The sequence below is a fragment of the Felis catus genome, chromosome B4 (genome assembly GCF_018350175.1).
Source record: "Felis catus isolate Fca126 chromosome B4, F.catus_Fca126_mat1.0, whole genome shotgun sequence".
Taxonomy (NCBI): Eukaryota; Metazoa; Chordata; class Mammalia; order Carnivora; family Felidae; genus Felis; species Felis catus.
The window spans coordinates 135,697,839-135,942,926 of NC_058374.1; the positions used below are offsets into that span (position 1 = coordinate 135,697,839).

General features: G+C 52.2%; 2 protein-coding genes and 3 long non-coding RNA genes across 11 annotated transcripts; 3 read left to right on the plus strand and 2 right to left on the minus strand.

Moving 5' to 3' along the window:
• Positions 1-24,280: 24,280 nt before the first annotated feature.
• Positions 24,281-79,454, minus strand: ARFGAP3 (ADP ribosylation factor GTPase activating protein 3). 2 transcript variants are annotated; one of them, XM_023257561.2, is made up of 16 exons: positions 79,272-79,454; positions 72,422-72,540; positions 65,743-65,815; positions 64,611-64,742; positions 62,695-62,778; positions 57,675-57,762; positions 53,599-53,658; positions 51,731-51,777; positions 50,621-50,763; positions 47,310-47,438; positions 46,761-46,883; positions 40,365-40,496; positions 34,665-34,788; positions 33,675-33,765; positions 26,748-26,869; positions 24,281-25,353 (listed from the first exon to the last, which is right to left on the minus strand). In XM_023257561.2, exons 1-16 carry the CDS (start codon positions 79,338-79,340, stop codon positions 25,336-25,338), a joined length of 1,554 nt encoding a protein of 517 aa, XP_023113329.2. In that variant the 5' UTR covers positions 79,341-79,454; the 3' UTR covers positions 24,281-25,335. The 2 variants fall into 2 exon arrangements, with proteins under 2 accessions (XP_023113329.2, XP_023113330.2); XM_023257562.2 differs by lacking the exon at positions 72,422-72,540 and having other exon boundaries at positions 79,272-79,384.
• Positions 25,693-26,608, plus strand: LOC109501829. Its single transcript, XR_002160151.3, has 2 exons — positions 25,693-25,831; positions 26,307-26,608. It is a non-coding gene; the product is annotated as an uncharacterized LOC109501829 (long non-coding RNA).
• Positions 79,455-85,612: 6,158 nt separating the features above from the next.
• LOC123386760 lies at positions 85,613-94,104 on the plus strand. Its single transcript, XR_006601172.1, has 3 exons — positions 85,613-86,065; positions 86,997-87,260; positions 90,710-94,104. It is a non-coding gene; the product is annotated as an uncharacterized LOC123386760 (long non-coding RNA).
• Positions 90,845-226,718, minus strand: PACSIN2 (protein kinase C and casein kinase substrate in neurons 2). 6 transcript variants are annotated; one of them, XM_023257563.2, is made up of 12 exons: positions 226,592-226,718; positions 130,614-130,751; positions 111,621-111,777; positions 109,368-109,603; positions 107,491-107,646; positions 102,983-103,158; positions 101,316-101,436; positions 99,855-99,860; positions 98,472-98,593; positions 96,068-96,190; positions 95,460-95,656; positions 90,845-92,579 (listed from the first exon to the last, which is right to left on the minus strand). In XM_023257563.2, the coding sequence occupies exons 2-12, from the start codon at positions 130,671-130,673 to the stop codon at positions 92,467-92,469; spliced, it is 1,467 nt and encodes a 488-aa protein (XP_023113331.1). In that variant the 5' UTR covers positions 130,674-130,751; positions 226,592-226,718; the 3' UTR covers positions 90,845-92,466. The 6 variants fall into 6 exon arrangements, with proteins under 6 accessions (XP_023113331.1, XP_044918407.1, XP_019691234.3 ...); XM_045062472.1 differs by lacking the exon at positions 226,592-226,718 and adding an exon at positions 175,805-175,928; XM_019835675.3 differs by lacking the exons at positions 130,614-130,751; positions 226,592-226,718 and adding an exon at positions 119,733-119,943.
• On the plus strand, positions 160,599-168,411 carry LOC123386759. The gene is made up of 3 exons (XR_006601171.1): positions 160,599-163,380; positions 165,590-165,818; positions 167,665-168,411. It is a non-coding gene; the product is annotated as an uncharacterized LOC123386759 (long non-coding RNA).
• Positions 226,719-245,088: the final 18,370 nt, after the last annotated feature.

Below are 245,088 nucleotides of genomic sequence, written 5' to 3' on the forward strand. Positions count from 1 at the left end.
TACAAAGGGGCAGTGGCAGGAGCAGCTGCTCCGGGAAGGACGGTGAGTTCAGTTTTGTCGAGTTCAGTTTTGTCGTGTTGCATCTGAGATGTGACTTCTCTGGGGGACAGCCCAGGGGCACCTGTGAACCTGGATGTCAGGGGAGCCGGCTGCGCTGGTGGGGCAGGGATTTGGTGGCTCTGATTGTCCTGGGAGTGGTGAGAACGACGAGAAGAAGTAAGAGGGCTGGAAGGAGCCCCCAACAGTCTGGGACTGGCCAGAGTGGAGGGAGAATGCCCTCGGGTGACCGAAGCGGGGCCAGGGGAGAGGCCTTGGGGAGGGAGGGTGTCGAGGCCTCAGACCCTGCAGGGGTCCACGAAGACAAGGGCTGACATCCCTGCAATGTGGGACTCTGGGAGGAGAGGCCAGAGGGACCAGGGGGGACAGCAAACATATATACCATTCTCTCGGGAAGTTTGAACGCAGAAGGGAGACAAAGGATGGTCAGGAGCCAGAGGGCGAGGAACAAGGTTTTCGGGGTTTTTTTTAGTGATTTAGTGATTCAACAACTCTACACATTACTCAGTGCTCCTAATGACAAGTGTCCTGTTCACCCCCTTCACCTGTTTCCCCCACCCCCCCCAACCTCCCCTCTGGTAACCATCAGTGTGTTCTCCGTAGCTAAGAGTCTGTATCTGGGTTTGTCTCTCTCTTTTTTTCCTTTGCTCGTTTGTTCTGTTTATTAAATTCCACATATGAGTGAGATCACATGGTGTTTGTCCTTCTCTGACTGCCTCATTTCACTTAGCACAATACTCTCTAGCTCTATCCATGTCGTTGCAAATGGCAAGATTTCATTCTTTTTTATGGCTGAGTAATATTCCACTCAGTAATATGGCTGAGTAATATTCCATATATATATATATATATATATATATACACATACGTCTTTTTTTTCCCAAAAAATTTTTAACACTTATTTATTTTTGAGAGACAGCGAGAGGCAGAGCAGGAGTGGGGGAGGGGCAGAGAGAGAGAGGGAGACACAGAATCCAAAGCAGGCGCCAGGCTCCGAGCTGTCAGCACAGAGCCCGAGGCGGGGCTCGAACTCACGGACCGCGAGATCATGACCTGGGCCGAAGTCGGACACTCAACCGACTGAGCCACCCAGGCGCCCCTGTACCACATCTTCTTTATCCATTCATCAGTTGATGGACACTTGGGTTGCTTACATATTTTGGTTATTATAAATAATGTGACTATAAACATCAGGTGCATGTATCCCCTTGAATTTTTTGTATCCTTTGGGTAAATTCCCAGTAGCGCAATTACTGGATCGTAAAGTGGCCCTATTTTTAATTTTTTGCAGAACCCCCATATTGTTTTCCACAGTGGCTGCACCAGTTTGCATTCCCACCAACAGTGCACGAGGGTTCCTTTTCCTCCACATCCTCACCAACACCTGTCGTTTCTGGTGTTGTTGATTTTAGCCATTCTGACAGGTGTGAGGTGATATCTCATTGTAGTTTGATTTGCATTTCCCTGATGATGAGTGATGGGGAGCGTCTGTTCATGTGTCTGTTGGCCATCTGGATGTCTTCTTTGGAGAAATGTCTGTTCGTGTCTTCTGCCCATTTTTTTAATTGGATCATTTGGTTTTGCGGTGTTGAATTGTATATGTTCTTTATATATTATGGATACTAACCCTTTATCAGAGATGTCATTTGCAAATATCTTCTCCCATCCAGGAGGTTGCCTTTTAGTTTTGTTAATTGTTTCCTTTGCTGCGCCCAGGTTTTCACGTTGATATATTCCTAGCAAGGTTTTTTATTTGCTTCTTTTGTTTTAGGGTAGGGAGGCCTTGAGTCAGCAACCCAACTCACTCATTTAGGCACAAAGGGGATTCAGTGGCCAGGAGCATCTGTGAAGGACTCCAAACTTGGGGAAGGAAAACTTCCTGCTCCCCTCAGATTCCGCGGTTGGCCTAAGAATTAGCTGACTTGAGGCAGGTTAGCAGGAGAGAAACGTACAAGTTTATATAATGTTTCTGTCTGTACACAGGAGTCTTTGGAAGAAACAGAAGGATCTAAGAGGCCCTTAGGCCCCAGAGCTTGGGGCAGTAGCTTGTGGGACAGTGACTAGGAAAAATATGGGGAGACACAGAGCCTCGTTTTAGTAGCTTTGCACACATCTGACTCCGCACCGACCCTAGCCTGTGGTGATAAGAACATTCTCTTCCTGCTGCAGGGAGGGCACCTTTCTCTCTGGGGAAATGTTAGGACTGGCTTTTGGGTAGAAAGGGGGAGGGCAGAGGGCTTTGTTCTGTCTGCTGCTTCTCAAGCACCTTTGAAAGAGAGCTCCCGGGGGCGCCTGGTGGCTCAGTCAGTTGAGCCTCTGACTCTTGAGTTTGGCTCAGGTCACGATCCTGGGGTTGTGGGATCGAGCCCTGCATCGGGCTCGGCACTGACAGTGCAGAGCCTGCTTGGGAGTCTCTCTCACCCTCTTTCTCTGCCCTTCCCCCTGCCCTACGCCGTGCTATCTAAAAAAAAAAAAAATTGGGGGGCGCCTGGGTGGCGCAGTCGGTTAAGCGTCCGACTTCAGCCAGGTCACGATCTCGCGGTCGGTGAGTTCGAGCCCCGCGTCAGGCTCTGGGCTGATGGCTCGGAGCCTGGAGCCTGTTTCCGATTCTGTGTCTCCCTCTCTCTCTGCCCCTCCCCCGTTCATGCTCTGTCTCTCTCTGTCCCAAAAATAAAAAACGTTGAAAAAAAAAATTTAAAAAAATTTTTTTTTAATTTCAAAGGAAAAGGGGGGGTTTGCCTGAGTAGCTCAGTCAGTTGAACGTCTGGCTTCCGCTCAGGTCATGATCTCTCGGTTCGTGAGTTCAAGCCCGCGTCGGGCTCTGTGCTGACAGCTCAGACGGAGCCTGGAGCCCGCTTCGGATTCTGTGTCTCCTCTCTCTCTGCCCCTCCCCCACTCACACTCTGTCTCTCAAAAATTGAATAAACGTTAAAACAATTTTTCTTAAAAATCTCCAAAAAAACAAAAAACAAAAGAAGGCTTCACCTACCTCCATTTTCACCTCAAACTTTCCAGTTGATTGAGTTCTTCTTTCCAGTGTATCTCTTAACTTGGGCAAAAGGCTGGCGGGTAAAGCATCTGTGACAAAAACGAAAGTCCCCCCTCAAGCAGTAGGGACTGCCTGAGCCAGCCTGTGACTGACCCCGTGGCGGTGACCGACCTGACCTGTCCAGCCCACCTGCACGCACCCACCGACCTTTATCCCACACTCTCCCTCTACAAACCTGGAAGTAGGTTCAGCCCCTTAGAGCCAGTCTTTGGGACGTTAGTCCTCTGTCTTCCCGGTGTCAGCCTCACTGAAAAACACTCCTTTCTTGTTTTCCCACGGTTTTTTCTCGGCCTTTGGATTTCGTCAGCAGCAGTGGCCGAACCTGGCCTGTTGGGGACCCCAGAGCCAGGGGCTCTCATGCCCCCGGCCCCGGCTACACCTTCAGCTCAGAAGAAGCCATATGCGAAGCGGTGTATTTGGGGATGGTATGTTCTGAACTCCATCAAAACCAAATCTTGGGGCGGGTGGAAACCCCCCCGAGCGTGGGGCCTTGACTGCCCCCCCGCCCCCCGGTCAGGATAAAACAGAGCTCCTGTGTCTTTTCTCTCCCTGAGTGACATTATCTCACGTGGGGTCCGACTTCTTCTACGTGGTCAGAAAGACACTGCCAGAGGCTTCCAGGTTCCATCAGTGACATTCTCCGCCACCAGGAAAAATTAAAATCTCGTCCCCAGCTCCGTGTGCACAGCCCTGGGTCTGGGCTCTGATCGGCCTGCAGCTGGGATGCGGTTCCCGAAGGGACCAAGGTGCTTCGCGGGGCCCTGAGGCCGGTTCCCCGTCTGCGCCTCTGGGCCAGCGCACCCGTGATCTGGACCCTCTGGGGCCTCTCCGAACAGCCTCCTTTCCCGCTGGGAAGGCCCTGCGGGCCCAGGCGTGGTCACTTGGTGTGGCAGGACGCCCAGCGTCTGTGAGGGTCTGGGGCGGGGATGCTCAGACTGAGGGGTGGGGGGCAGAGTGTCCTCTGTCCTGGGCTGCCCTGCTGACTCTCATATCACCCTCCAGGGGCTTTCACCCCTGCCCCCCGACCCTATTCTTCTCCCCCTGGACATCTGTTCCCCAGGGAACAGAGAGGGCATCTGGGGCCCCTTGAAGTACGTCCTCCCTGGGGCTTGGGGCAGGAAGCCCCTGATGGTGGGAGGGGGCCGGGCGTTTGGAGCCAGGCTCAGGCTCAGGCTCAGCCCTGGGGACGCCCTGGCAGGGGGCCTGCTTGGCCTCCCCCTCTTGGGACCTCTGTTTTTTCCATTGTTTGGCCTCTGTTTGCCCCCAGTTTCCTAGGAAATTTGCTTTAGGGGAGATTCCAGCTGGTCTCAGCTGAACGGAGAGATCCACACTCCCATCTGTGCATCTCTCAGGCCTGGAGGGGTGGGGCGGGGGGGGGGGTGTGCTGGGAGCGTCCCTGGAGACTGGGTGGGGCCCTGGCTGGGTCCAGAGAGCACAGGGGAGCCAGGAGGGGGAGAGGGGGCCGGGCAGTGTGAGAGATGGAATGAGTGGGAGAGAGACGGGAGGCGGGAAGAAATGCCGCTAAAGAGACACAGAGGCCCAGAGATGGGGGGAGAGCGAGGGTGCACAGGGAAAGGGTCAGATGCCAGGCCCACAGGGAGGGGGCCCCAGAGACGGACTCGGCCCCCCTGTCTACCCCCAAGTAAGAGCAGGCTGAGGACTTTCGCTGTTTGGGCCGGACCCTGAAGACCCCCAGAGCCCAGAAGGAAGGGAGGTTGAGAGTGGTAACTCGGGTTCAGGCCTCCTGGGATAGACACGTGTGGGAGCCACGCTCCCAGGGCGTTGCCACCTGATGGGAACACACGAGTTCCTGGACAGAGCCAGGCTGCACATCACATGGGCCATGACCACAGCACTCCCAGGCATTGGCTACCGGCTCCGGGGCTCCCTCAGGGTGACAGGGCACTCAGGAGCTGCTGAAGGGAGGGTTGGGGCCACAGGACGAGGCATTCGGTGGGTGGCAGCACAAGGTACGATCATTAGCAGACTCATTCCTTCAGCAAATCCTCTGAGCAGGCCCTGTACTGCCTCTTGGGGACCAGGCACACCAGAGTGAGGGGGACAGGCCAGTCAACAGACAGGGGCGGCGGGGTGTGTCCAGGGGACACAGAAGACCAGAGAAGACGGCTGATCCAGCGAGGCATGTTGGAGAAGGCTTTCTGGTGAGAAAGAAGAGGCTGGAAAATGCGACCCGGGCAGAGGCCCAGAGGCGGGAAACAGCAAAGTACGTGCGGGAAACAATTGCCGGTCGGAATTCTCAAGTTAGGAGAGGAGCCAAGGCCAGAGCCAGGCACGGAACAGGATACAGTGGAGAGTGAGTGCGGAGGGACGGGAGAACACCTGGGAGAAACCTTGGGCCTTGAGCCACAGGGTGTGAAAGAAGGAAGGCGGCCCCATCCCCCACAGGAAGCGCAGATCTTCCAAGGGCTCTAGACTCCCAAGTTAGTAAGGACCCAGGCTCCTGGCCCCTGGCAGAAACAAGAGCAAACTTTCTTTGCGGGAAAGGAAGCCTGGTTGGGGCCCCCCTGGATTCCCAGATTAAGTTCAACAACATAGGAGTTTACGAAACACGCACACGCACGCGCACAGAAGGCATTACGAATGAGAGTCAGTGGAAGTAAAACAGACTGGGAATTTAGACATAACTCTCTGCCCCCACCAAGGACTACAGAGAGGCGACATCAGGTACAGAATATAAAACAACCAAGTTCCAGATACTTAGAAGTAGAAAAGATGAAATAAAATGGTGATCAGGGAACAAGGGACCGGGGTGGTTTAAAATTAAGCCAAATAGGGGCGCCTGGGTGGCTCAGTCGGTTGAGCGTCCGACTTCGGCTCGGGTCATGATCTCACGGTTCGTAAGTTCGAGCCCCGCGTGGGGCTCTGTGCTGACAGCTCAGAGCCTGGAGCCTGCTTCCGATCCTGTGTCTCCCTCTCTCTCTGCCCCTCCCTCGCTTGCACTCTCTCTCGCTGTCAAAAATAAATAAACATTAAAAAACTTTAAGTTAAAGTAAACCAAATAGAACTGGTAGGTATTAAAAATATAATTTTTAAAATGAAATTCTCAGCGGAGAGGGTCTCCACGGCCACCAGAACGCGATGAAGAATGGGCTGGAAGGCAGAGATGAACAAACACGGGGAGAAGGAGATCGAATGAGTAAAGGAGGCTGAGACACCGAGAAGAGTAAGGTGTAGCAGAGGCCAGCCCGAGTCCCAGAAGGCAGGGTTGGAAGAGGGGTGGCAAATGAGGAGATAATGGCTGAGAATTTTCTAGAAATGGTGCAAGTCATGAATCTACAAATAAAGGACTCACGACATATATTGAGCAGAGTAACTAAGAATTGTCTAAACCTGCATATGTTTTCACAAAGCCGGGAGGGTCAGAGCTCTGCTCCGGGCTCCCGTGGCCCTGTGCATCCACATGCAGCTCCCTTGGACGTGGCCAGCTCCCGTGGCTTCAGAGCCTGGCAGCATGCAGGGATAGGGACCCGCAGGGACCACTCTGCTGCCCCCCCAACCCCTTCCTCTCCTGAGACCTGCCTGTGTGACCTCCCCAGCCCCGTGGGCCGGTGGCTGGCTCTTACGGCCAGCATCCCCTTGCATCACTGTCGGGCCCCATGGCCTGCTGGGCCTACTCTGTCCTCAACCCCAGGGGGCTTGGGTCCAAGTCTTGCTCCTGATCCTGTGTGGTCCTGGCCAAGCCCACTGCCTTCTCTGGACCTTAGCTTTCTCCTCTTGAGGATACAGTTTGGCTCCCCGGCTTCCTGCCTGCTAGAAAGGCCGTGGGGAGGATGAACCTGGGCTCCGCCCAGCCCGGAGGGAGGTTGGGATTCTTTGATGGAGAAGGAAGGAGGAGCTTGGAGCGCTGACCTTGAGCCCTCCCTTAGAGTTTAAAATGAGTCCTTCCAGCTCCGGGGGTCTCAGGTCAGCTGGGGCGACACAGGGACAGGAATGTTCTGCCGGGGCTCTTCCCACGGGGCCGGCCCTCCACTGTGGGAACTCGGCCATCCCTTCACCTCTGCAAGCAGAAATAAGTTCAGCGGCTGCCACCCAGCACGTTCTGCGTGTGCGGGTGGCTCCTGGCCTGGGGTAGGAGCTCAGTACGCGAAGCTGGCGCCCGGCTTCCTCACGGTAGGGCCTCCGAGGCCTCCTAGTGCCGCTCTTCAGATCAAATGAGAGCTCCTCGCAAAGTTCAGGTGTGGTGGCGTTGGGCCGTGGGGGCTGCAGGAGCGTCCGCACGGTCACGGTCTCGGGGCCCCGGGACGGAGGTGGCGTGGGCTCGAGAGCACTGAGTGTCCTGGGCACCGAGGCTCCTGCCTGCGCACCATCCAGCCCCCTCCTCTCTCTTTGGAATGACGGTGTCTCCCCCAGCATGTCCGTCACGCTGGGTGGTCTCTCCAGGTGCCTGGCTGCCTCTGTCCAAGGCCGGGCACAGACCCAGCCAGGCCTCTTGCGGGTGAAAGCACGCAGCCGGCCAATGACCTACGGCCTCCGCCTGGCGCCCGGAGAGCTGGTCCATCATCACTATAAACTATAATGTCATGAGTCCTGCTCTCCCGCCGGCCAGAGCTCTGGCTCCCGCCGTTCATTTATGGCTCTCGGCCAGGGAGCATCCGCTGGGGGGCTGGCTTGGCTCCAGTGCCTTCTGGGCATCTGTTCATCAAAAGGATGACTCTCCGGGAGGGGAAACCATGAGCACACACGGGAGGGAGCGTGACAGCCAGGTCGCTTTGCCCCTCGCCACAGGCTTGCAAGGTGGGACGGGACAACTGTCCCTTTCGCAGATGAGGGACAGAGACCCAGGCTGCAGCCAAGGAGGGACCAGGCGCCAGGACCCCAGGGCTCAGTGAGAAAGCCAAGGGCCAGGCTTTTTTTCTCAACGCTGGGTTTGCGCAGGTGCGCCCGGACCCAGCAGGAAGCAGCAGGAGCCCCCCCCACGCCCCTCCCATGGCCAACATTTTACATTAGGATATTCCTCCCAGGAAGTAGAGGCCTCCTCCACCCCAAAACAAGGGGGAAGGCCAGGGTGAGTGGAGAGTGGGGGGCCTGCCGGCCACGCCCACCAACCCCCATCAGTCCCCCTCCGCAGGGCTGTGGCCATCTCCCACCAACTGGCAGAGTGAAGCTGGCCCCCTGGGTGCTATGTGACTTTCTCCCGGAAGGCCCCAGTCCAAGCTGCTTTGACCTTGTATGTGAAACAAAACAAAACAATCAGGAGATAGGAATGTCCCCTAATCAACTTAAGAATTGTTCCCCAGGAAAGGAGGACAAAGGACAACCCTGCCCAGGGTGCATCAGTCATTTGGGAACCAAATTGTTTCCTGAGTCACGGACGCACGTGGGAGGAGGTGACAGGCACCTCCCATATGCCGTCAGGCAGCATTGAGAGACCGACTCCCGGGACTTGACTCTGTCCCTGGGTCTCCTCCTGGGGGACAGGGAGAGACAGGAGGGGCAGAAACGCCAGGGCCCCTCAGTCCCTCTAGGCTGGAGGAGGAAGTAGGGGGGAAGGAGCTGGAGGCCAGACTCCCCCCACCCCCCCACCCCATGGTCTTCCCCGCCTTGGGTATGCCTGGCTGCTCGTCCTCCAGGAGACAACGGCCATTCCCAGCCTCAGTTTCCTCATCCGAGAGCCAGGAAGGATGCCCATCCTTCCTTCGCAGGCTCAGCGCGCAGCGCTGGTTACCTGGGGGGCCTGTCCAGGGGGCACCATGGAGGCGGACAGGGAGACCCCGGCAGCCACGAGGACTTGTGGTTCTGTAGCCGGTGGCCTCCCTCCCTGGGCCCTCCCAGGACACCTGTCAGGCTGTCTGTCTGCACAGCTTCGGCCCTAACCAAATTATCTGGGCATCTGGCTCCAGTTCTGGCAGATTCCCTTGCTGCTCTGCCCCTCTCCAAATGGATAAGACAAGCAGATTAAATACCAATTATGTCCCTGTGACCCATGGCTGGGTTTTCCTGGCCCGAGGTGGGATTTTTCTAAGTGAGAGGATGAAATCGAAGAGGCAGACTCCTGCCGTTTCCAAAGTGCCTTCGGTGTTCTGGGCGACCACGTTCCAGGAAGACTCATCCCGCAAGCCCCGTCCACGCCTCCTCCAGGAAACCCCCGGGATGTCACAGCTTCAATCACCGGGAGCGTGTGCCCTACTCCGGTGGGTCCGCCTCCCGCTTTGGGCCCTGAGCTCCTATCTTCTTGGCCAGGGCCAGCCAGGGCGAGGGCACCAGAGCCACAGGGGACTTTCTGGACGCCGAGTGCTCTGAGAACTGCAACCTCCCCCCAAAGGCACAGGCTCATCATCATCATCATTCCCCTTCACAGCCGCTCTGGAGCTGCCGAGTACTGGCTGTGCGCCTTGGGCAAGTGGACGGACTTCTGAGGCTCAGTCTTCCTCCCCTGCAGAATGGGGATGGTGACGGACAGCAGGCAGGGTGAGCTGTTAACGGGAAGGTGAGTGCACGGCCCGGACAGTGCCGGGCACACGGGCCGGCCGGGGCTCAGCAGAGGGCTGGTCTCAGTGGTATCAGCTGCCCTGCTTGTCAATCTAGGGCACTGTGGCCCTTCAGTGGTAAGCAAAAAAAAAAAAAAAAAAATTTTTTTTTTTTGAGAGAGCACACGCATCCTCAGGGGAGAGGGGGTCAGGGGCAGAGGGAGAGAGAGAGAGAGAGAGAGAGAGAGAGAGAGAGAAGGAGGGACAGTCTTAAGCAGGCTCCATGTTCAGCCTGGAGCCCGACACTGGGCTCAATCCCACGACCTCGGGATCGTGACCTGAGCCGAAATCACCAGCGGCACGCCCAACTGAGCACGCCCAACTGACGGAGCCACCCAGGCGCCCCGGTGTTAAGTTTTTAAGAAGACTCATGATTGTTGAGATAAAAGAAATAAAGCGTAAGGGCTCAAAAAGAAACGATAACAACAGTAACACATATGTTTAATAAATGGTGTTGAGTCAATGGGATAAGCTGTAGGGACAGAAGTGAGTTTCGACACGCGTCCCCACACCATACGTAAGAGTTAATTCCCAGGTGGGGCGCCTGGCTGGTGCAGTCGGTTAAGCGTCCGACTTCAGCCAGGTCACGATCTCGCGGTCCGTGAGTTCGAGCCCCGCGTCGGGCTCTGGGCTGATGGCTCGGAGCCTGGGGCCTGCTTCCGATTCTGTGTCTCCCTCTCTCTCTGCCCCTCCCCCTTCATGCTCTGTCTCTCTCTGTCCCAAAAATAAATAAACATTGAAAAAAAAATTTTTTTAAATAAAAAAAAGAATTAATTCCCAGGCGATTGAGAATCAACACAAATGAGAAAGGCGGGGGCGCCTGGGTGGCTCCGTCGGTTGAGAGTCCGACTTCGTCTCAGGTCGTGATCTCACGGTCCGTGAGTTCGAGCCCCACGTCGGGCTCTGTGCTGACGGCTCGGAGCCTGGAGCCTGCTTCGGATTCTGTGTCTCCTCTCTCTGCCCCTCCCCTGCTCACGTTCTGTCTCTCTCTCAAAAGTAAATAAAAATGTGTAAAAAATGTTCTAAAAATAAAATACATTAAAAGCACCACACTCGGGTCATAGTGCCACACAACCACCAGCTGGGTTCAGGAGAAGAACAGCCCCGTGGACCCTCGTGAGTGTGGGGAGTGACGGCAACACCCACACACTGCTGGTGAGTGCGCACTGGTTACTTCTGGAAGATTCACCAACGACACACGCCCGCTGCCCTAGCCTATCCCGCTCCCGGGTACGTGCGACAGAAAGCGCATTGGCGTTGCCCCCCAATCTCGGACCTGATAGTTCACAGCAGCTTCATTCCTAACGACCCCGAATCGGAAACACCCAAAATGGGTGCACAAATTGTGGTCCGTTCACACCATGGAACCACGAACAACACTGAGGGGGAGCAAGCCACAGTGACCCGGCAACGGCGCGGACAAACAAAATAGTGAGAAAAGCCAGGCACGCGAAAAGGGCAAAGCAGACAGTGCTGATGGGGGTCTGAGGGGCCCATGGGGGGAGATGGTGACCGAGGGGCCCATGGCGGGGGGTGGGGGGGTTCCTGGCGCCGCTCACGGGGCAGTTGTGAAAATTCCTCCTGTGGCTGTTGTTGTAGTCACGGAATACTTTAATTCAAAAACTTACTTTAAAAGAGGAACGGTGGGGCGCCCGTGCGGCTCAGCCAGTGAAGCGTCCAACTTTGGCTCGGGTGTTCGAGCCCCGCATCGGGCTCTCTGCTGTCAGCACAGAGCCCGCTTCAGATCTTCTGTCCCCTTCTCTCTCTGCCCCTCCCTCACTTGCACTCTCTGTGTCTCTCAAAATAAATAAATAAACTTAAAAAAATAAAAAAATACGATTAACAGTAATCATTTGGAAAACAACTCCAAATCTTTGTCCCCCGGTGAGGCGGGGGGGGGGGGGGGGGGAAGCTGACGGGGTGGACAGTCTTGTCCGAAATGCATCTGTATCGTCTGTAGGCTGCATGTTAAATCTTACTTAGATCATATTATTCCCGGAATCTTGGAAAATCCCCCTAACCTGGAAAATCCCATAGGCCCTTGGGGTTGACTTGTGGCCTGTGATAGTCAGTTTTACGTCAACGTGGCAGGACTATTGTCCCAGTTATTTAATTAAACACTAATGCACCTGTTGCTGGGAAGGTAGTTTGTAGATGTGATTAACGCCAGCAATCAGTTGGCTTTATGTAAAGGAGATTATCCTGGATGAAGTGGGGATTCTTGATTCTATCAACTGAGAGGTTTTTTTTTTAAATTTTTTTTTAATGTTTATTCATTTTTGAGAGACAGAGAGAGACAGAGCATGAGCGGGGAAGGGGCAGAGAGAGAGGGAGACACAGAATCCGAAGCAGGCTCCAGGCTCCGAGCTGTCAGCACACAGCCCGACACGGGGCTTGAACTCACAAACGGTGAGATCATGACCTGAGCGGAAGTCGGATGCTTAACCGACTGAGCCACCCAGGCGCCCCTCAACTGAGAGGTCTTAAGAACCAAAGTAAGGTTCCAGAAGGAAGAAGAAACCAGCCCACGAGGGCTCCTGCTCGCCCTTCCTGGGGGCCTGCCCTATGGGTTCCAGACCTTGACTCACACGGTGCCCTCTGGGGGTTGGAGTCACATCTGGGCTCAGAAGCTGGGGATGGTTCCCCAGGAGACTGCCTGCGGTGTGACCCCAGATGCTATACTGACCACATGTTGCCCGCCTGACCTGTGGGTGTTTTGGGCCCGCAGACTCCTAAGTCTCTCTGGTGGGTTTCTTCACGCTCTGCCACAGTATTTAGATATAGCTAATAATTTGCATGGTTGATGTAATCCTCGGCCTGGTAAACAAAACGAAGGGTAGCGGTCATGTGGCCAGAAGTAGAGGGCCGGTGCTTCCGGAGTCCCGACCTCACAGCCGTGTGACTGTGGGCAAGTCGCTTGATCTCATCTGGGAATCTGGATAAAACGCCACCCCGAAACACTCATTCTAAGCATCCCACGAGTCTGAACATATAAGGCGCTTAAAATAATGCACGGCACACAGGAATTGAGTCCCTGCCAAACGCTAGCGAAAATCATCATGATTTTGGTTGGATTGTAACAGATTATTCGGGAAAGAGCCAGACTGTCAGCGACCGAGCTGTTCGTACCCCACTTCTATCTTCGAGACGTCTCCCTCGCTTGTCTTTCCGTGAAAATGGCGACACTTGGCCACAAAACAGACCCGTGCAAAACGACATACTATCAAGACACGCCATGCTCTCAAATCAGTTGGCATCAGGGAAATGGCTTTTTACTGGAATTAACCGTGTCGGGAAGAAAAAAAGGAAAAAGGATCCCACCCCAAGTTCCCAGAGTTCCCGAGCGAGGCTTGCACCTGCCCGTGGAAATCCAGTTCTATAACAGGCGCCGTTTCAGCCTGCTAAAAAGACGCATCATGGACGGCTACCGTCTGGTTCCTTGTGTTTCGCCACCTCCCTCCCCACCGAAGCAAGGGGAGGAGGGCACCGTTGAGCCCCCAGAGGCCTCTGCGAGTCATGGAAACACGGAAAGACATTTGTGCACAACCTCTCATTCCACGTGTGTTTGGTGCTTCCTCAAAGCTGGTGTTAATGAGGCTTTTCCTCTTTTGAAGCCAAGGGGGCAGTTCACACACACACACACACACACACACACCCCATCTCTTTTCCTGAGCCTGGGTTCTCAGTGACACACAGAAGCACCAAGCACTTCTCACTCATCTACAAACTGTCGGACAAAGGCCGAGAGTGGAGACGTCGGTGGTTTTGCCCAAACGACAAAAATGTCTACTAGTCCCCTCGCGTGGTCTTTCTTATCATCCCCCCCCAGGATGTAGCTGATATTCTGTGACCTCCAACCATGTGGATCAGGGAATTCGTTCTTGCAGAACGGAATACCTGAGTCTGTCTTGGGCAGTGTACTTGTGTCCTGGGGCCGCCGTCACAGCACCACAGGCTGGGCACTTAAGCACCAGAAATTCATGCTCTTCCGGTTCTGGACGCCAGAAGCCCGACATCAAGGTAGGTTTCTTCTGACGGCTTTGGCTTCTAGACGGCCATCTTCTCCCTGACCTCTGTGTGTGTCTGTGCCCTGATGTCTTCTAACGTCCCCAGTCATACTGATTAAGGCCCGCCTTAATCACTGACCTTGACCTTGTTTTAACGTGATTACCTCTTTGAAGACCCTATCTCCAAATACAATCGCCTTCTGAGGATTCCAACTTGTGAATCTGGGTGGAGGGGTCACAATTTAGCCCCAAGGTTTTCCTACCCTCTCAGATCTGTTTCTGGTGGAATATGCTGGAACGTGCGATGGTGTCTCTATAGTTTGGACAGCTCTTCTGCTTTTAGCCATCAAAATTGATCCGTTCTGAAGTGGAAAGAATGATTTTTCTGCTACTTCCAGAAATAGCACCCGGGGTGTACCTGGAGAAGCCATGGTGCCGTCTTCAAAAAACAAGCTGCCACCCGTCCTGGCAAAGCTTCATCAGCCACTGCGCTGGGAGGCAGGACCGGATGCGTCCAAGAAAATTGGCGTCTACTCCCCATTGTCAGCCCATCAGCCTCTGCCTTTTCCAGGTGTTTTGTGGAAGCACCACACCTGCGGATTCGCTGCCCAGAATATGCAGACGACTGGGTTTGCGCGGTTCTGCTCCCGTGTTTACGGTTATCTCATCATTCAGAGCTCTAGAATTTATATGTCTCGTTGCACCCCCACGCTTAGGCCCGAGTGAGTCACTTTGAGCCATGGATTCCAGCTCTGAGTTGGAGGGATATAATGCAATACTATAGTAATAAAGAAAATGCAAACTTAACACATGTAAACTCTAACAGGCAAATAATATGCAAATACATCAGGCTGAGGTGAACGGGCCAGGACAGTCCTTATCGCTCACCTGCAGCCTTTAGGACAATGATTTTTTTTTTTTTTTTAACGTTTTATTTTTGAGACAGGGAGAGACAGAGCATGAACAGGGCGGGGCAGAGAGAGAGGGAGACACAGAATCTGGAACAGGCTCCAGGCTCTGAGCCGTCAGCACAGAGCCCGACGCGGGGCTCGAACTCACAGACCATGAGATCATGAGCTGAGCGGAAGTTGGCCACTTAACCGACTGAGCCACCCAGGCGCCCCGAGGACAATGATTATTAAGAGCACCAGGGAGATTTCTGCGAAATCATCATTATCAACCTTGCATCACACATTGGTGAAATTTATGTCACAAATGTGTGTTGTTCTTTTCTCTACCGGCGCAAACTCCTCAGGGTCTCAGACAGACATCTGGGGATCTGCCCAGACTCAACTTGTAGAAACGCCTTGCCCTGGGGATGGGAGAAGCGATCCAGTGTGGTCTCCGCCTCCGAGGCCTTACCATCTCGCAAAAAGGCTTGCGGCTCTGCACAAGAGAGTTTGTAAAGACGAAGGAGCGGCGCCACAGGGCCGGCCAGGCTTTGGCATGCGGGGACCGGGGCTCTGATCCCAGCTCCACCATTTACCGGCTATGCCATCCCATACCCGGTGCAAGCCTTGGTTTCTGCATCTGCGAATTGACGGTGAGAATATTTTATGGGGGTTAAAGTCTGTGCACAAAGTAGACGCTCAGGCAATGTGCCCCCTCCCTCAGGAGGGCACCCCCCAATCTGCTGCCCCGAACCCTCCCCCTTCTTCCCAAGGCACCCCTACCCACCCAACTGTGTGGTTCCCACAGCGCCCCAGTCCTTATAGTACACCACCCCCCGGCCACTCCTGATTGGTCGGGGGGCGGGTCCTGGCTGGAGCAAAGCCAATCAGAGCCCTTTCTTGGGAGTCTGCGCCAGCCTGGAGCCAGTAGGGCTCCTGGCCGAGGCGGAGGCCGGAAGTCACATCCAAGAGCTGCTGGCCCTGCTGCTCTTGCCGCTGCGGGCAACAGTCTGCAGTGAGGGAACTAGGTCGGGCGCCCTTGCTTGTGCTCCTGCTTCCCGCCGTCTCTGAGGCCAGGTGCATCTCCGTCCTCCGCCAGCATCGGATTCACTCCCCAACCCCTCCATCGGGTCCGCTGGAACCCCCATGGCAGCCTCTGTTCTCATGCACCTCCACCTCCCAGGCCACCCTTGGCACCTGTCACAGTCTTCCTCCCCGAAGCTTTGCTGAATAATGGTTTTCCAGGAGATTCACCAGGTGAGGTGCCTCCCGTGCACGGTCTCCCGTTTGCTCTTCCCTGTCTGTTCCAGACCCTACCCCTGCCCCTGCCCACACACACCCGGGCTCTCCCCCCACCACGTCTAGACCCTCCTCTTTTTAAATTTTAATTTATTTTATTTTAGAGAGAGCGAGCGCGCACCACTGGGGAGAGGGGCAGAGAGAGACAGGGAGAGAGAGAGAGAGAGAGAGAGATCCTAAGCAGGCCCCATGTTGTGCAGAGCCCGACATAGGGCTGGATCCCACCACCCTGCGATCGTGACCTGAGCTGAAATTAAGAGTCAGGCACTCAACCAGCTGAGCCACCCAGGCACCCCCAGACCCTCCTCTTTGCACGTCTGCAAGCGGGAATCCAGCTGCACAAATACTGAAACCAGGCTGAGTTCCCCCCCACGGTGACCGCCTGTGACCTTGCAAACAGGAACCTGGTTTCTCTGTTCACCAGATGCCCAACCCTGGAGGAATTTGGGACTCTCCACCCAGAGAGACCGTGCAGTGTGCTTGCAGGCACCAGAAACTTCTCTGATTTGAGGCCCAGCCCACACCCCCACCCGCCCCCCAATAGCTGGGGCTGTGCTTTCTGCTGAACCTGTCTGGGCAGGTTGGTGGCAGGAAGGGGCCCAGCCTGGCAGCCCAGTCTCCGGGGAACCTCTAGGGACTGTGGCATTTGTTTCTGTTGGGGCCAGTCTCCCCGGAGTCTTTGACCCCCACGCTCTGGACCCTTGGGCCCTCCCTTGGCTCCTGAAAGGCAGGTCGCAGGGTGAGGCCTCGTACGTCATGCCCAGCCTTGCACAATGAATGGAAGTCAGCGTGCCCTCCTCCAAGGCCTGGGAAGCCCTCTTTGTCCCTGAATTTGTCTTCCGCCTGCCAGGGCCCCGGAGGACTCGGCTGGTGGTGCCTGGGTGGGCCGTGGCCAAGCCTGCCCATGGGAAGAAGCTCAGGTTGAGAGTTCTGACGGCGGGGGCCAGTCCGCAGGGCCCGCCTCACTGCCACCCGGGGACCGCTCCCACCACACCCCTGAAATGTGGGCTTGTTCTCACACAATAGCCAGCTGCGTCTTGCTCCTTTTCCTAAATTAGCCTCACTGACAGGGGAAGTTAGAAGGTGGGTAGTCTCCGGGTCTCTGAAAAAGTCCCCAGTTTCCTAGGGACATTTCTTTCTAAACTGCTGTCCCCTGGCCACCTCCTCCCAGGGCCGATTCTCCACCCTGGCCCCCTACCCCCATCACACTTTGGGGCTAGCTGCAGCTTTCTCTGGTCTCAGAGAAATTCATGATTCTCAGCAATTGCCCCAACACTGGCCTGTCCCTATTGAGAACTGTTGGGCATTCGGCCCCTGGGACGTGACTTCCTGCCTTTGAGTCCCCAGTCCTTCCTGGTGATCTGTCACCAGTGTACCTCTGAGCCCTGTCATGTGGGGACATTTGGGGGGCTTAGTTCTAAAGGTGACCGAGGCCTCCCCTCCTCGCTCTGTTCGGCCTCTGAGACCCACCTGAGGGCCAGTCAGAGGCTCCGAGGCTCAGCCGGGTGGGGCTGCCTTTCAGGGGCCTCGGTGAGGGCCTGAGTCATCGACCCAAGCATGTCTCCTGTCCACCTATCTACAGTCTGCCAGAGTTTGACTTAAGACGTGCGGTTATTCTGGCTTAAACTCAGCCCACGATTTTACAGGAAAGTTCCTTGAACTTCCTTGACCAAGTGATTTCACACAGCGCTGAGCCAGAGGAGCAATTATGCAAAATCCATGAAACTTGAACCTTGTGACCAAGCCCTCAGAGGTGCCCCGAGAAGGCACGCACAACAATTCTTTTGTAAAATTTGAGGAAGTGACACATTCCTGTTGTGAGTGGTTCCGACCGCCATGTTTTTCCACCCTGACTGACCCCACGCCCTTCCCCGTCTCTCCCTGGGTGTGGGCACCGGGCTGGCTTTGGTGTGGGCACGGTGTTTTGATAGTCCAGCTACAGAGAAGTTGAGTCCAGGGTGTATAACGGTTTGGGTCGAGTGGAATACTTTCATGTGGTTTGCACTCGTCACTCTGTCCCCGCCACCCAAATAGCGTCCTGTGGGCGATAGGATGGCGTCCCCCAGGCCGAGCCCAGAGGACATACGGGTAACGGGGGGAAATGTACAACTGTCAGCAACATGCGACGTGCGGTGTTCAGCAAAGGTTGAAATGTACAGTGTCAGAAGCTAGTTGCCGGAACATTCTCCCAAACGCCAGGCAGGTCAAAGTGTATGCAGGGAATTAAATTGTCACCAATGCCTGGTCAAAACTATCTATAATTTATAAAGTCTTTTATTTATTTTTTAATATTTATTTATCTTTGAGAGAGAGGGAGGGACAGCGTGGGCAAGGGAGGGGCAGAGAGAGAGGGAGACACAGAATCCGAAGCAGGCTCCAGGCTCTGAGCTGTCGGCACAGAGCCCGACGCAGAGCTCAGACTCACGGATCGAGAGATCAAGACCTGAGCCGAAGTCGGACACTTACTTGACTGAGCCACCCAGGGGCCCCAATACCTCATTTTATAGTCACAGCTTTGCATCTTTTTTTCTCATAAAGAGGCATCCGAACAGTCCCCTTCCTGTCCAGCTGCCCCCCCTCCTGCAGGGGCACTGCCGGTCTGGAGTAGCTGTCACCGTTGCCCTAGAGATGCAAGGGTATGTGGGACCCTCCAGGGTCACGGGGGGGGGGGGTCTCTGCCCATCTTGTTGACGGTCACAGGGCGGGTCTGCTTTTGGCTCACCACCAAGGGGCTTGATTTATTTATTTTTTTTTATTAAAAAAAATTTTTTTTTTCAACGTTTTTTATTTTTGGGACAGAGAGAGACAGAGCATGAACGGGGGAGAGTCAGAGAGAGAGGGAGACACAGAATCGGAAACAGGCTCCAGGCTCCGAGCCATCAGCCCAGAGCCCGACGCAGGGCTCGAACTCACGGAGCGTGAGATCGTGACCTGGCTGAAGTCGGACGCTTAACCGACTGCGCCACCCAGGCGCCCCAAGGGGCTTGATTTAATGCACGATCCAGCCGAGCACTGCCCGGGAGCTCAGGAGCCCCAAGGAGCCCTTGAATGTAACCAGGCTTAGCGAGGCCCAAGGTGGGCAACCTCGCCCTCCGCCCTCCCCTGGCTCCCCCCCCCCCCCCCCCACCGGCTGCATGACTCACTTCCTGCCAGAGACGCAGGGTGGGGACCTGGCGGGTAAGGCCCCGAATCACACTCCACGACTTGCCAGCGGCCTGGCCCGGGCACCTGCCTCCCCGTGCCTCAGTTTCCCTGTGTATAAAGGCAGGTGGTACTGTGCCTGCCACGCAGACCTCTAGAGGAGGGGCTGAATTAATAGTGTCTGGTGCCCGGCAAGCCCTGTCAAAGCTCGACAGAAAGTCCTGGGCGCCTGCCAGCCACTCTTCCCGGCTCCTGCCTGAGAGCGCGCGTGCGCCGCGGTGGGACTTCTCCTGGGCAGATGCGGGGACGGGGCCTCCTGTCACACACCACCCTGCCAGGCCCTCCGGGTCTCTCTGCCCACCCCGATCTCCTGTGAAGCCTGTGTCCTGCCTTCCTCTCCCGCCTTCGCTCACGTCCTTCCTCGGTTTCCCTCTGAAGGCCGCTCTTGCCCCCACCCCCACTCTCTGACAGGGGGCTCAGGCCCCCAGGGACCCTACCGCTGTCACATACAAGGAATCCAAGTTCCAATCCTGCATTTCATGCCCCCACGCCCCACCCCCAGCCCCATGATCTGACCTAGCCACACAGCTGCTCGGCGGTGAGAGGCCACGGAAGACAGAAGTTTTCCTCGGAAAAACCGGGAGACCCGTGTTCGAGTCTTAAGCCTGGATGAGGCCTTGTTCTGTAGGCTTCCTTTTGGTTTGTGGAACAAGGTGGGGTGGGGGCGGGGGAGACACACATTTCTCCTGGGTCCTGACGGGTGGCGGGAGGGCGAACCTGGACAGGGTGGGAGGCTTTGAGGCCCCTGCTGTCTCGTTTCAGGCGTGGGTTCGGCCCAGTTATGGGAGGAAGCCCAGGGCACGATGGGTCCCGTCTAGGAGCCAGCGAGGCCGAGCCCGGTGCCCGGCAGGTGACCAGGAGGGGCAGGGAGGCCTCGGGGGCTCTGGCTGGGTCAAGAAGGAGGTCTGGGCACAGCGTGACTGAGCAAGCCCCTTCCTTAATGTCTCTGAACCTCGGGCTCCTCCTCTATTAGACGCAAACGTCAACCCTGCCTCTTCTGAAGGACTGAGGTTAAACCCCCTGATTCTGTGCGCAGAGCGTTGACACTGGGGCAGAGTTGTGTTGTTGGGTACCTCGTGTCCCTGTCCGTGTCCTTTTTTTCTTGGAAATGCCCTTGAATTGTTTCTGTGATGATTTCCTTCCCTCTGTTCTCTCTGTCCTCTCTTTCTGAACCCGCTTATTCGGAGGTCAGCCCCCGGCATGTTCCCTGATGTCCTGAGCTTCTTTAAAAAAATTAAAAAAAAATTTTTTTTTCAATGTTTATTATTTTTGAGAGACAGAGAGCAAGCAGGGAAGGGGCTGAGAGAGAGGGAGACACAGAATCCGAAGCAGGCTCCAGGCTGTCAGCACGGACACGGGGCTCTAACTCCCGAATCGCGAGATCACGACCTGAGCCGAAGTCAGTCGCCTAACCAACTGAGCCACTCAGGCGCCCCTCACCAGTCTGCCTTTACGGCATCCCAGCCAGAGAGCCTAGGAGGGTAGAAGGAAAAAGAACTTCCTTCCCTCCACTTACTACACCGGAGCCAGAGAGGAGGTCTCTGGGCCATGCTTGGGCCTCTCAGACCTGCCCCTCAAAAGCCTGAGGAACGTGGGGGTGTGAGCAGGACAGAGGTCCGAATGGTGAATGCACTGGGGGGACAGAATCGGGCCCTGGGAGCCTGCTGGACCAACTATTGGTCACATGCTCTGAGGGCTCCTTCCTGGAGGAGGTGACAACCGCGGAAAGGCCCGGAGGAGACCCAGAGCCTGGCTGCCCCGGGACTGTGAGAGGCACGGGGGCCGAGACCCACGTTGTCCCTGGACAACACCGAGGAGTACAGGACTCAGAGCGGAAAAGAGTGCCGGGTAGTCTGGGGTGGGAAGACGGGAGCCCTGAGTTGTTACAGGGCCAAGAGGGGGGTGGCTGGGGCCTGGCCGGAGGAGGGGCCCTTGGGCTGTGCAGTGCTCCTGGCCAGAGACAGCAGGAGCTCCTGTCAAGTGGGTCAAGCGGAGGCCGTGGGGCTGGGGACACTCAGGAAGTAGGCTCCACAGACCCACGGGCTGCTGGCACAAAGTGGGAGCAGCGGGCAGGTGCGGGCAGGTGCTGCCTGCCACGGGTGTCCTTGGAGGACCAGGTGGGGGGGAGGTGAGGGAGGAGGCTGCCTGCATTGTTGGGGCTCGAGGGAGGGGTGCCGTAGGAACATCCAGAGCCAAACTGGAATGCCTCAGTATCGGCCTAAACTCAGACTGAGCCCCAGGTGCCGAGCAAACGCGCGCCCTCCCTAAGCAGTGCCCCGGGCCGTCTGCGCCTGCTGGGGCACAGCCCCGAGGGACACGCCAGCACTCACACCCACTGTGTGTGCTGCAGACAAGGGTGCAGCTAACTGGGCGACGGTAAGGTCAGAGGGTGACAGGGAGGAACTGAGGGCGTAGGCGCCTGAGGTGGTGTCCCGCGCAAGCGGTGGGGAGGAGGTAGCATCAGGGCCTCAGGACACAGCTGGCAAACTCAGCAGGGCTCACCTCCGCCCCAAACCCAGGTTCGGGGCAGGGGGTGGGGGTGGACAGGCGCAGGAGAGGGAGAAGCACAGACAGGGGGAGGGAGATCAGGCACCGGAAGCCTGTTTGCAAAACCAGCAAGTCCCCTGGCGTCTGCTCCCTCGCCGTCCCTGTCTCCGTCCGTCTGTCCGTCCATCTGTCCGTGCCAGGCCTACGGCCGGTGTTCCTGCCACGGTGCTCTTGTTTCAGGTGAGACAAATGACCCGGACAAGCAGAATAAGAACTACAAACAGGAAAATGGACCGGGAGTGGAAAGAAAGGGAGGAAGCCTGTGTGTGCCTTTGTAAACCCATCACAGGACACAGAGCAAACACGGGTACCTGAGCCTCGTAGCCACAGAGATGCGCAGTTTGCAGGGGGTGGGGGAGGGGGAGGAAGGCCGGTGACCCCACATCCCACGGGCCGGAGTAGCTGGTTGGGGGGGGGGGTCCTCAGTGTCTGACCCTGGAGGTCACAGTCACCCGGGGTCCCAGACCTGATTCCTCATCTGGCCTCAACGCCACTGGCCACCATGCATTCTGGGGGTTGTCACCCCTCCGCACCTTAGCAGCTGGGCTCCTGGCGCTCTCTGCGGGCCTTGGGAGCCGGGTGTGGGCAGGGAAAGGGCTGGGAACACACCAGAATGGGTGACGGCGGAAGAGATGGCCTAACACAGTAGCGCCAGGGGTTAACAAGGGCAGCCTGTCACCCCCCCAGGGGTGGGGCTGGCAGGACAAAATTCCCCCATTCAAACTGTGCGAGAGACACCGTTCTAGGCGCCAGGGAATCAGCGAGCAGGCCCTCAGCAACCTGCCCTCAGGACGCTGATGTTTCTACAGAGCTAGGAAGGCAAATGGGCAGGAAACACACAGCAGAGGAGGGAGTGGCAAGAAGGCAAACCTTCCAGGAAGGAGCAGAAAGCAGGATGGGGGATAAGAAGTGCCCGGGCTTGGGCTGCAGTTTTCAAATGGGAGATCAGGGTCATGGAGAAGGTGACTTTTGAGCACAGACTGTACTTGGGGTAAGAGATCTGGGGGTAAGGTCTTGGGCGGGAGAAAGGGGCACAGTGGGTTGGCAGGGGGAGCGCAGGGAGGGGCCAGGGGAGAGGACCCGGGCTTGTGCTCTGGGATGGGCGGAGGACCAGCGAGCAGACCCGGCTCTAGGTGCGCCTGGGGGTGGGGCCGCGGAATTCCGGGCGGGAGGTCACCTCTGACCGCCGGGTTTGCAGGCTGAGCGCCTAGAAGGGCGAGGAGGACACGGCGGGCAGGGCAGGGGTGCCGAGCTCACTCGTGCGGGCGGGGGTTGGTGGGAGCCGAGCGGCCGAGGCTGGGCTCCCGGGCCCAGCAGGTGGAGCTCCGCGCCCGGCGCCTCCTCGCCCTCCCGGGAGCCCCTGGGTCTCCGCCCCGCGGGGGAGGGAAACCAATCGCGGCCCAATCGGGGCGCACCCACAGCTCGGTTCACATCTAGTTCCCAGCCGCTCTCCAGGGTGATTAAATAATTCTGCATTTCCAAGGAGAATTTGTTCTGGTAAACGCTTTGTAAAACTAGCCCCGCCCCCTGGCTTTCTCAATTTCTCAGAACTATCATCCGGTCCTTACCGGCTTTGCTCCCAAGAATGAAAGCGCAATAAACCCCTTTTCCAGAGCACCACGGCTTAACCCCCGAGCCCAGGCTGGGCTGGTTTCCACCAGACCCTTGGATCGGCCTATTTCCATTTTCTTTTTTAATCCACAGGTCCAAAACATGTTTTGTTAGAACAGTTATTAACAACATCCTTACTATATACGAAGCACTCACACTGATAATGAAACAAAACAAACACCGAGGCCCAAGGATAAACGGGCCAGGAACACAAACAAAACCCCCCACGTGCAGCAGGAGGCACACCTGCACACGCACGATGCACACTCACACGTGCTGGGGAAGGTGTCGGGCACTGAGATGTCTTCTCTGAATACCTCGGACAGGGGGTCCAGAAGGCCCTGAAAAGGCACCCAAGCCAGGCTGGGGGGTGGGGCTGCAGAGGCCCTTCCTTGTGAGGAAGTTCAAGGAAAAGCCACTTTCAGAGCTAGAGCAAGCGAACCACCTTGGGCAGGAAATCCAGGAAGATTTCCTGGATGTGGAATGAGCCCAGGCCCCAGCCTGGCCGGAGCAGGGCTAACCCAGTGTGGAAATTTCTTACGGACACTGTTAGGGACGGAATTGTGTCTTCCTAAAATTCCTGTGTGTAGGCCCTAACTCCCAATGTGACTCTACGTGGAGATGGGCCTTTAAGGAGGGAGTTAAGGTGAAGTGAGCATAGAAGGGTGGGGCCCAGATCCCACAGGAATGGTGCCCTTGTAAGGAGAGGAACAGAGCCCAGCCTCTGTATGAGGGCAGAGAAGAGAAGGTGGCCTTCCACAAGCCAGGGGGAGAGTTCTCTCCAGAAGTCACCCCTGATGGCACCTTGATCTTGGACTTCTGGTCTCCAGAGCCGTTAAGCCCCCGGACTGTAGTATCTTGTTACAGCAACACATTGGGCTCGGGCATGCCACTGTGCACATCCTCACTTTCAGCAAGGACACCCCACCTGCTACTGCCCTGGGGACAACACCCCAGTTAATGACAGCTGCACATCAGGCCCCAAACGTACATGAAAAACAGATCCATCTCTAATTATATCATAGTTCAAATGCATGCCAATGTTATATCATGAGCCCTGATTTACAAGATTCATTACAAAGGCTTTTGCAAAAAAAAAAAAAAAAAAAAAAAAAAAAATAGGCAACACGATCTGCTGCAAGGGTTTATTATATTTAGAAGTCTACAAATTTGATCTTTTAAGAAAAATTCACAAAATATTCAGTTGAAACCACATTTCTGGTTCATCAGATTTCAAATATATTTTACTGTGCTGAACAATATATTCTAACGCTGTCTAAAACACAGCCAAATTATTTTTCTTTATTCATTTATACACATTCTGTAATTTTTTGAAAACCAAGATTAAGATAAAAAATATTAACAAAACTACCCAGTTACAACTACTGTTCTCCCCTGTACTGAGATATTTCCCGTGGGTCTGTCTTCTTACCTTATTCGTTTTAAATTCTGTCCACTATGTCGGTTCGTAAACACACTCAGGAGATTCTCAGCTGACATCTCCCATAAATTCAAACAGCAACACCGTGTCAGAAGATTAATTCCCTTGGCAATGCAGAAGCTTAGCCTTGTTAAAAGTGCTCACTGTAAGTTATTTTTGAATTTATAGATCATACAAAGGGACAGACGGCTTTAAACATTATTTTGAAATCACTGTAACATGTGGAAATACAAATGAAGCAACCTGCCAAATTAGACATTTTTGGTCTGTTGTTTTTATTCTTTGCTCCCTTTTGAATGAAACGTGTGTTGGTGAATTTGGTTTCTCCGGGCCCCTGGAGCATCACTGCTTGGGGTAGCCCTTAGCCCACAGGTCACACGGCACTGAGACCCCCTCCCCCAGTCCCAGAAGGAAGGCTCTCAGCCCCCAGAGGTGGGAGAAGCCCTTGTCTCCAGACCCCCAGCTGCTGGAACCAGATTCCACACAAATAAAGCAAGGCTACACACAGATATGCCCAAAGGAGCGCATGGGCAGGAAGGAACGCAAAACAGAAATTACAATAAAGCTTCTACTACATCAAAAATGAGAATTTCTCAAAGGAAATACTAGAAATCAGGAATGCATGTATACCATGTGAAAAAGCAGCAGAAAAATCTGCAAAACTGTCCGGTCTTCACTGCGGTCTGCGACGTGCTCACTGGTTCACGTCGAGGCCTCTCTGGAAACGCGCGACCCCGCGTGGGTGCTAAGAACCATAGCGATCCTGGCGAGAGAGAAGCAAGACGCACGTTTGCTCGCGCTCAGCGCCGGTTTCTCCCTCTCACGCGCACCGAACGCTCAGCGTTCCCAAACTGACATCGCAGTGAACACAGAACACCGACTGTCTGGCATCTGGAACGTACGCCGCCCCCCCCCCCCCATCCCCTCAAAGAGCCCAGTAACTGGAAGGGGCGTGGCCACAGCCGGGGCTTCCTGATGCCGAGGTCTGCGTGGGCCATGGACAGGAGGACATCCTGTCCCTGAGCCCCGCGGCCACCTGCGGCTCCCGCGCTGTGGGAGGGTCCGTGGGGAGGGGCGCAAAGCATCTGGGGGGTGGGGGTGGGGAGCCAAGTGGGGAGCCTCTCTCTGGGAGGCAGGTGTAACACACGTGGAGTCTGAACCCTGAAATTCTGGCTCAGCTGAGCGATCCTGCAGAAGCAACTTAACCTCCGTACCTCCGATTCTGCATCTATAAAATAAAGGTATAAAAGAGGGGTAACCTATAAAAGGGGGATGACCTTCCCTAAAATACGGATGTCACCTACGTGGAAGGACTGATGTGGGCTCAGCTGACCTCAGGGACATGAAAAGAGCCCCGTGAATTCTAACCAAAGGTTGTTCTCAACAGCAGCCAAAACAGCAGGAACCTCTGGGCGGAGGGGATTCTCTTCAGTGGGGGCCGCCCCACCCCCTCCCCAAGCGGGGAAGCCCCTTCAGAGGCACCAGAGGCCGCACTGATTAGGTCCTACCGCCCGTGGCCACGTTTTCGCATTAGTAGCAGCACCCTAGAACAACAGGACGTACACCAGAAGGTTCACGAAATAAGCCTTAAGAGATGGCCTTCCGCTGTGGTACGCGAGGATGCCCCATCCTTGCCTTATTTCGGAGGCCGAAATACCACGTAAATCCCCAAATTAGGGAAGAGTTAGATAAATGTGCTGCATTTTCGCTCCACAGAAGGCAGCTTCTGAAGAATTACACAGAAATGCTCACAGCAGAGCACCACGGAGAATGTCAAATCATCTGTACAGCCTAATCCTTTTGAGTTCTAAGAAGATGTGCATAGAAATCAAGAACTAAAATAAAATATGCCGAAACAGTAACAGAAGCTGTCCTTGGGATCATGGGCCGTTTTTATTTTCTTCTTCCTATTTCTCTGTTCAAGCGCAGCATACGATCAATTCCTGTAACAATTGCTCTAGAGTCATCAACGAGAACGTTTAAGCAAAAATAAAAGCCCAGTTTCTGGTTTTCCTGACGCCCCGGGTTACACCGTAGCAAACGTATAAATCAACAACAGGAAATCGAATCTGCCAGCAGGTGAAGAGCGGTCCAAGTTGCGTTTTCCACGCCGGAGCCACCACCCCACTCCGTTCCTGTCACCCCCGGGGCACTGACCTGAATGGAAGTCATGACGCCGTTAGCGAAGACCGAGAGCTTTCCAGCAACGGATCGCACTCCCTGCTTAAACTGGGCCATGTCAGGCGCCGTGGGCAGCACGCTCGTGAGGTTGTAGCTTCCTGCACACAGAACAGATGCCGTCTGTCACTGGACCGTGGCGACAGGCGGCACAACCGGTGCCCAGGGCACTCCATGACCTTAGAGGGCACAGAATCCCCTCCCGCTTCGTGCTTCCCGCTTCCCGCAAGCAGCAGCTGGGGGGAAGGGAGAAGAACCTTGCGGTGGGGTCAGGACCCTGTTTCAGTGCCAGCCCCACCCTGAACTAGCTGTAAGACCCCGTACGAGAGCAGATGTCGTATTGGGTCTTGGGACCACCAGGGGTTCAAATACTGGCACTGTCTCTTCTAAGCCGTGTGTCTTTGGAGAGCTTTCTCACCCTCTCTGGGCTCCTGGTTCCCCCTCTGAACACAAGATCTGACAGGTAAATCCTCAGTAAATGGCAGATGGGCGGACATCTCTAGGTTTTGAGTGCTCAACATCCCCCCCCCCCCACCCACCCTGCGCTTTTGGTACAAGCCCTCCTCCCTTCTCTTGGGGAGCCCCGCGGACTCCATCCAGAGGGGTGGGCGTGTGACCCAGGCCTGGCCGATCAGAGCCTTCCTGGGACTCCTGTATCTCTCAGGGAGAGGAGCCTTTGCTTGCTCTGGGGCTGCCGGCGGGGATAAGGCACCGCAGCGGCCGCTGTCTCTGTCACCCGCCACTCAGGGCAGGGGAAGCCTGCAGGACAGGAGAACGAGGTTCACTAGGGAGGGGAGCCAAACGCACAGGTGTCTCTCTGAGGCTTTTCTGACTCTGAGCCGGAGCCAAGCTCACCCCCCACCTTGCTTCCTGAGGCCAGAACCAGTGGGAGTTCTTTGCTTCGGTTTTGGCGGCCGGCGGAAACATCAGCCTATTTCCACCAGTGCAAGTGAAGCGCATCGGCAGTATCGCACCTGAGCGGCGGCAGCTCCGGAGCAGACAGCCAGGGTTTCGGGCTGAGGCTCCGTCCCAGGGGTGTGACAGAAAGCTGGAGGGGCCCCGTGACTGTGAGCGAGCCCAAACCCTGCAGGTCCTAGGGTGCCAAGCGCAGCCACCCCCGCACGACCCAGCCGCACCCACCTGCCCCGTAAGCAACAGAAGCCAGTTCCCTTTCCAAGAAAAAACGGAATGGACGTGTTTATCTTTCCACACGGACGCCGCCCAGAAGGGACAGTGTGGATCCCCAGCACGGCTCCCGTGCCCACCATGCAGGGAGGGGCCGCCGGTGCGGGTTCCTCCCCTCTCTGCCTCCAGCTGACTTGTTATTCATTTTTAATTTTGTTTTTATTTCTTTCAAACATTTTATTTTTGAGAGACAGAGCGTGAGCAGGGGAGGGGCAGAGAAAGAAGGAGACACAGAAGCCGAAGCAGGCTCCAGGCTCCGAGCCGTCAGCACAGAGCCCGACACGGGGCTCAAACCCACGAGCTGAGACCACGACCTGAGCCGAAGTCGGATGCTCAACCGACTGAGCCACCCAGGCACCCCTCCAGCTGACTTTTTAAAGTTTTGCAGGCCTTGGCCAATAAAAGAGTGGAGGCCCAGCCTGGACGCTGGATCTGGGTTCAAATCCTAGCACAGCCGCTCACCAGTGTTGCTACTGGCCTGCAGATGGGTCTTCATAGCAAACAGGAAGCTAGTATGAGATCCTGAGTGTGCAGAGGCAGGGTCACGGCTGTGCCACTACCTGGAGAGGTCCACAGTGGCTGGGTAGGTCTGGACCAGAGGTCACAGGAGGGACCTTAGCAGAACACCTCCACTTACAAGTTTCCAACTTGGGAAATTTTTAAAAATTTTTTTAATGTTTATTTAGTTTTGAGAAGCAGAGAGAGACAGCATGAGCAGGGGAGGGGCAGAGAAAGAGAGAGACACAGAATCTGACACAGGAGTCAGGCTGTGAGCCGTCAGCACAGAGCCTGACACGGGGCTCGAACCCACGAACCGCAAGATCGTGACCTGAGCCGGAGCTGGACGCTGAACCAACAAAGCCACCCTGGCGCCCCTCCAACTTGAGAAGCACTTAAAGAAGAGAGCACAGCTAAGGCGGGACGGCTCTGGGACCATGATCTCTCACTGACTAGGTACAGTCCCCAGGTGCCCTGAGATGGCGGCCCATCCCCTAGAGTCCTTCCTCTCCTCTCCTCCCCTTCTCTGTACAGAGCTCCCAAATTCTAACCCTTGCAACAAGGTGTGTTCAGGTGACAGGGTTCTGGCCAATGGGATGTAAGCCGAAGCGCCATCCAGGGCTGAGGCCTGCCCTTTTCCCTGCCTCTTCCTGCTAGCTGGGATGCAGATGGGATGGCTAGGGCTGGAGCAACCATATTGGGCATGAGGTGAAGTATGGAGAGGAGATCATGAGCAACAAGAGGAGAAGGGCCTAGGTCCTTGGCATCTGGGAACATAGCACATGTCCTGAACTGCCCCCCCAGAGTCCCATGTAAGAGGGAAACGAACTCAGATCTGATTTAGCCTCTGTTATCGTGCACCTTTACTCCTTACCTAATCCTCACTATCCATCTAAGTCCTGGGAGTGTAAGCAGCCTGCCAACTCCGGAACGGGTGTTGGGTCTCTGGCAGGGAGGTGGCTTCCCGCCCTCCGCCTGTAGGTCTGCTGCCTGCAGACCTGTGAAAGCTGATTGAAGGTCTCCCGGGTCTGTGAGGTCTCCCTCCTCCTCTCGTATCTGGGTGCCGTGTCTCCTTTGAGGGCCGCCCAGGACAGCAGAGCCCCAGTGCGCTCAGACTACACAATGGGCTTCAGGAAATGACGGCTCAAGCTGCTTCCTCAGGAAGAGGCTCCCTGACCTATGGTCTAGGTCAGGTGCCCGGTCTCCCTGCTATCTCTCTGTCCCCATTACACCCCCAGCGGGCTTGGTGCTGAGGACATCATCACAAACGTGCTTTTCCAGAGCTTACTGCCTACTGGGGAAGGCAGACAATCAACCGATAACAGCACCGGGAGAGCTCGGCCAGCAGTTAGAGGCCACCGAGGCAGTCCAGGCACGAGTGGCTGCGGCCGAGACGAAGCCGGTGGCAGTGGGGTGGGTGAGTCTGAGTGTCCCGAGGAGGCTTAGGGACCAACTGGCAGCGGGGGGCTGGGAAAGAGAGAAATTAAGGCTGATTCCCAGGTTTCTGGCTCAAGCAACCGAAAAGGTGGCAAGACAGAGACAGAGGCCCCGGAGTGTCCAGGCCGGGGGACGGGGCCAGCCGAGCCACGCCACGTTAAGTGGTTGGCGTGGAGGCCCTGTATCAGTCGGGAAGGCCAAGTGACACCGTGCTAGCACCTCACTGTGCCCGCCACGGGCCGGCAGGGGGTCCGCTTTGCACAGTCACGCGAGATGGGGGCCCATGGGGCCGTCTCTCGGTGGAAGCCTCGGAGGCCACCTCCGCACAGAAGGAACCACGGCAATGTGCACACGGCGCCTGACACTGGCCACGTGACATCACAGCCGGGGCAGGGGACGTTCCTGTTTGTGCTGGAAGGGGCACGAGCACAGTGAGGACCGTGGCTCCCGCGCTCAGCTGGCCGAGGGACCCGCTGACCGGCACCCCTGCTTCCAGGGCTCCTTCATTACCCGTCCATTCGTTCACTCAAAAGATGCATCCTGAGGGCTTTCCCTGTGCCAGGCATGCCAGCTGCCAGGGGACGGAGATGAAAACGGACAGGTCCTGTCCCCGAAGGGCTTAGGGTCCAGTCCGGGGGCGGGGCGGTCATCAGACGGCCTCTACCCTGGTGACAGCAGAGGGCGCCCGGAGCGTGCACCCAGGGCTGGAGCAGGAAAACGCTGGGAACTGAGCCTGGAAAGGCCCACAGGAGCTGAGAGCCAAGCGGCAGGGAGCAAGGGCAGGATGTGAAACCTGGGCCGACCAGAGACTTCTGGGTAGAATCAGCCCGGAGAAGGGAGAAGGGGTAGCTGCAGGAGGTGGGAGGGTGGCACTGCGGAAGCCCGAGGAGCCCAGGACGGTGCCCCGGCTCCTCAAACAATCGATTTTCAGTAGACGATCATGTACCCGTTTCCCTGAAATGGGGACGAAGGGAGAGAAGAAAGGGTTTCCAACATGACACGAGTGACGAGTTTAATAACGAACAGATCACGGCAGTGACCTCTCTGCCACCCGCACGGCAGCCCTGTGCCCAAGTGACGAGACTCCGGCCGGCGGCCGACTCCGGGTCGGCGACGCCACGGCGCAGCTGTGGCAAACACATTCACCGCCTGACCAAACAAAATCACGTGGCTGCGGACTGAGGCCAGTGCTTGGAGATCTGCAGGCCCGAAGAGGTCGCATGCCTGGACCGCGGGCCTGAGTAAGGAGGAAAGGAGAGAGCAGCCAAGGTGCCCCAAGGGGACAAAGCAAACAGGTGCACGGGGCAAACGAGCGAGTGGAGCCTAGGAGAGAAGGGCCTCAGCGTCTCTGGCCCTCCCGGTGGACACGCTCAGATTCAAATAACCAGAGTCATTTTCTGGAAAGAAAAACCCCGAGGGGACAGACTGGGCTTGGAGCTTCTGCTCTCCCAAAGCTGCCTCTGTTCTGTCATTCAGTGCCCTGAGTGGCTGCCTCCCGACACAGGACCCAGGTGATGGCAGTCCCACCTCCCCCAGCTGACCCTGCTCTGGGAGGGTGGCCACAGGGACCGGCGCTATGCCAGGCTGGCGGCGGGTGCTTCTGTGTGTTTTTCATCTGGTCCTTCCGGTATCCTGAAAGGGAAGGGCCCTTGACAAACGTCCAGGCTGCTGGATTAAACACATCCCCAGGAAGCATTTTGTTTCACCAGGAGGCATTTCGAATCTGGAGGCATTCCCCAGTCCCCCCACCACAATGAAATTACAAAGTATACCATGATCTCCTCAATGACTGAGATTTCACGGATGGGAAAGCTTCTAAGATAAGAAACCCAGAAGAGTCTCTTAACCAGCTTTTGCTGTTTGCCGAAATGCACTCTTGACAGAAAGTAAATATTTAATAAGAGTTGTTCAGTGCACTACACTTATGGGCGTTACCGAAGGCAACTTTTATGATGCGCTTGATGGAAGATGCCGAACGAGGGCGACCACGGTCTGAGCCGTGGGCTTGGATGGAGGAGGGAGCACGAAGGCCGGCGGGGGGGGGGGGGGGGGGGGGTGGCACCCTTTCTGTGACCCTGAGTTTGGGACCCACACAGGGCCCAAACAATTAAAGAGCCTTTGTTCTCTGAAAGGGGACAGGAAAGCATACATGGGCCGGCCACAATTTTCCTTCAACAATTGGAAAGAGTTTTCATTTGATCTCCAAATGTTTTTTTTTTCCTTTTTTAAACAAACAGGGTTTCAGAGTGAAACTTCCAATAACCTGAATGACAAAATCACACACAGCTGGTTGGGGGGGGGGGACGACTTTCAACACCTGAGGTTCTGAGGGGCTGACCTGATACCCTTTTGGGGGGGGGGGAGGCGGGGCTGTGGGGATGCTCCCCTGCTCCCCTCCGAAGGGTGCAGGGCCAGCACCCCTCCACCTGGGAAGGCGGCCACAAGAGGAAGTCCCGACAAGAGATAAGAATACAAGTCCAGGAGCCACCCTGCCCGACCCGGACTCGGTGCAGAAGGCAGCCCAGAGAGCGGCCGGAGAGCCGCAGCCCCACCGAGCACCCCTGCCTGGTGGGCTCCCCGCAGAAGCTGAGGCCCTGGCCCCCACCTGCCCCGGGGGCCCTGCATCCCCTGGGTGGAGAGCTCCTTCCCACGGCAGCAAGCAGCCTGGTGTGCTTACTGAACCTGAGGGCCACAGTGGATCTTCCAGCATCCCCCACACCCCAGCACTGAAGGTTCCAGGCACTCGGGTCTGTCCCACGACCTTCTCTCTTGAGGCTGTTTCTCGCTGTACTCAGAAAACAGTTGTTCTCTGCAGCTGCCCATGCTGGTCACCTGTGCCCAGGCCTGGCTCCTCCAGGTTTGGGGACGAGGGGGAGCAGGTGGTCCTGGGCCTGGAGCATTTGGCTCTGGAGGTCCCCTCCCCCTGGGCTCTCCCGCCGAGCGGGTTCCCGAAGTGACTTCAGAGGACACCGCTCCTTTAACGCGAGCTGTGACGAAGGAAGAACACACAGCCTTCCCGTCACCTTTGGCCAGGCTGAGGCCTGGGTAGGACTCAGTCATGGCTCAGGGACCCAGAGGCACAAGCAGAGACCGGCTCGGCTCTGGACGTCCAGGATGGGCCCATGCTCTGAGGTGCACTCCCTGGGGCTCCCCGGCATCTCTCGTCCATGGGGTCTGCACCCTAAGAGGGCTGGGGAGACAGGAGATTCCCCTGCACCTGCCTGTTTCCACAGCCACATTCTGCCTTCCCTCGAAGACTGAGCCTGGTGAAGTCCCCTGTTCTACCTGCCTCTGTCTCCCCTGGGTGCCGGGCACCCAGGTGGCACTTCACACATAGTACCTCGCTTAAGCCTCAGCGCAACCTTGCGCGGGATGTAGTATCTACCCGCTTCACAGAGCAGGAGTCTGGGAAGACTGGAAAATGACATGAAACACTCAAGGTCTCAGGCAGGGAGCGGTCAGTGACAGCTAGGAGCCCAGGGCCGTCCACCCGCGGGGCTGTGATACCACACAAATCGGACACGGCCTTTGCACTGGACCAGGAAACACGTTCCAGGAAGATGACTTCTCTGGCAACCCGGGGACGTCGCTTAAATGTCCTGACCCGGTCTCCTCACACGCCAGGCCTGAAACGGTAACTTCTGCTCTGTTCACAGAGGGGGTAAGAGCATCACGTGACGGTTGCGGATGATCTTGGAAAAGTAAAAAGTTCTATGCAGAGAAAACGTACTCACGCCGTAGACACGGCGGGCACCAACCTTGTTGGCAGCCCCGCCCCCCCATTACCTGCCGGCTGCTTCCTCTGCTCATCAAACAGATCCGCTGAGCTTATGGAGGAACTCGCCGAAAGCCTCTCCAGCCGAGCCCTGGTTTCATACTAGAGAAGACAAGGAATAGGAAACATCAGGCCCCAAAGGCTGTGAGCAATTCTGCAAAAAGAATCAGCGAGGAGCTGTCAGTTCACAGCTGCTCAGGGCAGGGGAACCAGAGAGCAGCAGGGAACCTCTGTCGCGGCGCTGTGCCCACCAGCGGCCAGCAGAGGCCACTGCACGGCTGCCCACGTCGGCTCTGCTCCGTGACTTTCAAGGTAGACTTAAATGTTGCCAGCTTTAAAATAAGGCAGCTTTTAGGGGGTGGGAAGAGCAAGTGGTAACTCTAAGCTCCTGAAGTGCCGGGCAAAGCTCTGTTGCTACGAAACAGACTCAGTGCCTTTAGGAAGCAGCTCCCTGTGTCGCCCAAGAACCCTGGCAGTGACGCGCGCCTCCGAGAGCTTCGGCAAAAGCACACCAGCACCCCGACATCAGAAAACACCTTAGGCCTCTCCATTGCCGTATGATCCTTCTGTGTAGCAAGACTCCTCTAAGGCGAGAGGCAACAACCTGAAAATAAATATATATACCCTCCCCGAACATATCTATATACGCCATTTAACTTCATTAATAATAATTAAAAAGTTCAGTAAATTACAGCTGTATCAAAAATCGCCTGAAATTTTTTCTAAACATATTAAATAGATGTGTGTTCACAACACTGAGAAAGGAATCAGAGAAACGTGAGACACGGTCCCTACCTTCTAGCCTCTTCTCCAGCTGGGGCAGTGAGGGGGAGGAGTCAGGAGGACCTGGGTTTGAGTCCCGACTCCATCACCTTGGGCCCAGGGGCCTCTCACAGTCTGAGTCCCTCCCACTCTGCGCCTATCACCTCCTCCCCTGGCTCCCAGGTCCCTGCTCGCTTCCTGCTCAATAGGGCTCACACACAAACTCTCTGGACACTTACATCAGCTTGGGCTTGTCTTCCAAAGTACATATCTGATGAAATGGCTTTGACATTGCCAAACTTCTTCTGGGCTTCATCTGTGTTCTCAACTGGCTCATAGTCTGGCTTACGGCGGGCAGTAGGTCTATAATTAAAAACAGAACAGGAGCGACGTCAGCAAGACGGTGAAGTAGGGAGTTTTCTACCATCGTCCCCCTATAGAACACTGATTTTGACGATTGTCCACAGACAGGACGCAGGGGTGCAGCAGAGAGATTCCAACACACTGTTGGGAGTAAAATGATCCAAGACTGGGCACAAGAAAGAGGGTAAGAGGCACAGTTTCACCTTCCCTGAGTCACCCCTCTCCCCGGGCGGCACAGCTCAGTACCAAGAGAGAGCCCCCTGGCCTGCGATATCTCCCATGGGGGAAAGTGAGAGGCTGGTGAGTGGGAGCCCGATTTCCCCTGCTGGGTGGGACACTGCAGAAAATGCCCCTTCTTTCCCACCCCATCCGGAGTACTGAGGTGATCTGCATGGCTTAGGGGCTGGGAGAGGCTGGAAGCACAGCAGCCGGGGCTCAGAACTCAAAGGCACGTAGGTCCCATCGACCATTTTGTGGACACCACGAGGAAGCCTGCTCACAAGCAGCTGGGTACACTTTGCCCGTGGAGCCCCCCGCTGGCCCATGGATGCCTTCCAACGCTCTGTGCACCTCACCCACACATCTCCCACCTTCATAGTCGGCTCCCTGCACAAGCCCCCACAGACGGCGAGGACAAGCCTTTGAGCGTGTGCAGAAAGCCAGCCCGCTCTGGGACTGGGAGGAAGTACACAAAGGAGCATCTCCAGGCACCAAGGGAGAGTACACAGGAGGCTCGAGCACCTGGCCTGGCCTTGTGGGATTGAGAGACGGCATTCATCTTAAGAATCCAGCCCCAAAAGGGAACGAGTAGTATAGAGTGGTATTTCCATAGAAAAGGTCTGAGAAAGCTTCAGGATCCCTAGCAGGGCTGCTGGTGAAGGCATTTCTCACCCCAAGCCAGTCGGTAGAGACAGGAGGAGGTGACTCTTCTTCTAATGCGAAGACAGCAACACAAGACGCCAAGCAGCACGAAAAATCAAGGAAACGCGACACCACAAAGGGAACGCAGTAATTTTCCAATAACCGATCCCAAAGAATCGGCTGACAAAGATTTCAAAATAACTGTTTTAAAGAAGCTCAGCAACCTACGAGAACACGCACAACTCAACGAAGTCGGGAAAATAACACGCAAACAGAGTAAGAAGTTCAACACAGAGACGGAAATCACAAAAAAGAACCAAACAGAGACTGTGGAGCTGAAAAATACAACAGAGGACATCAACAGCAGACTGAGTCAAGCAGAAGGATTTGTGAACTCGAAGACAGGTCATTTCAAATCATCCTGTCAGAGGAGAAAAAAAGAAAAAAGAATAAAACTGAGTGAAGAAAGCCTATATGAATTATGGGACACCGTAAGAAACTAATTTATGCATTACAGGAGGCCCATCAAGAGAAGAGAGGGCAAAAGGGGCAAAAAGCTTATTGCAAGAAATAACAGCTAAAAACTTCCCAGATCTGGAGAGAGATACGGACATTCGGGTACACGAAGCTCAAAAGTCCTCAAAGAGATTCAACCCAAAGAGATCTTTACCAAGACACACTATAATAAAACTGTTAAAAATCAAAGACAAAAAGAGAGAAAGATAAATACCATACGATTCAACTCATAAAAGAAATCTTAAAAAAAAAACATGAATAAACAAAAAAAGAGCAGAATCAGAAGTATAAACATAGACACAGACAAATGATGGTTGTCAGACAAAAGGGGGGGGTGGGAGAATGAGCCAAATGGGTGAAGGGGAGAGGGAGATACAGGCCCCCAGTTATGAAATGAGTAGGTCATGGGAATAAAGGTAAAGCATAAGGGGGGAAAAAAAGAATTTTTAAGTTCTTTTGTTTTTTGTTTTTGTTTTCTGAGGCAGGGGGTGGGGGACAGAGAGAGGGAGAGAGAGAGAATCCCAAGCAGGCTCCACACTGTCACATGGGGCTCGAACCCACAAACTGTGAGATCATGACCCAAGCTAAAATGAAGAGTCAGATGCTTAACTGACTAAGCCACTCAGGCGCCCCCCGAAAAAGAATTTTTAAAGCAACAAGAGAAGAGAAACTCATCATGTACAGTGGAATCCCTGGGAGACCATCAGCAGATTTCTCAGCAGAAACCTAGCAGGGCCAGGAGACAGGGGAAGGATATATTCGAAGTGAAAAACAAACAAACAAGCAAACCCTGCCAACCAAGAGACTTGTGTCACCGAAATCCTAAAAGGAGTCTTGGAAGCTGAACTGATGAATGCTAATTAGTAACATAAAAACATGAAAGTATAAAACTCACTGATGGAGGTAAGTGTACAGTCAAATTCACAATACTTGAATGCTGCAATGGTGGTGTATAAATCACTTACCTCTGTATAAAAGTTAAAAAACAAAAATGGTAAAAATAACTACAGCTACATTAATTTATTACTTGATATACAATAAAAGAAGGAGTAAATTACGACATCAAAAACATAAAATGTAGAGGGGGTAGAGTAAAAGGGTAGAATTCTTGTATGTAATCTAGGTTAAGTTGTTATCCACTTAAAATAGACTGTTATTGGGGCGCCTGGGTGGCTCAGTTAGTTGAGCATCCGACTTGAGCTCAGGTCATGATCTCGCAGTTCGTGAGTTTGAGCCCTGCGCCGGGCTCTGTGCTGACAGCTATAGGCTGTTTATAGACTGCTATAATTATAAGATGTTTTATGTAAGCCTCATGGTAATCATAAAGCAAAAATCTATAGTATACACACAAAAGAGAAAGAGAAAGAAATAATAACATACCACTATGGAAAGTCATCAATTCACAAAGGAAGACAGCAAGAGAGGAAGAAAGGAACAAGGGAACCACCAAACAGCCAATGAACAATTACTAAGATGGCATTAGTAAATCCTTACCTATCGATAGTTGCTTTAAACATAAATGGACTAAATTCACCAACCAAAAGACAATGAGTGGCCAGATGGATTAAAAAACAAGGTCCAACGGCATGTTGCCTCCAAGAGACTCTCTTCAGCTTGAAGAACACACATAAGCAGAAAGTAAAGGGACTGAAAAAGATACTCCACGCAAATGTAAACCAAGAGAGAACAGGGATAGCCACACTTATATCAGATGAAGTGCACTTTAAGCCAAAAACTGTAACAAGGAACAAAGGTCATTATATAACTATATAAATGTGTGTGTGTGTGTATGTGTGTGTGTGTGTATATATATATACACACACACACATATATGATCAACTATAAATATATATGTACCCAACATTGGAGCACCTAAATATATGATATAAATATTAACAGATCAGAAGGGAGAAATAGTACTGTAATCACATAGGAGACTTCAGTATCCCACTTTCAATAACAGACAGATCATCCTGAAAGAAAATCAAGAAAATTGGACTTCAACAGCATTTTAGACCAAATGGACAAACAGACACATTCAAGACACTCCATCCAATAGCAGTAGAACACACATTCTCAAGCACACATAGAACATTCTCCAGGACAAATATATGTTAGGTCACAAAATAAATTTAAATCATACGTTATGTTTAAGAAGGTTGAAATCATATAAAGTGTCCTTTCCAACCATAATGGTTGCAAGTAGAAATCAGTGATTGGAGAGGAAAACTGGAAAATTCACAAATATATGGAAATTAAACAACACATTCCTGAACAACCAGTGGGTCAATGAAGAGATCAAAAGGGAAATAAAAAAATATCTTGAAACAAATGAAAATGGAAACACAACACACCCAAACTCATGAAACACAGCAAAAGCAGTTCTAAAAAGGAAGTTTATGGCCACCAGGTATCTGAAAAGATGCTCAACATCACTCACCATCAGGGAAGTGCAAGTCAAAACCACAATGAGATGTCACCTCACACCTCTTTGGATGGCAAGTACCAAAAGAGGTAAGTATGGAGGAGAATTGGGGAAAAGGGAACCCCTGTATGCTGTCGGTGAGAACGCAAATTAGCAGAGCCATACAGAGAACAGTATGGAGGTCGGTCCCTCAAAAAATTAAGAATAGAGGGGTGCCTGGGTGGCTCAGTCGGTTAAGTGTCTGATTTCGGCTCAGGTCATGATCTCACGGTTCATGAGTTCAAGCCCCACATCAAACTGTGTGCTGACAGCTCAGAGCCTGGAGCCTGCTTCGGATTCTGTGTCTCCCTCTCTGTCTGCCCTTCCCCCGCTCTGTCTGTCTGTCTGTCTGTCTCTCTCTCTCTCTCTCTCTCAAAAATAAACATTAAAAAATTTAAAAAAAAAAAATAAAAAATAGAACTACTATTTGATCAGCAATCCCACTTCTGGATTTGTATCTGACACAAACAAATCAGTATCTCGAAGAAATCTCTGTGCTGCCATGTTCACAGCAGCATTATTCACAATAGCCAAGATACATGTCTGTTGATGGATGAATGGATAAAGAAAATACATATACAGTGGAACATTATTCAGCCATTAAAAAAAGGAAATCCTGCCATTTGTGACAACACGGATGAACTTGGAGGACATCATGCCAAGTGAAATAAACCAGACAAAGAAGAAAAATACCGCACGATTTTGTTCCTATAGGTGGAATCTAAAATTAAAAAAAAAAAAAAAAGTCAAACTCATAGTGTGGAATGGTGTTTCTTTCCCACAGCCTTCAAGGTAGGGGAAATGGGCAGATGTTCAGAGGGTACAAACTTCTATTTACAAGATGAGTAAGTTCTGGGGATGTAAAGCAGGCAGAGTGACCAGAGAAAGAAAGACCGTGTTATATACGTGAAATTCGCTAGGAGTACAGATCTTAAGTGTTGCCAGCACACAAAATGAAAACAAACAAACAAACAAAACCCCAGCCCAAATAGGTTAAACTAATTTGAGGTGAGGCAAATGCACTTCTCATTTATAATGTATACTAATGCCATTTTAGTTTTTAAAAAGCTGACAGTAGTAATTTTGTAAAAGGATTTCAGGCCATTTAAAAAAGCCTGAAAATCCTAAAAAAACATGAGTAAATATCCAAAGCACCCGACATTGGAAGGAATTTTCCTATTTAAACAGACCCAGCATTTTGATCTTCAGCTCCCTGTGGAGGTAAGTTGGTGAATACTGAGGGCACTGTTTGCAATGCACGGAAGACACCGTTCTGCATCACGCAGGATACAAAATGACTAAGCTGGCCATAGACTGCAGTTACCCAGCATAATCCCAGGCTGTGCCTGTTGTCCCAACGTATTACTAGGTCTCCCTGCACTTTTGTCCGGTTTGGACAGGAGATTGTAAAGTCTTTCATTCATAATCAACAACTGGAGGTAGTTGTTCGACAGGTGAACGGACAAAACAACTCAACAACGAAGAGGAAGGAACATCATGACAAGCGTCTCACATGCACTACGAAAAGTCAAAGAAGCCGGTCTAAAAAGGCCATTTGCCGTATGATTCCATTTATAGGACGTTCTGGGAAAGGCAAGATTGTAAGGTCAGAAAACAGACCAGGATGCAAAGAATATTCTTGAAACAGTAGAATAAAATCATTCGCTGGTCTTAGAGAATTTCCCTGGAGACCCATGGCCTCAATATTTACAATCCCACTGTTCTCTGTTCATACCTGTCTGAATAGCCCGTGGGTTTCAGGACAGTGTCCGTATCTTTGATGGTCTCTTTTTTCCAATAGGAATCTGAACTGTCATCCCAGCTAGAAAAAGAACTGCTCCTTAACTCCATCGGCTCGTCAAAGTACCTGTATGAAAAAGAGGGACATGGTGACTTGGGAGACCTTACTGATGTCCGCTCACATGGGGTGCACGGTGGCTACACTTCCTGGGCCTTGCAGTTGGAGTGGCCATGTGACGAGAGCTGCCGAATGAAACAGAAGCAGGCGTGAGGAGAGTCATTTCCAAGGCCTTTAAAGTGCCTGTCCTCAACTCGCCCAGTCCCTTCTTCCTGTGCCACATGAAAGATAAGGTGGTTTTCCAGGCGCTCCAGCCTCAGGCAGGAGAAGCTTCCATCCATCTGGAAGATCAAGGTGTTACCCAAAGGACAGGTAATCTGGACAATCGCCTGTACCCTCAGCTGAACAAGAAATAAACCGTTGTTGTGTTAAGCTTTTAAGACGGGGTTGGGGGCCGGGGCGGGGGGTGGATACTTGTCAGTGCAGTATAACCTAGCTCATCCGGATAGCACACGATGCCTTTGAGCGTCTTTACTCACCACAGGTTACGTATTTTGCTTTCTCTGGGTCTAGTTCTGCCTAATCAGGTATTCGCAACAAAAACCCCACTCGAGGAGCTCCCTGTTGGCAGTCCCTGCCAGGTAAGCCTGGCGACAGCCCTGACCACTTAATGTAAATGGTGCTAATTAGCCTCTTGGTGGAGTCAGATACAAAGCTATGGATGGCTAATGGCTGGACCTTTGTGCGGATGCTTTTCCAGCCTGGGGCTTGACATGAACTTGATCTGTAGGCCTGTAGGTGGGTTTACTCTTTCACCAGCCGAGTACCCCTGAGCCGGGCCTTGCTCAGAGAGCAAAGCTCCACGGCAGCTTCCTGTCCTGAGCGGTGACAGAAAAATCTCTGACCACGAGCAGCAGGGTTTGCCTGGAACAGGACAGAGACTCAAAGGCGAGGAGGATGTGCCAGAGCCTTAAGAAGTGACCGCGCTTTGTCAGAATTCACAACAGCTTCGGATGGAAAAGAGCCCTGCCAGATACACACTCCTTTTATTTATTTATATTTTTAATGTTTATTTATTTATTTTGAAAGAGAGAGAGTGGGGGAGAGAGAGAATCCCAAGCAGGCTCTGTGCTGGCAGCACAGAGGGCCCACAGAGGGCTCGATCTAACAAATGGTGAGATCATGACCTGAGCCAAAATCAAGAATCAGATGCTTAACAGATTGAGCCACCCAGGCGCCCCCCACTCCTTCAATGTGGAGTTAAAGAAGTTCAGCAGAGGCAGATCCCAAGGCTTAGGTCTTGAGAAAGGAAGGATGAGGGAAGATAATGTAGAGGCTTTCTTTCAAAAATGTCACCTGGCTTTCTGCAGAGTAAGAAAAGACGCGCATGGGATACATGGTGAACACCGAGCTCGGATGTCACAAGAAGTCGCACAAAGACGGAGAGCCTGGGCAGTCAGAGGGGCCTGTAACCAAAGATGAATAGAAGAGGGCAGCAGGAACCTGTAGGAAAAAATAGGCCAAGGGCCCCTATGAGCTAAGAGTTGGGGGGTTGGAAATGCTAAGAACAAACATACTTTTTCTGGGTTAAAAAAAAAAAAAAGGCGAAAGGGATAAACCTGCTATTTGAAGGAGATGGTGTGGCTTTACGTGGATAATAGAGAGAAAGCAGAATTTCCAGAAGGGGCTCTGCCTTCTCTGGCGAGGAGGTCCTGAAGAACAAATCTCCTTCCGCTAGCCTTCTCTTCCGTGTAAGGAAGACACAGGTTCAGAGTAGATCCGTGTTTCAGCGAGAAACAGGCCAGGCTCTCTTGGTGGCTGATGGGCAGGTGGGCCCGAGCCCCGGCTCTGCCTGGAGGAGCAGGGACAACCGGTCCCTGTGGAGGAGAGACCTGGACAAGCAGACTTTTAAGTGGCTCAGAGAAAGGGGGCTTGCCAGATGTGGGAGGCACACTGGCCTGAAAGTGATCTTCAATTATTCAAGAGATTTATTTGTAAAGGTCCAAGCGAGAGAGTTAAGACCAAGTCGATGAGGAACTTAGAAATGACTTAACAAGCATCTACGAGGAGGAGCCAGTGCTCTGCTAGATGGGGACACAGGGCAAGGAGACACATCCAGCCCCTGCTCTCACGGGCCTGGCTGATCTGAGCTCAGAAACCCAGCAAGGTACATAAGTAAAGGCATCATTCCTCACAGAGCTGCCCCAGGACAGAATGGCTGCCTGGAGGAGGAGGAGGAGGAGGAGGAGGAGGAGGAGGAGGAGGAGGAGGAGTGGGGTGGGGAGAGGGGCAGCATGGTCCCCTGGAGGATGCTCACCAAGAGGATACTGGGGGCATGAGGGTGGGAAGGACCGGGCAGGGGGTGGTTGGAACTTCCAGGCTCTTCGCAACTCTGAGCTGCTGGGACTTAGGATTTTGCAGATTTAGTGTCACTCCAAGGAAATATTCTTCATTCTTATAAGTCCAAGTGCTCATCTTGGAATATAAGCATGTCGGACTTTTTCAATGACTGGATTATTCAAAAATCAGGAGGGAGATGGGCGCCTGGGTGACTCAGTCGGTTGGGTGTCCGACTTCGGCTCAGGTCATGATCTCACAGTCTGTGAGTTCGAGCCCCTTGTGCTGACAGCTCACAGCCTGGAGCCTGCTTTGGATTCTGTGTCTCCCTCTCTCTCTCTGCTCCTCCCCTGCTCATGCTCTGTCTCTCTCTGTCTCAAAAATAAATTTTAAAGAGGCGCCTGGGTGGCGCAGTCGGTTAGGCGTCCGACTTCAGCCAGGTCACGATCTTGCGGTCCGGGAGTTCAAGCCCTGCGTCAGGCTCTGGGCTGATGGCTCAGAGCCTGGAGCCTGTTTCCGATTCTGTGTCTCCTTCTCTCTCTGCCCCTCCCCCGTTCATGCTCTGTCTCTCTCTGTCCCAAAAATAAATAAACGTTGAAAAAAAAATTAAAAAAAAATAAATTTTAAAAAGAACATTAAAAAAATTTAAAAAACAAAAAAACAAAAATCAGGAGAGAGAAAGCCATTCTGCTCGGATCCGACTGGTCAGCAGGAGCACTGGGCAGCATTCTAAGTGTGGGGCAGGTGGGCGTGGGGGTGGGCTCTCTGTGCTGACAGATGTGGGAGGTGAGCAGCAGCCCTGGGGGTGCAGACAGCTGTCCTATCGGTTGGAAGGATGGGCCAACTGATGCCTGATGGCTGTGGGGCACTTGCCTGACCTTAGAAACACAGCAGTCTTGATTTCCACATTTTTTCTGACTTTTTTTTTTAATGCTTATTTTTGAGTGACAGAGAGCGCAAGTGCGGGAGGGGCAGAGAAAGGGAGACACAGAATCTGAAGCAGGCTCCAGGCTCCGAGCTGTCATCACAGAGCCTGACACGGGGCTCGAACTCATAAACCGTGAGATCGTGACCTGAGCTGAAGTCGGGAGGCTTAACCAACTGAGCCACCCAGGCGTCCCTTTACTGACTTTCTAATGTTCTGGTTTCTAGATCCTGGTTCTCAATGCTCTTCACTTGTATTTTTGCTCTCACTCTGTCTTCATCCAACCCTGAGGACATTCCTTGCAATCCCCTGGTACCCCAACAGTGCATATCTGATTTACAGCTGTAGACAACCATCTACCCAGTGAAGGCCACGCTGACTGCTTATATAAGGCTGAGCAAATCACTCTGGTTTCATTATTTTGTACTCCGTATATAATTACACTGTTTATATCCTGAACATAATGGAATTCAATTTGAAAAATCCCAGATATGGTGGATTTTATTTTTCATAGAAACAGCACTATTTCATAATTTATAATGTTCAAGTTCTAAAGGGCTAATGAATAATTCGGAAGCAGTGCAGGCTGCTCACGGAGCTAATAGGCTGGCTCTCCTGGAGGCTGTGTTTATGATCCGTCAGTCGCCAGAGTACTAATAGCTCCCTTGTTCTCTACCAGCAGTGGTCACAACCAAGGAGACTAGAAAAGGCACTCATGGGGCACCTGGGTGGCTCAGTTAGTGTCCAATTTCAGCTCAGGTCACGATCTCGCAGTTTGTGAGTTTGAGCCCCGCATCGGGCTCTGTGCTGACGGCTCAGAGCCTGGAGCCTGCTTCGGATTCTGTGCCTCCCTCTCTCTGCCCTCCCTTCCTTGCTCACGCTCTGTCTCTCACTCTCTTCTCTCTCAAAAATAAATAAACATTAAAGAAATTAATGAAAAAAATAAAGAGCAAATCAGAAATGATCTCACATGCATGCAGCTTTTAAATCAAGTTAGAAATTTAATTTTATCCTGTAGAAAATATATGTAAATTAAAAAAAAAATTTTTTTTTAACATTTATTTACTTTTGAGACAGAGCATGAATGGGGGAGGGGCAGAGAGCGAGGGAGACACAGAATCTGAAACAGGCTCCAGGCTCTGAGCTTCAGCACAGAGCCTGACACGGGGCTTGAACTCACGGACCGCGAGATCATGAGCTGAGCCGAAGTCGGACGCTTCACCGACTGAGCCACCCAGGCACCCCTATGTAGACATTTTTATGTGTTTTTTTTTTTTTTAGTTTATTAATTTATTTTGAGAGAGAAAGAGAGAAAGCACAAGTGGAGGAGGGTCAGAGAGAGGAGAGAGCGAGAATCCCAAGCAGGCTCTGTGCCGACAGCGCGGAGCCCGATGCGGGGCTTGAACCCGCAAACCGTGAGATCCCAACCTGAGCCAAAGTCGAACATTCACCCGACTGAGCCACCCGGGCGCCCCTAAATACTTTTGAAAGGCACGATTGGGGGGTTGCCTCTGTGTAAACCACACCTGGTGTGTTATACAAGTGACTCACAACAGGTGCAAAACCATCCCTGTAACTGACAGGGAACACCACTAACCTAGTAACTTTTTTTGGTAAAATATCCGGACTTGACAGAATGGGAAGCAGTGTGAGGAGAATTTTTTAGGCAGAGTACTAAGCTATGAACTTTGGGAGGATGTGTGTCACAATCAGCTTCCCGTTAATAGTTAACATGTATGTGTATCTCGTATGTATATGAAACATATAGCCCATGTAGATACGAAACCGCTTCAAGCCTGCGTAAGTAACCGCCAGACAACAGTAATGGCCTTCCAGACGTGAGCCACGGAGCCTTCTTCAACGCACCGCCCATGACTGATGGACACACACTCGATTTTCCCGAGCTCCAAACTTGAAGGTGGCCCTCGGCGTAGTTAAGAATCTAACCACAGTAATTACACATTTAGACTGAGTCACGTCTCTTGAACTGAATTCCTATGTCATAAACGCAGCTAAACATCACGCAAATAGTCAAGCGCTATTCTAAGTGTTCCATTTGCATCAACTCATTTACCATCGCACAACACAGTGAGGCAGACCCCAGCATCTCTAACTTACAGAGACGGAAGCTGCAGCACAGAGAGGTTGAGCGACTTGGCCAAGGTCACACAGTCATTAAGTGGCCCAGCCAGGATTCAAATCCAGACCGTCTGAACCGGGGTCTACACTCTCACCCCTGTGTTCTCAGCTGGTGCTCACCTCCAGTTCACAGCCCAGGTTTACATGGTGCCTTTTTAGCAGGACTCTCCTGTACGGGTCAGGTTCTTGGAAGAACCTCACACGGTGAGTCAGTTCAAGTCTCAACTTGTTCTCCCTGCCCTTCAGGCCCCTGGACCTGAACCGTGGTACTTGCCACGGTTGCCTTCACACCGAAGTTAGGCAACTGGTCCCAATCTGATGGTGGAGGCTGAAGGACCGGCACCTAGCTGACCCTGAGAGCCTTCAGAGTGTACTAGTGTTTTCCATGAATTGATAACACACACACAAATAGTGTTTGCTATTTGTTCTGAAACAAAAGGATATGGACCTTTGGGCTCTTGCCTTGTTCTCCAATTTCACACTTAGATAAACACAATTCCTACTTCTTATTTTTTTTAAGTTTATTTATTTTTGAGAGAGAGAGAGAAAGAGAGAGCACACGCAAGCAGGGGAAGGGCAAATGGGAGAAGGAGACAGACAACCTTTCGACACAGGGCTTGAATTCAGGTCGTGACCTGAGCCAAAGTCAAGAACCAGATGCTCAACCAACTAAGCCACCCCGGCGCCCCGCAAGTTCCTACTCTATTTTCAACTCTTGGTCACTGATTTTATTATAAATATCTCGCAGGCACTGTCCACTTATGAATCCTTCCCCAATAATTTTCCAAAGGACACCCTTGACTCCAGCCAAAGCTTGGAAAAGCAACGAAGTAAACCGATTTGTATTTGCTCTTCATGCAAATAAGCGAGTAGGTCCACATTAATGACCACTTTCTAAAACAACGCTTTAAGGCTGATTTGGGGCAGGTTACCTTGAGCTGGAAGTAAAATATGGGTCACCACTGTCATCGCTGTACTTCTTTCTTGATTTTGCTATGATCGGCGTCTCCTGCTCAATGGTCTGCATATCTGAAGTCACGGAATGTGAAATACCACTGGAGAAAACAGAGAATAAAATGGAGAGGAATTAGTTCAGGAAGACACTTGTGCTCATCAAAGAATAAACGTTTTATACTTTCAACAAAAACGTTAGTGGGGTTAAAAACATGAGCAATAAAAACGGCATATATAGTTTTTGGCATAAGCATCGAAAAATACTGGGCCTTTGTGAGGACTGGAACTAATTACACAAGATGCAGTCACACATATTAGCTCTGTCTGCAGCATCCGCTTAACAATGAGTCAGGCCTATTTCCTTTTTGCTTTGACTCACTTTGGAACTTTTCATGCTAGGTTGAATACTAGAGAGGAGTAAAACAATTGAAGAAAGGAAGGAATCATGAGAAAATACTTTCCCAGTTGACGCCAATAAGGAAAATCCATGCGCGATTAGCAACGTTTAAATTCTGGAAGCCACGTACCTCCTGCAGTTTCCGAACCCCATGCCGAGTCTCTCCGACTCTATCTTTTTTTTGCCACTCATGTTCATCTTCTCGTCCTTCTTCATTTGAATCTCAAGATCCTTATAGGCTAATCGCAGTGATGAAACGCTGCCAGAAAACCAAAGGCTCCTTAATTTAGCTTTAATTCTGTGTTCTCAAGTTAAAACACTAAGTGAAATTAAACACGTCACTGATAATTTGAGCTTCGTGCTTCTTTCCATGATTAACAACTATGAAGGCAAATTGGCTTTTTTTTTCCCTAAAGGTCTTTTTTTAAGTAGATGTTCAAGAAAATCTGAATGAGTTTACACCTGCTTTTTGGTTGCGGCTGACCCTACCTTACTGTTCTAGTTCATATCACCTATCATCATATATTAATCATCACATCATCATATACTACCTGCCGCGTAATAACGTAATATATGCTAAGATTACGTCTACATAGCACAGTAAAAAGCAGAATTTCTTACTTGAGCTAATATTTATACTTTTTGCATTACATAGCAAAAGTATGAGGTTAGTTGCATTGGTTTGCACATATATTTGACTTTACAAGTAGTTAAATTAAGGGGCGCCTGGGTGGCTCAGTCGGTTTAAGTGTCTGATTTCAGCTCAGGTCACGATCTCACGGTCCGTGGGTTTGAGCCCCGCGCCGGGCTCTGTGCTGACAGCTCAGAGGCTGGAGCCTGCTTCGGATTCTGTCTCCCTCTTTCTCTGCCCCTCCCCTGCTTGATCTCTCTTTCTCTCTCTCTCTCTCAAATATAAATAAGCATTTTAAAAAACCAAATATATAAATTAAGACGGAGTTACTTAATTGCAAAAGATTCTTCAGAGGACCGCTATAGAATCAGGCTTCCAAGAGCACTCATTTCTTAGCCAACCTTCCTTCTGTGCTACTCGTCAGACACTAATCATCTGTTTATCAAATACCTGTTACAAATGACGTATCAAAGGGGTAAAAAGAGGTATCCAACACTGTCCCTTGCTCTCAGATTCCTAAAAACGTTACAAATACTTAATTTTTCATAAAGAAAACTATGCAATAACACGAGTATTTTATATTAGTAAGACAGCAACAAAACTTGGGGGCCCTGAAAGGTGATATACCCATGTTATCAGGAATTCTAAGCTATTATCTGTTTCATAAAATTGTGCAAAATCTCATGAATTTCTCATAAGAAAGGCACCGTGTAAATTCCATAATAATATAAATACATTTTCCTGTAGTAACAGGGAATGACAACTAAATTTCTTACCAGAAAAAAAAAAGAGTAAACAGAAAACAGAAAAAAACATAACACTGCTGCTGTTTCCTTCCTTAGTCAGTCAGGATTTGTTTTGTTTTAATCTGGTAGTTTTGTTTTCTTTACCATTATTCCTACAGAGCAGGGTCTGACCACGTCCCCAGTTTTATCACTCAGAAAATAGATGATACTCTTGCGTCAACTTTTTGGAGGAAGACAAGAGATCTGCCGAAAACCACGAACAGATAAAACTGGAGCGGCAGATTCTTCTGGAGAAGATGAACGGCCGGGAAGAAAACGTTCCACTGGGAAGACGTGAGACGGGAGAACTTGCCTCCCCAGCATCTGGCTGGGACCGAGGCTACCGCCACCAACAGCACCTGCTCTCCGACCTGGGCTTCCCGTTAACGCGGGGATGGCAACGCCCACAGGACGAAGGAGTCAGGGCTCCGTGTTTCCCAGGCCCTGCTCAGGGGAGGCTCCCAAGCCGCTCAGGCCAAGCAAGGGAGGGGCTCCGGGGCGGCTCTCCTCTCCCTCATCTTCCCACCCACTGTGCGCAGGCTCCTCTGAGGGTGGGCCCAGGAACCGCCAGCAGGTGAGGACCAGGACAGACAGCTAGGGTTTCACAGGCTGAAGACGGAGAAAAATGCCGTTCCTTGACAGTTTACTCAACTGAAAATAACTCTATTTACAGCCGTTAAGAAATTAACTTGCAGAAAAATAACGCTGTTGCGTCTTTAGGATAAGACACGTGTGCTTTCCCGGAGCTGGCGCAGCCCTGGCTTGGCGGGATGGGGCTGTGACGGGTCTTAGAGGAGGGACAGTGTCTCGGGCACAGTGGCGCGGCTGTCCTGAACACGGCCAGGAAGGCTGTCAAAGCAGGTTCCCAAATCAAATTCATAAACACCCATGGCCCGCATCTTTGCGTATACGCTGTACTGAACCGTCCTAGTGAAAGATTCGAGTTAAGGCCGGTGTTGCCTCTAACAATACGCTAATCTCCATCCACCCCCCCTGCAGGGAGGGAGCAGGTGCTTCGTGTTCCGTGTCTTCTGTTCTGATCAGGCTCTAGATTGTACACGCTCCAGGAAAACCACGCGTGAACAATCTGCACAGAGCCCACTCCCAAACACTAAGAGAAGCAGTCTAAACCTCAGGTTGGACCTTCCCCCCATTTTCAGGGTCAAGATCCCAGCTTAGAGAAATTACAGTGAAGTCTGTGACCACAGCTCAAAGCAAATTTTACATAAAGCATTTCAAACCACATTTAGTCTAACTACAGTTTAGTGCTGCCCCCTATGTTCTAGGAGTTAAATGACAATGAGAAACAACAACTTCCAATTCTCTGGGTTTACCAACTAGAACATCCCTTAGCAAGCTGCTAGCATGAATAACAAGAAATCACAGCAGTTGAGCACTTACTCTGTACCAGGCACTGTTTGATGCACTTTAATAAACGTTAACTAAGTTAACCCTCAAAGCATTAAGCCTCATAAAATAAGCATTATTATTTTCTTCATTATGCCATCCATAGTAACTCAAGCCATAATAATAATAATAAATAAATAAAATAAAATAGTAAATAAAATAAGCACACATAAGAACTAGGAACCCAAGCTGCCTTTCCTTTAGGTGTTGTGCTCACTCTGCTTTCTTCTCTCCTTATGATTGTTTTTATACCCAGCACATGCACTTTCCAGGCGGCCATACTGCTCCTCTGTTTCCAACACAAACAAAAACCTCTCAAGAGCCTGAAATGTCCACTTACAATTCTCTTGACTGGCTTCCTGGTTTCCAGTTTCTGCCCCAGTCTGTCTGTCCTAATCTCATCACCAAACTCACTTTCCAAAATACACCCCCTTCATCAAAACGATTGGCCTGACTTCAAGGTACCCCACATTATCATTCCAATTTCACCAATCCAGGCAACTCCCCCCTCCCAGCACCGAAAAAAATTAAATGGCATTTTGAAAGCAAATCTCAAGAGTTGTTTGATTAATAGCCTTATTCACTAAACACACGCTACTATAACTAAATCAAACTCACATTGATTCTTCCTTAGGTGCCGCGCTGGCCAGAAGGTCTTCCTGTTCCTTCATTTTATCTACAGCTTGGGCTTGTTTTTCAATTTCATTAAAGCATGTATTTGCCAGTTTCTGGGCTCCCAAACTTCCTTTTTTGGCCCCAAGCTAGAAGATATAGAAGATTAGATTCGACCCACGCTGTTTGAAAGCTTCAGCTAACGGCTAACACTTCCTGAGGTCTATCACCCGCCAGGCAGTGCAACCCACACTTCATATTTGTTCTCTCGCTTAGTCCTCACAACCCTGTGAAGTTGGCACTACTGTTATCCCCAGGTTAGATGAGGAACTCAAGTCTGGTGCAGGTTAACTGACTTGAACAAGATCACATAGCCAGTAAGATGACGGACATCAGGAATCACACCCTGGTGACAGCATCCCTTATTAGAAACGCAAACACGACAGGAACTCCCACAGGGCCTCTCCTGAGTTTTTAGAATTCTGTCATTAGCGAAAGAAATGCTGTCGAACACTCATTCTAGAAAATCCTCACTACGTATAACATTCACCTCATGGAACAAAACCTAGGTTTTTATCAAAGCCCCATTTATGGGGCACCGGGGTGGCTCTTCCGGTTAAGGGTCTGACTCTTGACTTCGGCTCAGGTCATGATCTCATAGTCCTGAGATCAAGCCCCTCGTTGGGCTCTGCACTGGGCATGGAGCCTGCTTGGGATTCTCTCTCTTCCTCTCCCTCTGCCCCTCCCCAGCTCGTGTGCATGCACTCTCTCTCTCTTTTTCCAAAAAAAAGTCACATTTATTATTACAATATGGCTCAAAATAAATTTTAAAAAAGTGACAGGGGCACCTGGGTGGCTCAGTCGGTTACAGTTCAGGTCGTGATCTCATGGTTCGTGGGTTCAAGCCCCGTGTTGGGCTCTGTGCTGACAGCTCAGAGCCTGGAGCGTGCTTTGAGCTCTGTGTCTCCCTCTCTCTCTGCCCCTCCCCCACTGATGCTCTCTCTTTCTCAAAAATAAATAAACATTTAAAAAATTTGTTTAACGACAAAGGTGGCTTTCTTGAGAACATAGGCTATTTTAAAGCCAAACTACCAGATATTTATATGTAATACTTACTCCTCTTTTAGCTTGATTTGGTTTCTTTTTTATGATAGAGGACACCTCTGTCAGAAAATAAAAAGTAGAAAGTCAGACCAATAGAAATACGCAATTTTTCTAATTTCAGCGTATTTTTTTTTAAATTCTAACATATTGTACATGTTATGTAAGAGACTGTAACATTTTCCACCTTAGTTGGTCACCCAGAACATTCAAGCACACGAGTGTATTGCAGATTAAGAGAGCTTTGTTAAAATGGAGTTTCTCGGCACTTCTAAGTAGGATCCAAGCTCACAGAAAACGTTTTGTGCACACCACACTGGAGAGAAGTGAAGAGCCTTGCCCACCCCACCCCACCCCACCCCATTCATTGTTCTCTTCGGAGCATTTCTTAAATACGTTAGAACAAACTCTCCCCTTCAGCTCTGCTCTTCAAAAACTTTTAGAATTATTTTAAGATATAAAGTTAGCCAGGCATTATGCACACAACGGAAGCAGTGGTATGGTTTTTCACCCTGACTTGTATACAAGATTTATCATATTAATCAATGAGAATTACAAAGCGTTCCATTATTTGAGTAGCAAGGCTTTCTAAATTGCACAAAAACAGATGAGGCTTTAAGATAAAGTTTCTTAAAAATCGTTTTCTGGGTAAACTTTAATCCTAGATTACACATTCTGTTTCTACAATTATGTTTAAGAGACCCAGTAAGAATAAAATTTTAACTTTTTTCTTACAAAGATGAGAATGTGCTTTAATAAGAAAAGACAGCATACGGGCGCCTGGGTGGCTCAGTCGGTTGAGCAACCAACTTTGGCTCAGGTCATGATCTCGCGGTCTGTGAGTTCAAGCCCCGCGTCGGGCTCTGTGCTGACAGCTCAGAGCCAGGAGCCTGCTTCGGATTCTGTGTCTCCCTCTCTCTCTGCCCCTCCCCCACGCATGCTCTGTCTCTGTCTCAGAAATAAACATTAAAAAAAAATTTTTTTTAAATAAGAAAAGACAGGGGCGCCTGGGTGGCGCAGTCGGTTAAGCGTCCGACTTCAGCCAGGTCACGATCTCGCGGTCCGTGAGTTCGAGCCCCGCGTCGGGCTCTGGGCTGATGGCTCAGAGCCTGGAACCTCTTTCCGATTCTGTGTCTCCCTCTCTCTCTGTCCCTCCCCCGTTCATGCTCTGTCTCTCTGTCCCAAAAATAAATAAACTTTGAAAATAAAAATAAAAAAAATAAAAATAAAAAAAAAAATAAGAAAAGACAGCATAAAACCACACAAAACTAAAGATTCAAATTTAGCCCTAACAGGAGAATAACATCATTACGTGCCAAGTATGAAAAAGATATCTAAGGAAGTGTTTCTTTCCATCACTTTCTTTTGGATCCATGTTAAAGCACTCACATAAGCTGCTCCCAACCTCCTACGAGGCTATTAACTCGGGATGGAAAGATCTGGAACATTTCTAATAGTTCAGCTATTTTTTCACCAAAGTACTTGCTTCCCAATTAATGCCATGTGCGTTCATTTCAGAGTATAATTCCCTGATGATGAAAAATTAAAGATCCCGGTAAAATCAGGAAGAGAAGAACACTCTAGGAGATGTCGCTCTGCCCTCTGCTCATGCTGGGAACGTAACCCGGTTCAACACAGATGAGCAAATCAACAGTTTCAGCAGCTCAGCCAGGGACATCACATTGGTTGCCGCCGCTCACAGGCCTCAGGCTGGTCCCAAAGGGGAACGGCATTTTTGCTCGATAAAAATCTTATTAATAGATTAGTAATCATGATGCCAGATTACTCTACACATTCTAGGCAGAATGGAAAGCCAGGATTCATCTTTCTCTCTTAATGAATCTCACTGTCTGAATCAGAATATGGAGTCGTAGGCACATTACCTAAAGCAGCCTTTGTTGGTGCGTTAAGACCTTCCACACTTGGTCCTTGTTCCGGTCCACCTGAAAGTTAAACATATTGATATCAATGCAGAAAATATACTCATTAAATGTGCTTTTGAATATAGGACACATTCAACTTGCTCGGTACCACGTGTTACCCAAGTTTGTCGATTATTGGTTTTCTTTTTAGCTCCCTATTCTATTTTACCATTACAAGAATTTTTTTTTAATTTTTTTACATTTATTTATTTATGTTTGAGAGACAGAGAGAGACAGAGCACAAGCGGGGGATGGGCAGAGAGAGAAGGAGACACAGAATCCGAAGCAGGCTCCAGGCTCCGAGCTGTCAGCACAGAGCCCCACGCGGGGCTCGAACTCACGAACCACGAGATCATGACCTGAGCCAAAGTCGTGATGCTCAACCGACTGAGCCACCCAGGCGCCCCTATAAAATTTTTTTTAATGTTTATTTATGTACAGAGAGTAAGAGCATGCACCTGAGAGAGTCAGGGAGGGGCAGAGAGAGGAAGAATCCCAAGCAGGCTCCACGCTGTCAGCACAGAGCCTGACGCAGGGCTTGAACTCACAAACCTTGAGATCATGACCTGAGAGGAAATCAAGAGTCGGATGCTTAACTGACTGAGCCACCAAGGCGCCCCCAAGGGGAAGTGGAATTCTAAACAATAAAACCTTTTGGAGAAACTCTGTGGCTAAGAATGCAGGGTTTAAAATATTTACAAGAACAGAATCTTGTTCTGCATGCAGTTATCTCAATTTGCTGTTAGCAAATCAAAGGGAGACACCTGGACTCCAGAGGTCACAGGGACACCCCCAGGGCCCCGTATGCTTCAACCTCCAAAGGCCTCTTATGCTAATTAGTTGTAACAGTAACAATATTCAAATCGCCATCGGTACTTTCAGAAGGTACAACGCTCGCCTTGTCTCTGTGTTAGTCAGGAGAGCGTCGGGATTATTTTTTCTCCTCTGTCCTTTTGGACGATGACAAACCCGATTCCTTCTCTTAAAAAACAATCCCCCTCTGGAGGGGCTCACAGCCCAGGGAAGGGACACACACGGACGTGGTAATTCCCAGAACCAGGCCGAGCGGCGCTAAGAGGGAGACCACACATAAATGTGGTCGTGACTGGGAGTGTCCGTGGGGTGGACACAGCCTCTCTGAGGACAGGCGTTCGCGCAGAGACTCCAGGAAGGAGGCGGCAACATGACAACCGAGGACAGATTCCCACTGCGAGCAACAGGGCCGAAGGGCCAGTGCGGCTACAGGGCAGTGTGGGTCTAAGGAGTTGAATTGCTACGCGCCACTTAGAAAGGTGTCTGTCTTCTGGGAGTGCAAGCTGGTGCAGCCACTCTGGAAAACGGTATGGAGGTTCCTCAAAAAGCTAAAAACAGAACTATCCTACGACTCAGCAATCGCACTACTAGGCATTTATCCACGGGATACAGGGGTGCTGTTTCGAAGGGGCACATGCACCCCAGTGTTTATAGCAGCACTATCAACAACATCCAAAGGATGGAAAGAGCCCAAATGGCCATCGATGGATGAATGGAGAAAGATGTGGTGTATACACACACACACACACACACACACACACACACACACAATGGAGTATTACTTGGCTATCAAAAAGAATGAGATCTTGCCATTTGCAACTATGTGGATGGAACTGGAGGGTATTCTGCTGAGTGAAATGAGTCAGTCAGAGAAAGAAAAATATCATATGACTTCACTCCTATGAGGACTTAAGAGACAAAACAGATGAACATAAGGGAAGGGAAATAAAAATAATATAAGAACAGGGAGGGGGACAAAACAGAAGAGACTCATAAATATGGAGACCAAACTGAGGGTTACGGGAGGCGTTGTGGAAGGGGGTAGGAGCTCAATGGGGAAGGGGCACTAAGGAATCGACTCCTGAAATCATTGTTGCACTAGATGCTAACTAACTTGGATGTCAATTTAAAAAAATAAAAAATTAAATTAAAAAAAAAGAAAGGTGTCTGTCTTCTTACCAGACACTTAGGGTCACAGGCACAAAGAATGAAATGTGCCAAAACATCACAGACTGCAAATCATACAAAACCCAGCCATGCCAGCGCCCTTTGCATATGACGGGAACAAGCTTTTTGTCTATATGTGAATTGCAAAACGCTCATCACCTGTCTTTAAAGCATCTCTTGAGAACAGAAATGTTGCATTTGTGATAGATTCGTTAATCTCTTCCTTTCACGAGGCTTGAACATGCGCAGAAGGCTTCCCCGGTTCCGAGAGGACAGAAAACCTCCACCCGTTTTCTTGCAGCACCTTTATACTTTCATGATTTATATTTAAATCCTTGACCCGCCTGCATTTTGTTTGGTATGAAGAGTAAAGAAGGAATTCTACTTTACTGTAATATTTTATCCAAAACGCTAGACGCTTGTCCCAACTCATCCACTGTTCCCCAGAATGCAAAGGGTTCCCGTCCTGGGTCACTGACAGGTCTACTCCGAAGACCAGTAAAATGAAACACCGGCATCCTAAAATCTGCCGTTTGCCGCAATCTCAGACACTCCCACCCTTACACCTGCACTTCAGTGCAAACCAAGTGACTTGTCCTCACGGCAAGCTCCCTACCCCACTCACAGAGACCTGAGTGGCCACTCTCCCAGGACTCTCTTCTTGGTAAGTATCAGTCACTCTCTCTAACCCTCCAGCAAAACCCTCGCCAGGAAGTTTCTCGAGTAAGCATCTCAGTCATAAAGCTGGTGGAGTGTTTGGTCTTTGCTACTTCACGAGGTTCTCTCTAGTTCCCTAAATCAGCTCCGGGCTCGGCGTATGCGAGCCAGCCCTTCTGGCCACGCTCCAGGGTGCCCACGTAGCTGTCAAATGTCACCTTGTTGTTAATTTGCTCAAGCCTTCCGGCTAACAAAAGATGCTCAGTCTTAAACCAGAAAAGTTGACATCTTGATCCTTGTTATTCCTATCACATAAGTGATGTTTTTATTTTTTATTTATTTATTTTTTCCAACGTTTTTTATTTTTTATTTTTGGGACAGAGAGAGACAGAGCATGAACAGGGGAGGGGCAGAGAGAGAGGGAGACACAGAATCAGAAACAGGCTCCAGGTTCCGAGCCATCAGCCCAGAGCCTGACGCGGGGCTCAAACTCACGGACCGCGAGATCGTGACCTGGCTGAAGTCGGACGCTTAACCGACTGCGCCACCCAGGCGCCCCTAAGTGATGTTTTTAAATGCGAGCAACGGACAGAAGTACAGGTACAATAAATACAATCCTATAATAAAGTCACCAAAGGTAAATCATTAGATACCAACTATTCATAGAATCGGTTTTAAAATGGAAATCTTGTTTTCTGACCGTAGAAGTAACAGAGACACATTACAAAAGTTCAGTCACATCAAAACTATATCAAGTTGAAAGTAAAAGTAACTCATTCGGTAATTTTATTCTCTGGTTAACAATTTGGTATGTACCTTCCAGAATGTTTTCTGTGTGTATATGTTTTTGCTTCAGTGTTTTACAAAAATGAGATCATATTTCCTGTTTGGTAATATCTTCTCCCCCCACGATATAATGTACCATGGGCATCTTTCCTTCATTAAATACAAGGATCTTATTTTCTCTTTCCTTTTTTTTAAAAAAAGATTTTATTTTTAGGGGCACCTGGGTGGTTCAGTCAGTAGAGCGACCGACTTTGGCTCGGGTCATGATCTCACGGCTCACGGGTTCGAGCCCCGCGTCAGGCTCCGTGCCAACAGCTCGGAGCCTGGAGCCCGCTTCGGATTCTGTGTCTGTCCCTCTCTCTGCCCCTAACCTGCTCACATTCTGTGTCTCTCTCAAAAATAAACATTAAAAAAAAATTTTTTTTAAAGATAAAAAATGATCTTATTTTTAACTAACGTCTCCACCAACGTGGGGCTCAAACTCACAACCCTGAGATCAAAAGTCACGTGCTCCACCAACTAAGCCAGCCGGGTGCCCCACAGGACCTTATTTTCTAATAGTTTCATAGCCATTGAACCAAAGGATAACATCACACGACAATTCTGAAGACTACCTTCATTATTAGCTGGAGTGGTCTCCACATTCCTTGGTGACGAAGAAGATGCTTCTGGCTGTGCTGATGGCCAGCCTGTGCCACTCACCTGAAGGTGAGAAAATTCACCAGTCAGCAAAGCAAGAAAAGAAAAAAAAAAAAATCAAAGCTAATAATGGAATGGTCACCTTCCAGGTACCTGGGTTAGCGGCAAGGAAAGATAATATTAAGACATGTCTATTCTTTCTTCTTTTTTTTAATTGAAGTATAATTAACGTACAGTATCACATTAGTTTCAGGTATACAATATAAAGATTCAACAACTCCATACATTACTCAGGGTTCATCAAGATAAGTGTGCTCTTTGTCCCTCTTTACCTATTTCAACCCTTCCCCCAGCCCCCCACCCATGCTTCCTTCTGGCAACCACCAGTCTGTTCTCTGTATTTAAGAGTCTGTTGTTTTATGTGTCTCTTTGGTTGGCTTCTTAAATTCCACATGTGAGTGAAATTACATCGTATTTGCCTTTCTCTGTCTGATTTATGTCACTTAGCATTATAGCCTTTAGGTCCATCCATGTTGTTGCAAATGGCAAGAGCTCCTACTTTTTCGTGGCTGAGTAATATTCCTCTGTGTGTGTGTGTGTGTGTGTGTGTGTGTGTGTGTGTGTGTGTGTGTGTGAGAGAGAGAGAGAGAGAGAGAGAGAGAGATCTTCTTTATCTATTCGTCTATGGTGGACATTTGGGCTGCTTCCAGAGTTTGGCTACTCTAAATAATACTGCAATAAACAGGGATATAGATCTTTTTGAATTAGTGTTTCCATTTTCTTGGGTAAATAGCCAGCAGTGGCATTACTGGATCATGTGGTAATTCTATTTTAAATTTTTTCAGGAACTTCCATTCTGTTTTCCACAGTGGCTGCACCAATTTGCGTTCCTACCCATGGTACGTGAGGGTTCTTTTCTCCTCACATCCTGTCCAACACTTATTATTTCTTGTGATTTTGATTTTAGCCATTCTGACAGGTGTAAGGTGATCGCTCACCGTGGTTTTGATTTGTGTTTCCCTGATGATGAGTCATGTGGAGCATCTTTTCCTGTGTGTTTGCCATCTGGATGTCTTCTTTGGGAAAATGCTTATTCAGGCCCTCTGCCCATTTAAAAAAAAATTTTTTTTAATGTTTATTTTTCACAGAGAGAGAGAGAGAGAGAGAGAGAGAGCGTGCGCGCATGAGCAGGGAAGGGGCAGAGAGGGAGGGAGACACAGAATCCGAAGCAGGCTCCAGGCTCCAAGCTGTCAGCACAGAGCCCGAGTTGGGGCTCGAACTCATGAACTGCGAGATCATGACCTGAGCCGAAGTCAGACGTTCAACCGACTGAGCCACCCAGGCGTCCCTGAAAGCAGCATCTTAATGGTCCCTTCTTGTTATTCGTAGTAGTTACGTTTTTTTTTTTTTTAATGTTTTTATTTATCTTTGAGACAGAGAGAGACAGAGCATGAGCAGGGATGGGGCAGAGAGAACGGGAGACACAGAATCCGAAGCAGGCTCCAGGCTCTGAGCTATCAGCACAGAGCCCGATGTGGGGCTCAAACTCACGGAGTGTAAGATCATGACCTGAGCTGAAGTCAGACTCTCAACCAACGGAGCCACCCAGGCGCCCCCTTTTTTTGTTTGTTTGTTTTTGAGACAGAGAGAGACAGAGCATGAGTGGGGGAGGGACAGAGAGAGGGAGACACAGAATCTGAAGCAGGTTCCAGGCTCTGAGCTGTCAGCCCAGAGCTCAATGCAGAGCTCAAACTCACAGACCGCAAGATCATGACCTGAGCCGAAGCCGGACACTCAACCGACTGAGCCACCCAGGCGCCCCTCCTGTGCCCATTTTTTAATCAGATTATTTACTGTTTTCAGTGTTGAGTTGTACAAGTTCTTTACGTATTTTGGACATTAACCCATTATCAGACATATCATTTGCAAATACGTTCTCCCATTCGGTAGGTTGCCTTGTCCTTTTCTTGATGGTTTCCTTCGCGACGCAAAAGCTTTTTATTTTGGTGTCGTCCCAAGAGTTTGACTTTGCTTCTGTTCCCCTTGCCTGAGGAGGCATAGCTAGAAAAAGGTTTCCGTGGCCGATGTCACAGAAATTACTGCCTATGTTTTCTTTTAGGAATGTAATGGTTTCAGGTCTTGCATTTAGGTCTTTAATCTATTTTGAGTTGTTTCTTTCTGTGTAGGGTGTAAGAAGGTGGTCCAGTGTCACTCTTTTGCATGTCGCTGTCCAGTCTTCCCATCACCGTTTGTTGAAGAGACTTTTTCCTCATTGTAGAGTCGTACCTCTTTTGTTGTAGATTAACTGACCACGTAAGTGTGGGGTTATTTCTGGCCTCTCTATTCTTTCCATCGAACTGTGTGTCTATTTTTGCACCGATACCATACTGTTTTGATTACTACGGCTTTCTGGTATATCTCGAAATCTGAGATTGTGATGCCTCCAGCTCTGGTTTTCTTTGTCAAGATTACTTTGGCTATTCAAGGTCTTTTGTGGTTCCACACAGGTTTTGGGACTCTTTTGTTTCAGTTCCTTGAAAAATGGTGTCGAAAACACGTATATTCTTAAGTCTCTGTTTTGAGGCTCCAATTCCTTATTTTTTCCTCCACCAGATTTTTATTTTGTGATAACTTCAGACTTGCAAAAATGCTGCAAAGATAGTAGAGTTTCCATATCCGCTTCACCCACCTTCCTCTGATGGTAAAGTACCCACGGCACGTCTGCCAAAACTAAGAATTATCACGGAGGGATCAATGATTTAGCTATCGTTATTAGCTAAACTCCAGACTTTATTCAGATTTCACCACTTTCCCACCCCCGTCTCTTTTCTGTTCCAGGATCCGTTCCAGGCTCCCACGCTGCGTCGGTCGCGTCTCCTGAGTCTCCTCCGGTTTGTCACAGCTGCTCAGTCTTTCCTGGTTTTCCACGACCTTCGAGCTTCTGAAGGGTAGTGATCGGCTAGTCTGTAGAATATCCCTCAGTTCGGGCGTGTCCGATGTTTTCTCGTGCTTAGCCTCAGTTTGGGGGAAGAATGGCACAGGGCTGAGGTACCCCTCTCACTGCCACACGTCAGCTTCCCTGAACGTGGGTGATGCGGACCCTGATCCCTTGGTTAAGTTGGTGACTGCCAGGCTTTTCTCTGATAAGGTCACTGTTTTCCCCTTCCCATTCCCCAGTTTTGGGAACAAGTCACCAAGTCTGGCCTGCACTCAAGGGGAGAGGGGGTGAAGCTGCATCTGTGGAGGGGCAGACTATCTACAGATATGACTGAATTTTTCTCTAAGAAAAATCATCCCTTCTCTCCACTTACTCATCCAATCATCTCATCATTATTAGTGGGGACTCGTGGATATTCGTTTCATTCTGTGGATTATAACCCGAACTGTCGTTATTTATTTTGTTGCTTGAATGATTCCAGTTTTGACCACCGGGACCTCTTTCCGGTTGGTTCCCGAGTCCTTTAGACATGCCCTCCCCTATCTGCCACCTGCTCCGCCCAGCACCTGCTTACTTTCCGACACTCCAGGGCACTCCAGGCTCCCCAGTGGCCCGGGCCCTAGAATCGGCCATTTCTCTGAAGGTAGCCCCGGTCCTCCTGGCAATTAGAAACCAAGATGTGGGTGCTGGGTGTGCTTGTGTACCGGAGCGTCCCTGTCGCTGGGCCTCTTGGTGGACAGAGGCGGGTAATACACGTGTGTCTGTCTCTGCTGACCCATGTGTATCCACTACCTGTCATCGTGCTCCACTGTGTGTGTGCGTGCGTGAGTGTGCGTACAGAGACACGCTGAAACAAACGTGAGTTCACGTTAATGCTAATTCCACACGAATTCCCACACTAGGCACCAAACTGTTGTCTCCTCCTTCCAGCCTGTCACTTCTATTCCTAACACTTCTCGGCTACTAGTCCTGGACGTTCTAGATCTCGTTCTATGTTGAACAAGAGGCACAGATCGTGACAGAACACCTTATCTTTTCTTTTGTTTTCTGTTCTCTTCTTTTTTGAGAATTGTTTCTGGTAACTGTTAACTATGTCAATGAACGTGTATGTGCACATCATAATAACAACAACAAAAAAATCAAGGCTTAGCAATTTATACACCTTTCCACATTTTTACTTGGAAGTTGGTTACAGAATGGGTTAAGCAAACAATGCTCCCTCCCCAGTGGGGCTGGGAAGAAGCAGGGCAGTGAACAGACATCTGAGGCTCTGGCCAGGGGTCCACCTACGTTTCCTCACAGGACAGCTCCGTAAATATTTTAGGCTTTGGAGGCCTCACGTTCCCTGACCTGAGAGATCTGGGGATTGTTCCTGGCTCCTGTCGGACCACGACGACAAAGATCATCATTCTGATAGCATTTACTGACGGTTCACCCTGTGCCAGCTCCTAACTCCTTGCATCTGTACTGACTTCATTCTTACAACAGCCTTGAGATACGGTATGCTCTATGGGCACGACTAAACAGGGACAATGAGGTTCAAACCCCTATTAAAATTTGGGTTAAAAAAAAAAAAAAACCTGTCTTCGTTCTTGGTCAGTTCCATAGCTATGACCTGAATCATGGCACCACCAGTAATAACTGCTCAGCCCCCCTGGAGCCTGGGCATGGGCCTGTAACCAAATTCTGGCCACTCGGATATGAATGGAAGTGACGTGCACTGCCTCCAGATTGTTTTAGTAAAAGGAGGGGGCACACGCTTCCCTAGAAGCTTCCCTGCCCATTGCTGCGAAAGGTCATGAGCTGGGGCAGACACTTTGGACTATGAGATAGAAGCCAGTCCGTGGAGAAGAGCAAAATAAATCCCTCGGTCAGTCCTGGACAGGCAACTTCCGAACTGCTGATGGAGATTCATTTCTATCTTGTGTAAAGTGATTTATTTCGGGGTTGTTTATCACAGCGGCTCAGCTTGGATCCTAAGTGAAACATTTCAATATATGCCCTTTATAACTGTAGGAGTAAGCATACTTTAAAATTATATAAAGCAGACTACATACCTCAGGAGAAGCATGAGAGGCAAAGAAGTCTTCCTCTTTTGGTGGAGAGGACAAAGGCGGAACCACACAGCTATCAAGCCACAGCTAGAGCAAAAACATAAAGTGTGTGCTGAGTCCTTCACCCGGCTTTAAAAGTTTTTCTTTAATACTCTCACTCCCTTTCTAGAGACCTGTTTGCTAATGATTGGTACTTTCCACTATTATACAATCAGTTAACAGGCCTACACGGGGCCCCTGAGCACATTTTGGTTATGTATCAACCCAGTAACTTTTGCTTCCAAGCCTTGAGGATGCCAAGGACCAGGTTCACAAGCCGTTTCTGAAAAGGAAAGACGGAGGGCTTGATATCCAAGGGCATATTGTATCTAGAGTATCATCAATCCTCATTTTTAGTGGATTCCATGTTTGCAAATTCACCTACCTGCCACAATTTATCTGTAACCCCCAAGTCAGGACTTAAGACACTTCTGCGGTCCTTCATAGACATGTGTGGATCAGTAAAGAATGTAGGTCACCCCGAGGTGCACGTTCCCAGCTGAGGCTGAACAAGGTGACGCTCTGTCTCCTTGTTTCAGCTCAAACTGTAAGTAAGTGTCCTTTTTTGTGGTCGATTTAGCGACACATCTTTCACACTGCTGTGCTTTGTTGGTGATTTCATTGGTTAAAATGGCCCCCAAGCCCAGTGCCGAAGTCCTACCTTGTGTTCCCAAGCACAGGAAGGCTGTGATGTGCCTTATAGAGAAAACACAGAATGAGGTAAGCCCCACCCCCCACCCCCGGGCATGAGTTACAGATATCTATAGATATATCTATATATATGTAGATATATCTATAGATATCTATATATATCTATAGATATATATATTATATAGATATATATATCAATATACTATTATTATATATTTAATTGCATATTAATAACATATTCAGCCTGGCTGGCTCGGCCTGCTTAAGCATCCTACTCTTGATTTCGGCTCGGGTCATGATTTCAAGGTTCGTGGGTTCGAGCCCTGCATCGAGCTCTGTGCTGACAGTGCGGAGCCTGCTTGGGATTTTTCTCTCTCTCTCTCTCTCTCTCTCTGCCCCTCCTACTCCCTCTCTCTCTCACAATAAATAAACTTAATTTTTCTTAATTTAAAAATCTAATAATATATTCAATAAGGTGTCCTTAAATAGTACCACATGTAAAGTAAGGTTATGTACTGATCAGCTGATGGGAATGTTGTGACCAGACACTCACGGGAACCCAACCCTCTCTCTCCTAGGAGTGATGTTTCCGCATTTACTCATTCAGTGCATCACTCCCATGAACCTCAAGAATCAACTACACATGGTTTCCTTGCAAGAGAATCCAGCTAGAAGGTTTTACTGTTTGGGATAGGTAACACCACTTTAAAAAAAAATTTTTTTTTTTTTTTTTACTGCTTTTATTTATTTATGAGAGAGACAGAGAGACAGAGTACGAGTGGGGGAGGGGCACAGAGAGAGAGAGAGAGAGAGACAGAATCTGAAGCAGGCTCCAGGCCCTGAGATGTCAGCATAGAATCTGATGTGGGGCTTGAACCCATGAGCCGCGAGATCATGCCCAGAGCTGAAGTCGGACACTTAACCAACTGAGCCACCCAGGTGCCCCTAAATTCTCTTTTTTACATTTTTATTCACTTTTGAGAGACAAACACAGAGTGCAAGCGGGGGAGGGGCAGAGAGAGGAAGACTCAGAATCCGAAGCAAGCTCCAGGCTCCGAGCCGTCAGCACAGAGCCCGACGCGAGACCCGAACCCACGAACTGTCAGATCATGACCTGAGCCGAAGTCGGACGCTCAAATGACTGAGCCACCCAGGAGCCCCCAAAACCACTTTCTGTACCGAAACGAATGTTCATCTGCCAGAGGCGCTCCAACCCACCCGTGACTTACATCAGTGCCATGCTTCCGCGTTGCCTGGGAGGCCAGCGACTTGATTCTCTCCCGATAGAGCTGAGCAGCGCGACTGTTGTACTTGGCATTGGTGTCATTGGTGGCACAGCCGTGTTGATGGAAAAAGGAAGACTACAGAGGAAAATGCATGAATTAATAGCAACGCGGCATTAAATCTCACCTGTGACTGAAAACATTACTTCATGTTATGAAGGAGTTTTTGGGAAATACTAGTGAAAACAAAAGTAATTAAACCACATAATTTACAAAAAGAATTCGTACTGCCTAATTTAAAGTCAACTCCTCCTTGTAAAAGGGAATGCTTTCCACACATTGAACATTGGTATTTTTGTGTAACCGGGCATGAGGCTCACGGTACAAAATGACAAAGCTGTGACCCTTCATTTCTCCATCAACCCACTTTGGTCATTCTGAATTATTCTGTTATTTGGGGGGACGCCTTCCACTCTGGACTACTTTTAGCTCATGAGAAATTCATTTCAGTGTGAATTCCTCTAACTTGGAATTTCTGACAAATTGGTTAACAGGGGCCACGCCAACCATCACCTTGTCTAGTGCTGTTTCTTCGTGAACAGAAACCACAGCATAAGCACGAGATAAGATAAACGTTTCAACAGTTAGAGGAAACTGTTTCCAACCACCTCATAAGGGTCGGGATTCATATCTCAATGAAAGCAGGCATTCTAGAAACCTGTATGAGCAATCCTCGTATTGACCCAACTGGATTCATCAGATATACTGGGTTTGTAAATGAAGTTTAACATATTTGAGGCTCTTTATTTAGGTTTGTAAGGGAGGGCAAAGAGACCTGCTCTTTTAAAACTATAAGTTAATTGGACACTTGAGAAGTTATGTTTTACGCAGAAGTTACTAAGAACGGGGATCTCCTTTGTCTTGTTCGGCACTGTATCTCAGCACCCAGCCCAGAGCTTTGTGTTTACGAGGTATTTAAAAGATTTGGGGATAAACAAGTTACCAGGGCCACCCACTCCCAGGCCCGTCGTCTTGTCTTAGCTACTCAATAGGGCCTCCCAAACTCATACATGCAAATACCCAACTTCCCTCCCCGCTTATAGCGAGAAGGGAGACAGCAGGTCTGCGATGAACTTACTGCGTGAGCATTTCCTCCAACTTGCATGCATCGCAGCTGAAACCAAGACCAGTTCGAGTCCAGCTCAGTAGATCTAAATGGGGAGAATGTTCTCAAATGTTAACACGTTCTTCCCCCAGAACGAAGCCACCAAAGTTTTGGAAGCAAGAGTTCCCTTGATTTTCAGCATCCTGAAGACTTCTAGGTCTGTGTTAACAGTGACAGGGGATGTGCTGGGCCTGCAGAGCCCGTGATAGTGATGCAAACAGCTCCCGGCCCCTCTCATCCTTCCTGGCAGCCATGTTTCCGATGGCCCAGCCACACGCTCCCCTCCACGCGTGACCACAGGTGGGCCGCCCCAGGCCAGGAGCACTTCCGCTGCTCCAGACAGCGCCTCATCTGGGGCTCAGGGACAAGACGGGCTTCCTGGGCCGTTGGAACAACCGTGACTCCTCGCCTCCCATTCTCAGTGGCTTATGATCTAAAAATCGGTAACGTCTCTCTGCTCAAAACAGATGTGCTCTTCTGATCCTTCAGATCAGCTACGCATTTGTCCAGTCCGACCTCTAACGGGAGCCTCGGGGACGCTCACAGTCTCATCAGCAAGCAGAAGGGACCTAACCAACACCACCGCCATCAGGGAGGGGAGAAAACTCAGGATTTAGTGCTCCTGACGTGAAAGCCGGAAGGGCCTTCTCCCCTACCACACCTCGTGCTCTACTTCTCTGCAACCTGAGACCAAATCCAGGCAAGGTAAAGGCAATAACCGTATTTCCCAACAATAACAATTCGCCGAGCGATCGCTGTAAAGCAAGGTGTGATATTCCAACAATGTTAGAAGCCTTCACATTAAATCCGTAGGGAAGAGCAAAAGCAAGGCTGTCCCATATGCAACAGCTTGTCCCCCACTAACTGTAAAGGAACGTGGACACTTCTGAATGGGTGTAGGTAGAGTACCTGTACAAAATAGGAAGGTAAAAAGAAAAGACGCCTCTTTTCCTTTTATACTGCCCTCCCATTTGCCAGTTTCTATGCCTATTCGTATTGCTTATTAGCCTTTGTAAACGTTAGAATGTTATTTTGAAGCCAATAGCTACCCTAAAATAACAACACTAAGACATATCATTACTTGCACCTGTAACAAATCCACTCCGTGTCAATACATAAAAAGCAAAATTTAATCTACCCTTTATAAGCAGCAGGTTTCCCAAAGACAAAAGTAAAATCTTTTAGAATTTGATGACCAGGCAGTGTGACTAAATGATATACCTTGTTCTGAAATCCTTTTTCTGATGGATCTTAGCCACACGTTCACGACTCTGCATCAGACGGAGTCAGGTACCACCCCCATCCCACGCTGCCAGAGCATGGCAGGTAACAGCACAGCCTCTGGAGACAGACCGAGACAGAACAAAGCTCAACTCTGCCATGGCCAGCTGGATGACCTCGGAGAAGTTACTTAGCTTCTCTGTGCCCGCCTTCCTCATGTGCAAAGCAGTGATAATTACAGTATTATCTATCTCACTCTTGTAGAAACCAAACAAGCTAGTATCTGGAAAGTGCCTGGCTCGCGGTAAATCCCACATGGCTAAAGTTCTCACCCTCGCCATCGCCATGATCATGTTAACCCTGTCACGCTGTGTCAGGTCAGAAGCAGCGAGCTCCAGACGACAGGAATGTCCCACGTTTTTCTGCCACACTCCTACAACAGGCACATAGCAGGCACCTGAATTTGGGCTGACTTAACTGGGTCCTAAAGCTGAGGCTGCAAGTACTTGGATTTGCTAATCAGCCTCAACTTCTGGGCTTAAACGATCTTAAAAAAACAAAAAAACAAAAAATAGGGGCGGTTCCGCCATCTAAGGGTCCAACTTCAGCTCAGGGCGCGATCTCACGGTTCGGTTCATGAGTTTGAGTCCCACACTGGGCTCTGTGCTGACAGCGTAGAGCCTGCTTCAGATCCTCTGTCTCCCTCTTTCTCGGCCCCTCTCCGGCTCGTCTCGCTCTCTCTCTCTCTCTCTCTCTCTCTCTCCAAATATTACTCTATATATTCCTTAGAAAAAAAGATTAAAATGAATTGTTCCTGAACTGGGTTGTGGAGCCTGAAACTAGTCAACCTTTAGAGGAAACTTAATTGCTCACGAGTGCCCATTCCTACACGAGGAGCTGACTTCACCGGAGGTGATTTCTTCCCTCCAACGTAGATTGAGAGACACGAAAGGTAACTGACAGTCTGTGACAGCGCTAAGAAAAAAGTAAAGCAGAGGCAGTAAGAAAAGTGGAAGAATCAGTGACACTTTAACAAAGTGGCTCCTGCTAACAGCCAAGTCAATGAGAAAAGACGTTCCCACAACCTCTGTAATCCTTACATGAGTCCAGTACAACCTCCCCAAAACTGCATCAATTAGCTTCCCTAGTGGCTGCCAGAGTCAGTAAGCAGCACATTTAAATAGATTTTAGAAATCAGAAGGAATCTCACCAAATAACCATGACAAAGCTATCACGTAATCAAACATTTTAAATGGAATTTCATCCATCCAGCACCGTTAACCTAGACTTTGGCTCACAGAGAACCCCGGGAACAGCTTCAGGAGCCGCCTGTTGCTAACTGGCTTGGCTGCTTGACTGAAGGCCACCACGCAAGGCGTTGCCTTCCTACACGAACATCACAAACGTTTCTCCTCCAGCATCCGCTGGGCGGGCACACACATGACTCAGACCTGATCGCTGGCGGCATCTGCTGGGGACTCACCACGTGCCAGGCTTTATGTGGGTTCATCCGCTTTCTTCTCCCCAAGCCTCTACGGTGACTCCCCGGCTTCTCATCCCCACGTTCAAGGGAAGGAAACAGAGACACCGAGAGGGAAGCAGCACACCCAGAAACAGTCGGGGTGGTGCTGGGCTTCAGCCCCCAGCAGCCAGGCACAGTGCCCTCTCTCCTCACGCCTGCCCAGCACCGCCTGGCCAATGTCTGTGGGCACCTTCTGCGCCCGGGGCCCAGGTCGGCCTTCCTGCGTTCGCCCCTCAAGGTCTCAGCAGTTAAGTACAGGCTCTTGGCCTGGCAGTCAAGACCCTCCACAATGTCCCCCAAATCTTCCCCTTGAAATCCTAGGTCTCTTCATTTTCCTCTGCCTAGACAAATTAGCTACCAGGGGCCCCCCGGGTGGCTCAGTCAGTTAAACATGCGACTCTTGGTTTCAGCTCAGGTCATGATCTCCAGGTTCGTGAGTTCAAGCCCTGCATCGGGCTCTGTGCTGACAACAAGGAACCTGCTTGAGATTCTCTCTCTCCCTCTCTCTAGTCCTCCTGCGCTCTCTCTCTCTCACAATAAATAAATTTTTTTAAAAAGGTGGTTACTTGGGGCGCCTGGTGGCTCAGTCGGTTGGGCGTCCAACTTCCGCTCAGGTCATGATCTCGCGGTCCGTGAGTTCGAGCCCCACGTCAGGCTCTGTGCTGACAGCTCAGAGCCTGGAGCCTGTTTCAGATTCTGTGTCTCCCTCTCTCTCTGATCTTCCCCCATTCATGCTCTGTCTCTCTCTGTCTCAAAAATGAATAAATGTTAAAAAAAAAAAAAAGTCGTTACTAAACAGTTCACTTTTTCCAGCCTCTATACTTTTTTAAATTATTTATTTATTTATTTATTTATTTAGAGGGAGAGAGAGCATGCGTGCATGCGTAAGCCAGGGAGGGGCGGGGGGGGGGGGCGGGGGCGGGGAGAGAATCCAAGCAGGGATGCTGGGTTCGATCTCACAGCCCTGAGATCATGACCTGAGCCAATATCAAGAGTCAGTAGCTCAACCGACTGAGCCACCCAGGCGCCCCATACCTTTTCTCAAAGCCTGACTGCTGACCTCCTTTCCCCTGCCTTGTTTCCATGATCAAAATCTCACCAAAACTTCGAAATTCATTGCAAATGTCACCACCTCGTGGTCAACTTGGACTGACTTTCCAACCGGAAGTAGAGGCAGTGCTGTTTTCACGTCCTATGGGGCACTTTACAGTCTATCTTTTTGTTTCTTTTTTTTTTTTAATTTTACTTTTTTAGTGTTTATTTACTTTTGAAGGAGAGAGAAACAGAGTGTGAGCGGCGGACGGGCAGAGAGAGAGGGAGACACAGACTCCGTGGGGCTCGAACCCACAACCCGTGAGATTGTGACCCGAGTCGAAGTAGGATGCTGAACCAACTGAGCCACCCAGGCCCCTACAGTCTATCTTCTCATTCATGCTGTACCGAAGCCTGTCCCTGCCCTCCTACTGGATTCCATTCACCTTTCATAAGCTCATGAAATACTTAACAGTGAACCTCAGAGGAAACAGAGCTGGAGGGAGAGGAGCACGGGGAGGCGCAGATGCCCCAGGAGCTGAGGCCCGGAGTTCAAGCCCCTTCAGGTGGTGGGCAGGGGCCAACACAGTTACATCCTCTGCAGTCAGCTCCGAGGCAGCTGGCCATTTCCGTGGACGCCTAACCCGCCTTTCCCTTTTTGGTTGGCAAAAGCTCATAGGTTTTTTCCTTTGTAAAATTGTTGACTTGAAATTCTACTTAAAAAAAAAAAAAAACCCTCCATTTAAATAAACATTCCACCCATGCCAAATTGTTCATCTGTTCGTGACTGGGAGGTGGGACTGTTGGGGGGGGTGGGGCGGTGCGAGCGTCTGGCAGGGCAAGAGGGTGTAGAGGGGCAAGAGATTCTAGAGGAAGGACTTTTCACTTTATGAACTTTGGGACTATTTGGATTTTTTTTTTTCCCAATGACCTAGTGTTTGTAATTTCTTCCCACCAAGAAAAAATTTTAATGAGCAAACCTCCACCTCTTAAAAACAAAAACCCTGCTGAGTACTCTCACCTTCCTTGACTTCCTCTTGCCCAAATCCTAGACTGCTGCCCTCCGGTTGTATAGGACTTTTGGACAGTTGTTTCTGAATCATTTATAAACACTGCGATTCATAGTTCTATTTATCTGACTTTTAAAAGGCTAGTCATTAAACCTACAGCAGCCCAGAGAGACCCTGCTGTCTAGCCTCATTATGATCTGGGTCAGTCCTCCCCTCACCAGGGAACACGTCAGAAGACCGCCTGATTGCCTGGAATGGTTTATACTGGAGGTACTTTGCTGGAGAGGCAAAGGGAGGGTCAGATTACAAGGGCGGGACTTGGCACAGAGCAAGAGGGACAGAACACAGTGAAGACAGAAAGGAAGACCAATGGAGTCCAGACTTCATGAGCTCTGGGCAGAGCAGCTCACCTTATGGTAACCAGTAACAACCAATCCGGGGGGTGGGGGGGTGGGGGGGGAGGTGAAGAGGAGGGAAGTACCCTAAAAAGAAACCTGCCCGGGCAAGTAAATCCCTCAACATTTGAAGAAAAGGACAAGAACAGGACAGTGTATTCAAAATATTCTGGGAGCAGCATCTAAGACAAAAAGACAAGAAATGGATAGATACTCTGAAACCAGGAAGAACACAAAAGAACTCCCTTTTCTAAGTAATTGCCTACGGAGTTATGTGGCTATAAATATTTAGCCCATCAGCCTCTACAAACTGATTTCCGGAAAAAAGAACTCACGAAAGTACATCAGAATGTTTTTTTTTTTTAAGTGAATATATTTTAAAAAGAAAATTATATTATTTTTACTATGTAGTTTTTGTGCCATCATAGAAAATGTCTCATTACAAATAATAATCGATTTATCTTATAGGAACCAATGTTCTTCATAGTAATAGTATTATATCGATGTTCCTTAAGTCATAAGGAATGGAGGGGGGGTTGCTGACGAGCAAGCCTCGCTCAGTTCCAAGTCCTGAGACTGCCTGGGGATCCTTTTATTATTTCAGATTATTTTATGTCACACAAGGGCACTTCAGCCTCCCACCGGACTGTGGGGCTGTGTCCAAGGGGGCCACACGCAAAAGCCCCATCTAGGCTGCAACCAGACTGTCCAGAGTAGAAGATATGTACTCCCCAGAGGGAGCCAATGGCAGCCCACGTCCGCAGATTAAAGAAAAAAAGACTTTCTTTTTACAAGCACTTGAAATTGACACTCAAATTCCCAACACAATCATTCACTCAGGCTTCGTGAGGTCAGCGGCCCTGGGAGCCAGAGCTGTAGGCCTGTGCTATAACGAGCCTTCTCGCCTTTTTCCATCTTTATTTATTTTTGAGAGAGAGAGAGAGAGAGAGAGAGAGACAGAGCATGAGTGGGGAGGGGCAGAGAGAGAGAGGGAGACACAAAACCGGAAGCAGGCTCCGGGCTCCAAGCTGTCAGCACAGAGCTCGACGCGGGGCTCGAACTCACAACCAGGAGATCGTGACCTGAGCCGAAGTCGGACGCTCAACCGACTGAGCCACCCAGGCGCCCTGCATCTCGCCCTTTGTATCAGCTCTCCTCCAGGCCCGTAGCACCCCAACCCCCTGCTGTCGCTGATCTGCTGGTTATTAGAAGGTGATAAAAGGAAGGGAAAAGGGTCTCAGATCCTCCCTCCGGACTCTGTCTGCAGCACCGCAGCCTCAGATCTCTGACACAGAGCTCTACGGAACAGTCACCGAACGGAAAATCAGTCATCTTCCAGGTTACCTAACTATAAAGATTTCGATCCCCGCGACTCCTCGCCGGCCTCTCATTCTACCTGACGGCAAAGCAAACGTAGAGCAGAAAAGGGGAAAAGAACCGCTCCCGCCCATGACGAAAACAGACTCACTCACCTGATAAAGCTCAAGTGGACCCCAAGTGACCTGTGTGACCCTGAGCAGTCGATGCAAAGGAACACCCCGTAGGTTATACTCGCCCAGCTGGGGTTCTTGGCCCCACAGTCAAAACACACCTGGAAGACAGTTTCAAAACTCAGTTATTAATCCATCCCTATCAGCTAAATGAGCCATCTTACAGGCTGCGATACATGATCGAGCTTGAAAGCTGCTTAACGTTCACAATTTGAAACGGGTTAGTACAAAATATCTCACCTATTTGTTTTTTTTTTTTTTTTTTAAAAACCTCAACATTTGGGGCGCCTGGGAGGCTCAGTTGGTGAAGCGTCCAACTCTTGGTTTAGGCTCAGGTCGCGATCTCACAGTTTCGGGAGTTCGAGCCTCGCGTCAGGCTCTGCGGGGAACCTGCTTGGGATTCTCTCTCTCCCCCTCTCTCTGCCACTCCCTGACTCACCCTATCACTGTCTCTCTCAAAATAAATAAGTCAACTAAAAATTTTTTTTAAAAAAACCCTGAACTTTCAATTTATTATGATGTTACAGATAATTATGTATTAATTAGGCATCAGCAGGGCTCCCTACCAGTCACGCGAATGAACACTAACCAGGGACGTCCCCCTGGTGGGAACACTCAAGGCCTTGTGGCCTCGTGGCCTTCCAGCCAGTGGCTCTCCACCGGCCCCCAGCCAGCTGAGGCGGAGGGGACGGGAGCCACCCTCACTTGCGCGGGGTGACCTCTGACCAGTTAAGAAGGCAGAAGTTTCCGAGATTAGATAATAAAAGACGCCGTGGCTTCCTTTCTGTCTCTTGCCACCTCTCTCCCCTGGAGCACTGGCTCTGGGGGAGGCTAGCTGGCAGGTCTGGGGGACACTCGAGCGGCCCAGGGGAGAGGCTCAAAGTGGTGAGGGACGGACGCCCCGAGTGCAACAAGCCGGTGAGGAGCAGGGGCCGGCGGAGCACCTCAGGACCGAGCTTCAGAGTGGGGAACCCCAGCCTGGAGAGACGGCAGCGCCAGCAGACGGCCTGACGGCACCCTCATGAGACAGCCCGGGCCCTCCTCCCTCAACACTGACTGAGGTCAAACAGTCTTCATCTGAGAGCGTCTGGCAACAGGAGCATAAAAACGACTTTAAAATATCCAGAGTTTGTCACGGAATTTAATATTTATAATTAATTAAAGCCAGAACAACCGAAGGGCATGGGGCGCCTGGGTGGTTCAGTCGGTTGAGCGTCCGACTTCGGCTCAGGTCGTGATCTCACAGCTCATAAGTTCGAGCCCCGCGTCCGGCCCTGTGCTGACGGCTGAGAGCCTGGAGCCTGCTTCGGATTCTGTGTCTCCCTCTCTCTCTGCCCCTCCCCTGCTCATGCTGTCTCTCTCTGTCTCAAAAATAAAAATAAAAACATTTTTAAAAAAATTAAAAAAAGAACAACAGAATGGCAAACACTCCACTAATAAGAGAACATTTTTTTTTTCTTCCAGAATAAGAGTCCCAGATTTTAAATACACTTGATAGACAGAGACGCCTATGGGAAGTTTGTCCCAACTACAGTCATCAAGAAAGATCTGGCTTCTGGCCTTCTGAGGGCAACGCGAGAGTGAAAACGCGAGCGGATTTTCCAAAGGCCCTCAGCACGACAGGCTCACACGAAGTATGGGGTTAGAGTGACAACTGATGTGGAAGGTGCCGGTCCGCTCCAATGTTTACTGACTGCCTGCTGTATGCCAGATACCATGGTAGGCACTAAGGTATTTGGGAACGGATTCCACAAACACCTGCTGGGTCCCTGTGCCCTGCCAGGCCACCTGCTGGCCTTTCTGGAGCTCACTGCGCAGGGGGAGGGTAGGACACAGAAATTAAGATGCCCCGTGGTAACAGCCAGTCGAGTAAGGAATCCCCTTCCGTGGGACCCCAAACAGTGTGACCAACTCTACCAACGGCGCTGTCCCTCTGCAAGAGGCCCCCCGTAGTCCCCCACTGACTCAACCAAGAGTTGTGCACTTACTACCAAGTAAGGACCGGAAACACGGGAAGCAGACATCCGAAGGGGGTTCAGGAAGAGTCTGCCCGCGTGGAGCCCGCACATGCACCCACAGTCAGCAGGCAAGACAGTTAGTTACAGGCGGAATCTTAGTAAGCAAGGACAGGAGAGAAAAAGTTTTCTAGACAGCGCCCGAGAGGCAACTGGACTCTCAAGAACAGAATCGTAAGGCACAGTAAGCGGCAACAGCCTGCGGAGGAGACAGCCCCGCGAGGGAGGTGACAAGGGAGATGGCGCACGGCCCAGAACGGGCAAGACTGAGAATCTTCCCGAGGTGGGCTTGTCGCGTGGCTGGGGAGAGCGCAGACTGGCTTCTAACAGGCTGGTCTCAGCACCCTCGTGACCAGCAGCTAAGATGAGAAATTGCCAGAACGTAGCTCCGTGAGGGCAGGAGTCCTATCTTATGCACCCGAGCTGAGCACGGAGCCTGGCACCAAGTGGGCGCCTACTGAATGCAAACACAGGTTGTTGGACAGCGTGTAGGGGCGGTTGAGATCAGGTACTGCGGGGTGTGAGACCAGCAGGCAGTTAGCGATGCAAGTCTGGCTCTCACACATGCTGGAGCGGGAGGCGGCTTTGAGAGCGGGATTGCACTTGGTTGTGATATGCAGTCCCACAGCAAAACTGAGATATGGTTTTCTTTTTCTTTTCCTTTCTTTTTTTTCTTTTTTTTTTAGTTTACTTATTTATTTCGGGAGAGAGAGAGAAAGAAAGAACGAGTGGGGAAGGGCAGAGAGAGAGGGAGAGAGAATCTCAAGCAGGTCCCTCGCTGTCAGCACAGAGCCCAGCTCGGGGCTCGATCTCACGAACCCCAACTGTGAGATCATGAGCTGAGTGGAAATCAAGGGTTGGACGCTCAACCGACTGAGCCACCCAGGCGCCCTGAGATACGGTTTTCTAAGCAGAATATCACTTCTCATGGTGATGGAAAGCAACTACCTCTAACAGTTGGCTTTGCCTACTGACGAGAGTAACTACTAGAGAAGTAACAGCTAACGCGGAGTGTTTATTCCACATCAGGCATCGCTATCGGCCAACTGGACCATCATAACAATCCTACAAGAAGGCATTATTATTATCCCCATCGAGGCCAGCTTCTGGGCACACGTGTGACCCATACGGCCGCCCAGGGCCCCACGGCTGCTTAATGCTCTGCTGTCCCATCTTGAAATTCTCAACACTTTTAATTTTTTAATTTTTATTTTAGAGAGAGAGCACGCACACACGAGCAGGCAAGAGGGCGGAGGAAGAAAGAAAGGGAGAATCTTAAGCAGGCTCCACGCTCAGCATAGACCCCCAACACAGGGGCTCGATCCCACAACCCTGGGATCATGACCTGAGCCAAAATCGAGCTGGACGCTCAACCGACTGAGCCACCCAGGGGCCCTGAAATTTCCAACGCTTTTTAAACAAGGGCCCTGCATTTTCATTTTGCACATTTTGTATTCTCCGCAAAGCACTTGGTGTGGGTTTTCACCCCCATTTTAGAGAAAACTAAGGAATTACGAAGTGAAGTATCACAGCTGAGAAGCGGGATCTTGGGGACTCTACACCCCCAGCGGTCTGCCCCAGGGCTCACTCTTCACCCCTCACCACACTGCCCTCTCACAGGCCAGGCTGTCCTTTATCTGTCTTCCACCCGCCAGACTGGAAGCTTCCTGAGGGCAGGAGCCTGTCTCTGGATCCCTCAGTGTGCCCCACCGCTCTGTGGACCGCAGCTGCCCAGCAGATACTTGTTGGCGGAACAACTCAAGCAATCGAGCAGTAAAACTCGAGCAGTAAAACACAGAGAGATCAGGAAGGACTTCTCAAACTAGAAAACAGACCCTTCTGAGTTAAAACCTTGATCCACGGTAAATATTCGTCACACACGAGCAGGAGACATTGGATAACGTATTCTTTTTTTTAAATTTTTTTTTTCAACGTTTATTTTTGGGACAAAGAGAGACAGAGCATGAACGGGGGAGGGGCAGAGAGAGAGGGAGACACAGAATCGGAAACAGGCTCCAGGCTCTGAGCCATCATCAGCCCAGAGCCTGACGTGGGGCTCGAACTCACGGACCGCGAGATCGTGACCTGGCTGAAGTCGGACGCTTAACCGACTGCGCCACCCAGGCGCCCCATTGGATAACGTATTCTTAAAGTAAACCATGTGGTTTCTTTTGAAGTACCTCTTCCGTCTGTATATCTTACAGCTCTCTCCGTTACAGCCCCTTCTTAAAAATGCTTACGGTTAGGGCGCCTGGGTGGCTCAGTCGGTGAAGCGTCCGACTTCCGCTCAGGTCGGGATCTCACGGTCCGTGAATTCGAGCCCCGCGTCAGGCTCTGTGCTGACAGCTCGGAGCCTGGAGCCTGTTTCAGATTCTGTGTCTCCCTCTCTCTCTGCCCCTCCCCTGCTGATGCTCTGTCTCAAAAATAAATAAAAACATTTAAAAAACTTTAAAGAAGCAGGTTTATAGGGGCACCTGGGCGACTTAGTAGGTTAAGCTCATAGCTGAGTAGGTTAAGTAAGTAGGCTCAGCTCATGAGTTCACGGTTCATGGGTTCGAGCCCCCCATCGGGCTCTGCGCTGACAGCTCGGAGCCCAGAGCCTGTTTCAGATTCTGTGTCTCCCTCTCTCTCTGCCCCTCCCCCGCTCATGCTCTGTCTCTCTCTCTCTCTCAAAAATAAACATTAAAAAAATTTTTTTTTTAAATGCTTACTGTTCCCCAACTCTTCCACATCACTAAAACGAGTTTTCATCTTTGCTTACCTAACGGTTTCTTCCTAAGGATCAAGTGAAAAATTCTTCATCAAGAAAGGTAGCACAATGCTGCGGAACATTACCAGAAAATATTTTTGCTCCACGCTTTTATGAATCCTGTTACGGGACATAACATTTTCCACGGGTGCGTGGGTTTGTGACAATAACAGTAACAATCAACTAGCTGACACTAGTGGGGACCGGCACACGGAGGTACTGTTCCAACTGCTTTTCTTGGGTTTTCTCATTTAATCCTTTGCAATAACCCTCTGGGTTAGAGCCTGCTCGTGTCTCCATTTTCCGCTGAGGAAAATGAGGTACAACGTGGCCAAGGAACCTGCCCAAGGTGACACAGTTACCAATAAGCCCACACATATCCCTCAAAGGGTCCTAAAGACGATGAGCTCTTCCTTAAAAGAAGGCACCTTCGGGGCGCCTGGGTGGCTCAGTCGGTTAAGCGTCCGACTTGGGCTCAGGTCATGATCTCACGGTCTGTGGGTTCGAGCCCCGCGTCGGGCTCTGTGCTGACAGCCCAGAGCCTGGAGCCTGTTTCAAATTCTGTGTCTCCCTCTCTCTTGGACCCTCCTCCGTTCATACTCTGTCTCTGTCTCAAAAATAAATAAATGTTAAAAAAAAAAATTAAAAAAAAAAAAAGAAGAAGGCACCTTCCCTTCGATGAATTCAGAGAAGACACACTGTTTCGGAGATAGAGCAGACAAAAAGTGTAACTTCTACACTGCCAGGCGCAGACCCTAACCTTGTCTAGCTCTAGGGCAACCACTCTTTGTAATAACAGATGAATCTAAATTTGAAAATCAAGAAAACGGCCAAGAAATGGGCACTCGAGAATTCCCGGAGCCTTTCTCCTCCTCCGACTTCCCTACATTCATCAGACATCCCCTCCAATAAGCCGTTTCCTTTCTCATCCTCTTAGTCTGTAAAAATACAGGCTCCCTTCCAAGGCTTAGGACAAAGACATCTTAATTTTGCGAAACTCGGGATCTTTCCATGCTGGGACGCCCCAGCTCACGACCATGATCGTTAACAGCTGTTCACTTTGGAGGTGACAGTGGGGAGCCCGACAAAATGCTGCCATGGGAGGGGAGGGGAGAGTCCACGCTGACGCCCTGACAGCCCTTTGCACTCTCCAGGTTCCACGCTGACCTGTGATCCTCAGGGGAGGGTGTCACGTGAGCGCGATGTGTCATCACAACATCTCCAGCCGGTTGCAAAAAGTTGTAAAAGTCAGAGGAGAAAACCACCTCTGAGACCAAAAAAAAAAAAAAAAAAGGAAAACCCCAACCTCCAAACTCTCCAAAGATTTTGGAGAGACCCAAAGGGAAGAAAGAGAAGGGGGTGTATGGTGGGCCTTCTTAGCAAGAGAAAAGAGGCCACTGAACACACACCACTTGGCCGCTTTAGCAGACAGGGAAACTGAGGCTGCCATCAAAAACCACGGGCAACCAAGCAGGCTCCAACAGGCACCCCAGGAACTTCAGAGGTCAGCTCCAGTGTGCGGGGCTGGGGGTGGGGGGTGCGGGGTGGGGAGTGGGGTCGCACGAGCTTCCCCACGCGCCCAGCGCTGCCAGCTGGAGTTTCCGAGCCGGTGCATGCGTCCCAGCTGGGTCACAGGTGGCCTGCGGTGTCCGCCCCGCTCACAGGAGCCCCTGTGTATGCCCCCCAGCCCTCTCTCGGGGCCCCGAGCTCGCCCGCAGCTCTCTCCAGAACTCACGGGGTCCACTCCGCCACCCTGCCCCCCGTGTGTGCTCCCCCGCTCGGTGTCAGGAACCACAAGGTCTGTGCCCCCCACCCCCCGGCCCCCGGGACCCCCAAGTGCCCGCCCCGCCCGGGGCCCCGGTGTGCGCCCCCTCCCCCCCTCCCTTGCTGAGGCTGGGGGCGGCGCGCGGCCCGGACTCCAGCGAGGCCCAGGCGCCGCCGCAAGTGCGACGTGTCACAGGCCGGGCCGGCCCCTCCTCCCGCGGCCGCGGCCACTGCCGCAGCAGGGGCCGCCCGCGGGGTTCGGCGCCGATGGCCAGCAAGCCTCAACACGCCCGGCAGCCGTTACCTTATTGGTGGGCACCGAGCGGAGGCGCTTGAAGATGGTCAGGATGTCTTGCTTGCTGGGGTCCCCCATGGTCACCACAGAAGCGAGGCGCCGCCGGCCCGGCCAACCGGGAAGGACCAAGCAGGAGCGGTTGCCGCCTCCGGGAGACAGACGGCGGCCGAGGGGGGCGGGGCTGAGCGTGACGGCCAGGCCCCGCCCCCAGGCCCCCGCCCCCTGTCCCGCCCACAACCGGAGCTCACGCGCCGCTCTCTTCTCGCGGCCTCGCTCGGCAGCGCCGCTGGCTCCGCCCGCTCGGGCCCCGCCCCGGCGCTGCCCGCGCGTGCGCAGGAGTCTCGGGCGCCTTCTTCCGGTCGCCGTCTGCTCGGGGCCGAGCGAGGCAAAGCTGGGGGCGGATGGGTTTGGTTCCCGCGCGCTGGCGCTTGGGACTCGCCGCCACTCGGGCTGGTGGATCGCCACGTCGACCGACGGCCGACTGCGTGCTTGGCCGAGGTCTTCTCACCTCGTCCTCGTGAGGGCGCAGAACCAGTCCCTCCAGGTGGCAGAGGAGGAGACGTGAGGGCAAAGGGCCGACCCGCCACCTCCCGACGCCGATTGTCGCTTGTCACCTTCCTTCCTTTAAAAAAAAAAAAATCTTTTTTTTCATTAAGGTGAAGCCGACCCCTGGGGTGGGGAAGCTTTCATCGCCCGAAAATTGGTTTTCTTAGAGGATCTGTTTGGGTATCGGCTCAGCGAGAAAGGGCCGTTCTCTTGAGGCTCAGCCCCAACTGGTGAATAGACCAGAAAAGCAGCTCGACTTTCCCCAGCGCCCCGGGCTGCAGCCCACCCTTTGGCTGACGTTACAGAGGGTTTGAACTCGAGGAGGGGCGCCTGGGTGGCTCGGTCAGTTAAGCATCTGGGTTCGGCTCAGGTCACGATGTCACGGTTCATGGGATCGAGCCCGGGATCCGGCTCTGCACTGATGGCGAGGAGCCTGCTTGGGATGCTTTCCACCCCCCCTCCCCCACTCTCTCAATAAATTAGTAAATTTTTAAAAATATAAATAAACTCGTGGAGAAAGGTGCCTCTTTCACCGTCTGGGTGTCGAGCCGCCGGGAAATTGACACCTGGGGCTGGGGTGCACCTGGGTGGTGCATGCACGTGCAAGGAAAACGGGGCAACCTTAGCTCCAAGCCTGATTCAGCCCGCTACTTCCTCTTCTGTGGCCTTGGTCAGGTCGCCTTGACTCCTGGCTTGCTCATCGGTACAATGGGGCTGGAGATGAAGCATCAGGGCACCCCCGGAAGCAGCTTCCCCCCCCCCCCCCGGGATCCCTGGAAAAGGCTCTGGCAGTTCCTTTCTGCTTTTAGAAGCCAGGAGTGCTCACTCAACCTGTGTGGTTAGATGCCCTCAGGGGAAGTTGGCAGCTTGCTGGGATGTGGACTCAGATAAACCCAGGGTGGGAACTTTTCCTCAAGGAAGGAAAACGTGACCGTCCAGAACAGTGAGTAACTTTTGCAGATAGCTGTGACTGAAAGCTCTTCCTTCTATTGAGTCCAAGTAGATATTCCTGTACTCTGGGTCCCTTGGTATTGATGCAGGCTGGCCCTTCCGAGGACCTGGAGGGAGTCCTGCAGGACCAGCCAAGAGGGCCCTTGGCTTTGCACAGGACAGAAACCCAAGCTAGTGGGAGAGGAAGTGAGAGCAAAGGTTATTACATAGCGTAAGTGATACAACATAGCAGACGGAACGTCTGGGAGACTCGGAAAGGAAAGAAGAGAGTCTCTCCTTTGCTTGGGGTCTGGGTTATTGTTGTTTTAATGTGTTGTTGTTTTTTTTTTGTTTGTTTCTTTGTTTTTTTTTTTGAGAGAGAGAGAGAGAGAGAATCCCAAGCAGGAGCCATGCTGTCAACACAGAGCCCAACAGCCTCAATCCCACCAACCATGAGATCATGACCTGAGCCCAAATCAAGGGTCAGACACTTAACCGCTTAACTGACCGAGCCACCTGGGCACCGGGAGGGTCTGGGGTTTTAATGGAGGGTCGTGGTCTGGTGTACATGACTTAGGCATCTCAGGACTGGTCAAAACAAGGACAGGGGCTCAGGCGTCCTCCAGAAGCCCTGGAGCCCGGGGTCTTGGCATCGAGGTATCTGGAATCTGTGGTCTTGGAAAATGTACCTGACGATCCTGCTTGGTCACTCCTTGGATGTTTCTATCATGCTGGAAGGCTCTCAAGAAATCATTAACTCCTTGACCTTTACAAAGAGGATGTACATGAAGGCATGCGCAAGACAGGGGTGCAGGTTTTCGTTTTAACGAGGTCCCTTCAGTTTCCCTGTCTCAATACCTGTTTGGCCCTACGCACAACACCCGGCACGTTTATGAGGAACTGTCCTATCTTTTCTGATGGGACTGTTTACTCTTTGGAACTGAAATCTTACCAAGTTACATATCAGACTCGGAGTATTATCTGCTCTACGGCATAGAGATCCCCGAGGAGAAGAAAAAGCCATTCAGTGAAGTGCGGTGTCTACGCTGGTAGGCAGGGGTATAAAGGGAGGAGAACCACCATTTGTACACGCATCATTCTCTTAGTCCTCATCTGCTTAAGTGTCCTTCATAGAACTTACTAGCACCTAACACTACGGTCTGTAATACTACAGATCGCCTCTCTTCGACTGCATATAAGTTTATTGAGATCAGATCTGTTTTGTCTCTGCCTCTGTCCCCCGCACCTAGAACGTGCCTGGCACATTGTGTGCATTCGCGAAAGATGTGCGGAACAGACTTCGAAGGTAGGAAGCTAAAAAGAGCGCCACTCCCAATACGATCATGAGAAAAGACTGGATAGTCAACAAAAGCATACCTTTTCTCAAGCCAGTCAGATGGCTGAGGTTGCAAAGCCACCAAGTAAACTGAATTCCAAAGAGAAACGAGCCTCCCCAAAGGGCAAAGGAACACAAGAACTCCTTCACCTTTGGCAAAGCGTAGGAGAAAGGTGGCCGCCATGCAAGTGGGCAAGGGGAACTCGGTTACAATTGTAACGAATTCTTAAAGGCCAAGTGTGGGCTGGCATGTCAGTCTGAAACAGCCAGAGGCCTCAGATGCGAGCGGTTTGCATTCACTCACAAGCTCTTGTCCACAAACCTCCATCAGAAACCTTTCTTCATAAGAAAGATGGAGGCAAAGAGACTTGAGAGACACCCCTGGGTGAGTCAGGTTTCCAACTGTCCGGAGATGGGCGCAAAACCCCACCCGCCTCCCTTCTGGAAAACAAAAGTGGCAGACAAGCACTCTCCCTCAGGGTTCAGGCAAAGACCCACCGCTGCCAGGAGAGGGATAGAACCAAAGCCCAGTAATACCAAATCCAAAAGAGGGTAGGAGAGCTTCTCGCTCCCAAGAGGGCAGGCAAAAATTCACTGCTCCAGATTGAAGAATAACAGAAAACAGAAGGAACCAGCCGACAGGCAGGTCCACGTGGCCTGCCGGGGACCGTCCTTGCTATTTACCTCTTGCGAAGACATTCTGGTGTGGCTGTGGCCAAGTGAAATAATAGTTTATGCAGTTCATTCAGTTAGATAGGAGCTTGCTGCAAGCCAAGTGCCCCTCAACGGAAAAAGTAGACTTGCCTAGGCAGTCATCCGATGAATCACAAAGTGAGAACAGGCACAGACCTTGTCCCTTGCCCCTGGAGGACACCAGTGAACTTTGGTTAGCGCCGAAGAGGAAAAAAACATAGGAATGCTATCTCTTACGCCATTTCTGTGCCGGTCAGATACATCTGAAAATGAACTCAGGAAATCACGAGCAGCATTGTCTGATTCCCACGAACGCCTGTGATGCTCAGATAGTGCACACTTGTCAATTCACAAACGCCCCGCTTTAAAAGGTAAAATATGTAAATAACGATGTTTGTTATTGCCTTGATGTTACTGATTTTTACTTTTTATTTGTATTTTTTTTAATGTTTATTTTTGAGAGAGAGAGACAGAGTGCGAGTGGGGGAGGGGCAGAGGGAGAGGGAGACACAGAATCCGAAGCAGGCTCTGGGCTCCGAGCTGTCAGCACAGAGCCCGGGCGTGGGACTCGAACTCACAGACGGCGAGATCACGACCTGAGCCGAAGTAGGATGCTTAATGGACTGAGACACCCAGGCACCCTGCTGATTGATTTTTAAAAAGAAATTTAAACTGATGCCCTTAGTTCCTGTAATGGGATTAACAATTTGGGATATCCTCATTGCTATAATATTTGCACCATTAGCAAAAATAATTGGAAAGCGAAATGAAAACTATGTTTATACAAAACCTGTACCTGAATGTTTATAACAGATTTATTTACAATCATCAAAAACTGGAAACAAAAACAAAAATTGGGGGGGGCGCCCAGGTGGCTCAGTCGGTTGAGCGTCCTACTCTTGATTTCAGCTCAGGTCATGATCCCAGGGTTGTGGGATCAAATCCCGCATTGGGCTCCATGCTGAGCTTAGAGTGTGCTTAAGATTCTCTCTCTCAAGGGGCGCCTGGGTGGCTCAGTCGGTTAGGCAACCCACTTCAGCTCAGGTCATGATCTCGCAGTCCGTGGGTTTGAGCCCCACATTAGGCTCTGTGCTGACAGCTCAGAGCCTGGAGCCTGCTTCGGATTCTGTCTCTCTCTCTCTCTCTCTCTCTCTCTCTCTCTCTCTGTCTGCCCCTCCCCTCCCCTCTCTCTCTCTCCCAAAAATAAATAGACATTAAAAAAAAATTCTCTCTCTCTCCCGCTCTCCCCTGTTCATGCTCTCTTTCTCTCTTTAAAAACAAAAACAAAACTGGGAACGACACAAATGGATTAGCAAAACATAGTGAATTCACTCATTGGAGAACCATCCACAGTAAGAAGGGACAAGCCACTGATAGTTGGAACCCCATGGATGGATCTCTATGTGAAGCAAAAGAAGATAAGACAAAGGCCAAAGGCTACATATCGATGTGGAAACGTTGGGGTTCGGAGCTGTCGGCCTACAAGGAATTCTTGAGACGTCTTTGGTCCAAAAAGGTGGTTTTACTAAAGCACGAGGACCAGGCCCCTGGACAGGAAGAGCTTCTAGGACATTCTGGAAAAGGCGAAAGTGTACAAAGGGAGAACAGATGAGGGAGTTCCAAGGGGTGAGGCCATAAGGAAAGGTTGACTACAGAGCAGCCAGGAGAAATTTGGGCGGTGATGAGACACTTCCATTTCTCCATTGTGGTGGTGGTTACAGGACTATATGCATCTGTCAGAATTGACTGTACGTGAAATGGGGCGCATCTTACCGTATGTAAATTATATCTAAAACGTGAAAAAAGAAACAGGAAATGAAACAAAAGCTCAGGAATATGGGACTCAGGACCCATGGGATACCACGCAGCCATTAAATGTTCTATTTTGAGCGGAAGCATATTTAGGGTCCTGAGAAAAGGCTCGTGGAACGTTAAGAGAATGAAGCAGGGTGGCAAACTACATTTGCGGTATGATCCCAATTTTGTAAGACGCGTGCGCACTGCTGGCAACGACGACACGATACGTGCGCTACACACGTGCGCGTGTAGAAGAAAGACTAGATAAAAATACACGGGAATATGAGCAGTGCGGCGCATGGACAGCCGGACCACGGATGACTTTGTCTTTCTGAATACTTTTTGCCCGGTTTCCCAGGGTCCAGCTGAACCTTCGTTCCTTTTTACAACGAAGCGAGAAACATTAACCTTGTTATTTGCAAATATTATAAAGGGGCAGGAGCAGCCTGGCTGTCCTGACCCGGAAGTGGCGCGTTAGCTGAACCCAGTTTGCTTGCGGTCAGTTTTGCGTTGGCGATTGAATGCCGTTGGGCTCCGGGCTATTTGTCTTTGTACCTCCCGGCCAGCCCGCCCTTCAGGTTTCTGCGCCCGGCCATCTCTGCCACACTGGACCTGACCTCACGGTGCTACTTATCCTTTCCTCAAAGCGGTCAATGTTATTTACGTAGTTCTTCGTTCATCTGTTCCGATGAAGTTTTGGGGTGGCGGTGGAGGGGTCTGGAGCCGACGGCCAAGATACAATTCTTGAAGACGTCTTTGGTGCAAAAAGATGATTTTATTAAAGCCCGGGGACAGGACCCGTGGGCAGGAAGAGCTGCGCTGGGGTCGTGACGGTAACTCATTACACACACCCCCCCCCCCACCCCCGCCAGGTTGGCAGGGGGCAGGGATAGAGTAGATTTCTAATGTATTTTGGAAGCAAGGTTTCCAGGACCTTGAGGGGCTGGCTGTGGCCAGGGGGACGTCATTTATTACCGTTTAGTAAAAACCCTGCAGAAGGGAGAGGGGGCCGTAAACTTGGAGTAGGATTGCCAGCATATATGCTGGGGCAGTTGAGAGAAGGAAGTACATTTACAGGATCCTCGGTGGGGATAATGTTAGGCTAAGGTCCTCTTTTGCCCCCAGCAGAGTGTCATCATCGGGGCAGCTGAGCTCCTGGAGGGAGGTCACTCTTGGTTTCAAGGACTTGTCGATGGGCTGTAGGCAGCAAGGGAATTTAGTTTTTCATTTGCCTGAGTTTCCCCGCAGCACCAGGGCAACAAACCCCTTGGCTTTGTTCTTGGGGGGCCGGGAGTCTCCGAGGAATATTCTACCCGGGGGTGGGGATAGGGGCGCTGTTAGCCTGTACTTTGTGATCAGGGAGCTTGCCCCACGCTCCCTAATCACGTTCCTCCCTCCCTTCATTTCCCAGTCCTTTCCACAAAGGATTCGAAGAGGTCGAAAACACTAGAATCTGAATTTCACTGGATGGTCCAGAATGGATGTCATCTCATCTTTTCAGGTTAGCTCCGCGAGCGCCAGAGCGCTAGAGACAAGCTCTGGGGCTGGAGATAGGAAGGCTCAGTCCCCACACCAAGCGGCTTGCTCTTCGTTCGTGCCCGCAGTGACAGTGAGGTGGGGTGCTCCAGAGCACAGGGGAGGGCCTTTCGGTCAGGCAGCGATCTGCTGGGGAACTGGGTCCCGGACGTGTCCTTTGCTGAGAGCCGCCGGGGGCGGGCACCTCCTCGCCCTCACAGTCCAACAGCACAGCCTAGCGGGCATCGCTTGTACTGCACCCCCCGCGTCTGAACGCCCGCCTGGCGGGGTGGCTGCTGTGGCCCGTTGGGCAAGTTCCCCAACCTCTCTGTGCCTCCAGCTCCTTACCTGTAAAACTAGGAATGATCTCATGCACGTAGTTCATGGGGCTGCTGTAAGAATTCAGGAAGTTAACAGACGCTGAAGAGGTTAGAACAGGGTCTGGCACAGAGGGAAATACAAATGTGAACCACTATTGTTCCCATTTTATCAATGAGCAAACCAAGGCTTAGAGAGACGAAGTATTTCAATCAAGCTCACGTAGCTCATTAAGGTCACAGAGTTGGACCAAGTCTGAGTACAAGGACTGTTACCTCATAGTCCATGATTTTTTTTTTTTTTTACTTTGTAATGTTTATTTATTATTTTCTGAGAGACAGAGAGAGAGCAAGGAAGGGGCAGAGAGAGAAGGAGACACAGAATCCCAAGCAGGCTCCAGGCTCCGAGCCGTCTGCACAGAGCCCGACACGGGGCTCGAACTCAGGGATCGTGAGATCATGACCTGAGCCGAAGTCGGACGCTCAACTGACTGAGCCACCCAGGCGCCCCTCATAGTCCACGCTTTTAACCACTAGCTTCATTTTTATGCCTTTGTGAGACTGTTGTTAAGTTTCAGGGAAACAAAAATCTTTTCTCAGATTTTGGTGCAGAAAAAACCCAGCCTCCTTGCATACAGTTTCATACATGGATGAACACATGGGGTCTGGAGGAAGGACACATGCCCAGCGACTGGTCGGGAGGAATTGGACTCTCCATCTGAGATCTGCTTACCTTGGCAATTATCGGCTTGAGTCGGGATGACATTCGGGGCTAGACTGCCTCCGCAACAGTGCTCCCCAGATTCGTGTGTTTGTCAAGCACGTTCGCACTCTAGCCCCGCGCATGATCATGAAAAAGAGAAGGTAGGAACCGGTTCCCCATTTTCCAGATGAGGGGGAGGGGCTTACCTGAGGACCTGAAGCTCATTGGTTGACACGAGGTGCCCATCTGACCCCGGTGGGAGAGCTCTCCCTCTGCCGGGTGGCTGCCCCTTAACCTTCCCCGCCCCTTGCGTGGGAATCATGGGAATAGCCAGGGATGGGATGTCACAGTGGTCTGTGTCCCTTGCTCCCTGGGCTCTCTTTGGACATATTTTCCCCACCTCCTTGGGCCAGACCGTGGTCTATCAGTCTCTGGGTCCCCAGAGCTCAGCTTCCATGCCCCGGAGCTGGGTTAGACGCATCCGCTGGTCATATGAACAAATCAAGGAATACATGGAATCGCTGGTACTTTTGGCGGCTCTGACTTGCTGGTTGGACCAGCGGTTCTCAAAGTGTGGTCCTGGATCAGCACCGTGGGACTTGCTAGATAGGCAAACTCTGGACCCCACCCCCAACCTCGTGACTCAGAAACTCTGGGGCGTGGTCCAGGAAGCTGGGTTGTAACGAGTCCTCCGGGGGTTCGATAGCACCTGCTTTTTGGAGTTAGGCACTGGAGTTGAAACCCCAGCTCTGCCCCTAACCTGCTGTGTGGCCTCATGCAAGTCAGTCAACCTCTCTGGTTTGTTTCCTCGTCTGCAAAATGGCGCTCAGACATAACGAGGAGGTTTGTATGACCCTTTGCCGACAAAGGTGCTCAGGACTGGACCCGACGTGTAGCTGATAAATGTTAAGCCCAAGGCTGGATGGAAACAGTGGGCTGAGAAACTGCCTGTCCCCTGCCCGTGCGGGCTCAGCCTGGCTCCTCGAACTCTGTGCTTGGCAGTGGCCCCACCTGGTGCAGGATGACCTTGTGCCTCAACAGCAAGCCTGCCAGATACCGTCTGGCCTGGGTCTGTCCTCCCTGGGGCAGCGGAGCGCCTCTATCCCAGCCCCAGATCCCTCCACCAGTGGCCCACATCTGTGTGCTGGGCGCTGTGGCCTGGGCCCTGCTGCTCACTCCCACCAGAGACCACAGAGGTCCAGCCCGGAAGTCGATGCCTGGCCTTCTAAGGGAAAACAGAGTCCAGAGAGGGGCACACACCTCCTGCAGGTGTCTGGGGAAGGGACGCAGCGGGCAAGGCACCGGTCCAGCAAGGTCTCCTGCTTCCGGACACCCCCCAAGATCATTCCCATTTTATGGAGAGCGAGGCTCTGAGGTTCAGGCACTTGCTCGGGCTTCAGGCCGCACAGGGGTGGGGGTCCTCGCCGGTCAGTCTGCAGTCCATCCCGACATCTTGCCAGGCAAGGGATGCTTCCCACCGGAAGTGGGGGCAACAGCTCAAGGACCCCAAGTACTGTGCCCCCGAGAGCCTTGGAGCTGGGTTGGGGCCCTGTTTGTCCGAATTTCCTGAGACTTATAGGGTGGCCTCCAGAGTCCGCTAGGCACCCCCTCCTCCCGGGTGTCAGAATGACTCGGTCCCTCCCTGAGCTTCTGGAGTCCCCTCGAGGCAAACTTGTGTCCTTCCTCGCTTCTGTCCTGGCACCGTTTAGCCTTGCATACAGTAGGTGCTCAAGAAATGCTCGGTGAGTGAATATCACCCAGGCAGAGGGCCAGCTGACTCCCCGCCAGGAGGGGCTACTCAGGGTCAGGCACCGCTCAGTGCCCCCAAACCATTCCCTCTGCGACCGCGGGAATTTCACTCCTGCCCCTGACGTGGCCCGTTTCCCCGTGAACAGGTAGGGGGGGTGGTCCCGTGGCCCACAGGGATCCTCCCCAACCTCCCCCATCAGTATGCTGACGGGTTGTAGGCAGCCGCCTCCAAGTCTGCCCCCAGTCACAGCCCAAGCCCACAGGTCACCCAGCAAACACCAGACCAGGCACGTAAAGGGTGGTAAAGGGTCCTGCCGCGAAGCCCAGGACACGGGCCCGCTCGGAACTCGGAAAACCTAGTGTTTTAGCTCAGGCTGCTGCAGAGCGGATCTCTGCCTGGGTCACTCAGCCAGGGCTTGCTGGCCCTCGGGGCATTCCCTGGGGCTTGGACGGGAGCTGAAATACCCTTTCCCACCCTCTGCTGAGGGGAAGGGACCGGGCAGGCAGCAGAGGGTCCCAGGGCCCCGTGAAGGTGGTGTGCGTGCAGTAGTGATCCCGGAGATGAGGCAGCTGGGACCCCGGCGGTTGCTATGGAGGGGGAAGGACAGAGGGACGAAGAGGACTCGGTGGCCCAGCACAGAAGGTGTGGGAGGGGCAGTCAAGGATGCCAGAAGGTTCTGGCTGGGGACTGAGGGGAGGGGGGGGTGTCACTCATCACCACAGTAACAGCTACCACCTGCTGGGTCCCCGGGGCCTTGCACGCCTGCCTCTAACCCTCCAACAGGAAGGCGGGCACCACTTTGGCCTGGGCAAGCGAGGGGTGGGTTGGGATTCCCTGAGGGCCAGGACGGGAGGGGGCAGGTGGGCAGGGAGGGCCCTTCAGGATCTCTTGCAGGAGCTCTGAGGGGACAGGCTACGAACAGGGCCTGGCTGAGCAGAGGGGGTTTCATCCTGACTTCTGAGGGTTCCTCCTGTTCACCCCCTGCTCTTTAGCCACCAGTGGGGGCTGCGAGGAAGGGCCTGCCCTCGAGAACCCTGCAGTTCTGTCACGGGACCTCAGGCAAGTCGCAGAACTTGAGTTTCCAGACCTTCCGTGTCCTCTTCTGCAAAGCAGGGGGACTCCAGCCTCCCCTGAGGCTGTCATGACGCGAGCTCACCACGTGCCCAGGACTGGCCGGCTCGGGCCTCGGGGACGGGAGCCTGCTCCGACCCCTCCCTTCCGCCCTGTCCTACCTCGCGTCTCTGCGGCAGCCGGGGGGCAGCTCCGGTGGGCTCCAACTCCTCATGAGCGGAGAGCAGGGGCCCCATCACCCATCGGGTGACGAGGCTTGGTCTCCGCCTTCCTGAGCTGGGCAGAGCGGGGCTGCGGCGGCAGGCGCCCGCCTCGCTCCTCCGACTCCGAGGGCCCAGTGCCCAGAACGGGCGCGTTTCTGGACGAGCCTTACCAGGGTTCGGTGTATGGGGCTGTGGCAGCCCTGGCAGCTCTTTCTCGCCTTGCCCTTTCGACTCAGGCCACCCCAGGGAGGGTGGAGGGCCCCACCGGGATTTTAGTGCCACAGGCCGGCCGGGACTCCTTGGGTAACTATGGCTCTAGGAGCCTCCGTGTCCGCTGCAAAATGCAACAGGGAGCCTCATCCCGCTCGCGGGACGTCCGGAGAGGGGCATGTTATCTGCAGGCACCGTATGAGCAGAGCACAGGGCCCAGGAAGTGTGTTCACAGCAGCCCAGGTGATGGATGGTCGCTCATCTGGGTCCAGCCAGCCTGTCTACACCGGGGAAGCCCAGGCCACAGCGTGGCGGGTTTTGGGGAAAACCCTGAGGGGTTCAGGTGCCTCAAATCCCCAACCTCTTTCTTTTGCAGGGGACATAATAACCCTTTGGGCAGCAGTCCGGTGTCTGGGATCTCGCCCAGCTCCAGAGCTGGTAAATGCTGACGGAGACACGGTCGCACTGCTGACGGGAGCGTGAGGCACACACGGCTCTGAGACGGTCACACTCACGAGATCAACTGTTTATTGATTTTTTTCCTAAAATACTATCCATTTAAAGAAACTCCTAACTGAAAAGACTTGACAATTTTTGGTAGATCTGTAGCAAAGGAATGAGGATTTCTGCTGGTAAGTTTTCATGACAAAACAGACACACACCCACTTTCCAAGCAAGACCTCAAGCTCACTGGAAACGTTGAGAAAATGCATAGCTTGTGATGGCGGCGGCCATTCCAACAATGTCTGAGTTACACAAAATAAAGGTTTTCCCTCCTTCCCTCCCTCCCCTGCCCTGTCATTACAGTGTGGCTCCTGCCCCAGCACGTCTGCTCCCGATGACCACGGCTGCTCAGAAGAGACCCCCGTGCTCTGGGGTGAGACCCAGCTTTCGTGCACTCACGAGGAATAAAGGAGGACTGTGGACCCTGCGGCTGCCGCAAAGACACGGGAGTCTGTACAGTGTTCTGCTACGGAAAGGACTAAGGCTAGTCAGAAGGTGGACCCACAGCTGGCCGGCGAGGACACGCTTCCCCACAGCTGTCTCCACTGCAGAGGCCCAGGGCCGCGTCCCGAGCCCAGAGGAGGCCTGGCCCACCGGCCAGGCCTGTGCCCGAATGTCACAGTCTTCAAGCGGTTCAGTTAAACCCACTGTCAAAAGCCGTTACGTCTCATTAAAACAGTAGGCGAACTCTTTAGATTCTCTGAATATCAAATAATATATACAGATATACACCGAGAGAGGACAGTCTGATGTAAAGCATCTCCGGCTACAGATGCGTGTGTTTGAAAAGTTAGTCTTACTTTTTAACCTTCCAAATCACTGACAAAATCGTTAACCGGCAAGAGTAGAATCTTAAACACAAATAGGATGAAAAGAGCTTTTAAATATGGCGACGAGGGGAGTACGACGTAAGGTTATCCCCGAAACTCATGGAGGACGCCCCGACGCGGACAGCATTCACGGCCGTGTCCAGCCCGATGCGCTCCTGCCTTCCCACCGCTCTCTCTTGCCTCCCAGGCCGCCCGCCCCTCTCGATGAGCCGCGGCAGGACCTACCGGGCAGCACGGGAACAGACCCCCCCCGCAGGACTGGTGTATATCAATCTGTGCCATCGTTTAAGCATAAATGAGTGGAAGAACAGGCATGTAAAAAAAGCATCACTGTACACAGCCTTTAAACGAAGGACCTCAAAGTCCTCACTCGAGTGAAGCGTCCACTAGAGTTGCGGGTGAGGAGACTCGTCGGAGAAAGTCATCGGCGGAGCGAGGATCAGCGGAAGCCACTGCCGACTCGGAGGAGGAAAGGAGGAAAGACGAGGGCGAGGCTACACAGATCCGTGAAAAGCCAGCACAGCACGCACAGCGGGCGGGCCGGGGGCCGGGGCGCTTTCCGTCCTCCTGTGGCTTCCTGCGCTCAGACCTCTCCGTCGGCACCGCGTGCGGGAAGGGTGCCGAGTCCCGGGTGAAATGACCGGCTCGTCCGCCTTCGAGAGACACCATGAAGCCAAGAGCAACGGAACCGTCAGCTTTTGCAGGAAAAGGGGCGGACGCTCACACGGCCGGCTGGTGCCGGGGGTGTCGCTGCCCGGGCCCGCTGCCTCCACCCTCCGCCGGCCAGCCGGCTGGCCCGTCACTGGATTGCCTCGACGTAATTCGCGGGGTACAGGCCGACCTGTCCGTTGTCCAAGCGTCCCTTGCACCAGCCCTGCTCATCCTCGTCCTCGATCTTGGTCAGCTCGTCCCCTTCAAGACAAGAAGGGAGCGGTCCTGGTGAGCGGGTGGGTGACAGGCTGACCGCCCGGTTAGAGTCGCCCTCGTGGCTCAGCCCCCACCCTGGGCCCACGGAGGGTCTCGGACCTGGGGGGAAGGGGCAGGCATTCTCTGGGGGACAAAGCGGGGCCTGCGGCCTGGTTATTTCTCTACTAGGCTGCATCTGAAGCCGTCCTTTCAGCCACAGGGGCCTCTGAGAGGTGTCATGGCTGCCATCTCTCAGTGACCCTAAAACAAGCAGCTCCCACAGACACTGCAGAATTAAATGCCACAGGCCCGTGCTTCCTGACCGTCCCAGGCCAGGTCAGAGGAATCCCTTCCGAGGGTCCACACCACCCCTCCTCCACCCTCTCCTGCTGTCCTCCCTCCCGGGCCCTGGCCCACTCGGTCTGGTATCCCCTCCAGCACTTACTGCCCTGCCTCATGCCTTCGTTTCATCTGTGTCCAGAGCAGGCTGTGAGAAGGGCAGGGACCCATCACTCGGTCCCCAGCGCCCAGCTCGGGGCATTTGTCCTCAACCCCCCTCCAAACACTGTGAAATGGAAGCCATTTGCCGCGTGTGTTAGTGTGGCTGATGCACGTCTGGTCTGTTTGGACACGGAGGAACCACGAATTCAAGCCAGGCCCCGGGCAGTGGAGGAGACACACTCATGAGAGGGGACAGAGGGAGGCCCGGTCCTTCCAGGAGTCAGACCAGGGGGACGAAGACCAAAGGTGGGGTCGGGGCCGTGGTGGGGGAAGGTCCAGGCCTGGCGGCCAGAGGGGGCCAGAGCCAGGGGACGGGTGAGGAACCACCTTGCGGAGACGCCGGGGGAACCCGCAGCCCGGACCTTCCCGGGAGCGTGGAGCCTGTGGGAGCTGGTCGGCCCGGCTAGGAGACCTGGCAAAGCACCCTGCGCCTGGGCCCAGTTTCCTCATCTGCAGACCGGGTGCCGGGAGGATTAAGCGTCAGATCTGGGAAGGGCCGGGTGGTGGCCGATATGCACTGAGCAGCTGCCGTCACTCCCATGTGGGGGTGGTTTTTCCTGCAGCCGCTGCGCCCAAGATGGGCACCGGGGCCGCTCTGTTAGCACCGGCCCCTGCGCAACTCTGACTCGGCAACATCAGCAGCGAACACGGGGCGGAGGTGAGCGTCGCGAGCGGTAAACTCCACCTTCTCCTGTCCTTCCCGCCCCCCACTGTGGGCTCCTGGCAGGGCCGACGCTTCTACAACTGGCTTTTCCCTCATTCCGCCTTGTGTGCCGCCAGGCTCGCGGGTGCACGGCGAGACCAGCTCCGTGACACTCGCACGGGGTGGCAAGGGCGCCAGGGAGAGGCTCTGTGGGCACCTGAGACCCCAAGGAGCCGCGAGCGCCAGCACAAGCTACAGACAGAAGGAAGCGGTGGCAGCCGGGGGCAGACGTCACGTTACAACTAACACAGAAAACAGACACGGTGAAGAGGGCAGCTTTCGGTCTGTGAAACATGAATCGGTGATTAAAAGCATGGGTTTCAGTCAGTGTGCTTTTATCAATTCACTCGGAGCAGAAGAGGATGTTTGTATCTAAAAGCTGTTGGCAAATCCAATAGGTGGGACTCAGAAAGAATGAGGAATTAAGAATGATTAAATCGAGGGGGTGCCTGGGTGGCTCAGTCAGTTAAGCGTCTGACTTTGATTTTGGCTCAGGTCATGATCTCACTATTTGTAAATTCGAGGCCCACGATGGGCTCTGCACTGACAGCAAGGAGCCTGCTTGGGATATTCTCTCTCTCTCTCTCTCTCTCTCTCTCTCTCTCTCTCTCTACCTCACTCTTTCTCTCTCGCTCTCTCTCAAAACAAACAAACTTAAAAGGAAAAAAAAAATCAACGAACAGATGAAGTAAGGGGCTAATGACCACTAGATCTCAGAAACTGGGCAGAGACGCGTTACGGTGCTTCAGGACTCTCTACAAGCGGCCAGGGGCACCTGATGACCAACCCCGGGCTCGAGGGTGTGGGGCCAGCCGCCGGCCTGCCGAGCACAGGACACGGCCCTCCGCCCCACGAGCTGGGCACGGGGGTCCGTCCCAGTGCACACTGCAGCCTGCGCTGGTCGAGCTCATCCGCCTAGAGGGGTAGGCGCTGGATCTGGGGTGTCTGTGAGGAGGGAGCAAGGCAGAAGGAAGGAGCTTGGCTCTCTGTGGGCCCGCGTCTGTGGGCCTCCTCTGAAAGGCTCTAAGACAGGCTCTTTCAAACTGAGGGTTGCGACCCATTTTGGCAAACTGCAACCAGCATTAACAAACAAACAAACAAACAAAAACCAATAAAAGACCAAGGCTAGAAAATCCGCGGCACAGGGCTCCCGTGATCTGGATCCGGACTGTTCTGTAAAACAGAAGTTTCCGCTACTGGCAACAAAGGTGTGCTGGTGACAGAATGCATGCGATGTGGCCGCAGGAGTGAGTTCAAAAGGCACTACCCTAAAACGGGACTCCAGGTGGCCCAGGGGCGCACCGAGTGCTATTCTGGGGTCTGGGCCAGGAGGCTGGCTAAGGGCTCCTCTGCCAGCCGGGGGCGTCTCTGGAGAAAGGCTTCCCCTGGGGACCCCCAGGGCTGCTGGGAAAACTGGCTGGTGCTGGAGACCAGCGTGTCCTGCCCAGTGCCCCGCTGTGCCCGGTCCTCGGTCCTGCAAGGGGTGGCGCCTCAGGCTAAGGCACCAGGGCACCTCATGCCTTCTAACGTGTGGCACTGAGCACCTGCTGCTTTTGAAATGTGGCAGGGAGGACCGGCAAACGAAACTTGCAGGAGTTTCCCAGACTTGGAAAAACAAAGACACCCCCTAAACCCTAAGCCCCTAGCAGGTCGGAAGCATCCGCCCCAGGAAGCCCACCTACCAGCCTTGAAGCTCAGCTCGTCATGCTCCTGCCCTTCATAGTCGTAGAGGGCCCGGACCCGCACTTCTGTCCCCGAGGTGGCATCCTCGTCAAATGGGTTTGAGTCCCCGTTGGCGTCCGTGGACGAGAACGGGTTGTTGGACTCGTCATCTGACCAGTCAGTGGGGTAGCTCTGGGTCTTCTCGTAGCTGCTCACGCTGCAAGAAAGGAAGGGTTGACTCGGCGCCCCGAGCACGGGGCCGGCAGAGGCGCGAGGCCCTGCCTGGAGCCTCACCCCTGCCAGGGGAGGCCGCAGAGCCCTGGGGCCGGGCAGGGGGCTCCTTCGGCAGGAGAGGAGCCCCTCGGCACACTTGTCTCCCTGTGGTGGTGGCGTGAGGGCCTCGACGAGGGTTAGCAGAGTACAGAAAAGAAGCAAGCACGGATTATTAACGGGTGCCCCCCCCGCCCAGCGAAAGAGGAGCCAGAGGCTGTCCACACCGGCAGCCGGGCACCTCCTGCAGGCCTCGTGCATCGCTCTGAGTGCCAAGGGGGCAGGAGCCTGGACAGAGAGAGACGAGAGACAGAGAGCGAGCAAGGTGGAAACCGGAGGGAAATGTTTGTTCACCAACTTTTTGGCCTTAACGTCCTCCTTCTCACTGACGGTGCTCCCCGTGTCGTCCTCGTCCTCGAAAGGGTTGTAGTTGGACAGTGACTGTGCTGACCGTGTGGGGTTGCTCGGGACACTAAGGTCACTACAGGGAGAGAGACAGCTTTCAGGGGACCCCAGCTCGGCACCCCGCCCGGGGCCTGCATGCTCCCAGCTGCAGGATCACAGGGCCAGGGTCTGAAAGGACACATCGGCCACCCCCGCCCCGGACAGGAGGATATGTTGTTTGAGTGGGAACACGGTCTTAGCAAAAACACTTAGTGATATTCTGGTGGCTAAACACACTTACGGCGTCTAAGAGAGAACGACACTGCCATTTCCCCTCCTTGCCTCTGGACACTGGCTATCCTGAACAGGAGCCCTGGGGTCGGGACAGGCTGCTGCTGGAGCACAAGTCATGTCTGGGCTTTCGGCTTCTCCCCACAGCGCCCCAACCTGGCCCCCGTTCCCGACGCTGTGAGCTGGCGGGCCAGCCTGAGGGGCTCAGCCTGGGGAGCAGACAGCCTGGGAGGCTCAGAGCCCTGCTGCAGAGAGCAGGAGGGAGGCCCCTGGCCCTCGCCAGACCCCACAGCACAGCACTCTCCTCCTTCTGACTACAAAGGGTCCGGTGGCCTCCTCCCCACTTCTGGGGTTAGAGCTGCCAAAGCCTACTGAAGCCCTTTCCAAGCCCTTTCCAAGAAGAAAGAAGGAGCCCTTCGTGCTCCACAGAGAGAACATCCATCTGCACAACTGTATCAGCTGCCTACTGGGTGCCAGGCCCAGAGGGGACAGACTGGAGAGAAATCTGACCCAAGCCCGGCCCGGGGGCCAACAGCCAGGACGCAGAGACTGTGGGCACAAGGCGCAGAACAGGATGGCCAAGAAACGAGACAGGCCCCTAAGAGCCCCGGCACCTGACTGTGGAATTAAGCTGCAGGGTGGGGCTTGTGGGGCCAGCACTGCCTCCTGCCGCCAAGTGGGGGACTGTGTGCGGTCGGCACCCACAGCGCTGGATGGATGGCCCAGACAGAGTGGCGGTGGGGGGCAGGGCACAAATGTCACCAGTGACCCCAGGTGGCCAGCCACTGCCTCAGTGGCCTGGCGAGGGGCACCGGACCCAAGCCTGGGCTGTATGCCTGAGGCCAACAGGCCCTCCTCCCTCCCTGGCACCTTTCTCTTTCTGTAGGGGGCTGGTGCTGGGCGGCCCCGGCTGCCTAGACTCTCCCACACCCTCCTCCCCAACCCCTGGGGTGGTGTCTCACCCTCCACACCCCTGCGCCAGTCACACAGGTGCTGGCCTGATCCCTGGGACAGCTCGTACTGCTCTGGCCACTTCACCAAGTTCACCTGTCCAGACGGAGGCACAGCCACCTGAATGGTGAGCCATCACGTCTGCCCAGGAAGCCCGGGTAGGAGCTTCAGTGCCCGGGGATGCAGAAAGGGCTCCGGAACCTTCACGGACCCTCCCAGGAGGCACAACCGTGAGGTCTATCATTACTGTTGTGGCAGGGAAGCCTCTGGGTGCGGAGCTCGTGCGGCAGGAGTGGCCTCTGGGAGGGGCAGCTCTGCAGAGGACAGCAACACCTGCCCGCCGGGACGCGGAGGCCCGGGGACAGGCCTCGTCCAGCACACGCTTTCCCAGAGGTTCCAATGACCTCAGCATCACCTCTTCTATCCAAACTAGGTTGCAGCAAACAGTGACGTGGGAAATAAAATAACCAACGCTCTCACCAAAGAGGTGACATGTGGGGGCCTGGGTGGCTCAGTTGGTTAAGCGTCCGACATCGTCTTGGGTCATGCTCGCGCTCCGTGGGTTCAAGCCCCACGTCGGGCTCTGTGCTGACAGCTTGGAGCCTGGAGTCTGCTTCAGGTTATTTGTCTCCCTCTCTCTCTGCCCCTCCCCCACTCACATTCTGTCTCTCTTGCTCTCAAAAAAAAAAGGGGGGGGTGGGACACGTGACAATGCTGTCCTGTGCTGCCCCCCACTCCCAAATCAGGCCCCTGCACACGGCACAGGGAAGCAACCTGGCCAGGATGCCCGGTCCCACTGGAGGGAGCCACGACAGTGACCTCCACCTGCCTGCGTGCCAGTGGAGATCCACAACGACCAGCCTCTGACATCAGCTCCCGCCCTCTCTTGGGGCCAGAAGCAGGTCTGTGGCAAAGGCTCCCTTCTCTGGGTCCTTCCACAGCTCTGGCACCAGGTGAGCTGATGATCCTTCCCAGGGATGCCCTTGGGCCACTACCCAGCAGAGCTCGGATGCCCTGGAAGCATCTGGGAAGACGTGTGTGGGGGGCTCCCTGCAAGGCTTCACTGGGGAGTGTTCGGCCCACGCAGAGGACCCAGGGGACCTATCCCAGGGGACGGAGGCTGTCCCAGTGCCCACCTGCTGGGCTTGCTCTGCAGAGCCTGATCGCCTGTCTGGTTGATGCCCGTCAGGGTGACCCCGTCAGTAGCCTTCTTCTTCTCTCTCCGGCTGAGAGTTCGATTCAGGTCTGCGGACCACTCCTGGGCAGCAGGCACCGAGGGAGAGAGACAGGGAAGTTCATTAGTTTGAGGCCACGTCAGTCTAACACACCGGCCAGCCAGCCAGTGGCCCGCCCTGCCTGGTTAGTGACGCGTAGCCTCGCTGCCTCGATTTTGCCTTGTTTTCCAGCCGACCTCAGGTTCCTGGCACCTTCCTACTCCCCCGTCCTCACTGCTAAAGGTGGAAACTTGGGCCTGTGGTGGCCTGGTCTCGGGAGGAGAGTTTGGCCAGCCAGCACGCAGGTGTCCAGGGAGCCTCCCCATCCGGCCCCTGCCCACGTGGCACTAAGCCTCCGGCCACCTCAAGCCACCAGGGGTCGCCAGAGGCCTCGCCAGTTTCCTTGAGCCTTCCAAATTAGCTCTTTCAGCAAAGATCCTTCCCATTTATTCCCTAAAGTGTTTCTGGCTCCCAGGGGAACAGGAGGGCTGGCTACAGGACTCTGAGCAAGCCTGCAAGGTGGGGACCGCACCACAAGGTGCAAACGCACAGGGCCTGGATGTCACATCACCAAAGGGGCAGATAAGCCGGCTCGACCTCGCAGGTCTCCGGGAGTGGCTCCCTCACTGGTAGCAAGTGCTGTGGGGCTAACCGAGCAAAGAGTCGACTCCCCAAAGGTTCCCTAGTTTCCCAGCACGTAAAGAGCTTTTATCAACTGCACTGAGGGACAATGGAAGCGGGGAAAAGGAAGAAGGGCCGTCCCTAACACGTCTCCCTAACACGATCTTGCAGAAAGGCAGGTAACCCCACCCGTTACCAAACCACCTCCACTGAACTCACCCTTGGTGTGATCGAGGCCACAGCGTGGCCCACATGTACCTGTAGGGCCTCCAGATTAGAAGGCATCTTAGAAACACCAAGTCTAACCTGCCAACTTGTCAGACGAGGAAACTGAGGCCCAGACAGAAAACGTGACCTTGGCCACACAGAGTTGGTGGCAGGCTTGGGCCTGACTCCAGATCCTGGTCACCTATTTGTTGATAATTATCTTCTCAACCAAAATCAGCTGACTCAGAGAGACCCGTCCCGACTGGGTGGGCTCCCCAGGGCCCACGGAATCGACACCAGGCCGGCCGGGGAAGGAGGGCCGGCCGTTCACGAGGACCATGACCAGCACGGGCAGAACTGCTGCCTCAGCTCCTCTGCCGGCACCAGGCTGTGGAGCCCACACGCAGCCCACGCGGGCTGGACACACACGGCACGAGGTTTGGAATTCAATACATTAGCCAAAGAACAGAAACTTACTTCATCCTGCGGCATGGAAAATAAAAACAAATAATTTCATTAGACCCTGTAATTTCATGACCCCGGGAGAACCATTAAGCACGTGCCACATGGGGTGCTGCTTCCCGGCCTGCAGGATCCACAGACAGAAGGGCCACGGTGCGCTCTGGCCGGGACACCCACCCCAGTGGGACGGCCTGTCAAGTCTTCCTTCCCCGACCATTCCGTTCCCTAAGGGACTGGCGGGGGGTGACCTCCTGAGCCAGCTCCAGAGAGCAGCACACGCCCCCAGCAGGGGAAATCCCGGCTCTGTCCACAGGACACAGGTCAACTCGGTTCCTCCCCATCCACTGCCACTGAGGGGGGAGGGAGGGCAAGGAGGCTGCGTGCTTTCTCCTGTAGGTCCGCTTCCACCCTGGAGGGCCCTGGGGCTCTGCTTTGTGCAGGTGCCTCGGAGGAAGGGGCCCAGCCTGCTCTCGGCCTCCTGCTGGGAGAGCTCCTGCAGGCAGTGCAGGGGGCCCGCCCAGCTTTCTTCAGAAGCTCCAGAAGATGGAGGCACACGTATGAGGCCTGACACAACGGCCAGCACGGACCAGGTCACGACCCCCAGCTGCCCGAGGAGATGGGCGCCCGTGGTCCTCCCCATTTGACACGTGGGAACAAACGACTCGCTCAGCGTCCCACGGCTGGTAAGTGGTGAGGCCAGACCTGAGCGCAGCCTGTACCCTGGCAGCTCTGGAGGCAGGGGAGGCCCCTCGGCCCTCGCGCAAGGCGTCCTTCCCAGAAGGCAGCACCCGCGGGCCCGCAAAGCCTTTCCCGGCCCCCGCTTCATCATAAGGTGCGGAGAATCCCTTCCCTCAGAGAAGGAGGGTGGCAGGACTCACGTGGGGCCCGACGGGGCCTGGCGACCGAGTCCTGTGTCTGGAAGAGACCCGAGGGCCTCAGGGCCTCCCGTTTTACATGTAAAGATACTGGAAGGCTCGGACCCAGGAAATCAGGAAAAGAGGAAAGTTAACCCTGGACCAAAATTGGTTGAATTTCCCGTCTGAAACAAGGCAAAGTGCCTCGTGTGAGGGGGAAGAAGAGCCCACCCTCCACCCCGTCCTGGACCGGAGGCCTGCCAAGCCCAGCTGCACGGTGGCTGCTCCCTTCTCAGCCGTCTGGCGGGTGGGGCGGGGAACTGGGGCCCCCGCGTGACCTGTGGGTCCTGGCACTCACCACCAAGAAGAGAATGCCAGTGGTCACCAAGTGACCGTCCGAATTCTTAATGACAAGGGTCTTTACTGAGATTCAGAAGGCCCTTCAGTAGTGCCCTGGGGACTCTGAACATGAAGCTGGTTTCTAGAATAGCCATGCTTAAAGGCTGCCCCACAAACAGGGCAAAGGCCAGAAAAGAGTTGAATGAGAAAGTCAGCACATGTCAACCTCACGGGCCCAGGCCCCTGCCGGACCAGCGGGGTCACGGGCACAGCCTCCTCTTACCTCAAACTGCGGCCAGTTCATGGACATGCCTGGCCCGTGGTTGGCTCTGAACCACCTCAGGTCCTCCACTGCGTCGGCGGCTTTGATGCTCTGTTCCAGGTCGCGGTAAATGTTCTTGTAGCTAAATCAGAAAGAGGAGACAGGACCGTCTTGGAAGGCAGGGAAGGCTACCATTCATCCCAGCCAAGAGCCGGGCCACAGCAGGCACGTGGTCTCCAGCCACACTAGAATCAGCTTCATAGTATGGACCAGGAGGTGCTGCCTGGGCCGGCGGGATGGTCCCCTGGCCTCCACGTGCACAGGAGACAAACAACGATCACGGTGCGTGAGCCAGCCACAGCTTTGGTTTCCCACAAATTGGCTTTTTGTCGTTATTTTTTATTTTTTGGCGGGGAGGAGCAGAGAGAGAGGGGGGCACAGGGGGTCCGGAGTGGGCTCTGCACTGACAGCACGGAGCCCCACGCGGGGCTCGAACTCACGAACCGTGGGATCGTGACCTGAGCCGAAGTCAGATGCTCAACCGAGCCACCCGGGGGACCCTTCCCACAAACTGGCTTTTAAACCAAACGGGCCAGGGCCTGGCAGCAGACTCACGGCCCGCTGGGAGCACCCTCTGCCCTAGAGCCTCAGAGGGAGCATGGCCCTGCGACACCTTCCCTTCAGACGTCCCACCTCCCAACCGTGAGAGAGTAAGTTTCTGCTGTCCTAAGCCACGGGATTTTGGTATTCTGTCACGACAGCCCCAGGGGGCCACTCGCCATCTACTCCCCAGGGAGGCGAGCCCCCCGCCTCCCCCCCTCCCCAGCCAGCGGTGCAGCTCCTGGCAAGTCACGCTCCACAGCCGGCCTCCGTTTTCTCGCCAGTGAGATGGGAAATAGTGCCTCCCACTGTACCGACTCTCCTAAGGATTAATGAATGCCGGCAGGGTAGCCCCGCGAGGACTGTTTCTATTGTGTCACACAGGAGACAAAGAGAATGTAATTTCCTGCGAACGAAGAGCCTTAACTTGTGAGTCCTTTCTGAATGGCTCTGCTATATGGACGGCTGAAGTCCACGTCCACAGTTAGCCCGGACCTCTGTCCCAAAGGAGGCATCACGGGACCAAGGACGAGGCGAGTGCGGAAGAAACACCGCGGCGTCCACGTCATGGTTCAGAGCTGAGTCTCTGAGGGCCCGTGCCGTCCAAGGGCCACTGAGAAGTCAAGGGCTGAGCAGGCAGCCAGCTGCTCTGGATGGAAGGGCCTCGCGAAGGGCTTCGAGGCAAGGTGGTCCTGAGGGTGGGGCACCCCAGCCCGGGAAGCACGGGGAAATGCTCCTGGCTTGATTTCAGATACGCCGCTGTGGTCGGTCCAAGCCGCGGCCCTCCCTTCCTACCCGGGCCCAGAGCGCGTTCATGGAGCTGGCGGTGCGTGGCCCGAGGCCCCCCGGCTCAGGCCAGCCGTGGGCCATCAGCTGCCACAGGCAGGGGGAGGGGAGGGGAGTACACCACACAGGCCGACCCCGTGGCACAAGACCCTCCCCGGACAGGAGAACTCAGTGGGGAGGAGGTCTTGGGACAGACACGGCCACCCCCAGCCCTGGTCTGGAGAGCAGTTACCGAGCTGTACGCAAAAGCCACTTTCCACTGACCACATGGTGACGTGCTCCCTCTCTAAACGGGAACTCACCTGGCCACGTTCGACAAGTCTAGGTGCTTCTGAACTTCCAGCAGGACTTCCCGGAAGAAGCGCAGGCGCTTTTCCTCAAACTGCTGGCACTGCTCAAACACCTGCTCCATGTTCTCCATGTACTGGGGGGTGCCCTGGTCGAGCTCCTTCAGCGACTTCTCATACTTCTCTTTGGTCTACAAGAAAAGCCGGCACCACAGGACGAAGGTTCATCTCCGCTCACCCCGGCTCCCTCTGGCACAGAGAAAGCCAGCCGGGCTCTGCGCCACCCTGTTCCTCACCCGCCTTTGTCCCTTTCCGCCACTTCTGGCGTCATCGGCATCTAGACTCGTCAGGTGACAATATTCGGGCAGACGCTTTGAGGGACTTCATAGGGAGTAAGCAGGGTGAGGAGCTGGGACCCAGCGTCCAAGGATCGACTTCCTCAACGCCCCTCAGGTCCCAGCCCACGGGACTCCCGCTCCACCCCTGATCCCAAAGGGGACACCCACCCGAGCTGGGCGGGGAAAACACTGGGCAAGACACCCTTCCCACCCCCACGTGGCCAGGCCCCCCAGGCTCATCGCCCAGGCCTCTACAGATTCCAAAGCACAAAGAGCACAAGCTCTGGAGTCTCACAGACTCCACTTTCAAATTCAAGTTCAAGTCCAAGCCCCCCCACTTCTGAACTGCAAACCACACTCTTGGCATCTGCTGGGCCTCTCAGCTAGAACCAGCCCAGACAGGTAGATGCTGGGGAAGGGGTGTTCACTCTGGAGCCCAGGGCGCGTGGTCTCGAGCACCAACCACTGCCACGCTGACTCCCACCCACGTCATCTACCCGTGTCCTCTCTCCCCGGGGAAGGGCTGCCAGGTCACCCACGCGCCTCGGACCTTGCCCACGACAGTGGTGACTCAGAAGTTATGTCAGAGGCAAGATCACAGGGTTGAGTGCCAGACAGACCTAGGGGTGGGTCCTGGCACCCCATTTTCTGACAGCCCCACTTTCCTTCGCAGAACATGAGGTACAGGCAAACCTTGTCTTATCGTGTTCCACGGGTATTGCATTTTTTCACAAACTGAAGGTTTGTGGCCACCCTGCGTGGACCAAGTCTATCGGTGCCACTTCCCCAGCAGCATTGGCTCACTTCAGGTCTCTCGTCACATTTGGGTGACCCTCGTAATACTTCAAACTTTTCCGCTATTATTGCTATTATTATGACGTTTGTCATGGTGATCTGTGACTAATGATGACTCCGTGAAACCTCAGTCGATGGTTAGAACTTTTTAACAATAAAATATTTAATTAAGGTATGTACGTCGTTTTTGGACGTAATGCCATTGCACACTTTGTAAATTACACTATAGTATAAACGTATCTTTTATATGCACTGAGAAACCAAGAAAGTCATTTGACTTGCTTTACTGTGACACTCCCTTCGTTGTAGCGGGTCCAGAACCAAAACCCCAGGGCCTGCACTTCTACTTCAACATGCTGGTATTTAAATGAGGTAACACAAGATGGGCACCAAGTTGCACAAAGCAGGAATTCAAAAAAGTTCTGGGCCCCTTGTCCTCCAGCCCACTACACTCCCCTACACAGCTGTTTCTTCAGAGACTGTCCTGAGAAGGGATTTTACCAGAAAGGAAGTATGATAGGACCACGGTAGTATCCTGGGGCAAATGGAGGGACAGCAGAGCTGGGGTGATATTTCCGATAAGCCTTTCCAGCTGGGGCCATATTTACTGTAAACCTTTCCACTATGGAGACCCTGAGACACGAGGGTGATCACGGACAGGTGGGCTGGCCACGCAGGAACTTGGCTTTTCTGGTCCTGATGATAGAGTGGGCTTCCAAGAAAGGGCTGAGCCTCCCTGAGCCGTTACAGGCCGCCTCGCCTTGAGGATCAAGGCCATGCCTTGGGACCCCGCCTGTGGGTCTCCCGCAACCTCGGGGGCAGCTTCTCTGCCCCCGCTCGAGACCCCAAGTCTACTCACTGTCTACACTGCTTCCCTCCCAGACACGCTTCTGTGACTCAGGCCCTGGAAAACTCCCCTTTATGCCCCAGGGATCTCTCTTCTCAAAGACTTCCCCAACAGGCCCCGTCCACTCCCTGGAACAACCCCCTGCCCCCTCCCATATCTACCGTTCCTTGTCCTGCTTCTGAGCCTCCTGGCTAGGCTTGGGTCCTCTGTGACCCCAGAGAAAGGTCATCCCTTCCAGTCTGGATATTCCCAGCAGGAACAGAGAGCCACCAACTGCCCTGATTATTCCTCCTCCTCCTCATCGGCCGCCTGCGCGTGTGAGGCCCTGTGTGGGATCACTAGCTCGGAGGCCCGAAGACCTGAAGCTCTAGTTTAAACACCTGGCGCCCAGCGGTACCATCAGGGTGACACAGAGCAACCACTTCTCTGGGATACTTCAACACAGCAGCCTCCCTGGGCACCCCGGGGCACCCGGTGGCGACAAGACGCTCCCCGGGCACGTGGCCCGTGTTCACAAACAGTCCGGCCCCAGCAAAGGCCAGGTAGAGAGCGTGATCACCACCACTGGGGAATCCCCAGCACAGAGCACTTAGAAAGTTCCCAGTAAACATCCGTGGAGCAAAACGAGAAGCAGCCTTCGCTCTCCTGTGGACGGTGACCTTTAGCACTGAACGTGAGGAGTTCCTTTCTGACGGATACTGCGAGGTGCAGTCACTGCCTGACCGGTAAGAAATACAGAAGGGCGTGTGCAGCCAGTCAGTGTTAGTTTTTGGAAACCGCTTCAGGAAGGGGAGGTGGGGGTGGGGGTGCCCTCCTCTCCGGGCTGGCTCTCGGCCTACGAGGACCATCGTGCTTCAAGGTCACCGACCAGACCGCAGAGCCAGGAGGGAAATCTCTACAATGCGGCCCAGTCATCCCGACAGGCGCCTTACATCTGACCTCGGACCCTGGGTCTGTTTTGCCGAAGCATCGATTTAGTGAACTCTGTTCGGAGCGGTGGGAAATAAAACAGGAAAGGTATGTGTCTACGTCTCCCTCACACCCACACCCCGACGCAGAGACGGCGCATCTCTCCTCTGGGCACCGTCCTGGGCACCTGGCAGAAGCGGCCCTCAGCACCCCGCCGGCCTCCCGTTCCTGGAGCCCAGGGGCCCTCCCTATTCGGCGCGTAGCCCCAGGCTCCTGACCCGATCCCACAGCGGAGGCAGCAGCTGCTCTAAAACCCCACATTCCTGGCCCTGCCCCAGGCCCAGAACCAGGAGCGGGGAGTGGGGGCTTGCTCCCCAAGAGGCTCCGGTGCTCGCTCTGAGGGATGGGCTCTTCCACAGACGACATTCTGCACGACCCCGCCCCCTCGCTACGCTGACGACAGAGCAGCGAGGAGCGGGGCGAGAGGGTACGGGCCGTCCCCCGCTCACACCACCAGCTGGCACAAGACTGAGCCTCTCCCAACGCAGTGTCCTCAGTCACACACAGAGATGCCACCACCTAAGTCCCCGGGCTCAGTGGTGCTCACCCAAGCCGGACACGGTGGAGGGTGTCCACGGAGCAGCTCAGGGCTCCTGCTTCCCCTCGGCCTCACGTCCTGTCCCGGCCGCAGGGCCTCTCCACTTCTCTGCGTCTCTCTCCCCAGACGCAGGCCGGCGTCTCCTCGCTCAGCCCTGCCGCAGAGCAGCCCCTGACGGCCCCGGCCCCCTGCACCCTCACCGCACAGCAGAGGCGGTGGCCCGGGGCCTCGCTCACGTCAGCTCTCACCTCCTGGGAACTTTCAAACGACGTGAACCTGTCCAGCGTTGGCACCGCGTGCCCCGGGCCTTCCGGGCAGGATCACTCCGGCCTCCGCGGGCGCCCTCACGGTCACACCGCCCTCCCGTCCGCTCTCTGATCCACGGCACTGCACAGAGGGCACCCAGGATGCCACGCTGCCTGTGCGCCTGCACCTCTCCAGGGCCTTCACCGCTGGGCCCTGCTCCCTCGACCCCGTCTATGGCCACAGTGCCCTGGGCCTTCCAGGCACTCCCGTCCTGCCATGGGACTCCTGCCCCTCACCACCAGAGCAATCCCTGTAAGCTGTGGTCCTCCTCCACACCTGTGCCCTCCCCAGGTTCTGGAACCTTCTTTCAGTGGCTCCCTGTTAGCAGCGTCAGAAGCTCCTCACCACCTGCCTTGCAAGACCACTGGCAATTTGGACATCATAACCCCCTGTGCCAGCTCAGACGTCAGCTCCCTGCCACTGACGTTCACGCCTCCACGTCCCGCACAAGCTGTTCCCGCCTGGCTGGCAGCAGCCCCACCGCCCTTCCCCGAGCGGAGGAATGGCCCGTTCCCCTGCCTGTCCAGCACTCGCTTCCGGCCCAGTCCCGAGCGGGGCACGGGGGGCCGCGGGAAGGGGCTCACTGCGGAACTCTCTCGAGGGCAGCGCTAGGTTCCGCCGCCGTGGCGCCTCCCCCCGCATCCGCTCCAGCGGCGACAAAGGCTGTGGGCCAGACGGGTGGCCAGCTGAGGCACGCGCGTTCAGCGTGGAAGAGCTGTGCCCGGTTTACCTTAAGAACATCTTGCTTGCATTTTTCTACTTTGTCCTGCAACTTCTTAAGCTGCTCGGGGTTGAGGGATGGGTCTGCTTTGCTGTTGGTTTCTCGTGACGTGGCCAACTTCTCCTCTTTGCACGCCGCGTGGTAGGCCTTCTTTGCTGCCTCCACCTGCAGGGGGAGGGAGCTCCTGAGCGCCACGTCGGGAGCACAGAGTCCCGACTAGAGGCTCCACAGACTCTGCTCGCGCCACCCAGACGAGAGGGAGGAGCAGGTGCAGAGCTCTGCGCGCCGCACGATCGCGACAGGGCAACCAGCAGACGCTGGCGCGGTGCCTGCCTGGGGCCGGGCGCCCTCCTGGGCACCGGGGGTGCGGCACCCAAGGCACCGGGCTGTCACGGAGCTCTCCGCCCAGCCAGAGAGGCGACTACAAGAGGCGGCTGAAGAACAGAGTCAGAGGGTAATGAGTGCCAAGGAGGAGAGAAGAGCGGGGAGGGGACGCCGTGTCGAGCTGCATTCGGAGGCTGGGGAGAGCAGGCCGAGAGACGCCACGGAGCAGGAATGGGAAGGAGGTGTGGCTGTCTGCGGGAAGAGCATGCCAGGCGGCTGGAACAGTGAATACAAAGTTCCAGGGCTAACGTGAGGGGCTGGTGTTGGGAGGCAGAGTCACAGGACACGTGTTCCACGGCTCTCTCCCATATATACACGCACGCACACAGGCGCATATATGTGCACATGTCTGTATAGTTTTTTTTTTAAGTTTTTTTAAAGTTTTCATATTTTTTTTTTTTTTTTTTTTTTTTTTTAAATTTTTTTTTCAACGTTTATTTATTTTTGGGACAGAGAGAGACAGAGCATGAACGGGGGAGGGTCAGAGAAAGAGGGAGACACAGAATCGGAAACAGGCTCCAGGCTCCGAGCCATCAGCCCAGAGCCTGACGCGGGGCTCGAACTCACGGACCGTGAGATCGTGACCTGGCTGAAGTCGGACGCTTAACCGACTGCGCCACCCAGGCGCCCCATAAAGTTTTCATATTTTTAAAAAGTTTTTAAATGTTTATTTTTGAGAGAGAGACAGAGTGCAACTGGGGAATGGGCAGAGAGAGGGAGACACAGAATCCGAAGCGGGCTCCAGGCTCCGAGCTGTCAGCACAGAGCCCGACGCGGGGCTCGAACTCACGAACTGCGAGATCGTGACCTGAGCCAAAGTTGGGCACTCAACCGACTGAGCCACCTAGGCGCCTCTCATGTGTGTATCTTTACTTCACAGACGTTTCCCTGCTTAAGCCAAAGTCACAGAGTTCATTCTAGAGAGGAAAGAGTTTTGTAACCGTGGCCTCATGAGGGGGATAATCGTTACAAATGAGGCCGCGGACAAGAAGAAAGGAGAGTGGCGAAGGCCGAGACAACAGAGTAAGGAGAGCCTGTCGTTACAACCCGAAGACAGAGGTCTGTTCTGGGCGGTTCTGGGGAGGAGGAAGGCAGTATGGCTCCGGAGAAAAGCTGGGGGACGGGCAAGGAAGGAAGCAGCACGGCCACCCAAGGAATGGGGCTGGCGAGCTGCGGGTGGTGAGGGCAGGGGTGCGTGTCTGAGAGCCTCCCGCGAGCCAAGGCTGGGCAAGGCTCAGTGGCTTCGGTTGCTACGTTTGGAAAAACCAGTATCAGTATCATCTGCAAATTTCAGAGAAAAACACATACAAAAGAAACATTTCAAATTAATCCTTTCTACTAGCCCAAAGGGACTCCGGTGTCTTGAACTGGAGTAAATCTTAACCACCACGGGCCTCCGAGGGGTGGCCCGTCTCTACCGCTGCCCAAAGCAGTCAGAGGGGGAGCAGCCAGGAAGCAGGGGCGCCGGGCCGGGCAGGGAGCTGCCTGCAGGAGGCATGCACCTCTTTCAGCTTCTTGGCCCAGGGCTTCTGCGCCTTCCGAAAGCCGTCCTCCGCCTCTTTGGTCTCCTTGAAGCCTCCCATCATCTGCTTGTGAAAGGCTTCCTTCTGCCAGTTCTTGATCTTCTCGAAGTCCTCGTTCATCAGGGAGGCCTTCACCTCCAGGTGCAGCTCGCTCACTCTCTCCGCCTCGGCCATGACCGCCGTCCAGGCCTTCTCCACCGTCCCGTACTGGGGCCCTGGCACAGGAGAGAAGCTGCTGGTTACTCGCCCGCGGCTCCCAGAGGGGCCCTGCCGTGGGGATTTGCTCTGTTAGCCTGTCTCTGCTGTGAGGACCGGATTCTAGGCCCAGCAGCCCGGCTGCTGGGCCGAGAGGTTTCCTTTGGGTTCTTTCAGATCTTTTTCTCTCAGCGGCTGTTCCTTTTTCAGCCTGGGATGAAGAAAGAATAGGGAAGCGAAGCTGGATGGACTCAGCCATTCTTTTGTTAGGGAAATCAGGGGATTACCCACATTTCCTTTTTTTAGAGTCACTAAGCTCTTTAAAAACTCGAATTTCTGCATCTTGGAAGTTTTTCTTTTTCCTAATTAATATTTTTTAAATGTTTATTCATTTATTAGGGTGGGGGGGGGGTGGGGAGAGGCAAAGAGAAAGAGAGAGAACATCCCAAGCAGGCTCAGCACTGTCAGCATAGAGGCTGACATGGGGCTCGAATTCATGAACCAGGAGATCGTGACCTGAGCTGAAATCAGGAGTCAGACACTTAACCAACTGAGCCACCCAGGGGCCCTAGCACCTTGAAAGTTTTAATATGCTTATGGCTGGCTGGAGAAGGAGGTGCCTCTGAAGTGAGCTGGCCTCTCCCCCTTCTTGAGGCCTCTCCCTTCCCCGTGGGGGGCTCTCCAGCACCTCTCTCATTCGCTCCCAGGAGGAGCCTGGCTCAGAGCAGGAACTTGAGAGCTGCTCGTCAAACAGAGGACTGTCTCCTCAGCAGAATGGAAGCCCTGTCTTGGGGAGAGGAAGGAGAGTTGGAGGCAGGAAGCTGCTCTGGCCAGATGGAAGTCTCTAGACAGTGGTCCCCTCGCACGCTGCACTCAGGAAGGAAGCTCGTAATCGGCCTGTCACTCTGCTGAGGGTGTGGGGTGCTGGCCTCAGGTGAGGGAGGAAGAAGCTGTGACGGAATCTGAGGGGGACAATTGCTGTTTGAGCTGCGTACTGACACAGAGAGGCACCGGAGGGGTGGAGAGCCGTGGGGGGTGTGAACCCTTCTGAACCTCGACTCCCTGTGTCTACAGAACAAGCTGCTCCCTGTCCCGCCTCGGTCTGCCACGCGGTGGTGGGATCCACGCGGTGAGGGGGGCAACGGTGCTCTGTGAGCCTCAAGTTTGGAATCAACACAAGGGACGGTGCTGGCAGCTGGACCCCAAGAGGTGGAAATAAAGTAACAAGTTACGGCTCCTCGTCACCCGTGCGTGACCACCTCACTCCCTGGCACCTGCTTGTACCAAGGCACTGTGCTAACCACCCCCACCTGACCGACGACCAGTTTCAGCAACAGGGGAGACACGGGCAGCTGGTCTAGACCGGGCCGAAGCTGCCTGGGACCCCCCCCCTCCCCCCGCCGGACCCCGAGGCCAGCGGCCTGACTTCCCCATCCTCTGAGGTGGGCTGCCACGGGAAAGGGCCTGCCCCACGGCACACCCTGAGAAAGCCCCACCAAACGGCTTCTGTCACAGGAAACCCTGGAAGCCATCAAGCCCCCCTCTACTACTGGGAGGTGCGTCCTGAGCACAATCCATATCTCCGGCAGCAGTCGGTTACCAAACTCCAGAATCTTCTGAGCGTTTTGCTAGGGAGGGAGCGGGGGCAGAACGCACACCATACGACACCTCTAGTTACTCCTGTTAAAATTCCAAATTAGAATTGGATGTCACTGGCGATGTCACCATCTAGTCTCTCCTGATCTGCCACACAGCCAAGCTTACGAAGAAACAACCCTCCGTGTCGGACCCGCCGTGCAAAGCAGCCAGCTCTCTGCCATGAGAGCGCTGACTCGAGTCTGGGTCCCGAAGGCGCCGTTCCGGGTTAGGCTGGCAAGCGTAGCGTGTCCTACGGATGACCGGGGCTCCGCAGAGGGGGGCTCGGGTGCTGTCTGCAGAGAGGAGCCCCGTGCCGCAAAGAAAGGGCAAGTGAGCTCACCCCGCCCACGCTGCTGGGTGACGGCGCCCCGCCGCCCCCCGGGGCGGCGGCCTCCCTACCCTTCTCCACGAGCTGCCTCCAGCGCCGCGCCCACTCGGTGAGCTGCTGCGCGTACGCCTTCTCGATGCGCGCCCGTTCGTGCAGGCAGTTCATGAGGTCGCTGCACAGGCGGTGGCCATCGTCGATCCGCTTCACCGTCCGCTTGTAGTTCCCAACCTAGGAGACAGAACCACACGGTGAGGCCGGGGCCCCCTCCTGGGACTGGGGCAGGCCCGACCCCCGCGGCTGCGCGCGTGGCCTCCGTGCCAGCCGGGCTCATCCACTCTTCCACTCAAAAGGCACCCTGCGTTGTTAGCTGACAAGCTCCCCGTTTTTGTTACTGGCAGGAACATTGAAAAAAAAAATTCAGAGCTCAAAAACCACGTGGCCAGCGTCCACGCTCTGACACCACGGACCAGGGAGGGGGACAGACCAGCACAGGCAGGGCTGTGGTGGAGGGAATGGCGAGCTGAAGGTGCCCAGAAGGGCATCTCGTGTAGACCAAGGGGTCAGGGACAGCTCCTGGAGCAAGTGATGTCTGACTAGAGCGATAAAAATAATAATAATAATAATAATAATAATAATAATAATAATAATAATAATTATTTAGTGGCTCGGATCTAAATGATTCTATAATTACTATTACAGAACTGGCTAAAGACCTTTGGAAAATCACTGGTATAAACAGGTTTCAGGCACCTCCCACTTTAACATCATCCCATGCTGGATTATTATCACTTCCCGATTACAGCCCTCAATACTCTCCCACCTTCTGAGCACCTACTATGTGCCAGGCAACACAGCAGGTGTTTTGCACCTGCAAATACTGCCCTGCCATGGCAAGTAGGAAGAAGATGAGAAAAACAGGGCTTAGGGGATGACCTAGGTCACTAAGATCGGGGGCAGCAGCTGAAGGCAGCATCTCAAACGGCTCCGGGTGGGACCGTCTCCATGGCAAAGCTCAGGCTCCTCTCTGCTTTGACCAGTGTTAAGGTGAATTTGGACTACATTCTCTCACATATGAAAAGAGAGACTAGCTCGTTTAAATTATCAAATATAGGGGCGCCTGGATGGCTCAGTCGGTTAAGCATCTGACTTCGGCTCAGGTCATGATCTCGCAGTTCATGAGTTCGAGCCCCGCCTCTGTCTCTGTGCTGACAGCTCAGGGCCTGGAGCCTGCTTCGGATTCTGTCTCTGTCTCTCTCTCTCTGCCCCTCCCCTACTCTCTCTCTCTCAAAAATAAACATTAAAAATTTCTAAAATAAACTATCAAATATAACAGAATTAAGAAATATTAGTGGCTGCGCTGGAGTGAGGATCAAAGCATTCACCAGACCTCACCTAGAAGGGCAGCGCGGACACTGGGGCGCTGGAGGAAATGTGGCAGAAAAACGATCATGCCATTCCAACCCTTCCTTCCCACTCGCTTCCAAAATCTTCACCAACTTTTACCAACTTTACCATTTCTGAAGGTCTCTCTGCTGGCTGATCCCTCTCCTATTTCACCCCTGTTTAGACTCAGTCTGGAAGCTCCTGCACAACAGAGGACTAGGTCCCACTCCTACACAAAAGGGGACAGTCCTCGCTGTCCCGGGCAGGCTGCGGAGACCGACAACGGCACAGCCTGTTGAACTCCGGTTTACGAAGAGTTCACACTAGAGTTTCTCCTGCCCTGAGCTGAACTAACCGAGGGGAGGGGGGCAGTGGTGAAGTCCTTGAAGAGGGACAGAACACGGGGGCCCCCGGAAGGGCATGGGCAACAGGGGAGGAGCTCTGGCCCCTCAGGAAGGGCTGTCGCTGAGGCCAGAGAGGACCCCGTTCCCATGGGGACCAGCAAGGAGCCCTGGAGGCCAGGCGGCCCGGACAGCCTTCTCCACCAGATGTTGAAGTGCACGCACAGCTCCAGGAGCGCGCGGCCAGGCGGTTGCTCCTGACCAAGATGGGCAGCTTTCAACTGTATCCTCGGCAGGCCCTGTCATTAGCGAGGCAAAAAGCAAGCGTTTCACAACCAGCTGGAAGTGACACCGAGTGCTCACTTCCCTTTAAAACAGGGTCCCGCTGTCATTTTGAAATCTACAGCAGGATGGAAAAATAAATAAATCAATAGCCAACCAAACACAACTCTGTGTCGCTGAGCTGGCGGCCACAAGGGCTAAGATCATCGCAGCTTGATTCAGGCTCGACGGGCGATGTGAGACCGTGACGCGGAGCCGGCTTTCACCTGTCACCAACAATATCCAAACTGGTAATCAAGATCACAGCGTGTTGGCTCTCCAGAAACCTACCCCCCTCTCTGCTTTTCAAAAGCCTCATAAAAAAATTTTAGGGAACAGAAGAGGGTATCTGTTAAGAAGGCACACGCTGGTCCAAGCCAGGTCCTGAGCAGTACCTCAGGCGCTGTTCATACTTAAGGACAGCTCTTGAAATCTGAAATCGCATTCCCAGCTGCAGCAAGGAATGCAGGCAGGACGTTTCCAGAATCATGTGTTTTGGGTTTAAATGTTGGCCGCTGTGACCACTGCTGAGGCCAAGGGGAGAAGGGAGTGGTCATGACAACAGGCACTGAGATGCTCTAGGAACGTCTGCCCTACTGGGCTTTCCTCCATTAAAAGGCTACATACGGGCTCGAGATGCCTATCCCTTTAGTCTACACCCAGGGACGTTCACCAGGAAGTACTATTAACATCTGCACAAACTACCCAGTGACAGAGCGATGTGGCCTTCCTGCTCCCCTAAGCAAGGTCCTGGCGGTCAGGGTGCTGACAGCTGTTTCTCTAGACTGAAATATAATCTATGTACAATAAAATTCACCCTTCACAGGGATACAGTTAGACGAGTTCAGATGCATGTAAGCCGTGTATACCAACACCGTATCAAGGTACAGAAACTTCCATCTCCCTGCCTTGTCCCCCGTGCCCTCCTGCAGTCAGCCTCTGCCCCACACAGCCCCGACAGCCACTGATCTGATTGGCGTCCCTTGTGGGGGCAAAGGTCAGGCCGCCCCAAGCCAGGCCACTGTGGCATGAAGATTATTTTGAGTTAAAAAGGAATCAAACCCCAACAGATTCAGGAAAAGCTCTTTACCTCCCCCACCCCCGACCCCCCACTGCCTAAAAAGGATCTGGATTGAGGACCTGCTCCAGGAAGAAAGCTATCGTATGCCACAGATAACGTCTGTGAGCTAGGCGTGGTGGACAGAGAAGGGCCCAGGAAGGCCTGTCTGATCAAAGTTCTCTCTGCCCCATTGTTTCCTGGCGGCTCGGCAAACCTTTGTCCACCAAACACTGACTCTTTTTCATTTACCTGTGAATTACATTCCTTCCCTTTGAAGCCCCAGACCCCTACCCCTTCTCCTTCGTTCAGGATGACAGACACACCTCACTTTGCCTGTCTTCGGAATATGCCACGTCTGTGTGGATTCCCCAAGTGTACAAATTAAATTTTTTCTTCTTCTGTTAATCTGCCTCATGTCAATTTGATTCTTAGTCCAGCCAGAAGGACCTTGACGGGCACAGGAAATTCTTCCTCCCCAACACCCTTTACCAAGACGTCCGGGATAAATGGAACCACCCAGCATGTGGCCTGGCCTTTGAGCCGGTTCCATGTTATTGTCTCGGTCAGTAGTTTATTCCTTTTTACTGCCAAGAGCTGTTCTATCGTGTGGAGACACTGCCATGTACTTGCTTGCCCTTTCGTCCTGTTGAAGGACACTGGGGTTGTTTTCAGTTTGGGGCAATTACAAATAAAGAAGCTATAAAGATTCCTGGGCAGGTCGAACACTTAAGAGTGGGAATGTTATACGATAAGCACACATCCAACTTTGTAAGAAATCGCCAAACCGTGACCCCAAGTGGCTGCACATTTCGCCTCCCGGCTGCAGGCTAGGAGGGTTGCGACTGCTCTGTGCTCTCCGTGGCACTTGGCGCCGTGTCGGGTTTATTTTGGTAATATTTTACCATTTTGTTTAGTACGTGGCAGTTGTCTCACTGTGATTTTAATTTGCACCTTCCTAACGTCTAGTGACGCTGACAGCCTTTTCTCGCTCCTGTCTGCCGCCCATATGTCTTCTTTGACAGAGTGTGCTCTCTTTGTTTCAATACATTAAAAAAATTGAGGTATAATGCCGACTGGTTTTTGAAGTGCGAGAAAAGTTAATTTGCAAATACGTGACACAGCGATCGTATGATAAAGTGAGGATATACATGGTTAGCTATTTTTGCTTTACCAGTTTTGTAGTTTAAAAGTTTCTCTCTTTGCTTTTTTCTTTTTTTCTTTTTGTTTTTTTTTTTTTTAATGTTTTTATTCATTTTTGAGAGACAGAGACAGAGCACAAGCAGGGGAAGGGCAGAGAGAGGGAGACACAGAATCTGAAGCAGGCTCCAGGCTCCCAGCTGTCCGCACAGAGCCCGATATGGGGCTCGAACTCATGAACCGTGAGATCGTGACTTGAGCTGAAGTTGGTCGCTTAACCGACTGAGCCACCCAGGTGCCCCTCTCTCTTGCTTTTCAAAACACTGGTTTATGGGGTGCCTGTGTGGCTCAGTCAGTTAAGCGGCCCACTTCGGCTCAGGTCATGATCTCGCAGTCTGTGAGTTCGAGCCCCGCGTCGGGCTCTGTGCTGACAGCTCAGAGTCTGGAGCCTGTTTCAGATTCTGTGTCTCCCTGTCTCTGCCCCTCCCCCGTTCATGCTCTGTCTCTCTCTGTCTCAAAAATAAATGTTAAAAACAACAACAACAACAACAAAACACTGGTTTGTTCTGAGATAGCCAAATGGCAGATAACTTTATGTAGAAATTTAAAAACTTAAGATTTCTTCCAAACCTTATTATCAGTTGATTTATTCACAGAAAGCCCAGTAGGGTCTGAGGCCACCTATGTTTCTAAGTTCCTCTAAATTCAGGCTCACCCCCTCAGATACCAAGATACTAAAGGCATACACTCACCACACATGTCCCTGGGTGCAGGGCTGGGACACCCCCCTTCCTCAGGGGCTGCCCAGACAAGGGGAGGGGCGAGAGGTGGGGAAGGTCTACTGGAGGCAACATCCAAACCAAATTTTCAAGGACCAGTAGGACGCTGGCCAGGTTAAAGGCAAGGAGAAAAGGAGAGGGACACATCTGGAGAGAGAGAACAGTATGGGCGACAAGCTCTGCCAGCAAGGAGACCCGGGGGTGCTGGCCATGAGGCATGGAGCATGGAACACAGAATGCAAGGGAACGACTGGCCATTTCTTTTTTTTTTTTTTTTTTCAACGTTTATTTATTTTTTTTGGGACAGAGAGAGACAGAGCATGAACGGGGGAGGGGCAGAGAGAGAGGGAGACACAGAATCGGAAACAGGCTCCAGGCTCTGAGCCATCAGCCCAGAGCCTGACGCGGGGCTCGAGCTCACGGACCACGAGATCGTGACCTGGCTGAAGTCGGACGCTTAACTGACTGTGCCACCCAGGCGCCCCACGACTGGCCATTTCGATGGGGGGTTGGGTGCAGCTGGGGGTGGGGGAATCAGATGGTGAGAAATCTCGAGGGTCAGGCGTTCATCCTGGAAGGTGCCACGCTCAGGGGCTGGGCGGGGGGCTGGAGGGGGCAGGGGGGCGGTTTCAGGAGTGCGAAGCTTCCAGAGGAGGGTGCGAGCGTAACCTCCTCAGGCTGGGGCCTCAGCAGTGGGGACAGAGAGCGGAAAGGCAGGACAAGGGACCGCTCTGTCCTCCAGGTGGCAGGTGGGGGCAGGATCCCAGTGGCCAGGCACCTGGCCGGGGGCGGGGGGGGGGGGGGGGACTGTAATTCATGCAGGTTGGGCTTGGAAAGAGCAGAACCACCACCTTCTAGAGTCCTCCAGAAGCCACTCTCCTGCCCCTACTCCTTCTAGGGGGCCACACTCCTCCCCACCACCAAGCTCGCTGTCCTCCGGGGAATCAGAATCACTCCATCCTCTCTCCACTCACAACTCCCTACCCTGAGGCCTGGAGGGAGCCCCTAGCAGTCAGCCCACCTCTCCCTTTCTCTAAGTCTGACTCCAGTCATTCCTCGGGTTTTCCTCCACCCCAGGGGCTGAGAATCCAGCGTCAGACACACCTTGGGTTTACAGTCAGCTAAGACGAGTCTGGGGCTGGAGGTGCAGTGATCCCTGTGCAGAAACATCTGGGTAATTGGGAATCAGAACAGAGACAGTGGGCTCTGTCCAAACCCCAGCAGGTTTATAATTACAGGGGCGCCGGGAGGGACTGTTTATAAACAGGTCGCACCAGCTCCTCGTTTATCCTCTGGGTGGAAACAGTCTGGAACTGCCTTTCACAAGGACGCTGCACAATGCCTGCTTCTCTGACTTTAGAGCCAACTTATCCGGACCAATCCCCTTCTGTGGAGCACGGTGGCCAAAGGCAACAGGAAAGCCGGAGGATTTGGAAGCAGCCCAGTGAGACCTCCAGGCTCCCAGGCGGGTGACAGGGCGAGCGAAGGCAAACCCGCAGGCAAACTCAGGCAAACTCAGGAGCCCCCCACCTGTCGGCCTCCCAGTGCCAGGGCTGGGCCCCAGTACAGGCTCAGCTACCATCACCTATGCTAACCACAGGCCACTGGGTCAGAGGAACCTACAAGGTACCACGTACTGGTCATCTCAAGTACACCTTCCATTTTATTCTTTGTACCCTCCTCTTTGGGTGTTGACCACCAGACCCATCACAGACAGATTACCTGTTACAGCCTAAGTCCCAGAGTGAAACCAATGGCCCAAGTGAGAACGGAGCCAGGCAGGGCCGCCCCAAAGCCCACACTCTCCTACCCTGAGCTGCCTTGGCTCCCTCCTGCCCGTGGCTCATCTCAACACTACCAATGCTCCCAATGGACTTGGGGCCCCCCAGGAGCCCCAGTGAGGTTGTGGCTGCCTCAATGCCGACTCGATGCACAACAGAGTGAGGGAGTGGCAGCCTGTGCCCCAAAACACCCTGCCCTCCCCAGCCAGTTCCTGTGTCCATGCCCCCAGACAGCTTTACTTCCTGCCGTCCCGAGCTGTGCAGGCCAGACCTGCAGCGCACAGGACGTCAACCCCCAAATACCGTGCGTCTCACACTGTGCCCTAAGAGGGTGTGGACCTCCTCATCCACCACTCTTCCCCCATTGCCTTCCACGGGGTCTGCCACACAGCTGGCACTCAGTAAGAATGTAAGATAGGACCAGAAAGTGACTACAAGAAAATACAGGTGACTTTGGGCTGGGCAAGATCCTTAAAATTTCAAAAGTCAAAGCTGTGCGCTTACATGCATGCGTGTGTATGTATATGAATACATCTTTTTTGCATCAAAAATTAAGGATTTCTGTTCAGAAGCCAACACCACAGATAAAGTTAACAGACCACAAACACTGTTTTCCAATCTGCTATGTCTAAATTGACAACACGCTAAACTGGAATATCCCAGTAAGTCCTATATACCAACATGAAAAAGGCCCCGAGGGAAGTCAGGCAAAAGGTATGAACAGGCAACTTCAGAGAGAAGCAAAGTCCAAGGGGCTGACGGCAGCGAGGCGCTCACACTCGTGTGATTGGGGAAATGCCCACGATCTCAAGGCTCTTCACCTGACAGACTGGCAAACCCCAGAGAGTGGGAACTCACAAGCGTGGGGCAGGGGGGCATACGGCATACGGGACCCTTACCGTATCCACTGGGGGAAGGTAGCCTGAGGCAGGCCTGAGAACAACCAGGCAGTAATTAAGTCATTAAGCAGACACATGCCCTGTGAGGACCTGGCAATTTTGTTCCTGAGTCATCCCCACAGAAATGTTCTCTTGGGCTGTGGGCACACAGGAGTCTTCACCCTGGGGAATGCATGGGTGAATGGGGGGGGGGGGGAGCTGTGGCACACCAGGGCGGAGGCAAGCGGCGGGAAAAGTGCAGGACTAGGGTACAGACCTTGCGACCTGCACGGACCTCACGAACAGAAGGAAACAGAAAGGCAACGGTGGGCAGCATGACAGCCTCGGTGTGAATTAAAAACAGCCGCACACAAAGCAAGGCTATCAAGTTTACGAGAACCCGGGCTAACACAAGCCATGACACTAGAGAAGGGAAGGGACTAGTGTCAAAGGCAGGGAGAGAGATGGTGAAGGACGTGGGTGTTGGGTCGCATCCCACCTACCAGTCCCAGCTGTCTAATGAGGCGCAGCTTGTCTTCCCCAGGGAGGCTTCCCTGAGACCAGCTGTCCCTGCAGGACCACCAAGGGGGAGCGCCTGTAGCACCTGTACTTGCAGACAGGTGGGGCCAATTCCCCACCACAGGCTCCTGCTTGCTGGTCCACGTGGGGGCCACGAGAGCCCTTCCAAACACTGTCCCCATGGCCTGCAGCCACAGCTCGACCCACATGGGTCACGATCGTGCATGTTCGCCGCCTCCCTGCCCCAGCCGGACTGCAAGCCGCTGGCCACGGGCATCACAATGAGTGTTTCTCAGCAGCAGCAGCAGCATCATAAAAGAGCATGTCAATGCTGTGCCAGGCAGTGTAAAACAGCTCCACATGTGTCCCCTCCTGTGACAATCCTCAGCAGTGGATACCATTAGTGTTTCCATTTTATAGAAAAGGAAACCGGGGTCTAAAGAGGCAGTCACCCACGATCGTGCAGCCAGAAAAAGGAAGAGCCCGCCTTCCAGAACCTTCCTCGGGTTGAGAAGAGAGAGAGTAAAGCCAAGACTTGAGTCAATGTCAAGTGATGTGTGTGTTTCCAACCAGCCTTATGGGCCCCAGGGAAGGCCACAGCAGAGTTCAAGACAGAGAAGTAATGTACGGGCCCTGTTCCTGATTCCACTGTGTGCCACTGAGGCTCATCAGGAACCCCAAATCTGTAAACTACTAAGACCGCTTGCCGAAGATGACCTCGATTTCACGCCCAGAAGGCTTATTATGCCCTTTAACCTGGGACACTGAAGGCCCAGGCACCACAACTGCTCCTTGCACATCCTGGAAAGGCAGGTTCAAGGGCGAACCAGCTGTGCGGAGCTGACCGGACAGAAGGAAAAGCCCTTGGTGTTGTCCCTCCCTCCCGGCAAGTCCATGGAATCAGAGTCAAATGTTTTATCCAAAGCTGATAAAGTACACGGAGAGGCTCCGGGACATTCTGAAAGACAAGGATGAAAAATGACCCTGTTGGGATTCCTTAACTACAGGCCTGCAGACAGTGGGGAGATTGGCTGAATGAGCTTCTGTTACCTGGTTTGAGTCTCCCAGCCCCCAGCCCTCTCTGATGTGGCCGCCTCTCAGGAAGGAGAGGCAAAGATCTGGGCCTGCCCCGAAATAAATGGCCTTGTGTGGGTCTCTCTCCCCACGTTTCTATTCCTTCAGCTGTAAGGCAGAAGTAGAACTGATTTCGTAAGGACTAAATACACTGGGCTAGGGTGGGTTTACGGTACGGGCCGGTTTCTTCCCGGTCGGGTGCACTCTTAGCCGGGTTCAGGCATCGCTGGACAAGACCGGGCCATTTCCGCAGGTTGTCCATGGGGGCATAGGATCAGATGACCTCCAAGGGCCCTTCTCAATTAGAGGATTTCTAATGGAAGGGTCTGTCAACACTACCAGCTGGCCGGCTGCCCCTGAAGCCCTCATAACTCAATTTCTGACAGCCTGATGCCACCCTCTTGCCACACACCAATGTGTCATCAATACCTAACTGCACCAAGAACTGTGGGAGGGACGAAGGATACAAACTTCTGTGGTCCCTACCTTCCTGGGGTTTGTGGTCAGATAAATAACACAATTACAGACGGTGACAAGTTCTGGAAGGAATGCCCTGGGTCATCGGAGTTGCCTGAAGGAAAGGGTGTCTGTGGCAAGAGCAGAAGAGAACTCTGAGGGGCAAGGCTGCTTTCTGAAGGCTTGAGGCAGGATATCAAGGCCCCACGGAGCATGAGCCACACGAGACGCCACCCCCTCGGGGAAACTGCCCCTCCCCCCCACCAGCTCACCCTCCTTTGTTACTCCCGTATGGACACCTGTAGCTACAAGCCCAAATGCGGTAACACAGTGGGTTCCGAGGGCAAGGACCGTGCCTTTATTCTCCGTCCTCCGGGCCAGGCCCACAGAGGGCACCCCGTAAGATCCTCTCAATGCCCGAATGCCGCTGGAGCGGGAATCCCCGCTCCACGCACACAGGGAGGGACGGCAAAGTTGCTAAGCGCTCAGCTGGACACACGGGCAATGAAGTAACTCGTGATCCTTTATTTACCAAGGTCTTAATCCAGTGAGCCATTCCAGCTCTCCTCACAAAACTAAAAGGAATGGACTGTTGGAGCACCACCAGAGAGTACCTCCAGGGATGACGGATGTCACTAACACTCGTGCCGATCTGGAAAGAGCCGTTTAAGCAGAAAGCAGCAGAGAGCCCCGCGGCTGCTTCACTCATGCTGCCGAGGCTTTCCTTCAAACCCAGGATCCGAGTTAGTTCGGCCCCAGGTCTACTCGTGCCCCAGGCAGGCCGGGAGCGCTCCAGGCCTGGGCCTTGGGGTGTCGCCACTTCCCCACCCACGTGCCTGGTGGGGCGCACGTCATTTGCCACATCCCGCGCACAGAGGCAGGGGGGCCCCACGGTGCCAGCGCAGAGCCTCCTGTCTCAGCCTAGCCCAGCCCCTACTCTGAACCCCCCTTTCCGAACGGGGTCACCATCGACTTCAGGGTTGTGCAATCTGCTGGGCGCCCGAAAGCACCGGGGAGCGCGGACTCGCTCTGGAAAACCCTCGAGTCTGTGCCTGCTTGCAAGCTGTGCTCTGGCGCCCCTCGTTCTACGGGGCTCCACCTGACTTCTCCCCGCTGCCTTCCAGCTGGGCTCGCCCACCATCTGGGCTCCCAACTCACCCTGCACTGGAACCAGAGGATCTAGGAGTTCCCCACCTTGGTGCTCCCCTGAACCGCCCCTAACCTCACCGGGCTCCACCTCCTCAAAACGGGGTAATGTCATTCACCTGGCGGGGCTCCGGGAGCCCGAACTGTGCTCTGGCTGCCTCTGACCCAGCGCCAGTCCCGTCTCAGTCCGGGGCCTCACTCCGGGGCCTCACTCCGGTCCCGGATCCGGTTTTCAGCTCTCGCTCCCAATGCTGACCGGCCCTGCCGGCCGTGCCTGGAACCGTGCTCACCAAGTAGGAGGGTGAAGAAATGAGGCTCCTTACCCTGCCAAGGCACCCTGTGCCGCTCGACAGTTTCAAAGCACAAATCCCAGCCTTCAGCACCGTGGAAGATCAACTGCTTATCGATCTTTAAATGTCCCAAATGACGAACGAAAAAAAGAAGACCCAGAATCCCAGAAATCCCGGTTCTCAGGTCTAACTCCAAAGGCAGAACACATCGTGTCGAGAGGAAGGATGCGTTTAAACAAAGTTACTTCAGAGCTGACCTCCTCCTAGGGTGGCCAGCTAGGTTCACTGTGCTCTGCGCCCTCAGCATGCGATGCTCAGCGTCAGCAAAGGCCCGGCGACACCCATGGACTTGTCCCGAGCACAGCACACGCCCCACCTGCAAGCCATCACCCCCAAGACTCCACCCTGGTGCTCACACACGCTCACCCTTCAGCCGAGTGCCCGGGAAACAGCACCAGGACACGGCTGCCCAGTGACTAGGTCACTGCCCTCCCTGAGTCTCCCTCACCCCAGGCAGGCGCTGGGCGAGGGGCACCCCACTGCCGTAAGAGCTGCCGCTAACCTGGATGGTGAGCCGGGTCTTGCCAGGTGCGCCAGCCAGGGCTCGCTGGCAGCTGTTGTCGGAAGCTCTAACAGTGAAAGGGGGCAGAGACAGTTAGAGAGTTGACAGCAGGTGAACCCCTGAGGCACAAAGCCAAATTACCTTGGGGGGAAGACTGCCGGACTGGAAAAGTGAGAACAGCACTTCCCCCCCTTCCTTCCAGGCCCAGCCCCTCCCCAAATCCCGCTTCCACAGTCCCCCCACCCCTCCCTGAGTCCCCTGCCTCAGGATTCCTGGTTCTACCACCCCACACAACACACACACACACACACACACACACACACACACACACACACAGGGGCTGCCTCACCCTAACTCCAGGCCTGGGCCCCTCAGCTCCAGCCCCAAACGTCTGCATACAAATGTCTCCATGGAGCTAAGCCAGCACGGCCTAATTGAGCATTCAAGAGCCCACCAGCTCTAAAATTGGGTAATTCTATTTATTTACTGAGTAGAAAGGGAAAATGTTGTATCTTACATGGCTTAAACAAGTTGCTTTCACATCAATGAGATCAAACAAGAGAATAATTTATCTTTAGAGAACACGCGAAGCACCTTGAGTGTTCGATTCTCTCAAGGAACAGCTCCTTACGTGCAGTTTGGACGGGGGGGGGGGGGGGGGACAAGCCCGTTCCCATGTACACAACATGCACGTGCAGGGCCAAGAAACGGGTGAGCGAGGAGGCCACACTCCCCGGGGCTCGGGAATCACGGCCAGGCCCTGTGGAGGCTGACTATAATCCCCGCAAGCATCCCGAGGAGGAGAGGTCCGCCTAGGAACCCGGGCAGGCTGTCTCTCTATTCTGAGCCCGAGGGTCACACGCTCGCGAACAGTGGCGCCAGGGTCCACCCAGACAGGACCCAACCGTCTTCACGCTGAAGCAGAAGCATTAAGTGTGTGGCGCTCAGAGCAAAGGGACACTTCTCTCCCGTAAGCAGCTCCCGGGAGGCTGAGAGCTGGGGCGAGAGAGCAGTTCCAGAGGCAGGCGCCTGGGCCCAAACCCCGGCTCTGCCACCGACTACTTCTGGGAAGCTGGGCATCCGCCAACCACCCGAGCCTCGCTTTCTCCACCTGCAAAGTGGAGATGACCATCTCAGAAGGCAGTTGTAAGAACCGAGAACACCCACAAAGCCGGAGCAGGGGCCTGGCACAGAGCACGGGTGCATTAAATGCCAGCCGTTATCACTGTTTTTCATTTCTAAACTTCTCGTTGTCGGTTAACGTTCCTTTTAACACGTTCTGCTAAAAGTACATGGACCGTAAGCACATAGCTTATGCGCACACAGCTGGGTGACTTAGCAGCGAGTACACACTCACGCACGGGACACGGGGGCAGGGGGACAAAAGTCCCTGCTCGCCCAGAGCCACCTCTAACACAGCCCTGGCGAGCCCACTCGGGGTGGGGGGAGGGGAGCCTCTTCCGCATCCTCACAGCGTTTGCTCTGGACCATTTAAAAGGCCCTTGTATCTGTTTTATTCACGCCGTGTCCCCAAGGCCTAGCACGGGGCCTGGCACATGGCAGCGCTCTACAACTGTTCACCGAAAGACCGATTTCTGCCCACTATTGTGGTTATTTGCACACATATTTTAATTCCAAATATTTCACGCAAGCTTATGAGCAGGGCAGGTCTTACCACCCAGCATCAAACCTCTTCCTTTCTCTGACTTACTCACGCATTCAGTCGACGATCATTCAGCGTGTCAGGCACCGTGCTAAGTCCCAGGCACCCAGGCGTGAGAATTTGAGGATCGAGAATCGAGTCCTCGCCCTCAGGTTCTCAGAGCCCAGAGGGAGACGCACACGGTGAGACTACACGCTGGACGGGCCTGCGGGAAGGCCGCCTGAGCCCCGCCAGAAGGGGTCAGGGAAGGCTGCCTCGAGAAGGAGCTGGAAGGAAACGGAGATCAGGCCGGAGGAAAGACCGCGAGGAAGGCAGGCAGCGCCCTGTGGACAGGAGCCCGGGGGTGCTCCGTTTAGCTGAAGCCCAGGGCAGTGCCGCTCAGGAAGGACCGGGTGGCTCAGCAGCTGCCCGCACGGGCTGAGGGCTTAGTTATGCTAACGAGTATGGCTCCACTGTGGAGGTGATGCAGAAAACAGAAGCTTCCCATCCCCAGGGCAAGGAATCGCACAGGTTTGCTTTTCTGGATGAGCCGCCCTGGCTTCAGGCTAGAGAACAGATGAACACAGCACAGGGGAGGCCAGGGCCCTGACCCTCCATCATGACGCAGCAGGTACTAGTTTGCCTGAAAGAATGAATGAATTAGAAACTTCAGGGCAATTACGGCCTGCCACCAGCCTGCCGGGAGCTAGGCCTGAGCACGGTGGGATTACGACAAAGCCGACGCACCCACAGACAGGCCGTCGCGCGGAGAACTCCGTCCGGGCCTGCGTACGTCAGGGCGGTGGCCGGAGAGCGAGTGCAATAGGTCACTGCCACAGAGCACCAAGGTGGTTGTTTCCATCCCCCTGCTGCCCTGTGACTGCCCGGCGTGGCAAATGTTGGCTCTGGGGTCTCAAGACCGTGGATTCAGCCGAGGGTTGGACCACAGTGGCTGCCATCAGGCTCTGCGGAAGCCACGGACACAGGGCACTGGCATCTTCTGAGTATGTTACCTACGAAACTCGTCTAGAGGGACGGGAGAAGCGCACCCCGTTCCACGCGGACAACTTTCCAGGCCAAACGGCACTGCGTGTGGAGATGCCCGCAAGTGATACCCCCGTCTCCACAGTCCGAGAGGAAGCTGCAGGGGGAGGTTTCTGTGAAGGAGGCACCTGCCGACTCTTCGGGGGCCAAGGTTCCCAGAACACGTTACAGCAAGACACTTCTGTCCTCTTCATCCCCCAAATACTCTTCTCCTCCAAGGCTCTTGGCGCCCACAGAGCGCGCGGTATGGGTCAGCCCCAGCCTGGCTTCTCTGGGGAGATGTGAGCTCTAAGCGTAGATATGACCGGCGGCTGAGCAGAACCCCTGCCTCGGGGATGAAGTGGATTCAGAGCCCAGTTTCTGAAGTTAGCAGTAGGCCCTCCCAGCCCAGCCACCAAGGGGTCCTCGGAGACCCGGGCAGCAGCAGGCCTGCAGGCGACAAACCCGCCATTTTGTGTGCGGAGCCCCCGAAGACAGAGGAGGCCAGGCTCTCCTAGGAAGCACTGGTGACACTTGAAAAGCCCCACAACTCGCAGCCGAGGCTCTCAGTGCACCGGCCCCAGAGCCAAAGAGAAGACCCGGGAGCAGGGCCTAGAAGCAGCGGACATGGTGGGAGGGCCCTCGGGCTTCTGGAGCGAGCCAGAGCCAGAAGACTTGCCAGAGGTAACGGAGCCCCCCTACCCCCACCGGGAAGCCTGTGGGGAGGGGACGTGCCAGGCTCCAACTTGCCGAAGAAGCCACCCGCTTGCTGAACAGCCCCCCCTCGGCCCCAACCTACCCGATCCCACATGACTTCCCGCCTCCAAAGAATTCACGGTCTTCAGCCCTCTGCAAGGCCCTGCTCATTCCGGCCTCCAGACTTTGCTCCAACCCAGCAGCCTGCCCCATCTCCCTGCTCCCGACTCAAAGTCCAGCCCTACCCACCCCACACACCTTCCCTGGTGATTCCAGCCAGCAGGCTCTCCTCCTCTGAACGCCACGACGCCCAGAGGCAGACTGCGGCTTGGTCCCACGGCCCTCAGACCCCGTGGAGGCCAGTATCTGTTCTCCACCCAGAGCCTTCCCCGCGGGGCCCCTCTTCTCTAAATGGCTCACTCTGTGTTGGGTGATACAGAAAATGTCCCCTCCAAATACCCACAAGCACTTGCATTGATATTAGTTCCTGTGGGGGATCTGTCCTCCCGCAGATCAGGACCTGTTCGCTCATCTAGCAAACATGTGAGTGCGGAGTGAGTACCAACCCCGCTCGGCCTCCAAAGCACCCTTCCTGCCCCTCCCCCAGGGGGAGCCCCACTTTCCGCCGCGCTCTCCAGCCAGCCTTCCGGCAGCCCACACAGTGATCTGTCTAGTGTCGGTCTCTTCCCACGGGAGCTTACCTCCAAAGGTCACAGCCAAAGGCTCCTGGAGGGCGGGGTCATGTCCCTCCTGCGCAGGCACATGGCCAGCATGCAGAAAAGGTTTCTGGAATGACCCACTCCAGTGAGTACCTTTCAGCAGAAAGGAGCAAGACTGAGCATGAGGACTTCTCCACCTCGAGACCACAAGGCTGTGCTGAGATTTGTACAGGTCTGTGGTCACATCAGCGAGAAGACACCTTTCGTGGGCAAGAGCGACCTTGCTGGCAGCTTGGAGAGATACACGCAGCTGGCCGCGTGCACCTACGCCACTCAGAGCCCGACGGGGCGGGTTCACCCTGAGTGACCGCTCCTCCCTTCAGTGAACACCCATCCCGGAGGAGGAGGAGGTGGGCAGCATGGAGTTATACAAGCTGAAAAGTGATTTCAGAGACAGCATCACAAGATGAGCCGACCCTGCCTAGAAAATAAATCGTTGGCCTTAGCATTCCTCGGGCAAAAGATGTTCTTGGCCGTGGACGTTATCGCAGCTAAGAATTTAACAGGGAGCCTGAGAGCTTCAATCAGCGACAGGACCTGTTAAAGCCACTCGATTTAATATATGCTAACACTATATACTGGCAACTTTGACCTTTTTTTTTTAAAGCAGCAGTTGAAGGCTTCTGCAGTAGCCCTATCTGTAGATCCCTGATGTCTCCAGAGCAGTTTCAGCCATCGACTGGGAACTCAAACGATGCCGCCAAACGCATCCTGCGGGAACAGGTGATGTGCTGTGTGCGTGCTGACCCCCAGCTCCCACATCGGAGGGACAGAGCTCCCAGCCAGCACTTGTCCTGAACCCCCTTTCCACTTTACACACGCTCATTCCTGGAACCCTCACGACAATACTGGGATATAGGTACCATTTTTACCCCCATCTTACAGATTGGGCAATTGAGGCAAAGAAAAACTAGTAACTTGCCCCAAGCGCCCCCACCCTCCACCCCTATGTAGTTAGTGACGAGCCAGGAGTCGAGCCTAGGCCGCACCTCTGAAGCGGTCCCGGTGCCTCTCCTGGCCTATGGCTCACAAGGCCCAGCCCGCTGTGTGTGCCGACCTCTCTCTGCACCGTCATCCAGCTCAAGGCAGGTGCTGATTAGTACCAGACGGTAATGTCACCACGGTTACAAAACAAAAAGTTTCCCCACAGCTAAAGGATTCTGTCTAGTTCGGGTTCAGGGTCGAAACTAACGAGGACCTGAGTCCCCACCAGACGCACCCGGTCTCACCGGAGCTCACGGGAGGGCTCTGCACAGCCATCGCTGGCTGGCCGTGAGCTGGCAAGGCCACAGTCTCCCTCCCGGGGGCGAGCGAGACCCGTCTGCCCGTGAACCTGAACCTGCACGGGGGGGGGGGGGGGGGGGGGGGGGGGGGGGCAGTCCTGAATTCCAGACAAACGCTGCTTTATCAGTCCTTCCTGGCAAGGTCAGCTCACCACCTGCACTGACAGCCAAGCCACCCCTGCCGCCACCTGGATCTGACCCCGAAGACAGGGCCTATCTGGGGTACGCTCATCTCCTCCCCCAGTTCCGGCCGGGAGAAGCCAGCGCTGTCCCGGAGGCACCTCCAGACCGTATTCTGTAACTGCCTGTTCCAACACAGCTTCACATAGTCCACCACGGACGCCCCACAACCCCCACGCCGTGAGGACATTTCCTAACAACGCCAGGAAGCCACTGCTGCGGCGGCCGGACTCAACCGCGACTCTGTCGTCACCCTGTCACTCTTAGGGCCTTCTGAGGAATGTTTCCTGAGGCAGGTGTACTTCTCTGGCTACTGAAATTTGAGCTCTGGCCTGGATACCCACCAGGGAGGCTGAGGGGTAAGGACTCGGACTGTCCCATTTCCCACTGGAGTCTCACACGACCTAGCACGTAGTAGCTGCTCATGAAACACAGACTTTTCAGAAGATGAAGTATTCAGCTAAAAGTCAATAATGACCTTTTGGCCAACACATAGGAAAGAAAGTGTTAACAGAACTTTGAGTTTCTTGCTCACGTTTTGTAACACCGGGCACCTGTGATCAACGTCTCTACTAGACAATAATATCAGATGGTGTTTGTTCTCAGACAAAACGATACACCTACTCAATCTCCGTTTATAAAACTAATTCATCCAAGTCCCCAGCAAACCCCAGCGCTTCCTCCTTATATCTCACGCCACTCGCGCCTCTGTTGCCTGGAAAGCACCCACATGGGTGCTGACGTCTGTATTCTCACTTCATCCTGCAGCTTCCCCGAAGGCCAGTATCCTCTCTTTATTTTTTTAAGTTTATTTATATGTTTTGAGAGAAAGAGAGAGAGAGAGCGCGCGCGCACAGGTGACTGCGTGCACGCCGGTGGGGAAGGGGCAGAAAGAGAGGGAGAACGAGAATCCCAAGCAGGCTCCACATTGTCTGACATGGGGCTCGAACCCACACGCTGTGAGATCATGACCTGAGCCAAAATCAAGAGCTGGACACTTGACTGACTGAGCCACCCAGGCGCCCCTCACCCCCCCTTTAGAGATGAAGATTCTGAGGCTCTTATCAGTCAAGCCACTTGCCCGAAATCACAGCTAGCGATGGCACAGTCGGGAACAGAACCCGGATCTTTCTAACTGCAAAGCCGGTGCTCTCTCCACTAAGCCCACCGCTGCCTGGAAAGTTCCAGGGGTTTTGCCCCAAGAACAAAAATGGACTTTCCTTTAAGCAGCAGGCAGAAAAAAGTAAATGGGCTCAGGAAGAGTGACCTCCAGAGAAAACAAAACTCCCTCCCCCCCCCACCTCCACAAAATTTCTAATCAGGGAAGGAGTTCCTCATGGGCCTAGACTCACGGGAAGATGCTCTGACAGCTCAAGGCGGCTTGCTCAGCCCCCTAGACAGCCTGCACTGTCCCAGCATGGTGTCACATCACCGCCGTCCACTTTTCCACACACGACTCAGAAGCCATGCGGCCTCTCCTCTCGGGCCAAGCCCCGCAACGAGCATACACAGAGCCAAGTCACAACAGGGCTAAGCACGAAAGCGAAGGTCCGAGAATGGACACGGCGCTAAGACCCTGACAAACGCTGCTTTATCAGTCCTTCCTGGCAAGGTCAGCTCACCACCTGCACTGACAGCCGAGCCACCCCTGCCGCCACCTGGATCTGACCCCGAAGACAGGGCCTATCTGGGGTACGCTCATCTCCTCCCCCAGTTCCGGCCGGGAGAAGCCAGGCCCGTCAGGCACCATCGGCCTGCTCTCCGCACACGTGAGGAAGCAAGCGTGGGCATTACCTCCCAGAAGCTATCGCTGGACACTTCCACTCCAACGGAGTCGTCGTAAGCGACAGACATCTCTTCGGACAGTGAGGGAGCAGCGGCCGATGCTTAGCGCAGAGGTCAACTTCAGATGCTCAAAATCCGTAGACAAACCTGTCAAAGAAAAAGCACGTCATTGTGGTTTTTAAATTTAAAAAAACAATGTTTTTTAACATTTATTTATTTTTGAGACAGAGAGAGAGAGAGCATGAACAGGGGAGGGTCAGAGAAGGAGGGAGGCACAGACTCTGAAACAGGATCCAGGCTCTGAGCTGTCAGCACAGAGCCCGACGCGGGGCTCGAACCCACGGACCGTGAGATCGTGACCTGAGCCGAAGTCAGACGCTTAATTGACTGAGCCACCCAGGCGCCCCTTAAATTCTTAAGGTAAGAAGCAAGTCATGGCCATCACACGACTTCCATATCCATTACTGCCTTAGTACAGAGCAGTCTCAAACGTTCCCTTTAGGTGAGAGAAAATCAATAAACACATATATATGCATGTGTTATATGCCCGTGCGTGTGTGTATTTCGTATTAACAAGCGAACCTTCTCAACATCTTACTGAAGAGCTCAAAGCGCTTTCTGGAGAACAGTTCGTGTTCTCAGATCAACAGACTGATAACCTTACTAAACAAGCTTCCTCGTCGCTTGGAGAAAGAGAGCACGTGTGTGGAGAACAGCGAAAGCAGGCAGAATTCCTGCATCTCTGGACTCGCCCTGCCCCAGCCTGTCCCACCCACCGGGCAGGACTAGGCCCTGCGGTCAGACACGAGTGGAAGTCATCTGCCGTGGCCACCTGACTCCACCCCCAGGCTCCCCCATGTTTCACTTGTGTTGGGCAGTGTGTCCCCAGCCACTGTGTTGGGCAATGTCACCTCAGCCACTGAGGCCCCAGATCAGACCAGTTTATTCTGATACCATCAGTGTGAAGGTCAGCTAGAGTAAAGACAAACAGGCGAAAGTGACCACTTCTGGGTCATGAGGCGGCGTTCTAAACCCAGGCAAGGGTGAAGGCGTGACTAACGCCCTGCTAGAGGGAGGTGCCACGATGTTCACAAGCACAGACCACAGCGATGTATGACCCGTCCACGGCCACGTGAGACTCGCTGGCTTCTTGGTGAAAAGTTGACTCCGCCCTCCTTCCCATCACCCTGTGTCCAGATCACACAGCCAGAGTTCTGGAACTTCCCCTCAAGACCAGAGTCAGGAGTCCAAAGCTTCAGCTTCGCTGGGGGAGGGACCAGGCAGGATGGGGTGGATGCAGGGTGACCCACACTGCTACGCCTCCAAGGTACAAGACTTCGTTCTGGACCCTTTTCCATATGCTACCACATTTAATTCTTACAACCCCCGAAGCAACAATCCAGAAGCGTGGTAAGGAACAGGAACACGGGCTCTAGAGTCAGGCTACCTGGGCTCTAATCCCAGACCTGTTACTCACTAGCTGGGCAGTAGTTGGCAAGTTACCCAACCTCTTTGTGCCTCAACAGCCTTATCTGATTATGGGACGTACATCACAGAATTACAGTGAGGGTGAAATGAGGCCAGACACACAGAGGCAAACAGTACATGGTCCATGGTGAGCGCTGTGGACACAGTAAATTACAATGTAACATCATTAGATAGTAATAATTACCACTATCATTACTTTTGTCTCCGCTTTACAGTTGAGAGAACTGATGCTCAGGGAGGGGACGTTAAGTAACTTGTCTACAGTCACCCAAGTCACGAATGGCGGAGACAAACATCTGTCAAGTTTGCTACGGTAATGTTCTCTCCATCACACCAAGATGTTTTCGAAGAACAATCCGAAGTTTAAATAAATCTGGTGTCCTATAACCTAAGACTAGTGGCTATTAAAAAGGCTTCATGAGGGGCGCCAGGGTGGCTCAGTCGGTTAAGCGTCCGACTTCAGCTTGGGTCATGATCTCGCGGTGCGTGAGTTCGAGCCCCGCGTCGGGCTCTGTGCTGACAGCTCAGAGCCTGGAGCCTGTTTCAGATTCTGTGTCTCCCTCCCTCTCTGCCCCTCCCCCGTTCATGCTGTCTCTCCCTGTCTCAAAAATAAACATTAAAAAAATATACATGTATTAAAAAAAAAAGGCTTCATGTGATGGATGTCACAGCTTCTGAAGATGAACACAGCACTTGTACAGCCAATAAATTCAAAGAGCAGATGATGGTACTTCAAAGCCAAGTGCTCCAAGTTCACGCACGCTATAACCAGGCGGTTGCCCGGGCGCCACGTGCATACACTTCCTGACAGCATGCCGGCTGGACCTCGCTCCAACATCACAGGGCAGCGTGTGATTTTAACTCCAGGGTATCAGAAAGGCCGACCGTCTTCTCTGGCTGGGCCCTGGTGCCACGTCCCACAGCACCCCCATCTATGCAATCGTGTGCTCTTGGCCCGGGCCCTCCTGGGAGCACGTCAGCCCATGTTTGCAGTGGCAGAAAGTCTTCTACCCAGGCCAGCCGTCTCTGCTCCAGGCTCCTCAGGAAATATCTGGGCTTTGGGCTCAGGCAAGTCTCAAAGTGGTCCAATCCGGCCGCTGGCTAGGCTGCCTGGCCAGCTCCGGGAACAGCTGCAGGGAGGAGCTGCAGGGATCTGGACGGAGAAGCAACTCGATACCTGAAGAGCTCAGCCGGAGGGACTCAGACTCGGCTGGGGTTCAGCCATGGTGTAGACATAAACGGATGGTCAGTTCTGCCTGAGATTTATTAAGAGCCTATTAAGTGCTGGGAGCCAAGAAGAGGTTGCCACTGGGCTCACAGCACAAAAAGACACACTTGACTTCTAGGGGCCAGAACCTGAATCGCCAAGGAAGAAAACCAGGTAACAGTGGATGGAGTTGCAAGGGCTTCAGAGAGGAGGCATGCTCTGAGCTGACCAGCAGGAACAAGGCGAGTCCAGCTCTCCTCGCCCGGGCCCCACACTGGCAACGTGGTGATGCTCCCTCACTCCAGGGTCCTGAGCCCACCCTGGCACTGCACTAGCCCACTGTGACAGTCCCCAGGTGACTGCGGTCCCGGCACCAAGCTGACCCCTGGCCTCAAGGACAGAGCTTTTGACATTTCACGATGAAGTATGATGTCTACTATGCGATATTTTAAAATATCATTTTTTAGGTTAGAAAGTTCCTTTCCACTGTAATTCTTCTAAGAGCTGTGATCACAAATAGATGTTTACGTTAAGACTGGCTTTATTTTCCCTTAAATGTTTGGCAGAATTTGTCAGTGAAGTCTCGTGGGCCTGAAGTTTTCTTTAAGCACTTTTCATCATACGTTCTAGTTAAAAGGCAGAAGACTATTCGTATATTTTCTATTTCTTTGTATGTTGATTTTGTAACGTTGTGGTTTTATAGGGAATCCAGGCGATTTTTTTTCAAATTTATTGGCATAAAATTGTTCATGTTATTCCTCCTATGATCACTTTAAAGACTGAGGGAACTGTAGTAGCGTCCCTCTTTTCATTGTTGACATTAGGTTTTTGTGCCTTTTCTCTTGATCAGTCTCATCAGAGATTTATCAATTTTCATTTTTATTTTCCAAAGAATCAACTTTTAGCTTGCTTTCTTTCAGCTGTCTACTGAATATCGGTCTTCATTTTCCTTGATCTCTTCCCTTTATTAATTTCCTTCTTTCTACATCTGTGGCTTCAAGTTGTTCTTTTTCGGACTCTGGATATGGAAGTGCAGCTTATAAATAAGTTTTCTTTCCTCTCTTCTCACATACGCATTAAAAACTATATATTTCTCTCCAAGTATAATTTTAGCTATTCCACAATCTCATTTATTTTTTGTAATAGTCCCATGAGGCAGGTATCTTTATTCCCTTTTCACAGATGAGAAACCGAAGGTCAAGTAAATTGTTTAAGGTGATAAATGGTGAAAAATGGGGGAGATTATGACTCAAGGCGAGGTTCTGTGGTTCTAAAATGCCAAGTTCTTCCTTTTACAGTATGTTACATATAATTAGCTGTTTGTGGGTATGATACTATGAAAATACCAAGAAAGTAGGAGTGCTTTCCTCCATGGGGTATAGGAAAAGCTAGAAAGGGACTGGCAGGCAGCTGGGCTCTGCTCCTGGGTGCTAGAGAAGGGCTTCCTATCTATAAGCGGAGAAGGTGGTCAAGATGGCTCAAGGGAGACCAGGGAAATCTCATTCCCTGGGAAATCCGTGACTGGTGATTTTACGAAACAGATTTTGCAAAAACAGAATCAGCTCCCAGCCTTCAGGGCTCACATAAGAAATGTTCTCCTGACCAACAGAGAGATTCATTTTTTTACCACCAGAATGTGACCAGCGCCACAACTCAACAAGGCACAACGATCAGCCACTCTTCCTGGCCCAAATGACCTCCTGAGTCACACCAGCCATACCCGGGCCCACAGATGGTCTGGAAGGGACTGGAAGAAAGGTGCCCAGAAAGTATCACGTGGCCCAGTGACGCCACGGTCATGTGTCAATTTAAAATTGGAAAGAGGGGAAGACCTGCCATTATCACCTATTCTTGGTGAGCCTCATTCATTCATTCATTCATTCAACAAAGATCTAAGTTTCAAGAACTGAGTTTATTGGGGCGCCTGGGTGGCTCAGTCGGTTGGGCGGCTGACTTCGGCTCAGGTCATGATCTCGCGGTCCGTGAGTTCGAGCCCCGTGTCGGGCTCTGTGCTGACAGCTCAGAGCCTGCAGCCTGTTTCAGATTCTGTGTCTCCCTCTCGCTGACCCTCCCCTGTTCATGCTCTGTCTCTCTCTGTCTCAAAAATAAATAAAACGTTAAAAAAAAAAAAAAAGAACTGAGCTTATTAGTGCCGGGAATGCAAACGGCCCATGAGCTAGACCTTGGTTTCTTTTAAATGAAACTGAAAACAACTAAACTGGACTAGACCAATGGGAAAATTAGGGAAGATCCAAATGTGAAATCTGTCAAATGCAAACAGAAGAAATATTCTTTGCCTTTACAGAGCTGTAAATAAAGTGAAATTGGTAATGAATGCATGATGGCAATCAAAATAAAGTCTCATAATGTCTGTTCTACAAATTTACATGAGACAAGAAAAAGTGATAATACCCGATGTTAAGGGGTCTCAGTGTACCCATCGGCTTGGGCATCCTTTTTTATTTTTATTTTTTTAACTGTATTTGCAGCTTCGGAAAACAAAAAGAACCCAGGTTTCCGCAGAGAACTCAGAGAAGAGTCCGGCAGAGAAAGGAAAGGCAGGAAGAAGGATTAGCCACAGCTCCAGCGCTCACAGACAGCACAGGGTCTGCTCTTCCCAGTGTGTTTCCCAGCATCACTTCGTTGTGGGGGTGGACACGTGTGTGAGCGCCTAGAGCTGCAGACAAGCAACTCTAAGGTAAGAGGAGAGGCCCCAGGACACAGCCCGTGCTCTAAGGAAAATGAGATTCCTGAACAAAAACCCCTAATGTCCACCCCGACACCGGTGCTCCCTTCCAGTGTGGACGCTCACTTGAGCATGCGCCCTCCTGAGTGGGAACCAGTTGCAGACCAGGCCACGCCCAGGGAAACCAAGGCCACCGACGAAGGAACCAGAAGAACTGGCTAATGCTACCACACAGGTGTTCAATAACTATCTAAGGATTGAATGATACCCCCAAAGTAGGCTCTCTCGGCCAAGGTTGGCCACGCTTGTGTCAAATCAAAAGGTGAGGACTCAACCCGGCCCCTGTGACTCCATGCAGTCCGACCGCAGCAGGACACCGGTCGTCCAGCCAGAGTCGTCCCCAGCTCTGGAGACCCTGTGTGGATGGGAGGCCGCTCCCTCAGAAAGGGCGCCTGAGTCTCAGGGCTGTCGCGATAGCCTAATCAAGGCTATCAAGGCTAGTCTAATACTGACACCCAAAGCATCCCCAGTGGTCCTCAGCCTGTCAGGGGATATCACTCAGATTTTTTGTTCACACGCAAACGTCCCTAGCCATAAAAATGAATCTGGTTTTAGCACGCCCGGGCTGAAGAAAAATGTAAGTCGGGGCAACTGAGGCCTCTGAGGACAACGAGAGAACCGCAAGCCTGCTCCTCCAAAAGGAGATGGGTCAGGCGAATTTCCTGGTTCTGCCTCCTTCCTTCTTTCAGGGTCCGGAGCCAACCTAAGCCACGACTAAGCTTGAGGATGTGCTACAGAACACATTGACCTCTGAGGCCAAAGGGTACCGAATACCTCCCGAAGTATGTTTACTGATGCCAAAAGCATACAGTGTGTATTTATTTATTAATTGGGTGCTTCTCAAGGGGAAGGGGAAGGTCCCGGGGAGGCAGCGAGTATCTCAGCTCCGACCCTGTGGACTCAAGTCGTCGTCCCCTGTGAGAGCCCCACCTGTCCTCTAAGGCGGGGACACCACTGGCGCCCTGACCTCCCGAGGTATGAGGAGGCTCAGGGGAGGTAACTGATGCAGGAGAACTCTGGAAAAGCGCAAGGTGACAGACAAATGAGTCAGTGCCGCTCTTGCTGAGGATGGGACGGAAGCGAGCGTGTCTTCGGTATATGCCACCCTGTCCAGCACCCAGCAGGGGACTGATCACTTCTTCCTGAAGCAACTGAACCGTGATACTCCGCCGTAAGCTCTGAACAAACGCTACATGCGCTCCCGGCCAGGTCTACCCCTGGGGTACACTATGTGCCCAAGTCACCACAACAGGCTTTCACGGTCCAGCCCAGTGACAGGAAAATGCCAACAGAATGCCAAACAACGGATTCCGAAATGAACCTCTGGGACGAGGTAGTGTATGCTCAGTTATTCTTGACTCCTTCCCATCACAATGGGAAAGACAAAGAGAAGACAATATGTTCCCCGTGTATTTCTTCGAACCGTCTTTCTTTCCCCCAAATCACAACAAAGCAGCTGGTTCAAAAGAGGCACACACACGTCTCCCTCCCTCCCCACAAGGGCCCACGGAGCAGGCACGAAGACACGCGTAACACCCGTAACCCCGCAACGTCACAGCAGCAGGCTAGAGGACATGCTAGAAACTAGCAGACAGGTCTGGGCCAGAAGAAAACCAGCCCAAACGCCAGGGTGGGAATGAGCCTTCCCAGGGTAGGAGTGCCAAGCCCAGGGCCGAGAAATGCCAAGGGAGGGGGGGCCCTGAGGGGCAATCACAGGAATTTTTAAAACTGCATTTGTGACCAGCAAGCCTAGACTCCCTTCAGGGAGGCCTGCCTGGGAACCCAGAACAGGTTCCTACACATCCTGTTCTTTTTTCATAAACATGAACTGATAACCAAGGGAAGGACCAATGGCAGAAGAGCCACAAAATAAACAATAATGAAATAAAAACCCAAACCATGAAAAGACCAAGATCAACAGGACAACTTTCATTTGGAGCTGATCTCTAGGGAAAACACAGATACTTCAGGGAATGAGACAGAAACTCTAAGGAACTCTGATAAGACTTCTCCAAGAAAGTCAAGGCTTGCTGTAAACAGGAACAGGCTGCTATGAAAAAGGAGCAATCAAGAAATAAGATTTGTTTTCTTGATTTTTAGGAACCTTATTACCAAAATTAACATTTTGATGGATAGTCTGTATAACAGAATGACGAAACTATGGCTGAAGCTAGTGACTTCGTGGATGATAAGACCACAGGCATTTCCTATTACATAAAACAGGACGAGAGAGAGACGTAAGCAGGAGGCTGGTTAAGGGACAGGAGGTCCTACAGGCTGGGAGGGGCCAGGAGTCCCAGCACGTTGCTCACTTACCCCTCACGTCTAGCACCCCCAGTGTTGCACGTCAAAGGTGCTCAGCAAAGACCTGAGTACGAGAGGAACAGGTTTACAGCCTTCCCCTCCTCTCTTTCCAAGGCCCCTGGGAGGAAGGTGGCTCTGTGGCAGTGACCTGTGGGTCGTCAGTGCAGTCCGAGGCAGGATCCCCCTGGAGACCCTCAGATTCCAGCTGCTCAAGAGGCAGGACAATGTGCTTCTGTCTGAGACCTTGTCTGTCCCGCAAAGGTGTATCAGCAGCGAGCTCATGACTCAAAAGCAAGGAAGTCCTTGTAAAAGGTTTTACAGTGTAAAAATGTACAAGGGTAAAGTGTAAAGGTGTACAGATCATCACCCCCTCTCCTCCCCACCCTCTTGAAATGCATATCCGTGGCCCTCCTCACGTGTCCTGGGCACACAGTAGGCCCTCGATAGTCCCTCAATAGATATTAGCTGAGTGCACATGCTAAGAAGCACTTGACGAAGATCTGAGAATCCGGAACCCAGGAACGACTGAGGCAGGGGGAATGCTTCCAGATCTCTGGCTTCCAGAGACTTCTGCCACTGACGTTTGTAAACTCTGGTGAGTCAGAGCCACTCCTAAGACGGTAGGCGGTCTCAGAGGTTAATGGAGGTGGCCGAGGGTGCCCTTGGCCCAGGCTGGGAACTGGCATAACCTTCTCCTCTGGGCCTGATAACAGGTATCAGGTAAACAAAAAATACAAATTACAGAAGTACATCTAGCTCACTCGAAATGCCTTAATCTGCTCTAAAAAGGAACAAGAGAACGGGTCATTAGGCCAAAAAGCTATTACTATAAAGCAAGCACAGTCAGAGTGAAGGCACCATGTTTCATCTCCCCTGAGAGTCGGCCTGGCGGGGACGGGGAAGAAAGCCCCCTGCAGTCCGCTGCAGGACCCGGAAGGAAGGTGTCGTCGCCGCTGCCTCCCACCCCACACTGGCCTGCCCCGTGCTGCCCTGCAGGCCTCTCAGCAACAGCACACGCCAGACCTAGGTCGGTTTCTTCGTTATCCACGGTGGGAAATTCTTCACTCACTGCAAAGTGACCACAATTTCTCCTAAGCCATTATCTGGCCCAGAGTGAGGGGAGATTCATTCCCTGAGGGGCAGATTCACTCATTCAGGCCACGAGCTGATGTGTGCATACGTACCATGTGTCAGGCACAGCGGCTAGGTCCCCAGGATGCAGCGGTAAATGAGACGGACACAGTCCCGGCCCCTGGAGCCGACACCCTAACAGGACATACTGGCACGCAGTGAAGTACAAACGGCCATACTGTGAGGGCACGTGGGCACGCAACGGACAGGAGAGAGGCTTTTCCAGAAGAGCGAGGGCAGCAGCAAAGGCCCCACGAGTGCTGGGCCTGTTCCAGCACCCAGCACGGTAGGAGCCCACGTGCGTGCCCGAGGCAGCACTGAGGTCGGCAGGGATGGCCTGGCACCACTGGGGAGCTGCATGGAACGCAGATCCCTCCGTCTGAGCGACTGGTTCAGACTTCGAGCCTCAAGTGCCTCTAAGACGCGCTCTCGGAGAGCAAGCGATGTGAATGCCCGGTCATCTCAGATCTGTCCTCGTGTGTTGTCACATGCCTCTCAACGCGTGGTGTATTTCACAAAAGAGGAACATCTGGCCTTTCACCCAACTATCTCCTCTAAAGCTTTATCCTACAGATAAATTCACCCAAGAGACAAATGCAGGTATTCACTATGGTGTTATTTTTAATAGCAACAGAAAGAAAGAAAGAAAAAAACAAACCCTGAAAACCTCTGACTGTCCGTCAAGAATCAAAGATGCCAGTACAGGGGCGCCTGGGTGGCTCAGTCGGTTGAGCGTCCCACTTTGGCTCAGGTCATGATCTCGGGGTTCATGAGTTCGAGCCCCACGTCAGGCTCGCTGATGTCAGCACAGAGCCCCCTTTGGCCTCTCTCTCTCTCTCTCTCTCTCTCTCTCTCTCTCTGCTCCTCCCCGGCTCATATTCTCTCTCTCTCTCTCTCTCTCTCTCTCTCTCTCTCTCTCTCTCTCTCTCACACACACACACACACACACACACACACACACACACACAAATGACTAAACATTAAAAAAAAAAAAGATGCCAGCAGAACGGAGGAGAAGGAGGGAGGGGACAGAGTGTACAGACATGAAAGATACCCCCCACACCAATCGGAACAGTGGGCGTCGCGTGGCAGACAGAGTCCGAGCCCACTGGTATTACAAACTTTGGTGGGTGCCCACCAAAGTGCACCCACGCACACAGAGTCCCAGCGAGCTCTCTGACTTCTCTAGGGGTGCCTTGGGGCCGGGAAGGGACTTTGCGGTTTTCCCCCCAATCTTCTAAGCGATTTGAAAATTCTGACTATGGGCAGGTAACACCCTTAGAATAGAAAAACTAGTTAATAAAAACACGCCCTTTTGTTTCATTAACAGCCTGTGTCGGAACGAAGGCCAGTCCCCTCTCTGTACCGCGTGGCTGCCCCGCACCTTCGAGAGAAAGGAGGTCCACGTGCACCCCGAGGACTGACCGCCCCTCCTCACCCACCCCAACCCCGCCCACCGGGTGTCCAAGTCCACCACCACCTCTCCCTGCAACGACGGAGGGCATCTCCTGAAGGGTATCCCGGGGAGCCCTGTTCCTCCAGCCTATTCTCAACACAGTGTGACCCTCTCCCAGCTCAAGTCACACCCCATCGCCGCCCTCACGCAGGGTAAAGGCCCAAAGCACCCATGCAGAGTGCAGCCCGCCCTGCTCACTGCCCACCGCGTCACCTCCCCGAGCCCTGCACCGCCCCGCACACCCACTCCCTGCGACCAGCTTCCCCCGGGGAGCCCACAGCGGGAGGCTGGCGTCCTCGGGCCCCCGGGCAGGTCTTCTCTGACCCGTGTGGTCCCCCCACAGCCTCTCACACTCCCAGACCCCGTCTCCGCCTTATCCTTCTCCCCCAAGCGCTCATTTCCTTCCAAGGAGATGTATCATTTACTCGATCCTTCTGTTCGCTGTCTACTCTCCGTCTCCCCCTCTGGAATGTGAGCTGCCGCAGGGCAGGGATTTTTGTCTTGTTCACTGCGGTAAATCCCAGCACCCGAGGTCCCACACACCGCAGTCGCTCCGTAAAGGCTTGCTGGACGAATTCAGGATGAGAAAGGCTGAACTAAACAGTCTCAGTAATTTTGACTTCCACAGATTGAAGATCCACAGGTGGAAAATACTCAGAGCTCGACTGTGAAGATGTTTTAACTCTAGTGGTTAGAATTCTTTTATTACCAATACTGCATACGTTAAACCGGTCCCCCTCCCCACCCAGGCCACACAGGAGGCCCTTCTGCCACTCAGCCTCCTGGGCCGGACCACCCCTGGGGCCCACAGGTTCCCGGTCCTCTCGGCCTCCGGCCTCGGCTCGGGCCATTCCGTGTGTCCAGGCAGCCCCCTGTGAGAAAGGACAGGCTCGCTAGCCACCTCCCATGAGGCGGGCGCTCGGGGAGCAAGGCCTGAGCTAATACCCTGCTTTGCACCATTAACAAAGCAGGAATGCTTTTTTTTTTTTTTTTTAATAGCTTAAATATCTGGCACAGCCTATTCTGTTTCCGGTGATTTCATCTGGAAAAGTGAACAGTCCTCAAAGGAAGAGATAGAGATCAGCAAATAAAGTGACTTGTATCTCCGGAACACCGTGTAGAGGGTTCACTTCAACAACGGAAGGCCGCCTGTGCGAGGCAGGATGCTTGGTTTTAAAGGCTGCCCCCACGGGGGAAGGACCTGGGGGCCGGTGGCACGGCGAGCCACAGGCCCGGGCAGGGAGGGCAGGGTCCTCCACGAGCACCCGCCAGGGTGGGCCGTGTGGGCTGAACACACTGAAAGGGGCTGCGGGATTAAGACCCGGCATCTGTGCGCAGCCAGCTTGGGGGGCCGTGGAAGCCGTCCCCGGAACTAGCAGAGGGTCCGAGCACTTTGGCGGAGGACTAACCGGGGTGCTGGGGACAGGAGGGGGGGGGTGTTTCCGGAACTCCGTGAGGACACACAGCTGCCTCGCCCCGAGCAGACGCGGCCCAGCCTCCCGAACGCCCCAGTTCGGAAGACAGAAAAAGCAGGGGAAGGGCTCGTCTTGTCCTGTTTTAGTCGACGCCACAGAGCAGCCCTTTTCCTCCCACAGAGAAGGCCGTGTCGGGGAAGCAAGGAGGAAACCAGGGAGGCTCTCCCGCAACGTCAAGTGCGGCCCCCACGGCGGCCAGAGCCCCTCCCCGGCTGCGCTCGGCCAGCGCCGAGTCGGGCCCACTGTCCCCCCGCCTGCCTGGCGCAGGGCCTGGCCCACCCGCCCTGGCTCTCACTACTCGGGCTCTTCTTCCCTGGCCACCCGCCGTCTGTCTTGCCACAGTCGTGGCCAACGAGCCAGCCGTGGTCTGCTTTCCTCAACGCGAGCACGGCAAGCATTTCGCCGACTGTCCGGCCGTCTTCCTGTCCGTCCTAAGGGCCGTGCAAAGTCACACTGTGGTCCCACGCTACGGCCCAGGCCTCGCGGCCTGACCAGGGGTTGGGTCCTTCCAGTCAGAGCCAAGACCGGGGAGCTCCCCAGGTCTGTCCTGCCGCTTCATCAGGCTCATCGCCCTAACGACACTTGGCGGACCTCTGGGCTACAGTTGAAAAAGCAGGATTTCAATCTGACCTCCTCCAGATCACACCCGCCAAGAAGGGATGGGAACAGACCCTGAGAAGCACAGGAGAAAAGATGAAAGACCCCAAGACACACCTTGGCAGAAAAATGCTGCTGTCTGGCGGTGGGTGGAGGGAGGGGCCTGTTCTACCTGGTGAATCAGAGTATCTTAGAAGGCATTCACACGAATGTCGCACGATGTTGCACACAAGTAAGAAATGGGCAGAAAAGGGAAAACTGCAGAGGGAACTCCCATGGAAAGGAGGCTTCAGCCGTGGGGGACACAGTGAGCCACTGGCTTCTCGTGTCTTGCTTGGTAAATACAGAAATCAGATCGGTGGGGGGCTCTTGTTTCTTTTTAAGAAACCTCAAGGAAATGAACATTTATAAAATTTTACATATGAGATGCCTCTGACATATCAACATGCCGAGAGTTCAGGACTCCGTTCAAACCGACGTGGACACCAGTTACCCACACATGGATATCCCGGTGGGCCAGCGTCCAGCCGGTGGGCCAGTGTGAATCTCTCAATGCAGTTCCCCTCAAGAGGCAAGAATGAAGGCATTGGTGGTGGTGGTCAATCAGTGTGGTTCACGGTTAATCAGTGTGGGTACAGCCCGCCAGGAACGCCAATTTAAAACATACACGCATGCGTGCGCACACACACGTATTCACATACCCCAAATAAACCAGCCCAACGAAACTACGTTGAACCCATCTTAACTGTGGATGATTTAGAAGCCATTTTATACTCTGAGGGCTCTCAGGGCCAGTGTTAGGAAGACTCAGCCCAAGTTTGCCACTGAACAGCCAGGACCCAGGGCAACGGCCCTGCATCTCACTACCTTCAGATGAAGGTAGAATGTCTCACAAGAACCTCCTACTGGCAAGAGACTGTGGGAGAACTTGAGTGAATTGAAGCCAAGTCATTGTAAGAATATGTCCTTGCAGGGACCTTCACGGCTGCAAAGTGCCTTCCCACTTCATCAGATCTGAGCCTCACAGCCACCCTGTGAGGACATTCTCACCCAGACCCCAGAGTCCCGCTTGAACTCATTCACAGGGGCTCATGGCAAAACTCGCCTCGGTCAGCACAGAGCCCATGCTTCCTGAGCATGTCCGCATCACAGAAATTACTGAACAGTGTTCCCAGGGACACAGGATGTCACGGTTCTGCACGTATGAATCTGAAGTTTAGAGGGACAGTCAATAGCAATTAACATATGCCCTTTACAAAACGAGTAAAAAGAGGCACGACCGTCATGTACATCATGACAGGCACTCTGACTCTATGTCCCAGGGCTTCTCGAGAAGACCCCCTCACCCCCCATCACTGGCTGCTGGGAGGTCAGGCACAGTGACAATTCTGGGGCGGGGGTGGGGGGGGAGTCAGAAGACTGGGGAGCGTTAGGTGGGAGCAGCGTGCCTGCCAGGGCTTAATCCTGCTTCCAAACTCTGAGCAGAAGAAAGAGCATCCCTGAACCCCACAAGTGATAACTCAAGGTTTTCTTTCTTTTAAAAAAAAAAATTCTTTTTAACATTTATTTACTTACTTTATTTATTTATTTATTTATTTATTTATTTATTTATTTATTTATTTATTTATTTTAACATTTATTTATTTTTGAGGGACAGGACATGAGTGCGGGAGGGGCAGGCAGGCAGATACACACACACACACACACACACACACACAAGGAATCCAAAGGAGGCTCCAGGCTCTGAGCTGTCAGCACAGAGCCCAACGCAGGGCTTGAACCCAAGAACTGGGAGATCGTGACCTGGGCCTAAGTCGGATGCTCAACCGACTGAGCCACCGAAGCGCCCGGTTTTCTTTAAAGGTTAGCTTGCCCGCCTTTTAGAATGGATCTCACAAAGGCCACGTGGCTGGGAACATCTTGCCAATCTTGTGACCTGCTCTCTAGCGGATGACCTACTCCCGACCGACCGGGACAGCGCAGGGGGGTTACCCACCTTCTGGTCCTCGGAGCCACTCCCACCCAACCCCCCCCAAGGCCCAGGAAAGCCCAGCCCTTTTGGGCCCTAAGACCTCCTTCCACACCATTCTTCAAGGTCAAGATCAAATGTCACCTCCCCCACGAAGCCTTCCTTTATTCCCAGTTAATATCAAGCTTTGTTGCCTGGCCTGCCCTGAGTAGCACGTTCCTCTCCTACAGGACTCACTCTATCCACATCTATCATCTATAGATCTATCTGTCTCCATCAAGAGACAAAGGGTCCTTGAGGGCAGAGACCACATGGTGTCTATTTTTGTATCCCAATCATAGCACAAAGTCAGTTGTACTGAATACAAAAGTCCTACTTATCCCGTCTTGACCATGACATGACTTAGGCCCTGAGCTGTGCTCAATACAACAAGAGACAGGAAGTCGGAGCCTCTGACTCTGTGGTCTGCCCAGCCCCTGGGATCCCACCCCTGAGCATTAGGCGTGAAAGAAATAAACCTCTCTCTTCTGCTCCCAGTTCAATCCTGACCCAAGAAGCACATGGATGCGCACATTCATACACACTAAATAAAGGGACACACTATTTTGCAAGTGACTATCTTTCTTACTTTTAAATTCATTGAGGGGTGCGTGGGTGGCTCAGTTGGTTGAGCGTCCGACTCTTGGTTTTGGCTCAGGTCGTGATCTGAGGTTTGTGGGATCAGGTTTGTGGGATCGAGCTCTGTGTTAGGCTCAGCACTGACAGCACAGAGCCTGCTTGGGATGCTCTCTCCCCCTCTCTCTCCACCCCTCCCCTGCTCATGCTCTCCCCTCTCTCTCAAAATAAATAAACACTTTTTTTTTTTTTTTTTTTTTAAGGGACACCTGGGTAGCTCAGTCGGACTTCAGCTCAGGTCACGATCTCATGGTTTGTGAGTTCGAGCCCCACATGGGGCTGGCTGCTGTCGGCACAGAGCTTCCCTTGGGATCCTCTGTATCCCTCTCTCTCTGCCCTTCCCCCGTTTGCTCTCTCAGAAATAAATATTTAAAGAAAATAAAAATTACAAAATGTAAGTTTCTGACAATTCAAATTCAAAAGTATAAGAATACTTTATTTCTTACTGATAGTCCTAATCTCAGAGACAGATGACAAATGTATTATAATACAATGGCTTCTAATGAGAAGTCAGATTATCTTGAAGACTTTAATTTGAACTAATATTCAAGTTCCTGGTATATTATTCTCTTTGCAAGTTAAATGTATTTACATGTACTTCCTTGATTGAAAGCATGAAAATATTAAACAAATGAAGTTCATAAATTTAGAAACATCACTACTGAGGCCACAGCAGTTGCAGCAAAGACCTCCTAGACGCACTTGCGCAAAAGCAGGTGATGAGGGGTCGTCTCAGTTACTGTTGACGAGAGGGGCACACAACACACGAGCGAATTTCATAACTTACTGGATGTAACAGCAAGTCTGACAAGCGACGCGGGGGCAGGAGGGAAAAGCTGAGTAGGACAAACCAAGGGAAGCTGTCAAACCTAGGAGAGCCAGGAGAAAAGGCCAGGACAACAGGGCTAGAAGCCGACCACAGTTCCAGCAATCCTGTTCTCACAAGGGTCTCACCGGGCCAGGGCCCCACAGTCCCACAGCCCCCAGATGCACCAGTGTGGGTGGCACTCTTCCCGGGACAGTCTCTCATTTCCCCCTCCCTCACCTGACATTTACCAAGCCCTGATCTGGTGGCAGACACCATGGTAAGAGCAATGCGGGGGGGTGGGGGGGGGCTCACAGCGCCCTCAGAGTTGAGCGGGGCTCAGTTCTTGTTCCCACCAGACATCAGAACTCACAAGAACAGCCACATTTGCTGAGTGCTTCCTAGGCGCGAGGCCCCATTCATTCTCAGAACAGCCCTAGGAGGCGGCTACCACCATCATCCCCATTTTACAGATGAAGAAATGAGGTACATTTAAATAACTTGACTAAGGCCACACAGCTGGCAGGTGGCGAAGCTGGGACTCAAACCCGGGGCCAGGCGCCCCAGAGCCTGCCCCTCAGCTGGCAGGCCACACGGTCTCCGGGACGAGGCACGGCGAAGAAGATTCCTTGCAAGGAGAGGCAGAGGTGAGTGACGTGAGCGAAACTCTGACGAAAAGAAAGCTGGGGGGCCTCCCGGGGACAGCACTCCAGCCGGGACTCCAGTAAGGGGACAACGCACGCAGGCGCTCACTCATTAGGCATTCACCGAGCACCGTGGAGGGGTCCTGTCCTAGAAGCACGTCTGCTCAAACGGCTTAGGGCAGTGAGGGACACAGACGCGTACCCTGTGCCTGCCTCGCTCAAAGCTGTACCCCAGAGCTGGGCACGGGGCCCAGCATAAACGGGACAGTCATATGTGAGGCAGAGTGAGTACCCATGCCCCCAGGCCTGCTGCGCACCAGCTAGATAACCGTGGGCACATCCCTTAACCTCTCTGAGCCTCAGTTTCCTCGTCCAGAAAGTAAAACGGACACTACTACTCCTTGGCATTGTTGGCAGATGAAACACCCCAGTGACAGGCGAAGTACCTGCTCTCCGCCAGGATGCTGAGGCCCGGAACGGCGGCGCTTTCCGCGCAGCAGCCTCCCAGGGGACAGCAAGCTGAATCCGAGGAGCCAGTGGGAATTAGGCAGGTGCACAGGGGTAAGGACAAGGTGCCCCAGACAGGAGAATCCTTAGGCGAGGGTGGCGGTGGGCTGATGGGGGCAAGAAGGGAGCACGGGCCAGCCAGCGCCAACGAGAGCATTCAGCGTGGCCCGATGCCCACCTTGAAACAGAAACAGTGAGGAAGGAAGGAGGAAATGGGGTCACATTTCTACATAAAAATCCCCATGTGGTTTAAACTTGAGGAGTTTCTCATAACTTGTAATCTTCCAGCCGCTGGCTGGGCTGAGAGCAATGTCATATGTCATTAATAGTTACATTTTTAAATTGGCAGGCCTATGCAGACATCATTTTGTTATTACTATTGTTAACAACCAGGGTGTTGTGTTATTTACTTACATAATACCTCTCTGCACAAAGAGCCCAGGGGTGCCTGGGTGGCTCAGTCGGTTAAGCGTCAGACTTGGGCTCAGGTCATGATCTCGCGGTTTGTGGATTTGAGCCCTGCATCGGGCTCTGTGCTGACAGCTCAGAGCCCGGAGCCTGGCTTCGGATTCTGCGTCTCCCTCTCTCTCTGCCCCTCCCCTGCTCATGCTCTGTCTCTCCCTCCCTCTCAAAAATAAATAAACATGATAAAAAATTAAAAAAAAAAAAAAGCACAGAAAACATCACAGAATCCCAAATACAAGGAATGCAGGTGGTATTAATAACTCTAAAACTCCACAAAGTTAAAATGGAAACAAAAGCTGAATGTTTTCTCAGAGAACCCCAGTGTTAGGCAGATCACAAAACCCAATCTCACTTTCAATTTCTAGTCTCCCCAGGGCAATCTTTTAAAAGACCTAAAGCGTGACACTTCCCTGCTCACACCCATCATACTCGGAGTTAAACCCTAACTCCGTAATTTTGCTGCAAGTCCCATCACGACCTGGCCCCTGTCCGCCCTCTTCCACTCTTCCTCACTGACCGGCCCCATCTGGCCCCAGCCACAGTGATCTTCCTGTGTTTCCCAAGCACACTAAACTCCTTTCTGCCTCAGGACCCCTGCACGTGCTGTTCCCTCTCCCCCAGAATGCTCTTTCCTAAGATAACTGCATGGCCGCCATATGGGCCTTTGCCCAGAGGTCCTCAGGGCTTCTTCCCTGACCATCCTTTCTCATCCAGCCCCACCTCCCACCACCATCACCCTATAAGATCTCTAAGATCATAACAGTAACATTCTGTGGCCATAACTGTAGCTGACATCTCCTGGATTACACAGAAAAGAAAAAAAAAAAGGCTACTCATATGACTAACCACAAAACGTTTCTTGAGCTGACAGCAAAACTTCATATTTCAGTGATTCTTAAAAAGTCACTTCTTCCACAATGGCCAGCCTGTACAGTCATTAAGTGAGAGGACCTTCCCACCTGGAGCTCTCTGGGCAGCCTCCAGAGCACCCAGAACCACAGTTTTATTTTGTCTTTGTTGTTTGCAAAGAGGTCCTTCCTGAACCAAAGGAAACAACTGTGTTAGGAGCTAAAGGCCCAGTCAGTTACACCACCCTTGAAATCCTCAAGTATTAGGACTTGCTCTATCATTGTATCGACATTTGTATTTATAGAATTTGCACAGGTTTGGCCAGGCGGATCCCCTATAATGAACCCCCCAGAACCTACATTTTGATACTACGTTCACGTGTCAGAGGAAAACCTCGTTATCCCGGAAAAACTGGAAGAGGTCAAAGACTTTAAGAGACTGGAAACAAACTACCTCTATGATTCCGTATTATTCAGGGACTTTGTTTTAAATCCAGAACACTCCTTTAAGAAAATACACGTGTCTCAAAGCCATGAAATTCAGAAAAGTAGCTCCTTGAATAATCCCAAATGCCGGGAAGAGAGGGCAAGGCAAACCTCGCCAGTGACTGCCAGGACCAGCACTGTTTTCCTTTTGACTGCAGATTCTAAAAAGCAAGAGGCCTTCCCAAAGTGGAAGCCTCAATCAAGTCCAAAAATAAATGAATAAATAGAGTGACAAGAGACACACTGATGCTTCAGGAGAACCAAGAACCGACAGTCTGCTGGATGTCTGGACCAAAATGGCCAATGCCAGCACGTCCCAACCAAATATGGCAGCTTGCCCATCCTGTACCCCCAACGGTGGGATCTAAAGGGGAAGTGGCTCCACACAGATGACACTGGTCCCCTGCTTAGACCACCAGCGGGAGCCTCCTAAGAGCCCCCGCCCATCCCCACTTAACTGCATTATCCTTCGCAGAACCAAACCTTCTTTCCTCCCAGTGCCTCTGATGGGAAAAACAAGTAACTTTCCCACTTTGGAGCAAAATGCTATTGCAGCTGGAGAAACATTCTTGGATATCATAAATAAGATATTCTGATTCTAGGGAATTGGAGATTTGATGCTGGAGTGTGAGAAAGGATGAACAAGCAGATTTGAGGAAATATTATGGAGCCATGGTAACAGAAACCACGGAAGAAACTCCAGTCGCACAAAACTGTTTAAAAATAAACCGGATACTAAAATACCAGTAAAAAGCTACAATGACTCACACTGTTCTCCTCAAATACTTCTGAGAACAGCCAGTTCTTTGACAGTCTCCCAGTCTTTTTCCCTACTGGAGAAACGGGAGACAAAGAAAGTAAAAAGACGCTTTGAAAATTTTCTCTAATTTTACCAGCAACTTGATATGAATAAGACCTTAATATGTTTTAGAGTTTGATGGGAGCACAGAAACATACATTCATGATGAGAGAACTGTCCTGAGGCTTTTAACAAAAGCCAAACTAAATTCAAAAAGCCTGAGGCCCCAGAGTGTGCTATACTGAGTGTTCAAATACTAGTGAACGTGGTCACGAACCGCAACACAATTTCTATCATTAACGTACAACCTTTTAAGGCATTCTGCGTGTGTGATCGATCACCTTTCCTTTTCTTCCCCACCTCCACTGCAGGTACTCTAACTACACTTACACACCTTTTAATGTGGCAGCCGCACACACAAGACTCCTTTGGGCCCACACATGGAATAAACTCACAGGTCTTAGCCCTGGGGGGCCCTGCGCTGGCCTGCCCTACCTGCTCGGCCCGCCTCGGCCTCCTGCCGGGCGCTGAACAACCACAGGTGCAGCGCTCTGCTGCCTGAGACCATCCTTCCTGGTCACTTCCTTCCTACCCAGCCTGCAAGGCCCAGTTTGAGTGTCACCTCCTCTGAGGAGCCCCCCAACCACACCAATGACCCTCTGCCCACCACCGTCCCTCCATGGTGCCATTATTTGGTTATATCCCTATTCCCCCAACCAAGCTGTTGGCTCCCGGGGGGACCCCGGTGCCTGTCACAGTAACTTCGGCTCCTTAGAGAACACTGTTGAAGGAAGAATGGAGCCAGGGAGTAAATTTCTTAGGAAACCCCCATCCTGCAGTTATCGGTGCCATTACCTCATTAGCCCAGGCCCTGCCTCCCAGCCTGTTCCCCCTTCCCTTGCCCTACTTACTGTACCTCTCCTTTTTCCCATGAAAATAATTATGCTCCTCAAACTGCCACTCTCCCACATGCCCAAAGACCCGTTTCGGACCGACTACCACACTCACCTACAGCTGTGTCTGGGGTCCAAGCACCAGAAAAGCTTGTTTGCAAAAGCTTTTGCTAGTTGGTGAACAGCTGCAGTGAAGAAACGGTACTTAGGCAACCCTTTAAATTTTACTTTGTTTAGGGCTGATTTTAAAATCTCCTGCAACAGAAATTATTCATCAGGTCCCTTAATCACTGAGATTTCAGTTTCGTTTGTGATCTAAAGCCCAGGAGAATCACTCACACACACCAGCTTTGGGCAGGGGAAAGTGTCGTCCACAGAGACGAAGGTCAACGTGAGAACATGCTCGTGGCAGGAAAGCTGGAATACGCTGAGCCAATGGAAACACAGGTGACAGGCCAGAAGCAGCATCAAATGAAAGATCTGGAAAGCGTGCTATCCATGCTCACCACCATGGCTCAGGAGATCTCCTGTGCATCCCGTGAGGGGCTCCGGGGGTGTCCCCAAGAGAACTGGCCAGGAACGGGACTGACCCAGCCATCCAAGTCTTGCTAGCCGTGTGCCCCAGCGTCACATTACTGCTTGTGCCTCTGATATTCCACTCACGAGATGGGGATGACGAGGAGCAGACTTCTTAATGAGGATCAGCTTAGATAACGCAAGGACCTTCCCTTCTCTTATGCAGCCAACGATAAATGTCGGTTCCCTTCCCTGGCTCTGGTGCAAATGTCATGAGATGGGGCACCATGACCTTGGACTTCGCACGAGACTCCCTGGGCCTCCAGTTTCTTCGTTCACAAAGTAGGTGATCTTCAGGCGCTACGTAGATTCGGACGTGCTTAGGGGAGACTGGGAGTGCAGGCCGAGAGAGGATGGGCTGGGGCTGGGGCTGGCGCTGGCTAGAAGTTTTCAGTGAAAATGTGTATTATGCAATTTGTGTCAAAACGAGAAATGAAGAAAGATGACTTTTTTATTAAATAAAAGCAGCAATCAAAAGGTGGTTTTGCTTTTCATTCAATTAGCGGACATCCATTGGGAATACAATGGTAGCTACCCACTTAATTTCCACTATTCCTTCCATACCTGCGGTCAGCCCATGTTCTGGGTGCTGGGGAATCCAACAGGGTACGGAGCACACAAAAATCCATCCCCTCTCGTAGAGTTCCCCTCCAGTGCAAGTGACTGACAAGGAAAAGAACCCAGAGTGGCCGCTATGAGGAGAAACAGAGCAAGGGAGAGAGATGAGGCTTTTGAAGGCGGAAAGGAGTCTGCGCTTTTAGGTGGAGCGGCTGGAGAAGGTCTCACTGAGCAGGTGGCACCTGAGACAAAAGCGAAGGGGCAGGCCAGGAGGGCCTCCAGGGGAAAGGCACCTGGCAAAAGGAAGCTCACAGATGAAGGCACAGGAGGCCCGCCCGGCTGGGAAACGGCCAAACAGCCACCACGGTGTCACCCAGTGAGACAGGACGGTGGACGGTGGCCGAGGCCAGGCAGACAGCAGCAGAAACAATGACGCGTGAGTTCTGAGAGAATACTGAGCATAAAAGAAAATGACCTCACTCTTTCAACTTCTATCCCACCAGTGTCCATCCCTGACCCGCCGCAGGGGTTTCCCGGCTCAGTCGTTCAACAATCACGCGCCCAGGGGCCACCGGGCCTGTGTTTCCCGAGCTGGGCTCTCCCCGCCCCAGACCCAGACCTGCCCGAGGCCCGCTATGGGTATGAGCAGGGACGCGGGCCCTGAGCCCTTCCCAGGCAGCTGCGGGGAAGTCCGGCGACCCCAAGCGTCCCAAACTGTCTAGGGCCAGCTATACAGACACGAAGCCCAAGCAGCTTCTCCCGCCTGCTCGAGCGGTCCTGGACCCCCGCCTCCAGAAGCAGACGTTTCCCAGCTCACTTCCTCACCACCCCCGGTCCACCCGTGTGCAGAGTAAAGCAAAATCCACGTGCTACATGCTGATTCACACCGACGGCACTAAGAACTGATGCCATTTTTTAAAAGAGTTTACGTATTTATTTCGAGAGAAAGAGAGTGCGGGGGGACGGGTACAGGGAGAGAGAGGAAGAGAGACAGAATCCCAAGGAGGCTCCTCACTGCCAGCTCAGAGACCCGGGGCTCGATCTCACAAACCGTGAGATCATGACCTGAGCCGAAATCAAGAGTTGGACACTTACCTGACTGAGCCACCAGGAGCCCCGGAACCGACGCCGTGTGACCCGAGCAGAATGTGAATGGTTTTGGGGCACAGCACGTAGACACTTCAGGCAAGCACAGGTAGGGTTTTTGAAATACCTCACTCTCAACCTGCGCTAAGGAGTTCACTTCTAGAGTATCTCCTGGGCTCACCAAGGAGAAGAGGCGGACAGCAAATACTCAGCAGTGAACTCCTAAGGCCTAAGAATGAAAACTGAATGGTTCTGAAGATCCAGAGAAAGGGGTGTCTGTTTGTTTTACCCTTAAAATTGGCAGGGAGAGGAAAGGAAAGCCCCAGATGCAGAAAACGCGTAATAAAGCCTCTCCCTTTGTTATACTCGAAGAGGTGTTAAAAGGCTTGACCTCTCCTTTCCGATTATCTTACAGGAAATGAACTCAAATCTCAAAATACGCTGTTCTGACAGAGAGCAGGCTTCTGAAGTGGATGAGGAAGTTCTCCCTCTAGGAAGGCCTCGCCAAGCGGAGGGTGTCCGTCCCCCGTCTCCTCCCGCACTCCCTCCACCTGCCATCTGCAAGGCTCACAGAGGTCCTTCTACTCCATGAGGAATTCGCGGGAATCGGTCTGTATAACCCACAACAAGGGCTGGAGAAATGAGACAGGACCACAGGTGACGGGAAGACAAGGGGAGAGAGGAGGTGTTGTCTGAGCTAGAGCTTGATGGATAGAGGTGACAGATTTTCTGTGCGAGAAATCAGTGCCAAAAAATACTAGATTTGGAGTCACGTAGTAACCCTTAAAATGACTTTGCTTTACCCCTGGTGCCTTTTACATCCTAACAGTTCAAAGGAAACAAGTCGATGGCCACCCATCACTGGACGTTTTCGGCCCCTCTGGCTCTTCCAGAGGGGGAAGTCCAGCCCATCTGCTGTTAGCTCACCCACACAATTTAACGAGGACCCACGCCCCCAAAACTCATTTCTCTTATGCAATGGAGACACATTAGCTGACAGGTCTGTGCCTGGGACTGATTTTTTTGCGGTGACACTTGTGAGACCTCCCTCTGCTGGCAGGCGCCCTGGGAACATTGGAGGCAGGGGCTGAAAATCTCCCCAAGCTAAATATTGACTTGATGCTCCACAGGTTTAAAAATAGAAAAAGCTACTTTAAAAAGACCAAAAACGACACATTGGCAAATCTGATATCAACGTGAGAATGCAAACAGCAGTGCAAGAAAATGTGCAGGAAGAGTCCCAAGATCTGAAAGGAAAATAACTGGAAGCGGGCCCAGCTGGACTCGAGTGACCCCCCCCCCCTGCCGCTCCCCACAGTCCCCAGGAAGGCAGATCCGCCGTGGGGCTGGCCTGCCCGGCTCTCGGGCGGGGATGAAGGGGCTGTTACTAACCGCTGCCTGAACAGTGTCACAGCGCCATGCAGTCAGTCCCTCGGCTCACTCACTCGCGAAAGAACAGAGCTTGAGACCCACCATGCTCCGGGTACTCGAGATCACGGCGTGTAAGACAAAGCCCCTGACACATTTTACACCTTGCATTTTAGTGGCATTTGCACGCGCCAGGCCTTTGCTGAAGTGCTGAATGTGGGACTGCCCCACCAGACCCAATTACTAGGTTTCTAAACCTGGCCCTTGCCCGAGTGCAGCCCGCCCCGGGGAAGCTCCCTGGAAGGGGGCGCGACGCTGGTGATCAGCCTAACACACAAAGCGAACGCTCAATGGAAAGAAAGAGAACTGGCGTAAAAACTCAAATTCTTTCTTAACGACGCGTAACACGGGCAGCATTTTACTCCAAAAACAGATTTTTATCTTCTATGCAACAAAGGAAAAACACGCACCATAAATCATCAGACTGGATGCCGCCCCAGGGCAAGCCCGTGTCTTCACCTTGAAACTCAGAAGCTGCACCCGGCACAGGGTCCACATGCGTTTGCTGACTAACAGTGGCTCCTGGTGGAAGAATAAAGGGGGTGCGCAGAGGGCCTACGGGCTGCGGGCACTCTTCACACGTGCTCCTCGAGATCCACTCCTCCTTGAACCGATGTGGGAGGGCGGGGAGGAGGGAGAAGCCGAGTCAGCGGGCTCAGCCGGTGAGGTCGGAAGTGGTGAGCCCTGCACTGAGGACAGGGGGGTAGCCCGTTCCCTTCAGGCCGGCACCCCTGCCTCCGCCTCCTCCTCCCCCACCTTGGGGCTCAGTGTTAAATCCTGGAAGTCACCACTTAGGAGGCTCCTAAAATAATTCTCTCGTTTACATAAATGAGAGACACCCAAACTCATCTCAAGAACATACAAAGGAGTGACATTATTGGGCCAGAAGGGGTTGTGTGTGGGAGGGACAACGGTTTAAGCAGTTGAAATTTTGCAATTTTTTTTTAACAGCCAAATGTTGATGTTTTTTACATGGAGATATAATTCGCACACAACTCACCCATTTAAAGCGTAGCCGATGATTTCTAGTGTGTTCAGAGTTGTGCGTCTATCACCACGGACGATTTTAGCACATCGCATCACCCCGAAAGAAACTCTGCGTCCTCTGGCAGTCACATCCGTCCCCGCGCCTCCAGGCCCTGGCGACCCGAACCTAATTTCTGTCTCTACGGATTTGCCTATTCTGGACATTTCACACCAACGCGATCCGGCAGCGTGTGATCTTTTGTGACTGGCCTCCCTCGCTCAGCACAACGGTTTCGAGACTCATCCGCGCTGAAGCACATACCGGTACTTCATTTCTTTTGATCGCCACTGTTCCATTCTATGCATCGAGCACAGTTTGTTTACCCATGACCAAGGGGATGGACGCTTCTGGGTCGTTTCCACTTTGGGGCTGCTATAAATGCTGCTCTGGGGATTTACACACAACTCTTTGTGCGGATATACACCTTCACTTCTCGCGGGTAGATTCTGGGGGCGGACATGCGGGGTCATATCACACAGTTAAAGTTGTATTTAACTTTTTGAGGAGCTGTTTTTGAAAGTTAGTTCTTTTTTTTTTTTAATTTTTTTTAATTGAGTTTACTTATTTTGAGAGGGAGAGAGAGAGAGTGAGTGAGCACAGGAGAGGCATTGAGAGAGGGAGAGAGAGAATCCCAAGCAGCCTCCGCACCTGATGCGGGGCTCAAATTCACAAACTAGGAGGTCGTGACCTGAGCTGAAATCAAGAGTCGGCTGCTCCTGAGTTGAGGTCCCATCTCTCCACATCCTCACCGGCACTCGCTGTTGTCTGTCTTTTCTGTTACAGCCATCCTAGTGGGTGGGAAGTAACACCCCACAGTGGTTTCAATGGGCATTTGCCTAATGACTAATGACGTTAAACACCTTCTCATGTGCTTTTTGACTATTCGTATACCATTTCTGGAAAACTGTCTGTTCAGATCCTTTGCCCAGTTTTTAATCGGGTTATTTGTCTTTTCATCGCTGGGTTTTAACTGAGTTCTTTACATGACCTTTTGCTAAAGGTACAAGTCCTTTAGCAAATATGATATAGGATTGAAAATATTTTCTTCCCTTCTGCGGGTTGCCTTTTCACTGTCCTGATAGCACCCTTTGAAACACAAAAGTCTTTAATTTTGATAAAATCCAATTTATCTATTTGTTTCTCTTGCTGTGTTTTGGAGTCCTATCTAGGAAACCACAGCCTAGTCCAAAGCGAGGATGATTTGTGTTGCTTTCTACTCAGAGTTTTATAGATTTAGCTTTTCCATTGAGGTTTCTGATTCATTTAGAGCTAAATTTTATATTTGGTAGGAGGTAAGAGCCCAAATTCATTCTTTCACATGTAGATATCAAGTTGTCCCAGCACTATTTGTTGAAAGACTGTTCTTTCCCCATTGAACTGGCTTAGTGCCCTCAAGTGACCATAAACGTAAAAAGTTACGCTCTGTTCTCTCAACTCTATCCCATTGATCTATATGTCTACCCTACGTGCCAATACCACACTGCCTTAAATGCTGTAGATTTGTAGAAACTTCTGAAGTTAGGAAATGTAAGTGCTTCATTTCTGTTCTACTTTTTCAAAATCATTTTCACTACTCTAGGAAACTTACATTTCCGTATGGATTCTAGAATCAGCTGGTCAATTTCTACCAAAAACAACAACAAAAGGCAGCTGCGCTTTTTGGTAGGGGCTGCACTCAATCTGTAGAGACTGGGAAGTGGTGCCACCTTAACAACATCAAGTCTTCCAATCCACGGATGTGGGAGATCTTCCCATTTATTTAGGTCACCTTGAACTTTTTTCCAACAACGTTTTCTTTAGTTTTCAGTGTATGAGTCTTGTACTTCTTTGGATTATCCGTTGCTAGCATACGGCAATACCATTATTTTTGCACATTGATCTTATATCCTGCAACCTTGTTGAACCCAGATATTAGTTTTAACATTTTTTTAATGAACTCCTTAGGGTTTTCCATATACAAGGACATGCCATCTGCAAACAGAGATCATTTTATTTTTTTTTTCTTTCCAATTGATATGCCTTTTATTTTTTTCTTGCTTCACTGCCCCAGGTGGAACCCACGGTGCAATGTGAACAGAAGTAGAAAGAGCAGACATCCTTGTCCTTTCCGTCTTCTATTTCCCAACCCTAGGAGTTTTCATTCATGCCCTTTCTCAGGCCAAAGTCCCCTCCTAGTCCTACTTTGCTGAGTGCTTTTATCATGAAGAGGTGTTGCACAGATTTCCTTAATGTTGCAGAACAAACAGGTATCACCAAGGACCAAAGTTAACTTAGATTAAAACCACCTGACATTATATACTTTGGAGGAAGTGAAGGGTCACCTAGAGGCAAATAAAAATCTATTTTAAGCAACTCAAAGGAATAGCTTATTCTCTGGCTTTAAGAAAACAATAAACTTGTAGGGGGCGCCTGGCTGACTCGGTGGAATGTGTGACTCTTAATCTCAGGGTCATGAGTTCAAGCCCCATGTTGGGTGTGGAGCTTACTTAGAAAACGGGTGCCTGGGTGGCTCAGTCGGTTAAGCATCTGACTCTTCATTTCACCTGAGGTCATGATCTCCCAATTCATGGGATCAAACCCCGAGTCGGGCTCTGCACTGAGCGTGGAGCCTGCTTGGGATTCCCCCTCTCTCTCCTGCCGTCCCCTCCCCACTCACGTGCGCATGCTCGCTTGCTCTCTGTCAAAATAAATAAAACTTAAAAAAAAAAAAGTGAAGAAAATGATAAATTTGTAACATTAAACAAGATATAGTGCCCAAAACTTATGCAATTACTTAAACCTCTGTACAACAAAATGTGACGTGAAAAGCAAAGAAAGAAAAATGGATTCAACGCAATTGATAAAAATCTTACTGCCTAGCATATATTAAGGACTGACACGAAGAACCAAAGATCCTATTCCACCGCACAAAGAGGTTGTCAGAGATGAGCACACAGGAGAAAAGACAGCCGGGGCACAGACAGGGATGCTCACAGAAGTGCCATCTGCTAAGCCAGGCTACGTTCCTAGGGAGAAGCCTGCTCACGGCGCCCGGCCCCCTCACTTCTACCTGTCACCCACTGAGGGGGATCATGCTGCAGCTGCAGGACAGGGAAGCCTCCCGAATCGGCCTGGCTCCCACTGACTGTGTAGAACTGTACCCCCGACACCCCACAAGCACATGCAGAGAAAGTAAGACATTCTTATTACGTGAAGCCTGATATTTGGGGTTCGGCTTACTACTGCAGCATAACCTGGCCAAATCTCACACAACAAATGACCGTGTGGGGGGACAAAACACCACGACTTCCTTAAAAAATGGAAATAACTTGCCAAAATAAGAAAAACTAAAATAACAATGCCAGTTTGGGTAGGGCTATAGGAAAATACAAATGTACTCTAACGTTGCGGATAGGCTTCATGGAAAAATCTGGAAATCCAGAACAAGGGAGTTATCAGCCTCTGGGGAATAGGCCCCCAAGCAAATAAAGTCAAAGAAAAAAATAACTCGAACAAAATGTTCATCGCAGCGATATTTATAACAGCAAAAACTGGAGACGAGTCAAATGCTCACAAAGTGAGAAAACAACGGTGAATTGACAAAGTGGACACCACACGGCCATTTTAAAGGACAAGCAGGTGAATCATCTTAGGTTCACAACCGAGTACAAGTGAAAAGGCGCAGGAAAACCGCGCAGGGACATTTATCACACATAAACTTGAAAGGCAAGAGTTGCGTGTTTCGCCTTTGTGACCCCGAGGCTTCATCGTGAAGCAGATGCTCAAATGTTTGCAAAGTGACTGAACGTCTCAACCAACGAATAGCCCAGTCGGGGCTGACAGGGGCAGGAGGAGACCGTGTGGTGATGGAGTCGAGTGCTCCTTATTTCTGGGACACAACTTTAACGTGCACGTTTTCAGACGCGCGTATTTGTATCGGGGGAGGTGAAATCGTATTCTTCACGTGACGAAGCCGGATTCATGTTTCAAGGGAACGGGTGCGTGACGTTACGCAAAGAAAACCTCACTGAACTTCAAGCTCTCGAGTACCAGGAAGGAATCCTCAGTAAGTGCTGTCCCTGGAGAGGCCGGCGGGCCACCTGTCGGCGATGCGCGGAGGGAGAGGCGGGGTCGGTCCCCGGGGGGCTGCTGGACAGCCTGGCTGGTTTTGCGGGTGCCGACGTGCCCGGCAGAGCAGTGGACACGGAATGAGGGTGTCCTCGTTCGGACACCTGGACACTCAGTGTTTGCTGTCTAACAGATTCCTGTCCGTAAGCACAGAACCTCCCTCCGCGATTAGAACGATCACGCTTCTTCCTTTGGACCGACGTTCACATCCATGGAAAAACTCAACACAATTCACAGGGCGGTAACAACTGAGTCGCGCCTCGTGAGACACACCCTCCTCGTGTCCACACCTCCTCCCTCTCCTCGTCCGGGCTGGCCCTCGGGACAGACACCGCTGGAACCCGCACGGTCAGGCAGGCTGACCCGGGCCTCCCCCCAGCCCCCAGCGGCCCGCTGGGGGCTGCAGAAAAGCCACACCTCCTCGGGGGGGGGTGGGGGGGGTCCTCCTCACCGCCCTGTCTCGGGGCAGCTCTCCCCGGCCCTCCCCAGAGGCCCCTGCGGCCTCCTCCGGGGCCACCCCCCTCCCTCTCGCACAACACGGGCAAGCGGGCAGTCAGGAGCCCCTCCGCTCCTTGTGCCGCCCGGAGGCGTCGGCGCCCACAGGCTGGCCTCGCCACACACACCCCTGTGGAAGGCCGCCCCCCGCCCCGTCCCCGCCCCCCGGGACGCGGAACCTCACTCCGCCCACCCAGCCCTCACAGCCCGCCTTCCTCACCCTACACGGTCCTCACCCTGCCCGGTCCAATGTCCACCCGCAGCTTCCTCTCCCGTCTCTGACAGAACTGGTCAGACCAGAAGGCGAGACCATCCCGGTGTCAGAGGCGGATACTCCCCAGGCCCCCGGGCGTCAAGTCCAACCCAGGGCGGCTTCGGGCCTTCTCGCCGCCCCCTCCCCCCCCCCCCCCACCGCGTGCTCCCGCCCCCCAGTCACGCCCCAGCGTCCACCGCGCCGCGCCTCTGGCCTCTCTCCCTCTCTTCCGCCCGGGCCCCGCATGCTGGCCGGGGCTCCCCAGGGTTCCGACGCCCTGCCCTCTAGCGACACGCTCTACCTGAGCAAGCTCTTCTGTTCCCACCCGTCGAGCCATCCTTTTCCCCTCACGGCCCCCGATCTGCAGCTCCGGCCCAAAAGTCCAGACAGACGCCCACGTCCGACCGCCTTCCGGACGCCTCCGCCGGGTCACCACACGGTCCCTGCGAATCACCTCCTGCCTTCCCCGAGACCGCTCCGGTCCTCGGGTTTCCCGCATCGGGAAACGGTGCCACCGCGCACACAGCCGCTCAAGCCAGAAAGTCCTTTTCTTCCCACACCCGAGCCCCTCCTGACCCCACCGCACATACTCGGCGCCCAAGACCTGACGACACCAGGCCCTCGGCATCTCCTGAACCCCCCTCCCTCACCATCCCCCCGACAATGGCCACCTCCGGTAAGGCCACCACCCTCTTCCGCCTAGATCGCTAACGGCAACGGGGCTGGTCCCCCCTCCCCTCATCCTCCGTGAGGCTGCCGCGGTGCCGGACATGTCTTCCGGAAGACGAGGTTACGCTTCCGCCTGGAATCCCTCCGAGACTCGTCAGGTGGCCAGCGGGGTCTCCCGGCCCCAACCGCCGCCCCTCCCCAGCTCACCCTTCCACCGCGTTCCAGTCACGCTGTGCTCATTCAGCCACAGCGGACAACCTGTAGTGTGAGCCTAAAAGTGTGAACTGAGGGTGAGTGCATACTAGAGCGCATCCAGCGACATATCTAATATAATCCAGGGTGAGGCCTCCAAAACCACAAGTGCCCCAAGTCCGCGGCAGCCTGAGGGTGAAGAAGGGAGAAAGATAATAAAGCCCAAGGACGTGTCAGGGCGGGGAACGCGTCACAGGTCCCTCCTGGCTCCTGACTTGGTGACGGGGAAAAGCACGCTGTGTGCCCCCCCCCCCCCCATGCGGCCCCTCACACTCACAGAAAGTCTGCAGCAGGCCCCATCCCACACGCAGTCAAACACAGGCTGAGCCACCAAGTCACCGACCTCAGGTGGCATCACCTGACTGGGGAAGGGGCTAGAGTCATTTGTGGACCCGGCCCACTCATGCCCTCCGGACGCCACCTTCTCCCTTCTGCACAGTGTGGGGTGGAGGTGGGCCAGACGGCAAGGTCTCCACGGGTCCGATTTGCTACCGCTCTTAATGTGGAAAGGGGTTATGACCTGTGGTCACCCAAATCTCCACAAAGTCCCTGTCACCCACGATTAAACACATTCAGCAGATGTGGCTTCTGCCTCACGAATGGAAGCTTTCTAGACCGGCCGCCCAGGCAGTCACGTTCAACAAAGACTCACTTCAAGGCACTGAAGAACAAGCACTCATTGATCTGCCACCGTGTGCACCCAGCAAAGAGCCCCAGCTACGCCGCAACACGAGAAACCGCGTGCCGGGGACTGGAGCGGCGTTATTCCAACAGAATCTCGGAATGCCCTCGCACAAGCCGTGTTCTACACGCGCACGCACACGCTCCTGCCAGTCTGCGGCTCCTCGCACGTCCCGCTGGCGGTCAGGGCCGGAGGGCACGTGAGGACACATCAGCTCATGGCCACCGCCGCCTCCCCGTTCTCTTCGGGGCGTCCTCACACCCGAGCCGCGGGACCCAACGAGCGACAGATGGCCAAAGACGCGAGAGACAGCGCGCGACGAAGTTCCAGGAAACGGGGCCGTCGATTCAGGCCCCTTCATCTCGCCTCCGCCCCCCGAGACCCTGAGAGTGCGGCCCCTCTCCCCCGGGGCCACCGCAGCCGGCCCTCCAGCTACATCCAACACTTCCCGAAAACTCCGTCTCTTCTTCCTTGAGCTGCAAGTTTTCCAACTCAAGAGACACACGTGACCCCCAGAAAGGAAAAGACACGTAGGCCCAGATGAACGCCAGAAAGAGTCTTCTGGCAAAAGCAGAAGGAAAAAACATAGAATGGGTCTTGTCCTTTGTTCAGGCAAGAAAATGGGAGCATTGAACGAGGACGGACAAGATAGGGAGAGCGAGGAAGAGCCACGCAGGCCGCTGAGAGCGGTTACGAGGCCTCCGAGGTCTGTAAAGCAGGTTCCCAAGATCCAACAAAGGGCATTATTAACAACACGCATGAGTCAGAGTGGCCTCAGGTCAAGCACTTCGGCGGCTTTCAACCCTTCCACTTTGAGGCAGCCCCTTCCAGAAGGAGGACTTCCTGTGGCACAAAGGGCCTCTGTGGGCCGCTCCCCGCTGCCTCCTTTCCCCGCGCAGAGCGGGGCACTCGGTCTTCCCTCCCTCCAAGTCAGCCCGAGTGCAGCACCTGTCCCCTACAGGGGCTGCGGCCCCGGCTGAAGGGCGAAAGTCACCCACCTGGAAACTAAGGATGGCGAGAGAGAAGCACATGGCATCCCTGGAAGCATAAATCTAGAAGGTTCCCGAAACGTGCATCTAGGATTCTTCACAAGACGCGCCGGCGTGACCTCTTCGTGGCCCAGTCACCTCGGGCAAAATACTTAAGAGGTCTGTGATGGATGCTGTTTCTCGTAACACGGAATCCAATCTCCTTCGAGCTTGTGAGGATCAAATGGCCTCTGTCTGAGACCCGGCACAGTGCCAGCGGGGGGTGGGGGGTGGGGGGTGCTCTTCGATGACAGCCAGCTACCAGAGTGAGGGTGACTATGGGCCAGCCTCGGTCAATGACGCCAGGCGCAATCACGGAGGCATCCTCCTCCTCACGGGCTTGGGAGATGCCTTGCCTCCACCACAGGGCCAAGCACTAGGACAGAATTCTGCACACGGCGCCGTGGGGACACAGGAGGGTCCACACAGAGTGCGCAGGGCTGACGTTCCAGGGGGAATTCACCGGCTAGACAAGTAGGGAAGGGCATTCCGGATGGAGGCTCCTGGGTGGCAAAGAGAAGGGGATAAACTTCAGCCCAGGGTCACACAGGCCCTGATGGCCAAGCCCTGGCAAGCGGCTGTGACTTTAGGAAGGGAGAGGGAACTGCCGAAGAGTGGCAGGGTGCCGGGGGGGGGGGGGGGGCACACCATCCAGCCTGGCGGCACGAGTCGCTCCCTACGCTGCAAGAAGACTGACTTGTGTTGCTCTGTGTGGCTCCTCTCCTCGCAACAAAAAGGAGCCCATCCTGGTAAGAGAGTCGGCGGGAAACCACCGACTAGACAGCACTGTGACAGCCCGTCACAGTCACAGCCGTCAGGAAATAAGCTGCTCGAATACTCCTCAAGCAGTGCTGTGAATATGTGCCTTTGAAGTTAAAAACAAAACAAAACAAAACAAAAAAAACAAAGTCATGCAAACCACAAAAGGACTTGGTTTTTAAGTATTATGCACTTGGCTATGGTGTCACTTTCTCAAGACAGTCTTCCATTTCATTCAGATGTACCAGCCGGAGTCAAAGCAGTCTGTTCCTGGGGCGCCTGGGTGGCTCAGTCGGTTGAGTGGCCGACTTCGGCTCAGGTCACGATCTCACAGTTCGTGGGTTCGAGCCCCGCGTCGGGCTCTGTGTTGGCAGCTTGGAGCCTGGATCCTGCTTTGGATTCTGTGTCTCCCTCTCTCTCTCTGCTCCTCCCTGCTCATGCTCTGTCTCTGTCTCTCAATATAAACATTAAAAAAAAAAATTAAAAAAAAAAAAAAAAGCAGCCTGTTACAGAGAAGGTACAGGGCCAGCTTGGAGCCGCTATGACACGCTGACAACTGAGTTCTAACGTGACAGTGAGTTTATTTTTTAAAAAGTTCACATAATACGAAGGACTCTCCAGTGGTTTGGGAAAATGAAGAGGGAACCTATCCAGCAGCAATCTGAAACTAATGAGCTACAAGCAAACACAAAACAAAGAGCTAAAGTCTCCACCAGACAGGGAGAAAGAGCAGGGCTTGAACTAGCTGTGACAGGTGCAACTTTTAGCTCCTAAACCTCATTCTCTGGACACGTAAAGTGGGGACAAACATGGCCAACCTACTTGATGGGGAAGTTATGAGACACTTAAATGACACTTCACATATGAGTGCCGCATTTACGAGGCACTCAGTAAGTGTTCACTCTACCTGCCTGTCCCTGGTCCAGCTCCTCCTGGGCTCTCTGGCCCGCATGGCAGATGTCACTCGCGTAAAGCAGGACTCATGTGCTCGCTCCTTAGTTACGCTACAGAAAACTCCAGGAACACAAAACAAAAAGCTGTAATATTAAGCCTCTTCTATATTTTTTTTTCCCGATGCTACCTGCCAAATAAACATTTCCAGTTACCAGATTACAGAGAAGAATTAATGACCTTCCCATTTATGACAAAATACCTAATTACCATATATAATATTATCTGAGAAGCCCTAAAGAAAATGCTTTACTACCTTAACTTCAGTTATACTACCAGGCACACATCTATGCTCATATGTGCACACACACACACTCTCTCTCTGTCTCTCTCTCTCTCACGCACGCACGCACGCACGCACGCACGCAGGCAGGCAGGCAGGCAGAAAGAGCCTATCCTGAATAAAGAGCATTTGTTGGTCTGGCTGGCTCAAGAAATAGCCAACTTTTTAAACGTTTTCCATAAAATATGTAATTTATTCTGATAAACTCAGTAAGATTATAAATCAAAACAAGGATATTTTTTATAATTTTATGTACGTTCATCCCAATATTCTAAAAACGTGGACTTTCTTTTACTTATTTTTTAATTTTTAATTTTTTTTTTATTGTTCTTAAAGCATGGACTATCTGAGTGCCAAGAAACCTTGCTGGGGGCTGGGAGAAGGGAGCAAAGCGAGTCCGTAATCAGACCAGCCCTGCAGTCCAGGAGCTCGTAGTGCAGCCGGAAAGAGAAGACAAGGTCACACCTGATTCGGGGACACAGAGGAGAGAAGACGGAGGCCAGAGGACGGCGGAGGGGTGGGCGGGAGAGCAATTTGGAAGAGGAAGGGGGAGGCCCGCGGCCAGGTGAGAGTGAGGATGTGGTACTCCAACCGAGGCATGGGCTCCGAGGCTGGACACAGACTGGCGAGGGCACCCAACGCCCACCAGGGCACAGGTGGCTGTGCCGTGGCACCTGCCATCTACATTGCTGATGACTTTAGCTTATTTAAAAATTGGGGTTTAAGGGGCACCTGGGTGGCTCAGTCAGTTGTGCATCCGACTTCGGCTCGGGTCGTGATCTCGCGGTCTGTGAGTTCGAGCCCCACGTTGGGCTTTTGCGCTGGTGTGGTGGAGCCTGCTTCAGATTCTATGTCTCCCTCTCTCTCTGCCCCTCCCCCGTTCACACTGTCTCTCTCAAAGGTAAACAAATGAACATTGAAAATATATATATGTATATAAACATATGTACATACACACACATGTTTAAGAGTAGGTGATTACCCAGAAAAACAGTCCAGAAGGTTATGTACCAAAACGTGACATGCTTCATTCAACAAAGAGTACTGAAGGCCGACGAGGCTCCAGGCAGGGGGAGGCAAAGCACATGGGGCACGGGGTGAAGGGGTGAGACAGTCCCCGCTGACGTTGCAGGGGCCAGAGCGCTTCCGGACAGACCAGGAGGTAACGCAGTGGCAGGCGGTGTTGGGGGGAGGGGACAGAGTGTTGGGATCTACTGTAGACAGCATGGCGGTCAGCGAAGGTTTTCCTGAGAAGGAGACACTTGAGCAAAGAGTTGAATGAATGCTAACATTTATTCACACCCCTCCAGACGGTGGAACGTGTGAGTTTGGGAGGTGGGTTTTGTTTTTGTTTTTGTTTTTCTATATCTGTATTTCTTAATTTTTCTGCCCTAAGAATATTGGTTGGGTCTCTTTTGAAAATTCGAAAGGAAAATAAGGCAGCACCGAGGCACCTTCTGTAACTTCCGTAACCATGAAACGCAAGATTTCTGGTAAAGGAGTCCATGTCCCTTATCTTCAAGTCACCGATAACTGGCCCGGTGTCACTCACGCTCGCTCAGCACAAGTGCCCACACTGCCTTTCCTCTTCTGTGACTTGAAGCCCCGGCCCCTCTGATGCTTCCTGCCTTCACTTTCCCAGCACAGACCTCTCCCCTGAGCTCCACTCCAGCACAGCCCCAAGCACTGGCTCAGCATCAACTCCTCGGCACCCCACGGGCCTCTCCGACACACCGCCCGAAACTCAGCCCTGGCTCCTCCCCCCTCGGACAGGCTCTTACCCAGTCTTCCTCCTTCAGTAAAGAGCCCCATCACCTACGCCAGCTGCTTCCTTAAGACAAATGCCTCCATGCCACCCCGATGCCTCTCCTGCCCTCACACCCCCCATCTCTCAGCTCTACCCTGAAACAGGGCCACGGTGTGGTCACCTCACACCATCTCTGCTTCGGCTAGCCTGGGTCAAGCCAGCGAACTTACAACTTGCCAAGAGCTGCCGGCCGTGTCTTTTAGCGTGCCGGGAAATGCTAATCACCGATCTACACTCCCCTCCCTGACCTACAAGGTCCCCTGCAAACTGGTCCCGGCTTCCAGCTCCGGCGTCAGTTCCTTCCAACCCCGACCCCTGCCTGGCTCCTCCAGCTACAATGACCTTCCTGTGGGCCTCCAAATGCACCAGGCTTAGGCCTACCTTCACACCTGCTTCTTCCTCTCTGCCAGGAACACCCCTCCTCCAGGCTCTACAGGTTTTGCTGCCTCAAATCATCACACATCTGCTCACATATCACCTTCTTTTAAAAAGCCTAACCCGTCCCCATTCCTCTGACACATCAGCCCCTAAACTCGGCTTTATTTTTTAAATAACACTCAGGCTCCCAGGCCAAATTATGTATTTATATACTGTCTCTCTCCAGCCACAAGAACGCAAGTTCCTGAAGAACGAGAACTGGGTCTACTTCACCCCTGCATCCTTAGCACTAATGCACAACAGGAGCAAAAATAAACACGTCTGGAACGAACGAGTCAAGGAATGTGCTAGGCTCTGGCACAAACACAGAGTATGACAGGACAGGCTTCTGTTTTCAGCAGCAAGGCAAACCAGATATCTTAATGAGTTTCCCACTGAAAAAACTGAAAAGCTGAATAAAATAGAACTGCATCACTTTATTACACTCCAAAATATAATAAAGGAACCCAAAGACACGAAAAAGGCAAATCTGAAGAAGAAATATAAGGAGGGGGCGCCTGGGTGGCTCAGTCGGTTAAGCGTCTGACTTCGGCTCAGGTCATGATCTCACGGTCCGTGAGCTCGAGCCCCACATTGGACTCGGTGCCGACTGCTCAGAGCCTGGAGCCTGCTTCGATTCTGTGTCTCCCTCTCCCCCCACAAAATGAACATTAAAAAAGAAAAGAAAAGGGAAGGGAAGAAGGGAAGAAAAGAGAGAGAAGTAGATAAGTCACCTTTCCTTCTGAGGTAATAAAGAGAGACAAAGAAAAAAAATATAAAACAAAGATTAAAGACTTGGAAAAAACAGTGAAGCCTAACTTAACATCTAAGAAAGTTCCAGAAGGAGACTTTTTTTAAGTTTACTTATTTATTTTTTTTTTATTTTTTTTTCAACGTTTATTTATTTTTGGGACAGAGAGAGACAGAGCATGAACAGGGGAGGGGCAGAGAGAGAGGGAGACACAGAATCAGAAACTGGCTCCAGGCTCTGAGCCATCAGCCCAGAGCCTGACGCGGGGCTCGAACTCACGGACTGCGAGATCGTGACCTGGCTGAAGTCGGACGCTTAACCGACTGCGCCACCCAGGCGCCCCTACTTATTTATTTTTGACAGAGAGAGAGAGAGAGAGAGAGAGAGAGAGAGAGAGAGAGAGAACACACGCACACACAAGCAGGGGAGGGGCAGAGAGAGAGGGAGACACAGACTCCAAAGCAGGCTCCAGGGTCCGAGCCGTAAGCACAGAGCCCGATGCGGGGCTCAAACTCATGAACCATGAGATCATGACCTGAGCCAAAGTTGGACGCTTAACCAACTGAGCCACCCAGGAGGCCCCAGAGAATTTAATTTCTAAACTGAGAGAGAAAATGGAGGTGGAGGGCATGATGGAACTCAATCGAAACAAAAGACCAAAACAAAACAAAACAAAACACCTCACCAGAACTGTAGCAAACAGAAAGCACAGGAACAAGAAAAGGCTGCTTCTTATCACCACTTCTAATCGAACTATGCTGGAGGCACTGGCCAGTGCAATAAGGAAACTCAGTAAAATGAGAAAAGAAGAAACAAAGCATCACTATTCGTAGACGCTGTGGTTTTAGCAGGGCTGAAGGGCACCGGAAGGACATCCAGAGCAAGGGCTCTCACCGCCACGGACGAGCTAGCTACGCGCAGGGCCGGGGGCTCTAAGCATTCGCTTTCATGTACCACGAGGGAGGAACCACTTACTTTACCCACGAAGAAATGAGACTCAGGGAAGCTAAAATCTCGTGCCCAAGGCCACCTGGCAAGTAAAGGGTTGGTTTTGCAAGTAAGTCTATCTGTCCCCAAAGCCTAACCACGGTGGCTGCCAGAGAGAGAGACAAACCGCAGGATCAGCACCGTGGGTACTCTCTCGTGTGACCGCCAGTTGTCCGGAGCACAAACAGAAGACGAAAGGCAGGGAGGGAGGGAGCGAGCGAGCAGGCGCTAGGTCTGCGGGCTGCAGAGGAACGCTCAGGCGGGGAATGACGTTCTGCAGGGAGAGGGTGCAGACTCGAAGGTAAAAACGGTACCTTCAAAGGGGCAGGATCAAAGGGGCGGTGGGGGAGGAGAAGAGGGAAGAGCTCGATACCAGGAGGCAAAACCAGTGCCAGACGCTGGGCCCCTTGGAGGCCACACTAGGGATCTGGGCTCCTCTGGAAGGCGGCGGGGAGGGACCTGGTCAAGGTCCGGGAAGGAAAAGTTCCCTCCGACGGAGAGTGGAGCCCAGACCACGGAGCCTCTGAGAGCCGAGCCGCCCAAGCCACCAGCCACCGCACACGTGAGCTGCAGCTAGTACACCTGAGGAACTGTCCCCTTCATCACAGCGACTCATTCATTTTCGTATAAACAGCCACGTGTGCTTAGCGCAGTGCAGCTCTACAGGTTAGAGAGGAAGCAAGAGAAAAGGTTAGGAGAGCAGGACTGAGGACGGTCTGGAAGAACAGAGGACTTCGCGAACGATTACCCCAGGAAGGGGGGAGGGGCAGGGCAGGGAGGGTAACGGGGATTAAAAATGCCTAATTTTGGAGGCAAGGTAGAAAGTAATGCCGCAAAGGAAAACAGAAGGTTCAGAAGAAAGAACTGGTTTCGGATGAAAATAACTGGTTTGGGCCTGATAAGTCAGAGGCGCCTGCAGGGCATCCACACGTGTGCCACAGGCCAGCCGAGTCACACCCAAGTGCGGCAGACGCCTTCTGATGTCCCTGCCTCCGCACACACTGTTTCCTCCAGCTCCCTTGTGTGCCTGACAGGCCCCTCTCTCTGAAACCCACCAACAAACTGTGAAGTTTTCCCCATCCTCCCCCACCCCGCACAGTAGAATAAGGCCCCTCCAGGTCTATAAGGAGATTCATCACCCTGGCATTTGGAAGTCTCTAGCCCAACGGACTGCGAGCTCTTCAGGGGCAAGTACTCAGTCTCTACCATCACGCACCCCAGGGCCCTAGCACAAGACGAGAGGCACGCTCGGGACGAGAGGCTCTGCCAAGTGGGTGAACTGAACGTATGAACGCACGCGGGCACAAACCAGCCAATCACCTGGAGCAGCCACCCAGCAGTCCGGTGACCTGTCTCCCCGGGTGGTCCCCTAATGGACAGTTGGAAATAAGCACGGAGCTCGCTCAGGCGGCCACACGGCCATCACTGAAAGCAGTCAGGTGCCAGGGTGACCACGGTCTACGTGAGCCTCGCCGGGACAGCAGCCACCATCCCGCACTCGCATTCTTCGGCCTCGGCGGTCTACTGGCTGCTCCTGGGAGGAAATGTAAGGCTTGGAGTTCAACATCGACCGTGCAAAGACTTCTCCCCAGCAAGTGGCCCCGCTGCTTCTCTGCACGGCCTCGGGGCCTTGCTGCATATGACACACTCCCTGCACAGTGCAGGCCAGACCTGAGTGAGCCTGCACGGAACAGGCTCACAGGCGGTGAGTTACCAGAACACTTCCACTTTCCAGCTCAACAGATACTAGGTCATCGGACCACTGTGCCCTGTGCTATGTTTTCTTTGTGTGTCAGTTCATAGTGAAAAGAACCATAAAGAGGTCACTTTGTCGTCCCCGAGCTGCCCTGTGCCTCATTTATCTTGCTGTACTAGCCCTACCGGTACTGAACACAAAGACAGAATTCCAAGTTGGGAAGGTCAACGTTTTATTAGCCTATTAATTACACCAACAACATCTTGTCAAATAGGCAAAATCATTCTCCCCTGATCCCCCTTAAGGACTCCACTGTGGAACAGTCCTGGTGGGAAACAAGACTGAGTAGGAAATTCATTGCACTGGCTTCATGGGGGGGTAAAAAAAAAAAAAAGAAAATTTTAGTCCCTTACTATTATGACGGCCATAATATGTGTGCCATTGGCACACATTTCATATTCAGGATACTTTCCGTGAGACTCTTTAAGTTAACCAAAAATAGAACGATATGCTTCACGAGTCCACATACAGAGTCACTTCTTTTGATTCACTGATGACAGAGTCTAATGAGAAAAAAACTGAGGCCAGATTCCCAGGGCTAGAGGAGACATTAAATAAGCACCCAGTCTGTCACCGGGTGCCCAGGCAGAATGCAAGATGCAAATGCACTTAGACCAGCCTGGTGACACAGGACTATAGTGCCTTCAAAGGCAACTTCTGTGGAAAGGGGACCATTGCAACTCGTTTATTCATTCAAATCCACAGTCCATGTTTTCTATGATTATTTCCCCTCATACTGTCTCTCTCTCTCTCTCTCTCTCTCACACACACACACACTCTCTCTCTCTCTCTCTCTCTCTCTCTCTCTCTCTCTTTCTTTCTCTCTTCTTTACCTGGCTCTAGGACCTATGATCTAGCTGGGATACTGGAAAAAGGTTTTCCAAGGTGACCACTCAGAGCTGTCCTGGAGAGAAGCCCCGGACAGAGACGGAAGTGAGGAAGCACCATGCCTGCCTGCAGCACAAAGTCTCAGAGGCTTCTGGGCCAAAAGCGGCCCCAGGGGCCATCCTCAACCCCTCCTCGGTCTGCAGCAAAGCCAGCACCATACCTGTTTCACATCTTTAAATTCTCACGTATACCAGAGTCCACACTAGTGTGAGCGGAAGCCAGGAGCAAGGAGGAATGCCAGCTACCTACTGACTAGGGCAATGGTATGTAAATTATATATTTACAGATACATGTATTTACATACACAGTTACAAATATACACACATATATATTAAGAAGGCCAATTACATATGAAGAAAAGGAAACCAATGTACCGAAAATATGACAGTAAAGGTAAAATGCTAACTGGGGAGCCAAGGGAACTAAATTATGGGAGAAGTGAACCAAGCCACTCCCTGCTCACCCTTTCTTTAACCCCTGGGTGAGGTCACCTGGCTCTGCCACTGAAAGCAGCAGCTTCTCAAGGATAATGACAAAAGCGCCTGCCAGAACAGGAGGGAAACACAGTGCCAAACCTCCGCGTAAAAACACTGCTCACGTGTCCTACTCACTCTTAGGGTTTATAAATTAAAATAGGCATAAAGTTACTGACCACAATTCCAAATACGAGTAAAGTATTTATAAAATGCCTGTTTCTGGGGGCACCTGGGAGGCTCAGGGGGTGAAGCGTCTGACTCTTGATTTCGGCTCAGATCACGATCTCAAGGTTCGTGGGTTCGAGCCCCACGTCAGGCTCCATGCTGCTGGTGTGGAGCCTGCTTGGGATTCTGTCTCCTTGTCTCTCTGCTCCTCCCCTGCTCTCTCTCTCTCTCTCTAAAAATACATAAACGTTTTTTAATAAATTTTTTAATAAAAAAGAAAAAAAGAAGAAAATGCCTATTTCCCTGCAGCATATTTGTTTCAGAAACTCTTGAAGGCATATACTTTTAAATACTTCAAAAAATACAGATAAGTACTATTCTGTGAGCCTCTACAAGGGATTGGAGGTGGCTTTGGACAGTGGGAGCATATCAGGGTCTAAGAACAGTTAGTTACCTACTGCTCTCGGTAGGGAGCATATCAGGGTCTAAGAACAGTTAGTTACCTACTGCTCTCGGTAGGTCTCTATTTGCATCTAATTCGCATACCTGAATTTCAGGATTCAAATTCCATTTTTAGGAGAGACTGTTTTAATTAATTCTGGAAAGTTGTGAGTGAATTCCGCTGTTATATATTAAATTGTTATCCTTTTTTTTTTTTTTAACATGATAACCTTTTGTTTTAAAGTTTGCCACATTCCAAAACCTAGGCTGTCCAGACTTAGCGCCATCGGTAACTCCCTCAGAGGGACCAAGATGTCCCCAGGCTTGAGGTTTGTTTTTTTGTTTTTTTTCCCCCACATCCTCAAGAATCCGCTTTCAAAGAACCAAGTACTTTTGTCTGTTTCTTGTATTCTTGTGAACTTATTAAGTTTGGATCTCTGGGGGCACCTGGGTGGCTCAGTCGTTGGAGGCGTCTGACTCTTGGTTTCAGCTCAGGTCATGATCTCACAGTTCCTGAGTTCGAGCCCTGCATCAGGCTCGCGCTGACAGCGGGGAGCCTGCTTGGGATTCTCTCTCCCTCTCCCTGCCCCTCCCTCCCTCTCTCAAAATAAATAAATAAACTTTTAGAAGTTTGGATTTCTCAGCTAGCAGGTGATCATATAATGAGGTATACTTATAACACTTATAACAGGCCTGGTTTAGGGGTGAAGCAAGAACTTTATACCATAGAGAACTCTAGTTTTAAGAAGAAATCTCTCTCAGAGACAGAAATGTCAGCTCACTTTGGGCTTCAGGTAATTCACTGTAGACCTGTACCAGGTGGTGCTGGCTTTGGGAAATTGCTGCAAAAAAGCTGAATACTTGAAAATGAGACAAATGAAAACAGCCTCATCGGAAGAGAAAAGCCATTCTTGACAAGTCCTATTAATCGTGAGATAATGTGTGGAGAAAGCAGGGAGAAGAGAGGCCAGTGGCCCACAAGCTACCAACAACAAGCTGTGTGACCTTGGCCAAGTCAACAAGGCGTGTCGCATTGCCTCTGGCTTCATTCCTTTGCTTTAAAAAAAAAAAAAAAAAAAAAAAAAGAAGGGCCTGACTATACTGCCCGCAAGAGCCACTGCAACCCTAAATATCATGTTCCCATCTCTTTATGCCACCAAATGAATAGCAGAATTATGTGGCGGGACGAAACAGAGGACTAATGATGTATAAAAAGGGGGGGGGGGGGGAGGGGAGGCTTATTTTTATTATGGGCATCAATCTCAGACCTGCAAGACATGTTTCAGTCTGAAGTTATGACACCTCTCTGTTACTTTCCATAAACACAGCATTTAAAGTTCATCTAGAATTCAGTAAGATATCTTAGTGTGAAGAAGGAAAAGAGTTTGAGGAGCTACCCAGAATTACAACAGCAAGGGCAAAACCTGTGGACCTCATTAAGGTCTGAGGGAAATAGTATATATTTGGGAGATTTCTAAAAACAGGAAAGCACATTGGGGCGCCTGGGTGGCTCAGTCGGTTAAGCGTCCGACTCCAGCTCAGGTCATGATCTTGCAATTTGTGGGTCCGAGCCCCACATCGGGTTCTGTGCTGACAGCTCGGAGCCTGGAGCCTGCTTCTGACTCTGTGCCTCCCTCTCTCTCTCTGCTCCTCCCCCGCTCACACTCTGTCTCTCTCTCTGTCTCAAAAATAAATAAAAATATTTAAAAAAAAAACAAAAAACAGGAAAGCATAACCCGAAAGTGTCTGAAATACACAAATCGTACAAGGTGACAGCCTAACAAGAAAATATGCTTCTCTGTGTGGCACAGGCTGAGCCAGCAGGGCACTTTCTGGAGAACAGAAAGGACCCGGACGCTGCCTTTCTAATGTTCACGGCGACAGGTAATCCAAAAAGTATATTCACTTTGCGATCGATCACTCAAGCGCCGGGAGCTTAAAAGCCCTTCTAACCAGAAGCCCTTTGAGTCCTGCATACACAATAAGGAGGAAGCCACAATTTTTTAATTCCAGAACACGACTTCCAAGATAGGAAACAACGCAATACGAACATGAGGCTGCTCGGTTATGGAAACAATGGAGCTTTTTGCCCTCCGCTATCCACTAAAAATAAAAACACAGGGGCTAGTGACAGCCGTCAGAAGGGGCCGAGCGCACAGGGTCCGGCTGCGGGGAGGAATAAGAAAGAACTGACCGAGGAGGAGGGCCGGGGGCCCTTGGAGCGAGCCACAGGCTAATTGTGGGAGTCTGGGGCAGGCGGCCGTGAAGCAATTAGTGTCCGGAGAAGCGAATTTGGTCGCCTCTTCTCACAAGTCCCATTTTCACGTCTGCAGGTTAGATTTGGCTGCGAAGAAAAGAAACGGCAGCATGCAAAGACAGAATGTGCCCGACGGCAGGAGAAGGAACCAACCCCTGTCAGCAGTTAACTCAAGGAACTCATTTAGCTCCCCGGTAAGAAAAAAAATACAGCTGGGGGTGTGTAAGCTGGTCTACGCCAGGCCCAAGTTTCCCATTTATTCCATCTCTTTGGGAATGAAGCATGCACGTGTGCTCTAAAACCAGAGTCAAGATGATAAAGCCCGACCTTTCATTTGTCTCGGCCAAAAATCTATTCACCAAGCAAGAAATCAAACATTTACTCCGACATTTTCGCAAAGCATCTTGGAGAGAACACTCCACGCTAGTTCGGTTCCTATTGAACCGGGTGAACGTTTCCATCGAGAAGCTCTAAGACGAGGTGTGTTTAAAAGGTGAGATTTCTGTTAAACCCAAGCACCCAGGGGGCAAAAAAAAAATCAATGACAACTCTGCTCTTACAAAGGTCTCCCCTCAAGGAAATACACGCCTCAGATGGCACACTCACGTTTTTCTGTCAAACGCCAGCTTCGACTGCCTCCCTCTGCAGCTCAGCCTCCCTCCGTACCTGCCTCCTCCCGGCCCTGCTGGCGTGTCTGACCTCCAGCTCCCCGCCGAATTCTCCCGGCGCATTTCATCATTTCCTGTTGGCTGCCGACTCCTGGCAGCGAGATAAGGTCGGGCCTCCACGCTGCAGGCACCCTCCAGGCACCAGGTCCGCAGACCTCCGCTCCGGGCCCGCTGGGACCCTCACGGAAGCGCTTTCTTTTCAGAAAGCGGCCCAACAGAAATCTCAGTACTCGAGAGAAAGTCAGACAGAGGAGATCTGGGGACACAAGGCATAGGACCCTCCCCAAATCAACCTGTCCATCGACTGACTGACACTGCACACGACAGCCTTAGAATCTGCTGCACTTGGGATCCTTCCAGGTAGGAGCAAAGAGACCTGCGCTGGAGCTAAGGGGCCAGGAGTCACGGGAGATCATGGGACAGGGACTTACTTGCAGGGGATAATCTTACATGGTCCCTACACGTAAAACTCAACTTCTCTTTGGGACTCCATACAGCGAGGCGAAAGCGGCTCAACCTCTCAGCAGCACAGGCGGCCTCCGGAGGCCCTCAAACGCGCGAGTGGGAGTCGCCAGAATAAAAACTAAACGCAGAAAACACCCTTCCTCCTGGAGCTTTACAAAGAATTAAAAGCGAAGGAAAAAGAATAACGTAACTTTAGGGGAAGGGGCAGGGGTCCTAACTCATTTTTAAATATACGTGCCGATGAGAATACATACTGCATAGTTCCCCTGAGTTAAAGTAAAGAGCCGACACAAACATCCTACGCTGCTTGAAGCCAGGGCAGAACGGGAAGGGACTAGGCAGGAAAGGGTTGCCACGAGCACTTCTGAGCAGGGCTCTGTTTCCTGAGCTGTTTGTGTGCTCCGTTTGTGAAAACTCACTGGTATGCAAACGTGTAATATGTGCACTTGTATGTATACATTGTGTCTCGTTTTTAAAACGTATGCAACAATACTAAAAAATACAAACACTACAAAAAAGAACAGATGTTGAAACTAATGTGTAAAAACACAAGAAACAAATGTTTTAAGATCTCAGTTTCCCCAAAGTACCCTCCCAGAAGATACAATGTGCACCCCTCCCCCAACCCCTATGGCAAGCTAGACGCTACGTTTAAGTGGCGGTGGCCAGAACTGGATCCTTCCCTCCTTGCAACACGGGCCTCTAGTCTGACCTTACAACATGAAAGAGAATAGGTTAAGAAGATCTTTCCAGAATCTTGTGTTTAGAAATGCCTTAGTGGAGGGGCGCCTGGGTGGCTCAGTCGGTTAAGCGTCCGACTTCAGCTCAGGTCATGATCTTTCGGTTTGTGAGTTCTGCCCCACATCGGGCTCTGTGCTGACAGCTCAGAGCCTGGAGCCTGTTTCAGATTCTGTGTCTCCCTCTCTCTGACCCTCCCCTGTTCATGCTCTGTCTCTCCCCGTCTCAAAAATAGATAAAACGTTAAAAAAAAGAGTTTTTATAGAAATGCCTTAGTGGAAAAACACCAATAAAGCAATGACCATGCCGACGCAAGGCTCAATTACTTGACATGTGATAATAATTCACACTACTTGGAAAATTATCACGTCACCCTCTGGCCCCCGAAAGAAAATCCCCACAGAAGTCAGCCCAACGCAGACTTCGCTGTACCCCACAGTCTGCTCGGTTCCCCCCCACCCTTACAGAGGGACACACGCTGGAGCTCTAGGCCAGCCGCACCGGGCCTCCGGCGTCCTCTGGCCTGCAGGGAGGTGCCTATTTCATCCCGGGAACTGCTGGGGGGGGGGGGGGGTTAATGGCCCTCAAGGTCATTTTGTCCAGTGATGGACACTAAGGCTGGAGAAGGCTAAATAATGTTTCTAGAGACTACTTCGGTGTACCTGACCACGACACGCAGACAGGCTTTCTACAACTAACAGCCTGGCATTTACCTTCCAAAGCGTTTTAACTAAATTTAAGCACAAAGTATGGTCACAAAAGTCCTTTTCTGGGGGTATTTTCTTCCACTAAGAAAGAAGAAACACCTGAGTTCTGGTAGAGCCAGATGATCATCTACCTTTCCTCTTCATCGGTTGGCATGACAGAAAACCCCGCCCCAGAGGCCCACTTAGGACTCTTGGTTACGGGAGAGGACAATCGTGGGACTCTTGGTTACGGGAGAGGACAATCGTGGCGAGATAGATTTATTCATTTTGTTTTTCTAAGACCCTCATTCTCTTTACTTTTTTTGTAATCCAACAAACACAAGCTGCTTGGTGAACATTTATACAATGCTTACTTTATGGTTAATCATGAAAATAATCCCATCAGGGCACTGTTGCCTCTCCCATTTCCCAGATGAGATAACTGAGGTCCAGAAATATTCTATTACCTGCCCTGTGTCCCAAAGCTGGCACACGGGGGTAGCTAAGATCTGAATCAGCTTCCTGAATCCAGCTGTTAACCACTCCCCCCACCCCGCTGCCTCGCCACTGTGGCCTCCCTCGATAAACCAGAACTGAATCTCGGATACAGCTGCTGTGTAATAAAAATCTGATCTGAAGTGAATTAAGAATGCAGAGAGCAGGGGTGCCTGAGTGGCTCAGTCGGCTAAGCCTCCGACTCTTCATTTTGGCTCAGGTCCTGGTCTCACGGTTTGTAGGTTTGAGCCCCATGTCAGATTGGGATCCTCTCTCTCCCTCTCTCTCTGCCCCTCCCCCGCTTGTGCTTTTTCTCTTTCTCTCTCTCTCAAAATAAATAAACTTAAAAGAAAAATGCAGATGGCAGTGGGACTATGAAGTAACGAGCCCAGCTTTCCTTCCAGCGTGGCTGGGGCGTTCTTCCCCGCTCCCCACAACCTCGGCCACACCTCACCAGTGCGTTCCCAGTTCCCAGCAAGAGACAAGCTGTCCTGCCCCTCTGGCAGAGGACAAGACTGTCTCAGGCAGCTCTCCCGCCCTAAGGCAGTCCTGGGACAGAAACACTGCTCCAGGGAAACCCACCTGCTAACCTCTGGCACCTGGTGCCTAAACTGGTATTTCCAGTTCCAGTCTGGTTTCTGTCACCAGACTTGAAACCATTGGGCATTCATTCAACAAACATTAGTGGCAGGCACAGTGCTTAAGGCCTCGGGGGCCCCATGGTTGTGAAAGTCAAGGTCCCTGCCCGGGACTGCTCAGTGTCGGGGCAGGACACACGTGTAAATAAATCAACAGAGCACGGGCTGATGACTGCGAGAACCAACATGAACCAGGGGCAGAGGGAACACTGCGAGGGCGGCAGCGACCCAGGGTGGGAAGCAGGGTCGGAGAGGGCTCCACGAAGAAAGGGACAGGAGAGGGTTCTCCAAGAGCTTGCCATCGGCCTACTCAAACCACGTAGATAGGCAGGAAAAGAAATTCAGGGACCCAGGCCAGCAAGTCAGCTAAACGCTACCAGAGCCTCCATGACCTCCGTCCTCAGCCAATGGCTGAGTCCTGGCCCTGCAGTTCACCAGCCCAGCGTAAGCCCCAGACGTCAGGACGACACCAGGCAGGCTGCCTCCTCTCTCTGACACCTTTGTTAAATGATCGGCGCGGGGCGGAAACGGCTGCCTTTACCGAGCTCTTCTAAAAGACTCCGTAAGATAGGTACCGCTAGCCCCGTTTTACAGAAGGGAAACCACCAGAGAAGTCAGGCAACCTGCCCAGCACCACCCAGCAAATAATGGCAGAGTAGGATTCAGAGTCAGGTCTACCGGATACTTTCAAAGCCCACGGTCTCTCCACCAGGCTCAGGCCTCCCACGGAGCCAGCCTCGTGAGGGACAGGAGGACATGTGGCAACAGGTCATGTCACATGGGGGCGAGAACGGGACTTCCACTATGTGATTTTTCCCCCATTCTGCTACCGGTCTGCCCTTGCTCTAATGCCACACTTTTTCCAAAACAGCTTTACTGAGATGTAATTCACATACCATATAATTCAGCCATTCGCAATTTACAGTATATCTAATTCAATGGTCTTTAGTGAATGTAGAGAGTTGGGCAACCAACGTCCCAATTTCAGGACATTGTTACCACCTCAAAAAGCAACCCCGCGCACTTTAGCTGCCACCTCCTTCTCCCTCCCGTCTTCCCCGCCCCTTCCCCAGCCCTAAGCAACTACTGCCTCTTGCAAGGTGACCCTTAAAGAGGTTATGGACACACAGTAATCAGGATGTTAACAAAACAGTGCAGACTGCAGTTCTGCGCTTCAGTCGTCCCTCCCGGGCTAAACGGAGCTCCCAGACGAGCCGGACAGCTCAGAGGCAGGTGCTGGGGGGAGGGGGGGAGGTACCTGGCGGCCCCATGCTAGCTGGGCTCCGCGGTTCTCGTTCTCGTGTCCCTGAACTTAGCGAGCGCTCAACGCAGAGCCTGGTGGTTTGGCACCTGCCGGGACGGCGGAAGTCATGCAGAAGCTCTAGCAGACCCCTCTGGTCACAAGGCCCCACACCGGCAGCAATGCCCATCTCCCCATCTCCGTCCGGAAAGGCAAACCAGGATCGTATCCACTACCGCAGGCTGGCGCCAACCAGATCGGAGTCATATTGAGAAGCCAACTCTTCAAGATTCTCAACTGGTGACCGCCGGGGTGAGAAGGTGCCTCCTGTGCTCTTCCTCAGGAAGAGCCTTCCTCAGTGCGGAGGGGAGCTGGGACAAGGGGATCCACAGACCAACCAGGCACGCACTTCCGCGGGGCCCTGATTTCTCTATCACACTTCTCCATACGGCGGGACGCGGAAACTCAGCTGCGTGAGGGGCAGGAAACTCCTCCTCGACACTTAAAAGGAATGAGCTTCCGACAGATGCAAACGGGTGAATCACAGAAACTTGGTGGTGAGCAAAAGAGGGCGGGCGCGAAAGGGTGCCTGCTGTGTGTCTCCACTGACACGAAGCTCTAAACCAGGCCAAACAAACCCACCGGGAGGGGATCAGTGTGTGCCTGGGGCTGGGGCTGGGGCTGGGGCCGGGCTGGGGCCGGGCTGGGCTGGGCCGGGCAGGGCCGGGGCCGAGCCAGGCCGGGTGGGGGCGGAGTGCACAGGGCACAAGGGAAGTTCTGAAGCGATGGAAATGTTCTCTGTCTTGCTTGGGGCTGTGGCTACACAGGCGTATCCACTAGTCAAAGCCCTTAAATGGGTCCATTCGGTTGTATGGACATTAATATCTCAATGAGGAGAAAAGGGGAGGGGAGCAGGCAGGGAGGAGGGACTGTGGGGGAGAAGGCAAGAGAGACAGGAAAAGAAGAAAAGCCCTGTGCGCAACCTGAGCATCGGAACTGTCCCCACTCTGCAGGGCCAGTGCAGCAAAGCTGCTTTCACCGAGGACCACACGGCAAGGTGCCTCTGAGCTCCAGGCGGTGTCAGCGTGCGTGTGTTGCACTGGGTCTCAGTTCTTAGAACAGCCGGTCCCCTAACAGGCACAAACGATCCCGATGAACCCGAGGGCCCTACCCCCTCACCAGGTGAACTCGGCTCTCCCTTAGCACTGCAGTAAAGAGTGCGAGAACGTCTAGTCAGCGGATTAGAAAGGGCAGCTCTCGGTGACAGGTTTCGATGGCCGTTTGACAGTCGGTAAGCAAGTAAAATCTAATGCGATAATTACAATTATTAGCTTTTCTTTCTCCTCAGATGATAAGTAAATCTGAAATTCTAGAATTTTTTGTTTATTTTTATTTATTTTTATTTTTTTTCAACGTTTATTTATTTTTGGGGGGACAGAGAGAGACAGAGCATGAACGGGGGAGGGGCAGAGGGAGAGGGAGACACAGAATCGGAAACAGGCTCCAGGCTCTGAGCCATCAGCCCAGAGCCCGACGCGGGGCTCGAACTCACGGACCGCGAGATCGTGACCTGGCTGAAGTCGGACGCTTAACCGACTGCGCCACCCAGGCGCCCCTGAAATTCTAGAATTTAAATGGGTTCTAGAAAGCAGTCCGATGGGTTATCTGGTGTTGGTTGGTGGAGAGAGTAGTGGCCGTGTTCAAATCCTACTTGTTAGCCTTTCATATTTCTATGGAAGAAGACATAAATAGAGCCGTCTTTGCCTTTACTTTTCCCACATGTGTATACAAAAAGGAACAATCCAAGCCAAATTTCTCGATCAAAGAAGGAGGTGCCAGAACAAGCTGAACTAAGTACCAGGTTCTATCTTTGGGGAAAAAAAAAAAAAAAAACCCTTTAAAACCCTTTATATAAGCTTCTTTGCTTCCCTGGCACTTGCCCAAAGCTAAAGAAAAAAATGAGCCAGACTAATTAAAGCAGAAAGCCCAATTGAGAAAAACTTCAAAGCACCAATGCGATATGAAAAATGTTAATTTCTTTTCTTACACATTTGATAACGTGCCATCGCGAGATGAAACCCCTGGGCTTCTAACACAACACGTGCGTGGTTAAGATGTCATTCTCGGTTCTGGGGCCCCCTCAGGCCCTCCTGGGTCAACACGCTGAAGATGGAAACTGATCCCTGAAGGAAGGTCTGAACTCAAAAAGGAGTGGTGAGCAAGATTTGTGGTGAGTTTTGGGTATCTGCAGGAATAAAGTTAGAGACAGGCTGTGTTCGAGTGTTACTGGCGGTTTTCCCCCTCTTGTATGTGTGTGCACCCTCTCTGTGCCAGGCTCCAGGAATTACAAGCTAAATCGCTCCCCACACTTGTCCTTACGCAGCTTAGAGTTTAGGAGGGTAGGGAGACAAGCACGCAGGGGACCACCCAGTGTGACGGGTGCTACCTAACAGATGGGAAGCGAGGAGCCCCACCTAGGAGGGTGGGGGAGATGGGAAAACTCTCCGGAAGCTGGGCCATGGGTGGAGTCAGGTAAGGAAGGGGCTGAGGCTCCCCCCTCCCCCAGGAGGGGAGAGGGCACCAGACGGAAGCTCCCAACTTTACCCACCAGGGTTATTTTGTCCACCAAGGGCACTAAAACAAGAAGAAAAACCAATCACCTCCCATTATTTCATTTCAAAGACATTTTAATAATAAAAAAGGCATTTGACACTAAAAAGCAGGTCATACAACTTCAGAATAAATCAAGAGCCTCAAGCTAAATATCTCTAGCTTTGTAAAGAATAATTACAATGTTGATACTTTGGCCCCATGGCAGTAAATATACCATCATGAACTGGTGTTTAGAAATTCTACAAATATTAGGTAAAATTAGGGACTATTTATGACATTTTATACACATTTGCCATGATGTTTACATACAACGACTATACTTCCTGATAACCCTGCAAGGTGGGAGGCCTGACCCCATCTTTTGGAAGAGAAAACTAGAGCTCTAGGGAGGTGGCTTGCCGATGGTCACACAGTGGTGACAGTGCACAGAGCTCTACACTTGGTTCCCTCTGCCAGCGGAGTCCTGGGTCCCACAAGCATGCCGTGACGGTGTGGGAGAGCTCTGGGAGACCTCTGAGGGCCTTATCAGAACTCAACCTGTTCTGGGGCACCTGGGTGGCTCAGCCGGTTGAGCGTCCAACTTTGGACACTGAGCCTGCTTGGGTTTCTCTTTCTTTCTCTCTCTCTCTCTGCCCCTCCCCTCCCCATTCATTTCCTCTCTCTCTCTCTCTCCCTCTCTGAAAATAAATAAACTTTGAAAAAAGTTAAAGAACTAAACATGTTTTATTGTTGCTTTGGAGATGGCAAAGGAAGAATTCAGTTCTTGCCTTTTCTTTTTTTGATAATCCCAAACAACCGACTCAAACCCTTCATGAAACCGGGAGAGGTATAAATATGTAAATAAGTGAAATCACGATCCCAAGCATCCCAGAATGTTCTCATTACCTTCTCCTGCAATTAGACCAGTGCCAGCGACAAAGAAGATGGGAAAGATGGGAGAAGATCGAGAATCCCGATGTGCCAAGAAATAGGGGGCATCCAAACCCTTATTCAAGAATACTGTGCTTCAGCCCGGCCTGTAAATATACATTTAGAGTTTAATGAATGAATCTAAAGTCTGCAGGCACTGTTGAGTGTTGTAGAAATTCAATTTATTTATTTATTTTTTTAGTTTATTTTTATTTATTTTGAAAGAGAGAAAGAGCAAGCAGGGGAGGGACGGGGCGGGGGGGGGGGGTGGAGAATCCCAAGTAGGCTCCTCACTGTCAGCACAGAGCCCAATGTGGGGCTTGAACTCACAGACGGTGAGATCATGATGCAAGCTGGTCAAGAGTTGGTCACTCAACCAACGGAGCCCCCCAGGGCTAAAAATTCAATTTATTTTTTTTTCAATTTTTTTTTTTTTATTTATTTTTGGGACAGAGAGAGACAGAGTATGAACGGGGGAGGGGCAGAGAGAGGGAGACACAGAATCGGAAACAGGCTCCAGGCTCCGAGCCATCAGCCCAGAGCCTGACGCGGGGCTCGAACCCACGGACCGCGAGATCGTGACCTGGCTGAAGTCGGACGCCCAACCGACTGCGCCACCCAGGCGCCCCAAAAATTCAATTTAAAAGACACTCTCTCTAACCCTAAAAGCTCCCATTCTCAGGTCTGAAATGGGATTATAAATAGAATACCAACGACAAACTTAAAAGTGTATCTCGTTTTACAAATCTCATGTTTTCCTTCTACTTTTACCACTTAAAATTGAAGCCTACTCTAAACAATCTTAAACACAACATTCCCAGTTGTACTTCGACAAGGCATGAGACCCTGCCAAGTGAGGACATTACAGGCTGGCCTCCATGGGCAAGGTGGAGCTGAGTGGGGCCAAGCAACAGAGAGGGGCGCAGAGTGGTGAGCAGGTGCGGGACCCTGGCAGGCTTCTAAGCTCCTTCACCTGTGACACGAAGACAGCCTCAGTTGCCACACCGGGGCTCGGGAAGATGAAGGGAGGTAATGTACACACAGGGCATTTTTACATGGTGGCCGCTGAGGTCAGCCCCATGATGCTGACCACAGCCAAAGTCGCGGAAGGATCAAAGGGGACTCTCCTAGGATAGGGTGGAAACATAGTAGGCAAAGACGCAGGGACTCGGGTGGCAGCAGCACCCCAGGAAATTCAGAGGGCAGGTGACCAATACAGGTCGGAAAATCAACGACGCAATCCGAATGGAGGCAAACCCACGGTGACCACGAGGAACCACGTATGGATATGGACGGGGCTGCTTCAGATGGTCTTGCGAAGGAAAATAAAGTGTGGGGGCTCTGCCCAGAAGCCAACCGGGCTGAGCAGCAGAGAGGGCTGAGTCCGGGACAGGTCTCAGGGGCACACGGCGTGCACCCTGGCAGGGGTCGCAGGAGAGAGCAAACTGTTCAGCCTGGCAGTGGTTGCCCCACATCCGTGCCCGGTGACCCGGCTCAAGACAGAGTATAGACGAGGAGCCCATTTCTCCCGTGAGTGAGACTGAAGTAAAGGACAGGTTACAAGGGCTCAGTTGGTTAAGCGTCCAACTCTTGATCTCAGCCCAGGTCATGATCTCACGGTTCATGAGATTGAGCCCTACATGGGGCTCCGTGCTGACAGTGAGAAACCTGCTTGGGATTCTCTCTCTCCTTCTCTCTCTGCCCCTCCCTCACTTGTCCTCTCTCTCACTCTCGCGCTCTTAAAATAAATAAGTAAACATTTAAAAAAAAGAGAAAAAAAGACAGGTTACAAACGGCTTAAATCATATGATCCCATTTGTTTCTAAAAATCACATTTGTGTGTGGTAAACATAATGCTCTGGAGAAGTGAACATCAAGGTACCGACAGTGATTTTCTTCTTTTGAATAATTTGTACTTGTATTTTACAAAGTACGTGCATTGATTTTACAATGAAGGAATAAATGGAGTTCCTTACAATAGTTTAAACCCAAACGGGTGACTCCAAGGCAGTGCGAGGCAGGCCTGTGGAGGGCCCACGGCTGCACAGAGGGCACTCGGGACCGCAACGCTCGGAAGCCTCTGGGCACGGCACACCCAGGGGGCGAACCCCTGCCTGCAAGGCTTCCATAAAACCCCCGTTCTGGACAAATCCTGGAGCAAAGATGCCATCAACCAAAGCCTGACACCGAACCTCCAGAGGGAGGCGCGTCACCCTTGCAGCTGGTCTCACTGGTTGTGCAGTATTTCACGTGGGAAAGCCAAGGGATGGGGTTCCTGGGCGTACCCCACAATTCACTCCGTAACTCCGTCTGAGATCTTATAAACCAATTCCGTACACATACTTAAGTCCTAGGAGGGGTCAAGGCTCTCCAGCCGCATCCAAAAGCAGAAGACGCTCAGACCAACGATCTCATCCACAGTAGAGTGCTTCTTTAAGACCTCGGCATCACCCAAATTAACTCCACGCAGAGGCGGGTCTGAGGGAGCCATTGTGGAGGGTAAGCACATCTGAGGTTACCAGAAGAACAGAACCAAATGAAGGCCCCGTCCCCAGGGCCATCCACACACAGGCAGGGGAGACTTCTCAGGCTCTCACAGTTTGATGCCTCCCAGTGAGAACCCTGAGAAAGGGGAGTCAGCTGCCAGATAGCCCCTTCCCTAAGAGGGGACAAAGATCCCAGTGCTTCTGGCAACACACATGACCCACAGAGCTGGGTGACCACCGAACCCATACAACGACATACGCACGCAAAGCTGTATAAAGGTCGTGACAGGGAAGACGGTCCTGTGACAGTACCTATGTACCTGGATTAGGGCTGGGGCAAATTTATTTTTTTTTAATTTTTAATGTTTATTTATCTTTGCGAGAGAGAGAGAGAGAGAGAGAGAGAGAGAGAGAGAGAGAGAGAGACAGAGTGTGAGCAGGGGAGGGGCAGAGAGAGAGGGAGACACAGAATCTGAAACAGGCTCCAGGCTCTGAGCCGTCAGCACAGAGCCCGACGCAGGGCTCGAACTCATGAGATGTGAGATCATGACCTGAACCGAAGTCGGATGCTCAACCGACTGAGCCACCCAGGTGCCCCAGGGCTGGGGGAAATTTTATAAACAGTCCAGAGCATTGACTTCCAAGGCCAAGATCTTCTTAAAATGTGGCACCAAGCATGCTTATGATGCTTCATGACAGTGTTCACTTTTACGACTCCTCACTCTGTAACTGTGTTGGCGGGTGAATGGGGGGGGGGGGGGGAGGAGATGGACACGAAGAGCAAGCTGACCCAGACCCTGGGGCCCTTTGTGCTTATTCCCCCAGTGTGCCCCTTCCAAATCCACTTCCAGTTCCCTACCTGTTAGAAAGTGTCTTGAGGCTCGGGGGGGGGGGGGGGGGGGGGGGGAGAGGGACTGGGACCTTTAACTGGTACCAGTATTTCTCTGCTTCATTTATCGAAACGCCAGATTCACAATGTGTAATGTTCAAAACAGTGCATATATAAGAAATAGGCCACGTCCAAATTCATTAGATTCAGATGCTCTTTCCAACAAATTAATGTGACAATAGTGAAGATTTTCTGTCTGTTCCACAAACGTATTCCAACCCATCTACGACCTCATTTTCTGCAGGATTCATTTCTGACGGCACACCGATTATTGTGCTACGTCTATGACGTTAAGAAATACTTTCATTACATAATTATTAGCAGTACCACTTAACACTGCTTTATACACAAGCTTGTCTTCCCACAGACGCCTTGGGGAAGAACCAAGTACCTTCAAGATGAGTCCTACCAGCCCAAACGACTCTGGCAACAACCAACATCATAACACCTACACCCTCAAAACCATGTGGGATTCATTGTATCTGTAGACTGGAAATGTTTTCCTCTTCATCTTTTATAGAAAACGTCAACCGTAGGGGAGCCTGGGTGGCTCGGTCGGTTAAGTGTCCGACTTCAGCTCAGGTCATGATCTCATGGTTCATGAGTTCAAGCCCCGTGTCGGGCTCTGTGCTGACAGCTCGGAGCCTGGAGCCTGCTTCAGATCTGTGTCTCCCTCTCTCTCTGCCCCTCCTCTACTCACACTCTGTCTCTCAAAAATGAATAAATGTTAAAAAAAAAAAAAGAAAAAAAAAGAAAACGTCAACCATATAAAAAGTAAAAAGACTAGAATCATGACCCCTAGTTTCAACAATTACCAATGGAGGGCTGGCCTCGTTTCACTTGTGATTGAGAAAATTGTTCAATGCTCCCAGAATCGTGTTTTCACGGGACCCGGCAGGCCCACAGCACGGGTGCTTACTCTGGGAAGAGACACACGGCAGAGGAGAGGCCCTCACCGGAAGGGAAAGGCAACTTTTTGGGGAGCCAGAGCTGCTCAAGCCATGTGTCACACTGAGGAGTAAAAATACCATCCTACAAGGTGACCCTCACCAGGGATCAATCATGCTGACGTCACTGCGCTCCCTGAAACGGTTTCAGGCAGGCGCTTCACCTCTGCTGTATTCTTCCCCACAACTCATAAGTCCCATCCAATAATGTGAAAGAAAAACATGAGGCAAACCCAAAGTGAGGGACATCCCCCCAAATATCCGACCAGCACTCTTCAAAACTGTCAAGGTCGTGAAAAACAGGGAAAGGCAGAAACCGTCACAGATGAAGGAGACCAGGATAAATGCGATGTGATGTCCTGGACTGGATGCTGGAACAGACAGAATCTCAGTGGAAAAAGCAGTGAAATCCAAGCACAGTCTGTAGTTTAGCTAATAACTCTGTACCAACGTGAAATTCTTGGTTTTGCCAAGTGTGCTGCGGTTACATAAGATGTTAACATTCGGGGAAACTGGGCGAAAAGCCTGTGGGAACTCTCTGTATTGTCTTTGCAACTTTTCTGCATACCTCAATTTTTTCCAAAATAAAAAGCTTATCGCAGAAAAAATAATATAAAAAATTCAACTGGCTAATAAGTGTTCATTATACCCTTTATGAGGAGTCGGTGGCAATGTGGCCTTCCTTCTAAAATTCATCCAGGGAAGACGAAGCGTGAAGAAATAAAACAGTTTGCTAAAGAGTCTCAAAGAAAGGGAGCCCGGTGACCTGAAGGAAGCTGAAGGCCGTTCAAGGTCGCTGACGCTGTGCACCACTGGACGCGGGAGCATCTGACTGTAGCAATGAACTGGGTTGACAGAGGTTACCACCAAACCACGAGACTGCACTGCCTGGTCTCCCCACTCCAGCCTCAGCAGAGCCCCCTCCCTTCCCACCCAGCCTCTCCCCTCCAGAGCCTCTCTTGGTTCACTCAGCAAGCTCTGAGGGTCTGCCAGCTCGCAGACTGAAAACAATAAAAGGAGGAGGGATTACATACCACTGTATGAGAATTCATTTTTTAAAAAAGTTTTTTGGGGGTGCCTGGGTGGCTCAGTCGGTTGAGCGCCTGACTCTTGATTTCAGCTCAGGTCATGATCCCAGGGTTATGAGATCAAGCCCTGAGTTGGGCTCTGCGCTGATGGCACAAAGCTTGCTTGGGATTCTCTCTCCCTCTCTCTCTGTCCCTCCCCCACTCACTTGTGCACTCTCTCAAAATAAACATTAGAAAAACAAAAATTTTTTTTTCTAATGTTTATTTTTGAGATTGAGAGCAACAGAGTATGAGGGAGGGGGCAGAGAGAGAGAGAGAGAGAGAGAGAGAATCCTTAGCAGGCTCCAGGCTCTGAGCTATCAGCAAAGGGCCCGACACGGGGCTCGAACTTGTGAACTGTGAAATCATGACCTGAGCCAAAGTCAGACGCTCAACCGACTGAACCACCCAGGCACCTCAAAATAAATAAACATGTAAAAAATAAAAACAAAAAATAGTTTTTTATAAATCTCGAGAAAAGATGAGCTGTTATCAGAAATGCACTGGGTGGTGGGGGGGGTTACCTGGCTTGCTCAGTTGGTAGAGCATATGACTCATAATCCCAGGGTCATGAGTTCAAAGCCCCATATTGGGTGTGGAGCCTACTTAAAAATTTTTTTTTTTAATTTTTATTTTTTAACGGGGGCACCTGGGTGACTCAGTCGGTTAAAGACCAGACTTCAGCTCAGGTCATGATCTCATGGCTTGTGAGTTCGAGCACCATATTGGGCTCGGCGCTGAGAGCTCAGAGCCTAGAGCCTGCTTCAGATTCTGTCTCCCACTGTCTCTGCCCCTTCCTCATGCACGCGTGAACGCTCTCTCTCTCTCTCTCTCTCTAATGAATATTTTAAAACATTGTTTTTAATTTTTAAGAAAAGAACTGTGCACTAGCAAGTATGAGGCTGAGCTCTGCACAGGGAAAGGGCTGGAAGCAGCAGAAGCAGGATTCTGCCCTTGGTCTTTCTGACCCAGAGACCATGCTTGGAAGGGCTGAGCCTATCGCCTCACAAAGACTGAAAATTCACTGGTGCTTTTCAATAGCTTTGCATGTGCTTCTTCGTAACAGTGCCTTCCCGTATTTGAAACAGGACACAGTTCTAGAAATCAAAGCACACACCTGGGTTTTCAAATTATAAACAGCATATGGGGATTTAATTCATTCAGAACTGGATTTAAGAAGACTTTTGTGGCCGGAGTCAACACAAAGTAAGCACGTTAGCACAGCCAATGTCCTCCTGGGTGCTAGAGCAAACGTCCTGTACTTGAAGGTCAGCCCACGGAAGAATTTATGTGAAATACTCCTGCCCAAGCGCTCTGCAGCAAAATTACTGAGAGACAAAGAGAGAGAACCAGTAGCGATTTTTTTTAAACAATCTTAAAAAAAAAAAAAAAAAAAAAAAAAGACAGCTAAAAAAAGGTTGTACTTGTTCTCCAGAACAACAGTTTGAAAACGACAGAGTCTGCCATGTTTCTCATCAATGAGCAACTTCATTATTTCTGCTTATCCAGTAATTGGAGAGTAACTGAAGACTGTCTTGCAAAATTCAGGTCAAAACTCCCCAGCGCCCTGAGTGACGCAACCAGGAGTCTGTACAATAGGGTCACTGCCCGACGGCCCTCCACTGAGCCTTCGCTTTTCAGCTTCACACTGAGAAAAAGGCCACATAGGCTTTTTTCCATTCATTTTTTAAATGCTGTGTTGAGTTAGAAACTGTCCAAACACACCTGGACTTTACACATTTGACAGACTCTAGAGGACAAGCTCTCGGGCCCCGTACCCAGGCTCGCCAGGCCTGGCGAGCCCCACACCGGCACCAGGCACAGCAGCCTTACCCGGACGCCCAACGGGGCCGGGGTGCTCGGCTGTAAGAAGACCGGCAGGTCCTGTCTCAGCTTGTGGAGGGGATTAGGTGAGATAAAACACCTGGTCTGGCACCTGACAGCCTATCGTGTCCCTAAATCTCCGTCTCCTTCCCTCCAAATCCCTCTGTCCACTCTCCTTCTGGTTGCCCTCCAAGACCCAGGTACCACGGAACAACAAAAAGCCAATTCCACCGAGGAGCCAGCACAGCTGGCTTTATTGTCCCCGCACAGCTCTTTCCCGTGGGCACCAGATGACAGGTACCACACCCACCACACTCATCTATCAATTGCCTATGAATTTCATTTGTATTCCGACGACCTCTACACTGATTTCCACGAAGGAGGATTTCCTCAGTGCTCTTGGTCTGTTACCCCATGTCTAACTCCTCCCCGGGGGAACAGCAGCACACTCTTCTTGGTGGGCAGGGGACAGCTACCAAACACAGGCTTCTTGTCTGGGTGGAGATTATCATTAAAAGATCATAAGCAAGAGGAACAAGGCCGGTGGCACCATAATCCCAGATTTCAAGATCTACCACACGAAGCTAAAGTACTCAAAACAATACGGAACTGGCACAAAAAAGACAGATCAATGGCACGGAACAGAAAGGCCGGAAATAAACCCACACTTATATGGTCAATTAATCTTCGACAAAGGAGGCAAGAATATTCGATAGGCAAAAAACAGTCTCTTCATTAGGAAAGACTGTGCTGGGAAAACTGGATAGCCACATGGACCACTTTCTCACACCATACGCAAAAATAAACTCCAAGTGGACTAAGGATCTAAATGCTAGACCTGAAACCATAAAATTCCCAGAAGATACATAGGCAATAACCTCTTGGACAACAGCCTTAACAATGTATTTCAGGGTAAGTCTCCTCAGGCAAGGAAAACAAAAGCAAAAATAAACTATTGGGACTATACCCAATGAAAATAAACAGCTTTTGCATGGCAAAAAGAACAAAAAACAAAAACGATCAAAAAAACAAAAAGGCAACGTACTGAATGGAAGAAGAGATTTGCTTGTGATATATCTGGAAAGGGGTTAATACCCAAAATAAAAACTTATACGACTCAACACACACACACACACACACACACACGAATTGAAAAATGCGCAGAGGACTGAAATAGACATTTCTCCAAACAAGACACACAGATGGCCAACAGACATAGGAAAAGATGTTCAACATCACTGACCATCAGGGAATGCAAATCAAAACCACAATAAGATGTCACCGCACACCTGTCAGAATGGCTAGTCTGAAAAAGACGATTAACAGGTGTTGGTGAGGATGCAGGGAAAAGGGAACACTCGTGCACTGTTGGCAGGAATGTAAACTTGTGTGACTGCTGTGGAAATGGTAGGAAGGTTCTTCAAAGCGTTAGAAATAGACGTACCATATGATCCAGTAACTCCAATACCGGGTATTTACCCAAGAAAACAAAAACACTAATCTGACAAGATACATGCACTGCTATGTTTATTGCGGCATTATTTACAATAGCCAGGATACGGAAGCAGTCCAAGTGTCCATCAACAGATGAACAGATAACAAAGATGTGGTACGTGTGTCACACACACTGGAGTATCGCTCAGCCATAAAAAAAGAATGAGCTTTTGCCCTTTGCAAGAATATGGATGTGGACCCGGAGAATATTGTGCTAAGGGAAATGAATATTGTGCTAAGGGACAAATACCATTTGGTTTCACTTATATGTAAAATCTAAAAAACAAAACAAACAAAAAACAACAGAGACAGACTCATACACACGGAGAACTGGTGGGTGCCAGAAGGGAGGTGGGTGCAGGGATGGGCAAAATAGGTGAAGGAGACTAAGAGGTACAAACTTCCAGTTATAAAATAAGTAAGAGACAGATGAAAAGCACAGCGCAGGGGATGCAGGCAATAATGCGGTAATAACGCCGCGTGGCGACAGACGGCAACAGCACTTACCGTGGTGGGCACCGCGTAACGTGCAAAATTGTCAAAACACCACGTTGTGCACCTGAAGCTAATATAACATCGTACATCAACTACACTTCAAGAACAAAGCAAAAAAATAAAAATAAAAATAAAGAAGAGGTCATCGCCACTGGACTCATTAAGGCCTCTTTTCCTTCCCTCTCCCCTGCAGACCAATGCAAGGCCGCCATCTGGAGCAAAGATATCTGCTCGGGAGACCCAGCGAACCTTCAAGGAGGCCATGCCCGAAGGCGGGTCAGGGAGAGCCAGCAAATCCACCCGGCTAGTGCCACCATATCCTCCACGTCTGTTATGAAGGGGGTATCTGGTCACTCCTGACACTCGTGGCATCTCTCACGGGTCCCAACCTGAGTGAGTGTAACCTACTAACTCACTCAAACCCGATTCCAATCGGTACTCAATGATGAGCATTTACGAAGCTCTCGTCGTACGCTCACTGTAAAAGTGCTAATTTTAAGGGAGACAGAGATCCACTTAGAGAGTCTCCGTCCTTGAGGTTCACTCATAAGGAAGATAAAACCAAACACTTTAACAAAAGGCAGAATGGAGGAAGGGAGGTTGTCTCCAGTGGTGGTAAGCTGATCAGGCACAGACCAGGAACAGACCCTCAGGGCCAGAGGTAGGGAGGAATGGGGAGCTGTCATTTCATGGGGACAGATTCAGTCTGGGAAGATGGAAAAGCTCTGCACACGGGTGGTGGTGGTGGTTGCACAACAATGGGAATGTGCTTCATGCCACACAATCGCACAATTTAAATGTTTATTTATTTTGAGACAGCAAGAGTGAACAAGCAGGAGAGGAGCAGAGAGAGAGAGAGAGAGAGAGAGAGAGAGAGAGAGAGAGAGAGAGAGAGAGAGAGAGAGAGAGAGACTCCCAAGCAAGCTCTGCATTGTTAGAGCAGAGCCTGACGCGGGGCGCGAACTCACCAACTGTGACAACATGACCTGAGCTGCAATCAAGAGTCAGACACTTAATCGACTGAGCCACCCAGGCGCCCCAGAAGTGAACGATTTCAAATGGTTAAAATGGTTAAAATGGTAGGGGTGCCTGGCTTGATCACTCATCGGTGGAGTATGTGACTCTTGATCTCGGGGTTGTGAGTTCAAGCCCCATGTTCTGTGTAGAGATTACTTTAAAAAATAAAATCTATGAGGCGCCTGAGTGGCTCAGTCAGTTAAGCATCCGACTTCAGCTCAGGTCGCGATCTCGCAGTTAGTGGGTTCGAGCCCCACATGGGGCTCTGTGCTGACACCTCAGAGCCTGGAGCCCTCTTCAAATTCTGTGTCTCCCTCTCTCTCTCTGCCCCTCACCCTCATGCTCTCTCGCTCTCTCTCTCTCTCTCTCAAAAATAAACATTTTTTAAAAAGTTTTTTAATCAAAAGTAAGCATTTAAAAATAAAATCTTTAATTAAAAAAATAGAATGGTTGGGGCGCCTGGGTGGCGCAGTCGGTTAAGCGTCCGACTTCAGCCAGGTCATGATCTCGCGGTCCGTGAGTTCGAGCCCCGCGTCGGGCTCTGGGCTGATGGCTCGGAGCCTGGAGCCTGTTTCCGATTCTGTGTCTCCCTCTCTCTCTGCCCCTCCCCCGTTCATGCTCTGTCTCTCTCTGTCCCAAAAATAAATAAAAAACGTTGAAAAAAAAAATAAAAAATTAAAAAAAAAAAAAAAAATAGAATGGTTTAATTGGTAAATTTTATATTATGCATACTTTACTACAATAAAAAAAAGTCAATTTTAATTTAAAAAAAAGCAAAGAAAACAAACAGACCCACACATATTTCTAAACTCCTCTATGGCAGAGGTGGTGTCCCAAAGCACAGAGGAGTCTCTCAATAGTGATGCCACATCAACCAGTCATCTACATGGAAGAAAATAATACTGGATTCCTACTTCACACAAAAAAAAATTACAAAAATCAACTTCAGATAGACTAAGGCTTCATGTGGAAAGCAAAACTTTAAAATTCTTAGGAGAGGGGCACATGGGTGGCTCAGTCGGTTAAGCGTCTGACTTTGGCTCAGGTCATGATCTCACGGCTCGTGAGTTCGAGCCCCATGTCGGGCTCTGTGCTGACAGCTCAGAGCCTGGAGCCTGCCTCAGGTTCTGTGTCTCCCTCTCTTTCTGCCCCACCCCCCACCTGCACTCTGTCTCTATCTCTCAGAAATAAATAAATGTTAAAAAAAACTTTTGTTAGAAGAAAATAAATATCTTTATAGACTCAAGGCTAGGAAGGATTTCCTTCAAAAAATCATTAAAAGTACCAGATCATTAAAGAAAAGATTTAATCTAGTGAACTGCACTGAAATTAAAAATGTTTAACAAAAGATAGCATAATGACAATAAAAACACATGGACAAGGTAGGAGGCAATATCTGTATCTCATCGAACCAGCAAATCGGCTACTATGCAAATGAAGAAGAACCAACACAAATGAGTAAGGAAAATACAGACAACCCAAGAGACATACAGAAGACTCATCAGGCGTCACCAAAGAGGACCCATGGATTGCTAACACCCACATGAAAAGATGCTCATCTTCATCAGTGACCAGAGAGACGCAAATGAAGGCCAGAAGGAGAAGAACACGGACAGCCATTAGACGGGCACAATTAAGGCGTGCGACAATAGGGGCGCCTGGGTGGCTCAAGCGGTTAAGCGTCCGACTCTTGATTTCCGCTCAGGTCATGATCTCACGGTTCGGTTCGTGACTTTGAGCCCCCCATCGGGCTTTGCGCAGATAGCACAGAACCTACTTGGGATTCTCTCTCTCTCCCCCCTCTGCCCCTCCCCGCCCCAAGAATGAATGAATGAATGAATGAATGAATAAATAAACAAACATTTTAAAATTTGTTTAAAAAAAGGAAGCGTGACAATGGCCAGTGTGGAAGAGAATGTCTATGCATGTGATTAATTTTATAGGCCAAGTTGACTGTCACAAAGTGCCCAGGTACTTGATCAAACACTATTCTGGGTTTTTCTGCTAGGGTGTTTTTGAATAAGATTAACGTTTTAATCAGTAGATTGCCTTCCACAATGTGGGAGGATCCTAATCGAATCAGCTGAAGATACGGACAAAATAGCCGACCCTCCCCCAAGCAAGAGAGAATCCTCTTTCAGCCGGCCTTCAGGAGGGCCTGGACTGTAGCATAGTGTCTCCTGGCCCAGACTGTAGATTTGGGCATGTCAGTCTCCATAACCACGTAGGCCAATTCCTCGAAATAAATCTCTCTCTACAGATACACACATGCTATTGGTTCTGTTTCTCTGGAAAACCCTGACTAATACAATGCACACAATGGCACACTATTCAGCAGGAAAAGGGAATTTGCAGATTACTTACGATTCTCTTTTTATAAAGCTCATAAACAAAAAGTGAATACAGGGGCGCCTGGGTGGCTCAGTCGGTTAAACGTCCGACTTGGGCTCAGGTCATGATCTCACGGTTCGTGGGTTCGAGCCCCATGTTGGGCTCTGTCTGACAGCTCGGAGCCCAGAGCCTGTTTCAGATTCTGTGTCTCCCCCTCTCTGCCCCTCCCCTGCTCATGCTCTGTCTCTCCCTGTCTCAAAAATAAATAAAATGTTAAAAAAAAAAAAAAAAAAGTGAATACATTGGTTATACATGCATACATAAATATTCTTTTTTAAGTTAAAAAAATTCAAAAATTTAAAATAAAAAAAAATTTTTTTTTTTTAAAGGCAGGTTAATGAGGGAATGATAAAATATCCTGGAATACCTTTACCCACTGGCAGGAAATACCTACTAGGAGCTTCCCTGTGGTGCAGGACTGTTAAATTCCCAAGCTGGGAGGCTGGCTTCAAGGTCATTATTATGCTTCAAAACTTGCATAGACCAGTCTAGAAGGTGCCATCTGACCCGAAGCCCAGGGTTCGGAGCACTCAAGCCTTCCCTCCCCCTCATTTCAAGAACACTGGTCCACTTATTTTGTATGTGGAAGAGGAAGGGAGAGGTCAGAGATTATGGCTGGGCTAACCCCTCGCAGAGAGGGTACAGAACCGCGGGCACCTGCCAGGTTACCCTCGCTGCCACTGGCCCTCAGCAATCTGGACGCTGCACTCAGTTCCCGGTACTTGTACTGCTCCTCTGGCCAGTGAGGTGGCTCCTCGCGGTAACAATCGTCTCCACCACCCAACCCCAGGAATTCATTCCTGGTTCCTGCAGGGTGAGGTCAGGAGCCACACCTGGTGGTGAAAGGCCAGTGGGAAGTCCTCGGGACAAGTGGTCACATGCTCCAGACAGAAGACAAGCACAGGGCCAGCTCACTGGACAGACACTGCCACAGCCACTCCTCTGGCCCCTCTCCCCATGCACCTGTCACGTCCACAGGATCATCCGGGAGCTCACGGTTGTGAAGGAACAGGGCTGCAGGCAGGCCTCCCTGTCGTGCTGGAACTTAACAGAACGACAACTTAATGTGCTTGCTGCCCGCTTCTGGGAAATGCTTCCGTATTTATGTAGATTCCTTCTATGACCATTTTACTTAGAATTTCATCAGGATTAGCTGTTGGATTTTATTATATGCCTTTTAAACATCTGCTAACACAGTCAACGTAGGTTTTAATTTTATGTAGTGAATTGGTCAGCATAACATTGAGTACTTACCAGGCACCAAGCCCTGTTCTCATCACTGTGGACGTACTTATCCCACATTTAGCCCTTACGTCAACCCTGTACGACGGTGCTGTTCTTGTGCTACTGATTTTACAGATGACACCAAAGCTCAGGAGATTTAAATAACTCAGCCAAAGTCAGAGAGTTAACAGACGTCAGGACTGGAACACAACATGCTCCTAAGCCCTGAGCCAGAGCCTCCGCCGGCTGACACACTTCCTGTTAGGCTACCCTGTGCTCCCGTAATAAACCTTACTTGGTCATAGTAAAGCTTTTTTTTTTTTTTTTTTTTTTAAATTCAAGTACAATTAACATACACTGTTATTATCAGTTTAGGATGTACAATAAAACGATTCAACAATTCTGCACATTTCTCAGTGCTCATCACCATAAATGTACTATGCATCCCCTTTATTTCCCCATCCCCCAGCCCACCTCCCCTCTGTAATCTTTTATTACACCACTATATTCAAATTACTGTTCTAGTTAGAAATATATTTAGAAATGTTCCAAATATATATAAACATACATATGCATACACACACAGGAAATTGGTCTATGGTCTTCTCTAGACCATGGATGGAAAAGGAAATCTACACACTGTAAAGAGACAGACACATAGGACTACATAAAAATTTTTAAGCTTTATGGAAAAAGACATCTAAACAAAATAAAAACAAATTATAGGAACAACAGCCAGAGGGACATATTTGCAATTCATACAACAAGGGATTTATAGCCCAACGTACAGAGCTCCTAAAAACCGAAAAGCAAATTCAATAAAAGAAAAAAATGGACAAGGATTATGGATTAAAAAAAAAAAAAAAACTCTTGGAAGAAATACAAACGGCTAATAAATATGTGTGATGTTCCTCAGCCTCACCAGTACTCAGGAAAATATAATACAACAATGGGATGCTATTTTCACCCATCAGATTAGCAAAAGACAAACATCTAGCACCTGGTGGAAATGCCCAGAAAAGGCACACAAGTCACACGCTGTTGCTGTAATTATGTCCTACAAAAAGGCTGAAGCAATTCAATCCAGCCCAACTACCGAAAACTACTGCCGTGGGGAGATATCCAGAATACAGCATTCACTCACTCACTCATTCAACAACAAACACGTACAACACACAGAGCACTTTGTCAGAGCTCTGTTTCTCAGACAGCTTAAATTCAGGAGTCTGTAAACTAAAAGGAAGTGAAAACAGCCAGTTGCTGAGCGGTGCCTACAGTATGTTCCTGCTTTTATTAAAACATGCTCTGATGTCTGTGAGAGCCTAGAGAAAGTTGTGGAAGGCTCGGCTATACCAGGTCAGTGCTGGTTTATCTCCACGGTGTTGTGACTGGAAGTTTACCACCACCTGGACGTGTATACATCTTTCTGTTTCGCTTGGCATGAACATACAGTAACAAAGGCAGTAACCTGTAACTTCGAAAAATCTAAGAAAGAATATTACGGCTTTGGTTTACACACAACAAAAGAACAGCACAAAGTCCACATCGGCTTGGGGTGCAGAGCCCAGAGTCCACCCCCTGTCAGGCCGACGGGTGCAAAGCTGGGCTCTCTGCTCCGGGATGACGCTGTGTCTCCTCACTTGAATTCACCCACCCACACAGGGGGCATCTCAAGAAGACTTCGCCTCTCATACAGACAGTAAGTTTTGGGAGGCAGGCTGGAAACATGGCTTGAACTCTTGAGTTCCTACGGATGACATGCTACATACTTTTAGCCTCTAGAAGTTCAGGTGAACTCATCGGAGACACATACAAAAGTGTCTCTGCATCCTGGATGCATCCTGGCCCTTGTTAACGTATTATCCCACTTCACAGGGCGCCCTGCAAAGCCTTTCCCAACAGGCTGCTCTTTGCCCAGCACCCATTTCTCCGCCTTCTAGCTATGGCATTCCAACTGGGCTTTGGGAGGGGGGGTCCCCCCACCCCTTGGAAACAATCGTCCCTTCCCTGACTCCTTTTCGGTCTGTGAGGCACCCCACCCGCTGTCTTCTAAGGAAGCAATTTTATGCTCAGGTTAGCTTAGGACCACAGAACCGTGACTGGTACACCGTTTCGTGACTGAAAGGAACACCATCCTTCTTGACCGATCCACTGGAGCAGAGCACAAACACAGGTATTTTAAAGCTTTGTCACTTAGGAGAAATAACCTGTGCCTCTACAAAGGACGGAGACACAGACACTTCAAAAATAGATTTACTTACCACTGCCCAAGACCCAGTGACAGTTACATACGTTTAAATCTCTACTTACAGGGGCGCCTGGGTGGCGCAGTCGGTTAAGCGTCCGACTTCAGCCAGGTCACGATCTCGCGGTCCGTGAGTTCGAGCCCCGCGTCAGGCTCTGGGCTGATGGCTCGGAGCCTGGAGCCTGTTTCTGATTCTGTGTCTCCCTCTCTCTCTGCCCCTCCCCTGTTCATGCTCTGTCTCTCTCTGTCCCAAAAATAAATAAACGTTGAAAAAATAAATAAATAAAATAAATAAATCTCTACTTACAGAAAAATATGTGGCTGAACACAGAAAGAAATGATTGGCCGGTCAAATACCTGCTTCTCCATGCAGTCTGACCCCTTCCTGCTGGGAGCACAGGTTCTCTCTGAAGACATCTGCCACTCTTTGACTTGTGTATCAGTTACTGAAATACAGCAGCGGCCCCCACGAGGCTGGAAGCTTCCGGAGAACAGACTCCCCATCTAATTTACTAAAGGACCCTCTTGGTATATCAACTGCATGTGGCAAACAGACCCCACACGCTGCCCAACGTGCTAAGCAAGTGTTTGTCCCTGGGAATATTAGCACCGGGAAACCTCACTAAAAGGGAGTTGGGGAGTTCTGGCAGGGGGAGCTCCCAAGCCCCCCCACCGATTGGTCAACTGCAGACCCAAGAGGAAGAGACAGACTTGACCTTGCACGCATACTACTCCACTACTCCAGTAGGGGGAAGAAATGCTTCCCTATCCCCTTGGTCAAGGGCTCAGCCAATGAAGACCCACCATACTTTGAACTCCCAGGTTACTCCAATGGACTTTTAGTTTGTAACAACCTTCTCGGCTTACCCCTTTCTCCTTAAAAAAGCACACCTCTCCGCTGTTCCCTGGACTTGTCTACAGTTTTGCCAAAATGGGTTTGGCCCAGATTGTAATTCTCTTATTCCTGAATAAACTGAATAAACCCTTCTTTTGCTGGTAAAATAACTGGGAATTTTTATTTTTAAAGTCAACATCCCCAAACCTATTTATGCCGTTGTACCAGTAAATATACAGGTACAAAAATAAGCATTTACATATAGATATACGTATATGTGTACTTGTACGTATACACACACACACACACACACACACACACACTGAACTAAAGAAACCCATGAAATAACTACGGTTGTTTCTACGAAAATTACAAGTTGCTAAATTTTTTTTAAGACTTTTATAAACCCTAACTAAATTACAGGTGTGGGTGAGACAGGTAAGACAAGTATAAAGGACTGGGTGAAAATGTGTAAAACGTTTCAGATTTAGCAACTCAGACTGCTTCATGCATCTTCTTGGTTGTCAACCCTCTTCATCCAAAAACTGAATATGGAAGACAATAAATTACGGGTGTGGTTTACGCAGGAAAACGACTCACAGTTCCGATTTGCAGACAGAAAGTAAAAGGTCAATAAGAGACTGGCACATGAGATGCACTGATTTTTTCTTTTATGTTAAAAATAAAATGCCTAAACTCTGTGGTTTTTGTATGATTCTTGCTTTATCCAGCCTCGTCAGTTAGCTGACGGGTGGGTGGCCTGTCTCGGTCTCACGAGACAAATGCTGAGCGACCACTGACCAGGCATCACGTCAAGTGCCAAGGACAGTGCTGCCTCAAGGGAAACACACTGGAAGACGACTGGGCTGGAGGAGGCGCCCACAGCCTACGGGACACAGCACTTAGCAGAGCAGAAGCATTCTGCCCCACCATCAATGAAAAGAGAACAGCTGTGTAATGTGTTTACAGACCAAGACAAATTAATAAAAGTACCTAGTTCAGAATTCTCAACTTCCAATCTGAAAGAAAAGCCCCGGGCTTCCCTGATGGTGCTCTGATGTTGATGTCAGCCTGCTAACAAGATTCTGCTCCCCGCCGTGCTTGCCCGTCTCCCCAGACCACATCTGGGGACGAAGCGAGACTTACGTGCCTGACCCCGGCCAGCTGGGTAATATACCCCTGATGCGAAGCTGACTCCAAGGGGAAAAACCACTCCCTTTACTCGGCACTTCAGGGCATCCGGGAATAAGGAGCAAAGTAAACGAGAAGGAAACGGAAATTAAATTGCTCTTACCTCACCTGGGCCAAGAGGTGGCAAAGCTGTGGCCTAATTTGACTGTTACCACCGGGGGAAGGGCTGAACACCTCTGCATTACAGACACACAGGGCTCTGCCCCTTGGCATATCAACAATGCCACCAATTTAATAACGATGAGATTGCAAAGCCAAGCGGTTTACAACTTCAAAAGACTACTCCAAAAGAGACAACTGCTTACCCAAAAAAAGCAAGGTGGGGGAGGCAGTTGGAAAACAGAAGTGAGGCCAATACTTAATCTTCCTTATTCTAAATTAAATCCTAGGGGCGCCTGGGTGACTCAGTCAGTTAAGCGTCTGACTTTGGCTCAGGTCATGATCTTCCGGTTGGTGAGCTGGGGCCCCGCGTCGGGCTCTGTGCTGACAGATCGGAGCCCGGAGCCTCCCTCGGATTCTGTCTCCCTCTCTCTCTGCCCCTCCCCTATTCTCTCTGCCTCTCTTTCTCTCAGAAGTAAACATGAAAAAAAAATTGTTGAATCCTAAAAATGGATATACATTGGTTTGTTTAAGTAACCAAAAGTCAGGAAAGCCGGCCGCTTCCTATAAAGAATGAAGTCAGGAAGCGTGTGGGACAACATGACCAGAGAGAAGCCCTCTCCTCTTTCAGCGGCTCACCTCCCCGACTGCGGTGCTCACCCCCCGAGCCGCTTCTATGGGCTCCACACGCCACCCACCAGCGCCTGAAGATGGGTGCGCTCGGAGGCTCCGTGGCGGCAACTCGTGGTCCCCTGACCACGTCCAGACCCAGTTCCAGGGCTCGGCAGGGTCACCCCTTACTAACCAGCACCCCCAATCAGCCACACCGCCCACCAGCCCTCAGCCAACCCCTGAGCAGGGCCCGCGTGGTTTTGAAACACTCACAAACATCAAAGAGCACGACGAATCACGCCCCCCACCCCCCCACCCCCACATCTGCCATCCAACCTGTGTCTGCCTCTGCACCACGCCTACTCTGGAGGAAGGAGTCAAGTTTGAAAAAAATCCTTGTCATCTGGCAGGTGCCCCCACCCTACCCCCACCCTGGCCTCACTAAGCAAACCCCAGGTGCCGCCCCTGGCTCCACAGCCCTATCTCCTCTTGAAGCAATTCCACCCACCCCACCCCACCCCCACCGCGCCCCGCCTCGCTGCAGGAATGCAGGACTGACGCGTCCATTATGGGTCCACAGAGAGCCGCTGGCCGCCTGTCTCCACACCCACACACCAGCAGAAAGGGCACATCACGGTCACCTTGACTGAGCGTCGGGGGTCTGGCCTGCTGCAAATGTCCAGAGTCAGGAGGTTGGAGGTGTCATTTCAAAATCGACGATTCCCGTGCTCTGTAAGCTTGGTCAAGCCACCCCGAGTCAATTTCCCTTTTCCCAGAATGAATACAGAAAAAGAAGCAGTGGACGAGAGAGACACACGAAAAGGAAGAGCCACAGCTCCACTGGGAGATTTAAAAGAGGGAAACGATAGCTAGCAGAAGAGAACTCGCCCAACGGAAAAGGAAACGCGATCCAAACTAAGCAAAACGGTGCCGCTGTTGGAAGCCACAAAGCTCAGCCACAGAAGCGGTCGGCAAGTCTGGCAAACATCCCAGCTGTTTAGGAAAGAGCAGTGGCCACCCAGCCGAAACATCCACAAGTATAAATCAAGGGCGGCATCCATCCGGCTCAAGGAAATTGAAAAGAGTGACCTCGGTGCCCCGTCCCCTTTCCAGCCTGTGCTCCGGGCAGCGCCGCTCGGTCCCACCGCACCTCGGATCCTGCACCTCAACTACTGGTTCCCACCACATGTTCATGGAGGCCTGGCAGGGGCCCCGTACTGTCCTTGGAGGGGAGGACAGGGGACAGATGGGCCCCCGCTCATGTGACGGGGACAGCCGAACAAAAGGATGGAGGTCACATCCACAGAAACCCAGGTGTGAACACAATGGCTTCAGACATACCGCTGAGACCGCAGGATGGGGACAACATTAGACGGAGTGGCCAGGGAGGGTCCGCTGAGGAGGTAGCTTTGGTGCTATGACCCGAAGGAGCCAGACAGGACAATCCGGGGAGTGGACACCACATGTGCAAAGACCCTAAGAAGGGGCCGTTGCCACTGCCTCAGACATCTGCCTCTCGGCTCTATCCTTTTCTCTCCATTCCAGAAAACCTTCCGGAACTCAGATCTGAGCTCACCTTACTCTTCTGCTTAGAGACCCCTGTTAATCCCAGGAGAGAGAGAACAGGAGGATCCCCGAGGCTGCTGTCCTCAGGAATCAATGCCTAACGTACAGCATGGTGACCACACTCGATAATACTGTGTTGTACATCTGAAAGTTGCCAAGAAAGCAGATCTTGAACATTCTCAGTACAAGGAACAAAAAATCTGTGCGGTGACGGATGTTACCTAGACCAACGGTGGCGATCACTTCGCAAAATATACAAACATCGAATTGCTACTGTATACCTGAAACTAACATAATGTTATACTGTCCTTTATATCTTAATTTTTTTTTAATTTCAAGTGAAAAAAATTAAACTTTGTTGATTCCTACTGCCTATGTAATAGTCCCTGAGAACCAAACTTCTTGTGTGGATTTCACTCCATGTAAATTATACACAGAGGCACAGACATCTCTACTTCCTCCAGGAAGCCGCTCTTTATGACTTACCAGCTGGGCCCCCAGCACTCTCCCCTCACGCCACTCTGACAGCTAGAGAGTCCACCACCCCTCCGATACTTGGTTAATGAGAAAAGGTATTTCCCATGGTTGGGGAGTGTCTGCATCTCTACCCCTCCCCCCGCCCCGCCAACACACAGACCAGGACAGAGCCGTGCACTTCATCGCGTTCAGGTCAACAAAGGACACACGTCACCCGACACCCCAGCGCGGAACTCTGTGTGAGCACAGGCCACGTGCTCACATCCCAGGCTACCCTCACCGCTCTCTGCAGCCTGGCCCAGACCCACTGGACACTGGGAGAAGGGTCTAGGCCAAGGAGCTCAAGAGTGTGGCCCATCAACCAATCCCACGGCAGAGGTGAAAGCCCAAGACAGACCCGGCTGTGCACTTACTGGCTAGGTGACTGTGAACACATACCTTTACCTTCCTGAGCCTCTCTGTCTCCTCCCCATGTAAAAAGGAGGCAGCGTCAGCCTTGCAGCACCACAGTGAGAGGTGGATGCAACATACGTGAAGTACCTGCCACGTGCTGGACCACGGATACCACCGGCTGGCTCTCCACAGAGAAGGACTCCGACCCTACATGCAACCGGCCCCCCCTCGAGGACCTCACTGGCCACCCACCACGGTCCTTCAAGACCACCCACTCTGAGTTCAGGACCGACAGCTCCACACCTCACTGGTGCCATGTCCAGAAGTCAGGCATGTGCCAAGAGCAAGAGTGGACCACGGCCACATGAAACTTGAATTCATTTTCATAAAGATACAACTCAACCTTCCATTTCCCTTACCTCCCTCCACTGCCCGTTCCCCAGTAGAAAAGTAGACAGGTGAGATTGCTAAATCCTGCCTCCCAGTAACCTAAAAGGGAAAACATGTTCTGCAATGAACTGAAAATTTCATTCAAAGGTTTGTATCTCAACAACCCCTACGAGTCCAGCCGCAGGGCCCACTGGCCGGATGTCTAACTGCTCCCAGCACCACGGCAGCTCAGGAGTAAACCCATGCAGCCAAGGCATGCAGACTGCAGTATAATGCAGCAAAGCCTTCCTAAATAGCTCTGTGCTAAACACAGTTAACGTTTCTTGTCAAACTTCCTTCTCTTTCTTACTTTAAAAAACTTTTTTTAATATTTGCTTATTTTTGAGAGAAAGAGAGACAGAGCATGAGTGGGGGAGGGGCAGAGAGAGGGAGACACAGAATCTGAAGCAGGCTCTAGGCTCCGAGCTGTCAGCACAGAGCCTGATGCAGGGCTCGAACCCACGAACCGCGAGATCATGACCTGAGCCGAAGTCAGGCGCTTACCTGACTGAGCCACCCAGGCACCCACACCAAACTACACTTAATCCATGATGGCTCCAACATTCCAAAGAAACATTTTCAAAACTTCAAATTATGTACTGAGCTTGCCATAAAAAAGTATAATGCCATCACACACATTTGGGGGAAAAATGTTCAGACAAATCTGTGATCTAAAAGATGGTCAAAGAAATAGTGTATTTCTTAACACAATAGGAAACTTATTCTCAAAGAGAAAAAAAAAAAAGATCTATGTAAACCCAGCTCAGGATTTAAAGAAATCACCGAATGATGCTTTTTAAATATACCACATGCTGCAGTCAGTCAACGCTGCTTCCCCTAATGTGGCAAGCCCTGAGAACTGAGGGTCCGCATGTTACTCGCGCCACAGTCATTCATGCCACAAATGTCCACCTGCCTATTATTACTGGCCAGTACAGACCTAACACCTGGGGACTCCGATATTACAGGGAGCCCCTGCCTCCGCCTCACTGTGCTCCCAGCCCAGCAGAGGACCAGCAGGTGGTCAGCAATCACACCACGTGCGAGCAGCACCGCACGGGGCACTTGCACTCTGCGGGGCCGGGACTGGGACAAGGATGTAAAAGTAGTGCTGAGTTTCGAAGGACGGGGAGGACTTCGGCGGGCAAATGATGGGAAGAAAGGACGTTTGCAGCAGAGATAACAGGATCTGTGGAAAGGGAGAAACACTCGAAGTTCAGCGCGGCAAGAGATAAGGCTGAAGGGGTATGCAAGGGCCAGATCACAAGTTTGGACTTTACTGTGATGGCCACAGGGCCACTAAAGAATTTTAATCTGGTCAAACAGCCCAACTGCTCCCACTGCTGATAAGGAAAGGAAGACTCAGAAGAGAGAGCCAGGTAAATCACCCTTCCTGTTGTGGTTCAAAAGAGTTAATGAAAAATGTTAAAACCTGATCCCTCCTCCAACATTCAATAATGTCTGATAAGCATGGCCAAAGACTTCTTCCATCCGGTCACCTGCTCTGGGCCTCCTTCCTCATCTGTAAAATGGGCTGTGGCCACCCCAGAGGGCCGCTGTAAGGCCTGAATGGGCGATGCACACAAAGGACCCAGGGCACAAGAAAAGCTCCACTGCTGTTGGGTGCTGGTGATGGCGATGGGAGCAGCACACGAATCAAGATCAAGTACCCACAGGTGAAAAAGCAGATGAGCCTTTCCGGCCCCCTGCGAAGCCGCTGCATATGGATGCAAAGACGGAGGCTGTTCGGACCCCTTTGGGACTGACGGGAAAAGAAAGAGCACCCCACACCTCGCACACATGGTCCTAAAGCTGGGCCAAGAGGGCCTTCAGTCCGAGACAGGTCACACTGTTGCCAGCCCACACAGATGGGGGATGGGTCCGCTTCCCTTCCCATGTGCCTAGCCTGGGCCCCACTCACCTGTCCGGGCACAGTGGGCTTGCCGTCCCCTCACCTCTCCATACCCAGCAAGGCCTCCACAGTCACCTCCACAAATGAGACACTGCCCGGAACCTGCCCACCAGGAAGTCCTTAAGAGCTCAGTGAGCAGGGCTCTTAAGACCCAGACTGGAGGGAGACACCCCATGAGAGCCCAGCACACCTCTCCCAGCCCACCTGACCCAGGGAGAGGGCCTCTGCTGCCAAGGGCTTAAGTCACCAATGGAATGAAGAAAAAGCCAGGCTGTGTGAAGCTGATGAGAACAGTAACCAGTCATAAAGGAAGGAGATCTGGGTGCCTAGAACCACAATTCCCAGACCTCGGGATTTCTAACTGAAAATTTTCCCCCCAAATTCGAGGGACTTTTCACAAAACAGTGCTGAAATGGATATCCATCCACATGTGAGAATATAAACAGCAATTCATACCTCATCCCATAGGCACAAAAAATGACTCTACATGGATCACAGACCTGAATATAAACCCTGAAACTATAAAACTTCTACAAGAAAATATAAGAAAACACTTGTGACCCTGGATTACACAAAAATTCTAGCTATGATACCAACCTAAAAAATACAAACTGTAGAACAGATCTGATCAAATTGTTTCAACTTCTCTCCAAAGGACACTGGCAAGAGAATGAAAAGACAAGCTACAGGGGCACCTGGGTGGCTCAGTTGGTTAAACACACAGCTCTTGATTTCAGCTCAGGTCTTGATCTCACGGTTATTGAGCTCAAGCCCTGTGTTGGGCTCTGCACTGCGTGTGAAGCCTGCTTAAGATTCTCTCCCTCCCTCTGCCCCTCCCCCCCCCCCACAAGTGCATATACATGCACATGTGCACACGCTCTATCTCGCTTAAAAAAAAAAAACACGTAAAAAATAATTTAAAAAATAAATGAACTTTTGGGGCACCTGGGTGGTTCAGTTGGTTAAGCGGCTGACTTAAGCTCACAGTTTGCAAGTTCGAGCCCCACGTCAGGCTCTGTGCTGACAGCTCAGAGCCCGGAGCCTGCTTCAGATTCTGTGTTTCCCCTGTCTCTCTGCCCCCTCCCCCGCTCACACTCTCCGTCTTTCAAAACTGAATAAACGTTAAAGAAATTTTTTAAAAAATTAAAAATAAAAAAAAATAAGTGAACTTTTTAGAATGGACAAATGGTTTGAATAGATACTTTACGAAGAAAGATATACAGATAGCAAAGAAGCACATGAAAAGATGCTCACCATCATTAGTCATTAGAGAAAAGCAAATTAAAACCACAGTGAGCCACCACTACAGACCTACCAGAATGGCAAAAGTTAAAGACCGACCATACTAAATGTTGGCAAGGACATGCAGGCACTACAACTCTCACACACTATGGGGCAAGCGTAACACGGTGCGGCACCTTAGAAACCAAAAACATCTTGGCGCCTGGGTGGTTCAATGGGTTAAGGGTCCGACTCTTGGTTTTGGCTCAGGTCATGATCTCACAGTGAGTTCAAGCCCCATACTGTGAGATGTGCTGATGGTGTAGAGCCTGCTTGGGATTCTCTTTCGCTCTCTCTCTCTCTGCCCCTCCCCAGCTTGCTCTCTCTCTCTCAAAATAAATAAATAAACTTTAAAATGTTTAAAAAAAAAAAAAGAAAAAAGAAAACAGCTTGGCAGTGTCTTAAAAGGTTGAACAAACATTACCATACCATCCAGCCATTCTGCTCTAGTATTTACCCAAGAGAAATGAAAGCTTCTGGACAAAGACCTGTACACAAATGTTCACGGCAGCTCTGTCTGCAACAGCCTCAAACCACAAACAGCTGAAATGTCCGTCAACAGGCAAATGATTAACAAACTGCGGCATCACCAAACACTCGACAGAAAAGAACGAAAAGTGATAGACGCTACATGTACAAATGTCAAAATAATTCTGCTCAAAGAAACCAGACTTAAAAACTACATACCGTATGATTCCGTTTCTGTAAAATTCTAGAAAATACAAACTAGCGTACAAGGGCAGAAAGCAGACCCGCAGTTGCCGGGGAGTAGGGAGTAGGAAAGGACTAAGGTGGCTCAGGAATACTTCTGGGGGTGAAGGATATGTTCATTATCTTGATTATGGTGATGGTTTAATGGGTGTATTCACATGGCAAAATTTATCACAGTGTAACCTTTAAATATGCACATCTTATTGCCTGTTGATTATACTCAATAAAACTATTTAAAATATGGGTGGAGGAAGGGCACCTGGATGGCCCTGTGGGTAGAACATGTAACTCTTGATCTCAGGGTCATGAGTTCAAGTCCCATGTTGGGCATGGAGCTGACTTAAAATTTAAAACATTAAAATTTGGGAGGGTAATAACATAAAGCTGCTTACCTTTTGTCAAGTAAGAATACTCTAAAAACTACCAGCTTGTGGGGTGCCTGGGTGGCTCAGTTGGTTAAGGGTCTGACTTCAGCTCAGGCAATGATCTCATGGTTCACAAGCTTGAGACCTGCATCAGGCTCTGTGCTGACAGCTCAGAGCCTGGAGCTTGCCTCAGATTCTGTGTCTCCCTCTATCTCTGTCCCTCCCCCATGCATATTCTCTCTCTCTCTCTCTCTCTCTCTCTCTCTCTCTCTCTCTCTCTCCTTCTCTCAAAAATTAATTAAAAAAATTAAAAAAAAAAAACAAAACTACCAGTTCTTTTCACAAACATGAAAAGAAAGGACAGGGGCACCTGGCTGGCTCAGTCAGTTGAGCTACTGACTTCGGCTCAGGTCATGATCTCACGGTTTGTGAGTTCGAGCCCTGCATCGGGCTCTGTGCTGACAGCTAGGAGCCTGGAGCCTGCTTCGGATTCTGTGTCTCCCTCTCTTCTGCCCCTCCCCCACTCATGCTCTGTCTCTCTCTGTCTCAGAAATAAATAAACATGAAAAAAAATTTTAATAAAAAAAATAAAAGACAATTTTATTTATTAAGTTTATTTATTTATTTGTGAGAGAGAAAGCCAGGGAGGAGCAGAAAGAAAGGGGGAGAGAGAGAATCCGAAACAGGTTCCACACTGTCAGTACAGAGCCCTACGTGGGGCTTGAACTCACAAACTGTAAGAACAGGACCTGAGCCAAAATCAAGTCAGATGCTTAACCGACTGAGCCACCCAGGCGCCCCTGAAAAGAAAGGGCATTTTAAAGCTAAAATCTAGGGGCGCCTGAGTGGCTCAGTCGGTTAAGCGTCCAACTTCAGCTCACGTCATGATCTCGCAGTTCATGGATTCAAGCCCCGCATCGGGCTCTGTGCTGACAGCTTGGAGCCTGGAGCCTGCTTCAGATTCTGTGTCTCCCTCTCTCTCTGCCCCTCTCCTGCTCATGCTCTGTCTCTCAATGATAAATGTTAAAAAAATTAAAAAAAAAAAAAAGCTAAAATATAGAATGGCTACAATTTTATACCAAAAGAAAGCCGCTCCCAAGAAAAGGTCATTGCTAATCTTAATATACAAAAAGAACACGGTCTTTTTTCTCACACTAGTGACAATACCATTTCAGACCAGCTTTTGTGACCCACTGGGCTGGGGACACCGCTGGAGGCTCCACAATCCTCAGGCAGCTCCCAGGCTCGTCTTCACGTCCAACTTGGCAGTTACTCCTGGAGGGGCAGCCCCCACCCCACCCCCACCCCGGTCCCAACAGCCCCGTGGAAGGTCACGTGTACTGTGGGACACTGTGGCTGCGGCAGTGACCCAAGACACTGTGTCCTCCCCTTCCAGGGGACAAGAAGACACAAGAAGTATGTTCCCCAAAAGGTTCCTGGAGTGCTGCTTGGCTGCTGAAGGAGTGAAACGCCTTGTTTCTGGAAGAGCTATTTACCCCAAAGCCAGTGTGTCTGTATTTTGCTGCAAGGAAAAGTCTCACATGTCAACATTAAAACTGTTCACTGGGAAGCTTCCAGGCTGAAGTCCACTGAGCTGATTCGGAAATAAAAGAAGGCCACGATCTAAACCGGAATCTTCCGATACCGTGCCAGAACGCTAACAAGATCCCCAAGATCTCAATTAGCCAAACCCCAGAAGGAGACTTCAGATAAAACGGGGCCCGGCCGGTGATCTCATCGTGTGCGGCTGCTCTAGTGGTCAGAACAGCTGAGAAGAGGCCAGGCCTGCTCTGGGGCCCACCTCCCCGAACCCCAGCTGTCAAGCAGGGAGGGACACGAGCAGCAAGGACGGACGGCAGGGCCCAGCACGCTCAAGTCCCCCGAGCAGGGACTTTGTTATGTCAAGAAACCTAACACACAAGGAATCCGGAGCAGTTCCCCGCACCACACGACCCCCACGTGCACTCGCGAGAACACGCCGGCCTGCACGCCCGAGCCCCGTCCACACAGACGCTACCCGGACGCAACCGCCATCCGGTCGCCTCTCGGCCTGAGGTGCGTGTCCACCGAGGCACGGTCCGCCCTCAGTAGGACGCGGCGGGGGAAGAGGCCCACACGGCTCTTACCAGTGGGCTGGGGAGAATTCCAGGGTCTCTGTCCCCGCGCCTGGTCTGCAAGGAGAGACACGGGTTCTAGGTAGGCACGGCCCCTGGCCTTTCAGGTTCCTCACCCTGTGGGGAGAGTCGCGTTGGGAGAGGGCCCCAGGCAGGAGTCCCCTGGGCCCAGTCTGATATACGCTGAAGTGTGGATGAAAGGTGTGTGGGTGCGCTGCGGCCCCTGAACACGCGCCCCCCACCCCCACCCCCCGGAGCCACAGCCTCCCAGCCAGGGCAAGAAGCCACAGAACTGCCTCCCCGCCTCAGAAACCCTACAGATTCTCTTGTCGCCCCCCACCGCCACCGCTTCCCCGATCCCCAGATCCCCATCTCATTGGACTTCGAATCTGGCCTCCCCCCCCCACTCCCTCCCCCCTTTCGACTGGAAACGCTTTAGAACGCCTCCCCGCTCTCTCTGAGCGCACGAAGCGATGACTTGCCCCTCCCAGCCTCGGGACTGCTGGGGACCCAACGACAGGAAAAGCGCCCGGACGCTGCAATGCTGACTTAGCCCCGAGCAGAACCCGACCCTCCACGGTATGAGCTGGCCGCAGAGAAACTTAACCCCGGCACTCAGTCACGTTTCAAAATAACTCTAAAGGTGCTGCTCTGTGTTTGGCACGAAGTCGTGGCAAGCCTTAGAAGGAAGCAGACTATGAAGTTATTAAATGTAAATATTTAAAGAACCAGCAGCTACGGATGCCAGGAGGACGGCGGCCTGCGACTTCCAGAGTAACGATTCTGTTATGTCAGGGGCCCCGTCGAGATCGCAAATGCTACCTCATCCCACCCTCCAGAGAAGAGAGGAACTTTTTAGAAGCAACTTTTCAGGGAGTCCCTGTGTCCTCCGGGCAGTGCCTCAGAAGTTAAAAAACAAGAAAACGACTCTCTGATGTGGAAAATCTGTTGTGCATATAAACCTCCTCCTCCTTTAAGCCAAGCAGTGAACAAGGTGCATTTCAAATGCCATTCGCGAGGCAACTGTCTGGGACTGGCGATGAGATCATGCCATTTTGCTAAAGGCGTAGACACGTATACACGGCAGCATTAAGTGTCTATAATGCCTACCATACGGGGGCCTGAAACCCACGTTTCCATCCTGGAACAAGACCACTTGACGGGACAGTCAGGCAAAGAAGACATTTCTGACTCAGCGCTGAAGGAAGCAATCAGAGAACGGAGATGTCCCGGGCAAAAGGGCGGGCCAGACTTCATTTTCCGGTGGCCTTTCTGACGATGCCCTCGGGCCTAGCTTGCTGAATTCCACAACCCCAAGCTGCTCACCAATCAAACACACACACTGCTCGGCCGAGCTACGAGGCCTGTCACTTAACCTAAGCCCAGCTTCCCACCTGCAAAACAAAGTTGTCATAAGGATGAGTGTAATCACGCATGGCAAAGTAGGGCACCTGCCACAAAGAAGCCTCCATAAATATTAAATTTTTAAGTATCATTATGAAAATGATGAAGTTATAAAAAAAAAAAAAAAAACAGTTTAGGAAAGTGAAGGCTGGAAGGAGCCAAGCCTTAAGCAGGCGGGATGAGGCCTGGACCCTCCAGCCCCGAGGCTGGCCTTCCCTCCACACTAGGGCATGCGTTGTCTAAGCATCCCTAGTCCCCTGATTAGTCGTCCCCCACCAGAATGTAAGGTCTTGGTCTACTGTGTTCCTGCTGTAACCCCAGTGCTAGGAATCAGGCCTGGCAAGAGACGGACATTCAAATATTGTTGAATAATCAAATGAGGATTTATGAACTCCCCGGAATTGCGCGCAAAAACGCTTGCAACCTCTTGGCGGGGTGGGGGAGTCTATTGTCATGAAATTCCGAAAGAGAGCTCAGAACTAAACCCAAGTCAGGATACACCGCTGAGTTCCACCCACATCTCAGAACACTAATGACCAAGGTTATGTTAGTAAGGCAGCAAACTTCACAGAGCAAAATCAACCAGAGGGGAACTTACCCAGAAGAGAAGGCTTCTCAAGGGCTGGCCACCATGCAGTCTTCAGCTCTGCCGTGGGCAGGCCCCAGCCTTTACATCTGCAGTTCGGATTCTGGAATGTACTTCGCAACAAGAAAGTCGAAAGCCAGCGAAAACCCTGTGTACAAACTACGCCTGGTGGGCACAGCTCTGAGTGCGCAATCCCTCTGGGGCCACACCCTCACCTCCTGGGGAGCCAGAGTCCCTGTGGGGACCACCAATGTGCTAGAGGGCTTTAAGGCAGATCTGTGAGCCTGTCCCTTCAACTGCATACACCTGTAGCAGAGGAAACGGCGCTGGCCCGCGACCAGAACTCAGCAGTCTCGTCCCCGTCCCACTGCTCAGAGAGGGGCCCTCCTACAGGGGAAGGCAACCCAGGTCCCCGGTGAGGAGGGTGAGGAGACGGCGGCGGCAGGACTTGAGAGCAGGGCTCTGCAGACTCTGAACAGGGGCAACGTGCCACCTCCACCCCGGGAGGGAAAGCCGCCTCCCCCCACCCAGCACCCAGGGCTGACAGAGTTCATCTCTCGGGAGTGGGCCTCCACCTCTTTCAATCATGCTGCTAACATTAAGTTTTTGTAAGGCAGGAATTTTTTTTTTTAATTTTTTTTTTTTAACGTTTATTTTTGAGACAGAGAGAGACAGAGCATGAACGGGGGAGGGGCAGAGAGAGAGGAAGACACAGAATCTGAAACAGGCTCCAGGCTCCGAGCCATCAGCCCAGAGCCCGACGCGGGGCTCGAACTCACGGACCGCGAGATCGTGACCTGAGCTGAAGTCCGACGCTTAACCGACTGCGCCACCCAGGCGCCCCAAGGCAGGAATTTAAAGGGGTCCCCTCATCCTGCCTATCAGAGGGCACATGATTCTCAACTATTTCTTTTTTTTTTTTTTTTTTTAATTTTTACTTATTTTTGAGCGAGAGAGCACGAGCAGGGGAGAGGCAGAGAGACAGGGAGACAGAGGATCCAAAGCTGGCTCTGTATTATCAGCACAGAGCCCAATGCAGGGCTCGAACTCACGAATGGCAAGATCATGACCTGAGCCAGAGACGAACGCTGAACTGACTGAGCCACCCAGGAGCCCCTGGTCTCAACCATTTCTGAATTTCGTAAACTACACATTCCTGCTGGAGGTTAGAGACCAAAAAGCACAGGTCTAAAACAACAATTCTGGAGACGAACACACACACACACACACACACACACACACACACACACACACACAAAACCTTCAAGGAGGGTCACATGACTGGTCTTGAGCTTTAAAGGGAGGTGATAAAACAGCCTTTCCCCCCAAATCAGGCAACTTCACACCCACCTGTAAGAGCAAGGAGAGAGAAATCCAAAAGGAAATAAAAGCAGCATTAAAGAGAAAATAACAGAAACAAGTCTGGAATTTATTATACCAACCACCTCATTCACTTTTCATAAAAAGAGACGTTAACTTTTTCCCCGTGACTCACTCGTGGCCAGGTCTACCCCTCTCGCCCCACCGCGAGGCCCTGTTTCCGTGGGACTCTCAGGTAAGGCCCAGCCCCAGGTCTAAGAAGCAGAAGAAACTTGGTGGGCCACCACCGTGCACCCTGTTGAACCCAGAATAAAGCGTGGCTCAAAGGCTGCTAAGGAATCATGCCTCAAGGTCAGGTATCAGAGGGCCTGTCTGAGACTCAGTAGCCCTCACACCACCCACCCAGCCAGGTCACAGCAGCTGAGCAGACATTTCTCGGGAAATAAAACAGGAAGTGTGGAAAAGACAAGGGGAAGCTAAGAGCGTGAGCCTCTGGGGCTTGGTAGTTACCATCCAGCTAGGCTGAGAAGCTGCAAGGATGCCTGAGCCTTCCGGCCCCTGCCAGAGCCTCTGCCACACACACAACCAAAGGCTTGGCAAGTTGCCTCGGCAACAGCTAACCTAGGCCCGTTTAGGCATCTGTGGAAACCAGGGCAAAGTACAGTTTCCATACTTGTGATACAAACACAGACTGCTAAGCACAGAGCAAAGCATGACTCTAAAACTGGGGTTGATTGGGGCGTCTGGGTGGCTCAGTCGGTTAAGCGTCCAGCTTCGGCTCAGCTCATGATCTCATAGTTCCTGAGTTCGAGCCCCACGTCGGGCTCTGTGCTGACAACTCGGAGCCTGGAGCCTGCTTCGCATTCTGTGTCTCCCCTCTCTCTGCCCCTCCCCTGTTCGTGCTTCGTCTCTCAAAAACAAATAAACATTAAAGATAAAATAAAATGTAAAAAAATTAAATTAAATTAAAATTAAATGAAAACAAAATTGACAGAATACACATGAGTGGGGAGGGGAAGCAGGAATGGAGGTGTCACCCAGCTGAGGGACCCAGAGAAGCCAGCCCTGCAGTGTTGGCAGCGAGGACCCACTGGTGCCTGGGAGACAACACTCTCCTTACGCTTCTGTGGTGTTGGCGATGGTTTCCTCTTACTTCCACCTTAGCTCGTACTAATGTCTCTCATTCTGTTCGGTTGTGGACGTCAGCCTTTCTTAGCCAGGATAAGAAGAACCCTTAAGAAAAGAGTTTTTGTCCTGGGGAGGACAGAGGACTCAAGGGGAAGCAGGCCCTGCCCACCCCAGAGATGGGAGGCCGTGAAGGAGGCACAGCAGGAATCCAAGGGAGGGGCTCCAGGAGGGGGAGAGCGAGGCCCCGAGGCCCAGCCCCGCTCCCCACCAGAGCCCCTCCTAGTTCCTGATAAGCAGGTCTTTTGCAGACCCTGGAAAACGAGCCACCAGGAAAACAGGACTCCACTCAGTCTGAGGGAGGATACCTAAGGGACTGTGGAAGATGAAAAAGCCAGCCATCCCTCGGGGAAGGGACACGGTGAGGGACAGTGAAGGACACAACAACTTCCGAACAGAAAAAAAAAAAAAAAAAAAAAACAACAAGGAGAGCAAGCACGACACTATAAACTTCCCAGTATGTTCTCTGAGATGTTGGACTCTAACCGTTCACAGGGCCAGGAACATCTCTGAGAGCTGCCTCTAGAAGGTACACAAGGCAAAATCTGCAGGATCACTTGATTCCCAGGCTGTCCTGACATCCCAGTGACACTGGCGGGGACGAGCTGGCACAGCAGAGCCCTTCCCGATATGCACACTGTCAGAGAACGAAGACATGCGGTGGCCCAGAGCGGCAGGACCACAGTACTGACGGAGGAATGCAGCCACAAACATTTACAACCTTGGGGACGTAGAACATTAGCTCGGGTGATCGATAAAGTAGCAAAGCCTTTTTCAAAGACTGTTTCCTGCTAATTCGAGTAAAACGATAGCCAGAAACCTAGAAAGGAAACGTGACTCATTTGAGAAAACCTCTCGAAAGTTTCTTAATCTCACAGATCCTTGCAAGTTCCAGAGGCCAAGGCATCTTAAAGAGAGAGAATCCCTCGACACTTTCACCCATAAATATCAGGAAAACAAACCCACAAGCAACAGAGAAGGCTTTCAAAACCTCTAAGACGTTCATACCCTTTAATCTGGGACTTCTATTTCTGAGAATTTATTCCCAGGAACTGAACACACAAATGGAGAAAGAAAAATGAAACTGTAAATTACAAATTCATCTACAATAGCCAAAAAAGTTGGAAATTACCTAAAATGGCCAGCATTGAGGAAATGGTTTAATCTCATTACATTCACAAGATTATAAAATCATTAAAGGTCTTGTTAAAGACAATGGTAAAACCCTGGAAAATATCAGATAAAATATTTCAGTGGATCTGAATAATGCATTCCTACCAGCGAAGATTAATGAAAAAGAGGCACATGCGGTTGGTGCCTGCCATTTACAACCCTGTTTACAACCTGAATGACCTTGGACTAGGCACACGGTCTCACTCCTGCAGTGTCCTTGCATTCAGACTGGTGACGTCAGAGGTCGGACAGAGGCAGTGCACCTCCCTGGCCTCCCCTGAAGCCTGAAACAAAGCAGGCAGCTAGCAGGTGGCAACTACTCCTAAGATAAACTGAAAACCCCTATGCATGTGGAAGGTAAAACACAGAAAGAGTTCTTTATTCAGAAAACTCTATTTTCTGGGACGCCTGGGTGGCTCAGTCAGTTAAGCGTCTGACACTTGCTTTCGGCTCAGGTCATGATCTCGCAGTTCAAGAGTTCGAGCCCCACGTCAGGCTCTGTGCCACCAGCACAAGATTCTTTCTCTCCCTCCCTCTCTGCCCTTTCCCTGCTAGTGCACGCTCTCTCTCTCAAAATAAATAAATGAACATTAAAAAAAAAAAAAAAAGAAAAACCTCTGCACCTTCAATATTTAAAAGAAAAAGACAAGAACGGGGTTGGTATAAGCCTTTTAACGATTATCACCAGCATACAAACAAACATCTGCTCTAATTTACCTCGACAACGGATCTTCATTTGATATCACAATGGCAACAAAATGTGAATATCTTTCACAATTTTACATAGTGCAAAATGAGTGCTTTACAGAAATGTAATTTCTCCTCAACTTGCTGTTTTTAAACAACATATGACACTTTTCAAAATACAGCCAGTGGGAGGTGAGGCAAGGGTACGCCTAAGCCGGGAGCTCTGGAATCCCCAGGCATGCTGTCCCCCCACCACCACCACACACACACACACACACACACACACACACACACACACACACACACACACACACACACACACACACACACCAGTCAGGAGCTGGACAGTGGCAGCGGACAGGTGGATGATGGACAGGCCATGACCACACACCTAGCAGCTGAGGTACTGAAAAGCCTCTCCCTTTCCTGCCCTTATCTCCCTGCTATATAAATTACAAACTTCCAGATTATCTTACCCAAGTTAGTGGCAGGCATAGATCCTATCTTAAAACAAAAGACCACGTGACTCACCTCTTTTCTGTTTCTGAGAGGTGGGGAAGGAGGACGAGCATGTAATGCTTATTTTCATAGGAGAGTGACTGACCCAGAATCTACTTATTCAAGGCGGCAGATGAGTGAGAAGAGTGTGGCTTCAGAGTCAAGCTGAGGGTCAGCTCTGACGGTGACCCCGTGAAGGTCACTTCATCTCTCAGAACTCTGATTTACTTACGTGGAAGTGGAGTTAACGCTCTCTCGTGGCAAGAATCAAGGGAGCAGGAATGTAAAGCTTCCTGTACGGTCCCTCAGGAACCCCAGAACCCAGAGGCCTGTCCCAGGTGGTGGCCTCCACCCTCGACCGACCCCCACTGTCGCGGGCCTCCTCGCTGGTACCTGCCCAGACTCCTGAGCTGAGGATGCGTTTACTGGCACTGGACGTCTGTCCCAACTGCTCCCTGGATTGAAACACCGTCACATCCAAGCTAAACGGCACCCAGGCAGGCCAGCTCCAGCCTCCGACAACCAGTCAGCTATAAAAACCCACTAATAGCGGGCCTGGAGGTCCGTGCGGGGGGCACGGCCGGCTCTGTGGTTCCTCTTGAAGACCACAACTCACAGACTTGGCACGCTCGGTTGGCGACAACATAATTGGGCACAACGGAACACAAATTGTAGTTTCAAATACGAGAATGTTCACAAAGCATGGTTTAGGCACCGCTTTATAATAAAATTTCATTCGGTTGAATAGGAAACGTCACAACACTGGACGCAGTCCGTTCTGTGAAGGCCGCCTGCAGGCCTCAGCACAGACCCCACACCGAGGCTCCCAGGGAAGCCCGGCTCAGGGTGGAGGCCCGGTCGGGGTCCTGGCCGGCTGGCCTCAGCCAAACCACCAGCCCCCCAGGCCTCCCTCTTTTCCTCCTCCAAACAATGAAGAGTGAGGCCAACCAATAAGGCTGCTCTGGAAACAAAACGAGAGCTCTAGGAAAGTTCTGGTAAACTGCAGATGCCTGCACAACCAGGCTGTTTGTTATATACTGTCATTATAAAATCAAGCTCCTGCACAAATACTAATTCTAAAAGGAGAAGGGTAATGGTGCAGTTTGGGACACAAGGAGAAACCGCCCCTAATTCTACAGCCCTAACTACCATCGCTGCACGTAGTCTAATACTTTCCCCATGGGACAAGTGTCCGTGTACCTTCACAACTGGCTTTCTCAAGTCGTGGTATTTTTCGTCACCTCAGTGACAGCCATCATCACCCTCACACATGCGCCTTCGAATCTGAGAGTCACTAAATCACAGCATCGGCCCGTCATCTCAGACTCAGGCTCTCCACCACCTAGAACGTTCAACTCAGGCACAGAATCGCCCTCCCAGAAGGAGCAAGGCTTCGGGAGAGGTTGGACCGCCCTCCGGCCTGCGCCCCAACAGGAAGGGCAGATTCAGACAGAAGCAGAGAGGCGGCAAGGAGACAGGAGCCAGGCCCTGCAAGTGCCAGGGCGGGCGGCACTCCATGCATGGCCAGAGGCCCTGCCCCCATCGACAACCCGACGTCGTCCCTATGACCCGGGTCACCAAGGAAAGGTCCAAGTATACCAAACAGACTTTCACTGGGGAAAAGAAAACATTGTAGAAGGATCTGCAATACAATTGGATAACATAACATCAAATTAGGCATTTTATAGGCACACTTGCTTACTCAGCGAATTCACTTAGGTAGACCTTGGACTCTGAGCTCGACCAAAGTTACTGAGCCCGCACCATGGAGCTGGCACAGGTGCTGAGCTCTCGGGGCCACACTGCCCTCCCTAGGTCATGTGAGGAGGGGGCCGTCAGCGGCCCAGTTCTGAAGATGTTGAAGCATGTGGCCGAGGAAGGCCACACGGTTACCTAAGGGTAGAGCGGAACTCAAACCGGGACTGTGCGACTCTGAAACCGTGTTACCTCCTATAGCTTAGTGCAATATGACCTTCCTGCAGGAACCAGAGGTGAAAGTTACCTCCTGACTGCATGGATTGGTGAGCAAAAACCACAGGGAAAAGGCAGAACCCAGGGAGCCACTGCATTACCAACCAAAACTGCAAGCAACACGATAAGCAAAGAGACTGAGGCAAGACGGTTGCCAATCCCACTCTGGAAGCCCCTGTCGTTAGAGAGTGCAGCCACCGCTTCCTAGAAACCTGGATGGTAATCCCTGAGCCTCCAGGGGACAGCGGTGACCTTGGTGAAAATGAGCTACCTAACCACCCGTCCCCATCTGCATCCCAGACTTCTCAACTGACGTTTCCTTTCTGTGCAGAGCTTCAACCTGCTGTGTCTGCTGCCCGGAAACAGTTCCCCACTGAACTCCCGTCCTCCAGGAAGAGGTCCAAAACCCGAGCCAGAGTGCCGGGCAGGTTACACAACCTGAAGCCTGCCCACCCAGCCTTCCCTCCCTCCACCTGAAGAGGCTCCTCTCACCCCAAGCCACTCACACTCCCACATTCTCGACAGCACCGTGCCTCCCCGACTGGGATTCTCCTTCCAGGCATCGTCCCCTGGAAAGCACCTGTGGATCTGGAAAACCCCTCCAAAGTCACCTCCCTGAAGGTCAGCTCTCTGCAGTGTTCTGAGGGCAGTCAGACCCTCCCACCTCTGTCCCCTCTACTTTGTACATGCTCCTATCTGCTACTGTCCTGGTGAAACGTGATTGCTTCCAGGTCAGCCTCGTTGACTGAGCTGCCTCTGCAGAGTGTGACAGTCACCTTCATCTTGGGATCCCAGAGCTGTGGGTGGAGCCAGGCACACTGGACACTCAGGAGCCAGGATGCCCCCAGCTTCGACCCCCCCCTTGCCCACTTCCCCACACCCACAAACATCTCTCCAAACGCTCTCGGCCCCAGGGAGTGAAATTAAAATAGAAAGTAGGCACTTGGACATGGCAGTCTAATGGAGCTGACAACCACTCTTAACGATATTTAAATCACAGAGAGCAGGCCACTGGAAGAGAAGCGCCAGCCTATAGATGCAAGCTTCCCGGTCAGAGGAAGGGCTTGTAAATACCAGCAGAGCTAATGAAGGAGCCATTATGGCAGGTCACGTTTAACTAGACACCATCCCTGCAAGGGGGCGGGCAGCCTGGGGCCTCGTCATGGGCCTTGCCCTCCGACAGCCTCATTTCCTGACCAGGCTGCTACTTCTGGGGACTTCCAACTGCTTAATGCTCAGAATTCACTGCTGCCTGTAGCCTCCACCAATTCCTCTCTCTGGGGAGTGATTCATTTAAGGAAGCCGACACATGGCATGAGGCTTTCTGTTCAGTGTCAGGGAGAAGGTGCATATCTGCCTCGCCCTTGTAGGTTTCCCAAAGAAGTGCATGGTGAAATGAACAAATAACGAACAAATACCTTCTTCCACCTCTGGACGATGAATAATAGTCTCAGATGCAACCTAACAAGAAGACAGGACCACACGCATATACTCACACCACATTTGAGGGATACCTACTGTATGCCACCCTACACCTCCATCTGAGTATTCAAAACATCTTCACTGCAATGATTCTTTCCGTCAGTAATAAACCACCTAACATCCGTGAGTCTTTAAAATTCAGTGTTCTTTTGCATACATGAGCTGAGACTCTGTACTCTGTTAATAAACTGAAAAAAATCAGTCCCTAAAATATTCAAACTCTGGCCAGAAGGCCGCAAGAAGCCACTGTTGGAAAGTCATGGTCATTGGCACAATCCACACCCAACCCTCAAACCCACCCAGGAGCTCTGGGCCCAGGGAGGGGCCTCACAGGCTGCAGGGGACATCTCATCTGAAGTACATATTTGGATGGACAAGTCAAACATTTGGAGTTCTGACTTAACATTGACTTCACACGTTTTTCAAGTGCTAAGCAACTGAGAGGTAATCATTTCAATGTACCCTTTAATCAATAAACATTAAACGAGTCTGCTCAAAACACCTAAGTCCTACAAACGTGTCCCTATGAAAAATATGACAAGAAAAACATAACAAAAACAAAATAATCCTTTTGACAGTCAGGCAGAAAGGTGTTCAGTGATCCAAATTCCGACAAAAAAAAAAAAAAAAAAACAGCCCTTTCAGCAGATGAGCAAATAGTTTCCTCTGTAAGTGACACATCCTGGGATATTTACACTGCCAAACATAACTGGTAATGACAACCACCAAGGAAGCAAAACCTAATGGAAAAACCCCAAGCTGGCAACCAGGTGCCCCAGTTCTGGTCCCAGGACAAGCCTCTGGCTGTGTGATCCTACCAAAGGAATAGCCAGCCCCCGTACCCCTCTCTTCATCATGAAAAAGACTATCCATCACCACCCAAACCAGTCAGAAACATTTTAAGGACCCAAAAAAAAAAAAAAAAAAAAAAAAGAGAGAGGTGAAAATGCTTTGGAATGTGTCCTCTATAAATACAAGTCATTGTTATTATTAGCTCAAAGATGACCGAGAAAATAGGATTACAGAGTATCAGCAGTGAAGGGGGTTAGAGATGGGGTGATCCCAGAGACCTCAATCTGGCCCAGCCCTCTGAAGCTGTGTGCTTTCTGGGAAGGAGTGCCCAGTTTTTATTAAATTCTCAAAAGGTGAAGAACCTCTCAGGCCTTCACCTTACAAATATAAAACCTGAAGGGCGCCTGGGTGGCTCAGTCGCCTAAGTGTCCAACTACAGCTCAAGTCATGATCTCGTGGTTTGTGAGTTCGAGCCCTGCGTCGGGCTCTGTGCTGACAGCTCAGAGCCTGGAGCCTGCTTCAGATTCTGTGTCCCCCCTCTCTCTGCCCCTCCCATGCTCATGCTCTGTCTCTGTCTCTCCATAATAAACATTAAAAAAAATTTTTTTAGAGAAACACATAAACATATGTCCAATATATCTCAATTAAAAACTAAAGATTTGGGGGCAACTGGCTGGCTCAGTCGGTGGAGCGTGTGATTCTTGCCCTCAGGGTTGTGAGTTTGAGTCCCACGCTGGGTGTAGAGATTACTTAAAAAAAAAAAAAAAAAAATCTTTAAAAAAACAGAACAAAACAAGGGCTCCTAGGTAGCTCAGTCAGTTGAGACTCTGACTCTTGCTTTCAGCTCAGGTCATGAACCCAGGGTCATGGGATCCAGCCCCATGTTGGGCTCCACAATAAGTGTGGAGCTTTCTTAAGATTCTCTCTCTCTCTTTCTCTGCCCCTCTCCGCCCCTCTCCCCTGCTCATGCTCTCTCTAAAATAGAATAAAAATAAAAATTAAAAAACAAAATATTTTATTCTAGGAATTTAAAAAATACATGGTGTTCTATTAAGCAAACAGATTAATGTGCAGAATGAATAAATTGTTATTCTGGGAATAAACGGAAGCCAACACATAACTAAAGAAAGGACATCTCTGTTGTTGTTTTATGTGTGTTTTTAATCAAACTACCAACGTGTGTGCTCCCAGATGGCCGCTGTTCTTTAAAGAGTTACCTTTGGAACTACACACACGTCAAGAACATTGCATGGCACAGAATACCTCTGAGTATACTTGGAGAATTCTAAGACTGTCTGCAGTCAGCAGACAGAACATAATCATCGCAATACCAAACGTCTGAAGGAATTCCTACACAGCCGCCCCAGGGACCACCACTGGGACCCATCAGGAGTCAGGTTTCAGGCACCAAGATACTTTCAGGTTTGTGAAGGATCACCGCCAGGGCCGTAAAGGTCGGTCTCTACCTGCGGAATGCACACTGACTTCATAACTGAGGCCCTGCCACCCTGCCTTCAGGTGCGCCAACTGCAGTTCCAAACAATCTAACTGGAAAAAAACTGAGCCAGCACCACGGCTCACATGAATGTGGTCATTACCCCCATAATCTACGGGGAGGCCTCCGTACAGCGACCATGACAATCTGATGGCAGATAAGGCAGGCACGAGGCAGCGCGGAGGTTCCACTGAGTGTGGCCTAAGAGCACTGGGTAACAGGTGCCCCATCTCTAAACGCAAGGCACCATTACTATTAATTAAGGCATCTGTGGAATCTTTTTGATATTTCTTAACATCCCAGAATCAACTGATGACCCGGTCAGAAGCAGGAAGCCTGAGCATCGTGTCCTTAAGTCGGTCAATGCAATTTTCAAGTGAATATAGAGAAGAAAATGAAAAGGACAAATGCCCCTCAGCTCCCACCCCAGAAATGGCCTGGCTATCAGAGATCTGGATTGGGCATCAAGGACAAGGGAAAGACAACCTTATCTCCCAGCAGCAGGCGGGGCCGGGAACCCACACACTTTTTCACAGATGCATACTTTTAGGTAATTTAAATATTACAACCTCTCATACACCTGTGACTGAAAGTAATAAAGTTCCAACTCCCAAACACCATGAGCTGAACGTGCCACTTCCGTTCAAATGAGTTTTTAATTCCTCTCCGAAACCTGAATAAAGAGTACAGACCGAATCACCCTTCTGCTCTTCCCTGTTATGTTACTTTCCCGAGTAATCAATATCACCGGCCCAACAGCCAGCTTCTTTAAAGCCTGAAGACAATTGTCAAAAGAAAATCACACACCACAGAAAAGTTTTTGATGTGGTGGCCTCATATCTCAAGTAGCATAACCTCACCAAGGAGAATGCCGAGCGCCAGAAGAAAGTTTAGATGCACGCAGATGAGTTTCCCACATGAATCAAGAGAAACCCCAGTTGCCCTGGCTCCTATTCAATGCCTGTACGTGGAGGCTTCAAGCAGGCTTGTGAATCAAGTGCGATAAGAACATCTGGGGGCAAGAACGGGAGGGCTGGCATTCACCAGCGCCCACCTGGTTGGTTTCCTTGCCCTGGGCTCCAACCTGGCAATCCCAGGAGGGTTAAAACAGAACTTCAGCCTAAAACTGCAGAGGAGGGAAGGAAGCTATGAGCTCACCGTCAGCAACTCAGGTTTGAATTCTTTTAGCTGTTCTCTTGATTTTCATCAGCACAGCCAGGGAGTGTTTGGTAAACAGTGTAATGAGTAGCCGTGGAGATTCTGGGCAGCCTACCCTCCTCAACCACAAAAACACAGGACAGATGCAGTAGAGGAGGGAAGACCCGGGAACGGTTACACACACCCCACCTCCAAGGACACCTTCCCCTGGGCACCCAACCGGAGGGCAGCATCCTCAAAGACAGCAGCTGCGTGGGCCCCAAGGAGGCAGCACAGTTTGCCCTCCCGACCAGCTCCATCCAAAAAGCAAAGTCCCCCGCCCCCCCCCCCCCCCACTCACCCGCCTCCAGTGGAGCCAAAACCCAACGAACCACTGAAATTAAGGGGCAGAAATTGCTACCTCTCCAATCCGGGACCCCTCTCCAATTCCGATGCCCGGGCAGGCTCGGAAACCCCAGAAGAGAGAACGTGTTCACGTTTCTAAGAACCACTGACAGTCTGGGAAAACTCCGAGGGTGGAACGGGGGCCAAGAGCTCCAGCCTCTCCTGCCTGTCCCTGCTGCCCCAGGACCTGCTCGCCAGGAAGGCCTCGCCGCCCTCACCCCCGTGGAGCCAGGAGAGACACGGGGAGGGTGGGAAGGAAGGAAATAGAGGGCAGTCCTCAAAGGGCCCCCAAATAAGCTCATCCGCGTTGGTGTCCCGCCTGCCCTCCAACTGGCGCCTACCAGCCACCCCGCTCCTCCCCCCGCAGCCGCCCTCGCCCTCGCCCCCCACGGGTCCCCCACTGAACCTCCGCGCCCCTCGGCCGGGCGGCTTCCCCGGAGCGCGCCCGCCGCTCCTCCCCGAATGTCTGCGGAGCGCCCACCTGCCCCCTCGGCAGCAGCCTCCAACCCCGCCAGCCCCGTCGCGGCGCTGCCCTCCCCAGCGACCCCCACCCGAGAACCTTCCAGCTCGCGCTCCGGCGCCCGCCGCCCCCGAACACGCCCCCTCCCACGGAGACAGGAAGTCCGCGCGCCGGCCGCGCGGCCGCACAGGCTTCCCCCCGGGCTAGCAGCGCGGGCCGGGCCGCCCACCGGCGCCCCCGTGGCCGCCCGCGGCGCCCCAACCGTCGCGGCGCGCCCCTCACCTCGGCCGCCGCTCTTCTCCCGACTCGCCGCTCACCCCGCTCCCGCCGCGACGGCGTCTCCGGCTCCGGCTCCCGCCCTGCCTCCGGCCGCGCTCCTCAGCCCAGCCCTGCCCTGCCCCGCCGCGGCCGCCGCTGCCGCCGCTGCCGCCGGCCAGGAGCGCACCGCCCCCGACGCGCCCGCCGTGCTCGCCCCATTGGCTGCTGAGCGCCTGGCCCCGCCCCACGGCCCCTTCCACACCTCGGATTGGACCAGGGAGCCGGGAGGCGGCACGCCCCCTGGCGCCCAAAAGGACCTCCTCTGGGCACCATTGGCGGCGTCTCCTGTCAATCAAGGGGGAGTGCCTACTTAACCAACCGATAGGGTGCCGGGGGTCACTGTCCCGGGGTCGCTCCCAGGCTGTGCTTCGCCGCGCTCACGTCCTGGGGCCAGAGTCCTGAGGCTTCGCTGGCACCCAGGCGTGGGGAGCGCCGTAGGGCAGCGCCTCACCCGACTGGGAATTCAGGGAAGTAGTTGTTCTGAAAGTTTCCTCTCCTAGGGCGCTCGGCGAAGCCAAAGTCAACAGGGCTTCCTCAGATTCCCGCCACAAGAGTACATTCCTCTTGAGCCGCTTAATTTAAGCCCTGGGAGGAGTGGTGGTGGTGGAGGGGTGTGTGTGTGGACAGAGCCGCCAGGGAGGGCACATGGATGGCCAGGCACCACACAATGGAGCGCTTTATTTCTGGTTCTTACCTGACCTTGCTTGATGGGAGTATTAGCCCCATTCTGCAGACAGAAATAACAATGAGTACAAAATTGCCAACATTCGCTGACCACTTTCCAACCATTGCTTCCGAGGATCCTGGTGGAGAGGATGATCCGAGTATGCCCAAGGGAGGGTTTGGAGACAGGCCAGGCAATCTGGGGAGCTGAACGGCGGAGGGGGGGGGGGTGCTGGAGTAAAGAGGGTAAACGGCGGAGCCAGGATTAGAAACCCAAGTCCGCCCCGACCCAGATCTGTGCTGGTTCCACGGGAGAATAACCCTGAGGACCGTGCAGCGATGCTGGAACATGCTTAAGCTAGAATGGTAAAAGGGGAAGCAGGACACAAAATGGTGGAGACTGTATAATTCCACTACCAACAGGGGCGCCTATAGGTCAGTTGAGCATCAGCCGGTTGATTTCAGCTCAGGACATGATCTCAGTTGGTGGGTTCAAGCCTGGCCTCAGGCTCTGCACTGACAGCGCAGAGCCTGCTCGGAATTCTCTCTCTCTGCCCCTTCCCTGCACTCTCTCTCTCTCTCTCTCAAACAAACAAACAAATTCTACAAATTCTGGGAGAGTCCGCAAAGAGAGTGTTTTTTCACTTTCCAAACTGTTCGTTCTTTTGCATTGTTTTTGCTAATTGTGACTAGAGGTTTGCCCCGAAACCTCCAGTGGGTCACCTCTGTCTCCCGCCTCCTGCTCTTCCCCACATACTCCTCGGTCCTTGCCCTCATCCCCTTCTCCCTGCACACACATGCTCACACATATCCCCCTTCACGCTGCACACTTGTGAGGCTAGAAGGGGGTCCCTGCAGACGGGACACCACGGGGAGGCACCGAGCCTGGCACTGGCTGGCAGTAAGACACCTCCCGAGCCTTTCTGGCCTCCAAGCCCCAGAAGCCACTTCCTAGCCACCTGACCCAAGCAGCGCTCCAGCCTCCACACATTGGCTCCTTTCTTGTCTCTTCCTTTCCGTCTTAGGACAAACCCAAAATTCCCCCCATTTTCTCGCACTAGCAATTTGAGCTAGTGTTGTCGAGCCCTTTGAGTCTTGGCGCTCCGTCCCAGCAGCTTAGCATGGTATTTTTCCAAAGAGCGCTCCCCTTTGCCGGGGATGTGAATATCCCAACTTCGATCCCCACAAACATTTCACAAAATTGTATCCAGCCTCCTTCTTCAATCAGATTCAAACTGGCCTGGAGCCAGATCCTGTCTCTGACCCTTCCCCACTGAGGGGCCTTGGGCAAGTCACTGCAGCTCCCTGTACCTCCTTGTCCCGATCTGTGTGACACGGGGGTGATAACAGAGCCCATCGTACGTTGTGGTAAGGAGTGAGTGGGACAAAAAAGAGTGGACGGCATGCATGTAGGAGTGAGTACTCAGTATCTGAGCAGTTAACGTCAGCCATGCTTTGTCAACTGACATTGTGGTCCCTCCTCCCCACAAAATGTGCCCATTACCTGGGTCGGGAACCAAGAGCGACCCAGTTAGTCCTTTATTAGCCATTCCCCACTTGGCAGCCTGGATAAACTTTACATAGCCCAGGTTAAAACATTTTCACTGAGATCCAAACACTCTGCAAAAAAATAAAAACACCCAGATATAGTTGTATGGCTGGTAAATTGTCTTATACAGAGATATATGTTCCTTGTACGAGAAAAAAAAAATCAAAAGCTGTTACAGACATCCGTTCTATAAATAATTCCAACGTCAGGGTGCCTGGGTGGCTCAGTCTGTTAAGCATCTGACTCTTGGTTCCAGCTCAGGTCATGATCTCATGGCTCGTGGGTTCGAGCCCCACAGTGGGCTCTGTGCTGACAACACGGAGCCTGCTTGTGATTCTCTCTCCCCCTCTCTCTCTGCCCCTCCTCTGCTCTCTCACTCTCAAAATAAATAAATAAACTTTAAAAACAATAAGTCCAATGTTTAGGACGTGGCGGGGTGGGGGGAGTTGGCAGTCTGGGGAGGGACGGACCTGAGAAGACCCAGCAAAGACATCGAGTCTGGAAGAGACCTCCCCGTCAAGGGACAGCAGCGATCCCGGAGAACCAGAACCCGTCCAGTGGGAGGGCCACAATATTGAAGGCAGTGATATTTAACTGAGCCAAGGCGAACCGAAACAATGAGAGCAAAAGCCCAGAGGCAAGAAATCCTGCTCTCCAGGAAGAGAGGAGGGTTCTGCTCGGCCAGAGCACTGCAGGCATGAGGGGAAATAAGGAGAATTAAGGTGGGGAAGGCAGCCGCGCAGGGAATAGCTGTGGGTGCTGGTAAGTCACTTCGCTCCCCCCGGCCCCCCTGCCAGGCCTCAGTTTTCTCAAATGTAAAAAGGGGGTGCGGTGGGAGTGGGGCACCTGGGTGGCTCAGTGGGTTCAGTGCCCCACTCTGGATCTTGGCCCGCAGTTCTGCAGTTCAGGAGCTCACTGACAGCAGGGAGCCTGTTTCGGATTCTCTTTTCCTCTCTCTGCCCTTCCCCCACTCATGTTCTGTCTCTCTCTCTCTCTCAAAATAAATAAACTTTTAAAAAATGCAGAATGGGGGAAATCATAGGATCCAATGCTTAGGGAAACCTCAGGGATCCATGAGATCATACCTGCTCTTAGGACGGATCCTGGCAGTCAGCACTGGTTGAGTGAGTGCCTCGGGATATATTTAATGTTTTAAATTTTTTAACTGTGACCCGATACACCAGATGCAGGAACGTGTACTCCGCATCGACTATTAATATTTTAGAGACACCAAAGCGTTAAGTGGAGGCTAGAGGAGCACGTTTCTGGATACACCTCAGAATGAAGCTCTTCCCTGCCAAGTTGTATCAAGATCTGGATTCCTTGCAAATGTGTCATTGATTAGGAGGCAATTATCCCGGCCTTTCTGGCTTTGCTCCGTTTTGTTCCGTTCTGGCCTGTGCACGTCGGCTCACGTAAAACTGTGCCATCAAGTACATAGCTGCACTCACTGAGCGTGCCACGTTCAAGCTGACTCTGCGGGGTGGGAGCCTGCTCCCGCCCAAAGTCAGCAGGATATGGTCGCATCAGCTGGACGGTGTTTCCCAAAGTGGGCATCTCCAGGACACCCTGCATCGGGATCACCCCATCTTCCACAAGCTCCTCGTATTCCCAGAAGGTTCTTCTGACTCTTACTCCATGCAAAAGCCAGTGGGGCGTGTTCAAGGTTACAACGTTGCCATTTGTACTTCAGTACGGAACAAGTGGCAACAAGGAAATCAATACATAAAGTGAATGTTTTGAAACTGGAGGAAGACCTAACAATGCCCAGGCTTAATGTGATACATCATACCCTGCAAGGAACACAGCCGCGCATCCCGAGCTCCCTCTTTAAGTTCCTGCAGTTCAGCAGGATGAGAGGTCCTGGGTGCCGGGAGGGATGCCATGCTGAATCCAAAGCGTCATCTTTCCCTTGGCAGGCTCCTGGATCAGCCAAATGGAAGGGTGTCTCCTGGTTGTAAAACAAATTCTTGTTTTACAAAGTTACCATATGCAACTATTTCTGTGATTCCAGATTTCCTTGATGCCAAATGAAATTAGATACCAAAGCTAATAAAAAAAAAAAAAAAAAAAAAAAAGCTGCAGCGGTCACAGAATGTGCGTTCATCAAAAAAGTGACATTGCTCTTTTTATTTTAATGTTTATTTTTGAGAGAGAGAGAGAGAGAGAGAGCACAATCAGAGGAGGGGGCGGAGAGAGAGGGAGACAGAATCCGAAGCAGGCTCCAGGCTCTGAGCTGTCAGCACAGAGCCCGACGCAGGGCTTGAACCCACGAACCGAACCGGGAGATCGTGACCTGGGCTGAAGTGGGGTGCTTTGACGGAGCCACCCAGGCACCCCAAAAGTGACATTGCTTTTATTGGATCGCTTTATAACAGATGAATGCTAGAAACTCACACTTACAGAAGAAGTTGTATACCAGGCTTATGTTACAAAATAAATGCTCACCCATAGAGCGCCGCTTTTCACCAGACGTAAAATTTCACGGAAAGAGTGCCACAGATAAAAACGCAAAGAACTAGAAGACGGTGGGGAGCCATCAAGGGCTGCTCTTGGTCCCCAGACCAGCTGTTACCAAAGGTCCCGCTGAACGGGCAGGACCCGCGTCCGTGTGTCTGTGGCTGACGTGTTCAATCACCATCTGTGACATACTGGGGTGGGCGGGGCACTTCCTGGTGAAATGGTCTTGGGCCCAGGATTTTACGCAGCATAATGTCACCACTGTGGCAGTCGTACAAGAGACAGCAGTGAAGGTCAGGCTTCCAGGGACACCCCACTCAGGATAATATTTAACTGGGTCCCAGTCACCTCATCGTGTCCGAAGAAAGGAGGAGGAGAGGCCTGAGTGACACAGGCCATTTAATCTTTTGCTAAGAAGAACTTTTCCCCCCAGCAATTAGGAGAGCCTGGGACTCAGTCACAGGCTCAAAAGTTCCTCATTCCTTGTATTGTGCTTTGCTCTGTTTTTGTTTTAAGAGACTTCTTTTTTTTTTAGCATACCTTTAGGGATACAGCTTTGGGCAACTCACCTCACTTCTCAGCCTCAATGTCCTCATCTGGACAGGGGCATGATGGCTCACCCCTACCTAACAGGATGGCCGTTGAGGAATTAAATGCGGGGATAGAAGCAAAACCCTTCACGCGGTGCCCAGAATGCCATGGGCACCTGCTTGACTGATGCCGGTATTGGCCCATACCATGATGCATCTGCTGGCCAGATCCACTTGCTGGTCTGTGAAAGGGAGAGGGAGCAGGCGGGGTGCCTGGCCCGCCCGAATGGACGTGCTGGCTCCTTCTCCCACTCCTGCATTTCCTGTCGGGGAGATGTTGTTCCCAGAGAGGTGGCCTTGCTGTCGGGTTGTTACCTGCGGAGGAATGAGGAATGAGGAATGCGGCACCGGCACCGGCTCTCACAGGCTGCCCCACCCTACTGCCTGCATTCTCACCCCCACGGCCCTCTGCTCCTGCCCCCGCTTCCTCTCCTGCCCCCCCCCCGCCCCTCCTCCCTCTGTGGGAGCCTCCAACCAAGTCTGAGAACAACCCATCAGAACGCACCTTCCGATCCAAACGGCCCCAGTGGAGGTGGGAGGTGGGGAAGGGCCAAGACCCTCCATATGAGGTTCAAGCAATCCCCCCCTGGCGGGTGGACCGCGCATGCCTGCAACTTTCTCTTCTCTCTGGGTTTGGGCAGCAGATGATACATCCAAGCCAGAGGTTGCCAGGGTAAGGTCAAATGGTTTCGAATGTGAACGCCTTGTGGCAGAGGCTCAGAATATTCCTTTTCTTCTCCAGGTGCGTGAATGACAGACACTAGATCAGGATAAAGGATCAGCAGGTTAACAGGCATAGGGGGCGACGGTTTCACATTAGCACTACTGGGCTGGCAGTGGGGCAGGTGGGAGAGATTGGCTGGAGTGGGGGGGGAGACTGGGGACAGCATCTGGGACCACAGAACATCAAAGCCCCAAGACCCCACAGGGCAGCCAGGTGAGTCCTACACTCCTTGTAAGGTGAGGAAGCAGAGGCCCAGGGAAGGCCCAGGGCCACGGATCCTTCCCAAACTTGGGGCTCCTGGCTCCTTCTCCAACGTTCTTTACCCACACTGACGCCACCTCTCCCTCTAACACAGCAGACACATAATACCGGGGACCAAGGAAGGCATGAATGAAGAACACACGTTATCTACATCTGAGCGCCTCCTGCCGGGTGGGGGGCTGTGGACAAGGCTCCCAAGGGGCCCGAGCAAGCCCTGGGGGCCCTGGAGGCTCCTGCGGAGGGCAGAATTTGAGCAGATCCTCCAAGATGATAAGTAGGCCTCGGGAGGACATGTTGCAGGGGCAGGTCGTGAGGGCATCGAGAGTGGAGCTGTTGGCCTGAGGTGCAGGGCACGCGGATTCCTAAAGCGTGAACAATCCTCACAATTGAAGGCCGAGGTCAGGGATGGCTGGCCAGGGCTGAATCCAGCACCCTGCCAAGGACACGCTCCCGGTAGCCGTGTTCTAGGCACCTGCGGCCTCGCAGCTCTTGGGTGGCCTGGGGTGTGGGAGAACAGGGCCCAGGCCCCCTCCACTGTCCCTCTGGCAGCCTCCAAACACGCCCTTCCTGTTGTGACAACTCGGTTCTCTGTGCAACTGGTTCCAGCCTGTGGCTGGGTTTCAGATTGCGGCACGTGTGCTCATGGAGGCTGACGGAGTATCACGTGGGCACCAGGGAGAGCCTGGCCGCCCGCCCAGCCGGGCCTTGGTTAATTACGGGTCACGGCCTTCCTGCTATGGGTCCACAGGGCACCCAGTGACAGGCCCTCCCCGGGGCCGGGTCTGGGGACAGAGCCACCGCTCCCCCATTCGTGCAGTCGTGGGTCCGTCAGCCTTCACCGGGCACCTGCGGGGACGCATCTCAGGCTGGGCACCCGGGGAGGGTCCAAGGGGTTCAACCGGCCCTGGCTTCTCCCAGCCCCCAATAATAATCATGGCTGCCACCCAAATGACCCCCTTTCGTGGTGACAGGCCCCGTGGCGGTGCTGTATATGTTGCAACTCACAACCACCCCCACTTTGCATTTGGGGAAATTGAGGTTCGAGGGGTAAAGTGACTTGTCCAAGGTCATGCAGCTCTTGTCTGGCTCCCAAACCACGCCCTTCGCATCCCCAGACCCTGCTGGGTCTCCCAGCACAGACGGCTCAGGAAGAGCAGGGGTCGTGTCACTGGCCAGTGTTCCTGCTCTGGGGGCCTCCCTGAGCACTGGCCTCAGAGCCTGTCAGACGTCGGAGGCTGCTTCTGGACACTCGCTCTGTGGTACTCTCTCCCACTTCCTTGTTTTGGCTCTTGCTGGCTATTCCTCACTGGCTGACGGCTAACGTCCCTTCCCAGACAAGCACACGCTTCCTCGGAGGCCCTCCTCTGGACACTTCCAGAAGACCTCTCACATGGCCCTGTCCCCCTTTGGAAACCACTGAGAACACAGAAGTCGTCTCCAGCAACTCTCCTGCTATATCTTCATTTGTCACACTGCGGATGTGACATTTTTTTTTTTAAAGTCCGTGGGCCTTCCCTTCCCAACCAGATAGAAGGGCCCTGAGGGCAGGGGTCACGCCCATGCCTAATGGGAGGGAGCAGCCCAGACATGCATGGATCTAACCCTCCCAACTGTGGGGCAGGAACTGTGCTCCCCATTTACAGATGAGAAGAGCGAGGTTCAGAGAAGTGACAAACCTAGCTGAAGGAAGGGAGGGGGTGATGCTGGGACCTGGACCCGCCATTTCTGCCCAGCCTTTGGGGGTGTGAGAGCCCTGCCCACATTAGGCCCAACCCAGGCCTCTCAGTGCCCCGCAGCCCGCAGCCCCCTAACCTGGGCTCAGGAACTGTTTGCTGCCCGAACCCTCTCAGTGCAGATGTGGAAACCTCTCACTGCACCCACTGGGCATGGTAGGAAATTCAGCCAACGGCCCTGGAGCGAGAGAGAGACAGAGACAGAGACAGGGCATGAACGGGGGAGGGGCAGAGAGCAAGGGAGACACAGAATCGGAAGCAGGCTCCAGGCTCTGAGCTGTCAGCACAGAGCCCAACATGGGACTCGAATGCTTGAACTGTGAGATCATGACCTCAGCCGAAGTCGACGCTTAACTGACTGAGCCACCCAGCTACCCCTCTTTTTTCTTAATGAATAGACTTTTTTTTAAGTGTATTTATTTTAAGAGAGAGCGGGGGAGGGGCAGAGAGAATCCCGAACAGGTTCCGCACTATCAGCGCAAAGCCTAACACCCAGTGCGGGGCTTGAACCCATGAGCCGGGAGATGCTGACCTGAGCCAAAATCAGGAGTCCTATGCTCAACCGACTGAGCCACCCAGGGGCCTCAATGAATAGACTTTTTTTAAGTTGATTTGTTTACTTTTGAGAGAGAGACAGAGAGAGAGCAGGGGAAAGGCAGAGAGAGAGAGAGAGAGAGAGAGAGAGAGAGAGAAAGAAAGAAAGAAAGAAAGAAAGAAAGAAAGAAAGAAAAAGAGAGAAAGTGAAGAAGGAAGGAAGAAAGGAAGGAAGCAAGGAAAAAAGAAATAGAGGAAGGAAGGAAGGAAGGGAAGAAGAAAGAAAGGAAGAAAGGAAGGAAGGGAGAGAAAGAATCCCAAGCAGGCTCTGAGCTGTCAGTGCAGAGCCAGATGTGGGGCTTGCTCTCATGATCTCATGAACCGTGAAATCATGACCTGAGCAGAAATCAAGAGTCAGACACGCTCAACAGACTGAGCCACCCAAGCGCCTCGATGAATAGACTTTTTTATGCGCTTACATTGCCTCTACGTCTTTTTTGTGACTCGGCAGCTCGCGTCTTGTTATCTCTGATAAAATTCTGTTCCGTTGGGGCGCCTGGGTGGCGCAGTTGGTTAAGCGTCCGACTTCAGCCAGGTCACGATCTCGCGGTCCGTGAGTTCGAGCCCCGCATCAGGCTCTGGGCTGATGGCTCAGAGCCTGGAGCCTGTTTCCAATTCTGAGTCTCCCTCTCTCTCAGCCCCTCCCCCGTTCATGCTCTGTCTCTCTCTGTCCCAAAAATAAATAAACGTTGAAAAAAAATTAAAAAAAATTCTGTTCCGTGCAACACAGTGTATCCATTCGGCCCCCGAAGGACACCTTGGTAGCTTCCAAGTCTGGGCGATGGGGAGTAAAGGTCCTATGGGCGTCCAGGTGCAGGATTTTGCGTGGACCCGAGTTGTCAGCTCGTCTGGCTCAATACCAAGGGGCGCTAATGTATTTTTTCAGTGGGCAGTTATTTTGGACCCTGGAGACGGAGGGTCAGAAAAAGCACCTACGAGACGAGACCTGTGGGTAAGTACGTGTAGAGTTACACGAAAATGGGCGAGGCCACCGGAGCACATTCGAGCTGGGGAGAAAGAGAAGATGAGCCAGTGTGGGAGAGGTTGAGCCTGTGATGAGGGAAGTGTGCAACCCCAGCTGACCACCAGGCCGTGGTCACCGAGGCCTGAAATGTCACCTGCAGGCAGAGGAGGGGGGCAGATGCTGCATCAGAAGATGGTTTGAAGCCTCAAGGACATGTTGTCTCTTTTTAAATTAGCTTGTTCTTTTATTTTTCTTTAAATTTTTAATGTTTTATTTATTTTGGAGAGAGAGACAGACAGAGAGACAGAGCATGAGCAGGGGAAGAGCGGAGAGAGAGGGAGACACAGAAATCCGAAGCGGGCTCCAGGCTCCGAGCTGTCAGCACAGAGCCCGACGCGGGGCTCGAACCCAGAACTATGAGATGAGATCACGACCTGAGCCGAAAGCAAGAGTCGGATGCCCTAAGGACATGGTGTTTTAATTGGGCGTCAGGAAGGGGCAGGATTTCAGCGGGTCGAGGTGGGAGGGAAAGAAGACGCCAGGTTGTGGGCACAGCGTTTGCTGTGGCCCTGGGACTAAACACTGCGGAGCAAGGATGGCTGGGGGGTGGGGGGATGCCTGGAGGCTCACCTGTATTTACAAATGGGGAAGCCACTCTAGGCCAAGTGACGGGGGGGGGCCCCGGTGCCGGTGGGGAGCTGATGCTCCAAAGACAACTGATGCTCCAAAGACAACCCCAGGCCAAGGGGATTCCTGGGTGGCGGTCGGTTGAAATTTTCCATCCACAGTCCTGTTTCCTTTCTTTCTCAAAGCCTTTCTGTTTGGGCTTCCTTGCCTTGGGGCGTGAGACACAGCATCCTCCTGGCCGGAACTGGGGTATCGTATCCCCATGACACGCCCCTCAGTTTTTGTGGCCGTGACTCAGCCTTCACCTTCGCCCACATTCTGGCTCCACTGGCCAGGGTGACCTTCTCCAAGAGTCAGTGGGCGGGACCTGGAAACTTTTTAAAGTTTCCCTTGCCCAGGGGACGGTGGGAATGGGGGAGGCGGGTCCCGGCAACAAAGACCTACTAAGAATAACAGAAGAGCAACCCCCTGGCCGGCAGGGATGACTGTCACCCTCCTGTCACCACCCACACTGAGGAAACGAGGAAAACAGACTCAGAGGTCAAGGAACCGAGAGCAATGTGGGCGGGGATTCTCCCAGGGAGGTGGCTTCCAGAACTGGGCTTTGAACTCAGGTCTATTGAGCACCAACCAGACGCTGGACACTGTCCTGGGCACCGGGGATGCCATGGTGAATGACACAAGCCCCTGCCCTCGTGGGGCAGACCTGCTATAGGGGAGAGGGATGCCCCACAAATCAGCGAGCGAGCAGCAAAGTCACTCTCAGGGCCTTGGAGGGAAGCCCTTCCTCTCCCTGCTGGCCGGTTCTGTGGATGCCACGTGCACGCTGCTCTCCTTCCTCCCCACCCCCCAAAGTGGCTCTTTCCCCTTTTCCAGAAGCACCAGATCAAAATTCTAGGCCACCTCGGGACGCTGGCACAGTGCGGCACGCACCCTTCGGCTTAGGGGATTCCTAGAGGCTCAGAGGCAGAAAGGTCCAGCGAGCCACCTGTCCCAACCTTCTTCTCCATGGTGTATCCCCTCCACCACACCCAGGGGTGACTCTCCCTGGGACAGGGGGCTCACTGCTTCAGAAGATGAGCCATCCCAGAGCTGGACAGTGCTAACAGAAAGGTCCCCCTTATGCCAAACCAGCACCTACCCCCTCATTTCTTCCGCCCGCGGCTCCCCGTTCTGCCCTCTGCCCATTACATAGGACTCTTCACCTTACGGCCCTTCGAATACGTCACGTTGCCCTTAAATCTTTTCTTGGGAGGACCTTTCCTCAACTTTTAAACCATTCCTTGGACCCCGTCTGGTCTTGCCCTGGCTTGTCGGTGCCCCCAGCACCTGCTGCTCTAACACGGTCCCAAAATGCTTCACCAAGTGACCGTCGAGGACACAGAGGATGGAATGTCACCCTGATCTCGAGCTGTGCCTCGTCTCCGCCTGGGGATGGATGGCAAAGGCCCGGGCAGCGGGAGCCACACGGCTGGAGGGTGAGGACAGTCACAAAGGAGCAGGCACCTGCGTCCCCTTCGGTCAGTCATCCAGCTGACCCGTATCCCATGCCTGCTGCCGCCGGGCCAGGGCCGGGGGGGATGCTGGAGTGGCCCTCGCAAAGGTTTTGCAAGGGGGAGAAAAGAAAAAAGCAAGCGAACACCTGACTAAGATTGTTCTAGCCGGTGATCAGTGCTTTGAGGCAAACAGAAGGTGAAAAGAGACCGTGGAGCCAGTCCTGCAAAGAGCGAGGGGAAGAGAATTCCAGGTAGAGAGGCCCGCCAGTGCCAAGGCCCTGGGGCAGGGAAGAGTGTGGCACACTCAGAGGCTGCTGCGAAACGAGCAGGGGCAGAAATGGGAGGGCGGTGGGAGATGAGGCCAGAGGGGTGAGGAGCGTGAGTTTACTCTAAGATCCAGGGGAAGTTCCTTTGGAGGGCATGAGGCCTCAGATACGATCTGACTTATGCTTTAAATTCTAAGAGAAAGGGGAGACCAGTGTAGACAAGAGCTGTCAGTAAAGCCTTCATGGAAGAGTCAGTGAAACCTTCCACCGCGGAATTAGAGATAAGTCACCATCTCCTACCAGAACTGAAAAATTCAGCTCTTTACTGGAGGTTCTCTCAAGAAGACATACAAATGTTCCATAAGCACATGAAAAGGAGGTCAACATCCTTAGCCATCGGGGAAACGCAAATCAAAGGCACAGAGACCCATCACTTCCCAGCCACAAAGATGGCCAGATGTAAAAGGAATGTCAAGGGGCGCCTGGGTGGCTCAGTCTGTTAAGCGTCCGACTTCGGCTCAGGTCACAATCTCGCGGTTTGTGAGTTCGAGCCCTGCATCGGGATCTGTGCTGATGGCTCGGAGCCTGGAGCCTGCTTCGGATTCTGTGCCTCCTTCTCTCTCTGCCCCTCCCCCGCTCACGCTCTACCTCTCTCTGTCTCAAAAATCAATAAACATTACAAAAGGTTTGTAAAAGACAGTCGGTATTGGCGCGGCCGTGGAGAAAAATAAATCCACACGCACCGCTGGCGGGGACGTTAAATGGCGCGCTGTGCTTTGGAAAACAGTTTGGCAGCTTCCGAAAAAGTTTATTTATCTGTGATTCAGCCACTCTACTCCTAGATATCTACCCAGGGGAAACGAAAACCTTTGTCCACATAAAGACCGTACACAGATATGCAGAGCTGGTGAGTAGTGTTACAATGGCTACGAACCGTTACACTGGTTACAAAGTAAAAACAACTCCAGGGCCATCAGCTACCCACCCCTACCCACCCCTACCCCAGCAGTCAAAAGGGGGGAAACGCTGGGGTATCCTGTCACCTCAAACACATCATGCTAAGGACAGGAAGCTAAACATACAACATCACATGCTGTAGGATTCCATTTACACGAAATGCCCGAGAAAGACCAATCTATAGAAACAGAAAGCAGGGTAGCGGTTGTCAGGGGCTGGGAGCAGGAATGGGGACTTCCTGTAAACAGGCAGGGGGGGTCTTGCGGGGGACGGAGACGTTCTAAAATTGGATTGTGGTGGTTGCCCAACTCCGTACGTTTGCTAAAAATCATTGAATTGAGTGTTTTTGGTACAAATTGCAACCTCAACAAAACTCAAGCACCCGCTGGATTTTATGGTCCGTGATGGCAGGGACTGGCCCATCTTTTTCTGCGAAGTGTCCCCAGCACCTAAACAGCTGGGCACACAGTGAGCACCCAGTAAATATTGGCGGAATGAACAAATGCATGCTTGAATGAACAAAGCCATAAAAAGTAATAACCTTTAGTTGGGCAAACGACCCCGCAGAAGGTTCCGCCCTCTCTTCTCTCCCGCATCTCCCTACTTGAAAGACTTGTCTACGTGGCTGGCCCACTCATGGGTCTCCCTGCCCAGCTGTGACCTTGCACTCCCAAGTTGTGAAGTCCCAGTGTCCCCCCTCCCCCCCCTCCAGGTCTCAGCACCATGACCCTGTGCAATGCTCACCCCTGGCTTTCCTGAAATGCCGTGCCCTGCCTGTTCCTGTGGGCTGACCTAGGACAGCTGCCCTCTGCCCTCAGGCCACCTGCTGGGGCACCCCTCCCATCTCCACGCTGGTGGCCCTCGGTTCTGTGTCACTGCCCAGCCTAATCCTCAACTGCCAGCGTGACAGTTCAACGTCTCTAAAACCGAAGGTCCTCATTCTGCTGAGCCCTGCTCCCCCGCAGAGCCCCTGCCTTGAAAGAACCTTCCAGAAACCTGGGCATCCTCCTTGACGCCTCTCTCCCCCTTCCTCACTCACCCCCTCGCCAAGTCCTGTCTGCGCTATTTCTAAGCATCTCCTCTATCTCTCCAGACCGCCGCCTTCCATCATCCAGGTGACACTTCTCTCTGTGTCCCTTACTGAAACCACAGTGACCTTTTTATAGGTGAGGATGCCGTGGGCTGCGGGCATCAGAGGCCGTGTCTAGACAGCTCAGGCTAACGATAGCACAGAGAGGAAGGACAGTGGAACGGAAGGAAGAACTGAACGGTCGGGACCAGGGAAATCGAAAAGTGGGCAGCCCCCACACCCTGGCCTTGCAAGTTCATGGTCCTTCTTGCAAGGGGACTCCGCCTCAGTAACTCAGCCTCACAGTCTCTCCGCTCTGGTCTCAACTGGGCCAACGTGGGGGAGGGGCCCATGTATCGCAAGCATCAGCTCTTTCCAGACCCCTGAGGAAATCACCTGTGTCCCGCAGCCAGCCCTCCCAAAGCCCCAAGCAGCTCACGCCACCCCCCCCCCCATCCTGACAACCCTGAGGGCTGGCCTCTCTGGCCCACTGGCCCCGCCCACCCCTGCCCAGCCGCACTCAGCTCCGGCCCTTCATGGCACCTCCTTCATAACCTTCAGTGCCTGCCCTCCGTCCGCGTCACTGCATTTCTCCCCGTCCTTGGCGTTGTTCCTTTCTCTCCCCTTTAGGATGACCTCTGCTGGGGCGCCTGGGTGGCTCAGTCGGTTAAGCATCCAACTTCAGCTCAGGTCATGATCTTGCGGTCCGTGAGTTCGAGCCCCGCGTCGGGCTCTGTGCTGACAGCTCAGAGCCTGGAGCCTGTTTCAGATTCTGTGTCTCCATCTCTCTGACCCTCCCCCGTTCATGCTCTGTCTCTGTCTCAAAAATAAATAAACGTTAGAATGACCTCTGCTAAGCGAGGACTTGCCCGTCTTGTTCACGGTTGGGCCCCAGGGCCTGCTGATCAAACGGCCGACGCCCCTCCAACACCGGGGGACTCCGTGGAAAGGCAGGGACGTCGGCTCGCTGGAGAGAGGTTTCTGCCGGGGACACCTTGGTACCAACAAGAGTTTGCCTAGAAGTCAGTTTTCCGGCACATTTCTTTTCCTTCTCAGTCGGAAAGCTCTGACTTCCTTTTCCACGAGTCCCCGATTCAGGAGCCGGTGACCTTCTCACTGTTCGCGACCCAGCGCCGTGACCCGGAAGCGGTGTTATTTCACGGTCACGAGGAGCGGGGCCTCACTGAACGGCTCCTGGAAAGCGCGGCTGACACTGAACGGTGAGGGGTCGGGCGAGCGGACAACCGCCCTCCCGCCACGCAGTCGACACTTCGCCTGTAACTTCTGGCTCTCCCAAAGCGTAACTCCTGCTGCTGATCAGAGGTCTGACTGGTAGTGCAAACAAGCCGATCAACACACATTCGATATGTATTGGTTATATACCGTGTTCTCACAGCAAAGTGAGCTAGAGAGAAGAAACTGCATCACAGGCAAGAGAAAATAATGTTTACGGTACTGTACTGATGGAGAAAAAGCCACCGATGATTACGTAGACCCCAAGGATCAGATGCGTTTGAGTTAACTCCATTTTGCCCCGTTTACTTAACTCTGCTTTCAAGGCTCAAACCCCTTTCACACAAACGCCCCCTGCTGGGCAACTGAGAATCGCTCCTGCCTCCCGAGCCCCTCCCGCCCAGGTGTGCCGAAGCCACGCCCGCCACCCCCCACCCTCCCCCCTGCACACCCTGAGTTCACCTCCTCAGCTCTCCGCTGCTGTGCTTCCCTCCCGCCCCTTCCCATCTCCATCATCCTCCAAACCAGCCCCCAGACTCACATCTCTAAGGACCCCAATCTTGTCCCTCCTCAAAAACATTCAATGGCTCCCTAGTGCCTGTGGAATAGGTCCAAGTTCTTTAGCCTGGCATCCAGTATCCTTCGTGATATGGCCCCGAGCCATCTTTCTGCAATTAGCCCTCACCATTCCCCTGCCTTCCATGCAGTTTCCACTCATTCTTTAAGGCACAGCTCAAACTCCTCCTCCAGGAAGCTGCCCCAGGTTGCCATGCTGTTTCTCTAGCACTGAGCCTCTGCTGTCTCTTTCATTGCTGCACAGGCCTGGTCTTTACAAGAAACAGCTCGTGAACTCCTTGAGGGGCAGGCGCGGATACTTCAAAGTGGTAGCAAAAATGTGTAGCAAAACAGTTGTAGCAAAAAGCTGATAGTGATTTGGCATTTTTACAGCCATTATCTTCCTTTTCTCTCCATGACTCTCTGAGGTGGGCGGGCACAGGCTATTATCTCCACCTTGCAGCCGGGGAAACAAAGCTCAGAGAAGCTAAGTAACTTCCCCACAGGCGCACAGCAAGAAAGCAGGGGGGCCGGGAGAGAGCTGGTTCTTCTGCCCCGATTCTGTCCTTGTTCCGTTACCCCCTGCAGGCTCCCTCGTGTGCCTCCCACACCTCATCCACGGAGCGTGACAGCCAGGATCTCTGGATTATCATCTTCAGCGTCAGTTCCTGGACCGTCCCGTGGCGACAGTGACCTGCTGTTCCCACGTGAGAAGGGCTTCCCTAGCAGACAGCGCCCTGTGCTGGAAAGAGCCGGTGGGAAGTTACATTTGCCAGGTCCGTGCCCTTCAACGGCTGTGTGACCTTGGGAAGCTCCGCCCACAATGAAGGACCAGCCGCGTCCCCTGGTTCCCAGATGAGGCGCTGGCATTTGATGATGATGATGATTCTTAGCAGGCCGCTCAGGCTTGGTGACAGAAGCAGTTTGCAAGCTGCATAATGTAACCGTAGGGGAGGGAAGCGTGGGGCTCGTGTGCAGAGAAGCCCCGGCCAGGTATCCCCTGGCTGATTCTCCGCTCGCCGCTCACAGCACCTGCTGAAGAGAAGGATGTGTTTCCCTGTCCTCCAAGATTAAACGGGGCCCCTGCCGACCTCGGGGAAGAAGCCCATCTTTCTTAACACTTGGCCGTGTGAAAAGTGACGAAGTCCGCCACAGGAACCTGTTACACGTTCTCTGTGTTCTTGCGTTCTCCCCACCAAGGCTGGAGGGGCGATCGCCTGGGGCCTAGAGGACCCCAGCACCTGGTTCTGCCCAGTGACCAGGCACCCAAAGGACCTGTGGGGTGTGGGGGGGCTGAAGAGGCGGGGGTCTGCTCCAGACCGGCCGCTGGCAGGAAGGGGGGTTCTGGGTGACCCTCACCCACAGGGAAGGGAGCCTGGACTGGTCCTGTCCGGAGCCGGGGCTGGTGAAGCAGCCGGTGCTCCTGCAGCCGGGTTGGGGAGGTTTGGTCCTTCTGTGGCCTGAACGATGTTCATGCGGTCGTCCGTGTTCAATGATGACCCAGGGGTCTTGTCTTCGTCTCGATGATCCGTTAGCGGCCTGTCTGACGCCGATATTCCCTGTGTTTATATTCCACGGGAGGCCCCCGAGCTGTGAGGACCAGGCCTACTCCTCCTGGCCGTCAGGGCTACTTTCTGTTCCTCGGGGACAATGTCAGAGGACAGAAGTCCTCTGGTCTCTCCAGCTGGAAGAGCTCTCGGCGCCCCCATTTTAAGATGTCTTTTCCTCACCACCGCGGGCCAGCAGGGCCTAAGGCCTGGGACGGAAGATGGCCACAGCACGCTGCTCCGTGGGCGGGTGGACGGGGACACAGTTGGAACCCTGTGCCAGTCCGCCTCGCTGTTCCAGCCAGAATGGGAATCAGGCCACCGTGTGAGTGGTGAGACCCCTGGCAGGCGAGAGCCCTCACGGGGGCCTCCTGGGGAGAGGGGACCGTGAGGGCTCTCTCCTGCTGGGGGTCTCAGCAGGTTCCAGCACCTGACCCCTTAGGGGTGCTCTAGGTAAAGCCGCTCGGGGTAGGGGGATGGGGGGAGAGGCTGGGGGCAGTGGGGGATGGGGGAATGGTCACGAGGGACGAGGCCAGCGAGGCCCCACTGGCCCCTGCCACCGCAGTTCTGTGGAGCATGCCTGGTCCCACCCCCACCCAGGAAGCTGCCACCAGTGGTGGTCAGTGAGGCCTGCTACACTTGGGCCAGGGCCTACACGGCCACCTGGGCCGTCTGCCCAGCCACCTTCGAAGTCCCGTCCAAGCTATAGCTTCCTCGACTGAGCCCCGGAAGGGGCTGTGCTCAGGAACTCAGTCTCTGAAGATCCACCCAAGGACCTGGAAAGAGAACCTTGGGGTCCAGCTGGAGCTTCCAGGCAGCGTTTTTATGGAAGGAAAATCAAGGGGGTTAAACTTGAAAATGAAAAAAAAATTTTTTTGGACAAGTGGCAGTCAGGCGAAGCCTGTGGCTCCCTACAGGGGACACCGCAGTCCCCCAGGCTCTGTTTCTATATGGGGCACCAGCCACGGCGGGAGTGAGCATGAGACAGACCGCTCCGAACACTTCCAGGCGCCAACGTATGGAAATTCTATTTGCAACTTAAAAGCACAGGAGATACAATATAATTCAGGCTGGGATAAAACAGAAGATATGTGAGAAGAATGTAAAAATACATTGTCTAGGGCGCCTGGGTGGCTCATTCGGCTAAGCGTCCAACTTCCGCTCAGGTCACCG

Coding starts and splice junctions, on each gene's coding strand:
- ARFGAP3 (XM_023257561.2), bottom strand. CDS start 79,340: ATGGGGGACCCCAGCAAGCAAGACATCCTGACCATCTTCAAGCGCCTC. Junction 62,779..64,610: donor CGCGGAAGCATGGCACTGAT/GTAAGTCACGGG, acceptor TTTTTGCTCTAG/CTGTGGCTTGATAGCTGTGT. Junction 47,439..50,620: donor GCACCTAAGGAAGAATCAAT/GTGAGTTTGATT, acceptor GTTTTCTGGCAG/CGTTTCATCACTGCGATTAG.
- PACSIN2 (XM_019835675.3), bottom strand. CDS start 119,930: ATGGGGACAGTGTTTGGAAGGGCTCTCGTGGCCCCCACGTGGACCAGC. Junction 107,647..109,367: donor GGGCCAAGAAGCTGAAAGAG/GTGCATGCCTCC, acceptor CTCCCCCTGCAG/GTGGAGGCAGCAAAGAAGGC. Junction 101,437..102,982: donor GACTTGTCGAACGTGGCCAG/GTGAGTTCCCGT, acceptor TTTCTGATTTAG/CTACAAGAACATTTACCGCG.